General features: G+C 38.6%; 3 protein-coding genes across 10 annotated transcripts in view; all 3 read left to right on the top strand.

The window, feature by feature from the left end:
* Positions 1-28,366: 28,366 nt before the first annotated feature.
* On the top strand, positions 28,367-220,428 carry lrp1aa (low density lipoprotein receptor-related protein 1Aa). 5 transcript variants are annotated; one of them, XM_079857280.1, is made up of 90 exons: positions 28,367-28,806; positions 54,223-54,345; positions 78,429-78,566; positions 88,573-88,692; positions 89,945-90,073; positions 90,232-90,492; positions 97,498-97,660; positions 97,810-98,032; positions 99,206-99,395; positions 99,528-99,671; positions 100,112-100,348; positions 100,433-100,613; positions 101,546-101,768; positions 101,913-102,102; positions 102,218-102,343; positions 104,488-104,628; positions 104,716-104,841; positions 109,955-110,071; positions 110,578-110,658; positions 111,951-112,118; positions 113,754-113,936; positions 114,966-115,163; positions 115,676-115,921; positions 117,234-117,431; positions 117,589-117,796; positions 118,824-118,988; positions 120,028-120,272; positions 124,037-124,168; positions 125,525-125,752; positions 126,652-126,826; positions 129,893-129,987; positions 132,000-132,149; positions 132,230-132,370; positions 133,982-134,107; positions 135,812-135,943; positions 136,208-136,342; positions 136,442-136,571; positions 136,661-136,787; positions 141,052-141,203; positions 141,409-141,533; positions 142,171-142,545; positions 149,546-149,735; positions 149,899-150,103; positions 159,683-159,875; positions 161,585-161,710; positions 162,221-162,349; positions 163,328-163,447; positions 164,698-164,811; positions 165,089-165,238; positions 166,842-166,964; positions 168,879-168,995; positions 169,810-169,938; positions 170,024-170,146; positions 172,126-172,266; positions 172,995-173,185; positions 174,581-174,764; positions 176,716-176,801; positions 176,877-176,996; positions 177,090-177,277; positions 177,835-178,040; positions 179,237-179,425; positions 181,587-181,735; positions 181,832-181,925; positions 182,015-182,131; positions 183,857-183,976; positions 184,463-184,585; positions 186,751-186,876; positions 187,643-187,759; positions 191,500-191,606; positions 193,460-193,592; positions 194,285-194,407; positions 198,408-198,530; positions 199,761-199,898; positions 200,000-200,131; positions 202,034-202,153; positions 202,584-202,855; positions 203,757-203,935; positions 204,084-204,190; positions 204,276-204,395; positions 205,654-205,830; positions 206,174-206,314; positions 210,117-210,287; positions 211,145-211,306; positions 212,610-212,793; positions 213,327-213,425; positions 213,919-213,989; positions 214,125-214,218; positions 214,374-214,403; positions 215,880-216,024; positions 218,299-220,428. In XM_079857280.1, the coding sequence occupies exons 1-90, from the start codon at positions 28,710-28,712 to the stop codon at positions 218,437-218,439; spliced, it is 13,683 nt and encodes a 4,560-aa protein (XP_079713406.1). In that variant the 5' UTR covers positions 28,367-28,709; the 3' UTR covers positions 218,440-220,428. The 5 variants fall into 5 exon arrangements, with proteins under 5 accessions (XP_079713406.1, XP_079713407.1, XP_079713408.1 ...); XM_079857281.1 differs by lacking the exon at positions 214,374-214,403; XM_079857282.1 differs by lacking the exon at positions 214,374-214,403 and having other exon boundaries at positions 172,998-173,185.
* A 5,149-nt stretch (positions 220,429-225,577) lies between these two features.
* Positions 225,578-238,653, top strand: LOC307150413 (uncharacterized protein). 4 transcript variants are annotated; one of them, XM_079857635.1, is made up of 7 exons: positions 225,578-225,686; positions 226,308-226,483; positions 226,608-226,646; positions 230,700-230,768; positions 232,933-234,928; positions 236,342-236,410; positions 237,204-238,653. In XM_079857635.1, the coding sequence occupies exons 2-7, from the start codon at positions 226,451-226,453 to the stop codon at positions 237,425-237,427; spliced, it is 2,430 nt and encodes an 809-aa protein (XP_079713761.1). In that variant the 5' UTR covers positions 225,578-225,686; positions 226,308-226,450; the 3' UTR covers positions 237,428-238,653. The 4 variants fall into 4 exon arrangements, with proteins under 4 accessions (XP_079713761.1, XP_079713760.1, XP_079713759.1 ...); XM_079857634.1 differs by having other exon boundaries at positions 225,608-225,966; XM_079857633.1 differs by having other exon boundaries at positions 225,608-225,686; positions 226,327-226,483.
* An 8,155-nt stretch (positions 238,654-246,808) lies between these two features.
* Positions 246,809-283,462, top strand: part of rbms2a (RNA binding motif, single stranded interacting protein 2a) — a 58,758-nt gene continuing 22,104 nt past the window's right edge. The window contains exons 1-2 of the mRNA XM_079857300.1: positions 246,809-247,483; positions 270,273-270,433. Coding sequence (XP_079713426.1) covers positions 247,412-247,483; positions 270,273-270,433 — 233 coding nt within the window. The 5' untranslated portion in view covers positions 246,809-247,411. The remainder of the gene's footprint in view (positions 247,484-270,272; positions 270,434-283,462) is intronic.

The raw sequence follows: 283,462 nt of genomic DNA on the forward strand, positions 1-283,462 counted from the left end.
ATACATCTTTATCATTAGATGTGCCTCTTAAGGTGATTAAGGAAACTTTGTGACTTTATATGGAGAAAAAAAAGACACATTATTTAAAAAAGGAGGTAATTTGTAACAGCAAAGAGCAAGGGGACTTGAGGTCTTAGACTATAGTACACTTAATGACACTTTCAAAATTAAATGGTTGATAGAGTTTATGGAGAAACGTGGGAGAGAGTGGGGCACAACACTTTTTGACTATCTCAGTTTCAGAGAATACATTTTTTCACACATTAATTTCCCACATGTCTAGTACAGTTATGTGGTTTTGTTTCATTCATATAGTTTATACTTTTTTCTTGATATACCCTGAAAGAATGGAAGTGAAATGTGACAATATGCCCCACAGTACATTGTACTGTAATATGACCATATTACAGATTAAAATGTTATCTGATCTAATAAAAAAAAAAAAAAAATTTAATTAAAAAAATTACCATTAAAAATAAACACATTTTTGAGTTTGACAATAAAAAAACTGCAAAACACAGCTATAGCCTACAGCATAGATCAAAACATAACAATAAACTATTTCTGAACATTGACTCTCAGGGCCCTATTTTAACGATCTGAAACGCAAGTATCAAGCGCGAAACGCAAGTAACTTTGTGGGTGGATCTCTAAAATGAGTTGGTCTGAAGTAGCTTCATTACTCATAGGTGTGGTTTGGGCGTAACGTGAAATAAACCAATCAGAGCGTCATCTCACATTCCCTTTAAGAGCAGGTGCGCTTGTTCCATGGCGGATTGCTATTATAACGGCGGATTTGCCAGACGCACGCCAGGAGCGGTTCACAGCCGAGGAGAGCGACGTTCTCGTCAGGGCCGTAAAACACAGAGAAGTGACATTGGGGATGGAGAAACACACCCAAATTAGCTTCGGTTAAACAGGCGTATAATAATTTGGGTAAATGTGTAAGCTAGATTTATGTCTATTTTTCCACATCTTCATGGACACAACAATGATTTCCCTCGTGTGTTAATATTTTTCCTTGTAATAATGTATGATTTGCAAAAATGTGAACTGCTGCTTCTGTGTAGATAAGAGAAGCAAAGTGTATGTGCGTTGTGCACACGCTACATTATGGCCAAGCATGCGCCCTTAAAATAGCATATGAATAACATGTGCACTGACTTTAGACGAGGTTTTTCCTGGTCAGTGGCGGAATTGTTTTCTGGAACTGCAAAATAGCACCGGGGAACGTTTGCGCCGGAACACTCCTCCTTTTTTCGCTGCACCGCCCCCGGGAGCGCAAGTTCACTCCTTAGTTTACCGACGTGCGTCTGTGGAGGGAAAAGTCTGCTGTGCGTCGGGTGCAAGATAGGAATGATACATGCGTCGGTGTACAATTGTGTCAATTGCAATTCAATTGCAAAGTCAATTGCGCTGGGTGCAAGATAGGGCCCTCAGTCTTTATTCACGTTTATCTCATGGTGTCTTAAAACAATTCATAAAAGTATGGAATAGAATATCATAGTTCTAATAGGGGCACATTGTAACACAGTGTGACAACATGCCCCACCAGTACAACTGGGATTTAAATCCTGCGAGTGCCTTCTGCTGGTTATATCTGCCTTAACCCTCTGGGGTCTGAGGTGTTTTCTGGGCCCTGGAGGTGTTCTGAAATGCTCTGACATTTGTGGTTATTTCTGTTACTTGTGACATTTTCATGCCTTAAGTCTGATTACACTGTATTCAGCACAAACTCTGCTACAATAATATATCAGCAGCATGTATGTAAAAGTGTGTAGTTTTGAGATAATGACATTTATGCGTGGTTTGTGAAAATACAAAAAAAAATGAGAAAAACTCACTGAAATAAGGCCATGAAACCCATACTGATTATTTTTTCACAAGACTTTTGAAAATTGTATGACGTAGCCTAGAATATTTGCTCTAAAACTATGTGAAAATCACCCTGACTGCTCATTCAGATATGACAATATATTGATTTAAAATTTTTACGACGTGTTTTGTGTGTGAAAGCTTTATGCGGGAGCTCATTCATATGTAAGCTTTTCACACCTGAGAAAGACAAAGACCCTCCCCTAACGGCCCTATTAGGAGCTATCAGGCCCTATCATTCTGAGCAACCTTGCACAAAGAATGAGGAGATTTAAAAAATAATGGCTTTTAGATTGTTTGGATTTATTTACAACACAACATAATCCAAAGTTACAACATAATCCATTGTGCCATTCCTAAAAACACATACCATACACATACTTGTACATACCTTTCATTTCCAAGGTGTTTGATTTTCACTTTACCATGTTCATGTACAGAGACTCATGTGAATGTTGAAGTCAGCAGGACTCAGCATCTGGGCCCTGAAAGAAAAAAAAAAAGTGAACATACTGATATCAAGAGAAAGGCCTGCACGATTTTGGGAATAAATTTTAGATTTTTCTGGTTAAAATTGCTTTTTAAAATTCACAGAATACACACACACACACACACACACACAAATGTTTCCAACAATATATAATATAATGAACACCAGGTTTGTTGTGCCTTGTAGGCATAGGCTATGCGCAGTGCTGGATAAAATAATAATAACAATAACCTATAGCAGCCTATAAATCTTCCAAAAGATTTAAGTAACAACTAAGCTAGAGAAAAATATATTGATTATCGCTTCAAATGTTTCCATTCGTTATGATGATATGAAATGAGATAATAGTAAAAACATGAAGCCATTTGGTGCGTTTTGCTTTTCAAACGCGATCGCAATCGAAAATATGATACATTCAAACGTGATCGCGCTCAAATATAAAACATTATGGTTACCATATACATATCTACGTTTGAGCAGATATCCACAAACACAGTAACAGTAAACACGGGTCTAAATATTATAATATTCACCATATATCTAGCAACAGTTCAACTGCAATGTGAAATTTATGCAACAATAACAAACTAATATGTAAGAATTTCTTACCTTACATCTTTCTTGTCTTCAAATCGCGTTCTTCTTCTTCTTCTGAGGTAATTCCAATGTAAGCTCACGGCGTGTCTTTCAAACTCAACGAAAAGCAGAGACTTGTGAAGTTTTTTGGTGCTTTGTTTTTGAGGTAACGAGCGCGTTCGAGTTCCATGTGGAGATTTGCATGTGAATCTCTTTTGCGCGAGTGGGCGTGGTCAAATTAAAAATAATTAGGAAGCGTTTGAGAAGCTGGACATCTTGTTGGTTTTATACAAATTACTTAAACAGATAATATTTGTTTTCAGTTTGAATCCGATCATTTAAAAGTACACACTTAAATGTTTATAAAGGTATATGGCTCATGAATGTGTGACAAGTATTCGCTGAGTTTTGTTTCAGTTTATAGACGTGCTCAAGAAAAAAAAGTTCACCGCGATGGAGAGGCAGAAAGCACACCCTGTTTATTTTCTTTATTTTACAAAAGCACAATGTTTTGATTCGATTGTAAGTGGACACATACAAAAGTAGAAATATCACAGATTCTTTTTTATATTTCTTTATGTATGACCATAAATGACGGAGTAATTTAAGTTTATTGTGCTACAATGTGAAGAAAATCCAGCAAAACACGCAGGCGCGTTTGCTGACCCCAGAGGGTTAAAGAACTACTGTATCTCAACTGTTCCATCCATCCATCTTCTTACGCCCGTGGGGGCAGCAGTCTAAGCAGGGATGCCCAGACTTCGCTCTCCCTAGACACTTCCTCCAGCTCTTCCGGGGGGACACCGAGGCGTTCCCAGGCCAGCCAGGAGACATAGTCCCTCCAGCGTGTCCTAGGTCTTCCCCGGGGTCTCCTCCCGGTGGGACGCGCCCGAAACACTTTCCCTGGAAGGAGTCCAGGAGGCATCCGGAACAGATGTCCGAGCCACCTCAGCTGACCCCTCTCGATGTGGAGGAGCAGCGGCTCTACTCTGAGCTCCTCCCGAGTGACCAAGCTCCTCATCTCTAAGGGATCGCCCAGCCACCCTGTGGAGAAAGCTCATTTTGGCCGCCTGTATCCGGGATCTTGTCCTTTCGGTCATGACACACAGCTCATGACCATAGGTGAGAGTAGGAACGTAGATTGACCGGTAAATCGAGAGCTTTGTCTTGCGGCTCAGCTCTTTCTTCACCATGACAGACCGGTACATCGACCGCATTACTGCAGAAGCTGCACCGATCCATCTGTCAATCTCCCGTTCCATCCTTCCCTCACTCGTGAACAAGACCCCAAGATACTTGAACTCCTCCACTTGAGCAGGAACTCTCCACCAACCCGAAGTGGGCAAGCCACCTTTTTCCAACTAAGAACCATGGTTCACACTCAGCTGCAAACCGTCCCAGTGCACGCTGAAGGTCCTGGTCTGATGGGGCCAACACGACAACATCATCCGCAAAGAGCAGAGACGAAATCGTGTGGTCCCCAAACCTGACACCCTCCGGCCCCTGGCTGCGCCTAGAAATTCTTTCCATAAAAATTATGAACAGAACCGGCGACAAAGGGCAGACCTGCCGGAGTCCAACATGCACCGGGAACAAGTCTGGCTTACTGCCGGCAATGCGAACCAAACTCCTGCTCCGGTCGTACAGGGACCGGACAGCCCTTAGCAAAGGGCCCTGGATCCCATATTCCCAGAGCATCCTCCACAGGAGGCCGCGAGGAACACAGTCGAATGCCTTCTCCAAATCCACAAAGCACATGTGGATTGGTTGGGTAAACTCCCATGAACCCTCCAGCACCCTGGAGAGGTTATAGAGCTGGTCCAGTGTTCTACGACCGGGACGAAAACTGCACTGTTCCTCCTGAATCCGAGGTTCTACTATCGGCCGTATTCTCCTCTCCAGTACCCTGGCATAGACTTTCCCGGGGAGGCTGAGAAGTGTGATCCCCCTGTAGTTGGAGCACACCCTCTGGTCCCCCTTCTTAAAAAGAGAGACCACCACCCCGGTCTGCCAGCCCAAAGGTACTGTCCCCGACCGCCACGCGATGTTGCAGAGGCTTGTCAGCCAAGACAGCCCCACAACATCCAGAGACTTGAGGTACTTGAGGTCTTGTGGAAGTGTAAGATCTCTCTGACAGGGGACTCTGCCAAATGTTCCCAACAGACCCTCACAGTATGTTTGGATCTGCCGAGTCTGTTCAGCTTCCTCCCCCACCAGCGGCCCCATGTCGCTCCTTCGGGCTGAGCCCGGCCGGACGCCATGGGGGGAGGCCCGGCAACCAGGTGCTCGCATAAGAGCCCCAACCCCGGGCCTGGTTACAGGGTGGGGCCCCGGATGCGTCATGCCGGGCGACGTCACAGTCCTTGTTTTTAAATTCGTCATAAAGGGATTTTGAACCGCTCTTAGTCTGACCCATCACCTAGGACCTGTTTGCCTTGGGAGACCCTACCAGGGGCATATAGCCCCGGACAACATAGCTCCTAGGGTCGTTCGGGTACTCAAACCCCTCCACCACGGTAAGATGGCAGTTCAAGGAGGGGTGGAATGAATGTATTGGAATGAACACAATACATTTAACTAAATTTAGAGCCATGGATAAATTTTAGTTAATGCAAAAGAATTCTATTAAACAAAATCACATTGATCAAGACATCACATTTCCCTATGTCCCCTCTAATACATCAAAGTTGGTACAGTCTCATTTCCTTTAGAATTCCCATAAAACAGATCAACTTCCTGTTTGAATCTCTTTATCACTAGGCTGGTCCATTCCCACAACACACCAGGTACTAAACATTTCATCTTAATTACAAATGAACTTTAACAATTTTAGCTGTTTTTATAAATCACATTTTAGCCAAAGCAGAATTTTAAATGGTTTTAATGTTTTTAACCTTAAGCCAAATAACTGAGCCCGTGCACTGACTCAGTACAATGACAAATAAAGATCTTAAACCAAACCAATATAGTAATGTCCTTTTATCCTTGATCAAATGCAAAGATTAATATATAAGAATTGTGTGACTTAAATCCTGGCCATCACAGTATCTCCTTCACTCCTCTGGAAAGGTATGTTTTGTCAACTTTGAGGCTCATAGACGGGAGGGAATTATACATTTTGAATGTGGGTGTTTGTAGGAATTTAACTTAAAGGGGAGGGGTGAAACAGTCAGTTTCAGTCAATCTCATGTTAATCTTGAGTACCTATAGAGTAGTATTGTATCCTTCATATCTCCAAAAAGTCTTTAGTTTTATTGTATTTATAAAAGAAAGATAGGCTGTACCGAGTCTTTCCGGAAAAAAACGAGCGGCTGGAGGCGTGCCGTGTGGGCAAGGCTAAAGAATCACGAGCAAACTCATATCTCAATAAACAAACAGACACCTACAGTGACCAGCTAAACAAATGTATTTAAACACACACACACACCATACATGGCATGCTCCATAGATACATTAACTATACATGATCATGTTGATTACTTTCTGTGCTTGCGCGCCAATAGCTAACAACACAGACATTTGAAGCAGTTTTACTCACCGCCTGCGGTTCGAACGCACGACCGTGAACCTTCATCGTTGGGACTGCTCCATCCTTAAGCATTAGACGATCTGCAAATCCGGCGTCGAACTGGGCCTTGTTTATAAAACAATCATCGTCGAAATGCAGGGAACAAACAAGAACATTTGCACAACTCTGTTGATGCTCTGGAAAAACAAACTCCATCCACTGGTCCCTTAACGCTGGGTTCTTTGGGAATCTGTGCAGGGTTTTCTTGCCCTGGCAACTAAAAACACACTTCTTTGGTGACATTGTTTATTTCTTTAAGTCCTTTGACTGGAGCGCAGCCGATGACTTCCCTAAAGCCGAGCACAGCGCTTTGATGGGCGTACTAGAGGTCTGCACGGGCTTTAAACTGAAGCCCGAACCCGGCCCGTACCCGAGATCATTTAACCCGACCCGACCCGACCCGACAATTACATTTACATGTTAAGCCTGAACCCGACCCGAACCCGAGGTCCACTCTGTTTCTCACACCAGCCTAATACCGAGACTACCATTTTTGCAATATGTTGTATTTAATGATTGCGTGAAACGGTAAGGCCATCCTTAAAAATATTTTGGTTTGCCGTGATAGCCAGAAAAAGAAAAGAAAAAAGGTCGGTAGGTCGGTCTGTATTTTTTTTTTTTTCGAGATTCAATGTAAAAAAAAAAAATTATATAAAATATATATATATATATTAAATAACAATTAGAAAACCTGTATAAACTGAACACCGAAGAATAATATTATAGCGGTGGTAACGTGTTCATGTAACATAGGCTAAGGGTGCGCTGCCAATAACGCGCCTAAAAGCTGTCAGGGAAAAGTAGCCTAATGATTATTAGTATGTCAAATATATCAAGGAGACATTTCAATTGTTTATTAATAAACAAGTGTTTTCTGTGTCAAAGATTAAGTTGACGATGCTGATTCGCGATCTTCGCAGTAGTGAACGCGCCAGAGAGAAATTCACATTTCATTACATAAGCAGAGCACAGTCTGTTTTCTTTCGTTTTGAATTGTTTTGTTTAAAAGTACACATTTCATGCTTTCTATATAATATAGCCTATGTCTCAAGTCTGTGAGGCAAGTAGCTTATAGCCTATACGCTGTGTTTCGGACCAGCTCCAGTTCACGCGCCGGCGACTCCGTGTCCTGATTATATTGCCTGCTATAGCCTATTTAGCCTCTCATTTATTAAATTCAAGAAATTGGTTAATGAAACATTGATTAAAATTAAGATACAATTAATACAAAACGAAATTCACTTTAAAGACAGACTTTCTAAAAAACAAACTTAATGAAGTGATCAAAATCATGTCTGCCCACTCCATTTGTCTCCCGATATTTTCGGGATCATCTTATCTTATTCATGCTTTTCACTTTTCATATAATCTCAACATGAAATTTAAAATATATATATTATTTTATTTAAACATGAATATGAAACTAAATCGTTTTTTTTAATGACTGGGTTACAACACATAGGCCTATTAGCCTACAAAGAAATTTAATGTCGGTGCATCTTGCCGGTGAGCATGTGGAGGGAGAGATAGCCTACAATTTTAGATCAATCATATTATTTTGCTCGATATGCCAATTCTTAATATTTGGTGTTTTAAATGCCTGTTTGAGATCTCTGTGAAAGTTTTAATTGTAGTGCCGCTTTCAGAGCTATTTAAACAAATATATCCTTCTCAGTATGAGTTATGAAGGAAGAGAACGGCATCGACAGTCTGTGTATGCAGTGCACATTGCACATCTGCGCACGCATGTACTTTCTCTCTCGCGCGTGCCGGTCACCACAACACAGAAAGCAGGCAAAGCACACGGCACGCAAACTATATATAGCCTATTTAGTTTTTCTTAGTTACAAACCCGAACCCGACCCGAACCCGAGGCTGTTCATTAAACATTAACCCGAACCTGACCCGAAACCCGCACATTTTTCGGGACCCGTCGGGCTCGGGTCGGGTAGCAGACCTCTAGGGCGTACTGCTTTCGCTCTCTCGCTCTGGTCTACGGGTGCGCGCGCGCCCTTCCGTGAGAAGTGCCCTTAGGGCCCGTATAAGGAAATTCCGCCCCATCTGACGTCACACATGCCCATACTCGAAAAAAACTTTCCGAAACTTGTGACAAACCGTAAGGAGTATTTTTGGCACAGAAATACTCCATCAAACGTACAACTTAATTTTTTAAACTTTGTCCATGTTTAGCATGGGAATCCAACTCTTTAACAGTGTAAAAAACTCAGTATGCATGAAATAGCATTTCACCCCCCCTTTAATTCATATTTTTGATTAATGTGCTTGTTTCATGTAATTTTAGATTAGTCGTGTGCGTCCAGGCATTGTTAGTGAGCATGTGTCGTGCACATGAAAGGTAATCTTATTTTTCCCTTACCCTGTGTGATAAAATGTTTGAAAACATGTATTTTTGTTGTTTTGCAGAAGTTGCCAGCTGCTGCTTTGCTGTGACTTAAAGGATTAGTTCACTTTAAAAAAAAACTTTTGCTGATAATTTACTCACCCCCATGTCATCCAAGATGTCCATGTCTTTCTTTCTTCAGCCGAAAAGAAATTAAGGTTTTTGATGAAAACATTCCAGGATTTTTTTTTCCATATAATGGACTTCAATGGGCCCCAAATAGTTCAAGGTCCAAATGACAGTTTCAGTGCAACTTCAAAGGGCTTTAAACGATACCAGACGATGAATAAGGGTCTTATCTAGCGAAACGATCGGTCATTTAAAAAATAAATAAAAAAAGTTTAAGTTTTATAAGCACAAATGCTCGCCTTGCTCTGTTCTGTTTTGCGCGTTCATGACGTCACGTAATACGCAATTACGTTGAAAAGGTCACGCTTGACGTAGACAGAAGTACCGAGTCAGTGTTTACAAATGTGCGGAAGGAGGACCATATACACATATTCAAATGTCTTTGTGTCAGTTTATCGTTTAAAATGCCCATTTCGTGTGCGTATCCTGGGTGTTTTAATATTAAAAAGGTTAAAAGAAAATTTCAAGCGTGACCTTTTCAACGTAATTGCGTATTACGTGACGTCACGAACGTGCATCACAGAACAGAGCAAGGCGAGCATTTGTGCTTATAAAACTTAAACTTTTTTATTTATTTTTTAAATGACCGATGGTTTCACTAGATAAGACCCTTATTCATCGTCTGGTATCGTTTAAAGCCCTTTGAAGCTGCACTGAAACTGACATTTGAACCTTGAACCGTTTGGGGCCCATTGAAGTCCATTATATGGAAAAATATCCTGGAATGTTTTCATCAAAAACCTTAATTTCTTTTCGGCTGAAGAAAGAAAGACATGGACATCTTGGATGACATGGGGGTGAGTAAATTATCAGCAAAAGTTTTTTTAAAAGTGAACTAATCCTTTAAATAGCGTTTCCAGTTTTGGGACGCGGGATTTTTGCTTGCACGCGAATGCATTGAACGTCTTCGGTTCGCTATTGCCTGTACACCGCTGCGCTGTAAAACCGCGACCTTTGGTTCTTTGCTTGTACAATTTCATTGATTTGTGTTCATTCGTTGTTTGTGTATTTTGTTTAAGTGTGTGTGTGTGTGTGTGTGTGTGTGTGTGTGTGTGTGTGTGTGTGTGTGTGCATTTGAGTTGGATTGAAGTTTCGTTTATTGGTTTGCTCATTGTATTATCATTATTAGGTTTTAAATTATTTGGTTGATGTTTTGGTTTATATTTTGTTATTTGGGTTGGGTGTGTATCATTTCTTTGTCTTGCTTTACATTGATAGGCCTCCTGCTCAATTAAGGAGCTGAGAATTTGTGGCTTATATTCATTTTTTTAATTCATTTTCTTTGGTTGATGTATTTTTGAGTGGGTTTAAATAATTATTTGGTTAGTTTTGTATCTTACTTTTTTGTGATGTTTTTTTTGTTAGTATATTATTTGTTGTTGTTGTGTGGCCAGTAGGGCTGGTCCATGTGATCCGACTAAAACGAAGCCCATTGGGCTGATTTACTCAGTGATTTAAAGTCTTGTATTATCGACCTCATAAGTGAAGTATGCCAATGAATGTTTGCTTTTAGTTTACGCCTACTGGTTGAAATTTTAAGTGTAAAGTGTTTTTTTTATTATTATTGATGTTGAGCTCAATGTGTTTTAGTAATTATTTGATAAATAACCTTCTGGTCTGTGGCATTACGTTTCTGCTTGTCCTTTTCATTTAGTTGAAAGCCTGTTATCGGGGAGGCTTGAAAATTTGGGGTCCCGAGTACGGGCTTTATTAGTGTAAGTTGATTGGGTCACGATCACACAAGTAAATACTGGTTTTAAAACGGCACTTAAAGGGATAGTTCACCCAAAAATAAAAAATGATTTTCTCACCCTCAAGTTGTTCCAAACCTATATGAATTTCTTTCTTCTGAAAGAAGATATTTTGAAGAATGTTTGTAACCAAACAGTTGATGGACCCCACTCCCCCAATACTTCTTGGTTGCCTATATTCTTTAAAATATCATCTTTTGTGTTCAACAGAACAAACTCATACAGGTTTGGAACAACTTGAGGGTGAGAAATGATGACTGAATTTTCCTTTTTGGGTGAATTATCCATTTAACTACACTCACTGAACCAATAATCAATTAAAGAACAAATGTAAATGGCATATATTTAATTAAATTGCCTTTTGTTATCAAACAATAGCTATTCTCTTCTCCGGGCTCTGAGATATTCAGGTACAGCTGAAAGCTACCAACACAGATTCGTCAATCAGACCAGTCTGCTTTACTTCCTCTGTCCACTGGATGGCAGTCTCATATATCAAGAGTTTCACACAAACACTATAACTAATATACCTCAGACAGTCACATAATCCTTATGTAGTAAAAAACAAACTTAATATAAGTTTTTGTTCCATTGCTTTATTATTAGGTGAAGATGCTTCATGGACAACAAAGGTCTGCTCTGTAGGCTGCCATCATTACAATGAATTTATTTTTTTAAAGTTCATTAACATTGAACTGACTTTAAAGGCACTTTCCCACTTTTTGTTGCATCCTGTAGACCCTGTATCCTGTTTTGACAAGGACTCACAAAAGCCTAACTCGGGGAGACAGGTAGCACTTTCCAAAACCAACAACTCCAAGGGAGTTTATAGTTGTTGAGACAAAGAGTGCATTGTGCATTTTCCCATGCCTGGAACATCTCACAGTTTGTAGTCAAATAAGGGCGATAGAACACGTTGTACTCATAACATGACATTTCTTTTCAGTACTGTGATCTATCTGCCCCAAGTAATAGTAATATTGATGACCATAAATCAGGAGCTTTAATACAAAACATCTCAAATGTGTTCATTTCTGTATAAGGAATAGGTATATCTGTTTTCATTAGATTGAGATTCAGAGAAGTCTACTCAGTCTGAACAGCAGGATGTATCTCAGCTAACAGGGATCATCCTCAGATCTTTGGCTATAACTTTCTGGCAAAATTTTCTGAAGTTATGAAAAAAACGTTGTTTCAGTAACACTAATAGAACATTCTTTCAAAGTTATCTAGTCTTTAATTTTCTCAAAACTTTAGCACAAAACCGTTATTTATTGTTCTTTTTTTTTTTCCTGAAAGGTTAGTTGGATGGTTTTTGTTTTTTTTTACTGTTTTTTTAAATGTTACTACTTGTTTTCAGAACGTTCAGAGAAAATTCAAAAGTAATAATGTCCCATAATGTTCTCAAAATGGAAATGTCTCCCTTAATGTTCATACAGTACAACCAAGAAAAAAAGTTTTAAAACATTAAAAACTAGATGTTTTGAACATTCGGAGACAATATTGAAATAATGATTTCATATCTTAACAACTTAAAAACCCTAACTTTTTTCAAATAACTTTTGGTAACACTTTATTTTACAGTCTCGTTACATAGTTACTGTAGTAATAACTATAAGTTATGCATAATTACATGCAACCAAACCAAACCCTAATCTTATTAAGTACATGTACTGTAGTTACTTAATGTAACTCAGAACTTAAATGTATAGTTACTGTGTAACAAAGACACCTTAAAATAGTGTAACCTAACATTTGACTTAAAACATTAACAAAACATCCTTAGAACATATTTTTGGGAGCTGGGATAAATCCAGTAGCACCTCACTTGAGTACACGAGATCCAGGGGGCGGAGTTGGATCCAGATTTAAGGGGTGGAGATTGGTAGGTTTAGGGGTGGGTTTAGGGATCAGGTAAGGTGGGTCCAACTCCTCCCCCTGGATTTCGTGTTCTGCAGTGAGGACCATCTCGATAATCAGCAGCAATAAGTCTTACCAGTGTATAATACTGATATTTAATGTGCTTAATAAACAAATCACCATTAACGCAATAGTTATATTCAATTTCAAATAGCAATTCAACAGCAAAGTTGCTTAATCTCTGCAGTGAGTGTGTGTTTATATTAACATTTAGGCATTATATATCAAACTAAACAAGAGAATCTGAGAGTAAGATGAGAGTTTTTCAAGGTAAGACATCACGTATAAGTACATTAATGTGACAGTTGTCTCTGTGAGCTGTTTCTCTTGCACAGTTTTTACTCCAGCATCCAGCATTGCTCACTGTTCTCGCTACCTCCTTTACCAGTGCCATTCGCTATAGGACATTATCGCAATTATAGCGCATCAGAAGACAGAAAAGCTGAGTGATACACTGTATATCTAGCCTGGCAAGCCAGACCTACATCAAGATGTTAGGTCTGGCAACTCTCCATAGACACGGCTCAATCCGAGGGCCGGGATAAACGACTGTCTTTCAAATTCCCTCTGCACGCAATAGGACAGCGCTTCAACCAACCAGAGCGTTTTCCCAACAGCGGAGCTAACGTTAGTTGATAGATTCAACTTTTGAATCTGGCCGGCAAAACTACGAACACATCTTCTTTTTTAAAGAATGACTTAAGTGCCGTTCTTTGCTCTTTTCTCAAAGAAAAACTTAACTCCAAGTCCTCCAGAGTCACGGCCAAAGCCGATTCGAAAGACTGTTCTCCAGCAGCAGCTGCCATTCTTTGTTTTCAAGTAGCAGGGAACCGTCGCAACTCTGTCGTCATTATGTTAAGCCCGCCCCGCCTACTCTATACACGATGTGATTGGCCTGACCCAATTTAGGTTTTTACAGCTCGAAAGTCAACGGAGAGTTGCTAGACTACCCTGGCTGCAAAATACATTTTGCTGCCGCTAGGGTGCGTCTAGATTTCTAGGCTACTGTATATCAGTACTGTTGCATGACAAACTCAAATAAGCTAACAGTTGTGTGAGTGAATAAATAAATAAGACTAAACATTTCTGGTTACACTTTAGATTAAGGTGTCCTTCTTACAGTGCAATTATACATTTAAGTACTGAGTAGTATTAATTAACTAGTGTTAGGGTAGGATTAGGGTTTGGTTTATGGTTAGTTGTTAGATGTAATTATGCATAATTTTATAATTTATACTTTACATGTGCACTAGCAGAGGATCCACAAGTGCAGAAATGTTCCACTAATGCAATAGATACACTGTTCAAAGTTATGTGCAAAAGTATTGTTCCACTTTGTAAAGTAACTCTCGTGACACATGATAAAATTAAACCCAATTGCTGATTTGCTGAACAAGTACCAAACAAAAACTACATTAATAAGAATCCAGAACATGACCAAAACGTCTGAATTACGTACGTAACCTTGGTTCCCAGGGAACGAGACGCTGCGTCAGTAGTCGATGCTATGGGAACATCTCTGGTGTGATGAATGTCTAAAGCCCGTATTGAATCACGTCGATTCATTGGCAGATAGCACTAGCTCCGCCCACCCTCAGTCTATGACATCACGAGCACATCCTAATGAGGCTTCAGTGACGCGATGCTCACACTTACATTGATGTATTTATTATGAAGGAAACCGGCCTGAAGTTAGATGTTCCCCCGCTAAACATGATACAAGATCCGGCACGAGATCCAGCGCCGCTACGGTGGAAACTGGACAACAGAGACTGGTCGATTACACTTTAATTACTTATAAATGTTTAATTTTTACTTCTAATATTTGTTAAACCAGCTTAAATGTTGGCAATATGTATTAAAAATGATATAAAATATGTTTAAATTGTAATAAATTGAAAAATAGAGCTGGGACAATATATTGATGCATCGCGATTCGTGGATCGATTCCAATTTTTTCCGAATGCATCGCAAATCTAGGCTATTTTTTCACAGCAGATGGCGCTCTAGGCTAGTTTTTAACCACACGCTCAAATGCTTACGCAGAAGAGTGATGGTGCGTTCGGCTGATTCTGAGAATGTACTCGCATCTCAGAATGCTTTTATGACGCAAGATTAATGTAAACAGCCCACTGCAAACACCCTTGTAATTCGCTTCAACCTTTTCAAACTTTATGAATGATTATTTTATAGAAGGTTCAAGTGGTGTGTAAGGCATTGGATTAAAAACTAAACTCAGAATCGATTCGACAGAGAAACGCGATGCATTTGGAAAAATTGGAATCGATCCAGAATCATTTCTCAATTCACGATGCATCGATATATATTGTCCCAGCCCTACTGTAAAATATGATCGAAAATAAAGGAATTATCATGCAAGCCAGTGGTTGATTCGAGTATTTTAAAAAAGTTGAGAGGATTTAAGTTAATCCCTAGACATTAATTCATGTATGAAGTAAAAAAAAAACCAATAAAAAAAAAACCTAGTATTATAGTAAAAATGAATCAACTATGCTGGGTTAAATAACCCAATTTGCTGGGTAAAATTAACCCAACATGTGTTCTGTCCTGCTGCTGATCCAATGATACTTCTCTGGCCAAAGCTTATGAAGACGCAAAACTCCTACAAGAGTGTGTATGAACACTTAAAGGCGAAGCCAAGCCACACACCTCATAACAAGCCTCCAATATAGCATTCCTCATTCAATGTGACATCCTACGCTTTGTAGCAGCAAAACCTTTGTTATGGCCACCAAAGCAGACAAACAACGGGTCACATTGACACCACTGGCTTGTGCAGTCAACATAAATCCTTAAAGCTCTAACAGGACAAAGTCTATGCAACTTCTCTTTCTCCTGCGACTCAAAGGGAGGAGAAAGACTTAAAAACAACAGCCTGCAAGCTGAGCAAAAAAGAAACCACCTTGGGAAGATAATCAAGTCAAGAAGACTGTAAAGCTTGCAAGTCCCCAATTCTCTTAAGATAAGTGAGTTCCACAGATAAGTCCCAAGATGGAATGAATACAGGACAGAAAGGCTTTAGCCATCTCATCCCAAGCATGCATGATGCACCGAAACACGAGTGAGTGTCTTCCTAAACATACGCCGTTAACAGGAACATGTTTATTAGTAGCAGCTTTAAAGCATCGAGACAAAGCTTAAAGGAGGTTCTAGCTGTCAGGGTTCTGTCAGTCTTGTCTTTGTTTAAAGCTACACTGTGTAATTTTTTTAGTGGATTCTTAGCAAAAAACACTTCGTTCTTTCAAAAATATATGTGCTCATTAATGTATATTTACTTCTTTCAAGTAATAAAGTATTCTCTTAAGTTTATAATCTGCCATTGAAAGTACATACGGGTGAGGGGTTCGAATACCGGTCGCCATGTTGTCCCTCCATCTTGAAACTACATTAGCCAAAGAGGGACATACCAGTAAATTCAAGCTTCGCCTTTCGCGCTTTACACTCAGTGACAGAGACGAATGCAAGGGGGAGATTACTCGCGACTGCCGGCAGATTTGAAAGATTGCTGATGGAGGATCACGCCTATTTTCAAGGACATGTAGCAGAGTCGCCAAGGAAGCGAAAGAGAGAATTAAAACGTCAACGCGACAGGCAAATCAGCAAGACCAAAGTCAATACTGGAGTAACTTTTCCCAGATGGAAAGAGCTCATGAGGAGCAAAGATTTTAAAACGGACGCCGAAGTTGCCTGCTTTCTTCTCGGCAGGTAATTCAGCCTATTTGTGTATTATAGTTGCTTGTCTAACCATAGCATGGTTGTGCAGAACGACCTCTAGAATAACTTGCGTTACTTTTCCTCACGTCAATGGTGAAAAAGTATTGTTTACCTTGTAACATAAATCTGTGCTGCGACGGATCACAGGTGATGAATAGTTTTAAAAGCGCAATTGGACTAAGTCGAACTGGAAGCCATGTTAATCTTGGAATAATACGGCCACCGTAGGAGTTAAAACGACCTCGAAATTTAAAGGAACAGAAATTAATATTCACTGGGTAGTCATGTACAATTTCACCACTAGATGGGGGAAATTATCACACAGTGTAGCAGCTTTAATGTGTCTTTGTTTGTGTTGTGCTTTAATGCATGGCTCTGTCTTTGTTACCACACCCTCTTGTTTAGTCATTGATTAGTCTTCGTTTGTCTGAGTGTGCTCACCTGTTCCTTGTCTGAGTCTGCTCTCCCTTTCCTCATGTGCTCAGCTCCTCGTGTTTTCTGCTCCCTTTATAATGTGTGCTCTTTCCCTCATGTTTTGCCGGTTCGTTAAACATTGTGCCTTTGTGTATTTTCCTAGTACTTTTCTTGTTGCTAAATCTATAGTGTCATTTGTACAAGTTAATTCTTTTTGCAGTGCATTTGTTCTACCATCGGTCTAGCCTGGAAATCCAGACCTAAATCTGAAAGATTAATGGTCTGGTATCGACTAATGAAAATAAGGCCGGTTCGAGGGGCGGCACCAAGCATGAATTTGAAAATCTCACTGCACACAATTGGATACAATCACAACAAGCCCCATACACTTAGCTACCAGCGGAGCTAACTGGTAGATTAGACTCTTTCGATTGCTCCTGTCTGCCTCGCTGCCTGCTGTGAGTGTGTTTGTGTGCTTCGGTGCTGTAAGCTCCGTCTTAGCCTTATATTTCTTTGTTTTGAACCATCATTTTACTACCATTTCTAGTTGTTTATACTACTACATTTTACCCAACATCTCAGATTAACCTGACATCGCTAGCTTTTGTTATTAGTACTACTAGCACAAAACGCTAGTAATTCGCTAGCCTGTTAACGCGCCACCCGTGCGCTCAGCTATTTTTATTTATTTATTTTTCTCTCGCGCGTCCGCGCCTTTGAGTTCATAAAAAGCTCAGGTGAGTAAGAATCAGTCAACAAACACGGTGAGTAATGTCTTGTCCTGTTATTGTCACTTGCACTTCATGTCACATGTTTAGTATAGCCTTCTCTGTCGACAATATAGGATTTATATGTGATAAATGTAAGGAGACAGTTAGGTTGACAAAGAAGATTTCAGAATTAGAAACACGCATCCAAACTTTAATTGAGGATAGTAAGAGTGCTAGTGCTTTAGATGTTTTGGATGCGCATAGAATAGTGAACACTTTACATGGCGTGGTTCCGGCTGAAGTAGAGCCCGTGCAGCCGGGCAAATGGGTGACAGTGAGGGATCGCTCTAGTCGCGGATCTAAAAACCACTCTTCCGTTCCGATTACCATAACAAATCGATTTGCCCCGCTCAGTGAAACACCCACTGAGAATGATTGTGCCCTAGTTATTGGCGATTCTATCACACGGAACGTGAAAATAGAGACACCAACCACCATAGTCACATGTTTGCCGGGAGCCAGAGCGCCTGACATCAAAGCAAATTTAAAAGTGCTGGCTAATGCTAATCGTAAATTCTCTAAGATCATTATTCATGTCGGCACTAATGATGTTCGACTCCGCCAGTCGGAGATCACCAAAATTAATATTAAAGAGGTGTGTGAACTTGCAAGTACGATGTCAAGGACTGTAATTTGCTCTGGCCCCCTTCCTGTTCGCAGGAGTGATGAGATAGTTAGTAGATTGTGTTCGCTTAACGGTTGGCTGTCTAGGTGGTGTCCGCTTAATAATATAGAATTCATAGACAATTGGAAAAGTTTTTGGGGCAAACCTGACCTGTTGAAAAGAGATGGTATTCATCCCTCCTGGGATGGTGCTGCTCTTCTCTCTACTAATATGGCTCATAGTCTTAGAGCTCAAACATGACAATCTGGGGCTCAGGTCAGGAAGCAGACAGACTGGCTAAACCGACCGTCTGCTAGCGGCCTCGCGTCACCAAGGTCAGATAAATCCTATCACATAGAGCCTCTTTCACCTAGCTATCATCATATAGAGACTGTGTCTGTTCCCCGAATTTGGAAATCCAAAAAACGTTTAAACCCATCTAAGGTTAAAAATTTAATTGATGTTCAACTTCGCTTACTTCAAAAGCACTCGTTGTTAACGATATGATTTCAGATAATAACCTAGATTTGCTGTGTTTGACAGAAACCTGGCTAAAACCAAACGATTACATTACTTTAAATGAATCAACCCCGCAAGATTACTGTTATAAACATGAGCCTCGTCTGAAACGCAAAGGGGGTGGTGTTGCTGTAATTTATAGTAATAGTTTCAAAACCACTAAGAAATCAAGTTTTAAATATAATTCTTTTGAAGCATTGGTGCTTAATGTAAAAATATATAGTGTAAACGATAAATCACGTTTGAGATTTGTGTTGGCTACTGTATACAGGCCACCAGGGCACCATACTGACTTTATCAAAGAATTTGCGGACTTTCTATCAGAATTAATATTGACTGCAGATAAAGTACTAATTGTTGGTGATTTTAATATACACATCGATAATGAAAAAGATGCATTGGGATTGGCATTTAAAGACATTGTAAATTCAACTGGAGTTAGACAACACGTGTCAGGACCTACTCATCGTCGTAATCATACTCTAGATCTAATATTATCACACGGAATAGATGTTGATGCCGTTGAAATTCTGCAGCAGAGCGATGACATCTCAGATCATTATCTAGTCTCGTGTAAACTTCATTTAGCCAAAGATGCAAAGCCGACTCCGTGTTACAAATATGTTAGACCTATCACTTCTGCTACTAAAGATTGCTTTATTAATAATCTTCCTAATCAGTTTCATCATCTCAGCATCTCAGATAGCTTAGAAGAACTAGATATTACAACAGAAACGTTTAACTCTCTCTTTTCCAGCACTTTAGACACAGTTGCTCCGTTGCGCTTAAAGAAGATTAAAGAAAATAGTCCAACGCCGTGGTACAATGAGCACACTCGGGCCCTTAAGAGAGCAGCTAGAAAAATGGAGCGCAACTGGAAGAAAACAAAACTAGAGGTATTTCGCATTTCATGGAAGGAGAGCTCTATTGCTTACAGAGAGGCTTTAAAAGCTGCTAGATCTGCTTATTTTTCAACCCTATTAGAAGAAAATAAACATAATCCTAGGTATTTATTTGAAACGGTGGCTAAACTAACGAAAAATAAAGCTTCAAGCCCAGAAGTTTCCAAGCAACACAGCAGTAATGACTTTATGAACTTCTTCACTTATAAGATTGATAATATCAGGGACAAAATTATAACTATGCAACCGTCTACTACAGTATCGCATCAGGCAGTGCATTGCAGTCTCCCTGAGGAAAAATTTGATTCATTCGTTGCTATAGGAGAGGAAGAATTTACTGAACTCATTAAATCATCTAAATCTACAACATGTATGTTAGACCCTATACCGACTAAGCTACTGAAAGAAATACTTCCAGAGGTCATAGATCCTCTTCTTAATATCATTAATTCGTCTTTGTCTCTAGGATACGTACCAAAAAACTTTAAGCTGGCTATGATTAAACCGCTTGTTAAAAAAACGCAACTTGATCCTACAGAATTAGTCAATTACAGGCCGATCTCGAATCTACCTTTTCTGTCAAAGATATTAGAAAAGGCAGTATCCTCACAACTGTGTTCCTTTCTTGAAAGAAATGATATCTGCGAGGATTTCCAGTCAGGATTTAGACCGTACCATAGTACCGAGACAGCTCTCGTTAGAGTCACAAATGATTTGCTCTTATCATCCGATCGTGGTTGTATCTCTCTGTTAGTGTTACTCGATCTTAGTGCTGCATTTGACACCATTGACCACAACGTTCTTTTAAATAGATTAGAACATTATGTTGGCATTAGTGGAATTGCACTAGCATGGTTTAAATCATACTTATCTGACCGTTATCAGTTTGTAGCAGTAAATGATGAGATGTCTCATCGATCACAAGTTCAGTATGGCGTACCACAAGGCTCAGTACTAGGACCGTTGCTGTTCACTCTGTACATGCTACCCTTAGGAGATATCATTAGGAAACATGGCATTAGCTTTCACTGTTATGCCGATGATACTCAGCTCTATATTTCTTCAAAACCTAACGAAACTTATCAATTCACAAAATTAACGGAATGCATAGCGGATATAAAAAATTGGATGACTTGTAATTTCCTACTTCTAAATTCTGAAAAAACAGAGTTTCTAATTATTGGACAAAAAACTTCCTCACGTAATAATCTAGAATACTGTCTAACACTCGATGGCTGCTCTGTTAAGTCTTCGTCGTCGGTTAGGAACCTGGGTGTGCTCTTTGATACCAATCTTTCATTTGAAAGTCACGTGTCTAGTATCTGTAAAACTGCATTTTTCCATCTTAAAAATATATCTAAATTACGCCATATGCTCTCATTGACAAATGCGGAACAATTAGTTCATGCGTTCATGACCTCAAGGCTAGATTATTGTAATGCTCTACTGGGTGGTTGCCCTGCACGCTTAATAAACAAACTACAGCTGGTTCAAAACACAGCAGCTCGAGTCCTTACCAGAACCAGGAAGTATGACCATATTAGCCTGGTTCTGTCAAAACTGCATTGGCTCCCTATTAAACATCGCATCAATTTTAAAATATTGCTGATCACTTACAAAGCACTAAATGGTTTAGCTCCGCAGTACTTGAGCGAGCTCTTAACGCATTATAGTCCGTCACGTCTATTGCGATCTCAAAATTCCGGCCAGTTGATAATACCTAGAATATCAAAATCGACTGCTGGCGGTAGATCCTTTTCCTATTTAGCACCAAAACTCTGGAACAGTCTTCCTACCATTGTCCGGGAAGCAGACACACTCTGTCAGTTCAAAGCCAGATTAAAGACACATCTCTTTGACCTAGCTTTCACATAATACATTATAGACTTCTATAATTTAATGTTAGGCTGCATAGATTAGGTCAGCCGGAACCGGGAACACATCATGAGAAGAATGGCATCTACGCTAATTTTAGTGTCTGTGTTTATCCCGAGGTTTTCCTGCAGCCTGCCGGATCCAGGCCGTATCCAGATCTGACGAAGGACCTTCGCCTGGACCGATGACAACGCAGTGCTGAAGTGCCAACTAGTCTCTCCCTATGGAGGATCCCACTACCACTCTACAGATAAGGCGTTGTCGGGAAAATCCATTTCGCGTTCCTACCCCAAAGCAACAAAATAAAATAAAATTCTTTATCAAAATTTATAGGGAAAGACAAGTACTTTGTTTAGGCTTGGCTTGTAGGGAATTCCAAACCTGCATATATTCAAACGCACATAACTATAGAACCCATTCTAAATGCGCATGTGAACGCCATCAGCGTTTCTCACAGGTTCGCGTTTGAAGTCTGTGTAGAGGGAATGGTGTCGTCTTAGCGGCCCCTAATTTAATAACAAATGATCATTGCGACGGAAGCAAATAAATCAAAACTAACTTTAGATGGAAATAACTTAACTCTGCTGTAAAGCCGAAACAATCTCTGTTACCTTAAATTATACGCTTATCTCTGTAAAGCTGCTTTGAAACAATCTACATTGTTAAAAGCGCTATATAAATGAAGATGACTTGACTTGACTTGACTCTTGCCGTATCCGGTCGGCAAAACAACAAAAACGTCCTTATTGCAAAGGAACGATTCGAGCGCCGTCTTCTGTTCCTCTTTTAGATAAAAAGCCAAGTCTAACTCGTTCATTGTAGCGGCCAAAGCCGTTTCAAACAACTGGTGTTCATCCATAGCCATCTTGCAATGTTTACTAATGACTTGGACGTCACAGCGCTGTCGTCATCTCGCTTCTGGCCCGTCTATATCAGATAACCCGATGTGATTGGTGCAGCTCAGATCGAGGGGCATATTTAATGAGCTTCATTACTCGACGCCAGAGTAACTCGCTGAGCAAATTCAACTTGTGCTCTCACAAGAACTCTGGATTTCCAGGGTACCATCGGTCCTGTCTGTCTTGTCTTTTCCCTGTGTCTTTAGTTCCTGTCCTGCAAGCAGAGATTCCCTGGCCGTTTACTCTCCTTGCCTAGCAGCAAGCCTGGTGTAAAGCCTGAGATACTGGAGTGCGTTGGCCGTTGGATTTGGGGTTCCCGCCTGGCCATCACTGGTACCCTCTGGTCTTATTCTGCCCTGCCAGAACTGCTCTCCAGCCTACCATCATCTTGACCTAGTTACAGTGGTTGCTCTTCCTGCTTACCTGTCATTGTGCCCCGTTCCCTGCCTAGTGTTTGGACTGTTATCACCTCATCTTCCTCACTATCTTGTCTAGTCTGATGTTTTGTCAATAAACCCCTGAACTTGAGTCTTCCCTCAGAGATCCGTGACACTAGCATTCAAAATGATTTGAGTGATATCAGATGAAAGGCCTGAATTCATCAAAGTACCCTGTTCACAGGCCAAACCCATAGTCTCCATATCTCTGGACAATAGTGCCATAGCAAGCCTTGAACATGAGAGAGATTGTCTGTGATTGGGATTCTCCAAGGAGGTTCCTCCAGAAGAGAGATCAGATCTGAGAACCATGTATGATGGCCCAAATGCAGCCACTAAGAGAAGACGGACTTGTTCTTCCGGACTCGCCACAGAACAGCCAAAAATAAGTGCAGCAGTGGAAAGGCATACAGATACGCCTTGGGCCATTCATGGGCCATAGTATCTATTCCCAGAGAGGATAGTGTGACATCTCGCTGGATGCAAAAAAGTCCAACTTCTGACAAATCCTGTTGACAACCTGAGGGTGCAACCTTCACTTTCTGGGCCTCATCCTGGGCCTCGAAATATGGTCCGCTCCATGATTCAGACTCTCCGGGAGATTAATCACTCTTAGCGACAAAATCTTGTTTTCTAGCCAAAGCAGAATGACAGCAGTTAATGCATCGCAAAACAGCCCAGACTGCAAAATCAAAGCATCTAGCAGGAATGTTTTATCCTTCTCAGAGATCTCCATTAAATTCAGCCAGAGATTGCATTCGGTTGCGTCTAAACCTGCCATCAAACCACCATTAGCACAAGCAGAGCCGCATTAAAATTATAACCACATTTTACTCTCCCTTTAAAATGACGCTTTATAGCTTTGCTTTGAATGCATGTGCGGGCGTTTCAAGTCCTGCGCGAGAAAGACACACCAATCTACCAACTCACAGTATTGCACACCAGACGCGTCACTTTCAGTTCAAGACAGTATTCCAAGGTAAAAGTTCACTTTAAAAATGAACAAACTGAAGTTAAAAGTTTGAAAAAACCCCTGATCAAACAGAAAGAGAAAGCGCAATCTATACTATATGCTAGCTCTCTGATGCCTATTTTTCATTCAAGCCGCTCACAACTGCTGTTTCTGTCTCTATTTTTCTTTACAATAATAATAGCGTTTATTTTAACGTGGAATGTCTCTTTAAGAACACACACACACACACACACACACACACATGCACACACACACACACACACAAAAACTGTACTGTCTGGTAAGCCGTACTGTGCTCGCGGCGCACACTCTTCAATATCACGCGCGGTTTATTCGTACGAATTCATACGACCTCACTCGCACGAATTCGTAAGATTTTTGCTATATTGGTCAGGGTATATCGTACATATTTAACGAGTTGCCCAATTCGTATGAATTCGTACGAATGACCTACCCCTGACTCCGCCCCTAAACCTGCACATCACTGGGTTTAGAGAATAGGAATTAGTCGTGAGATCCGCAAAAGAAATACGAGTCTGCAACGTCGTAGTTCTGTCGTCAGTCAAGTCATGAAATTACCAAAAAGGCGATTAAATCTGCGTCAAAACTGTGCATGCATATATGTATTGTATTTGTTATGTAGCCTATAACATGAACATCTTATAAGATATTATAAGATCTTAGTCATACAAGTCCATGTCTCTAACTATAAATATGGACTAAAATATTCTGCTATGTAAGAACAGATCACAATAAAATGCACAAATAAATGTGAGAAGTTGTACTAGAAGATTAGCGCTACTTTTGCGTTAATATATATTTAAATGCGTAAAATAACTCATTTTACATTCTGGCTTTTTCTATGTGCTGTTGATTTCCGCCTTCTTCACATTCTTGCACATGGGGATTCAAAAGAGAACACATTTTTTCTTTGTACTGGGTTTAATGATAGAACTGTTGCAATTAATTTATACAAGTAATAGAAAGATAAAGTTTTTGAAACAGACATTACAGTCTAACTCAGAATCGTTGAAGAATTCATTGATTATATAAAATACTGATATATATATATATATCCATGAAGATACAAGCTATAGTGTGAGTGTGAGCTATATGCCTGAGAAGGTGAGAAATAACACAAAAAATGGTTGAATTCACTCTATTTCACTACTTTCTCAATTACAATTAAGTACAAATTAATTGTATTCGGTTGTGTTGTAGGCACTAAAACAGTCCAGCTATATAGTCAAACTCCTTTTTATGTTAAAATAATGAAGATTTCTGTGCTTCTGCCTGGCCATGCACCAATATGAAAAAATCCTGGCTCCGCCACTGTTCGGACTATGTGCCAATATATAGTTCATGCAGAGATATTTGCATACCACGTATTATATGTCAGACCTATAGGTGACCGTTTGACCTGAGGTGGTCAAAGAGTTGAGTAGGGAAACTGATTTTATGCTAGGTGACGTATCCATCTCCCTAAGGAAGTCCTTCTACACCTGCAGAACCGACATGTGTGCAGGGTTTGGACGGAAGAATCCTTGATTTCCATGAGGGGGCCGACAATGATGAGAGATGAGCCGCTAGTGTCTCTTATATCCCGGGATCTTAGTTTGAGGTGTTATATGGCTTGAGCATGAAACTGGGGCACTTAACACACTTATCATGCGTGTCTTTGCTTCTAATAATACAAAGACTCATAACTACTTGATGTGAACCACTGAATATGAAGAGAATAAAACTCTTCTGAAGAGAATGAATATTCTTCCTGAAGAAGGAATCAGGCTCATGGACTGCGGTAACATAGCACATGTATTGTACACAAATGAATGGAGAACTACAGAAAGTTCATAGTGTGCTACATTTCTTTTTTTCAATGATGTGCTACAAAAGATTTCTAATGGCTTAATGATGATGGTTATTCTGTAATCTTATGCACTCTCAAAAAAGAAAGGTACAAAAGCCTTCAAAGAACAAATTTGCCTCTTTAAAAGTACATTAGAAACCTGTGCATTGAAAAACCTTTCACATCATTTTGTAATACCTTTTATGGTTATGGTTAATATTACTGTTTTTCCTGTTTCCATAAAGATACTAAGCTTATCTGCTCTATGTTTTTGCATCTTTAAAAAAGATTAAAAAAAAAATGAATTAGAACTTTTTATCTGATTGAGATTTTGCTGTCACTACGAAAGCCCTAATGGAGTGTCGTCCTCTTATCTGAAAAGTGTTTCACTCCAATAAACCATTAAAAACTTTCACATTCATTGGAATTCACAACACATAATTTCTTGATGCGATTACTTATTTATAATGTTTTTTCTACATTGATGCACTGTGGATAAAAAACAAACAAACATAAAAATTCTATTTTGTTATTCTGTTCCATTTGTTCCACTTTTGCCTTCTCCGTTACTGATTATCTCCTCGTTTCTTTCTATAGTTACGTATAATTATCACCAGTCAGGTCATTATGTTTGTCTTTATATTTAAACTCTGGTTCTGTTCACTCCATTGTCAGTTCTCATCTCAGTATATATGGTTTGCATTTTCCTTCGTGTTATAGATATCTCTTAAATCTTTGTTGTTCTAAATAAAGATTTTGTTTATGCACTCTGTCATCATGCGTGCTGCGCACCATTCGTTACAACAGCAAGCCATTCCAAGGAAAGGTTTACACACAGACTTATCAAAACATTTTTTATCCCAAAGCACAGCCCAAATATTTAAAGAATGTTATTTACCTGTGGCTGATCACATGTGATATTAATTGTTAGGCCTATGGTCTAAATATAAAAAATATCCAGTTGCTGACTGAAACTAAAATGTAATGAAAGTTAAATATATTATTCTGTTTCTTGTTGGAAGCTTAAGCATTTTGGATTATAAATATCCTGAATTAGGCCAGTCTTTACCACCGTCACATTATGTGGTAAAATATGCACTTTAGGAGGAAAAAAAACGCCTACTGGTGACACTCTGTTAACAGACATTTCTTTTTACCCTAAAACACAACAATGTTTAATTCAAAATACAAGTAATACACCTGTGAAAAAAGTCTATACCTACAGAAAATTCCTTTTAACTCAGTGCATTACACCCTATTTTATGGACTTTTCTTACAGTGTAGATAAGAATATGTTTTCTGTTGTCAGTGTCTGAATTATACCGTATTTGTGTTCTTTATCTTCAGTTAGTGTGTTAGACTGAAAGTTGTTATTCACTTGCGCAGTTGGTCACAGTGAGAATCTTGGATAAACTCATTTAGTTACACAACAGGATTTGAGCTGAGCTCTGGCAGCATTGTTAGCAGTTCTGCCCTCATGGAGAAAGGGAATAATTGCCGAAAATGTTGCCAGCTAAGTGTTTCCTTTTTGTTTGGAAGTCATTCAAAGTATTTTCTATTTGTGAGCCTTGAGCAGAATAAAGGCTGTCTCTCAACCCATGCACATGTTTATCCCTGTGTTTATTTGTGTCTTACTGTACCCTTGGTTTTAGTTTAGGTTTAGCACACTGGGAGAAACATTAAACAGCTCAGATATGCCTCACATTTTGTTTTCATAATGAAAGAATTTGTTGTTAACTATTTTTAAATCCCTGAATGATCAGAGCATGAACTAAACACATGTACAGTATATGAGAATGAACTGTCTGACTACAGTAAGAGGATGCTAATCCTCATATTGCTTCAGTGTTTTGCAATGCAAAATCTCCCTGATTTAACTAAATACTATACCCAGTTCAACATAACTTCATGGGTCGTTCATGTCTCCACATTAGATGTAATGACGTCGTTAAAACTCTCAAAGTGGTCAGTTTCGCAATAATAAATCTCTAAGGCAGTTAATGCATTGTAGGTGTCGTATTTCTCGGCGTCGACTCAACGCATGCGTTGCTGATTGGATGATACACTTTGTCGACATTACATCAGCCAATCACGAAGCTCCGCAGTTCTCCATCAATTTACACGGGGATGGAGCTCTCCTCCTGACGTCACACATGGCTCATGTTGGGAAGTTCGACTCATTCGCACGAATCGGTTCTTTCGAACAGGTTATTCATTTGACCAGTTCATCAGTTCTTTTACGTCCTCACGTGTTCCCAGGCGTCCCGTGACATTTTACATGATTAATACGTTAACAAATATATATTTATTAATCTCAAGCTTCAAGAGTCATGCCACTTACCATTTATTGGCACATTTTCTGTCAGATCTTAATATGTATTACTGTAATTTTATTACAGTAGCTACAATCAGTCACATTAAATGCAATAAAGAAATAAATCTGCATTAATACACGAAATAACACAAATATCTGGACAACGCGAATGTATAGCCACACACACACACGCACGCACACGCACATGAATATATAATATAGCAAATATTTGTCTACAGTCTCAAATACCAGACAAGTCGGATTTCTTGAACCAACTGATGTCCGACTCGCAACTCGCGGTTCATGGAAAAGTGAACCGGTTCAGGAGTCGAACATCACTAGTTCAGGATTGGACCACACATTTCGCCCAATCTGTGTTACCAGCAGCAACAGAGTGAATCGGGCTCACATTCAGACTGAGGTGTCATTGGCACACACCGGAGCGCTGGCTGTCATCCTCAACAAAGGAATGCTCTGAACGCACTGTCTCCATGGTGATGCCGAGTATCAGACATATATCATCCATAGGTTGTGCCATGCATTCAAGGAATACGTGAATCGTGCGTGCCAGAAGAAGCCTTTTGCGCCAGTGTGCGCATTTGGAGAGGCGCATCAGCCGTGATCAGACTGCAGCTTCTCTGGATCATCGGACCTTGCTTTTGCATTTTATTTGCTATTTTGTTTCTGGATTTTCTTCTGTGAAATATAATGTTGCGCTTCGCGGCTGGCAGGCTGCTGGTCGGATTGTTCTTTTTGGGGGTTTTACACAGTTTGGATGTGGTGCTTCCTGCGAGGGCAATAGATGGTGAGTGGATGAGGATGGCTTTTCATTTGGTACATGTATCATCACACAACACCCACAATTCAGCAACTGTTGCCATGCATTTATCCGTCAAATCAAGACGGCCATCCTTTGATGCGTTGATGCACAGTTTCTTTTGCTATCTGAGCCGAATATAAAATGCCTCCACGTAGAGATAAAGGTTATGTGTAATGTCTTATAATGCATTAGATAACGGTTTACCTTGAAGTAGCAGTGCGTGCATCACATAACCAGCTCAGGAGTGCAGATGCATTGATAATCTGTGGATGAACCATCACAGCGCACATGCCCAGAATACAACACGACACATGCAACTTTTACACATCGCACCAAACAACATGTTACTGACAATTTGCAGTTGGATTGTTGTAGAGGTTTCATGTTTTGTAGAGGTCCAGTCCTCCTTGAATGAAGGAGATTGTTAGTGTTGAATCAGAACACCTCTCATGAGCAGGCTGTGTGCATCTGCAGTCCAGCAGGCCCTTTCCATCAATAAACTATACATGTGTTTGAAAAGGAAAGGATGGTTGGTGAACTTTGGACTGAAATGCATGATGGATTGTTTGCATGCAGTCTGTAATGAAGCTCTAAAGTTGAAGTGCATTGAACAATCACATGAGCTTCAAGCCCTCAGCTTTGTGATCTGGATGGGAATAATCTAGAATTCACTGAATCACACTGTCATGTTGTCAAGGTGTATTCAGTGCTGTAGATGCTGGACTGAAGTCAACACACTGTATTGTATAATGTGTGTGTGTGTGTGTGTGCAACAAGTGATTCAATAGGTAAACTGCTTTGTGTGCAAGTACATCCATAACTCTAGAAACAACTACACACTTGTTTACTTAGCTCTGCAAACGAGGACGTAGCACAGACTTAATTACTACAGACTGTCCCTGAAACAAAATGAATACTCTTTTTAACAATTTAAAAAATAACACACTTTATCATTTTCTTTGACATTGAGGACGTATTAAGTCAGGTTTTGACAGATTGAATTGATGTTTGTCCACCAAGTCTCTTCACACACATACTAACCTACACATGGTTGGTTACATGGCCTTGTCATTAAGAATGGAGTATTTTATTTCCTTATTCACGATTCTGTTTTATTTCCATGTTTCTCACAGGCTGCAGTGTGCAGTTGAAATTGCTATGATAATAACCCATCATTTTCTCACAATGGCTTTTAGCGCAGTATAGAATATGCATTCTGAGTGAGCTGAAAGACTTCATGTTCGCTGAGCTCATCAATGGTGTTAATTAAGGGGCCTCTATCAGAGAACCACACAGAAGCTCGCTGTTTTCTCCTGGGTCTTTTGAGGTGACACTCACTGCCGAATCCCTCTTAAAGCAACCTCTTTATATAAATCCAGGAATTGCTTGAGTCCTCTGAAAAGTGCAACACTGTGACTCTGTAAGACTGTCTAAACATCCTGAAAGCTCAACAACACCAACATTGGCTCAACCGTGAGTTTGGGGCCGGACCATCTGTGTGAGTCTTAGCAGATGGGGACCTTTTAGAAAACAGTTATTTTTTGCAGTTACACTTGGTGACGTTAGTGGTGCAGAAATTGCACATAATTGGTCATTTCAACAATTTGGTGTACAGTACAGTTGCTCTTATTAAATTTGTTTTATGTATATTTTGCAATTATATAGGCCATGCTCTCAGGCCCACCAGAACCGCTAAGTTTATCCTGACCAATGTGACTTTATAGTGGTTGTATTTAGTTGTAAATAAGAAGAGACTAAAGGGGCAGTTCACCCAAAAATGACAGTTCTGATGATAACTATAATGATAACTATATTGGCATCCACACTAATGGACGATAACTTTGTTTAGTGTATGTGAGCGCTGCAGTTTCGTCATCTGCCTCTTTAAATGCTCAAGCCTTTTAAAGTCGGATGGATTCTTCGACCCCCTGTGGTGAAAATCAAGTTTTTAATGTTGTTTATACAGGTATGTCTATTTTTAACATGCTTCAAGACTAACCACGCTTCTGACGTCACAAACTACCTTGGAACCAATCAGGTCAACGTGTGGGCGGGCTTTAGCATATCATTAACTGAAGTTTCAAGAGAAGCCAGGTTATCCCACTATATTTTTCTGTTGATATAAAATCGGGTACATTTAGCAATATAGCTGGTGAATTATGTATCACGATGTTATGATGAACTATATGTTTTTCTCCACTGACGAGTTGTTCTGAGTTGTTCAAACCGTTTCTAAGGATACTGATTGGACATTAGCATCACATTATTAGCTGTTTTACAACGTAGTCAAGCAATTTTAAAAGGCTAATCATATTAATTACCGTTATGTGTCCGACACTGTAGAGAGCGATACATAAAACGCATTACTATTCTGATACTTTGACTTGTAAACGAGCCTGTATACTTCAGTCTTCCACTTCTTCTGAATCAGTTCTGTTCAAACATATATGGCTGAATTTAACCAGTATTTCCACTTGCCATCATGTAGCGTTTACTACAGTAAAGTTGAGAGAGTTGATTAGGTTTTCTGAGCTTGTGTGATTGAGTGGAGGCGGAGACTAATCTGCATATTCATGTATCCACGTATACTAAATGAAGCAAGAGTTGCATTCAAGCTATTTTAAGGCATGAAGAAATTGTTTTCACAGGTAAAATCTTTTAATATGTCATGATGCATTTTAAGGGATAAAATAATTGACTACAGGGGGACTTTAATAAAAAACTTGGAGATTCCAATGATACCGTTCTTCTGTGTCATTATCGTTATAGTTGTGCTGTGGATTCTTGGTGGATGTCCTTGATGTGAACTGACCTTTACTCACCCTCCTGTAGATCCAACCTTGTATGGCTTTTTGTATTATAATTACAATGAATGGCAACTAAAACCTTAAAGGAGAACTCCGGTCAATTTTAACATTGAGCTCATTTTTTTGTACATTTGGAGTGCTGTCAATACAGAGAACAACGACAAAAATCGGTGTTGCCTACACCGAGTTATTCTATTTTTAAAATTTGCACCCTGTTGACTTCAATGGGGCAAGTACTAAACCTGCTTTTAGCCTCTTAACATCCTTGATGTGTCATTACAAGTGCACAGAAAATGTGAGTGATTCCTTCTGTGTGAACACGAGTGAGTCTGACTGCAGTAGATGTGAAAGAAATGTATAAAAATGATGTTATTTAAGTAGTCGATTGCCGAGTTCACGCGCGTGATCATAGGTATTAAACCTATGCGTGTGAACTCTGCAATCGACTACTTTGGACTTCAACCGAAAAACAGGATGTAAACAAAGGTATTTGCGCTGGCTTAAATAACATCATTTTTATACATTTCTTTCACATCTACTGCAGTCAGACTCACTCGTGTTCACTCAGAAGGAATCACTCACATTTTCTGTGCACTTGTAATGACACATCAAGGATGTTAAGAGGCTAAAAGCAGGTTTAGTACTTGCCCCATTGAAGTCAACAGGGTGCAAATTTTAAAAATAGAATAACTCGGTGTAGGCAACACCGATTTTTGTCGTTGTTCTCATATTGACAGCACTCCAAATGTACAAAAAAAATGAGCTCAATGTTAAAATTGACCGGAGTTCTCCTTTAAAAGTGGTCCATACGACCCATGTCCTGTATTCCAAATCTTCGGATGCCATTTGTGTGAGAAAACGACCAAGGGAGTAGATAAAGACACAATTTTACTGTCGTGCTTGGGTTGAACAAACTTCCTCTCGAGTCCATTGAGCCAGTATTGTGTGCAACCGATGTCTTTATATTTCCTGACAGGTAACCTGCCCCCTGAGGGTTTGACATTTCAAGAGTTTGAACTGATGGGGAACTCTTAAGGAGAGCTGAAGAGATATGAGATATGAGATGTATATAGCACAGGAAAGACAGAGAGAGGAGGAAATAAACAGTTGAGACGGACGAGTGTGTTCCCCACCCCCAACCTCACGTCTCCTTCACTCAACTGTGAAACACATCTGGATGGGGAAAGGTCATTTGTTTGGAAGTATGCATGAGGAGAGGGTGGAAAGGAGGGTGGATATTCTCACAATTTGTTTTGAACAAGATGTTTGGTGGAGAAACTTGCGTCAGCTTTCCCAGAAATTTGAAATATCAAAGACAGAAAGGAAGTAACATGGATTGGAGAGGGGTGTATTTTAGGAAGTTGAGCTGAAGTAAGATGACAGGAGAAAGACTGAGCTGCTCTTCCCCCTCTTTTATCCATCCGCCCCCTTGGCTATGTGGATAATGTTGCATGATGTGCTTGTGCTTTAATGATCTTAACTAGGTAATTTGTTTCGGTTTGTGATTAGGCTGCCTTGTTTGTTCTAAAGGTTGAAAGCTTGTCCAAAAATGGGAAATCTGTCATCACTTACTCAATTTGTATGACTGTTTTTTGTAAACTTAAAAGGAGAAATTTTAAAGAATGTTTGCTTTGATCTTTTTCATACAACAACAGCAGCAGTGACCAAGGGCTGTCAAACTCCAAAAATGACAAAAAGCACTACGAAATGATCAGAAACAAAAAATACTTGATGGGTTCCCATGTACTTGTGCATGAAAGCTACTGCGGATGGTGAGAGCTGCACAAACATTCTTTAAAATATCTTCTTTTGTGTTCCTCTAATAAAATAAAAAGTCATACAAGGTTGGAACAACATGAGGGTGAGTAAATGATGATAAACTTTCTTTTTTTGGGGGTGAACTATCCTGCTGAAAACCCTAAAGGCCCCGATATACTCACGGCGAAGTATTTTGCGTATTTCTCGCCGTATTTCAAACTTCATTTTACCCCTACACGAAGAATGAAATACACGAACAGTGATATACTGTTAGTGAACTGCATGCTTTCCTTTTAATAACAAAATAAACATGCAAAATGAGAAAACAGCATTTTTTAAATAAAGCACAGGAAAGGCATCTGATCATAGCAACGTGGATTTGCATGAGCTCTGCAATTCGGGACTCTAGTAAAGCAACGTCATGTTTATTTATAGCACTTTATACAATAGATTGCTTAAAATCAAGCAGTTTTATAGTATAGTATTTAACATGAAAAACAGTGTCAGTGTCTCATTTCACTTCTCGTTCAACTCATTCATTTCCACGTGAAAGAAGGCGGACTTTGTACTCAATGGTAGTACAAAGGTGTTTACTAGCCTTAGCAAACTTTTCTGGAAAGTTCGCTTTGGCATGCTGTTTCGAACTCCCAAAATGAACTTCGTTTTGGCCTGATTTTGTTTAAAATGATGTCACAGCAGTTCTTTCTTCGATTTCGCTTTAAGTATATAGAGGCCTTAATCTTGTCCCCTAGCTTTGGCCAAGCCAGTGTTTAGCTGCCTAGCCAGTTCGTCTCCCTGTCAGACCAGTTGAGAAATGCCCCAAACCAGCCAACAGACCAGCCCGATTAGGCTGGGAGACCAACTAAGAGCAGCAAACCAGTTTAAACTGGTCTAAGATGTTTTTATTCCTTAAAAAATGAGCAAGGCACTCTACACTTGAGAAGTTCTGTGATGACCATCTCAGCCCATAGACAGTGTTTGCCATCTTTAACGTGTTAGTGAGGGTGAAGACTGTTTTACCAGTGTTCATGACAACAGAGCTGTTCTTGGAGCTCGCAGGGCTGGAAACATTGAGCTCACAGGGCCATAGCTGTCACATTACTCAGACGCTCGCTCGGCCGCCAGCAGGCTCAGATGGAGGAAAACAGCACTGAAGGAAGAGCCGAGGGAACTTTCATTCCGTGAGACGTAAACGATGAAGAGTTTGAGAATCGGATTTGTTGGTGCAGGGACAGTGCTTTTACATGCACGTTCTTAACCCGATTATTCAGTGTGGTCATGTAAATGCATGAACCCTGGTTTCCTTTATTGGAGTAAAGTAAAAAAAAAACAGTTGACACAGCTAGATGTTTGCCCATTATGGCATGTTTAGAGCACCTTCACCTGTGTTCTGTCAGCTTATTGAAGTGTCTGGCTATGTGACAGGAAAGTGTCCTTAAAGTGCAGTCACATTAGAGAAATTTTGTGGGCAAAAAAAGTCCATTGCCAATAGCGTAGCAATGTACAAGACACTTTCAAACCAAGCAACTCTCTGTGGGAGGCAGCGGCAAATTCGCTTGACCAACTTGAACATGAGCGAAATCTGTTTGAAGAACTTTTCTCCCTCATGTGAAACTCCCAAATGTGCAGATTCCTATTGAATTGACTGGCAGAGGAACAGTGAATGCAACTGCGGATTTAAGCACATCCAGAAAGAGCGAGCGTTTTCTGCGGTAGGGGTTTGAAACCAAATCTTCAGCCATCGTCTTGTCGGTAACTCTCATAACGTGATAAATGAAATCTTGAAACTCCTGCCACGGTGGGCAAGTGATGTAACCGGTGAATTAGAGACGGTAAAAGTGATTGGGTTCAATATCATTGATCTTAAAAAGTGGGTGGCTCTTGTCACACCGACATACAATGGTTCTGATGCCAAAAATGAGAATGTTACGAAATTGTTACGAATGCTTCGAAAATGAGAATGTCATCGTCCATCGCAATGTTTCACTGTAAACATCGTCTGATGCCAATTTGGTAGACATATTGTAAATGCAGTTTACTTGCTTTGCCAGGATATGTAAATCGGGACAACAAGTTAATTCAATTAGCTGATTTATCTGTGTTATCAGTGTATTGGTGTGCATGTAAATGTGCTCAGTGAAAGAATTTCCTGAGGTTAGAGGAAAGGCCGCTTCCCTTCTCAAAACGAGACACAAGCCTTCTGTTGGGTCGTTGTGGGGGGTATTGATTCCTCAAAGTACCTCTGATTGGAAAGAGCAAACACACAGCAGTTGCTTTGGTAACATCCAGTTTACAAATGCTGGTTGTTCTTATACCCTGTTGATTGTGGTGGATCTCTTAGTGGAAATTCGTTCATTTTTCGAATTTGAAAAAAAATGCAGAAATCTTAGATTTCTTCAAAATGTTTGAAATGCCCTAGTCTTGAACTGATATTTTGATGCACAGTGGAGATATATCCATTGCAATGATTTGTAGTTATACAGGTTATTGCATTACCCAGAATGCAATGATTCTGCCTCTATACCTGAAGTTCAATGCTTGAATCAGTTGCATTTTTAATTTGGCTTTGTGTTTGCTTTATTGTTTGAATTCACAGCACCATGAAATCATATTATATTTCAAATGTGATCAACTTCAAAACTCTAAGGTTTAAAGTGTTTGTGTGAAGTCTGCTGCCAGTGAATAGTTGTCATCCTTGACTAGACTAGACTGTTGTCTAAATGTGTTTGAGACGGCCTTTATATACAGTACCTCACTAAATAAGTCTCAGACTCTACAGTGTTTATACAGTGGATATTAAGTTAGGTAAACGTTTGTAAAGTTTTAAAACTGAACACCCTGACCTGTTATGGATGCACAATTTCCTTTTCAAGAGACTTGAACAAATCAGAAGCATACAACAACCGTCGAACTAAGAAATCTGTCACGACTCGTGCACTTTCAAATGACTTTTCCCTTTATATAGTGGAACATTTACAATAAGAAGTTTATCAAGAATGTTTTAAGGAGTTTGATCTTAGTGATTTTAAGATGAATGGGAAAGTTAACAGATACATGTATAGGTCTCCTAGGTCTTCATTTCAGATATCCTGAAAACATGTGGCCAAAGTTTCTCAGACTCATTGAACAATGACAGCTGTAAGTCTTCTGTCATATCTGTTCATGTGTGATTTTGGCCCATTTGGCTTTGGATTTGAGTGTGTTTATGTTAATGTAAACTCGACCTTGTGATTGGGATTATTGTCCTGCTGACAAAATGATTTTTTCCAGACTTCCAGAGATTGACAGGTTGTCTTGCACTATTCCCTGCATTCTTTTTGAGGACTGCGATACTTTATTAAAACATCTCATACAGGCCAGATCTCCTTAAAGAACCTGACATAACCATTGGTACTGCATCACTGGTACATTTGTTAGTAATTTTAATAACTTACACAGGAACATGATTTGAACACTCTTTCTTTGCATTGCCAGAAAACACATTTCACATTCATTCACTTGCATTGCATCAATGACTATTTAGGGAGATTCTGACAATTTCTGAACCTAATTTAATATACAGACATAAAAACATCAGCAACCACATTGCTAATAATTTTTTTTGGCTCTAACACATAACATTTAAGGAGGACCTATGCTTTTTTATTTCACATGTCGATCTTTCTTTAGTGTGTAATGTTGAGTTTGATCATGAAAAAGCTCCAGTTCTTCTCTATATCAGAGTCAGTGTTTCTGAACTCCCTGAAACGCCTCCATTGTAGCCTAGTCTTGAGTTTCTTCCGGGAACGAACACGTCACAATATTCCTAATTATAATAATTCATACGCAGAATAAATTGGCGGGGTCTGGTTGAGTTAGTTAGTAGTGTGTTAAACTGGTGGTTATGGCAAGGGGCGGGACATTTCCCAAACACACTCGAAGCGCTCGACCAATCACAACACACTGCTCCAGCCGACCAATCAGAGCACAGTGTGCTTTTCAGAAGGAGGGGCTTCATAGAGACAGGAACTAAACATAGCGTTACTGACAGACTGGGAAGAGAGGAGCCGCAACAATGGAGAATATGAGGAAAATAATGTGTTTCTGCATCACAGCTCCAATTTATACTTTCATATTTACTAAAAGCGTTTAAAACCGTGAGAAATCTTGAGACGTCTGCGTTCTCTTCCATTCGTTTGCTCCTCGTCTAGCTGCTTTTGAAGACAAGAAAGCGTCCTGTGCAAAGCCTGCTGTCGTTCAGTGTGGTTTGGCATGATGTGTTTCCTGTAGTAGCAGCTGGTCCTGCGCTGACATTACACTCACAAAAACATAAAGATGGTTCTCCAGTGGTAGGAAAATCAGCTCATCACTAAACTATTACTTACATATAATTAATTGTACTGAATGAATGCATTAAATTTACAAAAAGATAAAAATTAATTTTGTAATTAATTACATTTCCCAATCTAGAGTCAACGTTAACAAAATATGAAATTGAAATCAAACATATTCAGCGGGAAGTGCAGGGAAATCTTGAAATAAAGACATGCATGTCATTTACAGTCAGTTATCTTCTGTTCCCTTTATGGACTGTATTTATCACTGAAAAGTACTGAACATTTAAAATAAGAGCCCATATAGTATATGTAATACCAGATTGTTATTATTACAACACTATTTTTCAGGTGTTCAATAAAAGTTTGGCACTATCAACAGCGTTTAGCATAAATTTGTCCACTGAAAATAATTTCATTGTTCATTGTTCAAAATAAATCTTTCATTTTGAGGTAGGACTACTTTTCTTGGCGGCTGAATTCTCAGTTATATGTTTTTTAGGAGTCTGCTCCATGTAAACAGTAACTTTCTGATATCCTTGTGCATATCATTCAAAATGTTATGCGGTCATGACAAAGAAATTCAAAGATTGTATGTAACTTTGCCCAGACAAGGTCAGAAAGTGATTCCATCAAACTAGTCTCATGTTAAAACATATATGTTGAATACTTTTGGCTCACAAAAGCCTAAATATCATAAAAATATATTTTTATATATTTCAGCTCTTTGACGAAGTTCAATATATATCCATATTAAAGGGGTCATGAACTGGATTGTTTTATTATTTTATAATGTTGCCTGGGGTGCCGTTATAATGTTAGTATGATTTTTACATAAAAAATTGTCATAATTTATAAATAAAAGCCATTTCTGCCTCAGATTTGAACGCTCCGTTTTAAGGGGCGTGTCTGCTGTGAGACTGCAGTGCAAACGCCCACTGCTGTGATTGGCTGACATGCTTGCAATGAAATAGCTAGTATTACAGGAACTCTCTCGAAAACTTGTACTACGTTTTTACTAATACAGCTATCGAGATTAACACATCGTGAAAAGTATCGTTTAAAGCATTATATTTAAATCTATTCCATCACATGAAAGGTTGCAGCATGATGAGCACTGAGCAGATGACAGACAGTCTGTTGATCGCGTGAATAAAGATCTTATCATTGCAACGCAATTTTTGCACTCTCACAAATGCTTACACCAAATCACAATGCAAACACGATGTGAGTACACAGTAAGAGCTTCGTTGTGTAGTGTAACAGTGTCATTATTTCATCACGAGTTTGGAAAGTGTCCAGATAAGCTCTCGCGGCTCGCGCTGTGCTGTTTGATTGACAGCTTGGGCGAAAGGGATCGTTCTTTGATCGCTTTCTGTAGGCTATATAATTTAATAACAGTTTAAAAAAAAGATTATTTTCATAATACTACGAGAAATTATGTGAAGTTGATCGTTTAGTCGCTGATGCATAAACAGTATTGAACGATTTTAAGAGAACTGATCGCAGATCAGGCAATAGAATACACATGGTTACTTACATGTTGCTGGCAGATCCGTCGGGAAATTGTGATTGACTGATTTAATAAAGTTTAACCATGCTGGAATCCGAAGGAAGCTTATGCAGACTGTCTTCTTCCACAAACAGGCACTGCACAATATTTAGTCAACAGCATGTTTATTGCTTGGAAGTAGCTCGATCCGGTAAGCAATCATCATGTCGTCCTATGTTATTTAGCATGTTTGGGCGAATCGGTGGGCGGGGCTAAAGAGGCCGTGTTGAAGTAGGCGTTGATCTTCTTTTGTGGAGGCGGTGTTTTATCCTCTTTGACGTCATTGTTCCCCACTTTGAAAAACGAGTCGTTTGCTGAGCCTGATGTCTATAAAAGCTTTTATTGGACTAACAAGGTAGTTTTCAGTTCTGAAACTTACAGGATATTATTATAGTATGATGATCTCTTATATGTCAAAAGCTCAAGGAAACTTTGATATCTCAGTTCATCACCCCTTTAATGTTTCTGCTCTTAAATGGCTTTAAATAATCTTTTTCAGACATAATAAAGCCATGTGCAACGAACATGAGCAGTTTTGAATCATTCAAACAGATGGACTATGATTAAAGAGAAAGTCAAATGAAACAACTGTGTTTAATCTAAGCATCTAATCTGATGATCTTTGGCAAACTTAATGCCCTAATAAAAAGCACGTTAAATGTTACTTCATTTTATATTGCCAGCAAAATCATTGTGAATGTATCATGACTATTCAAATGCCCAGCATTATAAGAGACAGAGCTAAATAAGATGAATTTGTCTCTGCAGAGATGGACTGATCGCTGGTAGAAAATGATGCGAGGGCTGAAAATAATCACTCAATATTAACTAGCCGTTCATATTAGTCATTTTCTGTGATGATCTTAAATAAAAACACTTATGCCAAATTCTACAGAAATGTAATAAGTTAAATAAACCATATAATCCCACAATTTTAAAGTGCCCCTATTATGCTATTTTAAAGTTTCCCAGTGTTGTTTTGGAGTACACATAGGTTTACATGCATCAAAGTTAAAAAAACTGTTTAGTTTCCTCATAATATACATTTGCACATCACCACATTTTTCAATGATTCTCAAACGACTCGTCAGATGAATCAATCTCTCTAAATCCCTCCTTTCCGCGAGCTACTCTGCTCTGATTGGCCAGACAGCTCAGTCTTTTGTGATTGGTTTGCCACGGCGCGTACAGCGAGCGCATCGAAAACAAAAACGCCCATTGCCATAACAACGTCAGTCCTGAGACTTCCTACAGCGTAAACTAAAACTAAACGCAACGAACAATGTCGTTGATTTTACCATATCAATGCGAGCGCAAGTCCGATGATGAAACATTGGAAGAACTAGTTATTGAACCTGAACCTCCATCGACGTTTCTCAGTGATACACTACTCCGTTTGAGGGACATTATGAGATGTTGCAACTGTAATTCCTCACCTTCAGCATTAACAAGTGCATGTCCATCAACAAACCGATTATTTTACTTGTACTAATTTATTTCCAGAGTATTTTTGTAATATATTGCAGTGAACACGTGGAAACTGTATCAATAACAGTGCATGTATGCAATGTATACATTAGCCGAGCTCTAGCGTGGATGACTGATGTGAATGACTGGTGTAACATAAATGCTGGTAAAACAAATCTTGCTCCATGATTAATCTTTCCTCAAAGTAGTGAGAACGACAGACAATCTGCATTAATAGACACAGTTATAGGTAATAGTGGTCCACAACTGATTAGCAGAAGTATTTAAGACAGTGATAACGTGAGTTAGCCAGTTAGCAGGAGACCTACACAATATAAAACTCAAAACTAAGTATTTTGAACACCATCTTTCAAGAGCAAGCGGTTTGTGAATCCTACATTGAACTCTTGAGATTTGAGAAGCAGTCGTCAGTGAAATAAAGGGAACACAGCAAAAGTTTAGGATTATACTGCTGTGGTATCATGGTTAAGATTAATTTAAAGCACTGATTCTTCACATGCTCGTCCTTGGGCAGTGAAAAGAAACTGGCTTACCTTCACATTGTAGAGCACAGCGTCTTCTCGACATGATCCAGTATCCACAGGAATCAGCTGCCGGTTTGAGGTTCAAGTTTTCCCTGGTGTCTGCGCGCAATAAGTGGGTGGGCAATATGCTAATGTATCGTCTTGACGTCACAACGAAACGGCTTATGACTCGTTTGAAAAACAATTAATTTCACTGACTCCGAGTCGACTCTTACTTTTGAAAGACAATTGGTCTCATTCATGAAACATTCGTAAATATACGAGTAAATATGTGAGTGATTTGCGCGTAAAGAGACCTTCCCGAAAACTCTTCTCCTGATTCACAAATACTTCGTAAACGTCAGATGTGATAGTGAAATGTGTGTGTGTGTGTTAATGCATTCCAATCAGTCGTAAATGGGACGCGCGTGCACGCTCACTCAATTACCATAAATCCCGCCCATTAAATCCGACTGACAACTATATATGGGCATCATATTATGACACCAAACAAAGGATTTTAACATGTCTTCTCAAAAGCGAATGAAAAAGAGAAATTTCTCAGATGCAGAAATTGAAGTTTTATTATCAGAAGTTCATTCAAAACGCCACATTTTATTTTCAAGCGTACATAGTAATCTCGGAAAGTAAGTCTGCGCGGTCTCTGAAAATACGCCTTTTGCGCAGCGCTCTATCTGCCAAATCTAGCAAAAGCGCTATATCAGCCATCGTAAATGTTTCTTGTTATGCCTGATTTTGGCCATTTTATAGGAAACAATTTCCGTAACAATTAAGGGGCTATTAGTTTGCCCAGCCCTATTGAAAGCAATTAATTATTTGATTAAAGTGTTCTGTTTGCAGATGCTATTACTGGCTCTCATAATAAAAGTAAAAAGAAAATCCGTATGTAATTACTATATGTAATATTTTTTCAAAATGCTGTGTAAATATGTACCCGATTAAGGTGAATTAAAATGCAGCCTTATTAATGAGCAAAGCGTTCGGATGTTAAGCGCACTATTTACGCGTGGCTGGGAGCAGGTGTAGATTTCTTTCGTACCAACTAACATTTGGAAAATACGAACATTTTAATGAATCCGAAAATTTATGTCAGAACCACTTTACACACGATTTACACAAAAATTAATTCTGCTCGTGTTTCATGAATGAGGCCCAATAACTTTATATATGGTGCACTTTCAGATTTAAAACTTTGCAGGATGTTTTCATTCACTTAGAGCTGTTACACACTACATGAAAGGTCATTTTCAAAAATCCATAATAGGGGTCCTTTAATATCAAGTGTAGCATCAGTTCTGGCAGGTCACGTTAGTCAACTCGCATCGGTGACTCTCATCTGACCCACGTCTTCCTATAGGAATACGACACCTATCACGGTATACATATATAAGCTCCTTCAGTATTATCAGCAGCTATCGCGTTTCTCAGGAGCTGATTACCCTCCTCCATCCCCAGCTCCACCTCTCAGACTAAAATTCTCTAATTATGTTGTACACTAAAATGAATTAATGATATCTGCAATACATTCATGTTGGTTCTGTTCTGTTTACCCTAAGGGGGGTTATTGCTGCTCTTATCCATGCTATGCTGCACGGATGCACAGGGAGTTCTTGCCCAGAACAGAACCATACCGCCAATCCTAACTGTATATTAATTGTCAATCATATTTTGTGTGGTAATATTAGATCTAGAGTATGATTACGACAATGAGTAGGTCCTGACACGTGCTATCTAACTCCAATAGAGTTCAGAATGTCTTTAAAGGGGGGGTGAAATGCTCATTTTCACTCAATCTCCTGTTAATCTTGAGTACCTACAGATGGTGGTCAACCAGAATGCCTATTACCGCCGCGCCAGCCGCCGCGGCGAAATTACCGCGGCGAAAATAAACCAGCCGCATTTCAAAGTCGTTCCCGAAATGACCGCCAGGTGGCGCAAAGGGACATTGTGCAAAACAGCAGCAATTGCCGTATTTTAAAATGTAAGTGGGTTAAATAATAGGCATATTTTTCATATATATAAATAGGCCTATTAGGCTACAACAGAATAGAACCAAAGATAGAATCAATTTTACAGCTAAAAAAATAGAATCAAAAGTTAAAAATAGAGACGATGTTAGGAGCAATGACGCTGAATATTTTTACTATTCTATTGAGGAATTAGATAAACGAAGAGCTCTCGTGAGCGATACAATTGCACAGTAATTTATAGTGATTTCAAAAGCAGTCCTTAAAAAAAAAAAAATTACATGGAGTAGTGTGGCATAATTTTTGAGAGATTACGCGGAACACGTTTTAGTTAAGATCCTGGTTTCAATGCCCTTAATGTATATAGGCTAGGCTTTAAAAAAAATTCACAACGCGTTTTGAGATTGTTTTGAATTAAACATTGAAGTTTAAAATGTAGTGTTTTTGCACACCAGGCCGAGTGGCGTTACGCATTGTTCAAAAATCAGGTTTTATTCTGGCATGTTGAATTGGCGTTAATATTTTTTATTTTTATTTATTAGATTTAGATTTTAGGTTTTGTTAGATTTATTTTTCTCATAACAGCTAAAATAACTTAATATATGCCTTGTCTTCATATGATTTTTATCAATGAACTAGTGTTTTCTGACAGTGTCGACTGCAAAGATGAAGTTGACGATCGCCATATTTGTAGTGAACGCACCTAGAGAGAAATGCACAAAGACATAATCAGAGAGTAGCCTTTTTCTTTTTCGTTTTGAATTATTTCGTTTGAAGACATTTCAAGCTTTGTGTATTTGATGTATTTATCATGTCTGTGTGAGGCATACGCTGAGTTTCGTTAAATTAGGAGGATGAGATGCGCTCCAGCTGACGTGCAATGCAAGTGACCTCACGGGCGCCTCTATGATTAGTGTCTGTTTGCTTCTCTTACTTATTGAATCCAGACAATTGGGTGATGAAAAAATGATTAAAATTAAGATACAATTTATAGAAAACGAAATTCACTTTAAAAAAAGGTTTCTACTAAACAAAACTTAATGAAGTGGTCAAAATCATGTCTGACCCACTCCATATCCATCTCTCGATATAATGCATCTTATCTTACTCATGCTGTTCACTTTTCATATTCAACATAGATTGAAAAAACAACATTATAATATTTTAACAAATATGATACTAAATGAGATTATTTAATGTCTACAACAGTATAGTAGGCCTATAGACTCTATTTGTACAAATTGCTGCACGTTAATGTAATTAAATGAAACCTTGTAACGAATTCACACTGTAGGGTAGACTGTGTACAGTTGAGACACCTTAAATAACTTGCGTTCGCAGCAAGCACAAGTTGTGATTTTTGCTGTGCACTTGCATATTAGTGTCAGCTGGGAAGGAAATATAGAGACCAGACCTCTTGGAACTTTAATTGAATACATAGCGTTGGTGAAGCATACTGAAATTACATCCCTACAAATGTATTAGGCCCTACTGAAAATAAATGTATCGAATTTAAGCAAAGTAGCCTAAATGTTAAGACTGTAAGCCCTTTACTTTTTTACGTAGCCTAAAGGACTCTTATAGCCGACTTTGGGTTAATTTAATTTGTAGAGGATTTTTTAACTCAAACATTAACACTGAAATAAATTAAACTAAATTATTGTAATTTTTTGGCACACCACGACGAGTGGCACTATGCATTGTTCTAAAGCCAGGTTTTATTCTGGCATGTTGAATTAGTGTTCAACAAATGCGGCGGCGCGTTCATTTGAATGAAGAGCGTTTCTCGCTCGTGTGAGCGAACACACACTGGAACGTTAGGCCATATCGCAACGAGTGAATAGTGGCCGAGTGGTTGAACTTACGTTACGATCATTTAGATGACACGGGTTCGAATCCCGAACTAACTTGGACTACTGGTGTTTTTATATTAGCCTATTAATGCATTTTATAGTCTATTGTTGATGCAGAGAGATTTGTCTTCTAAAACATTTTTTTTGCCTATTTACAAAATAAAATCGCCATGCATTTCCATTTTACACTAAGGAACAAATATTATACAATGACTTTACTTCTGTAGCCTATAATAATTCATATATATGACGTTTAAACGACAAACAATAAAATCAGAACCAGTATTCTGTTGCGTTCATGGTTCCAGTGGCAGTAATGCATCCACGGCTTTTCAAAATGTCACAAAGCGTTTTGAGATTGTTTTGAATTAAATATTGAAGTTTATAATTTGTTTGGCACGACGAGTGGCAAACTCTTTGTTTTGTTTTGCAAACTCAGCTAGCCTGTGGGGGGTTTGGAGAAGGCAATACTTTGCTTTATCGTGGGGGTGCAGGACAGAGGTGTTAATGTTCCGTCTTTCATGGTGTCGGAGCCAGCCTGATGAGCAGGCAAAGGCAAAATTCTTTTAAGGCTTAATCTCAAAATCTCCAAAAGTCCATAGCCTATGTACAGTAGGCCCTATATCTTATTAAATTATATATTGTAGTTTTATTGATTGTATAGGTTTTCCACAAACAATTTAAATTTAGCAGATACAGAGCTCTTTTATTGGCGACCCACCTCGTTTTATTGTAAGGTGAATTCAGCAAGGCATGTTGTATCTTTGAAGGAACAAAAGCTATTTGTTACAGTTTTTTCTTTCGTGATTTGTGTGGATGACACACAGCGACATATACAGTATTATCAGCTGTATGGTGTTTTTTTACGCTGAAATGCTTAATTTCGAGAAAGACCCGCCGCGCGCAGTGAGGGAGACCAAACTTACTAAAAAAATATCCAGCGCGAGAGAGGCAAAGAAAAACGCCTGTTCTTAATTTATGTTGCTTTGAACTTTTTCCGTTTTGTACCGTTTTAATTTTTTTATTTAGCTGCAATTTCTTTGACAATAGAAATTTAAAATGTTGCAAGAATAGGCCTAAGATTCTGTGTTTCTTATTTTGCATCACAAAGGGAATAAACTCTATCGATGCAACTCTGTTTAAATAAATAAACTGTCCCGACACTTTATTCATATCTTAAAATGTGCGATGGGTTTTCAAACTTAATTAATTTTATTTTTCTTTTACATTTTCATTGTTTATTTTTTAATTGAAAGCAATACTGTATTGAAAGTATTTTTCTGATTTGTTCGATCTGTTTTGAAAAATGTCTTCCGTTGATATGGCCGGGTATCACTGTCAGTCATCTCAATCTCGTGAATGATTCACACACACACAAAAAAATAATTTAGCAGATTAAAGACGAGCTTCATCATCTTCATTTTCTGGTGCGATCGACTGACAGTCTTCCTTCATCAGATGTATCGTCTTTGCAGCGGGAATGTAGCAAATTTATGTTGTAATGTACAATTGATAATTAAACAAGATGATTGACTTTAATAAACAGATACATATTTAAGCATCAAGAACGGAAAAACATAAACACTGTCGGCTACACTGAGATTCGATCTCAGATCGTTTGAAGCTCCGAGAGGCTCTTGTTAATGCTTTGACCACAGAGCTACCGTCTGAATCGCCAACGTCTACTATTTTCTCTGTTTTAAAAGTTTGTAACATGTAAGGCTATATTTAGTTCTGAATATAACAAAGAATGCTTAAACCGACTACATCGGTTAGGAGCTGCAAGTCCTGAAAATGTTTTAATTTCACGGTAAATTATTTTAATTTATTTCACTGTTATGTTTCAGTTAATAAATCTACAAACACATTAAAATAACACGAAGAAAATGACAAGTAACCTATTGACATAGCCTTTCTAAATTATAGAAAAACTGGGCACACAATGTTAACGTGTGTCTACTTTGTTTGAATTTAATGAATTTGAATTCGTTTAACCACAATATTTATCTTGAATTTATCTGTGACCTCAGCTCAAATTACTGCCGCGGCAGATTACGTCATAAAGAGAATAAACTGACACTTTTCAAAGTCTGTGATTACAGCGCCACTCAGCGGTAAAAGGCAGCAAATACACATCCCAATTTTGCCGCCGCGGGAACGGCGGCGGTAAAAGTCTCATTCTGGTTGACCACCATCTGTATAGAGTAGTATTGCATCCTTCATATCTCCAAAACGTCTTTAGTTTTATTATATTTATAAGTGAAAGATTGACTGTACCGAGTCTTTCCGGAAAAAAACGAGCGGCTGGGGGCGGGCCGTGTGGGCGGTGTGCTATAGCTGTGCTAACTGATCTAACAACAACACAGAGAGACATTTGAAGTAGTTTACTCACCGTGACTGCTCGATCCTTAAGCATTAGACGATCTGCAAATAAGTCGATCTGGGCTTTGTTTATAAAACAATCATCGTCGAAATGCAGGGAACAAAGAGTCGTGCACAACCTCCGTTGATGCTTCGAAAAAACAAACTCCATCCACTATTCCCTTAACGCTGGGTTCTTTGGGAATCTGTGCAGGGTTGTCTTGCCCTGCCAACCAAAAACACACTTCTTTGGTGACATTGACTTCCCTAAAAGCCGGGCAGTGCGCTTTGAGGTAACGTACTGCTTTCGCTCTCTTCTCTCTCTAGTCTACGAGTGCGCGCGCGGCCGCGGTTCTTCCGGCAGAAGTGCCCTTAGGACCCATATAAGGAAATTCCGCTCTATCTTACGTAAGACAGAGCCATACTCGAAAAAAACTTTCCGAAACTTGTGACAAACCGGAAGGAGTATTTTTGGAACAAAAATACTCCTTCAAACGTACAACTTAACTTTTGAAACTTTGTCCATGTTTAGCATGGGAATCCAACTCTTTAACAGTGTAAAAAACTCAGTATGCATGAAACAGCAATTCACCCCCCCTTTAAATGCCAATCCCAATGCATCTTTTTCGTTATCTACATTAAAATCACTAACAATTAGGACTTTATCTGCAATCTGATGAAGAGAGAGAGACTGAATCCCTGTAAATAAGTTATGTGAATAAATTCCTAAAAACAAACGTTGTTTTAGAGTAAGAACAAGTGATGAGACTTTGAATAAGACTCATATCCAGTAAGACCAAGCAAACTTTTTTTCTAATTAAAATGACACACAGCAGTTTATGTAAATGTCTATGAATTGCAGGCCTTATTGAATAGGACTTCTGCATCCTGTTTGCTCCCTCAGTTCAAGTTCAGGAATGAAACTGTGAATTAAAAGACATTCTCAGTTCATTTCTGAATGGCTCTCATCCCTGATTGATCGCATGTGTGAGATTTCCCTGCGCCCCTCGAGTCTCCGACACTCCATTTGTTCTCTTCTTAAACTATTATTCGCTTCTTTATTGTTCTTTTCCTTTGCTCAGATCCAATTTTCTATATTCGTAATGTAATTACAGTCGCATACCGTCTGCAAACTACAGCCTATTACTCACAGTATTATTCACTGTTCACCTACTTTAGTGACTCGATGAGATAATCATTGCTCATCTTCAAGAATAATTCAGTGTTTCTTTTGTGATGAATGTCTTTGTCTTAATTGAGGTTACTTTACTTTAGCTTAATTCTATCTTTATTTTCAGTATTAGTAAGAGCATTTCTGTATTTGCATGTACTCGTTGCTTGAGTTCTACCATATGAGCATTGCTTCTTTAACCTCAAAATACTGAAGGTGTCAGCCCAATATTGTAAGACAAAAAAATAACATTATATTGTGCATAAAGAAAATTATTATTAGTAGAGTATTTACAGAGGTTCTTTTACATTTAGAGCTATTTTTAAAACTATATCTGTATCGTTATAGTTATCCTTGGTGTGAACAGTCATTTATAGTGTTATATTAACATTTGAACTGTGTCAGAATATTCCAATAATATAACAGAGAATCAACGATAGACCAAAGAGAGTGTTGAGAACTTTCACATTTTTTGTTGAAGGTTTATTTAACCTCATTAATGAGTCAGGCTCTCTAAAGATGTGTGTAAGTGAAGTGTGTCAGATAACCTCTTATCCACGGACGGCTGCTGTTGGTTATAATCCCTGATTTATGACGCCATGTAAATGCTCATTAAAGCTGCAGTCGACTTCAGCAGTGCGTATGCCGACTCCTTTAGGGCCTTAGTGTGTGGATCCAAGTACCGCAGTTAGTATGTGCAGAGAATGTTAGAATCACTGAGGTAAAATTAGCCAGACGAAAGAACAAATGAAGTAAATCAATTGATGGTGTTAAAGTCCTCCTGCAGTCAATAGTTCTATCCCTTAAAACTAATCTTTGATCACCAAAATGACATATTTAAACGTTTTTTTCCTTGGAAAAAACTTCCTTAATGCTTTAAAATAGCTTGAATGTAACTTGACACCCTTGCCTCATTTAGTTTGCGCGGTTCTATGAATATGCAAATGAGCCCCGCCTCCACTCACTCAGCTCAGAGATCCACTGGTTGACGATCACACGTTGATCTGATTGGTTACAAGGTAGTTTGTGACGTCAGAAACACCAGCGATTTCAAAGCGTGTTTTTGAGACTGTCTTTGGTTCACTGCAGTTTTAAGGAGGAAATACTCAACAATGCTGTCGACTTATGAATTTACACATGCTTTGTCTTAAAGCATATTAAAAACATCACATAGACACATAAACAACATTAAAAGCTTTTCACCACAGGGGGACTTTTAAAGAGCATGTACTCAGAACTGTGATAATAATAATAGTAAAATAGAATTTTTAAGATGTTCTTTGATCGTTTACTGTACGTCTTAATAGTAGTGTAAGGTCTTTAGTTTTGCAGTAGTGAATGGGAATATGTGTGCACTTTTTCCTCACAGTCAGAAAGCCACATAAAGACGCCCTTCATGTCTTTGCAGCCCAGGAATGCGCTGAAATAACCACTGGTCAAACTTGTTTAAGAAAATATGTACAGTGTAAAAAATAAATAAACACAGTGTCAGTGTGGTCACCTTAAAGAGAAACAGAATCACTGTTACCTCAGTGATTCTAACATTCTAGGGTCTGTTGAAAAATGTGCAGATTAATATTTATTTCCTACCACTAACATTTTTGAAAGTTAAAACTGGGTGAGGATCCAAATCGAGCTTTATTGGGCAATCCAGAATCGCAATCCACGTAACAGGCAATTGGTCAAAACACCGTGCAGATAATCCAGATGATAAACACCAGGGCAGAAAACACAGGTAAACAGGGAAATCCAGGACAATAGGCAGAAGATCAAAAATAAGACCCGGGCAACCAGGATACAAAGGCTCAGAATTGCAGTGTAACACTGAACATACAAGACTTCGCAAAGAATGACTGAAAACACAGGACTTATGATGGCAGAGTTTAACGAGATAATGAAACACAGGTGGAAGTGATCAAACAATAATAAGTCCAGACAATGGATTATGGGAATTGAAGTTTATGATGGGAAAGCAAGGGAGTCGGGAGGAGTGCCCTCTGGTGGAGATCATGGGCACTGCCGCTGGTGGATGTAATAAAAACTTGTCAGAATCTTAGTTGTGGCATTTTTTTTCAGCATATCATACATTTCATGTAATATTGTTAACAGAGGGAGCCTTTGCAATTCACAGGCCCGTTTTAAAGAAACAGTCAGCGCCTCTTCCCCCCCAGAGGAAAAAAAAGACAGACAAAAACATTGTATGCAATGCGACTGCAATTACTTTATTTCTGTTATATTTACAATGTTATCTCATATTTCGCTTTTAATAGTCTATTTATAAACGCATTCTATCTGTTTGACCAGAACTATTGATACAATCGCGACCGGAAACAAAAACAGCATCCAATCTTCATCCTTCAGTCCCTTAGCTAAAATGAAATACTAAAACCGCCAGTAGGTGGCGGCAAATCATTGTCTTAACGAGTTAGTCATTGAATCATTGTGTCAAATGATTAATTTAAAATGGCTGATTCATTCAGGGACAAAGCTGAAGGGAGTGAGTGTGTCATTGAGTCATTCATTACAACAATTTGTCCAAATGTGGATTTATTCAGTAACGAAAATGAAACCGTTGCTCAGAGACATGGCTCTTGTTTGGAACTATTTTTGTTGTCAAAATAGAGGCAAAACAGACAATATTGTGTCTAAAATGTAAGTCGCCTTATAGCCGGTTATCTTATTGTTTATTGAATTGTTGTATAAAATTAATTTCACATTTGCAAACGTGCTGATATTTGGGAAAACAGAGCTTTTGCTCGTGTGATATTGTTTATATTCAATTTATATCAATTCTTGTTTTTTTTATGGGATATTGCAGTTTATTATAAATTCAATCAATCAACTTTATTCAAGACACAGAGGTCCATAGAGACAACACAGTACAGATACATATATAAATATAAAACAATACAAAACATTTAAGAATGATGCAGATGAGGCATCATTAAAACATATACAGGCAAATTATTTATCTGTGCATTTATCTTTTTTTAAATTCATGTGCCTCATAATCTTGAATTAAAGTAACTTCCCCTCCCTCTTGCAGTGACATCTCTTCTCTTCTCTTCTCTTCTCTTCTCTTCTCTTCTCTTCTCTTCTCTTCTCTTCTCTTCTCTTCTCTTCTCTTCTCTTCTCTTCTCTTCTCTTCTCTTCTCTTCTCTTCAGTGATAACTTCAGTTGACAGTCAGCTCTGCTTGTCTTGATGTTTGTGTCTAGAGGTGCGGTGCAGAGAGCTGACTTGAGGCTTTTAGAGAGCTTTTGAGAAGGTGGTCTGAAATGAATTCGCACTTGATTCCAAATAGTCAACCAATGAATAGCGGCCACATTTTCGCACCTTTCGCAGCCAAATCAGAACAAGATGTCCTTTGATGGCCTCTAGACTCATTGCATCACTGGCACTGGTGTGGGAACACTGACCTGGATGTGCCGAGGAACGCTGGTCTGACTCGAAACACACAGTCAGGAGAGAGCGGGAAAGAGCTCCACACTCACAACCCCCGTTTCCAGTGCCCTGATTACTGGAAATACTCTTTTCCATTCATTTTCTCCATTAGGCATTTCAAACATTTCTTCATTAATAAGTACTAAACCTTGAACGAAACCAACTCTGACATTAATCATTATTTTACAATGTATTACAAAAATACACGACTGGGTGCTTGACATCTTTATGACAGTCTGCAAAACAATTTTTGTCAGTCTGGGTTTTGTAGAAATCTTAACTCAGGAATGTATTCTAAAGTCAAGTGTACATACAATACTGAAGCTCGCAGCTTGCTCAGACTTCGGTCATGTTGTACACTTAAACTAAACTGATTGCATTCTCCTCCCTGACTGTACCTATGAGAGCTGATTCTCGACACGTCAACAAATAATGGGTCATTTTTGCATGGATTTGTATGGAGAAAAGAAGAAAAAGTTTTAATGGGGGTGTTAGTTTGAAGTCATTTGTAGCTTTTTTTTTATTTGAAATGTAAAATGCGAAATGGCTCTACACTATTGTACAAGAAGATATTTTGAATAATATCGGTAACCAAACAGTTGATGGGCTCCATTTACTTCCATGGTATGGAAAAAAAATACTATGAAAGTCATTGGAGCCCATCAACTATTACCTACATTCTTCGAAATATCTTCTGTTGTGTTCATACAGGTTTGGAACAACTTGAGGGTAAGAAAATCATGACAGAATTTTCATATTTTGGTGAAATATCCCTTTAAGCATTCAACAGAATAAGAAAATTCAAATCATACAGCACAAAAGCTCGAGACATTACCAGCAAACTATTGGTATTGCATCTTTATCAGCAGATGTCAGTATAATCGGACATTGGGTCCTATCTTGCACCCAGCGCAATTGACTTTGTACACCGACGCATGTATCATTCCTATTTTGCACCCGCGCACAGCGGACTTTTCCCTCCACAGACGCACGTCGGTAAATTAGGGAATGAACTTGCGCTCCCGGGGGCGGTTCAGTGAATAGAGGAGGCGTGTTCCGGCGCAAACGTTCCCTGGTGCTATTTTGCAGTTTCAGAAAACAATTCCGCCACTGACCAGGAGAAACCTCGTCTAAAGTCAGTGCGCATTATTCAGATGCTATTTTAAGGGCGCATGTTTGGCCATAATGTATGCACGTGTGCACAACGCACATTCACTTTGCTTCTCTCATCTACACAGAAGCAGCAGTTCACATTTTGCAAACCATACATTATTACAAGGAAAAATATTCCACACGAGGGAAATCATTGTTGTGTCCATGAAAAAATAGGCATAAATCTAGCTTACACATTTACCCAAATTATCATACACCTGTTTAACCGAAGCTAATTTGGGTGGGTTTCTCCATCCCCAATGTCACTTCTCTGTGTTTTACGGCCCTGACGAGAACGTCGGTCTCCTCGGCTGTGAACCGCTCCTGGCGCGCGTCTGGCAAATCCGCCGTTATAATAGCAATCTGCCATGGAACAAGCGCGCCTGCTCTTAAAGGGAATGTGAGATGATGCTCTGATTGGTTTATTTCACGTTACGACCCAAACCACAACTATGAGTAATGAAGCTACTTCATACCAATTCATTTTAGATTTGCGTCGGGCGCAAGAGTCATTTATCCCGCCGGTATAATAGCAACAGCGCCGAGATCCGCCCACAAAGTTACTTGCCTTTCACATTTGATACTTGCATTTCAGATCGTTAAAATAGGGCCCATTGACTTTTATTATGTTACTTTTTTTGTTTGTTTGTCTGTTTTGAACTCTATTGGACCAGAACAGAAAGAGTAAAGCCAGCAGGAGTCAGACATTGGCCTTGTAGAGGAAATGGCCTGGCTGGGGAAAACAGTCTGGCGGGCAGATAGGCTCGGCTGCGAGAATTTTGTTTTGAAATAGACATAAGAAACTAGCAGTAAACTGACAAAACTTGGCGTCCTCGTACACTGTCAAACACTGTCCAGACCACAAACATTCATACGGGCTCTCTGATCCCAGTGGATTTTGGACACACGTGTGTCACATATATGCTTTTTCCCCCCTGACAAGTAATAATTCACCAGTGCTAATAGCAGAATGCATTGTTAACATCATTTGTTTTGGCTCTTCTTTTTTGCAGCTCCAAAAACCTGCAGCCCCAAGCAGTTTGTTTGCAGGGATCAGGTGACGTGTATCTCTAAAGGCTGGCGGTGTGACGGGGAGAAGGATTGCCCGGACGGATCGGACGAAGCCACAGATGTCTGTACGTATCACTGTTTCTCTGACACCCGCTGATCTATGGCTTTATTCGCATCTTAAACCTTGAGTACACTGATAGTCCTGCAGGGTCTGCAAGTAATTGCTGCAGTATGTACAGGTAATCACTGTAGCATCACATTATCCCTTCAATATATCCTCGGTTTGAGTCCCAGCTGGAAGACTTTCTGTTTCTTCCTTCGTCATTTGGAGCTTTTTTGTTTCGTTTTTTCATAGAAATGCAGTGATTTGAGATGAAGATCTGAATGAAATCTCAGACTGTGGACTGTGCGCAGCTGTTATGTGTTTCTGATAGGACGTATCGCTGTTTGGTTTCTCTGAGTGGTCATTCTGTTTCCCAGATGACTTTGACCTGAAGCACATGTTCTTTTGCTCTGCTTGTTTAGTCTGATCAGTTCCAATGACATTGACTTCTTGTGGCCTTTCTTATATCTGTTTATGGTGAGTTTTTATGAGGACACAGCGAGTATCTGTTTTCCTATTTTCTACATTGGGTGCAATGCGACAAACCTAGATCACCATTATAATCAACAAAGCTGACATGCCATCAGTTGACGAACAACCTCTTTTTATTATCTATGTTCCCACTGAAACTGGTTTGTTTGCCCCAATCTGACAGAAATATAAGAGAATTTTCCAACATAATATGTTTGAATTGGCTAATTTTTAGTCATTTTATATTGAACGTAGGCTATAAATGAAATAGTGAGCAAGAGCCTGATTATAAACACAATTAGGCTGTAAAATGAAACGACTAGTGAGTAGATGAGTTTCCCTGTTGATGATTAACATTTACACACTTATTAGCAACCGCCTTTTTCAAGACAACTAAAAGGGGGTTTTACTGATGTATTCAATGTCATGAAAATATCTTGAGCTTGTGTTTATCACAACCTAGAGGTCTGCGCGAGATGGACTTTCAGTCCCACTTTGGTCAATTCTGTACTGCTCCTGCCAAAAATATGTTATTTTATTCAGCTCATTCCCATAACTTGCACGATTTGTCCCGTTTCCACCTGCAAAATCCCGTAGGAAGTTTTTCAGTCCCGGTCCGGTTAGATTCTGTCTTGTTCCGATGTCTATAGCAAGGTTATTTTCGTAAACGAAAACTGAAACTAAAGGCCCGTTCACACCAAGCACGATAACTATAAAGATAACGATAAAGATAACTATATATGCGTCCACACCAACGACCGATAACGGTCTTTTTATTCTAAGCACGCGTGCGCCCGGATGATCCAGATCCATTTTAAATGCGCGAGACCTTTAAATTAGAATGGATTCTGATTGGCTGTCAGTGTTTTCTCGTTCGACAGCTGGAAAAAAATCGTTCTGAAAGTGATCCCAACGATATCGTTCCTCATATCTTTATCGTTATAGTTGTGGTGTGAACTCTGTTATTCTTTAATATGGAGAACGATTTTTAGAATTATATCTTTATCGTTATCTTTATAGTTATCGTCCTTGGTGTGAACGGGCCTTTAGACTAAAACTATTGGTCAAAAAACATTTTCGTAAACTGAAACAAAATAGAGATTTCAACAAAAATGAAAAACTAAAATTAAACTAACAAAGAGTTAATAAATTAATATATGATATATGTAATAATTATTATAATAAAATAATAATTAGCACAAATAAATAATCGTTTTCGGAATTAATAAGCTCTCATCCTGTACCGGAAAATTACGTTTTTCCATTCCACTGCGCTACTTTATTTTTCAATGCAAACACGCACTAGACGGACACGTATGACCGTTGATCTCGCACATGACACTACGCTCTAAAAATGAGGCACTCAAGTTAAAATAAGTTACAATTTTAAGACGCGACTTGAGACTTTACGCTTTTTCCCCATTCCACTGCCCGTGTCTCGCGTTTTTCAAAGCGAAAACGCTTTCTGCGTGAACCGGCCCTAAGAAGCAGAAATGGCCAAATAAGTATTTCCATCCTGTCCAAACCTTACGCAAATACAGCTGTACCTTAATTCCAGGTAAGACAACCATCTCATCTGAAACTTAATATAAAATATAGCTGCGAGCAGCGATTGCGGGCCCAAGCCGGTGGCACCGCCAACCTGGTGCCTTTAGTTACACTAAAGGCACCGGGGTGGCGGTGTCACCGGCTTGGGCCCTCCATCGCTGCTCGCAGCTATATTTATATATATATATATATATATATATATATATATATATATATATATATATATATATATATATATATATATATATCAGACAAGTAATATTCTTTGTCTTGTCACTTAAAAAAAAAAAAAAAAAATATATATATATATATATATAATGACCTTTTTTTGGATGCTAAACTATTGTTTATTATATGCTTTGTACTTCACTCACGTTCCAATATCGAAGGGAAAAATGATCCTCTTCACATGCGCAAAAATGTCCTTGGAAAATTCACAGTGGAGCGGTGCTTACTGTGATTGTACGAATTGTACTACTGACTATTTAGAGCAGTGTAATCTTTATATGTTAGGTTGACCATTTTATTATTATATTTTATTAAGTCTATAATGAACAGGCTGCAATGTCAAGATTGCAATGCTTGTGTGTGTGTGTGTGTGTGTGTGTGTGTGTGTGTGTGTGTGTGTGTGTGTGTGTGTGTGTGTGTGTGTGTGTGTGTGTGTGTGTGTTCATGTTTTTCTGTCCCGGTGGGGACTTTAACCTGAATGCACACAGACTCATGGGGACTCGTATCACAGTGGGGACCTAAATAGAGGTCCCCATGGGTAAACAAGCTTCATACAGAATGAGTTTTTTTGGAAATGTAAAAATGCAGAAAGTTTTCAGTGATGGGTAGGTTTAGGGGTAGGGTTAGTGTAAGGATATAAAATATACAGTTTGTACAGTATAAAAATCATTAAATCTATGGAGAGTCCCCAAAAAGATAGTAAACCGTGTGTGTGTGGGTGGGTGTGTGTGTGTGGCGTGGGCGCGTTTGAACAGTGGACACATAAAAACATACTCCGTCATTATACAGGACGACATTCAAACTGCAAAGTGTTAACTTATATTTGTGTACAGTCGCAATAAAACACAACATTGTGCTTTTGTAAAATAATTTCAAGCAATCAACCCCCGAAAGGCTCTAATTTTAAAATTAAACTAAAATGCTCATGGCTGCACGGGCATTCATAACGGTGCACATCCACGGCGAGGAACGAGCAGAACAGAGTGAACTTTTTCAGTTAATTCCTACTTCCATAGGAATTAATTTGAAACGCTCGCTCAACCACTATCAATGTCAGTGTGGACGAACATATTTTACTTTCGTTTTTAAGTTGGCGATTCAAAAGCCCCCAGCGGTGTCACACGTCGATTAACCGGTGGTAAAATATTCTCACCGTCACATACCTAGTATATTTTTAAGTAGATACAATAGGCCTACCTGATTTTTAACACAAGAGGGCAGTATAGCCCTATGTATGACTTGACTTTTATGGGACTAAATAGTACAATTACTATTTTTAAACTTATAAATATTTATTAAATTGAAAAAAAAAGAATAAAACGGGTTTAGTTGTGATATTTTTATACTTTTATATAGAAATAAATGGTGTTTAATTACATTTTTAGAAGATGAGGCTTTAAGTGTTACTTTACTTTAGTCCCTCACTATAGCAAAACCGTTTGAGATGTTTAATATCCGTTCACAATTTAGCATCTTTAATGTATCTTTATCATTTTGAAAAAGTTTGGTGTGAATAAAATAAACCAGTTAGGAAGAGTAGCTAAAAACTCAGAGTCTGAAATATCCAAAAAATCCACATTCAAACCAAAATATCTGACTTCCTTTTGCTCTGAGCTAATAACTGTAAATTAGAAAGTTGTCCGGCTCGGTGAGACCAATATATGTACTGATTTTTGTAACTGTTGGTAAAACTAACCCACCCACTTTTGTCAAACGCATGTTGAAAGTGACACACTTCCTGCTGCCAGTTGGTGGCGCTATAACTTTGACTCACGATAGTTACATCCATCTGATCTGCCTCTTACCACGAACACACTGCTAAAGTTTCATCAAGATCAGTTAATGTATGCAGAAGTTATAACACTTCGTCTCCTCTCTTTTCTCGCCATAAATTTGTTTCCTCGCCACGGCCAAACCGTTCGAGATATCAAAAATCCGTCCGCAATTTAGCATTCTCAATGTCTTGACTTCATGCTGACTGAGTTTGGAGGTGATTGAATGAATTCTCTAGGAGGAGTACATCACATTCCACAGCAAGCGTTTTCCAAACAACCCATAATAGCCGACTTCCTGTTGGGCTGGCGTGAAACTTGACAGAGGGAAAGTTGTTCAGCCCGATGAAATCTATATGTGTACCGAGTTTCATATTAATTCATGCAAGCGTGTTTGATATATGGACCAAGTTTTCAGACCCTGTTCAAGAGGGCGCTGTTGAGCCCCCCTGCCACGCCCGTTTCTGAAACTTTTCACATGTCTACTGGCTAATAAGTGTTATGTGTCTGTCGAGTTTCATCCAATTTCAAGCATGCTAAGAGTTTCAAACGCATCCGAAAAGAATATTAAAATTTGATGCGTTGCCACGGCAACAGTATCTAAGATATCAATAATCCTTTCACAGGTCTACATCTGCCGTGTGTTTACATTATACACATAAAGTTTGAAGCAAATCGGGTAAAAGTAAGAGGGTGACTTCAAAGCATTTTGAAAGTGACACACTTCCTGCTGCCAGTTGGTGGCGCTATAACTTTGACTCACAATAGTCACATCCATGTGATCGGCCTCTTACAACGAATACACTGCTGAAGTTTCATCAAGATCAGTCAATGTATGCAGAAGTTATAACACACTTCCTGTGTCCCATTATTCGCCATAAATTAGTTTCCTCGCCACGGCCAAACCGTTCGAGATATCAAAAATCTGTTCGCAAGAATTCATCCTCAATGTCTTGACTTTATTCTCACCGAGTTTGGTGGCGATCGGATGAAATCCCTAGGAGGAGTATTTCACATTCCATTGTATGCGTTTTCCAAACAACGTATAATAACCGACTTCCTGTTGGGCTTTTGTAAAACTTAGAGCACGAAAGTTGTTCGGCCCGATGAGATCTATATGTGTACTGAGTTTCATATTATTACATGCAAGCGTGTTTGATTTATGGACCAAGTTTTCGGACCCCATTCCAGGGGGCGCCGTCGAGCCCCCCTGCCACGCCACGGTACCAGCTTCAGCCCGGCCCTGATGGCCGCGGGTTCTGACGTGTGTGCAAAATTTCAAGAGTTTTTGAGCATGTTAAGGGCCCCAAAAGTGTCAAAAAGGCAAAAAAAAAAATAATGAAGAAAAAAAAAAAAAAATATAGCTGCGAGCAGCGATTGCGGGCCCAAGCCGGTGGCACCGCCAACCTGGTGCCTTTAGTTACACTAAAGGCACCGGGGTGGCGGTGTCACCGGCTTGGGCCCTCCATCGCTGCTCGCAGCTATATTTATATATATATATATATATATATATATATATATATATATATATATATATCAGACAAGTAATATTCTTTGTCTTGTCACTTAAAAAAAAAAAAAAAAAAATATATATATATATATAATGACCTTTTTTTGGATGCTAAACTATTGTTTATTATATGCTTTGTACTTCACTCACGTTCCAATATCGAAGGGAAAAATGATCCTCTTCACATGCGCAAAAATGTCCTTGGAAAATGCACAGTGGAGCGGTGCTTACTGTGATTGTACGAATTGTACTACTGACTATTTAGAGCAGTGTAATCTTTATATGTTAGGTTGACCATTTTATTATTATATTTTATTAAGTCTATAATGAACAGGCTGCAATGTCAAGATTGCAATGCTAGTGTGTGTGTGTGTGTGTGTGTGTGTGTGTGTGTGTGTGTGTGTGTGTGTGTGTGTGTGTGTGTGTGTGTGTGTGTGTGTGTTCATGTTTTTCTGTCCCGGTGGGGACTTTAACCTGAATGCACACAGACTCATGGGGACTCGTATCACAGTGGGGACCTAAATAGAGGTCCCCATGGGTAAACAAGCTTCATACAGAATGAGTTTTTTTGGAAATGTAAAAATGCAGAAAGTTTTCAGTGATGGGTAGGTTTAGGGGTAGGGTTAGTGTAAGGATATAAAATATACAGTTTGTACAGTATAAAAATCATTAAATCTATGGAGAGTCCCCAAAAAGATAGTAAACCGTGTGTGTGTGGGTGTGTGTGTGTGGCGTGGGCGCGTTTGAACAGTGGACACATAAAAACATACTCCGTCATTATACAGGACGACATTCAAACTGCAAAGTGTTAACTTATATTTGTGTACAGTCGCAATAAAACACAACATTGTGCTTTTGTAAAATAATTTCAAGCAATCAACCCCCGAAAGGCTCTAATTTTAAAATTAAACTAAAATGCTCATGGCTGCACGGGCATTCATAACGGTGCACATCCACGGCGAGGAACGAGCAGAACAGAGTGAACTTTTTCAGTTAATTCCTACTTCCATAGGAATTAATTTGAAACGCTCGCTCAACCACTATCAATGTCAGTGTGGACGAACATATTTTACTTTCGTTTTTAAGTTGGCGATTCAAAAGCCCCCAGCGGTGTCACACGTCGATTAACCGGTGGTAAAATATTCTCACCGTCACATACCTAGTATATTTTTAAGTAGATACAATAGGCCTACCTGATTTTTAACACAAGAGGGCAGTATAGCCCTATGTATGACTTGACTTTTATGGGACTAAATAGTACAATTACTATTTTTAAACTTATAAATATTTATTAAATTGAAAAAAAAAGAATAAAACGGGTTTAGTTGTGATATTTTTATACTTTTATATAGAAATAAATGGTGTTTAATTACATTTTTAGAAGATGAGGCTTTAAGTGTTACTTTACTTTAGTCCCTCACTATAGCAAAACCGTTTGAGATGTTTAATATCCGTTCACAATTTAGCATCTTTAATGTATCTTTATCATTTTGAAAAAGTTTGGTGTGAATAAAATAAACCAGTTAGGAAGAGTAGCTAAAAACTCAGAGTCTGAAATATCCAAAAAATCCACATTCAAACCAAAATATCTGACTTCCTTTTGCTCTGAGCTAATAACTGTAAATTAGAAAGTTGTCCGGCTCGGTGAGACCAATATATGTACTGATTTTTGTAACTGTTGGTAAAACTAACCCACCCACTTTTGTCAAACGCATGTTGAAAGTGACACACTTCCTGCTGCCAGTTGGTGGCGCTATAACTTTGACTCACGATAGTTACATCCATCTGATCTGCCTCTTACCACGAACACACTGCTAAAGTTTCATCAAGATCAGTTAATGTATGCAGAAGTTATAACACTTCGTCTCCTCTCTTTTCTCGCCATAAATTTGTTTCCTCGCCACGGCCAAACCGTTCGAGATATCAAAAATCCGTCCGCAATTTAGCATTCTCAATGTCTTGACTTCATGCTGACTGAGTTTGGAGGTGATTGAATGAATTCTCTAGGAGGAGTACATCACATTCCACAGCAAGCGTTTTCCAAACAACCCATAATAGCCGACTTCCTGTTGGGCTGGCGTGAAACTTGACAGAGGGAAAGTTGTTCAGCCCGATGAAATCTATATGTGTACCGAGTTTCATATTAATTCATGCAAGCGTGTTTGATATATGGACCAAGTTTTCAGACCCTGTTCAAGAGGGCGCTGTTGAGCCCCCCTGCCACGCCCGTTTCTGAAACTTTTCACATGTCTACTGGCTAATAAGTGTTATGTGTCTGTCGAGTTTCATCCAATTTCAAGCATGCTAAGAGTTTCAAACGCATCCGAAAAGAATATTAAAATTTGATGCGTTGCCACGGCAACAGTATCTAAGATATCAATAATCCTTTCACAGGTCTACATCTGCCGTGTGTTTACATTATACACATAAAGTTTGAAGCAAATCGGGTAAAAGTAAGAGGGTGACTTCAAAGCATTTTGAAAGTGACACACTTCCTGCTGCCAGTTGGTGGCGCTATAACTTTGACTCACAATAGTCACATCCATGTGATCGGCCTCTTACAACGAATACACTGCTGAAGTTTCATCAAGATCAGTCAATGTATGCAGAAGTTATAACACACTTCCTGTGTCCCATTATTCGCCATAAATTAGTTTCCTCGCCACGGCCAAACCGTTCGAGATATCAAAAATCTGTTCGCAAGAATTCATCCTCAATGTCTTGACTTTATTCTCACCGAGTTTGGTGGCGATCGGATGAAATCCCTAGGAGGAGTATTTCACATTCCATTGTATGCGTTTTCCAAACAACGTATAATAACCGACTTCCTGTTGGGCTTTTGTAAAACTTAGAGCACGAAAGTTGTTCGGCCCGATGAGATCTATATGTGTACTGAGTTTCATATTATTACATGCAAGCGTGTTTGATTTATGGACCAAGTTTTCGGACCCCATTCCAGGGGGCGCCGTCGAGCCCCCCTGCCACGCCACGGTACCAGCTTCAGCCCGGCCCTGATGGCCGCGGGTTCTGACGTGTGTGCAAAATTTCAAGAGTTTTTGAGCATGTTAAGGGCCCCAAAAGTGTCAAAAAGGCAAAAAAAAAAATAATGAAGAAAAAAAAAAAAAATAATCCTTACGGAAACAATAGGGCCTTCGCCCTTTCAGGGCTTGGGCCCTAATAATCCTTACGGAAACAATAGGGCCTTCGCCCTTTCAGGGCTTGGGCCCTAATAAGATAACATATTAGACAGGAGACCACACTGAGCAGAAAACAAACAAAACATAGCATAGCCCACAAATAGACGTTCCTTTTTTAGAGTAGAATAGAAGACCTGAATATGAGTATATGATACTAAAAGATACAATAGACAAACAGATGGACAATAGACATCATAAATGGATCAATACAAGAATAATATGTTCAGAATTCAGAATGAAAATACTAATCTATAGTAGGCAAACAACTATTGGGAAAAAAAAAGTAACCTAAAGCACTGCACGTGATTTACAATCATTTAAATGCAAGAAAGTGAAGATCAATTTAACAACAGCTTCAAATCTCAGGTTGGGGTGAAAGTTTTCGACTCGCGGTGTGTGTGTGAAGTACGCGAGTGTGAAGTATCTCACCCTTTCTGACAGGGCCGCCTAATAGAAACGCGCTAAGCAAATAGCGTGGCGTCAGTTTATCATGAGGCGAGCGGGGGAAGGGGAGAGACGTAATTAGAATTAACTTGCTACTTGAAATCTGGCCCTGGAAAACAATGCCACAGTTCACGAAGCAGCATTAGGACTTAAGGAATGTTTGTACTTCACCGTCACAACCAATTACATGCTTTGAAATAATTTATCTTTCTCTAAAGAGCTGGCGTGGCTTTCAGAAGTGTTGGGTAAGGCTGAATCCGCTCCGTAAGAGGAGGAGAGGAGAAGGAGAACTGCCTTCAGTCTGGAAGTCATTAAAACCCCGTCCAGAGGAATGGAGGAAAACTGCTGTTTTTTCATGATCTGCTTTTCTCGGCTCAAACTTCTCTCTCTCTCTCTCTCTCAACACACATAGACAACTGACACCCTAGTCTTCAGCGTTCTCTATTTTAGCTGCGCTACAGGCTATTGAAGCTCCTTTACGCTCTTTGCATCAAAATTAGACAGTCTTTTCTTAATACTTTGAGAGCCGATGTGACGTCAAACTCCCTGCTTTAATAAATGTTCCACAGCTCTCAAAAGATTTCTGTCAAACCAGTAGGATTACTCAAACCAGTAGGATTACTCAAACCAGTAGGATTTTCATTCTTCCGTGGAACACAAAGGATGTTTTGAAGAATCTCTGAGCTGCTCTTTTCCATACAATGAACGTATTTGATGACCAGTTACTGTCAAGCTATAAGGACAGAAAATACAGCATAAAATAACATAAAAGTACATGCAACGTGAGCACTATATTCCAAGTCTTTAGAAGCCACTCGAGGAGCCGAGTTTTTCTGGAAATATTCGCCATTGCTATCAAATCTGATTCACAAATGCATGAATTTAAACTTGTGTTACATTCAGTTGTGAGACACAAACCCACAAATCAAGTTTCCAAAAGGGACTTTTCACAACAATGCCAAACATTTTGGGTTCCCCAAAGAACCTTTCAGTACGCATTTTAACAATTCAAAGAACATTTTTACACCATTTGTTCATTGGAAAGGTTTAATGAGTGTTAAAGATTCTGCATGGAACAATAGATGCCAATAAAGAACCTTTATTTTCCAGAGTGTTGGTGTCAGTAACGTCACACCAGAGGCAACGTGTCTTCATGCATTTTATACGTGTATAGTTGTTGTTATAGTTGTTTAAATTGTTTCATGCCTTCATTATTAGGAAAAAGTAGCTCAGACATTCTTTGAACATGTTATTTTGTGTTCCGTTGAAGACAGAAAGTCTTGTTGAGATGATGACAGAATTTCAACAGAAATACACCACTTATATCAAGTGGGATGTGTGTGGAAACGTGCTCTGTTTGTGGATTCCTCAGTGCAGATGTGTCAGATCATTGAAGATCTGCCCCATGAAAGAGGTTTATTTATTTACGTGTCTGGATTTCACTGTGTCTTTTGTGAAAGATGCCATGGCTAGCGGTGAAGTCTGTCGCTGTGCCCACTGCAGCTGCTGTGCTTTCCTCTGCCGACAACACTACACAATAAACAGCTTTGTACCACCGGTCCTGGGCTTCAATGAGATGAGAACAGTAACACGCCTTTAAGAAGAAAATAATTATCATCCTTTTATCGTCAGATGTCAAAAGTCAGTTTATTAAAACATAACACTCAATATGTTTGTACACTGTGAAATCTGTTAAATTTACGGTAAAATACCGGCAGCTTTGCCAGAAATTTACCATAAAAAATACGGTAGCAACATTTTAGATTTTACAGACTTTACTTAAATTTACAGTAATAAATCGTATTTAATTATCTGATATAATGTTAATTTACTGACCTATTGAAGTATTTATATCTGTTTTGTACCATAGTAATACAATGGCAACCAGCAATCACAGTGGAGATGAAAATCACATGATGAATTAAAGCTCATCACAAACAGCTCTTTCACAAGAAAGTTAATATTAATATATAGAAGCTGCACAGTGTCATTCATACAAACACTAAACACCATCATGGTAACACACGTGAAATTTTTAAAATACAATAAACATTAATTTAACAACATTAAATGTAACATAAAACCCTAATGTCATAACTGATTAGAAAAAACTAAGAAAACTATGAAGAAACATAGTTATTGCAACAAAAACGCAACAAATGTGAAGTGTCGTGCAGGGAATTGTGGGAATGTCAATTTACGTTTTTTCACTGTAAATTATACAATGACTTGTTCTTTTTCACTTCCAAAAACTGTAAATGTAACGGTATTTTACAGTAAAATTACATTAAATGTACCGTTAGATCTATCACAGTTGTTTACCGTATATAGTAAGGAAACTTTCTCTTAGCCAATTAACAGTTTTTCACTGTAGCATTTATACAGTCTTTGACCGTTAAAATCACAATCATTTTTTACAGTCTCACGATCATTTTAGTTTTTTTTTTCAACATTTTTTATAATATCTTGCTTGTATGTACTGGAGAAGCCATCTTAAATGATATCTCACTCAAAGGTGTGTTAGAGGTCTATTTAACCAATTTCATAATAATCAGAATGATATACAGTAGGGTTCTGCCATACATGGAATATTTATTCAAAACATTACATATTGATATTTAATTTTGATGGTAACTAAATCATGAATATTATGATGATTTCAATAAAGGTACCTAAACACTGTGCTAGTAGACTAATTTCTCACCCTCATCATTTACTGACAAAATATACAGTAAAATTTAACCTTTAACTCTAACCAGAATCACTTGAATTCACTTCACATTTTTATAACTTCCAAAATCATCAATATGAACTTCCGTAATTTGCCTAAATGGAACATCAGTCCTTTGTGGGCAAACGAAATTGTTCCTTACTGTATAATAAACTGAAATTCGGAAAACATTTACTTAAATTATATAAAATCAAGAATTATAAGAAAACATTGACCTCTTAGAAGCAATACCCTGCAGTGTACCCACAACTAAACCTCTGTCTTTATCCCAGAGCTGCAGTCTATGTGGCATGTGTGTGTAAAAGTCATCTAGATCTGCCTCACGTTGAGAGGGTTGAAGGTCTGAGCTCTGATCTCACAGCAGAGCTTTCACCTGCTGTGTTTAGATGAGAAGAATCTGTTGTTTAACATCTGACAGCTGGAAAAATGAACCAAGCATAAAATATCAACTGTTTATCTTTAGAGGTTCAGTTCTATAAAATGCATAATAATTTACATACCTACTTGGTTAGCTGACTCATTCAAGAGTTTAATGTCTGTGCTATTTAAATGCAGAATGAATGATTCTCTCCCTCTAGCACACACAGCTTCAGCCGTGGTTTTTGTAAAAGGTGGCAAACCTGTTTCAGATCTGTAATGCCTAATTAAACAGGTGGATTATTTTTTACAGATCTGTCTCAGATCTTTGTAATTGTTATTTCTTCACCTCTAGGTTTAAACTTGGCAACACCTGATAATTTGTTCTAAGATGCAGGGCTCACGGCATGAGGAAGGAAATTTTGCATGATCTTTTTTTAAAAACCATATAGTTATTTGTAAAACTCAAAAAATAGTATTTATTGAAACCAAACTACAAATATGAGTTGTTCTCTACCTCCTCCATATTGTGACATCACTGTGGAAACTATTAACACATAACCGCCTCCACAGCAACACAGCATGGCTACTTTCACATTATTGTGAATTCATATGGCAATTTCCGATCTCAGTACTGACTTTGACTCAGTTGGTCACAAGATTCAGCTTGACTGCAGAACAGTGCTGGCCTAACACGTCCAATCCTATACTGGTTTAAATCCTGTTTAAGTAGCTCGGGATAAGGACTGTATGTTGAACTACACACACACACCTCCACAAGCAGGGTTGGGGAGTAACGGAATACATGTAACGGCGTTATGTAATCAGGATACAAAAATCCAGTAACTGTAATCCGTTACAGTTACGTCAAAAAACGTAGTAATCAGATTATAGTTACATTTTGAAAAAAGGGGGAATACTTTCAGGATTACAATGGTTTCATTTAAAACTAAATAAATAAGTATTTTGGCATAATAACACTATATTAAGCGCTGCTTGATTATACAGTAGCTCCTGGTTCTGTTGCCAGTAATGACTCACGTGTGCCACGCGCTGGTGCATGTGCAAATAACAGCTTTCTACAATCTCCTCAGACGCAGATTGAATCACTGCTGCTAGTAGAAACGATGCTTTTAATTCATGGAAATTCCGCTACTATTTTGTAGAAATTAGGAGAGTAGCTTTTTTAGTACCCAAAATGTCCTTTCTTAATATTTTCTCACGTAACGGGATGTTCGCTGTCTAGGTAACGTAGGGGAACTCACTGCCAACGTTCAGTCAGGCAAATTAAGAAAGATCACGGCTTTAGCATAAGCTTTAGTCAACATGTAGGCCTATTTTAAAATAAACTAATGTGTAGATTGTGTAAAAAATTTAAATGTTGTGTTTTTATTTTTTAGTTAGAAATTAGTTAAAAATAAAACAAAATAATCTGTAATACCATACATTAGCCACTAGATGTCTGTATAGCCCTTTACATAAATAATATATATTCAGGCCTGTGTGTATATTTTGCAAATATTGTACATTGGACCAAATTCTTAATAAATAAAAGTTTTTTAAAAAATGTTTTAAATAATATTTCTTCTTGCTTGACTTTATTTATATACGTGACCTTAAAGTAATCCAAAAGTAATCAGTTACATTACTTTCATATTATAGTACTTGGATTACGTTACTGAATACTTTTTTTATGAAGTAATTTGTAACTGTAACGGAATACATTTTTAAAGTAACCCTCCCAAGCCTGTCCACAAGCCATGTGGTATCTTGAGGTGTCCCCCAAGGCTCAATCCTGGGTCCTTTATTACTTTTTTATTACGTATGTTTAATTCCATTAGCTGATGTAATTATCATCAGATCTCCTCAAATCAATCATTATTACCCTGCTGGATGGCACAGAAAACATACATTTGTGGTTGTACTGGAACATTATACAACCTAATTAATATAGAGTATTCTCAGAGAAACGTCTATTATACCTTATTTAGCGTCCTTGTCTCTGAAGCCCAATAATCACATCAAGAATTTGGGAATCATATTTGACAGCAACTTCAGTTTCAAGAAACTCTATTAGCAATGTTTATAAAACAGCATATTATCATCTCTGAAGTCTGCAAAATTCTCTCCCCGACTGAAAGCGAGAAACTCATTCACACATTTTATACGAGACTTAACTGCTGCAGAAGTGTTTTGGCTGGCTTATCAAAGAGTTCAACGCAGCTGCAAGAATGCTGACTCGTGCTCGACTGAGGTATCGCATTAAATCCCTTCAGTGGCTACGTGTCACACAGAATTGATTTCAAGATCCCTTTTTGACTTTTAAATGGCTTTATGTTGTCGTCCTAATGTACAATAGCAATATGATTTCCCTAGTGAAAAATAAATATACTAAAATGTAAATAAAAGTATACTACAAAATACATTTATATTTATATACTTAATATAAATATCCTGCAAATGTACTTTTATTATGCTAAATTGGTATACTTAAAGTCTGTTAAATTGGAACGGCTAATTTTGTACTTAATGCATTTTAGTTATTCGGAAATAGTGCTGAGGTCCAACTAAAGCTATACTGAAGTATATTTGACTGCGCTAAAGTGGAACTATTGCAATATAGGTACACTTTAAATAGCTTGCATTTAAATACTGATACACTATACAGAGATCACACCATCCTTAAAGGAGCCGTATGTAAGATTGTGGCCAAAACTGGTACTGCAATCACTTTCAAATTACTGTAGAGCGGTGTATCCCCTCCCCCTCCCCCCTGACTCGAGGTTGCCAGATAGGCTGCAGGATCCAGCAGGAACGTTTGTAGCTGCAGCTGTGGTAACTAGAGCAGAGCTGGCAACCCGGATGCCGAAACACTACTGACTTCGTGATTGGTAGATAGGTGGAGGGTGGCGCTTCAGGCCAAAACACAAGATGACAACATCAACATCAGTTGAGGGCTGCAACTTCACTTTTTAAATGACAATATCCTGGCCGAACTACTGTTGTCAGTGATATAAGTATTTGAAATGAACATGATTTCTTAATGTCTAGTGACATATCAGGGCCATTTTATGATTAATTGAAATACATTTCTTACATACAGCTCCTTTAAAGGGTTAGTTCACACAAAAATGAAAATTCTGTCAGTAATTACTCACCCTCATGTTGTTCCAACCCTGTAAGACTTTCGTTCATCTTCGGAACATAAATTAAGATATTTTTGATGAAATCTGAGTGCTGGATCACTCCTCCATAGGCTTCTAGGTGACCGAAACTTGCTGGCCCAGAAAAGTTATTAAAGAGATCGTTAATATAGTCCAATTGACTCCAGTGGCTCGATCTTAAGTTTATCAAGCGACGAGAATACTTTTTGTGCGCAAAAACAAACAAAAATAACGACTTTATTCCACTATTCATTTCATTCTCTCTGGGCTTCGAGTTGGTTCACGTAGTGTTTTTGCGCTGCGCGTCTGTGTTGCACGTCAGACGTATCACACACATGACCAGCGTCGGCCAATAGTGAGCCTACGTGATGACGTGCAACACAGACGCGCTACGCTTAAACACTACGTGAACCAACTCGAGGCCCAGATAGAAGGAAATGAATAGTGGAATAAAGTCGTTATTTTTGTTTGTTTTTGCGCACAAAAAGTATTCTCGTCGCTTGATAAACTTAAGATCGAGCCACTGGAGTCAATTGGACTATATTAACGATCTCTTTAATAACTTTTCTGGGCCAGCAAGTTTCGGTCACCTAGAAGCCTATGGAGAAGGGATCCAGCACTCAGATTTCATCAAAAATATCTTAATTTGTGTTCTGAAGATGAACGAAGGTCTTACGGGGTTGAAACAACATGAGGGAGAGTAATTACTGACAGAATTCACATTTTTGGGTGAACTAACCCTTTAATAATAGTGATATTAAAACACATTTTAGGCCTAAAATTAAGCAATGTGCATTGTGCAATAAAGATGTACTCCAAACAAATATTTATATCTGTAAGTGTCAAGCGATATATCAGTAAATATGTTAATGGACTTAGTATGAAATAAATTAATTTTAAATACATTTTCGTGTAGGTTTTTTTAAGTGTTGATAAATACTTCACACAATAAATATTGAATGGTCTATATATTTTCTCTCTTTATTTAGATGATCAGTTTTAATACATAGCATTTATTATTATAATTGATTTTCAAATTTGAGTATGTGTCTGGGAAAAGGGTGACATAATAAAATCTACACATAAGGCAAAGTAGAAAAAATAAATGTACGTCAACCCCTGCCGCAGACGAAAGAAAGTTTGTTATATGTATTGACACAGCAAACTTTGAAAACGTTGTGCCTTCATATTTTACTTATGTGCCGTCAAACTTCACACCAAAATGACTAATATTATCATCTGGGTGAAGAGACTGTTGCTTCTGTTATACTTGGTTTTCAAATGTTGCCTTATTTTTTATTTTTTTTTAAAGAAGAAGAAAAAATAAGAAAATACTTTTTATGAACTGTTGTCATGAAGATGTTACCATTGCAGCAAGAGCATGCAATCGGTTCAAACAGAACAATGCTTAACATGAGTCTAATATGTCATATATAATGGTATTTTAGAATAGATAAGGTGAAGCATTCTGGGTTCTTAATGGCTTTGAGTGTCACGTCCATGATCTCAAGAGAGATGATCTTCAGAAGGGGTTAAAATAAAGATCCATCCGGCTGGAGACTCCTTCACTGAATGAGCTTCAGATTTATCCAGCGGCAAGAAGACTTTGAGAAGTAGCATGCCAGTTCACACTCTTGGATTCCTCTTCAAACACTCAGCAGTGTTGGTATGTGGATGGTGTGCGTGATGTTGTGAGGGATCGAGAGGTCACATCCGGTCCTCATTCATGATGTGAATCAGGTTCTTGTTATGGATCATTAAACTCATCTGGAAACCGCAGACATCTACGGAGGGATTGAAAATAAACAATTGTTAGAGAAACACATGTTAGGAATAGTTAGTGCAGTGAGGTCTTTTGTTTGAATAATAGTTAGGCATGTCCAGAACACAAGCAACGGCAAGAAAGCCTCATAATTGTGTTGTTTTTGTCCTATAGGATGCACAAACGCAACTGTGTTTATGTCATTGCTTATGGAAGCTAAACCAAATGTGCTCTTCTGAATTCAGTTACAAATGCTTCATGCCTGTATAGAAAATTGTATTTGGCAAAATAACTGCTGATGATTCGTCTTGTTGAGTGGAAACTTTCTAATGTTATATGTTTTGGCTGCTTTGTATAGTTAATGAACAATTGAGGAGAGTAGTAAGACATGCATTGATCTTATTCACGCATGAATGCACCAGCGACCTGGAATGGCCCATTACTGGACCATTATATGGCATGAGGTATACGAAATGTCTGACATGGACAATTTGAGTTGAAGATTTCACTGATATGATTTGTTGAGGCCAATATATCAGATGTTGTGATATTAAGCAAAAAATACTTACATTTAGCTAAACAACACATCATTACTAACGCTGGGATTTTGAATATACACATAATGCATAACATCCATTTGTGTCTGGCTTGTTGAGAAGAAGTGCTATCGTCTCTCAGACCTGACAGATGAAAACAATTCCACTTGCATTGGAGCAGAGACTCGAGCAATATCTATATGGCAGTTTTTGCGCACGTTTTGTACTCTAACATTGGAAGAATGAATATTTTGCCAGATCTGTGGCTGCTACCCACGATAAACACCGCAGTAAAACACAAACTGTGGCTGCCGAATCAGCTTTGAGTCTCGGCCTCAAAATACTGCTGTTATCAGAACAAATCTTTATTTATACTGTATGACATAAAGGCAATGACTCATAACACTTATATGAAGTTGATTGAAGATAAGCTAATTATTGGCACTGGCACAAAACTATAATTCTATATGCCACTATTACATTGAAATACTTTTGTAATTTTTATAAAATGTTTCTTGATCAATTATTTGGGCAGCCAGATGTTTAGACACTGTTGCACAGAAATGCAATATATATATTTTAATATAATAATGCCAACACTGAATTAAAAGCAGAGTAATTTCCGCTTTTTGACTTTTAAATAAAAAGGTAGTAGACCGTACACATTGGATATTGGGCCGTAAGCTGGGAGTGTTCTGAACACAGCCGCTGTATTGTATGTCTGACTGCAGTTTGGTTTGTTTTCCTCTTGGCCTGATGACAGTCAGAGATTTATGACATGGCTGACCGGTGCTGGGTTCGGGTCAACCACAGAGTGCAGAATAGAAACAAGCCTAAATTTGATCAGAAGTCGTAAAGAAAAACTGCAGAAACGTTTTTGCAGTCTAACTATTTTTCAAATGTACATTATTTAAAGCTGATGCCTTTTGATTTGATGATATAAAGAAGAGATTATCACTTGGAACCGTTGCAATGAAACTGGTTCTTGATTTGACGCTGCGGCTGCACGGCGGATATAATGGGTTTTGTTTTTGAAAATGAAAGCTTTAGTGTTGCTTTCAGCCCTGATTTCTTATCTTTTTCTAATTTGTTTTTGTTGTTGTGGAAATTTTCATGTATTATTGATATAATTATCAGCAGATGCAGCTGAATGTGATACAGACATAATTGCTTGCATTGAATGTTAATGGTCTTCGGACTGAGAATAGTCCTGACAGTTTTGACTGATTATGATCACCTGCAAGAAAAAGCTTTCAAAAAGCTTTCGTTTGAAAAATATATTCAGTGATGAAGTCAAATCTGCACATTTCAGTAGCATTGTAACTTAGGGAAGACCTGGCTAGTTGTCACTGTGAATATCTATCAGGGTAGATTTCTGTATAAACACACACATTAAGTTTTGTGGTAATTTACCACAACATAAACCTGTTGTTTATCGATACTTTGTTTGAAATATGAAATAAATGTAAAAAAGAATTTAAACAAATGCATTAACGTGAACTTAAACGATTTATTTTACAGCCTTTGTTAACCTTTGTCAATGTAAGTTAGTATAAATATAATTGCTCATGTTACTCAACCAAACTACTGATGAAACATCAAAACATAAAAAATGTAAAAACCGGCATAAAAATACCAAACCCTTGTTTTGGCCTGAAGTAACAGAAATTGAATGATATAACATTATAATATAGATGCAGTTGTTATTTTTTCTTTTATACGACCTGATATTTAAGACAAATATCCTGTTATTAGAACACAATATATCCGTTCAGTTAAAATACGCCTTCTCTGAATATTTGACCCTTGCTCTAAATTGTTTAACCTGGATTGAATTTTCCTCATATGGAACTTCAAGCATCTGTTATCTATAAATAAGAGAAATAAAGTTATAGATATTCAGCATGTGAAAACTGCACCAGCTTTCCACATTCAGTCTTTATATCTCAGAATCTCACAGTTCGGCTCATTTGTGCGAGTGGCATGTGGTCTCGTCGCAGGGTCTCAGGTCACGTTCCCCATGTGATGCTCTTATTCCAGAGTTTTCCGTGTGGCCGAGCGTTTCCCCTTCGACGAGCGTTTCCACCTCCAGATCCTCTGGAACGCCACATGTGATCATAATATTACAATAGGCTTATGGTCTCAGCACACGCCTGTGCGAGGTGTCACACTTACGGGACACCCGGGGCAGAAACAGTGCCAGAGGCGTTTGATTTCTATTGCTGGAGTTTCTTCAAAATATTTTGTAATATTGTTCAAAGTTTCTTGCTCTAAATGTCTTTTTTTGGTGAACCATTTCCACTTGCTCTCTGACTGTTTTTGCTGAAGTGTATATAAGATACTAGTAATATTATATAAGATAATCATCTTAAATAACAATGCAGTAGTGAATGAGTGAGGTGAATGTCACATGTTTAAACTTAATTATGAATAATGAGGGATTGAAGAAGCTTCCTGTGTGTTGTACTGTACATGGGTTTTGCAAGCTATGTTTGCATTGGATTTTTTAAAAAGTGGTTGATTTAGCAAAAAGAGTAGAGGACTTGTGGCACCCGTCCCAAACACAGGTTCTGAATCTGGACTAAAGAACTTTCTCCTTTTGTTTACCATTTAATATTGTTGTTTGAATTATTTTTTACTTATTATGTAATAATATTATGAATTATACCAGGCAAAGTTGTTATATAGTAACTATGGATACGAGGGGAACAGAATTACACTTAAAACGGGCTTTTTATGTATCGCTCACATCCGATTTATCAGAATACAGATACTAATAATGTTTCCATTGCACACGATACTGTCGTTCATGTCAGTTTGCTGATTCGGTTCCCACAGACATTCCAATCCTGGGAATACCAGGACATTTTACATTTGTGCTCTCCAGGCCTGAGAGATCATGGAAATGAACAGAATCTTTAAAAACTCATGGAAAAGCAATGGAATACACAATAATTCTAGTTATGCTCTGATCTAAAGGTTTTCATTGCTAAAAAATTGCATTGTTTGTGTGAGTGAGAGAGATTTCCTTTCCTACTTATCTACTAATCTCAAATATTTGGAAAAGTCTGGGAAATTCATTGGGAAAAAGGTTATGATGTCATAACCACAACGGTTTCAGGACAGGTCGCTTTCACAGTTTACAGTAGTGTCAGTATATGGTCTACATGGACAGTACAGTAGTGGCCATAAGTGATGTCCGGCTCAGGACAATTGATATATTCACTCTTTATTCAAATATTATCAACAATGTGTTAAAGATTTTGTAAGAAGTAGTTGTGCTTTTATTTGTCATAATAATGCATTGAAACATGCCAAATTGTGCCAACATCATTTTTTGTCATTCAAATAAATTATAAATACATGCAAAAACAAGAGAGAACCATTGAAATATTAATAACTAATTATGTTGTATTCAATGCTTTTTCATCTGAGTTTTTGTTTTCCTGTTTTTTTTTGTTTTGTTTTTTGCATAGTAAATAGCATAGTAACCTATAGCTGTAGTTTGCCTTTTTTCCCCAAATAATTTTGTCAGATAAATGTTTTGTTCTTCCATCATATTTAAAATATAAAAAATCAATATTTTCCAAATATTTTGAACTTTAATTGAATATCTCCTCCAGACATCACTTTTCAATACCTACGGTATCTCAGTTTATGCTCATTATTTCATAAGAGCATGAAGACTTCTGTTTTCCATCATATGAACCCTCTATGAACCTGGACAGATGTCTTCACAGTCTCTGCATGGTTTCTGTCGAGGAAATGCACTTTCTGTCATGCTAACTCCTCGCATTGAGGTGTCTAAAGTTCTGTGTAGACTAGCTGACCTCCATATTCTCTTCTGCCTCAAACGCTATGGGTGGTTGCTAAGGTGTTGCTAGGGGTTTCTCAGTAGTTGCTTGTAAGTCTACCCGTTTTATCCTCTGGCAGGTGAATATCATATGTCTGATCACAAAATAACTGTATAATTGTCCTCAACAAACCAAATGATTTGAGATATCATTAATGTTGTTAGCACCCGTCAAGTTTAATAGGTTAGGAGTTTGTTCTCATCACTAAAAACCTAAATATGGTAAAAACTAAAAGTCTAGTCAAACGTCACTAACGAGATTCCCAAATGCTTCCCACATATTTCATTATTCAGCCCTAAAACCAATTGGTTGATTCAGAAGTTGACGTGTTGAACTGCTCAAACAAACAGAGCAACTTTCAAGATGTCAACCTATCAATATAGTTGACTGAAACTGGGATATGAGAATATATTTTAACAACCAGAAAAAACATACACACCTCGATAGAAACCCTGTGTCATAGCGTAATAAAGCAGTGAATTAGCGCAGCGCCGCTGATGTGTGTTTGTGCTGGCGCTGTATTGATGATCTCATCAGTAATCTAGACGTTCAGGGCTCATTTATTGTTTCAAACTCTGCTGCGTTGCGTAACCTTTCTGCAAAAACACGTTCGCTCATTTCTGCTCAATAATCTGGAGACTTTTGGTCTTTTTTCACTCCACGCCCAGTGTTTCTGTCCAGTCCAGAGCGGATGAGAGCTCAGACACACAAACACAGCTCATCCAGTGACTCAAAGACTAACACATGACTGCACACTCATGGACACAGCCATAATAAAACCATAAACTGCAATATTTAACCAATTGTGGACGAAAGCAAGAAACAAAATGACCACAGAATGATGCATATGTTACATGAGGTGAAAACAAGTCATTTTCCATGTACCACCGTTTTAAAAATAACAGATGCCATGTGTCACCACAGTAAACTGTTATATTCTTTCGAAATATGTTGCTTACACTATGAACGGGAATTCTTGTTCAAGGGCCGCAACCATCATAAACATTGAGAGGGACAGTTTTCTGTTCACAGACGACCAGTGCGGATTCCAATGCAAACGGTGAAAGAATATGTGTGTATGGTTGCGTAAGTAGCTTATTATTTATTATATAAACAACCGGTTTACGACAGGAATGTTAAACGACCGACAATAATATTGTCAAGCTGTGTTGTTGCACTTGCAGGAATCAAAATCCAAAGAAAGTTTATTCTTAATTATATTTTAAAAATTATATTTTTAATTCACCAACTGAAATACAGGAATTCATAGGAGAAAGCACTACACAACAACTAAACACAACTAATACTGGAACAAAGAACTACCTCAAACTGAGGGCTTTTATTCACAGCAGACAAAGGGGATAATTAACGAGACACGTGTGAACAGAAAACTCCAATCAATCAGTAACCTAGGAAACAAACAGAGGATGACAGAAATAATTAACAAGCTAGAAAACTGACCATGAAACTAAGGCTACATTTACACGTGGCTGGTTATTTTCATAAACGGACATTTCACCCTCTCCGTTTTCAGAAAAGTGTTCGTTTACACAAACCCGTGTATATGCCGTCAAGAGCATGCCAAACCTGTAGGTGGCAGTGTAACGAGAAGCTCAAGCCCATGTTAGCCAATCAGAATCCCGAAAATATAGGTCGCACCTTTGACGCAGTGCAAGTTCTGTCGCATACTGTGACGTCGACTGCCTAAAACTCAGTTTTTCTCAGTTTACATGTAAACGTGTTTTTAGTTTAGTTTAGTTTTTAGAAAGAATCGTTTTCAGAGGCGAATTCTCCGTTTGCGTGTAAACGAGGGGCACAACCGAAGGGAAATGTCTCCGTTTTTCAAAATAACCATGTACGTGTAAACGGGGCCTAAAACAGAAAACAAGACACGAAGGCAAACTCCAAACATGAACAAACAAACTCAAAACGTGACAAATATCCAGTGATGCAAGCTACTCAACCTTATCAAATGTTGCCATTTTGAACAGAAAACATGCTATCATTTACATGATTCAAGGAATTCATAACTGAATGCGTATTTAAAAACAACAAAAAACTATTTGCTAATAGTTTAAATTTAATTACTTGACAACTACAATTAGACCTAACACTTCTTTTACCTTTCTTATTTCTTTTTATTTCCATAAATCCTTTTTAATCCATTAATTAAAAAGTCTGGTAACACTTTAGTTTAGGGTCCAATTCTCACTATTAACTAGTTGCTTATTAGCATGCATATTACTTGGATATTGGCTGTTTATTAGTACTTAAAAGGCACATATTAATGCCTTATTCTGCATGATCATATTCTACATCCCTTAATCCACCCAATACCTAAACTTAACAACTACCTTGCTAACTATTATTAAGCAGTAATTAGGTGTTTATTGTCCCACCAATGTTCAAGATATGGTTACAGCTTTGCTATATGGTACAAAATGATATCTAGCATTTTACATGGAGATTTTGCAAGCACTGTAGGTTGTTGTTTCATCATCTTAATGCTTCTGTGATCTTCTCTCTCTCAGGTCCTCATAACCGTGTGTCGCGGTGTCCTCCCAATGAACATCAGTGTCTGGGTTCAGACCTGTGTGTTCACCTGAGCAAACTGTGTAACGGCGTCCCCGACTGCTCTGACGGAGGAGACGAGGGCCCGCACTGCAGAGGTAACAACTACACCACTCACTCATATACTCATATACAGTTCTGCTTATCACACATCAATTTTAGCATTATAAATACGATAAATATTGGTAATATCAGTCTTTCTGTAGAAATGAAGCTTGACACAGAAACAAAGTTAAAACTTTATTAACTCACCCTCATGTTTTTGCCAACCCATTACATCTTTGGAACGCAAATTAAAATATTTTCAATATTCTCACATCATTTTTTTTCCATCCATTGAAAGTCCTAACAACTGTGACCTTCATAAAAAGATTGTAAAAGAAATGCAAATGAATCGAGCGGTTTAATCCAAATCTTCTGAAGAGACGTGATAACTTTATGATGCAGCTATTTAAACAGCAGCTCAAATGTCCTTGCAGTTTTCAAAAGCTTGGACTTTTCATGAATAGACAAATATTGTGTCGCTGTGTCCCAATTCACACTATGCCCTAAACATATGCACTCTTTTTGTGAAGAAAAGGTACATACTTTTGAGTGTGTAGCAGAAGAGTTTTGGGACATACTACCACATGATAATTGTGTCTTAAAGGGATAGTTCACCCAAAAATGAAACCCTTAAGACATCCTAGGTTATGACATTCTTCTTTCAGACAAATACAGTCAGAGTTATATTAAAAAATGCCCTGGCTCTTCCAAGCTTTATAATGGCAGTGAATGGCCGTTTAAGTTTTGAAGTCCATTAACCCTTTCACACGCAAGTTTAAAATATTCTGGCTGACCCCCCAGCGTGAGTTTTTCAAGGCGACCGTTATTTAGAACATGTCACTTTATGGTTTCCATGGTGACGCGTCATTGCTTGTCACGTGACACACCGCAGCAGCAACAGCGCTGAATGAATGATGATCTGCTTTTGTCATTTTTCCTTTTTTATTCAAAATATTCACAAATTTGTTAGCTATGGCATGAAATATATGATATTCCGATTGTCAAATATATGCAAGTGGAAGTGTTTTGTTGTTTAAACACCTTTATAACGATTGCGTTAGATCACGCTACAACACGTGAATTCATCCACTTCTCCCGAAATACATAAAAGTACGTGGCTGGTGAACTGGGAGAAGAATAGGGTAAACTTTAAAGTTACTTACACAATGTGTATCTGATATGAATAAAACGTGTCGAATTTTAATGGAAAAGATTATTATTGCCTCTTCCATAGACATCAGTGTATCATAAAAGTGCTTCTATCCATCATGAAAGTGCATCTATCCATCATAAAAAGGGCAACAAACTCAAGCTCTTCCAACATTTCACTTTAAAAATTGATGTTTTAGACTAATTCGTGACTGGTGTTTTTTTTGCTCTATCCTCTGCGCTTCCGCGTTCGTCATACGTTGTGCGTCAGGTCAAGGGTTAGTCTTCCGCTGTAAAACACTGCGTACAGCCGTCTGGCGGAAGATAGTTACAGTATTTTAGTTGATTAAGTTTTAAATATGGATATTTTTCACTTCAGAAAGCCTTTGTTAACCCGCCAGAGCCATGTGGAGCACTTTATGATGGACAGATGCACTTTTATGATGGACAGATGCACTTTTATTATGGACAGATGCACTTTTATGAACTTTGGCCATTCACTGCCATTATAAAGCTTGGAAGAGCCAGGACATTTTTTAATATAACTCTGATTGTATTTGTCTGAAAGAGGAATGTCATTTACACCTAGGATAGGTGAGTAAATAATGAGCTAATATTCATTTTTGGGTGAACTATCCCTTTAAAGAGACAACTCTGTTATATACAGTAGTTATGTGCAAACTGTCACCGTAAACTAAACTGTCAATCATCTTTACACAGTTAACGTCCTCATATACACACTCCACATTTCAGTTAATTTCATTATGCTATTCAACAATTCTTCCTACTGTATTGAGAGAAAAGAAAAAGCAGGTTGATCTGCCAGATGTGGGTCTTTCATGCGGAGAACTGTGATGCACTTAATGATGCACTTAAAGTCGGCATGAAACAGAAATTGTGATTGTCTTTTCTTCCCTATTGTGTCGTATATCCGAGTGAAGCGGCTTCTGGAACAAGAACAAATGTGGGCGGGGCTTGAGTTTGTCTCTGGGGAATTGATTGGGTGGGTGTGGTTTGCTATTGGTGGATCTCATGTGAGTGACAGGTTGCCCCGCCCTCGTCATCAGAGAAGAGAAGAGATGTGGGGATGAAGTTTTTTTTTTATTCAAGATTACCAGGAACATGAATTTAAAACAATAATGTGCACCGATAAATCATTTATAATAAACACTGCAATTTTCCATAAAAAAATAACAATGGTCAATTTTGGAGTTCATGGTGACTTTAAAAGTTATTGGCCAAAAATATCTTTACGAAAGTTCCCAATGTTGTTGCAGGTGAAATAAATACTTTTCATTTGGCTCGATATTGACATAATATAATAATATTATTATATGTTTTGATATAATCACTCAAACTCCTTTATTTAAACCTCTCTACTTAACTGTCATGGATCTGCACTTTTAATTCCTACCGGACAAAAACAAACAAAATACAGTGATGCTAGAAATTTAAGAAGTACTTAAGAATTTCCTGAGTTTCTACATAAATCATATCTAGATTGTGATCAGATCTTTCTATCAATAGATGGAAGGAATTCAGTTAAAAATAATATATAGTATATTTTCTCTAATTTATCTCCGGAAATTATGCAGGAGTAAACATCATTCCTGGAAAAATCTGTGAACCTCCAGGATTTTCTGTCCATTTTAAAACATAATTGGATTCAGGCGTTTCAATTGTTTTAGTGGTATAAATCTGGTGTGAGTTTAGCAGCTCTGCTTCACAGAAAGAACATAAACCTGGATCGTCTCAATCAGAATCTGGACCTCATCACGCCTGGTTTTGGAAACTGCCATGCCTCAATCAAAAGTTCTTAATGCTCACAAGGCTGGAAAAGTATTTGTGAAGAGATTGATGTCCATCAGCTAGATAGTGTACAAAGAGAAGAAGTTCGGCTCCTCTGCTCCTCTACTGAGGAGTGACCGGGCAGAAAAATCACTCCATAAGCGCGACATATAATATTCCAGGAGGTCACAAAGAACCGCAGGGTAACAAGGATCTACAGGCTTCTCTTGCACTGGATAAGATTCATATTCATGAGGCCATCAGACAAACACTGAAGAAGAATGATGAGCACAGCAGGGATTCTGCAGAGAAGAGGAAGACACTTCTGTCCAAGAGGAACACTGCAGTATAACCGTTGCCAAATACCACATGGATGAGCCAGAAGACCATTGGAAAAATGTATTTATTAGTAGTTTTGAGTCAAAAGTAAAAAAATAATAATAATAAAACATTTTTTTTGGTTTAAATAAGAAACATTCAATTTGGACAAATAACACACATGTGATATATAATAGCAACTGCTTCCCAAATGTAAAGCTCACGGTTATTAGTTTTAAATAATTATGTGTTATTAAATAATTTGCTGCCTCTGGACCAGGACTGAGTGCCATCATGGATGAATGAGTATTGAGTTATCTGAGGAAATTTCACTCTCGAAGGAAGAATGGCCCAACATTTCTCCAAGCTGTGATTTTTTTCCCCTCCAAATAAGTTAAAGCGTTCATGAAATGCATTTTCAGATCTTTATATTATGTTTCCGAAGGTTAGTTTATGACCGTAGCAAAGTTTTTTGGCGCCAAATATATGTAAAAACAAGATTTTCCATCCTCCTTTTCACTCTCTGTCAAGAACACTACGTTTCAAGGTGCGTTACTTCCAGAAACACAAGAAAACGCCCACTGTTGTGGTTGGTGAACTTAATTGCACGGTCTCCACATAACCACAGATCTACAGTATATACGCATTGCATGAACTGCTCGGGGACATATTGAACTTGACTATACAATATATTAATATTCAACTCAAGAAAACATGAATCCGTGTATGTACTGATTTGATTAGCAGACACTTGCTCTCTTAATAGTGTTAAACGCTGGCTTAACGTTTGATGTGCTAAACAATTCACTTTCTTTTTGAGTGAATCATTGTATGATTCACTTAACTAATTTGGTCAAAAACACTATGGGCCCTATTTTAAGGATCTAAGCGCACTGTCTAAAGCGCAGGGCGCAAGTTCACTTAGAGCGTTTCCGAATCCACTTTTGCTAATTTAACGACGGGGAAAATGGTCGGCGCTCCCGGCGCATGGTCTAAAAGGGTTGTCCATATTGTCTTAATGAGTAATGGGAGTGTTTTGGGATTTACGTGCGTTAAACCAATCAGAGTCTCATCTCCCATTCCCTCTAAATGCCAGTTGCGCTCACGCCATAGCAGTTTCGCTATTTACATGATGGAATTTGATAGTGGAAAGACCGAAGCTGTCTGTAATGTAAAAAGGACAATGTAATCCTTTTAATTGTAATATTTGGCATGTTTGTGTGCTGCTGTGTGTCCCTGTATGTGTAATAAGCAGAGTGTACGCGCGTTGTGGACCCGCCTATAGGCGCACATTACTAACACGCTCATTAAATAAAAAAATATTGCGCCATTGACTTTAGACCAGGTTTCAGTTGGTCAATGGCTCAGTCTATGTCTGTTCCTCAAAATAGCAACGCACCAACAATGCGCCTGAACACACTCGTTTTCAGACCAGCAGCCCATGGGCGCACAAATGGGCACAAATGCATTTGCTATTTAAACAACGTGGCCGCAGGACATGAAAATGATAACTGCGTCGGGCTGAAACCAGCAAAAAACACTTGCGTCGCTCCTGGCGCTGCATTGCACCGGGTGTAAGATAGGGCCCTGTATATTCAGGAACTGATATATTTACTACTGATGCACAATGGTTAATCCTGCTTTGAATTTATTTGGAATTTTTTTGTTGGCAGATCAAAAATACACAAATTGACTGGCAATATGTACAGCGTTACTCAATATTAACTTATTGTTAATTAAACTGTTGTTGTAAAATACAATATCACACACACAACCATGCTGTCGGTTGGAGCATCAGGACCCCTAAATACAAAGTTTTATGAGTTTTTTATTTTAGTTTTTATGTAGGTTTTTTATAGGACTTGGGCAAAGATGTGAACTCAATGTACAGGTCAAATAGTGTATAAAAGGAAAGGAAAATTCATAGGCTTTTCAAATGCAGTTAACCTTGATCTACCTATTTTAGCTTCACCCCCATATGCACACACACACTCTCTCTCTCTCACACAGCTGTGGTGTCTCTCTTTATGCATGAATCTAGCGGGTGATCTCCAGTGATGTGACACAAACCCGTCTGGACATGAACACACTGGCGAGGTGATAGAGGACAACAAACCAGAGGAAATCACTGGAGAGATACAGACAGAAACTGCTAGAGTTCAAGATTTATTCTAGGTTAATTACAAATCTAGGGTTAGATCACCTAATCAAATGTTATTGCCATTTACAAACTTGGCATGATTCACATCAGATTTGAGATCAGGGACAAAAAATGACACTGGTTCTGCATGTCTTGTGACTGTTCACTAAAAATCAGCAGGGTTTGAAATGAACACCCGCCAACCTGTCAAATGCAGGTGAAAATCCATAATGCATTTTAACACATTAGCCAATTTGGCGGGTTATGCTTCATAAATGATGTTCTATTACTTTGCCTGGCATAGCTATCAGAGCCCTTTCAAACATTAGCAAAACAACGTGTAAATAGGGTCGCAGACAGACGCTGCGCAGTGCCATGGCTTTAAAATTTGTGTGATTGACTTTCATAAAGCTGAAAGCAATACAATAATTCAGAAGCAGATTTAATAATAAATAAGCTGTATTTAAATCTAAGCTGTGACATTGATAATATCCTGGGTCTTCCAAGCCTTTAATGGCAGTGAATGGCCGTTTTAGTTTTGAAGTACATAAAAGTGCATCTGTCCATCATAAAAGTGCATCTGTCCATCATAAAAGTGCATCTGTCCATCATAAAAGTGCATCTATCCATCATAAAAGTGCATCTGTCCATCATAAAAGTGCATCTATCCATAATAAAAGTGCATCTATCATCATAAAAGTGCATCTGTCCATCATAAAAGTGCATCTGTCCATCATAAAAGTGCATCTATCCATCATAAAAGTGCATCTATCCATCATACAAGTGCATCTATCATCATAAAAGAGCATCTATCCATCATAAAAGTGCATCTATCCATCATAAAAGTGCATCTATCATCATAAAAGTGCATCTATCATCATAAAAGAGCATCTATCCATCATAAAAGTGCATCTATCCATCATAAAAGTGCTTCTATCCATCATAAAAGTGCATCTGTCCATCATAAAAGTGCATCTATCCATGATAAAAGTGCATCTATCCATCATACAAGTGCATCTATCCATCATAAAAGTGCATCTATCCATCATACAAGTGCATCTATCCATCATAAAAGTGCATCTATCCATCATGAAAGTGCATCTATCATAATAAAAGTGCATCTATCCATGATAAAAGTGCATCTATCCATCATAAAAGTGCATCTATCCATCATAAAGTGCTCCACACGGCTCCGGGGGGTTATTAAAGGCCCTTTGAAGTGAAGCCATGGGTTTTTGTAAGAAAAATACCCATATTTATAACTTTATAATCTAAAATAACTAGCTTCCACCAGACGACAGTACGCATACTACGCAAGTCGACTTGCACCACAAGAGTAACCCAAGATGTTGGATGTGGGATTTAGGATTTAGGAGTAGTGTAAGCTCGCGGTTTAAACAAATATGGCTGTGAACAAAACTGAAACTCCTCTTCTATTATATAGAAATCATCAGACATATCTCTTCAAAATTGCTAATTCGCGACTGGGGTTTATTTTGCTCTTTCCTCTGAGCTTCTGCGTTTGTCATTACACTGTGTCAGGTCAGGGGTTCGTCTGCCACCGTAAATCGATGCGTATGGCCATCTGTCAGAAACCAGTGATTATAGTTTATAAAGTTTTAAATATGGGTATTTTTCTTACACAAACGCATCACTTCGCTTCAGAAGGCCTTTATTAACCCATATGGCCATATGGATTACTGTTATAATGGATGGATGCACTTTTTTGGGCTTCAAATTTTCACCAGTCATTCACTCCGATTATAAAGCTTGGAGGAGACATGATATATAACTTGAGATATTAGAAGAATGTTATATACACCTAGGATGGCTTCAGGGTGAATAAATCATTTGCTAATTTTCATTTTTGGGTGAACTATCCCTTTAAGTTGGCAGTAAAAATCACTCTCCAACTGTATGGAAAAGAGCATCTGCAGTGATTGATATGAGTAAATGTTGACAATTTCTATTTTATATTTCTTTTGCACCCTAGTTTTAAGCAATACAATAATAAATATTCATAAAAAATATATTTTTTTAATGTAACACATTTTACTACAGTCCTACTCCAAGTCCCTGTAGCTTCACACCGATGTGTCCAGTTTATCCTGAGGGATTGCTTCAGTTTTTATTAAGTCTTCATCAAAGCTGCTGGTTTTCAGTGGCGACTGCATCACTCTCTCATCATCAGGTGTGTCTGAGAAGATTCAAGAGCACTGGCTGAAATATCATCAAATAAAGATTCACACTTAAACATTCATGGTGTTTCGTGAGTGTGCATTGATGAGCGAAGATTGCAGAGGTCTAATGCTGCGTACTGAACGCACACATGACCTGAAGGATCTCATCGCAGAATGTTTTATGACCTTCTATAGGAATAAACATCTTTCAGTCCTGTTGAGTGTTGGGCTTTACCACTGCCCTACACAACACATACGTAAATAAATCTACATAAATAGAATTATTTAAAATGACAACATATGCAGTTTTAGGAGTAACATAATGTTCTGACGGTACTAACATATGTTCATTTCTCAGTAGCGTGACAGTAACTTGTCTGTTTTCAAAGTCCTCAACAACTGCAAACTCTGGTATGTGTTTTTACGACCCACGTTTTAATGAGTGTCATTTCATGTTGTTTCTTCATCATGAGTGCTTTAGCTTTGTAAACTGCCAGAAGCGGCGATTTCAAACCGCTTACATTAATGCAGTGCATTTTATCTAAATTTGAATTGCTCAGTCATCACATTCATGAATTGGAAACATTATCTCTGCATGGCTTCATGTATGAGGACATGTGTCACTTTAGATACTCGATACAGAGTCAGTCATTGAAACTGAAGACTATCCGATCTGACCTTATATCTAGAGGAATGGTGAAACACTCAACAGTTCACTGGTCACAAGAAGGTGCATTAATGAAGAAAACTAGAACAGACATTGATGCTTGAAGCCACTGTATGTCACAGACAAATACACAACACAGTCATTCTTCCAACAGGATATTTTCATCGCTTAATAAAAAAACACTGTTAGTGTGACATGATTTATTAAAAGAGAAATTGGTTAACCTTTATGCATTTGGCACTACTTTTATCCAAAGCAAAATGAATTCCAGATGGACAGTTTTGACATCACTAAGAATCTAAATGATCTTGGCATTGTTAATACTGTTTGAGTGACAGGAACATTTTTCATTTTTAGTGTTTATAATAATATCTAGAGAACAGGGAGACCAATAGCTGATATAATACCTATCAGATATAAATATCTGATTTAATAATAGCAAACTAGGTAATTGCCTAATGAAATGGAGATTTACTGTACTTTGTTTCACCTAATGCTTACAAGAAAGGTGCAATGCACAAAGCTGGACGGATTTAACTTTATTTCGAAATGTAATTTCTGTGAAAAGTGTTAGGCTCTATCAGTTGTAACCCATCAGAGCACTTGTTACATATACACACTTTACCATAGTGTGATGAAAGCAAAATTCCTGTCAAATTTCTACTCAATCCTCTTAAGGATTAGCAATGATGAATGTACTGCACATGCTCAACTCTGCACACTTACACTCATACACACACACACACATATACCTACATGCAAATCAAAACATACTCATATCATTTCTGCTCTGATCGTATACCAACACTGTCCCAAAACCTAGCGAAGACTACAGAGACAGGCAGTTCTTCTCGAACAGCATCTCTATTGAAATGGAACCTAATAGATCCAGATTGGACTCGACTTGCTGTTGCTTTCAATAGAGTTTGACATTTTAGCATTTTGCTAAGCTAACGATGAAATATTGTTCTCTGAACATTCAAAACCTATTTTTTTTTAAACGTTTCAAAAACGTTTTTTTCTTGGTTATGTGAACGTTAAGGGAACATTCCATTTCGTCATTCTTTTAATGTTCTCTGAACGTTCTGAAACAAGTAGTAACATTTAAAACAAGTTATAAGAACATCCAGCTAAACGTTTCAGGTAAAAACGTTCCATGAACAAAATAGTCACCAATATATACAGAGAATAATTGACATAAATATTGAGAACGAACACCAAATCAAAAACCATTAGGGAAGAGGAGGAAAACATAAAACAATTCACAAAAAGGGTTTAGATCAAAATCCAAATCAAGGTCCATTTGGGAAAGGGTATTCAATGATTATATATAAAGTGCTTCCCCAGCAGAAGTTTATTAATGTCACCACCCCTTATTAGTGCTTTCACTTGTTCAATACCTATAGGTATCGAAGACTCGACAGATTGTGTTTAAAAGCGTTAAAGTGATACAAGTTCACTTGACCAGAGTCAAATAAATGCTGTTGTTCGTTCAATTTCTTATATATATATAGTACGTTTTTGTGTATTCGAACACTAGGAAAGTGCCCTTTGGTGAATAACTGTGTATTAGACGTTAGCTGGATTCTAGTGCTTGTGCTACATTATAATTCTAGTATGTGATGTATAGTCTGTTACTAGATTGAGCAAAAATAGAGATGTTATGCATCATATGCTTTCATTATACAAGTAGTGCTTTTAGACTTCTTTTAATATTTTGATCTTTGCAGTCTTCCAGAAATGTCTTCAGTCAGCAGTGTGACTGTGTGTGTGTGTGTGTTGTTTGACCTCTGTGTGTCCTCTGCTCTGATCTCTAGAGCTGGCGCTGAACTGCACTCTCGCGGGTTGCCAGGACGACTGCGCTGTCACTCGCGCCGGCCCTGTGTGCTTCTGCAAGAGCGGCTATGAGATCAGCCAGGACGGAAAGACCTGTAAAGGTCGGTTGCATGTGCACACACACTCACACACACCAACAAAAACATTCCTTGGACAAATGGACGCAGATACAGAGAGTGGACAATTATTTTAAATTTATTGGAATAACTAATTTTTATTTTTTAATAAACAGCATTCACACTAACTAGAGTCTAAAACGTAGAATTTTTAATCGGGTATCATGTAAAGAAAAATGTACCGTCAGCTAGTCATCATCACAAATTATTTTTCATATTTTTTAAGATATTTAATTGTTTATTTTAAGATACTGACAGTCTGACTGTACATTAACATTTTGTATTACATGGATATTTAACATAATTATATAATTGATTGTATTATATATGAACTAATCTGAGCAAATTACAGTATGTCATGCCACACTGTTTTAGGACATCTAATTTTTTTTAATTAGCTTACTCTCCAAAAAAAGGTTTTGTTTGTTAACATTATTTAACTACATTAGTTAAAATGAACTAAAAATGAACAATACTTCTACTGCATTTATTGCCCACTTTGTTTGTCAGTATTCTTGTATTATTTTTTATTCAAATGTCCAAACATCTTTTAAACAAGTTAAATTTACTGGAGTGACAAAATTGTGTAAAATAATAAGACTTATGTTCAGAGAATATATCTTGAAACAAATGCATTTTCAGCCCATTGGCACGTCTTTACTTGTGTAATACTTACTTGTACAACTAGTATGTATAAAAGCTTGTGTCTGCCACAGAAAAATAATTGTAAAAACAAAATTAAAAAGGTAATTGCGACTATTTTTCTCACAATTGCAAGTTTATATCTCACAATTCTTAGAAAAAAGTCAGAATTGTGGGATATAAACTCACAGTTGCAAGATCAATATATAAAGTCAGTAAGCTTTTTTCTGCCACGGAATTAAAAAAAAGCTAATTACGACTTTTTAACTTACATTTCTGACTTTTCTTCTCGCTATTGAGAGTTTATATCTCACAATTCTGACGTTTCTTCTCGCTATTGAGAGTTTATATCTCACAATTCTGACTTTTCTTCTCACTATTGAGTTTATATCTCACAATTCTGACTTTTCTTCTCTCTATTGAGAGTTTATATCTCACAATTCTGACTTTTTGTCTCAGAATTGTGAGATATAAACTCTCAATTCGAGAAGAAAAGTCAGTAAAAAGTCGTAATTAGCTTTTTTATTCCGTGGCGGAAATAAGCTTCCAAGACAAAAACCCTGATGTAGTTTTGATCGTGTCTGTGTGTGTTCAGATTTCGACGAGTGTACGGTGTACGGCACCTGCAGTCAGACGTGCACGAACACAGACGGCTCGTACACCTGCTCCTGTGTGGAAGGTTATCTAGTCCAACCAGACAACCGCTCCTGCAAGGCCAAGAACGGTAAGACAAACATAACAGTCCGAGATAAGATAAAATAGGGATTCTCCATATCCGTTCCCCTCACACATGTATCCGAGTCAGCCAGCAGTTTAATTCATTATTATTGGCCGAACTGCTGTTATATTTGAGATTAAACGGATGTCTTCCCGTTGCTGTAGTGCCTGTGGATCGTCTCCCCGTGTTAGTGATTGCGAACTCTCAGAACATCCAGATCACGTCTCTAAGCGGCTCCGGCAGCCCGTCGCTCCACACAAACACAAAACAGACCACGGCCATGGACTTCCTGTACGCGCAGGAAACGGTTTGCTGGATCAATGTGGGCGACTCCTCCGCGGGCACACATCTGAAGTGCGCTAAGATAACCGGACTCAAGAGCTTCACAGACGAGAGAGCCATCAACATCTCCCTCAGCTTACACCGTAAGTCACTCGAACGCCATTTCACAATGCAAACCACTTTTCTCACTCAGGGCTGTTTATAATTGAGGAAATCCATGTGAATTAATGAAGATGCTTAATCAATGTTTTTGAGATAAGTAATATTTCAAGAATGAATTCAATTTAGCGTTGTCCACTTGCTACTCAATAGACCAAAACACATCTTTATACCAGGTGTAAACACGGCCCTGGTGTCAATCATCACCACCACATCTCGTTCCTTCCATCAGGGAACGGAGGATACAGTAGTAACCAAGACGATATTTATATGCATTCATAAGATCTCCTCGATTTACATTACAGGCGATCAGAATTGCATCTTGGTTTATGGACATATAAATATCAGCATCTGCACCAAATTGCATATTTTTGCTCAGTTTGGGCCTCTGAATAAAACTCAAGTGTTTTTTTCTCCATATTATCACAATACCAGACTACTGTATATGATCCATTAAAGCCAAATATGATACTTCACAAAAGATGCACATGCAAACTTTTTTTTACATTTAAAAAAAAATATATATATATTTTGTATAAGGGTTCAATAAACTGTTCTGTTAAAAAATTGTTTTTCCTGAAAACGATCTCATATGTCCAGCTTTTCAGGGTTACCTGTTACCATTTAGTACCATTCATCTTTACTAATCCTACATTTCTGAACAGAGCCATTCATTGGTGATCATCTTAAATATTTCATATTTTTCTTTTGTGCCTTCAGATAGTGTCGTTTTTGGACACTCTGTTTGGATTCACTCTACAGTGATCAATACTACTTTCCATGGGCGTTAATAGTACAATAAATGCATCATTGACATGCATGGTGCAGCGCTGCTTCAGCACATTGAATGACTGAACTGGATTTCACATGGGTAATGAATACGATGCTGGTTTTCACACAGAATGCGCAGAAGTGGCACTACTGTGTAGTTAATTCACCTCTGAGTTTTTATGAAAGAGGTGAAAAGTGGAATGAATGAAGTTCTGGGAAAAAGATTAAAAAGATTTCAGATGGAAGGAAACAAAACAAGTTTGGGAAATGACCAGAAACTGGGATTGACAGAGGTTGCAAGGATTTAAGAGAGAGAGAGAGAGAGAGAGAGAGAGACTGGGAGAGAGAGAGAGAGAGAGAGAGAGACTGGGAGAGAGAGAAGCTGTTTCTCTTTTTTGAAACGTTAAAGGAGAACTCCGGTCAATTTTAACATTGAGCTCATTTTTTTGTAAATTTGGAGTGCTGTCAGTACAGAGAACAACGACAAAAATCGAGTTGAGTTCACGCACGTGATCATAGGTAACTAAACCTTTGCGCGTGAACTCGACAATCGACTACTGTGGACTTCAACCGAAAACAGGAAGTAAATACAGGTATGAGCGCTGGCTGAATTAACATCATTTTTATTCATATCTTTCACATCTACTGCAGTCAGATTCACCCGTGTTCACTCTGAAGGAATCACTCACATGACCTGTGCACTTGTAATGACACATCAAGGATGTTAAGAGGATAAAAGCAGGTTTAGTACTTGCCCCATTGAAGTCAACAGGGTGCAAATTTTAAAAATAGAATAACTCGGTGTAGGCAACACCGATTTTTGTCGTTGTTCTCTGTATTGACAGCACTCCAAATGTACAAAAAAATGAGCTCAATGTTAAAATTGACCGGAGTTCTCCTTTCAAGAGGTCATGATTTGAGAAATCAAAATTTCCCCAATATTTCGACATATAAGAAGCCATTGTATTACAAAACACACCATAAGTTTACAACTCAAAGCGATCAAAGAACGCATGCCGTTCATGATAAGCCAATGTGAATTCCAAGGCAGCATTTCCTGAATCTTCCTGCAATCCCAGAATGCATTACAACTTGCTCAGTGAACAAAATAAATCCATCGGTATAGAAATACATTTTATTCAACACCAAAAAAATGTTTTGACTCTTATTTTTTTCTGCTTTGTCTCTGCTTTCCTGGTCATCTTCTATAGTTGGATCAGTAGTTTAGACAGGAAATGACTGTGTTAACCTGGAGTGCATATTTTGGGTCTTACACCAACGCTGGCACTCGGTAACCGTCCAGATGGAGATTTAGGCCAGAAATGTACTCTACGCAAGAATGCAGACATGAACGAGTGTTTGTGTTCACATACTTGTGTAGAGTATGTTTCAGGCCTGTCTTTGGGTTTAAGTGCTAGTTAGTTTGAATGCTGCAGGGATTTCCACGTTTGGCAGTTTTAACATGTTTCTCAGTCACACACTCACAGGTCAGAGGTCACAGGATTGACTGCGACACTATGCCCTCACTAGGAAGCGATAAAGAGATCATTGGCTTCCTGTTGCCGGGTAAAGATAAAGCTGTCTGCCGCGTGAGTGAGGAAGAAGAACTAAAGGGAGAATAATAATGAAGAGGTGAAATCGGTAATATAGTGATCTTGAAATCTACTTAGAGGTCTCAAGGTAAAAACTTTTCTTTTAGAAAGAATGAGTAATTTAATAACTTGAAATAGTGACATGAAAATGATTTGGTATTTTCATTGCATATTATTGCACCATTTTCCATTTAGTTTTTAAGATATCTGTTCAAATGACATTCCTTTCAGGAGAGCTCATAAAACGTGTGCGTTTCTCTCGAAATACTGTCGTGAACCCGGGTTCAGATCTCTTTTAGCTGGCGGTCTCTGGAAGGGTCACACAGGAAATGTGTTCGCCGTGATTCATGACCTCAGTGTGACATGCAGATGAGGCCACCAGATGTTTTCCACTCTTCTTCTCTTCACAGTCTAGGATAGTGGTGTATTCTCTTTTCATTTCAAACGGAAAGATACTATAGTAGAATTCATGGAAATAGACGTTTTAAAGCACGAAGAACGTTTACCTCACTAGTTAGAAATCATATTAATATCTGTAATGTTAGATTGCAATATAAATACGACATCTGTAAATACGTTGAGTTTTAATCACTTGAAAATAGGTTTGGACTATTTAAACAATGAAAATCAGCTATGGAGCTGAGACCTGACTTGAGACACCTTTTTTTTTTAAAGTTAAACTATTTTAACATGGTCTGTGTGCTCATATATGTGTCTTGAATCTGCTCGGACAGATTGAGTTCAGCCCGTGAGAGACAGTATGCAGACACTCCCCATTGAACAACACTCTTCCACAAGCCTTGATCCATAAGTCCATATGCGTCTGTGTTTATGTGTGTGTTTTATGAGTGGTTTGTGTAGGTTGCTGGGGTTTGCTGCAGCATATTTATATTCTGTTTTGTGGAACATTTTCCAGACGTTGTGGTTGACATGAGGCGACCCAACCCCCCCCATCCGTCTGCGGCTCCGGAGCTTTATCAGGAAAACAGGGAAAACTGACATGTACAGGTGGAGATGTGATGCTTACACCACCTCTGTTTGCCATCTTTACATCATCACCATGTTATCTCTTAAAGAAATGTGTGTGTCTCTTTCTTAGTATCTTGGAAAATGCTGACCAAAATGTCATCATGTACACGTTCATCAGAGATCAGGAGTGTTATTGACTAGCGGCAGTCCAGTAAAGTCATCTCTTGCACGGTAATTTGGTGTGTCTCAGCATAAATAGCGGAAAGACTGGATGTGCGATGAAGTAATGTGGGTTAAAGCAAAAGGGAGTGGTTTTCTGACATACGGTCTGCGTGGTACAGAAGTTTCCGGAAAGCCTCTTAAACGATCATGTGCTTGAATCGGCTCACGCTTAACCGCGTCTGCCACACATTTCTGGCTCCGCCAACATTCAGGGCATTGTTTTGGTTTTAATCTCTTTTATTTTTTTTTAACCCTCATCCTTTTTCTCTGACAATCTGTGCTTTGCTTGACCCTATCTGTGTTTATTGATTGACTTAACTGTTTCATTATTGGTTTTTATCTCTCTTTATTTTTATGTGAACCATTTGAATGGTGTCAGCAAGTCTTGCACCCTTTTTCGGTCCAAATCAATGAGCTCTGAGGACTCACATTTAGAGTTTCACATCAGACTTCTGTTCATTATGTTGGTGTGCAGTGTGAATCAAGTTCTTCTATTGCAATTGGAAGCAATCCAGCCTGACTTGCAGAGGTGAACTGCTCTTAATGCTTTTATTTATGCTAGGGCTGCACGATATTGAAGAAAAATATACTCATTAAATAATGCGATATGCGATACGATAATGCTTAAAGTGTGTAAAATAAACTTGAATTATCTTTAAAATATATTTAAATTCTTTCATGTTTCACATTTTTTTTGTGACAAGAAAACATCCCTACAACTTATGAAAGTGAACAGCAGTGTTTTACTGTAGAATAATGTGTTATTTTACATAACACAATAACAACATTTACAATAAGCCTACATTAGGTTTATGTAACAACAGAAACTGAATAATCAAATGTTAAAGTAAAATGTTAGACTTCACTGTATTAATTAAATATATACTGATTCTTATTAAAGCTACAAAAGTTATTCAGCCAAGAGCAGTGAGTGATTTTCTCTGTCTTTTGTTCATGACCCCAGTTTATTGCAAACTGTTGGGATATGCATATCGCGATATATGCATTTGCGATATTTCTATATATTGTGCAGACCTAATTTATGCTAATCATAGAATAATGCATTTTAATTCCTTCTTGTCCTCAGAGAAATAGCCTTCAGTGAGTAACTAAAGGGGTTTTAGGGAAGACAAACCAGACACAATCAAGATTAAAATTTGGTTGTACAAGCATAGGGACATAACACGAGAAAAAAGGAAGCTAACAACACTTCACATTGTTTGCTTCTTCTCCTCTTTAATGATTGCCTACCTGCTACAGTGGTGAACAGCCACCAGCTGTTTCATATTTATGGACATTTTTTCCTTTATTTTTGTTAAGATTGTTTGACGAGAGACAGAAACAAGAGGGGACCGAATCGGGACAGGATCTCAAACTCCATGGTTTACAGTAATTTTACAAGAGTGATGGGCCATTATAAGGCACAGCTTTTATAAAACTATTACTACATATATCTTGCAAGGTTTCATAAATAAGAGAAAAGAATATAATTTATTGATAGCAAATTCATAATTATTCTGCCAAGCAATGTATTATTTACAATGGGTCAGAGGGTGGAATGAGATTAGGACCAAGCAACTTGGTCCATAAAGTGTTTTTGTCCTATAAAAGCACAAGCCGGCAAACAATTGAATCCAACTGTGTCAAAGACGTCCATGGTTTCAATATGGACAGAAATATGGCTTACTTCATAGCTGGAAACCTGGCTGGTCAGGACATTGCGTAAAAATGGCAGACCTCTTGTCATATTGTCAGATGCCTTTAGTTTTGAACTCCTGAGCTTATTCCTGAAATGTCAAGGCCGTTTGAGAAACAGCTTTAAACAAACTCCACTATTAATAAAATAAGGTTCAAGATGTAAATACAGGCCTTTGTTTGTTAGGCTCAATGCATTTTCATATGAAGCCGTCTCAGGAAATGAGAGCTAGAGCCATTAGACCATTTGTTTTCATTCAGTGTAGAGGGAAGGTTGTGTCACAAATGGAATTTCTTACCCTCCTTCCACCGAGACCTACAATTTGACCAGGAAATACAATGAGACTGAAGCCAGGTTCCTCAGCCCACTGTTTCTCTGGTTTTTCTCTGCGGCGTTCCTCTATTCTTGCATTGTTCAGACGGCAGCTGCTCTAAGACCCATTCGTCTTCCTCAACCGTCTTTGTACACTTGCTCTTTTCTCCAATCTTTAGTGTTTTTTTGATCTGTGTTTTTAATCACTGGCTTTCAATCCGGGCAGCTGGAAAAGTTTAGGCAGGACTCGGCTCTTAAATAAACAACACCTTTGGGGATACAGCCCTTGATTCCGGTAAACGTCTGGCTCTTGCACAATGGCCAACTTTCCTTTGTAGAAACAAGAGAGGCCAACACTGTCTCTGTCTCCTCCCCTGAGCCTTCTATCTCTCCATCTGTCTGGATTTTCCTGCATCTCCCGGACAATTTTACCCAACAGTCATGGTTTCTATGCGCCACGTTTTCACAGCCACTCAAAGTTCAAATGTGCAACATCCCATTAAAAGTATGATTTGGTAAAAATGGATGTTTGGGGTTAAAGGAGGAGAGGTTCAGATACATTGAGACGTTTTGACATTTTAAGGTCAGAATGGGGCGTATTGAAGAGGTGGGGGGGCTGCAAAGGAGCGAGAATCCACAGTTCGGATCGCAGCTGTTAAAACAACTTTTTTGGAAATTGTGTAACATGCGCACATGCCTTCAGATAGTCCCCTGACTCAGCTGTTTCAAAGAGAAAGAGCGTCATTGTAGAAGTGAAAAAGAGAAACATGGATGTGAGACCACTCTATTAGCACTATTTTAAAATAGAGTCACCGAGTCATTTAACCACAAAACTGCATGGTTGGTAAATGAATAGTCAGCGCCAGTCAGGCACCACATGTGTTTATTTGCATATAAATGAATGCATGCTTACCATTCTTTTATGTTTACTTTCTTAATAAATGCCTCTCATCTTATAGTCAAGATTTGGTTGAGGGTTGAGTCAGAGTCAAGAAGGAATTCACAATCATAATGAGGTCATGACAAGACCAAAGACATGAAAATATAGATTTGGACTTAGAGTCTTTAGTCCTAGACTATATTTTCATATATCTTGTCTTGGACTCGGGAACGTGTGGGCTTGGAGTCGGTCTCGAATGAGTTGGTCTCGACTGCAACATAGGGTTTTAGCGTATCTTGTGACTTATCATGCAGCAATTTTTTTTTAAATGTTCTTGATTGAATGCAATCATGAATGATTTCAGTTTGTTATACAACTGTTAAAGAGTTTTGGAATGGCTTATTTTTGGAATGATTGAATTTAAATTGAGATTTAAAACTTATATGAACTTAACTATATAATAATTAATAGAATGGGGCATGTGGAACAAATAAAACACATACTTTCTGTTTTACCTACATTAATCTTCATTCTCTGTTCTTTACAGATGTAGAGCAGATGGCAATAGACTGGCTTACGGGAAACTTCTATTTCGTTGACGACGTGGATGACCGGATCTTTGTGTGTGATAAAGATGGAACCACATGTGTAACACTGTTGGATCAAGAACTCTACAACCCTAAAGGCATCGCTCTGGATCCAGCCATGGGGTATGAACATTGTCAAGCTCACACTTCCTCCATGTACACATCTAGCTAGCTGAATATTGAGCAGTTACCTTTAAAAACAAGAGTATTTGCTAAATGGTGTACTCATATATAATAGTTACTTTCTTCTTTCTCAATGTTATCTTCAACAGAAAGGTTTTTTTCACCGACTACGGACAGATCCCAAAGGTGGAACGCTGTGATATGGATGGACAGAACCGAACAAAGTTGGTGGACAGTAAAATTGTCTTCCCACATGGCATCACCCTGGACTTGGTCAACAGGTTGGTCTACTGGGCTGATGCTTATCTGGACTACATCGAGGTAGTGGACTATGAAGGCAAAAACAGACACACCATCATTCAAGGACTGTTGGTAAGGAGCAAATACCAAGATCAAATGTTTTACATGTGGTTGCACAAGAATGTGTTGCTCAATAACTAATTTCTCCTTTGTTTTGAATCATTTAAATGACGATGAGTTGGTAAATCTAACATTTAGCAATGATGTCCTAGTACTCTGAATCAACTTCCCTCTTTTACTGCCCCTAAAAGCAATATTATTCTGTAGATGAACATGATTTTACATCTTCTCAAAAACACTTACAGTGAGCAGAAAAAGATCCCATACACCTTCAGAACATGCCATCCATCCAGACACCCAAACATCCATCTGTCCATCAATCATGCATCTATTTTATCAATCCAAACTTCTAGCATCAACCATTCACCTCTTAACCATCTGCCCATCCATCAAAGTCAAGTCAAAAATCAAGTCAAGGTTTATTTATAAAGCACATTTGAAAACAACAGATGTTATAATAAAGTGTTGTACAATAGAGAATGAAACCCATTCAAACATTTATCCATCCTAATGTCCATCTGTTGCTCCATCCATCATCCATCCATCGTAACTTCGATTTGTTTATCCATCCATCCATCCATTGTAATGTTGATATGTTTATATATCCATCCATCCATCTATCATTCATTCATCGTAACGTCTATCTGTTTATCTATCCATGCACCAATCCATTCATCCACCCTAATGTCCATTGATCCATCTATCTATCCATCCATTCAAATGTCCATCCATCCATCATAACGTCCATCTGTTTATCCATCCATCCATCCATTCTAATGTGACCATCCATCCATCCATCCATCCATCCATCCATCCATCCAGCCATCCATCCATCCAGCCAGCCAGCAGCTGTATTGAACCCAACATTCACCATTTAATCCATTGCATTGTGAGAGTCTAATAGTGGCTAGCATTATTTACTGTGATAAATGCTTTAGTAGACGGGAGAGACAGTGTTGTTTCATTAGTGCTACTGAGTCATTTTATTAAATCTGATTCTGTAAATATATTAGCCTGATTTCCTCCTCTCTGCTTGAGTTATGGATAACATTTCGCTGCTCAGCCCAAGGCTAATCTGTGTGTTTATGTGTGTATCTTGCTCACTCAAGCTAACAGAGCAAGCACAACTTCCCAAATAATTGAAGTAATTGAACAATAATTGAATATATATTTTTTTTTTCTCAGATTGAGCATCTTTATGGGCTCACGGTCTTTGAGAACTATCTATATGCCACAAACTCAGACAATGCCAACATGCAGCCTAAGACCAGTGTGATCCGCGTCAATCGATTCAACAGTTCAGATTATCAAGTGGTTACCCGTGTGGACAAGGGAGGAGCTCTACATGTTTACCACCAGAGACGCCAGCCCTCTGGTATCAAACTCTTTCTCATCTATTGCTCAGCTGTATAGATTGAGCCTGTATCATATATAATGGTTTAAAATGTTACCACTACACCACAGTCAAGCTCCAGCTCACTCGAACTCTCTTGTTATTCTTCCTCAGTGCGGAGTCATGCATGCGAGCCCGATAAGTTTGGGAAAGCTGGAGGTTGTTCAGACATCTGTTTGTTGGGCAACAGCCACAAGAGTCGGACGTGTCGCTGTCGGTCTGGCTTTAGCCTGGGCAACGATGGCAAATCATGCAAGAGTGAGTGATCAGATTCTACTTCATCTATCAATTCACCATCAGATTTACAATAGTTTTGCCTACTTAAAATGAAAACGTTTGATTGGCTCAGCTTCATTGAGCATTTGTTATTTCAAACTCTCGCACTTTTCTTTCACATAGTTCCTTAGTGATGTCTATGCATATCATCTAGACTGGAGGTTTGCCCCACACTTTAGCTGAATCACTCAAAAAGATGAAGGTCTTTACCATTTACCCCCAATATTGATTCCAAGCTGTTTGCTTTGAATATGCAATGAACTATTGGTAGAATTGATTTGTGAACTGTGAGTGACCTCTGAACACATGACCTTGAAAAAGTCAAGAAGCGGAGATTGGAATTGATTGTAAGAAACAGGTTTTAGTACCGTCACCATAGACTCACTTTTCACTATATTCGGTCCCTGGTGTCTAATCCCCAGAGCCTGAGCATGAGTTATTCCTGGTGTATGGGAAGGGTCGTCCGGGCGTTATCCGCGGTATGGACATAAACCCTAAAGTTCAGGATGAATACATGATCCCCATCGAGAACCTGATGAACCCTCGAGCTCTGGACTTCCATGCGCAGAGCAACTTCATCTACTTTGCTGATGCCACCAGCTACCTGATTGGCCGACAGAAGATCGATGGCACGGAAAGAGACATCATCCTTAAAGAAGGTGATAAAAATGTTAATTAATTCATTTATTCATCTTTTTGCTGGTGTGTATTCTTCATTTGGTTATGTGTGTATGGTTTTCCAGGTATTCACACTGTTGAAGGAATCGCTGTGGACTGGATGGCCAATAATCTCTACTGGACAGATGATGGTCCCAAGAAGACCATCAGTGTTGCTCGGCTCGAGAAAGCTTCTCAGACCAGGAAGACTCTCATTGAGGGCAAGATGACCCATCCTCGAGCGATTGTGGTGGACCCTCGGCACGGGTGAGCTCTAGATTCAATTGTATAGCAGTTGTTGGGTTATTTGTGGGCTAATACATGAATGTCATATCAAAAACATAATTGATTTAATTGAGAGAAGTCTCTTCTGCTCACCTAGGATTGCATATATTTGATATAAAAGTATTAAAATAACGGTTTTCTATATTAATATATTTTAAAATGTGATGAAAAGCTGAATTTTCAGCATCATTACTCCAGTCTTCTGTCACATGATCCTTCAGAAATCACTCACATGCTGAGTTTGTGCTTGATTTTTAGCAATTATTATTATTGGTGCTCAATTATTAATAATGATTATTATACATTTTGCTGCTTAATTTTTTTTGTGTAAAACATGATACATTTTTTTCTGCATTCTTTGGTGAATAGAAAGTTCAAAAGGACAGTATTTATTTGATTTTTAGAAAGTTTAGAAAATGTAGAAAGTTTTTATAACATTATAAATGTCTTTAATGTCGCTTTGATCCAATGAATGTGTCCTTGCAGAATAAAAGTATTAATTACTTCTTTAAAAAAAATTGCTTTGATCACAGGAATAAATTACATATTAAAATATTTTCACATTGAAAGCAGTTATTTTAAATTGTAATACTATTACACAGTATTGCTGTTTTTACTGTATTTTTGATCAAATAAATTGAGCCTTGGTGAGCAGAAAAAACTTTCTCGAAACATTCTCGAAACATTCTCGAAACATTCTCGAAACTCAAAAACATTTAAAAAAAAAAAACTTATTTATCCCAAACTTTGGACTGGTAATCTATAACCTCAAGAGCCGTATTGCTTTAAAATACCAGCAGCAACAGCAATATGTCAAAATACACTAATGCTCAATAGATAAATCAATTTATGAAGGAGTATCTAATTTTTCAGTCAGAACAATGCATTTTGAAAAGGTTTTTTATCTCTTTCAGCTGGATGTACTGGACTGACTGGGAGGAGGACCCAAAGGAGAGCAAGCGGGGGAAGATTGAGAGGGCCTGGATGGACGGAACCAACCGGAACGTTCTTCTGACCTCCAAGACGGTCCTGTGGCCCAACGGCCTGAGTCTGGATATCCCTCAGGGGATCCTGTACTGGGTGGATGCTTATTACGACCGAATCGAGATGGTTTATCTCAACAACTCTGCACGCAAGGTGCTGTCACACCGCTGATCTAATAGATGATGTTCACATATACACACGTGTTTGCATTTAAGAATGAGAAACAAGAGATGACACTAAAACAGCCGATTTACTTGCCAGTTGTCGATGATGTAACATCGTATTGTTTCTGCTTAGACGGTTTATGAAGGACAGGAACTGAACCACGCCTTCGGCCTGTGCCACTACAAAAACTTCCTGTTCTGGAACGAGTACCGCAGCGGCAGCATCTATAAACTGGACCAGAACACCAAAACGGTCACTTTGCTACGCAACGAACGGCCACCCATCTTTGAGATCCGCATGTACGATGCCCAACAGCAGCTAGGTAATGCAATGTTCTTTGCCCTGGTTTTTGTGTAAAAAAAAAAAATACAGTTTCCATTATGGTTTGGCTGTGGAATGTCTTCATCAGATGTTATTCTTGTGTGTGTTCATCACAGGAAGTAATGCGTGTAGATCGAATAACGGTGGCTGTAGTAGTCTGTGTTTGGCCACGCCCACTGGCAGGTCATGTGCCTGTGCTGAGGACCAATTACTGGACCCCGCAGACAACATCAGCTGTAAAGGTAACACAAGCGAACACTACATGCATATTTACAAACTAAATAATAATGTGTTAATACAAGCGAATTGTCACATCCGGTCATTAAATAATCTTTGCAAATATATATCTATCGGGTTATATACATATTTAAAACATGTGACAACTTGGTGAAATAAATATTTATTTTTCATTTATGAAAAAAACACTGCTTTTAAAGTTTTCAAGTTACTCAACAGCCATTACAGAAGTGTGATGATATTAAAATTTAATTTTGAAGGACAGAATTTACCAATTTTTTTTATAATTTAAGTTTTGATCTACAGTACCACGTCGCTTCACTGCCGAATTCTCGCCCGTGTCCTCATGAGATTGTAAAGTGTCCATCAAATGCACATTTAAGAATCTCGCCACAAGTAGGTTAATGGTACTTTTTGCCTACTCTTTATGAGCACTGTGAATTCAGACATACAACTCTTTTCACATGCTGTTTTTTGCCTACTATATTTTTACTAAAAAAAAAGAACAAAAAAAAAGACTTATTTGCTATAAGACCTCATGTAGCCCCGCCCCTTTTCAGCGTGGCGCTCGTTGTCTTTTGTCTTCCGGTCTGTATTTTCACAGCGATCGTACATATTTATGAATGCATGACTCGTTTTAAAATCTTCCCGGTCTACTGACATATGTTAAGTCATCTGCTTTAAACATTACAATCCTCATGATAACTTTCGTTAACTTTACATTAAGTAAATCCACTTCAAAAGCTATTTACTCCTGGACAGCAATGCTATAGAAATATACAGAGCGACCGCAAAAACAGAAGTTAAAGACAATATTCTAAAGATGGCTGCACACTTGTTTCTCTGGCGCATAAGGTCTATAGGGAAGTATGCGTTTTGCACCGTTTTCTCCTTTGTTTTATGAAGGGTGGCAACCAGCATTTTCCATATAATGGACTTCAATGGCAACCAACTATACCAATGTTCAAAGAAGGTTCAAATGTCCGTCTCAATGCAGCTTCAAAGTCTCGACACGATCCCAGACGAAAAATAAGGGTCTAATCTCGCGAAACGATCAGTCATTTTCTAAAAAAAAAATTCAATAAATATTTATATATATACTTTTTAACCACAAATGCCCATCATATACCATCTCTGAGATGCGCCACATATTACGTCATCACGTTGGAAAGGTCATGAAAAAAAATAAAAATAATAATAAATTAAAACAAAGATGTCGAATGATTTTGAAGTTGGAGGAGAAAATGAGATGACATTTTTCTACCTTTCTGAAGCGGAGTACACAGATAAATAACTTAGATAGATGACGTGACGCGTGACCTTTCCAACGTGATGACGTAATACGTGGCGCATCTCAGAGATGGTACACGATGAGCATTTGTGGTTAAAAAGTATATATATATTTTTTTTTTTTTTTTAGAAAATGACCGATCGTTTCGCGAGATTAGACCCTTATTTTTCGTCTGGGATCGTGTCGAGACTTTGAAGATGCATTGAGACGGACATTTGAACCCTCTTTGAACATTGGTATAGTTGGTTGCCATTGAAGTCCATTATATGGAGAAAAATCCTGGAATGTTTTGCTCAAAAACCTTAATTTCTTTTCGACTGAAGAAAGAAAGACATGGATATCTTGGATGACATCGGGGAGAGTAAATTATCAGCAAACATTTTTTTGAAAGTGAACTAATCCTTTAACTATGGTGGTTTGGATGTAACATTATAGCCTGAACGGTTAAAAATGGCTTTTAAAGATCTGTCCATCAGAGGGTTAATTACTGCTGAGCAAATAACATCAACTTCAAACTTCATTAGAAACCATTCAGTGACCCAGGTGAGAAATGTGCCAAATAAAGCGGGATAAGAGAGTTGATTCAGTCCTGACCGAGAACAACGCAAGAAAAGTCTTGCTGAGCAGAAGCAAATCTGTCTGTGGCAGCTGCTCGATCACACTGTCAGATAATGCAGCATTTTTAGGCTTTAATCTGTGACCGACTGTTGATACAATCAGCTGAATTCTGCATCAAGCGGTTTGGTTGTTGTGTCTGAATGTTTGAAACAGAAACCCCTCAGATGTTTTCTTTCACAGAGCTTGGCCTTCAGCAGACTTATTTACATTTAGTGTGTGTGTGTGTGTGTTTCTTCACAGCAAACCCGTCGTACATCCCCCCTCCGCAGTGTCAGCCGGGAGAGTTCGCCTGTAAGAATAACCGCTGTATTCAAGACCGCTGGAAATGTGACGGAGATAATGACTGTCTGGACAACAGCGACGAGACCGCTGAACTGTGCCGTAAGAACACACACACGTCATGTGTTTAACAAGCTCTTTGCATGAAGCTACACACACATGCAGCGGTTGTGTTCTGTCCATCTGTAGATCAGCACACGTGCCCTGCGGATCGCTTCAAGTGTCAGAATAACCGCTGTATCCCCATGCGCTGGCTGTGTGACGGAGACAACGACTGCGGCAACGACGAGGACGAGTCTAACACGACATGCTCAGGTACACACACACACACACACACGCTCAGGTACACACACACACACACACACACACACACACACACACACTCAGGTACACACACACACATGCACACACACACACACACACATGCGCATGCACACACACACACACACACACACACACACACACACACACACACACACACACACACACACACACACACACACACACACACACACACACTCATACAGTCAAGTTCTGTTTGCATTTAATCTGAATTTGCAGCTCTATGACGTTCTTCACACTAAGCCCAAAACTTCACTCTGCAAAGACTGTTTTTGACCGAGTGTAGGTTGTCGGAATCTTCTTCGGTGCACATCTTATCCATCCATAACCAAACACACACACACACACACACACACACACACACACACACACTCACACACACAAGTCCAACAGATTTTTCCGTTGTCCATCTCAGACATGAAGTGTCTAGGTTTAAATCTACACGAATCACACATCTGATAACTGGACCTTGAATTGTCACCTCATGCGATATTGCTGAAAAATTGCTGAAAAATAAAGTATAAAGGTATCAGATAAAAATATTTCTCCTTGATGTTCTGCCATGAGTCAGCTGAAATATACCTAAAACAGCAGTGTATAAATATAGAGTTTATCACACATGGTATATCTGACGCAGTTCTGGGCTCAAACTGTTGTACTATATTTGACTTCATGGCTGAATTGTATGGTTTGCGCTCTTTAATTTAGACCGTATCTATTTTAAAGGCATGGCAGTCTATGATTGCCTTTGCAAGAAATTCTAGACTTCAATGTAGTGTGATATTTGGTCTCACACAAGCACAACTAATTTAATAGTTTCTCACGATGGGCACCAGAGTGGGTCTCACAGGTGGCACCACATTAATATTGTGAGTTTTTGTCTAACTCCCCTTAAAGTCAGTGTGAGAGTGTCAGATAACTAGTCTGGCTATCACCAGACCAAGCTCAGTCTTTTAAGATTGAACATTAGTCTGGAGAGTCTGCTCTGTAGTTTCTTCTGCACAAGAGGCGTGATCAACGGGCAGAGCTCACATGACTCTGTACACAACTGGATAGTCCTTCAACCAATCAGACCAACGATCCGGGTGACGTACTTTGAAGCGAAAACTCAGGAAACGTGTCAACAAACGTGTCGGTTTGGAGCATTGATCAGCGGTTTGTAGAAGAGCAATGGCATCCAGCGAGTTTTGCAGGTTGTACAAAAAAACACATGAAAGTGAGTGGTATTTACACACACTCCAGCGATTTGTTTGCTAAACTAAGGGTGCTTTCACATCTGTAGTTCGGTTCATTTGGTCCGGACCAATGGCGGAAAATTATACTCTGTAGCATTTTTCAGGCGTTTTGGTTCCTTTTCACACCACACTGATCGCTCTGGTCCGAACCAGTTTATGAGTTGATAAAACGAACCAAAATGCAGTCACGTGACAACATCCACATCACTCGTTGGCCAGATGTGTCTTGAACGTATTTCCATAACTGCACTTCGATTGGTCAGATTGGTTCGATTAATGTGCGGGAAAATTCCAACAGAACTCGCGGAGGTGGGAAATCCGGCAGACAACACACCGCTGTTTACAATGGAGAGACGACTGCATGGGCTGAATGTATCCCTGGTCATATTTTATTATATAGTTTGTCTACACCACTTTAGACAAACAATAATATTTGAGAATGAAGCGAGGATGCGGCTCAAAAATAACGTTATTAATTTCTATCAGGCTCCACACCTCCTCACAACTCCAAGTTTGTCCACGAGCTGCCATGCTTAAAGTGCAGACTGTCAACAAACATTTCTCCTCATCCCATAATGCACAGCTTAGCTGACTACGGCAACTGGTTTAGTCCAAAAATGCGCAGTTCTTTGGCAGTTGGTTCTGTTCGAGCTCGGATCACGTTCTCACCACAAACGAACCGCTCCAGAGTTCGTTTCAAAGCGCTTGTTTGGTCCGCTTTTGGTGCGCACCCGAGTGCGATTGTTGCATTCACTCCTGCCCAAACGAACCGCACCAACGGGGAAAACGAACTCTAGTGCGATTCAACCAAACTAAATGAGGCAGGTGTGAAAGCACCCTAAAGAAGCCACTGAGCATCGTCAAGAGGTTAATAGGAATTGGATTGGATTAAACCCGCCAATAGCGCGTCAGGTGGATAAGCCGGTTTGTGATTGGTCCCCGCAGGTTTGTAACAGAAGCAGGATAGAAGAATGTACAGGTGTCCAGCCTGAAATCACATCGCCGACAGATCGGCTGGGTTTACCCAGTCTAACAGATACCGCTTTCTTTCAGTCTCACCTTGACACTAAAGTACAATCTAGCAAGATTGATGAATAAATGGGAGGGAGTTTGTCAAATGACCAATCTGAAGGATCTGTGAGATATTGTATAACTTCTTACTGTGTTATCAACACAAGGAAGACACAAGTGTAATAAAATGGATTTTATTAACAAAAAGATAAACAAGAGTAACGAACAACTACTAAATGAATACAAGGAATTGATGAGGAAGTGAATAAGACTGATAAATGCAAGTGATTGGGTTGAATGTTACTATGGCAGTTACACATTATCTTGTGGAAAAAATAAACACTTGACTGATAATGTGAAGAAACTTATTCTTGATTCAACAAATAAACTGACTGATTATGTACGTTAGCTTTATAACATCTAATGCAAATTAGAAAATCATATTCTGACAATACACTCTAATGCCGAGGTCTCTGGAAGGAGGTTTGGGACAGTGATATTTACGTTCATTTAAACAGCCTTAAACACAAAAAGGTCAAGAAAATCAGAAATTTCACTTTAGCAGATTCACATAAAAAGCTGAATTCAGATAATATATAGGAAATAACAGGGAAGCTGAGTGCAAAAATAAAAAACGGTTAATATAAATGTTCATGAATTTGTCTCTACTACTTCAAAGTTTCAAATAATGCTTTGACGGCACTTTTTTTTGTGCTGACATATTTCCCATTTACGTTTTTCCTTCACGTGCTAGAACCAGAAGATCCTACTTCCCACTTCTAGTTAACCCACTATTATAAGCCACTTCTGACGCAAGCTGTTAGTAAATCTGTCCCTAGATCTTCTACGCTCACTGCTGCTGCAGAACAAGTATGAGCTTGCTTCTCCCAACAGATACACTCACACTGCTGTGAGCATAAGATACGCTGCTGCTGCATGAATAGACATACATAAATCTCGACCTAGACAGGTGGAGCTGGGGGAGGTGGAGGGTTCAGGACTAGCTCACAGCAAACACTGAACCAGACTCTTTCAATGTTGAGCAAGTAATATCATTGGCTGCAGAATCAACACAGAACAATCAGCTTGTGCCATGTGGTAACTTCAGTTAGATTCGGTTTACATCAGTTTAAATTTCCAAACATTCATTTTATTATTAATTGTAATAATCTAGAGAGATTTTTCCATGCACAAGGAGTCTTACAACAGACGGTCCAAAACAGACACAGATCTCACAGTTTGTCTGGGATTACATAAAGCAATGGAAAAAACTGAGACCATGTCCACCATATTAATAAAGGTCAAGATCTCCAAAATACAAATAGAGCAAGTGTCACATCTTTGGCTTATTTGTTCATGTTTAGAGTTTTACCTGTTTTTCTGTTCATTTTCTGTTGGAATTTTCTAAAGGCGGACATACATTGTGCGATGTCTGTGTGATTTCAGCAAGGTTACCTACTCACACTGAACGAATAGATGCGATGTAAAGCCAAAGCTCAGGATTTATGTGCTCACACTATACGGTCCGAACGTCCAGCTGCGACTTCACTGCTCACACTATACGTGTGAAATATGCTGCGACAATAGACAATATCATGTATCCAGAGATATTGTCAAAACAAGCATTAGTTATCAATATCAGGATGATTTAGCATTTCCAATTTATGTATTAAATTATTATTAGTATTATTGTAGTATTACTATTAGGAAAGGCTGTGAGGATAATAAAATATTCCATAGAAGCTTGGAAGACGTGGGTAAAATATGGTTAATCCATTTTTCAACACGAACTGGAGGTAAGCAACAGTAATTTGTAGCTAGCTTGAAGATCTTAAAGATCTCCCTCTTTTTTATTTTTTGCTACAGATGAAATGGTTAAACTTCTGTTTTTGCGCAGGCGCAGTGAGGGGAAAACACTGAGTTTAGGGCAATCGGTTCGTAGCTCTGCTTCAACTGTGCGATATAGTCACGAGGAGCGACCAAAAATTCTAACATACCAGAAATCCATCCGACCATCCAATTGCCGGTCGGGAGAGGTTAATCGGCTCTCGTATCCCCCTGTACACTGCACGAACACTGCACGATAAACGACGCACAACAAAGCTGAAAATCGGCCCGACCCGAAAAAGAGTCGCACGAGTCCGAATTCGCTTCAAAATCGGACGAAAATCACACAGTGTTTGCCCGCCTTAAGTCAATCTCTCAGTTTATTTCCTAGTTGATCTTCTAACCTGTTCAATTAGTTCAGTCTTCCTCCATCCCCCATGTCTTGTTAATCAGTCTCATTAGTTCCTCTTGTTTGCCTGTGTATTTAAGCCTGAGTTTAATCTGGTCTAGTTGTGTGTCGACGTCGCTGTAAGCTTGGTTGTTCTGCTCCATGTATTAGAATTCTGAGTATCTTGAGTATTTCTCTTAGTATGAGTTTGTGATTAAAAAAGACTTCTGCTTATAGATCCCGTTTCTTCAACCAAGACCTTTGACAAAAAGATTCCCTTCCAAGAATTCCAACCTGGTGGACACTATAAAAATAAATAAACCCTTATTATTGCACAATACGTATGACTCCACTTATAAAACATCGGGTTTTCATAACAAACTCCATATTGAGTGCTCTGGAAAATGAATATGTCATGGCAAACATGTTGAAGATGAACTGTTTCCACAGAAAAGCAGTGGGGAATGAATTCCTGTTCTAGAAAGAGAAGGACTATAATGTCGTACAGTAAATCTGCTGCTTTTCTTCTGGCTTACAGATGACTCGAAGGCCATGATAATACATTATAATAACGATATGTAATGAGTTTTATTTGAATGCGTTGAGCTGTGGTTCTCCTTTGCAGCTCGGACGTGTCCTCCGAATCAGTATTCGTGTGCCAGTGGCCGCTGTATTCCCATCTCCTGGACATGTGACCTGGATGATGACTGCGGGGATCGCTCGGATGAGCCTGCGTCCTGCGGTAAATCATGTTACTTTATGCTGGTGCCAGCTTATTAAAATAATGAATTCAGCCATTAATATGCATGTGATAGGTTTAGAAAAACTACTTCAGTGCTAGTTTTGTCCGTTCCAACTTTGAAGGAAATGTTTTATAGATTTACATTTTTGTAAATGTTTTAGATATTTAGAATTACATTTTGTTTTTACTAGGTTTATTCATCAAGGTAATATTTAATGGCTCATAAAAAAGCTAATTTTGGATCAAAACTTCATATATTATTACTATACTATTTATTTGTGTAAAACATTTTTTTCAATTAGGACAATTATTTAGTGCAATGTAAATAATCAAAATATGTGATACGACCACTTTAAAAACATTGAACCATGTAAAGTCAAATTCATATTTACATGCAACCAGTAAAAACTCACATTTAAAGTAGTTAAATGTTGCATTTAATGATTGATTATATGAGAATTGTCTCTGTTATTATTGATTGTTTATGATGATGTTTGTGTCGTCAGCATACCCAACCTGTTTCCCGCTCACTCAGTTCACCTGTAATAACGGGCGCTGTATCAACATCAACTGGCGCTGTGATAACGGTGAGCTTCTGAAGTGTTTTGCTTCTCTTTTCTTTTTGTGTCCCTTCCCTCATTTGTCTTTGTTGATCATTTCATGTGTCTTTTGTGTAACGTCATGTCCTCTTCTCTTGACCATTTGCCCCTCCCCCTGTGTCACATGGGCTGTGTGTTGCAGAAAAGGATTGTGGGGACAGCTCTGATGAGTTCAATTGTCCGAACCCGACCGGTTAGTGCATAGATCAACATGCACCATAAATTTACTTGTGTTATAACATTATAATGACGTCTCAACAGGATTTCAGGAAATACCTTTAAAACTGTTGAAAGGTCTAAAATATCTGCAGCAATTCATTATTTGTAAAATCTTGCCCCCAAAATGGTAAACAAAAAAAAAAAAAAAAAAATCCCCTGCCCATCTCACTTTAACTAACATCACTATTAACATCCATAAGAAGAGATTTAGCATTAAATATTAACCCGTGTTCATTCCCAGTGGTGCATGTGTGATCTATGCAGTTTCTGTGATGTTTATTATTCATTTTCTAAAATGTTACAAAATTGTGTTAAATGTGTTACAAAGTTGTATTAAATGTGTGTCTAAAGACAAGCTGCCACATTTACCATGTTATATTAATGTGAAATACTCATATTTCATCCTAAATGTCATTTGTTTGTATATTTGTATTACAAATGAATTCTATTAAATCATAGCCTATAGCTCACATGGACATGGATATTCCATGTTGGCCCAGTATATCTAAGAAAAATGTTTCCCAGCATGGCTGCTTCTTTTATATTGGTAAAGTATTAAAGGCAGCTTATAACCTCTTTAAAGCGATTCGTTTTTATTTTCAGTCAAAAGTTTGGACACACCTGTTCTTTCTTTAACGTTAATAATAATCATCAAAAAGATTAAAAGAAATCAAAACTGTAAAACAATGCAAAATTTCAGTATGGGAATTTTGCAGAATTGTATATTTTAGTACTTAAAGTTAAACTAAATGAAAGTGAAAAATGTTAGCAACTAGCTGAAATGAAGTTTACATTTTTAATATTTTAGTTAATGAAAATGTTTTTTATGGTTTTAGTTTTCATTCACGATAATAACCTTGACAATTTGTATTTGTTTGTAAATCACATTTCAAGCAAAATCCCTTATATCAACATTTTTTTTTCCTGATCATAAAAAAACTCAAATTTATTCAAGTGTGTCCAATCCTTCGACTGGTGGTGTACTTTAAAATATGGCTTATACTTCATGCATTATATTTCAGGGGATCATAGCATACATTTGACCATTTAACCTCTTCCAGACAATGACTGTGGTGATAACAGTGATGAAGCCGGCTGTAGTCATTCATGCTCCAGCGCTCAGTTTAAATGTAACAGCGGTCGCTGTATCCCCGACTACTGGACCTGTGACGGGGACAACGACTGTGGCGACTACAGTGACGAGACCCACGCAAACTGCACTAACCAGGGTGAGTTCATCACACTAATGCTCTCTTCCACACCATAACTTATTCTGCCTTCTAAAAAAGGAATACATAATGATATGAAAGCACTTGGGTTTTGATTCAATTGTCAGGAAGTGAAAGATAAACCAAGCCTCAAGCACATTGTTTAGAAAAGTCCATCTCTTGTACAGCAACTCTAGGCACAATGGAAATATAATGGTGAGAAAAGTCACAGAGAGACCAATGGTGACTGAAAGAGCTGCAGAGTCCATTAATTTAAGGGTTTACAGGCTAACCAAAGCTCACCATAACCAACCAGAGTTATGCATAACTCTGGCCTCTATATAATCATGGATCCAAAGTCAATGCAAATTCTGTTCAATAAAAGTGTCAAAATTCCTCAATTATTGTGTCACAGAAAGAATTGAATGAAGCCATTGCACAGAATAACCACATTAAGGCACATCTTGAGTTAATTAATGAGGAATCTTTGTGTTCATATACACCACTGCCATTTACCCAAATATAGACTTGTCTCTCTCTCCTGGGGATAAATGTGTTTTCCAGCGGCTCTGTTCGCACTAGAGGCAGATATGAGGCATATTACACTGTGATGATGAGTTTAAGAAGGGATTATTACAAACAAATCCCACCTCACAAAACCACCACAATAACGGTATTATTCAACTTCGGGGAACTCACGGTGTGTTACCTTTGTTAATTTAACAGATGTTTTTTATGCAAAATGACTTACAAATGAAGAATAGAACAGCATAAGTGATGTGTCCTAAAGAGACAGTAACACGAGAAGTCAATTCACCTGTATTTATATAGCACTTTATACAGTAAAGATTGTTTCAAAGCAGCATCACTGTAATAAACAGGAAAATATGAGAATACAATAACAGAATGAATGAAAACTTCATCAAATATGAGACGAATTCAGATTCTGCTGTAGGGCAGCTCTACAAAGACAATGGTGTCCTTATTCAGCTCAAGTCAGTTCAATATTGATTCAATTCAGTGCAATAAAACAAAATCAGTTATAAAGCAGCTCTACAGAAGACAATAGTGTCATCATCAAGCTCAATTCAGTTCAAGTTTTGTTCTCATCTGACAGTATCAGTGTAGACAGATCAATAAATTTACTAAATATTAGTCTTTAAAAAGTGCCACAATACAAATAAGTTCCAAAATTCCTTAGAAAATGAAAAGTTGAGACAAAGATGTAGGCGTGACACAGATAAACAACAGTGAAATAGTAGGAAACTCTATTAATAAGGTTCTATTACCAAAGTTCCTAGCTTACTTCCTGATGTTGCAAAAGTGTTGAATTACAAGCTAGTTGGGAAGATAAGGAGCTCTGTCTTCACAAATTTGGAGATGAAAGTGCCATTTATGGTAGAGCTGCTTGTCATTTGTAGGACAATCAGTTTGCCGGGATATTGAAAAGAGGAGGGGGCCAAGTACCGAACCCTGAGGTACACCTACATACCCCCTCCAGGACCTATCTAAGATTTTTTTTACAGAGCTCTTAACAAACAGTTTGAAACTGATTAAACTATTGATTGTTCACAAATGTTTTCTCCCAAATAAAAATATATTTGTTTGGACATTGCTATGCACGCTCTGTTTAATTCCTCTTGTTCCTCCCGACAGCAACCCGTCCTCCCGGCGGCTGTCACACAGATGAGTTCCAGTGTCGTGTGGACGGGTTGTGTATTCCCCTCCGCTGGCGGTGTGATGGAGACACTGACTGCATGGATCTGAGTGATGAGAAGAACTGCGAGGGTGTAACGCACATGTGTGATCCAGCAGTGAAGTTTGGCTGCAGGGACTCTGGTAATGATGCAGAAAATATAGATGATTTCTTCTAAATGTAATGGTCTGATGTTCTCAGACCAATCAGTAAACTGATTCAGTATTATCTTGAGATTTAGTGATCCACGAGTAGGCAGTGCGTTTACGAGCGAATGGGTCATTATCATCTCAGACTTGGTAATGTATACAGAGAAAAATGCTAAGTAACATGAGTTGAGGCAATAATGAAATTCAAATCAAATTGACCAAATCATTTGAGTCATCTCTCAAAATTGCTTCCAGAGGTTCATTTTCCATCTCTTTATTTAGTGAAATCAAAATAAAATGTTAGGTTCATTGTATTGCAGAACATGTGCTGCTATTGACGTGTGATAGGGGTATGGTTAGGGAAAGGTTTGGTTGTATGGGTAGGTTTAAGTGTGGGTAAAGTGGTGGGTTCAACATTGTTATATACATATATTTAAACACAGAAATTAATTATGTACTCAAGCAATTACATGCAGGATTTTTTTTTTTTTTTTAAATGTATACATCATAAATATATATTTACTAAATAAGTGCCTTGTATCAAATTACTATATGTTAAGACACTTAAAGGGATAGTTCACCCAAAAATGAAAATTCTGTCATCATTTACTCTCCCTCAATTTGTTCCAAACCTCTATGACTTTCTTTCTTCTGCTGAACACAACAGAAGATATTTTGAAGAAAGACGGTAACCAAACGACTGATGGACCCCATTGACTTCCATAGTAGGAAAAAAAATATACTATGGATGTCAATGGGGACCAGCAACTGTTTAATTACCAACCTTCTTTAAAATATCTTCTTTTGTGTTTAGCAGAAGAAAGGAAATCATACAGGTTTGGAACAACTTGAGGGAGAGTAAATGATGACAGAATTTTCATTTTTGGGTGAACTATCCCTTTAATATAAAGTGGATCCAAAAAAAGGTAATTCCCAGAATTCCCTGTTCACTGGGTCACAAGGTCTGTAGTTTTCCTCAGTTAGCATGTTAACAAGAATATATTTTGTGTGTGTTTTGTGTAGCGCGGTGCATCAGTAAGGCTTGGGTGTGTGATGGTGACAGTGACTGTGAAGATAACTCAGATGAAGATAACTGTGAGGAACTGGTGTGTAAACTCTCGCATCACGTGTGTGCTAATGACACCAGCATTTGTCTGCCCGCCGAGAAACTCTGTGATGGCAAAGACGACTGTCCTGACGGCTCCGATGAAAAACTCTGTGGTAAGATTCATCGCTATTACATTTGTGCAAAACAAATGCATTTAGAGCACAACTCTATTGCCTTATTTAGGCCAATCTTTAAGTATGTGTATGTATGCATATGAATTGCATATAAAAATGTCCAAAACTAACATTAACAAAGGTTTATAAATGCTGTAAGAACATATTGCTCATTGTTAGTTCATGTTAAATAATGCATTAACAAATGAGACCTTACTGTAAAGTGTTACCGTAATGAATTTATTAACGGTAAGTATACTGTAAGTAAAAAAACAATCATAAAACATCTGTCTTTTAGACATGTACATCATCACTGAAACTATAGCATTAAATGTGTATTTCTTGTGTAATTACAGACATTATTACAATGTTAATGTCAAGGCGTATAAATGCTTTCAGTCTATATTGAATACATCAGTACCGATGTAATGTAACAATCCCATATTGTGTTTTCTTCCTCTGTGCCCTTCCTTTGTTGTTACTGTCTAACTGTATTGTTTCTCTTGGTTCAGATCTGTGTTCTCTGGACAATGGCGGCTGCAGTCATAACTGTACAGTGGCCCCGGGCGAGGGCATTCTGTGCTCGTGCCCACTGGGCATGGAGCTGGGCACAGACAACAAGACGTGTCAGATCCAGGGCTTCTGTGCCAAACACCTGAAGTGCAGCCAGCGCTGTGAACAGGACAAGTTCAATGTGAAGTGCTCCTGTTACGATGGCTGGGCCCTCGAACCCGACATGGAGAGCTGCAGGAGCACAGGTGAGATCCGCTCTGCTCAATCCCAGTGAGATACGTACACTCAAACAATGTTTAGGCCTAAATTTTATATTTATGTATTTGAATAGCAAATCAAATTTCCATCCATTTTGATTATGGATTTTTTTACATAAACTAATCAACTTAATGTGGTGCTTATTTATCACTCATATATAAATGAGTCGGTTAAGATTTCTGTGATAGTACTAATAAACTGAATGTGTTTTTAAATACACAATAGCCAGATTTATAGATCATAAATCTGTTCACTTAGTTAAAATGTATGAGATTAAAACAAAAAAATTACATGCATATATAAAATATGTATGTAATTTTTTTGTTTTTATCTCATACATTTTAACTAAGTAAATAGATTTACGATTGTAAGCAATTTGAATAAATGTTTTTTTTTGTTTTGCTTTGATTTTTGTGTGTGTTTTGTTGTGTTGTGCTTTTGTTTTGTTGTGGTGTTTTGTTGTGTTTTTTTTGTGTTGTGTTTTGTTTTGTGTTTCGTTGTGTTGTGTTTTTTTGTGTGTTTTGTTGTGTTGTTTTGTGTTTTGTTTTGTGTTGTGTTTTCTTTTGTGTTTTGTGTTGTGTTTTGTTTTGTGTTGTGTTTTCTTTTGTATTTTGTTGTGTTGTTTTGTGTTGTGTTTTGTCTTTGTTTTCTCATTTAAAAATGTCAATACAAAGCTCATGAAATAGTTTCTGAATGAAATGCTTTTGACTGTACATCCTAAAAGATTTCCACAAACAGATGGAAAGAATCGGTTAAGGCCGGTAAAAAGCTAGAATAGATATGAAAACTGTCGTGGTTCAGGGTGTTTGGCAGAAGATGACAACTATGTGCACTAGAGGAAAACTTTCACCCGCACACAAGAAGTGGTCTTCTATAAAGTCATTGCAACTTTTTTTCCTTCAAAGACTGAAAATTTTTGTTTAAGAGGCGGTGTGTGACAGAAAGCAATGCTGAAAATGGCGGGGAACTGTTCAGCAGCATTATTGGTGGTTTATTTTTATAATGAAAGAATGTAAATGACAGAAGATAGAGGAGGGGGAGAAGATTTACTGTGACTGGAAGTGGCATAGCAGCCCAGTTAGCTAATCAAATGATGAATTATGTATTGCTGGACGTATTTCACATTCCTTTGAGAAATAAAAAATAATTTAGATAAACAGAGTAAATGTCACAGACATGTATGTGATTGCCAATCTCACATAATTTCACAAAAATGTCAGAGCATTTACCCATTTACTTTAGCGAATCATGCGTTTTATGGCATTCTTTCAGTGAGTTCATTGTTTGTTTGTTTTTCAGATCCATTTAAACCCTTCATCATCTTCTCCAATCGTCATGAGATCCGACGGATTGATCTTCACAAAGGAGAGTTCAGCGTGTTAGTGCCAGGCCTGAGGAACACCATCGCTCTCGACTTCCACCTCAACGAGAGCTCGCTCTATTGGACTGATGTTGTTGAGGACAAAATTTACCGTGGGAAGCTGTCAGAGAATGGTGGTAAGTTAACCAGAGCTCTTTTTAGACTAGTAGTTACAAACATTCATAAAAATGCAGTACAGTTCATATATACAGTGGTCTGAATACACCTCTTCTATGATTAGCATGTTTCCTTGTACATATATGTCCCTGTTCCTCTCTCTTTCCTTCATTTCAGCAGCACTGACCAGTTTTGATGTGGTGATCCAGTATGGATTAGCTACTCCTGAGGGTCTGGCTGTAGACTGGATCGCTGGAAACATCTACTGGGTGGAGAGTAACCTAGATCAGATTGAGGTGGCCAAACTGGACGGTACGATGCGCACCACTCTACTAGCTGGAGATGTGGAGCATCCGCGAGCCATCGCTCTGGACCCTAGAGAGGGGTAAGCAATCCATCATTACCACCTCTGAAAATTGTGTTGTGCCCCTTCAGTGTAGCACGTGCATCGTAAGCACTTTTACTATTATTCATACTATAGTACTTAGTCATATTTTAAATTAGCATGGGTTCAAATTATTTTAAATAAGACAAAACATAATGTAAAACAGCTAAAAATTAAGATGTAAGCTGGCATTTTGTTTCTTATTTTAATTTGTTTCTTTAACAACTGTCATTTTTATTTAAGAATCAGGATTCTGTAAGGGATCTAAAACACGTGTTTTAGTTCAGTTTCCTGTTTTCTGTTTGTTTCTATGGTTTCTCATTGATTAAGTAAGTTGTACACCTGTGGCTTGTTTCGTTGATTGCAATGGTTTGTTTTGTGTACTTAAGCAGTTTTTCTTTCAGTTCATTATCCGTTCTCATCACAGTATACTGGTTGTTCTGTTCATGTTTTGAGTCCAGTGTTTTGTTTTGAATTTGTTTTAATACATTCGTTACTGCCAATTTATATATCCAGCTCTGCTCATCTTTTATTCAATCTAGCAATCTAGTGTCTTGGAAAACATGAATGTATGAGAGGATTTTAAAAAGTTCTGAAAAGTCATGGAAATTTAAAAAATCTTTTAAAATAAAAAGCGTAAACACTAAAGACCATTCAGTTATTGGAAAAATGTAATTTAATTATTTTAATGAATTAATGATTTTAATATATCGCCACTCCTACTTTCTGTAAATAAAAGTTTGAAAATAAGCAGCTTTGTCATTAGAACAGAAGTTACCTTCAAATATTGTCTTGAGAATAGGGTGCCTTGAAGTGAAAACCACTGGTTCATCCAAAGTCTGAAAAATAATTCACTCAACTTTATGTTGTTCCAAATACAAGACCATTTTTGAAGAATGTTCATGGTGCTCTTTTCCACATAGTAAAAGCCAGCTCCATAAAGAATTCTCCCCTTTTTGTTTTTGAGACTAAGTAAATGTTTGTTAGCAGCATAGAAAAAGCCCTCATCTGTGCTCTTTTTCTGTAGAATCCTATTCTGGACAGACTGGGACGCCAGCATGCCCAGGATAGAGGCTGCGTCCATGAGTGGACATGGCAGACGCACCATCCATAAGGAGACGGGCAGTGGAGGATGGCCCAACGGACTGACTGTGGACTACCTGGAGCGCCGCATTCTGTGGATAGATGCCAGGTAATGTTTAATGAGATGTACTAAACCCGTACTCTCTCTGGAATTTCTTTTTTTAAATTGTATCTTTCGAAAGATACAACAGCTTGTCACTGAGGCAGTATCCTTAAAAGGACAACTTTGTATCTTATCTAGCCTTAAAAGGTATGTTTTAGTAGTAGTACGTTCCTTTAAGGTACTAGTATGAACTAAATAAGGAACAAAGATGTCCTTTTAAGGGTACTGCCACATTTTTGCACTGAGAGAGTACAGTAGGTCATGCTCCTGGATCAATGAAAGTTGGTCCTAGAACGAACTAAGTGACCCTTTCCCAATCCCTATCCAATCCTGCTCCTGGAAGGCAACTGTCCTGCAGAGATTAACTCCAACACACCTTCCGGGAAGTCTCTAGTCATTCCGACAACCTTAATTAGCTGGTTCAGGTGTGTTTAATCAGGTATAAAGCGAAACTCTGCTAGAGAGTGGCCTTGACCCTTTCCCCATCCCTAAACCAGGGGTATCCAATCCTGCTCCTGGAAGGTCAGTCTGTCCTGTAGAGTTTAGCTCCAGCACAATTAACTGGAAGTTTCTAGTGATCCTGAAGACCTTGATTATCTGGTTCATGTGTGTTTAATCAGGTCTAAAGCTAAACTCTGCTAGAAAATGGCCCTCCAGGAGCAAGAATCGACACCCCTGTCCTAGAACAAACCAAGCAGTGTCCTGACCCTATCCCAATCCCTGACCCAGTGTTGTCCAATCCTGCTCCTTGAAGGCCACTTTACAGTAGAGTTTAGCTCCAACCTGTTCTAATATACCTTTCGCAAAGTCTCTAGTCATCCCGACAACCTTAATTAGCTGGTTCAGGTGTGTTTAATCAGGTATAAAGCTAAACTCTGCTAGAGAGTGGCCCTGACCCTTTCCCAATCCCTGACCCAGTGGTGTCCAATCCTGCTCCTGGAAGCCTCTAGTGATCCCGACAACCCTAATTAGCTGGTTCTTATTTTGTGCTCCCTATCAGACATTAATGACCATAGAAATGGTTTATTTATGTCTTATGTCTCAGATCGGATGCAATCTATTCAGCCAAGTATGACGGGTCAGGACTGATCGAGGTGCTCAGAGGACACGAGTATCTCTCGCATCCGTTTGCTGTGACGATGTACGGCGGAGAGGTTTACTGGACAGATTGGCGCACAAACACACTGGCCAAAGCCAACAAATGGACAGGAAACAATGTCACTGTGGTTCAGAGAACAAACACGCAACCTTTTGATCTGCAGGTATACCACCCATCCAGACAACCGCAAGGTAATCTTCAAACTTTATTTCAAAGTTACTCCTATATCGGTATTACTAACTCCTGTTTCAAAGCAGTGGTATATGTCACATGTGTATGTAGCCGCGTTTCCATTACCCTTCAAATTGCGCAAATTGAAATTGCGAATTGAAAATACGCACAATGGAAACACGTCAATTTCGCAAAAACTCCCGTTTATCGCAAAAAAGTTTTTACGCTCTCATGAGGTGGTTTTTCAGGCAATTCGAAAAAGGAATATTTCGCAAAACTGCAATGGAAACAGTTTTTGCGCATTTACAGTCACCTGACTTAGAAGACGCGGTGTGTTTGAGGTCCATGTATAGCTACGCAAATAATAATTATTTTATATTATTTTATTATAACATTTAATAGGCTATATTTAGAAGACGCTTTTATGCAAAAAAGGAACCAAGCTGAGTGTGGAGCGCGCACTGCATGACACGGAGGCGCGGGCGCGAACACTTGCATTTTCCTATCAACAGTGGAAACAACTTAAAATACTCTATCATTTCTGGTCATACAGAAAATAATAATACATTATTCTCAACTACTTTTATTTGTGTAAACTCACAATAACAAGAAAACGTTGTGCTTTTGTAAAATAAAAGAAAACAATCAGACGCACTTTCATGATCTCCGTAAACTGGAGCGCGAGAACTGAAACAAAATATAGCCTATAGGCTAAAGCTTGAAATGTCCACTTTAAAACGCACAAATTCGAATCGAAGGCTAATACCTTCTGATTATGTAATTGTCAAGATTTGTTCATGTTGTGTGTGTGCAAACACATGGCCTGTGTTTTGGGCATGTGATTGCGTTGTCTTGTGTTGTTTACCACGCCCCCTTGTTCTCCTCGTTAGTCTTGATTGTTCATCGGTGTCACCTGTGCCCTGGTGATAATGTCTCTTATTTAAGGTCCTGGTGTTTGTTACTCGGTGCTTGTTCGTTTTGTATCTTGTCCTCCTGTTTGGTGAGCTGTTTATTCCTGTGATCAGAGTTTGTATCCTGCCTGTTAGTTCTAGTCTTATGTTATTGTCAAGTTTATTAGTCTAGTCCTGTCAATGTTCATTTGCCCCCTCGAGGGTCTTTGTTTTCTGTCTGTTTAATAAATTCATGTTTCATTTATTACTGTCTGCATTTGGGTTCATATCCGTATAAAGTGACAGTAATCCGTCTGCTTAACAGCGGAGATGGAGATGTGATTTTAGCCAAAACAATAGTTTATTAATAATATTAATGGCTCTTCTCATTCAGCACTGCGGGAAAAACATCAATTCCAGGTTTTGTCCTTAGAAAACCAGTAAAATCGACATGTTTTCCATATTAATTTGTGAATATTTTAAATGTTTAATAAAGGGGCAAAAAGTCATAAACAAAAATCTGAAAATTCGTCGATAGGCTATTTACTTTTTTGCACAGCAGTTGGTGTAGCCAGTTCAAATAAAAAATTTGGTGTTTAACTTTGCGTTTTAAAAAGACAACAACCGTTCATTTTTCGTTTTTTAATTACGGGTTAAAAAAGGAAAAACGAATGGACACAAAAGTAGCCTACATGGATCGTTTGGACAGAATACGAGACAGAGTTCTTTATTAAATTAATAAAAGAAATACTGGATTCTAAATCTCAAAGAAATGCCACAATCAAAACCTCGGAGCAGAAATGAGGGCGAAACACCCAGAAACTCCTTAGGCTATGTGTGTCGTTCGCAGTATAAGGGTCTTTCCGTGCCATTAATGCTTGGATAACACGCCGCGTCTCCTTCCATTAATAATAATAATGTCTAATGGAGTGGCTGTGATATTATATAAACCAACGTCCGTTGCCGTGATTTTTGGAATGACTTATCGCGAGAGAAAAAAGGACGTTTTAGTCGCATAACATCAGTTAATGGAAACGCCGTCATTTCGCAATAGTTTTTTATCGATATTTAGATAATAGCGCAAAACATTTGCGCAAATCTGTAATGGAAACGCGGCTTGTGACGTCACAGTGGTATATGTCACAAGTACCATGGTGTAACAATCTAATTCCATCACTGTACCGCCACGGAAACTTTCTATAAAGAGCTGATTTGAAATGCTTGATTCTAAAGGATTCCAAAATTTGATTCCAATAGTGTTTTTTTCCTGTAATCATGTCATGTCAATCACATTATTTGTTATTTTCTCAGCTCTGAGAAAATTAATACATGAATACATGAAGTCAAATTCATTGACAGGTGACTGGATGATTGAGTTGACCAATGAAATTGCCTGTAGGGTTTGCATTTAACTGGTTTGGAGGTACCACAGAGGAACGATATTGTTGTAATCACTTTCGAAGTGATTTTCTTTTCCCCCAGCTGATGAACGACATTGACAACCAATCAGAATCTACTTGAAAGACTTTAAAAAGCATTTAAAGCGGCAGATGACAAAACTACAGCAAGTGCTTATTATAAACAGAACTATATTGTCCATTGGTCCGTTAATATAGTTATCGTTCTTGGTGTGAACAAGCCTTTAGACCAGGGGTGTCCAAACTCTGTCCTGCTGAGTTTAGCTCCGACTCTCCTCAACACACCTGCCTGGAAGTGTCTATTATGTCTAGTAAGACCTTGATTAGCAGGTTCAGGTGTGTTTAATTGGGGTTGAACTGAACTCTGCAGGACAGTGGCCCTCCAGGAGCAGGATTGGACACCCCTGCTTTACACCAACTAAATTCCCCCAAATCTTGCCTCAATTAGTCAAACACTGTTCACTTAACATATTAAGTGTCCTATAAAAGTATATACTGTGTATTTATATGTCTGCCAAAATGATAGATTAATTTATTGTGTTACCAATTGAAAATTTGTTGAACAAGAAATCTGTAGTTGCTTTGATTAATTTATTGGCTAAATGAGTGAACTAGTGAATGAACAAATTCAACATGACAGTGTTACTCAGGACAATTTTAAATCTGAATGCATTGCTTTGAAGTTTTCTCAGCAATTCCCTTTTTTTTGGCATGCTTATTAATGAAGTATTATTAATAATAATGAAGATTCATTTGATCACTTTGTGGCATTGATCTCCTCAAGCACAGTTGATTCCAGATACCCCAATATTCAACATGGAGATTCATTTTGAGCTTTTAAAAGTGGCTTGTTGTCTGGACATCACAGATCATATCATTCTTTCAAGTTTTCTTGTGAAAGCTACTTTTAATTGTTTGATTAGTTATTGTGTAAACTTTAAGACTGTGGGTCAGTTTGAGGGAAGGGCCAGTCGGCTTGATGGACACACATGTTGATGGTGTTTGGCGCTTCATAATGCAGCTTGTGAATAAACTTGTCGTGATAGTTTAGCTCACTGACTTCATCTTATAGAGGCAGACATCTGTTTATTCATGTCTAACGGGAGCAGACAGAGGGGATGAATTGGTTTAGACATGCTTTCAGAAGTTCCTCTATCTGTTTTAAACCTTTAACCTTTGGATTTATCTGTCTTACTTTTCATCAAACCTCTCTCTCTCTCTCTCTCTCTCTCTCTCTCTCTCTCTCTCTCTCTCTCTCTCTCTCTCTCTCTCTCTCTCTCTCTCTCTCTCTCTCTCTCTCTCTCTCTCTCTCTATCTCTCTCTCTCTAATCTGCTTAGCTTGGCCGACATATCAATCTGTCATCAGTGTCTCAGCTGGTTTGGTTTCTTGGTCATAAATTTGAATGTGGCAATGACACAATAAAGCTCAATACTTCACCTCCTCTTCACTTCCGTCTGCCTCACCTCTCTCTCCAGCGCCGAACCCGTGTGCTGCTAACGGTGGATTGGGTCCATGTTCTCACCTGTGCTTGATCAACTACAACCAGACGTTCTCCTGCGCCTGTCCTCACCTCATGAGACTGAGTGAAGACAACCACACCTGCTACGGTACGAACTAGAGCTCGATCCAGCGGCACAACAGACCTGTTATCATCTTCAGATTAATTTACATCCTGACAGAATCTGTGCTGAGTCTCGTCAGTTTCTCAACTAGATATTTTTATATAGCATGTTAGAATTGTCAATTTTTTAGGGTGAGCAAAAACACACCGTTTTGTGTCTGTTCCTTTAAATGCAAATGAGCTGCTGCTCCCGGCACAGAGGGCGGAGCTTTAACAGCTTGCTCTCACACAGACACGCACTGAAAATTTCAAAAACTTTTAGCCATTTATGTTCAAACCGTAGTCAGACAATGATGGAGAGACTCAAGAAGAAGTGACAACATGTAGAAGCAACAGGACATTTCTCAATGGTTAGTTGATGAAATTAGCTTATGTGTAGTTATCTTCTAGTCATTGATTAGCATATTCTGTCTTGATAATCTATAAATTGTGTTCAGGGGGCGGGGTTTATGTAAATTTTAGGGTTGGTGATGTCACTAACCCGGGAAGAAGCTTGTGTAGTCTCTACCAGCCGTTTGTTGTAGTCCTTAAAAAGCGATTTCTTTAAAAGCAAATATCTCCCTTTGCTTTGAACTTTGAGCGTTGTAACTTTGCAGATGTTGTTTATGCTCAAACAGCAACATTACACACTAACTAAAGTTAGAAAAGTCAAATCATAATCAACCACCCCTTTAATACATTTATTTATTTTTTTATAAATGCTAATATTTGTTTAAATAGTGAACTATCGACTTCTATGATTTATAAAATTAAGAAAGTCATCTGGGTTTGGAACAACATGACCGTGAGGTAATGATGACAGAATTTTCATTTTTGGTGAAAAAATTCCTTTTAAAGATGTTTTTTTCTGTTGTTACTTTGGCTGAACGATCGATATCTTGGCATCTCTCTCACACAGCCTAACCTACTGTTGATTATTGAAGATAATAGACTTGTCCCTTAGTTTGTAAAAACATGTATGTAATATTTTTACAGTAATGCTCTTACAGTCGAAGTCTATTGAGCATATACGTGTCAGAATACATTTCTCTTTAACTTTGAACTTTTCTTTAAATATGCAGTTTCAAGAGAGTCAGCTGTCCCATATAAACCTCAACCACACCCTGAGAATGTACTGTGTTAATATGAAGGAATTCTCTGTATTGATTTTTCACTGGGGTTTTTTTAGGGTTGAAGGAAATTTCTGTAAACTCAGCAGAAAAGGTACTGGTAAATGTGAATGGATCCTCGCATTTAAATTAAATTCCTCTGGGAATTTTTTTTTTCCAGTGATCTTTTGTCTGGTTCGATTTGTCTTCCTTTTTGTCTCCAGTCATGACAAGTCTCTCTGTCTCTCTTCCAGAGTCGCGTCAGTTCCTACTGTACGCTCGTCAGATTGAGATAAGAGGAGTGGACATCTATAATCCATACTATAACTACATCATATCCTTCACCGTCCCTGACATCGACAACGTCACGGTTGTGGATTACGACGCTCTGGAGAAGCGCATCTATTGGTCGGATGTTCGGACTCAGACCATCAAGAGGGCCTTCATCAACGGCACAGGAATAGAGACAGTGGTGTCTGCAGGTACAACACTCATCAGCTTGACTGGAATAAAAGCAGATGCACATGTACAGCAGAAAATAACTGTTAATAACTGCTTTTATTTGTAATATGTGATAATATGTGAATATGTGAATTCCTTTTGCTAGTGGATGAATTTTCTAGAGATTACTAGACTATATCAATTTCACAATTTTAAATGCCATAGCAGATACTTGATATAAGAATTATACAAATTTAATTATGACTTCATACAGAGTCATTGAATATGGAAATCAAATAAATTAAGGTTGTTACATAACACTTAACGTTCATTATAATCATTTTCACTGTCATCATTGACTTTCTTTCTTCTGTGGAACACTAAAAAATGTCCTTACAATGAAAGTCAATGTCGTTTTGGACCACAATGAATTTCGTGATATGGACAAAAATAGTAATATCTTTAGTGTTCTGCAGAGGAAAGAAAGTCAGACAGGTTTGGAACGATATGGAGGTGATTAAATGATGACAGAATTTTCATTTTCGGCTGAACTACCCCATTGAGAGAATCTATTCATTCTATTCTGAGTTCACACAAGGCTTCAGAATATCAGGATGTTGTTGCTGAAATCTTGTTATTGTGTGTATGAGAATCTTGGTCATTGTTTACAGTGCAGAAGTGCTGTCGTGTTTACAGTCGAGAGTTTTTTAGTGAGTGCTGTTTAAGTAAAATTAGCACAGCCCTCAAAACCAAATTACAGACATGTTGGGTTTTATGATGAAATAATGACTCACACTTTACCATCCGTCTTTCTGTTCGTCCAGATGTTTATCCCTGTGGAAATGCACTGAATGCGCATGTTTAGATTTCTGTGTCTTTCATCTGATTATATTGATTTAAACAATTAATATCTGGAAATGGTTATTTTGCGTGTGATCAGATATCCCCAACGCACATGGTCTGGCGGTGGACTGGGTTTCACGCAATCTCTTCTGGACCAGCTATGACGGCAATAAGAAACAGATCAACGTGGCCAGACTGGATGGCTCCTTCAAAAACGCTGTTATTCAAGGCCTGGACAAGCCCCATTGCCTCGTGCTGCATCCTATACTGGGGTGAGCGCACTCGTGCAACAAACACTTGAGACATTTACACACGCAACCCTGCCCTCCTACACGCTTTACTTCCTAAAGGCAGAGAAATAGATGCATAACAGGATCAACCACATGCACTCTTGTTTTCTCATGTTTTACTGGGCGACATCGTGACATAGAGTACAGGCTTTAGGATATTGTCCATTTGCACTGGGGGGTTTTTTCATGAAAAAGAAAAAAATATATATAATTTGCAGCACAAACATTAAGAGACAACATTCCAACTTTGTTATAAGAGTTTTTAAATGATTTAAATGATAACAGACATTGATCTGTGCATTCGACACTCATTTTGCATGCTTTCATTTTAATCTGAACAACCATAACAGTCGGCATGAAACAGAAGTTGAGCAAGCCTTTTCTCCCTATTGTGACGTATATCGGAGTGAAACGGATTCTGGAACAAGAACAGATGTGGGCGGGGCTTGATTTTGTCCATGGGGAATTGATTGGATGGTTGTGGTTTGCTATTGGTGGATCTCATGTGAGTGACAGGTTGCCCTGCACTTGTCATTTGAGAAGAGAAGAGATGCTGAAAGAGGGAGAGGAAGTTACTCTGATTCAAGATTATGAGATATAATAATGATGTGCATAGATAAATCATTTAGGGCTATCACTAATGATTATTTTGGTAATCGACTAATCGGTCGATTATTTTGACGATTAATCGAGTAATCGGAAAAATAAAGTATCAAAAGCAAGTAGTAATATGATTTTATTGAACAACACTGTTACAATACATAATATACATAATATAAACAATCATCTTATGCACATTATGCATTATAACAAAGGCCTGTAGAGGGCGTCAACAGCCTGGTGTTGTTACACTTTACAGCAGATCAAATCCTTGTTTAATATTGGCCAAACAACATTTAATTCAAATGTTTACTTAATCTTTAATATTTGGCCACTTTTTTATGACAGAAATGGGAAAGCCACTGTAATTTCTTGAACAAGAACATGTGGACATCAAAACATGCAAACTCGGAGCGAGGGTTGAGACTTTTATTTTGGAATCGCGATGAACAGTTTGCATATTTAGAAAGATATTGACGCATTCTTCTGTGTTGGTGTAGGTTTATAAATGATTTACCTTACAAATCTAATGAAATGGCTCATGTTGCATTTCCAGATTAACTTTATAAGCAAACCAAACTCACAGCATATGCAGAGATGGAGTTTAAGACACTCAATGAATGTTAATGATAACAGTTCATGTGGAGCAGCATTTACTGTGAACGGAGTTGCTCTGAGACACATGTAAATAAATAAAGCGCATATATATATTAAACCAGCAGGGCATATATTTCTTTAGTTAAAGTGCCCAAACTGCTTTTCGTCATCGTCCTTCATTACCGTCTTCCATGCTAATGGAAATGAAGCGCATAATGAAATAAAATAATTGAGTGAAACACTCACCCATAGTTTGAAAAAAAGACATCTGCATGTTCCACGTGCAAGTCTGTAATAATTCTTAATGGCACATTCCCAATAGCCATTTTATAATTTATGACCGTAATTAATTTAAATATTTATGTGGTAACCCCGAAATCTCTTGATTTCGCTTGAAAGTGAACGAGAACCATTCGCTCATTTAAAATGATTTGTTCACTGATTCATTCGCAGTAGAAACACATTCACACTCACTCAGCACATGCTGATTAAATAATTAGATCAAGATAAATCACACGCTGGCTTGACTTGATAATCCAGACAAAGATGATTGACGCAGATTAACATTTAATAAACACCCGGAACTATTCATAGAAACACCAGCTCGAAACTTTAAAAAGCAAAGAACAGAAGACAACTGAAGTTTTAAATACAGCGTAACAATGAGGGACAGGTGAGACTCTAATCAATTAAACAATGAATAACTATGACAACCAAGGAAACAGGAACTAAACAGAACAGAAAGAACTTCAAACTAAGAGTCCCAAAATACAAAGACCAAAACCGTGACACCAGTGAAGGCCATATTGAAATTTCAGTTTGATTCTGGTTAATTAAGTTTATTGTTTGACAAAGGATATAAACTGCTTAAACCCTGACATATGAAACAATAGTCAGAATTTTTTTAACCTTTAGACAAAATATTGCTCATATATTATGATATAGGACAACATGGAGCAAAAAACTGTTTTATTCAGAGGCCCAAACTGAGCAAAACCACACAATTTGGTGCAGATGTTGATATTTATATTGACAAAAAGTAAGATGAATTCTGATTGTAATGTAAATCAATGAGATCTTTACATAAACTGCATATAAATATCTCTGTCTCTATATCTGCCAATACTATGTCTTAGTAAGATATATTTAAATGCTTAGTTTTATTATCAAAGCTCTGTAGTTTTAAAACATATAATGCAATGCAATTCAATGATGATTGAAAGATGAACAAATAAACCGTTCTTCAAAAGCCTGATGTATCATATTTAATACTAACATTTGAACATATAAAAAAAGATATGTGACCCTGGATCATGTCACCAGTCACATGTCGCACGGGTATATTTGTGGCAACAGCCAACAATACATTGTATGGGCCAAAAATATCGATTTTTCTTTTATACCAAAAATCATTAGGATATTAAGTAAAGATCATGTTCCGTGAAGATATTTTGTAAATTTCCTACTGTAAATATATAAAACATTTATTTTGTGAGTGAATGCCGCACAATCGCGAACATAAATGCACAGATTTTCTCAATGTTTTGATTTTTTTGCACCCTCAGATTCCAGATTTACAAATAGTCATATCTCGGCCAAATATTGTCCTATCCTAACAAACCATTCATCAATGGAAAGTTTATTTATTCAGTTCTCAATTGATGTATAAATCTCAATTTCCAAAAACTGACCCATGTGACTGGTTTTGTGGTCCAGGGTCACATATATGGGTGTATATTCAGTCCAGTATATTCAGTATGAGTATATATATATATATTCAGTCAAGTTTTCATCTTGAAATATTACTAACAATATAACAGTTATCCTCATGTGTTTTCTTGAACTGTCCAGGAAGCTGTACTGGACCGATGGCGATAACATCAGCATGGCCAACACTGACGGCACAAACCATACCGTGATCTTCACCGATCAGAAGGCTCCAGTGGGTGAGTGACAGCTGAGAGAGGGGTTCAGCCTCAACGAGCTTACAACGTGATTGCACTGGGTTGTAGAAACACATTAGGACTTAAAACTAATTAGACAGATACATTACCTTCAGGGATAACATCTGAATCATCCACCGAACTGCAGTTTCCTATGCTAACAACAACACTTTGCCAGTGTGAGAGAATCAGGGAGTTCAGTCTGCTGTGTTTCTAGAACCATATTGTCTTACATTTTTTGATAATATACTTTTTTAGCCCTTATTTTAGTCTTTATTAAAGGGGGGGTGAAATGCTCATTTTCACTCAATCTCCTGTTAATCTTGAGTACCTATAGAGTAGTATTGCATCCTTCATATCTCCAAAAAGTCTTTAGTTTTATTATATGTATAAAAGAAAGATAGGCTGTACCGAGTCTTTCCGGAAAAAACCGAGCGTCTGGAGGCGGGCCGTGTGGGCGAAGCCAGAGCCATAGAGAGAATCCGTCGATCTGGGCTTTGTTTATAAAACATTCATCGTCAAAATGCAGGGAACAAACAGTCTACACAACTCGTTTTTGCCCCGGAAAAACAATCTGCATCCACTGTTCCTAACGCTGGGTTCTTTGGGAAGCTGAACATGGTAAGCTTTCCCTCACATCCAAAAACACACTTTGGAGACACTATGCAGCGCTGCCGATGATTTCCTGTTGAAGCGCGTTGATGTGCGCGGTCTCGCTCTCCTCTGGTCGACGTGTGCGCGGGCGAGCTTTTCCGGGAGAAATGCTCATATAAGGAGTTCCACTTTGGTCTACGTCATTAGATCCACGGTCGAAAAAAACCCAGCCGAAACTTGCACCAACCCGGAAGTAAGATTTTCGGCACAGAAATTCTCCGTTATTCGTCCAAAATATTTTTTAAAAACTTTGGCCATGTTAAGCATGAGAATCCATCTCTTTAACACTGTAAACAACTCTGAATACATGAAACACCATTGTACCCCCCCTTTAAATAAAACAGTGTAGAGATGACAGGAAGCAATGTTAGTAGAGAAGGAAACAGGAATTGGGGAAGGACCTCGAGAGGGCTATGGCTCCGACATGTACTTTTATACATTTCAGATTAGATTTTTTGTTTTGTTTTGTTAAATAAATAGTAATAATAATTTAAAATAAATTAACTAAATACATTTTATGTGCAAAATGTATAATAAACCATTAAATAATTGTAAAAAATGATGTATAACAAAATATTAAATACAATCAATTTTAAGTGAGAATTTTTACTGCATTAACTAACACTAGCAATGAGCAACATATTTTTTTCCAGCATTTATTAACATTGGTTAATCTTAGTTAATAAAACAATTTATATTAGTGTTCACAGTGCATTAACTAATGCCAACAGATACAACTTTTGATCTTAAAAATGTATTAGTAAATGCTGAGATTCACTTTGACTAAGATTAATAAATGCTGTAGAAGTATTGATCTTTGTTAGTTCATGTTAACTAATGTAGTTATTGATATATTTAATTTGATTTAATATAATATAATATATGTACAGTAAATATAAAATTATACATTTACATTTCCAAAAATAAAAACATTGACTGTAGCTCAAAAAGTAGCTAAATGTCGCTAGATGATGTAATATCAGCTACTGGGCTAACTAGGCAAGAAGAAGAAATGAGAACTGTTGAGCCCTGTGTTTATAGTCAAGGAAGTTAAAACACTTGTTTAGTGAGGTGATGGCTAAAAGGTGAATTGTAGTAAATAGAGGAACAGTTTCAGGAATAATGGAGGTTACATTGTGTGATTTATTTCAGCAAGTGGTTATATTGTACTCAACAATTTTGACTTGCTCGCAGTTTTAGACCATCAACATGTTTCTATGCATGGTTAGAAAATGAGACCCCATGTGTCTGATGATCTTCTTCATGATAACTCGTTCAGTATATAGCGGTAAAAACCCTCATTAGTTGCTCTGAGACGGTTGAGAAAGCGTTATAAAGTGTGTCTGCGTTCTGTTCTGCAGGTCTGGCCATAGACTTCGACTCGGAGCAGCTGTACTGGGTCAGCTCTGGGAACAGCACCATTAACCGCTGCAAGCTGGACGGATCAGGACTCGAGGTGTTAGACGCGGTCAAAGGCAAACTCAACAAAGCTTCAGCGCTGGCTATCATGGGTAAATATAGCACTGCACTGCAAGATCCTGCAATTCCTTGACTTTTACTGAATAATAATGCTGTGAGTGATGTTGTGTAGGTGATAAGCTGTGGTGGGCGGATCAGGGCACGGATCAGATCGGCACGTGTGATAAGAGTGATGGAGGAGACTGGAAGGTGTTGAGAAACAGCACATCTCCCATGATGCACATGAAGATCTACAATGAGACCGTGCAGACAGGTTCAACAATCATTTGCATGCAATTTTTAGTGACCCCCCAAAAATCTGTGCTGAGCTAATTTTTTCTTCATAAGGAAATTGATTTTTAACAATAACTTATAAATCTTTAAAGACGGCCCTACTGTGAGTTATCAGGCTGTTGGTTGATGGTATATGCATTCCCACATTATTTCAACTTATTTTTTTAAATAACCATATTTAACAACTGAATTTGTGGTGAAAAACTACATTACCCATGATGCTGTACAGAAAACTCCACCAATCGGAGAGTTGCGGCGAGCAGATTGTGCCAAAAGAGCTCTTTAGCTCCGCCCACTCCCATGAAGCACCAGCAAATGACGTAATTGAGTCGCTCTCGCTATGCTGGCAAAATACTATGTATTTAAGGGATAATCCACGGCTAGCTGTGCATTAAATGATTTTAATGACTGACATAGAGGCAAAGAACAGCCGACGTGAAGCGGAGTGTGCTCAAATGGTTTAATGCACTGCCAGCTGTGGATTCTCCTGCTCATACCGTGGTCATTTTCCTGCATTGACAAGTTAAAGTTGTTGATGATGTTTGCAGTGTGATATTTGACTGGAAGGATAAAAATGATGGTTATTTTCGTCAGTTAAAGGCTCTTTATGTCTAACATTCTGTCGCTTTAAATCAGATACAGATATGAAGTAATGCGTTGAGATCACATTTATTTTAATGAATGAACTATAGCATTTATTTGAATTAATTATCGAGAGAGAGAGAGAGAGAGAGAGAGAGATGCGTGTGTGAATTACCTGAGTCTGTCAACATTTCTTTCTTTACAAACAATGAGTCTGTGAGTTTAATTACTTCAAAAACAGCGATGTTACCACCTCGTTGCTGAGGAATATAATGTAGAAATTCAGTAGCAAAACTATTTTATTAATAAAAGTCCCGGGGGAGCATTAATAAGTATAAATATGTATATATACGTATACATATACTGTACATATATATATGTATTGTATATATATATATATATATATATATATATATGTAATGTATTGTTTCTATTAATTATATAATCAACAACTGTAAGAGAATAGTTTTATATTTCTCCATTGTTTTCACTTTGATAATGTCATTGGCAATGCTTCATGGGATTTTGTTTTTTTCCCTCATTAAAGTCATTAAGCTCGGAGTCCTGTACCTTTTGTCTTTTTGACAAATACTTTTTAGCTCCCAATCAAAGTCTGTAATGTTGTGATTCACCTCATTGCTGGTTGTTTTGATTCACGGCTTCAAATCCCTATGGGAAAAAATGAATGAAAAAAAAAAAATCAGGAACCAATGCCGCCGAAAAAGTGGGCAACACTAATGCACTCTATTGAAATTTCCAGGCCAGTTCATTGTGCCAGTATGTCATTTTTATGAATAAGGAACAATCTACAAGAGAGACTTACTAGCACAGAAAAAAGGAGTGATTGTGCTGAAAAGAATGAGCTTGCCTTCATTTAAATACTGAAACAGTATCAGTGCAGATAGCATCCGCTTAGACTGGATTGTGGGTATTATTTGAGTAGATGCAGGCTTTTGTACTGAAATTGTCCCCTTGGTGAATTGTGTTTTCTGGCCGTGTTTATCATCAGGTTCAAACTTGTGCAGTAACAACAATGGTGACTGCTCTCAGCTGTGTCTACCCACGTCTCCCTCCAGCCGATCCTGCATGTGCACCGCAGGATACAGCCTGAGGAGCGGACAGCAGTCCTGCGAGGGTACACACACACACACACACACACACACACACACACACACACACACACACACACATGTGCACCGCAGGATACAGCCTGAGGAGCGGACAGCAGTCCTGCGAGGGTACACACACACACACACACACACACACACACACACATGTGCACCGCAGGATACAGCCTGAGGAGTGGACAGCAGTCCTGCGAGGGTACACACACACACACACACACACACACACACATTCTTGTACATCTATCTTTATGAGGACATTCATTGACACAATGCAATCTCTAGCCGCTTACCCTAACATTACCCATCACAACTAAGTCCCTAACCCAACCCCTGACCCTAAACCTACCCTTGACCTCATTATAACCTTATCCCTAAAACCAAGTCTTGACCCTCAAACAGGCTTTAAAGGCTCTCAGAAAGTGAGGACCGGCCAAAATGTCCTCACTTTACTCTCTTTGTCCTCACTCCAATGGTCTAAAACTCAAACTGGTCTTACAAAGATAGTTGTACAAGTACACACACACACACACACACACACACAGGATGCAGCCTGAGGAGCGGACAACAGTCCTGCGGGTGTACGAGTCAAACACACACGTATACACACACACACACCTGACATTCAAACTGTCAATTATGTGTGACTTCCTTTTGGGGAAATGGCATGGAGGGACAATAGACCACAGTGTTTGCATTTACTTCAGAGAACAGCTGGAAACACCATCAGAAACACACAGAGGAGCAACAGACTGCTCAAACACTTCATTTGAATACTGTAGCTTTACTAGTTTTTCTGCAATTATCAATCAGTTTCTTCTTTATTATCTACAGACTCAACAAATGTTTTAAAAGTATTTGTAAGTATTTAAAAAAAAAAAAGCTCAGTCAATTTTAAAAATCCCTTTTATTATAGGAATATTCAAAGGTGTTTCTTTAACTATGGACGTTTTAAACTGCCTGCTTACAGTACATATACATAATTCAAAGGAGAATTCTGACAGAATTAATTTTAAATTAGAAACATTTTAACCACAATTTCCAAAGCTTTTTTTTCATAACATTTAGTGGCATTTTATGTACTATAGACAATTAATACATACAATAATACTTTGTCTTAATATATTAATACACTAAATATATTTATAATGTAACAAAAGTGTTTATTTCAAATAAATGCAATTATTTTAAACTTTCAATTCATCAAAGTGTCCTGAAAAAAAATTATTACGTTTTCCACAAAAATACTAAGATAATAAGATTGATAGTAATAAGAAATGTTTCTTGAGCATCAAATCAGCATATTATAATGATTTCTGAAGGATCATGTGAGTCTGAAGATGATGCTGAAAATTCAGCTTTTGATCACATAAATAAATTGCATATAATTTACTTATTTTTAATTGTAATAATATTTCATAGTATTTCTGTTTTTACTGTATTTTTTTTTTTTCAATCAAAAATACTGCATCTTTTTTTGATCAAATAAAAGCAGACTTTGTGAGCAGAAATTACTTTTTGAACACCTTTGAATATTAGGATTAGTCTTAGAGGGGAAAACAAGTGTAAAACAACATAATCTGTACAGGAAGGAATCTGAAAAGTAGCAAAAATAAAATAAAGGAAGGCATTCTAAATAATTAAAATCCCTTAATAACCACAAACCTGTGGACATGACACTGTCTGTAGCTGAAGAATCTGTGTGTTGATTTCAGGTGTGGGGTCATTCCTGCTGTACTCTGTTCATGAGGGCATTAGAGGAATCCCACTGGACCCTGCAGACAAGTCCGATGCCCTGGTACCGGTTTCAGGCACTTCACTCGCCGTCGGGATTGATTTTCATGCAGGTGAGTATCAACACTCCTGATTTATGTTTTGAGATACACACTCTACGGCCACATTATTAGGTACACCTTGCTAGTACTGGGTTGGACCCTTTTTGCCTTCATATCTGCTTCTTCGTGGCAGAGATTCAGCAAGGTGAAAGAGATTCTGATCCATATTGACATGATCGCATCACGCAGTTGCCACAGATTTATCGGCTGCACATCCATGATGCTCTATTGGGATGCACTATAATTCATATGCATGTTCTTTCTATTGTCATGTAGATAATGACACCATCTACTGGGTTGACATGGGTTTGAGCACCATTAGCAGAGCTAAGAGAGATCAAACGTGGAGAGAGGACGTCATTACTAACGGCATCGGGCGCGTGGAGGGCATCGCTGTCGACTGGATCGCCGGTGCGTTTTAAGCACTTTTGACACTTTCACATGCATTCAGAGCATTATTACAATACTGATCCATAAATCGACCTTGTTCCTGTCTCCTGTGTGCTGTAGGAAACATCTATTGGACGGACCAGGGCTTTGATGTGATTGAGGTGGCCAGATTAAACGGCTCGTTTCGATATGTGGTCATCTCCCAAGGACTGGACAAACCTCGGGCCATTACTGTGCATCCTGAGAAAGGGTGAGATGACCCTGCGTGACCCTGACTTCCTGTCTTTTATTGTGAGTTTCTGCTGCATGAATGAAGCATTGGTGGTTGTGTGTGTGCAGGTATCTGTTTTGGACGGAGTGGGGTCAGTATCCACGCATAGAAAGATCTCGTCTGGATGGAACAAATCGAGCCGTGCTGGTGAACGTCAGCATTAGCTGGCCCAACGGCATCTCCGTTGACTATCAGGTGCATATGACACATTCATGTCTTTATAACACAGTTGTTTTAAACTAAGAACTAGGGGGTGTAACGATTCACTCATTGCATCAATCGCAAATCCTGCCAGTGCATATGCATTGATCTTGAAACATACATTTTTGAATCATGAATAGTTTGATTTGGTCAATAATTGATTTAGGGCGCTTTCATTGTTTGAAAACCTCACTGCTGTTTTCTATAAGATAAAGTATTGCTGTTTTACAGATATCATTATGTATTTGGGTGCTAAACACCCTCAAAAGTAAAAGAAAAAGCAAGAGCATGTGCTCTGGTGAATGTCAAATGTTTTTACGTCTCGAGTTACAAATGTATTCTCTGTCCCCTGAGAAGGGGAACAAGACACTGCGTCCTAGGGTGCTAATGGGGGAAAGCCTGAGCCCGACCGGTGTCTGAAGCATGTGTTTAAACGTGACAATTGTAATGGCCGGCGACAGCATATGACGTCACTACTAGTGCAACCGTGAGATATAAAGAGGGCGCCTAGAGAACATGTCATCCACTTCTTCATCTGAAGGGACCATGCAGGCAGTCCAGAAGCATGGAAACGAGATGCACCTCTCATTGGAATGTCTCATTTCACTTTTCAGGGAACCAAGGTTACGTTTGTAACCCGAGACATTCCCTTTCGAATGGGAACTCGCACTGCATCCTGGGACACTAATAAAGGAACAAATGCCCTCTCTGCCATGCTGAGGGGAATGCATGCCAGATTGGCTGTGACTAAGCACAAGAATAAAAACTCAAAAGGCCTAACTGCCAGAGTTGTATTCTCCAAAGGTACACACCAGTATTTCGCTGTCACATTGACAATTACTCGCTACGGTCATTGCCTGAGCTACATGCCTCAATGAGCAAGTACAATCTTACCATTCACCTCGCAAGGTCAAACGGAAGGACTTGACCCAGGGCAGAGCTCAAAGGCTTGTAATCATTTATCCTAGGGGAAAAAAATCCTCTAAGGGAATATGACCAGAGACAAAAAGGGACCTTGGCCTGTCACTTTCAGGGGACCTAAGCATGGACCCCTAGAACCACCAGGGAGGCTGACTTCATTCTACCTTAACCCTGTCAGCCGACAACCTGTCTGTTTAACAGAATCTCTATACTTAACCCTCTATCAGAGGCCTCCAATGAGAAGGTTTTGCATTACGGCAATAACCACAACACATCGGATTCCAGAGATGGGCGTCCTGGGGAGCAAGACTCAACATAACGAACTTTCAAGCGAGGGGATTGACACTGCTTATCCCGCAAGGGGTTTCCAGGACCAACAGAGCTTAAAAATAGCTCTGGGGAAGCTGAGTACTCTGCATAGTGACCCTCAATGAGGGGTGTACCTACCAAGCTCTACTAAAGCAAGTCTATCAAGGAGGCTTACAAATAATCATTCAGCCTGATACTATTTTGCTTATAAAGAGGCCATAGGAAGGCCTATCGTTATCCAGCCCCGGGGAGCGAAGTGCTCTGCATACAACCCCTCTCAAACGAGTGGAGTACTATACAGGCTCGACCACAAGGACCGCTCTGACATAGCTAGAGGAGCGGAGTACTGTATATAGCTACACTCTCGACCGAGGGGAGAAATGGCCAAGCTCTGGAGCCAGTTATAAAGGAGGCTCCTGAAGAGCCCTACAACCTGATACCGATCTACAGAGGTCTAAGGAGCCGCTTGTATTTCAGCCAGCTCAACCTGAAGCCCGCTTGTCAAGGAGGGCCAACAACTCAGCAAACCTAACTCTAGCAGCAAAAGTCCATAAAGGAGGCTGACACAAAGCCTCCCAGCTTGGATTGACTCCTGAACATAGCCCCAATTAGCAAAGTACTCAGCATAACGACCCTCTAAACGAGGAGAGTACTAAATATGCTTATTCAAGAAGCCAGATTATCAAGGAGGCAACAAAGAAAGCCTACTACTTGAGAACTGTCATAAGCATGTCTCCAGGGCTTGTGCGCGAAGCTTTAGGGAGTAGAGTACTCAATATAATGACTCTCTAAGTGAGGTGAGTACTTATTTAGACTCAACCTAAGCATATTAGGCACAGGACACCTGTGACACAGAGCTCTAGGAAGCAAAGCACTCTCTATAATACTGTATGAGTACTAAAAACGGAGCTCAAGGAGCAGAGGCTTGAACACAAACAACTCTCTAGGCCGAGAGGAGGCGTAGATGCTCCATACTCTTTGCTCCATAGACAGTCTAACGCAGAGACTCATTTTACCAAAGATCCAAATTTTTAGACAGCAGGATGACTCTCTAAAATGAGAGGAGGCCTAATAACACTCAAACCTAAAAGACAGATAACAGAAGAGACTCCAAGAAGAGCCTACACCTTATGCAACTGTCAGCACAGAGCTCTGCAAGCGAAGCCTTAACAGAACGACTTTCTAAAACAAGAGGAGGCCTATCAGTGTTTCTTTAAAACAGTACCAGAGGAAGCTCCAAAGAGCCTATGACTCTCAAAGCTACTGTGTAACAAGGCTGTGAGAGCGAGGTTTCAGCCGGAACAACTCTCTAAAAGAGAGGAGACCTACAACCCTCTAGCCAAAAGCGTTTCTTAAGAAACTCTGAAGAGCAAATGTATTGATAACACTGTTGCACATAGCTCTGGAGAGTGGAGGTTTCCGTCCGGAGACTCTCTATAACGAGAGGAAGCCTAACAACACTCAACCCCAAAGAGACAGTCAACAGAGGAGGCTCCCAAGACCACACCATTCCTCCTGTCTGTATGGAGCTCTAAGAGTGGTTACCTCAGCAAGAGGAGGTCTGATCTATCCAACAGATAATACCACTAAAGAGACTCATCTCATAGGTAAAAATACATAACTGGAGTTCTGGGGAACGAAGGACTCAGCAGGACGACTCTCTAAAACAAGGGGAGTCTAAGCTCAACCCTAGAGGCAGTTATCCGAGGAGGCTACAACTCCAGGTATTGCCTAAGCACAGCGCAGGCCTCAGCAGAACGAATCTCCCACTGAGAGGAGGCCAGACGGACTAAAAACTAATCTAGGGCAATGTAAGACGAGGAGGCTCTGAGGAGGTGATGGGGGGAGGGGGGCAGAGGAGAAAAAGAGAGGGCGGATGTAATAACCCTCACTCACCTGTGCTCCTCACTTAAAGTTTGACATTAGATTATTGCTAAGCTAATTACTCAATACTTTAATAATCATAAAAGTACAAAGCAAAATAATGGGTATAATAATTGTATTCAGATTTTTATTTATTTTCTCACTTTGTCCACCATCTTGAGGCGATTTTTTTTATTTCACTTTTCTGCAAAGCATACATGCAATGCTGACTTATTTTTTTCTTCCTTTTTTCTGGGATTGTCTTGTGTATGATGGAGAAGTCATGCCTATAATCCTGTCTTTAAATTAGACCAAAGCAACTTCCTCTTAAAGGTGCTCTAAGCTATGTTGGATGATGTCACTTCTTGTTGACGTTCAAAGTATTGTCAAACAAAACAGAGGCTAGCTCGACCCTCCCTCCTCCTCATCCCGTCCCCTCCCACCCTCCTTTCCGTGCTTCCTGAAACAGTCATGAACCATTTAGAAAAAACAAACTGGATTTACACACCTGTCCAGCAAAAACAGAGCCACCTGAATGTCGGATTGGAAGCCCTTCTGCCAGCGGAGTTCTCGCCACCTTTTGAACGCTTTTCCGATTTAAATTCGGGACTTCACGTTCCTTCTCCTTTTCCCTATTCTTTGTTATTTCTTCATCGGAACGTCGTCTCTTTGGTCGTGTGTCAGCCATATCAACATTCTCAAGAATATACAATTTTAACGTTAGTCGTTGTCGTTGTCTAGGACATCTCTCCTCTAGCTAACTTCCCTCTTCATGCTTCTCTCTCCTCCACTCCCCACTCCCCCCTTCATGTGCACGCGCACTAACAACCCACCCCCACCCCCAAATCATTCTTGTTGGTTATTGGCTGGAACACTGTTTGTTATGTTTCGTGGCCAAGGCTGGGCCAGTTTGTTTTTGTTGCCGTTTGTGGAGCCTGGGCTGTCTACAGAGACTGTGTTTTTTTACAGTGTGTTCAGGGGACAGGCATCTAGCGGATCGTGAGGAGATGTTTGCTGGATGTGACAAAAATGTTTTGGCCTAAAAAACGCATAACATCGCTTAGAGTAACTGATAACTGATGACTCAATATAGATGCATTGTAAACACAATAACACAGACTGTACATGCTGTAAATGTCCTGATCATTATCCACGTGTCCTATAGGAAGATATGCTGTACTGGTGTGACGCACGTACGGATAAGATCGAGCGCATTAACTTGGAGACGGGGGAGAACAGAGAGGTGGTGCTGTCCAGCAACAACATGGACATGTTCTCCGTATCTGTGTTTGAGAGCTACATATACTGGAGTGACCGGTCAGTGCACCATATTTGTACACCTCCACCTATTAATTCCTCTTCACAGAAATCATCTTCCTCTTCACTGTTTTTGCACAGAGCCAACATGAAGATTAATCTACAGGATTTATTGAGTTTTTGATATAACTTTATTTCATATGCTAACCCTATTTAAAGAGCCTTTGACCTTTGTCCCAACAGATAAGTATTTTTCTTTTTTTAGGACTCATGCGAATGGTTCAATAAAGCGCGGCAGTAAAGACAACGCAACAGATTCAGTGAGTCTGAGGACGGGCATCGGCGTCCAACTCAAAGACATCAAGGTTTTTAACAGAGCACGACAGCAAGGTGGGTGTTATCTGACTTGGCTCCTAACAGAAATGTGCTGGAACACAACATAAATTAGCATGTACAGAACTGTTAGGAATGTGAATGTTATTATTTGTTTTATCACTGCATTGCTACATTCTTGACTCTGACTGGTTATCACATGTTCCACTTGGTTCCAAATTGTTGCAAATTGAGGTTTCGTTGCACATATAAGTTCTTTTGTGTAATTGGTATCTAAGAGTCAAAGACAAGGTCATGGAAAAAGATATTGACCTATCTAGCACTTAATTCAAAAATACCAAAAAAAAATTGCAATTCTTTCATATACATATGAAACATACATTACATTTTTATGTACAAACATACATTTTTATAAGATGTACAACAATGTACAACAAACATACATTTTTGTATGTACAACAAACATACATTTTTATAAGAAATGAATTTTATGTTGAAAATAAAAATAATTTGCCACTAAAAAGTAAACCTTGAAAATAATTTATAATAATACACATTTTCTTTTCTTTAAGTTTTTAAATAACATGTAATATGCTACAATATTATATGTTAATTGTCATTGAATCTATGAGCAAGATACAGATTTCCCTTAGTTGAAGCATTTCTATATTGTTTCAAACAAATCTCTTCACAGGAACTAATGTCTGCAAGAACAACAACGGTGGCTGCCAACAACTCTGTCTTTTCCGTGGAAATGCACAGCGAACGTGTGCTTGCGCTCACGGAATGCTTGCCGAGGACAGTCAGAGTTGCCGTGACTATGACGGATACCTGCTGTATTCAGAGCGTACCATACTAAAGAGTGTGCACTTATCAGACGAAAACAACCTCAACGCACCCATCAAACCGTTTGAAGACCCCGACCACATGAAAAACGTCATCGCGCTAACCTTCGATTACCGCGGAGGAGGCGGAAAAGGAGCAAATCGGATCTTCTACAGCGACATCCACTTTGGGAATATTCAACAAATCAATGATGACGGGTCAGATCGGAAGACGGTGGTTGAGAGTAAGTTTCAAATAATTAATAATAATTTAAATAATCTACTTTAAAGAGGCCCTTTTATGCCCTTTTTCAAAGTCTTGATGTTGTTTTTAGGCTCTACTAGAACAGGTTTTCCTGCTTGAATGTTGATTATTTTCCCCATATTGCTGCAGCTCCTCTCTTCCCAGGCTGTCAGTAACGCTCTGGGGTGTGTTTCCCGAAAGCATCTTTAGCCAACTATGGTCGCAAGTTCTGTCGTTATCAGCAGTTCAACGAGTCTGTGTTTCCCGAGAACATCGTTCCAACAAATATTCGCAAACAGCATCACAAAGTTGTGTAGTTGTAACGACGGCTCTCGATTGTGGTTAGAAGCAGTTTCTTGTTTGCATGACATGTGGACTCAATAAATCCTGATCTTGAGCAAAATAAGCAAGCTGACATTCAGTACAATCTATATCTTTTATTTAATACATACAAATGTAATCTACGTCTTTTCGTTTTTCAAGAGATTAAAAGCGTCGTTTTTGAAGAGTGCGTTTTTGAAGTGGTTTCTTCAACGATGCATCGTACTATGGTAGTTAAGCAGCGAGTTACATCGTTGTACAGGAAACACACCCCAGGTTAGTTCCTGTCTCTATGAAGCCCCTCCTTCTGAAAAGCACGCTGTGCTCTGATTGGTCGGCTGGAGCAGTGTGTTGTGATTGGTCGAGCGCTTCGAGTGTGTTTGGGAAATGTCCCGCCCCTTACCATAACCGCCAGTTTAACACACTACTAACTAACTCAACCAGGCCCCGCCCCTTTACTCTGCGTATGAATTATTATAATGAGGAATATTGTGACGTGTTCATTCCCAGAAGAAACTCAAGACTACAATGGAGGCGTTTCAGGGAGTTCAGAAACAGTGACACTGATGTAGAGAAATGAAAATAAAATGTTTTTTTATGGGCCCTTAATTTTGAGCTTCGTCGCATAAAGGCAGTTACATGCTGTTCACTAGAGGAGTAACGGCTCCAAATATTATTTACATGTAGTGCCCCTGTGATGCTATTTTAAAGGTTCCTGATTTTGTTTTGGCGTCTCCTACAACAGGTTTACATGCATCCAAGCTCAAAAAACACTTTTATTTCCTCATAATCTCCACTGCAGCATCAGCTCTTTTCTCTCAGTGTCTAAAACGGTTCAATCAAGGATTCAGTCTCTCTAAACCCCGCCTCTCTGAGAGCTACTCTGCTCTGATTGGTCAGATGGCCCAGTCTGTTGTGATTGGTCGACCGTGTCAGAAACCAAACGCTCATTATCATATCTGAATTTCAGCTCCGGATCTTCCTCAGCTCTTGATCCTCAGTGATACGAACAGTAACGATGGCGTGGGTTTTACCGTATCAATCTCATCAAAGTGGATTTGCTCTGTCAGCAGAAAACAGCGTCTTCTCCACATGAACAACACGAACCAAACTCTTCCAGTCTCAGATAAACTACAGTGTTTGAGGGTCAAAGTAGACGTTGTTCACGGCAGCCAATGAAGAACATAGACTGGCATTATGCAAATCTGTTACAAACCTACACAGATTCAGCAGGAAGTGAGACTGGAGTTACTGACGACTCGTTTCAAGCCGTTCAGAGTCTTTTGCAGCTTTGAATCAATCTGTATTGTATTAACCGCTATATAAATAAAGGTGACTTGACTTTTGGGAGACAATAACTAAATGCAGACATTCTTACATGCAGACAGACTTTTACATTCACAGCTATATCACACACTACATGAAAGGTAATATCTGAAAATGCAAAATAGGGGCACTTTAAATTATTTGTGAAATTAGTACGTAGTAAGATGGTCAATTACAATTGTCTTATTATTCTCTCCATTTTAGAAAGATTTGGAGATCTCTTAGAGATACAGGAATTGAGATGTACACAAAATGGTATATGGAAATTCTCAAGGGCAGATTTCTTTTACGATACACCGGATAACATCATTACACACACATATATCTGTAAACGGTGTAATGGATTTTTCCTAAATCTGACTATCTAGCGTCCTTACAAATCGACACTTAATAACTTTTATACTCCAGCTCTTTGCGTCGACAACTGGCCGAGTCTCTTACCCTAACTTCTTTGCTGCGCAGCATAAATAACAAAAGAGACAGACTTCAGTAAATGTCCCTCAGATGGTTTATTCAAATGGCCGCAAGTTCTCGAGCAATACTCAGAGAATCTCGACCCAACAGAAGAATACAACAGGCTTTATAGGGTAAAGCCAGACACATCAAAATATAATCATCATGACTAACATGTCAAGCCCCCCCCCCCCCCCCCCTTTCATTACCCTTTGTTAGTGACATCAGCAAAATATCAAAAACATTGTAAGGGGTTAATATTTCAGTCAGTCATTTCACAATACAGTCAAAATAAGCAGAACATTGAGTCCATTTTCAAAGCTCCATTTGACCAAGGTTACATTGAGTCAAACGTTTGTTAGAAGGTTAGATCATATTGAAAGTTCGTCTGGTGACTACATCCTAAATAAAAGGAAGTAAGAATTATTCTGTTTTATTGTTAGATCTGGAATGGAGTCACCATCAGACATAAAAATGGGAAGTGTGATAAAAGTTTATCATAAGTTTAAAATCTAAAGTCAGATTTCCATGGTTATTAGCATACCGTAATTAATCTTATCTATAAAAAATCCACCGCAACGGCTGGAGACAGCAAATTTTGTTGTTGTTGTTGTTGTTGTTGTTGTTGTTGTTGTTGTTGTTGTTGTCGCACATTTTCACTTTGTTGATAACAGAACAGTCCAAAAAGTGGATGGAAACCTGTCCATAGTTATTTTGCTGTGCCCAAAGCAAGTCCATGTGTTGTGTGTGATATGTTGTTTTGATCGCAGCATCAACTCTCCATTAGCAGCTCACAGCTGGAGAAAGAGCAAGTCAAACACTGAATCATTGCTCTAGCCGGCGGACACACAATCAAACAGGACTGGGAAAGTCTGGAGTCACGGACTGTTCCTTTGTGAGAACACAATAAACTCATTCTTTCATAAGACTTTTGGCTTTCGCAGCAAGAGAATCGAGCAAAGAAAGATGTGCGTATCTGTTTATTCTTCTGTTGCCACAAACACCAAATGAATGAAGGATAATTATGATAATTGCAAACTCTCGACCGAAATGCCTCCTGAAAGAATGTTGGCTTCCTTTTGCTGAAGTGAAAAAGTTTGTCTGTCTGAAACTACTATCAAATCCAGATTCACTCTATCCTTTAGCTTTAGTTACTCTTATTTTAGGCAGAGACGTGGTTTGGAACAATATTGTTTGAGTTTTATAGATTCATTTGTAGAGTCTAGCCCTATATAAGTATATTATCCATTTGATTTGAGTTTTTTAGTGGCAAATTTAAACCGTATATGGAGGACCTCAAAAGCATTTATTTAGTTAATTCCAGTCAATTCAATAATACTCAATCTTACATTTAGCTGACTGGATATAAACCAAAACAATTACAAGTTTATGAAAAGCAAATAATATACATAAGACAAATCCTCTACTTGCAAACATAGTTTTCTCTAAAGGCAGAATATTTTTATAGTAAGTTTATATAGTAATAAATGTTTTACTGAAATGGGTAAAGTACTAAATGAATCTGGGCTTTCAGGCACTCATATTATTTCACTGCTGACTATGAAAAATAGTTGAAATATCAGTACGTCAAATATTGTAACCATCTGACAGAGTTATATAGAAAATTAATTTCATCAGCATTCATGCACTTTGATGCATTTACAATATTTAATCTTTTGGTCTTTTTTTAAGTGCTAAATGCTTTTTTCTTACCATGTGGTTTTCATTTCTCTGGCTAAGAACCGGTTATGTAATTAAAGCCAGGAGTAAATCTAGCATTAAAAAACACATGTCAGTTCTTGCGTCTCTGGACCATTTATGGTAATGATTGAACAAACAAACAATGAACCATTCCCCCCCCCCCCCTGTTTTTCATGCTTGTTATGTCTGGATATAATTTAATCATGACTAACATGCATATTTGGATATTGCCTGTAAATGTGGTGCAAAATAGATGGTTAACGAGTTATTTCCACATGGATGTGAAGCTTTTCGTCAGATGATTCTATACATTTATCCGTGAGAAACTCAATCCCAGATGATTTATTAATTTGGTAAGTCACGTTATGAATGCGCCCTTTCTGTAATGACACACTAAAACACATACAATGATTAACTAAATAATTCATACCATTATATGAAAAAATTATATGATCAATAAGTTATGACAACATGTGTTTTAACTTTGCTTTAACTCATTAAAATAAGTTAAGCAATTTTCAACTTTTTAAGTTATACAATATTCAACTGGGACAATACATTTGATTTTATCACGATACTTGGGTGCCGATACGATATGTATTGTGTTTTTTTTAAGAATTGCGATTCTACAAGTATTTCGATTCAATATTGCGATTTTTCTTTTCTTTTTTTTTAACACTAGACCATGGGGAAAGTTAAATCATACACTTATACAGGCATGTACTGTACATGATGTATAAGATGAGTCATATTTACTAAATCAATTCATCACATTTTCCTGACTTACTTTAGAAGCATCATACGGCTACTGCATTCTCTTTAATAGATGATTCAATAACAAATGCATTTTTAAAAGTCACTTGTCGTAAACCTTTATCCCAGTACTTCTATGATAATTTGAACAATTGTATCACAGAAATAATGATACTATGAGGAAAGCACTGCTGTTTCATGATAACTCTCTCTGGGTCAGCGGCAGCGCCAACACAGATTTGAATGTTGCGATATGATTTTGTCAAAGGGTTAATAGACAGACGAAATGGAAGAAGATCGCGTGGGTGTTTGAATCGAGATCTTTTAATTACAGTCTTTTAAAGATGAATCGTGCAGCTCTACTGTCTTCTCTCTCTCAGCATATGAGTAGCGCTGCGCGTCGTGCGCAAGCCTCGCGAGGGCTTTTCAATGCATTCAGTCTCACGACGCTTTCACGCGTCCACTTATATTACGTCACTCAACACTCAAAGAAAACGACACATTTGTTGAAACGAAAGTGGCTAACTTCTGTCAACCTCATCAATAAGCCAGGGCAAAAATAAAGCAATTTAATATGAATTAATATCGATTCTGTAATAAATAAAAAAAATCGATTTTAAAATCGTTAAAAACATCGCGATACCTAGGTGAATCGATTTTTTTTTTCTCCCAGCCCTACATTTAAGTCAGTTTGATGTAATTTTACTTACACTTCTAACAAGTTTTTTATTTCAACAATGATGTTTGCAGGGTTTGAAATTAACACCCACTAAATGCAGGTAAAAATCGACTGTGCCGGGTAACTCTGTCAAATCACGAGCCAATCGGACGTGTTACTTATGTCAGAGCCCGTCTACGGAGAGCCTGGCCTCTCCCTATTAAGTCCTATTGTACCGAATTTTGGTTGTAGTTCCACCAGAGCTCCACTGGGGGCGATCGCCCATGAGTGCAAAATGAATGGGAGTCTATGGGGCTAGACGGCTAAATTCGTCTCTTTCACCCGATTGCCGTTGAGAAATCTCAGATTTGATTGTAGGTTTTGCAAGTTCAACATGGGTTATAGATCGAAAGTTGAATGAACGAGTACTTATGTCCTTTCGATTTCTTACAGGTTGAGTTGTTGTTGCCCATAACACGCTAGCATTCTGCTAATGAACGCTGATTGGTCAGTGAAGGACTGATTACGACCAAAGATACCGCTTGATGGTCTTTTAAAACAACCAAACAAAACCTCTTCTAGCACGTGTGTTTACCTATGTCAGCTGTGTTGTGTGTTTACCTGTGTCAGCTGTGTTGTGTGTTTACCTATGTCAGCTGTGTTGTGTGTTTGCCTGTGTCAGCTGTGTTGTGTGTTTACCTGTGTCAGCTGTGTTGTCGATGCCTCAAGAGAAAAGAAAGTGCAGAGTGCGAAAGCACCAGAGTGAGTGAAGGATTTCCGTAAAGCAGTATCTCTGGTCGTACGATGTGTATGACGTCATTGACATTTTAAAAGACTTTTTAAAGCAAATAAGTGACTCTAAAAAATCTAACACCCAGCAATGTGTAATTTGCATCTCCTTTCGAATACAACATTCAAATTACTAGACAAAAAAATGTATCCTGAGAAAAGTGGATTTTGAGGGGTATAGCGCCATAGACCTCCATTCACTCTGCACTCGTCCTGTGAGCGCCCTCATGTGGAGCCAGAGTGGAACTGCAACCAGTTCAGAAGCCGGAAGTTCACTGAGAGTGGAAGTTCTCCCCTTTATTACACATTCTCTGCTTATGTTTACTCACTTTGCTGGGGAAGTTCGTGTAAGACAAATCTGCACAGATTTAGTGCAAATACTCCACTCGTGAGTCATCATGATATAATAAACACAGTGTATTGCGCAGAATCTGCATATATCTGGCTTACTTGAACAAACACGTCACTACGAAACAAATAACGTTTCGCTTCATTTGCATTGAAGCAATAGTGAAGATTAAAAAGCGGTTGGTTAACAGAAAAGACATTGTCATTTTCCATCATCCTACATTTTTTGATGTTCTTTGTACCGTATTGATCAGTCCATCTAAAACACATTTTTGGTGATAAGGATGAAAGAGGAAGAGAGGAGATGCTGGATTACAGGATTTTATTTGAAAAAGCAATGAATGTATGAAATCCAAATGTTATAATATATTTTATTTATTTTTATTTTTTATTTTATTTTTTGGGTTAGTATAAGTTCTGAATGGCCGGTAACTTAAACATTTAGTAGCCAAATTAATTTCAAACCCTGGATGTTTGTCATCTCAATAATATTGACCAAAATAATTTTGGTTTATAATTTGGTTTAATAATTTAGGATTTTGGCCATAATCAAGCAGCCCTAAACCATCAGACAAATTCCAAGACAATGTTATCTATTTTTTTCTACAATAATATAGCAGTTAAAATGTTTTTCAATGTTGTGTGTGTGCAGACGTTGGGTCAGTGGAAGGCTTGGCGTATCATAGAGCCTGGGACGCTTTATACTGGACCAGTTACACCACGTCCACCATCACCCGCCACACTGTAGACCAGAGCCGCTGGGGGGCTTTCGACCGGGACGTCGTCGTCACCATGTCAGGAGATGACCACCCTCGAGCATTCGTCCTGGATGAATGTCAGAAGTGAGATTTTTCTGTCCATTTTCATCATTTCACAACAACTTTCAACATTCAAAACAGTTTTCATGAACCGTTCCCGTTTGGAAGGGGGTCATGTTGCATTCAGGATGGCATTAGGAAGACATGAAGTTAATATTGCACTCTCCATTCCTCTGCTGTTCACCAGCTTGATGTTTTGGACGAACTGGAACGAGCAGTCTCCCAGCATCATGCGTGCCCAGCTGTCTGGTGCCAATGTCCTTGTGATCATCGGCAGTGACATTCGCACTCCTAATGGACTCGCCATCGACCATCGTGCGGAGAAGCTCTATTTCTCGGATGCTACGCTTGATAAGATCGAGCGCTGCGAGTATGACGGCACCCACCGTTATGTAAGTTGGAACTTGCACCCATGAGTGTCCAATTTTGTTTAAAGAGGTCATGAACTGGCTTTTTAATTTTTGTATATTGTTGTCTAAGGTCAACTTATGACGTTCGCTTGGTTTTTACATTCAAAAACATCAAAATGAATAAGTAATAGGCTACTTTCTACCCTGGTTTTGAGCCTAGCTCCTGAAACGCTCGGTTTGTATGGGTGTGCCGCATTGAAGACTTGGAAGTAAACACCCACTGCTATGATTGGATAACAGTTTTGCATATTATAATGAGTTTCATGTAATGTGCGAATCGGTGGGCGGGGCTAAACAGTCATTAGGCGCGTTTCCATTACAGAATTGCGCAAAACTTTTGCGATTTTTTTCTAAATGTCGACAAAAAACTATTGCAAAATGAGGGCGTTTCCATTAACCAATGTTCTGCGACTAATACTTATTTTTTCCTCTCGCGATAAGTAAAATCATTCCAAAAACCATTGCAACGGACATTGGTAGGTTTATGTACTAATCCCAGCCACTGCACTGGCCATTATTATTAATCAAAGGAGACGTATGTGTGTTTTCCAGGCATTAATGGTGAGGAACGACCCTTATTATACTTGTGAGCGGCACATATGAGGAGTTTCTGGGTGTTTCTCCCTCATATCTGCTTCCAGGTCTTGATTGTGGCATTTATTTGAGGTTTAGAATCCATTATTCCTGTAATTCTTTTATCTTTTATGAATTTAATAAAGAACTCTGTCTCGTATTCTGTCCAAACACTCCGCGTCATCTACGTCAGCTGACCTGTACATGCGCAAAAACGTCTCGGTTACTGATGTAACCCTCGTTCCCTGAAGGAGGGAACGGGAGACGTAACGTCGACGTGACGACGTAATTGGGATCACTTCAGGGAGCCCTATCAACTTCGAGTGTCTACAGAACGAGCCAATGAACGTTGGCGTGCGTGAATCGCGTCACGCGCCCCGCCCCGCCGCGCGGGTATAAACAGGAAGCGGGCGCACGCACACATTGTTTTTCGCTGAGGAGCCGAGATTTGTGACGGCCATGCAGCGATGGTCAGCAACGGTGGCGACGGGACGTTACGTCTCCCGTTCCCTCCTTCAGGGAACGAGGGTTACATCAGTAACCGAGACGTTCCCTTTCAGTCGCTCACGTTCGACGTAACGTCGACGTGACGACGTAATTGGGATCCCATGGAAAACGCCACGGTTGCTGCCACATCCAGGCACCTACGCAAGACTCTCAGACCCCCAACTGCTGGGGCGGAAGATCTGCGTAGAGGGAGTTCAACTGCTGTTCCATTATACCCCACACAGCGGAACTCTTGGATAACACTGGGAAAGCGTACCTCTCCAGGGGAAAGAACGCTGCGGAGCCACATCCTGCCCGAAGGGAGGTAACATGTGGAGAATACACATATGGACTGGCCGAAGGGGCAGTGCGACATATGGAATGTCACTGGGGTGGCTCCACCCGAAGGGGGAGACACACCGGACAGTGACGGCAGAGCAGACTCTGCCAAGGGAAGACACGGGCTCACCGCAGGGAACTGGTCGTGGAAGAATACACATATGGGATCGCCGCAGGGATCACCACATATGGAACCCAGCCTAGCACAAGTTACACAAGCATACGAGCACTAGGCCTGGCGTCGGACGCTCCGCAACGTCCGACTGCCGAAGGGGTGCGGAGGAACTCACAGGGTTCGCCAATGGGGAACTCGACTGGAGTAAAAAGCGCACGTATCCGTTCCTAGGAAGGGAGTGGCGCAGCAAGCCGACACTAGAGCGGGAACTTCGGTGTTACCGGCTAGTAGAAGCGAGCACACAGGAAGAAACCGGCTCAACACGTAAGCTATAAAACCTAGCGAACGTGTTAGGTGTCGCCCAGCCCGCAGCTCTACAGATGTCTGTCAGCGAGGCGCCGTGAGCCAGCGCCCAGGAAGAAGCGACACTCCTAGTGGAGTGGGCTTTCAACCCAGGCGGGCAGGGCACGCCTTGGGCTTCGTAAGCCAAGGCGATGGCATCCACTATCCAGTGGGCCATCCTCTGCTTGGAGACAGCCTTCCCTTTCTGCTGGCCTCCGTAACAGACGAAGAGCTGATCTGAGGTCCTGAGGCTTTGCGTTCTGTCCACGTACAGACGCAGAGCGCGAACGGGACAGAGAAAAGCCAGGGCTGGGTCTGCCTCCTCCGAAGGCAGCGCTTGCAGGTTCACTACCTGGTCCCGGAAGGGAGTGGTAGGAACCTTGGGCACGTATCCGGGCCGGGGTCTCAGGATGACGTGAGAGTTATCCGGGCCGAATTCTAGGCACGATTCGTCGACCGAAAATGCATGCAGGTCCCCTACCCTCTTGATAGAGGCCAATGCAACCAGGAGTACTGTCTTACAGGACAGAATTTTTAACTCAGCTGATTGCAGAGGCTCAAAGGGTGGTCTCTGAAGTGCCGAAAGGACCAGAGACAAGTCCCAAGAGGGTATAGAGAGTGGGCGAGGAGGATTCAGTCTCCTCGCTCCCCTCAGGAACCTGACGATCAGGTCATGCTTTCCCAAAGACTTACCATCAACAGCATCGTGATGTGCGGCAATAGCGGCAACATACACTTTAAGGGTGGAGGGAGACAGCCTTCGCTCCAGCCCTTCTTGCAGGAAGGAAAGCACGGCTCTGATCGAGCAAGATCGGGGGTTCTCCTCATGAGAGGAGCACCAGTCAAAGAACAGGTTCCACTTCAATGCATAGAGGCGCCTCGTAGAGGGGGCTCTAGCGGAAGTGATGGTGTCAACTACCGCAGGGGGTAGGTCACTTAGAACCTCCGCGTCCCGTCCAGGGACCAGACATGGAGTTTCCAGAGGTCTGGACGCGGGTGCCATAAGGTGCCCCGTCTCTGAGAGAGCAGGTCCTCTCTCAGAGGGATGGGCCAGGGAGGGGCTGTCGCGAGGAGCACTAGTTCCGGGAACCAGGTCCGGTTGGGCCAATACGGCGCAACTAACAAGACCTGCTCCTCGTCCTCCCTGACTTTGCACAAGGTCTGTGCAAGAAGGCTCACTGGGGGAAACGCATACTTGCGAAGGCCCCGGGGCCAGCTGTGTGCCAGAGCATCCGTGCCGAGGGTCCCCTCGGTCAGAGAATAGAACAACTGGCAATGAGACGTGTCCGGGGCGGCAAACAGATCTACCTGAGCGGTCCCGAAGCGCCTGAAAATCAGCTGGACCACCTGGGGATGGAGTCGCCATTCTCCCGGTAGCACCTGCTGCCGTGAGAGCTCGTCGGCTGCACGGTTGAGCAGGCCCGGAATGTAAACGGCACGAAGCGACCTCAGATGCTTCTGACTCCAGAGGAGGAGATGGCGGGCGAGTTGTGACATGCGGCGGGAGCGTAGACCACCCTGGCGGTTGATGTACGCAACGGTCGCAGTACTGTCCGTACGGACCAGTACGTGCTTGCCTAGTAGCAGCGTTTTGAAACGGCTCAGTGCAAGACGTACTGCTAACAACTCGAGGCAGTTGATGTGCCAATGCAGTTGAGGCCCCGTCCACAGACCTGAAGCTGCATGCCCGTTGTACGTGGCCCCCCAGCCGGTGGTAGAGGCATCCGTGGAGACCACAGAGTGCCTGGACACTTGTTCCAGGGGAACACCTGCCCGCAGGAACGAAGGGTCCGACCACAAGCTGAGAGTTTGGCGACAGTGCGGAGTCACTTGGACCCGGCACGAGCCGCTCTGCCACGCCCATCTCGGGACTCGATCGTGGAGCCAGTGTTGGAGCGGCCTCATATGAAGCAATCCGAGCGGCGTAACCGCGGCTGCAGATGCCATATGCCCCAGGAGCCTCTGAAACAGTTTCAGTGGTGCCGCTGTTCTGCGTCTGAGCGTGCTCACGCAGTTCAACACTGACTGGACACGGGCCTCGGTGAGGCGCGCTGTCATGTTGATCGAGTCCAACTCCATACCAAGAAAAGAGATCCTCTGCCCGGGGGTGAGTTTGCTCTTTTCCCAGTTGACCCGAAGCCCTAGGTGGCTGAGGTGACTGAGCACCATGTCCCTGTGTTCGCACAACTGCTCTCTCGACTGGGCCAGAATCAGCCAGTCGTCGAGGTAGTTGAGGATGCGAACACCACGCTCGCACATGGGAGCAATGGCCGCCTCCGCGACTTTCGTGAAGACGCGGGGCGACAGGGCCAGCCCGAAGGGTAAGACCTTGTACTGATATGCCCGTCCCTCGAACGCAAAGCGGAGAAACGGTCTGTGTCGAGGGAGAATCGAGACATGAAAGTACGCGTCCTTCAGGTCGATCGCTGCAAACCAATCTTGGGGACGGATGCATTTGAAAATGCGTTTCTGCGTAAGCATCTTGAACGGTAGCCTGTGAAGGGACCGGTTCAGGACGCGCAGGTCCAAGATTGGTCGTAACCCACCACCTTTCTTGGGTACAATGAAGTACGGGCTGTAGAAGCCGGTCTTCATATCGGCTGGAGGGACCGGCTCGATCGCGTCCTTCGCCAGTAGGACTGCGATCTCCGCCCTGAGCACGGGGGCATTGTCCGCCAGAACACGGGTGAACAGGATGCCCTTGAAAGCAGGGGGGGCGCCGGGCGAACTGAATCGCATAGCCGAGTCTGATGGTACGGATGAGCCAGCGAGACGGGCTGGGAAGCGTTAACCAGGCTCCCAGAGACCGAGCAAGCGGGACTAACGGCACCACAGACGTACCCGGGGTGGGGCAGCGCGGCGGAATGCAGGGACCCGACTCGGACGGCACAGCGGCCCGAAGTGGGGTCTGAGTGTGTGGTGCAGCACATACCTGCTTCCGTCGAAGGGCAGAGTGAGTGTGTGGAGGCGACAGCACGTCCGGAACACAGCCACTGCTGCTCGCTGGCGATGAAAGAGGGGCTCGGGAGTGACAAGGCATGGCGGCGTCGTCGACTGCCAAGCGCGCCCTCTTGGGGCCCAGAGGTTTCAGAAATTGCTCTTTTTTTGAAAATGTGGGTACCACTGACCCGTGGGTCAGTGGCGGAACAAAAAGAAAAGGAAACAAAAGATTCTCCGCCCGGCCCTCCACCGGGGGAAGGAGTGGCGCCTTCGCCATCTCCTGAAGAGCAACTTGATCCACCTCTGGGCCGCCCGTCTCAGGGTGGTTTGCACCGTCGCTTGCCTCCTGGTTTGGCAGCGGCCTGGACGGGCGGGGTCGGCTTTCTGCGGCTTGCTCCACGCTGAGGCCTGGATGATGGCTGCTGCTGCTGGGGCTTGGCGGGAGCGGAGGACGCCGCAGAAGGCCGACCTCGGCGACGAGTAGACGGAGGGTCTGCGGCCGACGGACGGGTGGGAGCAGCAGCGGTCCGCCGGGGCAGGATGTGCCGGATGGCCTCCGTCTGCTTCTGTGCGGCCGAGAACTGTTGGGCAAAGCTCTCGACCGCGTCGCCGAACAACCCAACCTGGGAAAGAGGGGCATCCAGGAACCGATATTTATCGGTGTCCCTCATATCCGCCAGGTTGAGCCAAAGGTGGCGCTCCTGGACCACCATGGTGGACATCGCCTGACCAACTGAACGTGCGGTTTCCTTCGTCGCCCGGAGGGCGAGGTCGGTTGCCACACGGAGCTCCCGGAGGAGCTCTGGGTCAGAACCACCCTCGTTCATGTCCATGAGCGCCTGGGCCTGGTGGACCTGCAAGAGCGCCATGGCATGGAGGGCGGAAGCAGCCTGTCCACAGGCCTTGTAAGCCCTCGCCGTTAGACCGGACGAAAACTTACAGGCCTTGGACGGGAGGCGTGGATTACCCCGCCAAGAGGAAGCGGACGCCGGACACAGCTGCATCGCGACGGCCCGCTCCACTGGGGGGATATCCACATACCCCTTAGCTGCCCCGCCGTCGAGGGTGGCGAGGGGTGAGGAGCCACTAGAACGGCTTCGGGCACTATACGGTGCCTTCCACGTCCTAGAAAGCTCCTCATGCACTTCCGGAAAGAAAGGTACCGGGGCGGCGCACTGAGAACCAGCACGGCCCGCCCCGAGAAACCAATCGTCCAACCGAGAAGGTTCGGGACGTGGTGGAGGATTCCACGCAAGCCCGACCTTCTCGGCGGCCCGGGAAAGCATAGCAGTCCATTCTGGATCTGGCTCGGACAACGCTACACACCCCGAGGGGGGCAACGCAGCCGAGTCGTCATTTCCAGAGGACAGCTCCCCCTCCGATGCTGCGATCGACATCTGATCGTCAGCTGGAGCCCCAAAGGAAACGGTCGGCCGTTCCGGAGAAGGACCAAGACGTTCACTAAGGAGCCCCAATGGCGACAGCGCTTGTGAGGCGTGAGGGGCCCGCGGAGGATGACTCGACGGGGAAGCCCTCACGGTAATCCTCAGATCACCCTGGTCATGCACCGAAGTAGGTATATTCTGCGGGGCAGAATAGACACTAGATCGGGGCATAGGCGAGGGGACTGCACCTCCCTTGAGGTAAGCGAGTCTCGATCTAAGCGCTGCGATAGTCATATTCCCGCAATGGGAACATGAACTATCCACAAAAGCTGCCTCAGCGTGTTGAATGCCCAAACACGAGAGGCAACTACTGTGGCCATCTGCTGGCGCCAGGGAACGACGGCATCCAGAAACGCACAAGCGGAATGACATCTTGAAAAAGACGCAGGATCACGCTTGTGTTGCTCTTTTAGTGAAAACAAAAAAATAGAAAAATAACTCTCTCAGTGCTGAGGCACCCAGGGGTAGCCGCGGTGTGAATGAACACACGGGGAAACGCCCACCGAACCGACACACACACACACAAACACAGAACAATAGTGCTGTGAAAACAGCAGTTGTGAGCTGCAATGCTCGCGGCCACCGCTGATCGCGCCGTCACACCAACACAAGGAGAGTCCTCTTCTCGTTTTCAAAGGCAGTCTTTTCCTGTAGAGTTCGGAAGTGAAAGCAAAAGCTCGGCTCCGAAGTGAAAGACAATGTGTGCGTGCGCCCGCTTCCTGTTTATACCCGCGCGGCGGGGCGGGGCGCGTGACGCGATTCACGCACGCCAACGTTCATTGGCTCGTTCTGTAGACACTCGAAGTTGATAGGGCTCCCTGAAGTGATCCCAATTACGTCGTCACGTCGACGTTACGTCGAACGTGAGCGACTGAAAGGGAACTGTTTCCACTGCAGTTTTGTGAAATATTTCTTTTTCAAATTGCCTGAAAAACACCTGGTGTAAAAACTTTTTTGCGATAAATGGGAGTTTTTGCAAAATTGACGTGTTTCCATTGGGCGTATTTTCAATTCGCAATTTCAATTTGCGCAATTTGAAGGGTAATGGAAACGCGGCTTGAGTTGAAGTAGGCGTTGATCTTCTTCTTGTTTGATACCCTTTGACCTCATAGATCCCCACTTTGAAAAGCCTGTCGTTCGCTGTGCCTGGTGTCAGTAAAAGCTTTTATTGGACTAACAAGGAAGTTTTCAGTTCTGAAATTCAGTTACAGGATATTCTTATTGTATGGCTCACCGATCTTCATACCTCTTATATGTCAAAAGCTCAAGGAAAATTAGATTTCTCAGTTCATCACCCCTTTAATTTAGGCAAGACACTACAGGTAATACACTGGCTTTTCATGCACTGGCCGATCTGGGGCTATTTGGCTTCTCGTAACGTGCTGATTTAGATTAGTCGGAAGAAAAACTCCAAAATACAATTTTAGGGGTTTATTTTATTGCTGTTTATCTTTTTGCATCTGTAGATTACAATTACAATACATAAGTTTAAAGACCATGAGTTTTGAGTCAGAAATCTCCACCTAAGTACAGCACACTCCTGTTTTATTCTATCTTTATCCTGAAGGGTTTTACTCTGAGGTAAAAAACTTGTCATATATATATAAATTCTTAACGTAATCAATGATCTGGGGAAGTATGGTAATATCTAATAGTTTTCTGCTGTGACTGATTTGGTACAGTTCATTGAAAAAACAGAATAAAAATCATGATCAAATTTTTGCTAACCTCAATATTGTCTATTTCAGTTTTATGAATTCAATTGATTAGACATGCTTTTTGATTATTAAAATGAATTAAAATCCAGAAAAAATTTAATTGAGAAAAAAATGGTAACACTTTACAATAAGGTGTCATTTGTTAATATTAGTTATTAGCAATAAAAAAAAAATACTTCTGCAATTATTAATCTTAGTTAATGTTAATTCCAAGATTTACTAATACATTATTAAAATTATTATTTACATTATTTAATGAACCTGAACTGACATGAACTAACAATGAACATTTTATTTGTATTAATTAACATTAAAAAGAAGAATAAATGTAACAAAGTAGAATAACTGCAGGAAATGTGTTGCACATTGCTAGTTAATATTATAATAATGCATTAACTAGGGGTGTAACGGTTCACAAAATTCACGGTTCGGTTCAATACGATACACTTGTGTCACGGTTCGGTACGTTTTCGATACAGCAAAAAGAAAGAAATGCCAGAGAATTTTTTTTTAAATTAAAACTAACATAAAAAAGTATGATTTTTTTTTTTTTTTTTTTTTTTTTTTTTTACTTTGAGCAATGATGGAGCTATAATAGACTCTTCTTAGGAGCATATAAAACAAAACAGCTCCTGGAATAAAATGAAATGTAGCCTAATATTGTAGTAGTTATAAACAAAGTTCTATTTTTAGTTCAAATTTACATCTGAGGGCAGCAATTTTATTCATAATGTCAAAACAAAACCAACGTAATGTTACTTGAAGGCATTATAGCCTACTATTCCTGCCAAACTTCCATGGTTGCAGTGTTACTACTGATACTTGCTGATCTGTGGACACTGGATAGTTCATTCATGGCACAATGTTTCTTCCTGGCTTTCACGCGCTGTTTGATCCGTTAATAACGGAGAAATGTGAATGTTTCTCACTAGATCTCGCAGCGATGTTATTACTTAAGTAGCGAATTCAAATGCTTTCTTTACTGGATCTCTTAGCGCTGTAGTAACAGTGTCGCTTGATCAAGATCGGCTCGCGCTGCTTTGGTCCAAACTGATAAACGGTCCTTCAACCACACAATAAGGAGTAGCTCAGTTTCGTTCCGCTTGCATTACGTTTGCCATTTGATGTCGGACAATGTTGTGGTCGCGCCAGCGTCTCTTACTTTATGAGCGCGCTTGCCACTCGCGACCCGTCTACATTTGAAATAACGAAATTTTGGTCGGCAGGAAAAATGGTCCAACGAACCGTTCGGTTTGAAAATGCGTACCGAACACCGAACCGAAAGCCTCGTACCGAACGGTTCAATACGAATACGAGTACCGTTACACCCCTAGCACTAACTAATGTTAACTAATGGGACTTTATTGTAAAGTGTTACTCTTTTGAGGCCCTAAATGGTTGTTATCTCTGACTACTTCATAATTCCAGTCAGAAAGTTTAGAAGAATCAGTCCATTTAGTATTAAAATGTTAAAATAGTAATTAATAATGATAATTAAAATATTATAATTTATCGCAATTATTTCTGGGGTAATAAATTGTTCAAAATGGAAACCGTTTAACATGTCAAGACTTGTGCTCTGCATGTGTCGTGACTCCTGTAGGTGGTTCTGAAGAACGAGCCAGTGCATCCCTTCGGCCTGGCCGTGTACGGTGACCACATCTTCTGGACCGACTGGGTGCGCAGGGCCGTCCTCAGAGCCGACAAGTACGTCGGTGGAGAGATGAAGGTGCTAAGAGCTGATATCCCACAACAGCCAATGGGGATCGTCGCTGTGGCCAACGACACAAATAGCTGTGAGTGAACGAGTAATGGCAGCGTGGTCAAGAGTGCTTTAAAGCGAGTGTGTGAGAGAGCGATTGCCTTACAGTGTCCTGTCATCTCAACCACGTAATTATGTGCCAAAAGTAATCAGTGATTGTCACAGAGCCGAGAAGAACTCTATAACGCTGGGGAATGACACCATCACACACAATCAATATCTATCATCATGCTTCTCGAAGTGTGATAGAAGCAATTCTCAAGCACTCAAACCCCCAAAAACAACATCTCTGAAGACCCCTATTTACTGTCCACCCACCAGAATGTGAACCGGACCGAAAATGAGAAATAGCAAATAATTATAGATTTGAAAACAAAATATTTCTTCCATTAAATACCCTGTATTTCTTGGAAATATGAAGTAAAATCAAAACAGGCTGAAAACTCTGTCATGTTTACTTTAAAATCATCATATCCTGGATAATTCTGATGTCCTGTCTTCTGAACATCCGATGAAATGAAACTGCAGTCGACTCTTTCCAAATCATAACTATGAGCTCATCATCGTGTAATCATACATATTTACAGATTTAAAGAATTAAGCAGACCTGCCCTATTGAATAACAGTGAACTACATCAGTATGTGAGGGTTAGCCAATCATAACAGAGGTCATTTGCATACAGATGTCTTAAAGGTACAGTAGCGAGAACAGGCTTTTTAACTGAGAGTCACAGAGTTGGTATAAAATGGCCATGAAAAACTAAATTATAAGACACATGATTTCAGTTAATTCCTTAATTACACATTGTGCGCCTTTCAGCCAATTAGATGGCATAGCCTTCATATAGTGGGACTTGTAAATTACAACATAAGCCCTATTCGGACAGTAATTGTTTCTCATGAGAGCGTAAGGTATTTTTGGCATTTACAGGGTGTAGTCTGTGATTTTATTGAATGTCAGGGTTTTTCTCCCACCACCAGCTTAAAAATACTATTTTTACTAATACTAATACGTAAAAAATCATCATCATTTACTCACCCTCAAGTTGTTCCAAAACTGTATGCTTTTCTTTGTTCTGCTGAACACAAAAGATGATATTTTAAAGGATGTTGTTAACCAGACAGTTGTTGGACCCCATTGACTTCCACAGTATTTTTTTCCATCAACTGTCTGGTTTCCGACATTCTTCAAAATATCTTCTTTTTGTGTTCAACAGAAGAAATAAACTCATCCAGGTTCGGAACAACTTGAGGGTGAGGAAATGATGACAGAATTTAGATTTTCGGGTGAACTGTCCCTTTAAGTGCGGTCAGAAACCCCATCTGCACACCACTGTGAGAACTGAGTGTGTACGTGTGTGTGCTGTGAATAGCGAACAGTTTTCTGTAAATCTGTGTGTAAATGGGTAGTGAATTTTAAATGGGTATTTGTGTCTGTGTGTGTGTTTCATGAAGGGGTGCATAATAATGTCCTTGTGACCTCTCAATGTCAAGAGCTTCTGAAGATGGTAAATTCCTGTGTGTGTGTGTGTGTGTGTGTGTGTGTGTGTGTGTGTGTGTGTGTGTGTGTGTGTGTGTGTGTGTGTGTGTGTGTGTGCGTGCGTGTGTGTGTGTGTGTGTGTGTGTGTGTGTGTGTGTGTGTGTGTGCGTGTGTGTGTGTGTGCATGTGTGTGTGCGTGCGTGCGTGCGTGTGTGTGTGTGTGTGTGTGTGTGTGGTGTGTGCGTGCGTGTGTGTGTGTGCAGGTGAGTTCTCGCCCTGTCGGGTGAATAACGGTGGCTGTCAGGACCTGTGTCTGCTCTCATCCGATGGACGGGTGAACTGTAGCTGTCGTGGAGAGAGGAAACTCCTGGAGGACAACACCTGCATCGGTGAGAGACCGCGCACAAGCACACACTCCGTACACCAGACGTCTGCTTACGTAATTACTGTCATTAAAACCGTTCACAGTTACCTGATTATATAGAGGTGAGAGAGTCCCGTACAGAGACGGGCCTGAACTTCCCTGCTCAAAAACACAATGACAACAGCAAGTAAATTAGGAAGATCAGTGACATGTCTTTCCAAACCCATACGACTTCTGTTAATCTTCGCAACACAAATTAAGATATTTTCAATGAAACCTGAGAGATTTCTGTCTCTCTATTGAACGTCCATCTCACCAAAGCTTTCAAGCTTCAAAAAGTTCATAAAGAGATTGTTCAAGCAATCCATGTGAAACGAGTCTTCTGAAGAGACACAATCATTTCACTTGATGAACAGATTTAATTCAGGCATGTATATCCATATAACCAGTGATCCGCACATATATATTCAACAGATGATAATTACATGTATTAAATGTTTGAAGGAATGTTGACAGTTGTGGTCTTGTGGTCCAGCTCAGAACACGTCGTGCAGCAGTATGGATGACTTCGAGTGTGGGAATGGAGACTGCATCAAATACACACTCACCTGTGACGGCATGGCCCACTGCAAAGACAAGTCAGACGAGAAGCAGTCCTACTGCAGTGAGTGTGTGTGTGTGTGTGTGTGTTCATGACTCATGTGGACCCGTGACACTGTGGAGACCTGAGGTCCCCATGAGGAAACAAGCTTATAAATCATACAGAATGAGTTTATCTGGAAAATGTAAAAATGCAGAATGTTTTCTGTGATGGGAAGGTTTAGGGGTCGGGTTAGTGTGTGTGTGTGTGTGTGTGTGTGTGTGTGTGTGTGTGTGTGTGTGTGTAGGTTTAGGGGTCGGGTTAGTGTAAGGGGAGAGAATATACGGTTTGTACAGTATAAATAATAATAATCATAACCTTTATTTTCTATAACGCCTTTAAATGTACATCTCAAAGCACTGTACAGAAACAATTAAAACAACAAAGATACAGCACACAAAGAGACATAATACACTGTAAAATAAACATAAAAGACAAATCAATTAAAAGCTAACCTAAAAAAATTAGTTTTAAGCTGTGAAATACCAAAAGATTTAGCTTGCCTAATCTCAAGAGAGATTTTTGGAAGAGAATTCCAAAGTTTTGGAGCTAATGAAGAAAAAGCCCTGTCTCCCATTAATCTTAGACGAGTTGAGGGAACAGTTAAAAGACCAGTTTCCGAAGAACGAAGATCACGTTTTGGAGTATATGGAGTTAAAAGCTCGGTCAAGTATTGAGGTGCCAAACCATGCAGTGCCTTGTAAGCTAGCATCAAAATGTTGAAGTTCACCCTAAACCTAATGGGAAGCCAGTGCAGAGACTCCAAAACGGGAGTAATATGGTCTCGTATATTAGTTCTAGTAAGGATTCTGGCAGCTTTTGACACGCCAGCTAACAAGGCATTACAGTAATCGATGCGGGAAAACACAAAAGTCTTTATAAACACTTTTGTGACTATGGAGAGTCCTCACAAAGATAGTAAACCAGTGTGTGTGTGTGTGTGTGTGTGTAATGAATCCTCACAGCAGATGTGTCGCTCTAACAGTGTGTGTTTGTCTTCAGCTAACCGTGTGTGTAAGAAGGGCTACAAGCGCTGTGTGAACGGACGCTGTGTCAGTCACAGTCACTGGTGTAATGGCCGGGATGATTGTGGTGATAACTCTGATGAACTCTTCTGTAATGGTAAGACCACAAGTTCATATACAGTATTTTCTCCTTCCTTTGCTACACTGGCAGTTGTGATGTTTGGAATAATTAAGATTTAAAGAAGTTTCTTCTGCCCCCCAAGGCTGCATTTATTTGTTCAAAAATACAGTAAAATCAGTAATATTGTGAGATATTATTCCAGTGTAAATCAGCTGTTTTCTATGTGAATATATAGTAAAGTGTAATTTATCAAAGCTGAATTTTCAGCATCATTACTCCAGTCTTCAGTGTCACATGATCCTTCAGAAATCACTCTAATATGATGATTTGATGCTCAAGAAACATTTCTGATTATTATCAATGTTTTTGCTGCTTAATATTTGTGTGAAAAGCATTCAAAAGTTTCAGGTAAGGGAGATTAAGGAAAAAGAAAATAAATAAATACTTCAACATGTATGGATTAAATTGATCAAAAGTGACAGTAATGACGATGTTACAAATGTTTCAAATAAATGCTGTTCTTTTGAACTTTCTATTTCTCAAAGAATCCTGAAAAAAGACAAAAACATGAAGCAAAAAAAACTTTTTCCAACATTTATAATTAATAATTAAGCATCCTTGAGCACCAAATCAGCATATTAGAATGACTTATTAAAAAAAAAAAAAAACTTAATTATTCCTAACATTTGACTGGATGTGTATCTTCAAATCCAGCGTAAAAGCTCATTTTTATCCTATTACTTCTGAACTTTCTGAGGTTGCACAGTTTTACTTTCCCCTTATTACAGCTCTGATGTTTGAATTCTAAAGCATTTTGGTTCAACTGATGTCATTGTTAAACCTGCTGTAAAAATAAAATGAATTTAATGGAGGAAATGTCATATTTTGCCCCCAAATCAAAGGAAATCATTAGGAATAATTAGAAATAAGAATTTATAATGATTCTTTTTTTGAACATTTGGTCAGATTCATTTTCACTGGCCTGTAATGTCTGGATAGTTCTAGAATAATCTGGGACTCAGATTAAATGTTTTGCATCTGACCAGAGAAATTATTAGTAACATGCAATATTTGTCATTTTTGTCAAAACCACTATCAATCAATCAATCAATCAATCAATCATTGTATTTCAGTAATTATTTGGGAAATGTTCCAAATTGTCATGAAAGTGCTGTCATTTAAAAGGTCCTAAAATACGTTTAATTGTACTTTTTTGCACGTTTTGGTGAGTTTTGCACTTTTACGAGTAGATTGTTCTGTGTGTGTGTGTGTGTGCTGTGCTGTAGCGACCCTGTGCACGGCGGATCAGTTTCAGTGCAGAGACGGGTCGTGTGTGTCGAACTCCAGTCGCTGTAATCAGGTGTTGGACTGTGAGGACGCCAGCGATGAGATGAACTGCTGTGAGTTACACTAGGACATTTACATTCAGTGTTTCAGACTTGCAGATTATCATCTAACTGTATCTGTGACATGCTGTTGATTACAACAGACAATCAATTAAAAAAAGCACAATCTTGACAAGAAATGTTTGAGTTTTTATTCAAATCTCTGAAGTTTGAAAATCTACAGTTACACTTTTATAAAAGTTTATTCATAACCAAAATAAACATTAGCAAGTCCTTCCTTGAAAGCTGCACACACTGTTCTTAAGCCATTGTGTTGTGTCTTGTTTTCCAGCGGCTTCCGATTGTTCCAGTTATTTCCGTCTGGGTGTGAAAGGCGGCACTTATCAGCGGTGTGAGTTCACGACTCTGTGTTACGCTCCATCATGGGTCTGTGACGGAGCTAATGACTGCGGAGACTATTCAGATGAGAGGAACTGCCCAGGTAAACACTGTGCAACCTTTTAAAGGGGCTTTCCTCTTCATTTTGGCCATTTTAAGCAATGAAAGTAAAATCTTGACAAGAAATGTTTGAGTTTTTTTTCAAACCTCTGAAGTTTGATTGCAGACTTTGGGATTTTAGAAGATCTGAGCACATACAGTGTGTGCTGTGTGCTTTCCTCTCAATAACAAAAGAAACAGAAAAGAAACAGAAGATCAGAAAGCATCTGATCACAGTGATGTGGACATGTTTGCAACAGCTCTGAGATTCAGACTCCAGTCACGGCATCTTTATTTATAGCACTTTATGCAATAGATTGCTTTAAAGCAGCAGCTTTATGGTATTAAACTAGGGCTGTGAAACGATTAATCGCGATTAATCACATCCAAAATAAAGGTTTGTGTTCACATAATATATGTGTGTGTACTGTGCATAATTATTTTGTGTATATAAATCCACACACATGCATGTATATATTTAAGAAAAATTTGCTTATAGATACTGTATATATATATATATATATATATATATATATATATATATGTGTGTGTGTGTATATATATATATATATATATATATATATATATATATATATAATTTGTATTATATAAAAATATAAATATTTATATATATAAATAACAAATTCTTCTTAAATATATACATGCATGTGTGTGGATTTATATATACAAAATAATTATGCACAGTACACACACATTATTATGTATATTATGTGACCACAAACTTTGTTTTTGGATGCGATTAATCGTTTCACAGCCCTTTATTAAACATAAAAAACAGGGTCAGTGTCGCTTTAAATTAAAATTACAACTTCAGTTTCTACTATAAAGCGGCTCTCCTGTGTGTTCATGTTTTCACTCACGTCTGACCAGAGAACCAGAGAAGATTTACACCTCAGAGCCACTCTTACAGATGGACGAGCTCCCATGGAGAAACATGAGATATTCTCCATTCATTTTAATTTTAATTCATTTTAAAATAAAAAAAAAATCGATTGAGATTCTGCTGTCATATTTAGAGCTGCAACTTAACCTGAGACAAAAGCTTGTGCTGTCTGTTTTTTGTCACGATGATATGTAGGGTGGGCACCCGCTGGCAGAGACATAAGTCTGCACATATGCAGTGGATCAATGCTGGTTTAAAGGTTTTTACCAGCCGAGCAAACTTTTCCCTAAAGTTTACTTTGACTCCTGAAACGAACTCCAAAAGAAGTTGTTTTGTGAGAAACTTATGAAGCCGAGGCAGTCAAGATTAAAAGATCTAAAAAGCCTTTATTTACTCGTGGCTTAAATAATGTATAAAACAGTTAGAAAGAAGCTCACTGACACGTTGCGCTAACAAGCCTTCATCAGGCATCACGCTGTTTTTAAATTATTTACGCGTTGAGGCTTTTTAGATCTCTTAATCCTGAGTGCCTCCGCTTTATATGTTTTTCATGGAATAAACTATTCCTTATCCAAAAAGCTCCGGGAAAAGAAGATTGTATACCCAACTCTCTGCATTCTTGTTTATGAATCCAAGGAAGTTTGTTTTGGCAGATTTTGTTCAAAACTACGTCAAAACCTCTTTTTTTCTTTTTATTCATCAGATAAAAAAAAGAGAAAGTGTCCATCAAACTCGTTCGCGTGTCCCAACGGTCGCTGCATCCCCATGAGCTGGACCTGTGATAAGGAGAACGACTGTGACAGTGGAGCTGATGAGCTGCACTGCGGTGAGTTTCAACAAACACTGGTCATGTACTCGTTCCCCGCCAGCATTTCAAAAAAAAAAGTTGCCAGCATTTTTGATCATGTTCACAAAACTTTCATGGCCCCCAGAACATTTTGTTGTGTGAATATCTGAACATACAAAATTTCAAAAGAAAGAACAGAGCCTCTCTCTTTAAAAAAACAACATTTTATTCTAGCTTTACGCATTCTTTATTGATCAACACTTGACTGTGGATAAGTTTCATGGAAAAAGCAAGATTTTGAACAAAGTGTAATGAATAGTGTGACTGATCAGTCACAGAAAGTTGTATCGTTGGCTCAGAGACGAGGGATCCAAATGCAGATGATGGGCCCTATTTTAACGATCTGAAACGCAAGTATCAAACGCAAAACGCAAGTAACTTTGTGGGCGGATCTCGGCGCAAATCTAAAATGTGTTGGTCTGAAGTAGCTTCATTACTCATAGGTGTGGTTTGGGCGTAACGTGAAATAAACCAATCAGAGCGTCATCTCACATTCCCTTTAAGAGCAGGCGCGCTTGTTCCATGGCGGATTGCTATTATAACGGCGGATTTGCCAGGAGCGGTTCACAGCCGAGGAGACCGACGTTCTCGTCAGGGCCGTAAAACACAGAGAAGTGACATTGGGGATGGAGAAACACACCCAATAATTTATAATAATTTGGGTAAATGTGTAAGCTAGATTTATGCCTATTTTTTCACATCTTCATGGACACAACAATGATTTCCCTCGTGTGGAATATTTTTTTATGTGGTTGATGTGGAATACCATCAAAAATGCGTCTGTGTAGATGAGAGAAGCAAAGTGTATGTGCGTTGTGCACACGCTACATTGATTATGGCCAAGCATGCGCCCTTAAAATAGCATTTGAATAACATGCGCAACGACTTTAGACGAGGTTTCTCCTGGTCAGTGGCGGAATTGTTTTCTGAAACTGCAAAATAGCACCAGGGAACGTTTGCGCCGGAACACGCCTCCTCTTCTCGCTGAACCGCCCCCGGGAGCGCAAGTTCATTCCCTAATTTACCGACATGCGTCTGTGGAGGGAAAAGTCCGCTGTGCGTCGGGTGCAAAATAGGAATGATACATGCGTCGCTGTACAAAGTCAATTGCGCTGGGTGCAAGATAGGGCCCGAAGTGTAATAATAATAATAATCAAAATACACAAAAGACATAAACCAGGGAAACAGAACTTAACTAACAAGACATGTGTAAACAATTAATTGGGAGTGATGAAAGGAAGCAGGAACTGAAATGAATACAAACTAAGAGTCAACCTAATACAAGTCCACATTACAAAACAAAAGAATAAAGACGCAGAATTCATAATAAAAGTAATACTCGATTTTTTTTATTTTTCCAAATGAGGTTTTGTCAGATTAATATAATTTCTTAAAGTTAAAGTCGCATGAAACAGAAGTTGCACTCGTCTTTTCTTCCCTGTTGTGTCGTATATCTGAGTGAAACGCTTCTGGAACACGAACAAATGTGGGCGGGGCTTGAGTTTGTCTGTGGGGAATTGATTGGGTGGGTGTGGTTTGCTGTTGGTGGATCTCATGTGAGTGACAGGTTGCCCCACCCTCGTCATCAGAGAAGAGAAGAGATGCTGTAAGAGAGAGGGGAAGTTATTCTGATTCAAGATTACCTTGAACATGAATTTAAACAATAATGATATGCACCAATAAATAATTTAGAATAAATTCTACAATATTGCATTAAAAAAAAAACAAGAATTGTCGATTTTGAATTAATTGTGACTTTAAGAACATATAAACACACTTTCAGATCTGTCCAGTTCATTCAAGGTCATTTGTTCCAGAATCTTTGAAATAAGTTTTGTCTATGAAGAATCTTGTGAATAATTCACTAACGGGTCGTTGAATTATTCTGCTCAGATAAGTTCTGCTCAGCGACGCAGTTTGAGTGTGGGAATCATCGCTGTATTTCCAGCAGCTGGGTGTGTGACGGAACGGACGACTGTGGAGACGGGTCAGATGAGGACAGCAGATGCAGTGAGTGCTCATACTTCAAAACAGCATGAAATGGGAGAAAGTATAACAAATAGCTTGACTGATGGATCACAGAGAATAAAACTTTTTTTTAAAGTGCCCCTATGATGCTATTTTAAAGGTTCCTAATGTTGTTTTGGCGTCTCCTACAACAGGTTTACATGCATCAAAGGTCAAAAAACACTTTTATTTCCTCATAATCTCCACTGCAGCATCAGCTCTATTCTCAGTGTCTGAAACGGTTCAATCAAGGATTCAGTCTCTCTAAACCCCGCCTCTCTGAGAGCTGCTCTGCTCTGATTGGTCAGATGACCCAGTCTGTTGTAATTGGTTGACCGTGTCAGAAACCAAACACACATTATCATATCTGAATTTCAGCTCTGGATCTTCCTCAGCTCTTGATACTCAGTGATACGAACAGTAACGATGGCGTGGGTTTTACCGTATCAATCTCATCAAAGTGGATTTGCTCTGTCAGCAGAAAACAGCGTCTTCTCCACATGAACAACACGAACCAAACTCTTCCAGTCTCAGATAAACTACAGTGTTTGAGGGTCAAAGTAGACGTTGTTCACGGCAGCCAATGAAGAACATAGACTGGCATTATGCAAATCTGTTACAAACCTACACAGATTCAGCAGGAAGTGAGACTGGAGTTACTGACGACTCGTTTCAGTTCCCTAACAGCTCTATTACACACTCCATGAAAGGGAATATCCCAAAAAGCATAACAGGGGCGCTTTAACATAATAAGTGACATTGAATTATTCTAGAAATTGTTTTATGTGTCTGTGAATCATGTGTGTTTTTGACTCAGAGAATAAAACGTGCAGTGCGGACGCGTTCCAGTGTCCCGACTCACACAAGTGTGTCCCGCAGCGCTGGGTGTGTGATGGCGACAGAGACTGTCCGGACGGAGCCGACGAGAGTGTGAAGGCCGGCTGTGGTGAGTGGTCAAACACACCTCCTGCTTTTGTGCAAACACTGTGCGAATCACTCCTGCTAAACAGTTTGTTTCTTTTTTCGTTTAGTGTTCAATAACACGTGTAAGCCGGGAGAGTTCATGTGCCAGAACAGACAGTGTATCGCCAAACATTTCATGTGTGACCACGACAACGACTGCGGCGACGGATCCGACGAATCTCAGGAGTGCGGTACGTTCATGATTATTTCAAACAAGATGATTATAGATTTATGAAATCCTTATTAAAGCTACAAAAGTTCTTCAGTCAAGAGCAGTGAGTGATTTTCTCTTTCTTTTGTTCTTTGATTGTCCTTAACATCAGACAGCTTCAGGTTTATTAGGCTGCTGTCACTTTAAGACCTGACGCACATGACGCAGATCTGACACGCATCCCGGTTTCCCACAACTCTTTACGCTCATTTAAGATTTTATTTAACTCATTTAAAACTGTGCTTGTGAGGATACTCGACAAAACACGGCATTTTGCCATAATTTTGTGCGTTTTTGTGCGTTCAAGCGCTGTCTTAAGTGACTTTCTGTGCACACAAGTGTGTGTGTGAAACACACAGGAGATTTGCAGACAATAGTAAAGCTCTGTTGTATCTTATTGTGCTTGAATGGTTTAAAAGCATTTGCATGAATAAAAGCATGATTATCAAATGCAACGGATCCAAAGGATGACGGGGAAAAATGGATGCTACTTTAATTGCATACAATATTTTTAATGCGCTTAACTGAAAATAATTAATTGTGTGTGTTAACGTGTTAATATTGACAGCCCTAGCTGATTGCAATAAAATAAACATTAACTGAAATAAAATAAAGTATTATAATTCAGCTTGTTGCCAAAGCAACATTTCTTATTTTTGTTTATAGGTGCAGATCAAAATCAAATTCAAAATAAGTTTACACATTATTGATAGTCCACTATAGACATCCTACCAACTAAAGGTTACTTTGCATCTACATGTCAACTTACTCTCATTACAGTATTAGTAGTGTTAGGTTATGGCTAATGGGTCAGTAGAATAAGTTGACACGTAGTTGTAAAGTTACTCATAGTCAGTAGAATGTGTGTTGAGGAGCATCAAAATAAAGTGTCAACAGATATTAATCAGACAGTCTATTAATACTCTAATGACTGCTATTGACAACTAGTTGGAAAGTTACTTATAAAATGTCTAAAGTGTTACCCAAAATATTAACAAAAAATATAATAGTATATCATTGATAGTAAAATAACACTGCCTCTTGGCAATATTTATTGCAAGGTTATTTTGCCTTGTGAACTAGCCTGGGAAAACACAGACAACTTCCAGCAAATTCAGATTTGCTCGAGAAGTAGTCTGGCAAAGAGCTCATTCAAGCCCATTTCCATGGCCGAGAAATCGCGGCACCAATCAGAAACGTTGAGGCGGGCTTTACACAATGACGATCGCTCTGATTGGTTTTTGGTCTATCCAATTGCGCCCAGAGGCATTTGAGCGACGTCCGTTCAATTTTTAAATGCATTATTATATTCAAATTGCAAACACATGAGGACAGTCTCCATGAAAGACCCACTGGCAGATGAACGTGCTACTACATTTCTCTCCGAAACGGTAGGAAATTAAATTAGCTTTAATAGAGGATTTTAACTGTGACACAATGATTGACAGGGCAGTTTAAGTGACAGGACACACGCGACAGATCCGTCCGATAAAGATGACGAAGTAGTATGTCCCAAAGCTTGCCTACTTTTTTTCTACACATTCAAAAGTAAATACCTTTTCTTCACAAAAAGAGTACATACTTTTATGGCGTAGTGTAACTTAGGCGAATCGGGACGCAGCATATGGCTTTACACGATGCCGATCGCTCTGATTGGTTTTAGGTCTCTCCAACTGCGCCCAGAGGCATTTGAGCGACGTCCGTTGGTGACGCCCCTTTGGAAATGAGTTATTAGTGAAGCTTTGCCAGACCATAACTCAGTTACTACTGAGAATGGTCTGGTTTTAACCAGGCTACTTGTGAACACTCCTTAAGAACAATATTGTTAAAATAAAAAGAAGAATAAAACAGCAAAACTCTTTTACTGTTTTGGTACGCATTACTACAGAAGTGATGCTTTAATAGGTTTGACTTCTCTGTATTATTTGAGATCTCATCAGTCTGTGTTCGTCTCTGTAGAGTATCCCGCGTGTAAGGCCAACGAGTTCCGCTGTGACAACGGCCGCTGCCTGATCCGGAAGTCATGGGAGTGTGACGGAGAGTTTGACTGCCATGATCACTCAGACGAAGCTCCCAAAAACCCTCACTGCGACAGCTCTGGTATGAACTAAATGCTAATCCAGCTTGATATCTGTGACCTTGTTCTAAATGACAGAGCCAACAAACTATCCAGCAGTCTTTGTGGCGTCATGTAGAGTGAAACAGGACCAACCGAGCTGAGAGCATGTGGGAGTCACAGAACAATGCTGGCACACTCTTAAAATGTGACCCTGGATCACAAAACCAGTCACATGTCGCACGGGTATATTTGTGGCAATAGTCAACAATACATTGTATGGGCCAAAATTATAGATTTTTCTTTTATGCCAAAAATCATTAGGATATTAAGTGAAGATCATGTTCCATAAAGATATTTTGTAAATTTCCTAAAATAAATGTATAAAACATTTATTTTTGTGAGTGAATGCAGCACAATCGCGAACATAAATGCACAACTTTAAAGGAGATTTTCTCAATGTTTCAATTTTTTTGCACCCTCAGATTCCAGATTTTCAATAGTTGTATCTCGGCCAAATATTGTCCTATCCTAACAGCCCATACATCAATGGAAGGCTTATTTCCATGCATAAATCTCAATTTCAACAAATTGACCCATGTGACTGGTTTTGTGGTCCAGGGTCACAAATATCAAAATAAAATTGAGTATTTTTGGAAAGGCTTTGGAAAACATATCCTAATGGTTATACTAGAAACCTGCAGGGCTCTCATGGGCTGGACCTGTCCAATCTACACATGCATTTAATGATTCTATATTTTTTTCCTTCAAGCAGAAAAGAAGTGTAATGAAACGGCGTATGCGTGTGGGAACGGTAAATGCATCAGTGAGATGTTACTGTGCAATCGTAACGATGACTGCGGCGATGGATCGGACGAGCTGAACTGCTTTATTAATGAGTGTCTGAACAGTAAACTGAGTGGATGCTCTCAGCTGTGCGAGGACCTGAAGATCGGATTCAAGGTAAAGGTCAAGCTTATGGCACTTTCCCATGTTTAGAAAATAAACTTCTTTAAGGCAAGACACTACAGGTGAATAGGGTTAGAAAATTAACCAATATCACCATACTTCCACTGGTTATTGTTCACAGTTTATTAAGTTTTGTGAAATGCAATGTTTAAATATGCAAATAAGGAATCATCTAATTAAATATGCATTAATTTGCAAGGTTCAAAATTCTTGTTTCATTTTCATCACATAGTTCAAGTGGATTTTTCAGGCGAGGTCTCTTTTTATTACTGCATAGTTCAGAAAATAATGTCAACAGCCAGAAAATGGTTTTAAGAATAAAACGTTATAAATCAGGTGAAAAAAACCTGAACAAATCCCTATGTAAAAACCTACAGAATATAAATGCATGAAAAACATGTTTTTGTCTGTAGTGTCTTGCTTTTAAAGGATTAGTTCACTTTAAAAAAAATTTTGCTGATAATTTACTCACCCCGATGTCATCCAAGATATCCATGTCTTTCTTTCTTCAGTTGAAAAGAAATGAAGGTTTTTGAGGAAAACATTTTCTACACAGAATGGACTTCAATGGCAACAAACTATTCCAATGTTCAAAGAAGGTTCAAATGTCCGTCTCAATGCAGCTTCAAAGTCTTGACACGATCCCAGTCGAGAAATAAGGGTCTTATCTAGCGAAACCATCGGTCATTTTCTAAAAAAAAAAAAAATATATATATACTTTTTAACCACAAATGCTCCTCTTGTACCATCTCTGAGATGCGCCACGCATTGCGTCATCACATTGGAAAGGTCACGCGTCACGTCATCTAAGTTATTTGTCTGTGTACTCCAGTTCAAAAAGGTAGGGAAGGGCGAAAAATGTCATCTCATTTTCTCCTCCAACTTCAAAATTGTCCGACATCTTTGTTTTAATTTATTTTATTTAATTTTTTTTTTTTTTTTCGTGACCTTTCCAACGTGATGACGTAATACGTGGCGCATCTCAGAGATGGTATAAGATGGGCATTTGTGGTTAAAAAGTATATAATTGTTTTGTTTTTTAGAAAATGACCGATGGTTTCACTAGATAAGACCCTTATTTCTTGACTGGGATCGTGTCGAGACTTTGAAGCTGCATTGAGACGGACATTTGAACCTTCTGTGAACATTGGAATAGTTGGTTGCCATTGAAGTCCATTATATGGAGAAAAATCCTGGAATATTTTCCTCAAAAACCTTCATTTCTTTTCGACTGAAGAAAGAAAGACGTGGATATCTTGGGTGACATCGGGGTGAGTAAATTATCAGCAAAATTTTTTTTGAAAGTGAACTAATCCTTTAAAAATACTTTTTATTTACTTTACACTGGCACAATCTGATACTTACTTTTCTTTGTGTTTCTCTCTCCAGTGCAGATGCCACACTGGCTTTAGACTGAAGGATGATGGGAAGACCTGTGTAGATGTGGACGAGTGCTCCACCTCGTATCCCTGCACACAGCATTGCATCAACACACACGGCAGCTTCCGATGTGTGTGTGTGGACGGCTTCCAGCTCAGCTCCTCCGACCACACCATCTGCAAGTCCACCTCTGGTACGAGTCACTGTCATGGTCGGTTGCAGTAAAGATGAGATGAGAAGGATCTAAAGGGGACCTATTATGCACTTTTTTAGAAGATATAATATAAGTCTCATGTGTCCCCAGAGTGGCTGTGAAGTTTCAGCTCAAAATACCCCACCAATCGTTTATTATAACTTGCTGTAAATGAGTTTTTGAGTTGAGTTGAGTTGCATGTATCTTTAAATGCAAATGAGCTGCTGCGTACCGCCTCCCTTTCCAGAAGAGGGCGGAGCCTTTACAGCAAATGCCTTGGATACATTTGGTTGGTTTTGATTATAATCTCATGCTCATGACATCACATGAGTGTTAAACTAAGTTCTCTTTCACGTCTTATTGCACTTAACCTGTCTAATACACACAAGGTTGTGTCAAAAACACACAAAGTTCACATAAACACAGTCGGTTATGTCTGTGAATGTAAACAGCAAGTAAAGTAATCGCATGTGTATATTAGATCTGTGTATTAAAGTGAAAGCAGTGTAATATACTGTACCTACTGCTATATGCTGTTAATATGAACCAAACAAAAAAAAGCAAAACAGAAAATCACTCACTGCTCTTGACTGAATAACTTTAATAGCTTTAATAAGAATACATTTCTTACTTGAACGCTGCTGTTAAATACTCTGTCGAGGAGATAAACATGGCGGACAGTGTTCAGCTCACTGAGGGGCGGGGTCTATGCTAATTGGGCGGAGTCTGTCAGCAGTCATATGTGGGGCCTGTGTAATGTGAGCACATTCCTGAATGGCTCATTTTGAGACATTATTTCAGATTTATGGGGAAAATAACAAACAGAGTGGATGGATACCACAATAGGGTGGTTGTGTACACACTGCGAACACATCAATACAGTACGTTCAAAAACTTATAAAAGTGAATTTTGCCTAAATAATTTGCTTTAACACTAAATAAAACACTCAAGGATAAGCAGGAACAGAACAACTGGTAACACGGTGTGAACGGACCATGAACATAGACTCAGATAATCACTTACATTTGTGAGGCTCTTGACTTGGATCCCTCACGGGGTCCCGAGTGCTTGGGCCGGTTTCACAAAGATAGACTTTGACTATGGCTTAGATATAGTAGATAGTCAGACTTCAGATCGACATCTAAATCAGACCGTTGCACAAAGCACTTAAGACTCTGACTATCTTAAGTAGGACTACACTGCAATGCATTCTGGGTAAAATAAGACACTTTTCAAAACAAAAAACATGGCGGATCGAGTAAGCGCATTCAACCCCTCAGTGCAGTTTACCCCAGCGGAGAATATGTGTTTGTTGGAGGAGTATAACAGTTACAAGGACATTTTACTTGGGAAATTTAGCGGAGAATGTAGTAACAAGAAGAAATGTTTCATTTATGAGCCATTTTCCCTTTTCTTTTGGCTGTTTGTAATGTAACTGATTGTTACTGCTGGTTGCCAAGGTAACATAGAGTCTTAGACCTAAGTTAGCCTGGGTTAGTAATTTTTTTGGTCTAAATTAAGTCAGTCTTTATTTTTGTGAAACAGTCTAACTTGCATTAGACTAGTCTATGAGCAAATTTTAGACTTGTCTAACACTATAGACCGGTCTAAAATAGCTTTGTGAAACCGGCCCCTTGTGTCTTAGTTGTGCTCGCCGTGATTCACACAAGACAGGCACTTGTCAGTACGACGAAGTGGGTATTATCTTTCCCATAGAGTCGCTATCTCCGACTCAGCGCATGAAAGGGAACTACAGATGCCTAAAAAAATAAACACTTAAATGTGTATTTTGAATGTCTTCTTTCCACAAGTCTGAAAGAAGTCAAGTAATGGAAGCAAAATAGCCTAAAATCTCAAAATTTGCAAGTGCATGGCGTGTTTATTCATACCTGCAGTCATGAGAGTTTCATTTTTGCTTTAATATGTTTTCTTTTTCACTTCACTGTATAGACGAGGAGCCGTTCCTCATCTTTGCCAACCGTTATTACTTGAGAAAGCTCAACTTGGATGGCTCAAACTACACACTTATAAAGCAGGTATGATTTGATTTTTAAACTCTATTCTGTAACGTTTCATTGCAGCTTTTCCTCATGAATTGTCTTCATTTGCAGGGTCTGAACAACGCTGTTGCGTTAGACTTCGACTACAGGCAGCAGATGATCTACTGGACAGATGTCACGACTCAAGGCAGCATGATACGCCGCATGCACATCAACGGCAGCAACGTTCAGGTGATCTGCATGTAACTGCATCTTCATTCAGCCTTACTGTGATCTCAGCCAAACGTTGGATGAAACTAGACTTTCGTTCGGATACTTTGGCAGGTTCTTCATCGCACATCTCTCAGCAACCCTGATGGCCTGGCTGTTGATTGGGTCAGTGGTAACCTGTACTGGTGTGATAAGGGACGGGACACTATCGAGGTGTCGAAGCTGGACGGAGCATACAGGACTGTTCTGGTCAACACTGGACTGAGGGAACCCAGAGCCGTAGCTGTGGACGTCCGCAATGGGTAAACAGTGAAAATTACCCTATTATGCTTTTTGGGATATTATCTTTTTAAGTTAATTTTTGATTTTTTTAAGTTTCAAAGTACAGATAAATGGAGTTTATCCACTTTGATGAGATTAATTACTGTTCGTATCACTGAGTATCAAGAGCTGAGGAAGATCCGGAGCTGAAATTCAGATATGATAATGAGCGTTTGATTTCTGACACGGTCGACCAATCACAACAGACTGGGCCATCTGACCAATCAGAACAGAGCAGCTCTCAGAGAGGCGGGGTTTAGAGAGACTGAATTCTTGATCAAACCGTTTCAGACACTGAGAATAGAGCTGATGTTGCAGTGGATATTATGAGGAAATAAAAGTGTTTTTGACCTGTGATGCTTATAAACCTGTTGTAGGAGACTCCAAAATAACATTAGGAACCTTTAAAATAGCATAATTGGACACTTTAATTGTTGTTTGTTTTTCATTATTTTGTTCTCCTCTTCCTGTTTCTGCTAATATTCCTTGAAGGACGGTGAACTGAACATGTCTTAACAATGATGTTTGTCTTTGTCAGGTACCTGTACTGGTCTGACTGGGGTGATAATCCTCATATCGGCCGCATTGGGATGGACGGCACCAACAGAAGTGTGATCGTACAGGACAAGATAACGTGGCCCAACGGTCTCACTCTGGACTTCATCAATGATCGCATCTACTGGGCCGATGCCAGAGAGGACTACATCGAGTTTGCCAGCTTAGACGGAACCAATAGACACACTGGTGAGGGGAAAAACACAAGCCATCTGGTACACAGTCTGCAGGTTATCACAACCATATTTGGTATTCAGTACAGCAGCAGGATTGTGCCTATAAACTAGATAATATAAGAAACTTACAAGTATACATTTTTGGAAGTGTGTGTATATATATATATATATATATATATTATACCTGAGCATATGACAGATGATGAGGACATTGAACGGCAGCGTATGTTGTATATGCAGGCTAATATTCAGACAAAGTGAAGACATCACTGTTTAAAGCATATTGTACACCACTTTTATACTGCCCATTTGTGGACAAATTATAGAACATGTATCTTACAGAGGCTTCAAGTATCTTACAATGATGCAATGAGAATTTTATTAAGGAGACCTAGATGGCATAGAGCAAGTGAGATGTTAGTAAGTGTGGGAGTTAACACATTTAAAGCTGTGTTACAGAATCTACAAATTATCTGACTTAATGCTTCTAAAGATGAGATTAACCATGGGTCTATCAAATATAAGGTTTAGCACTACACAATATCAGTCTAAAGTGTGGAAACACTGGTACTTTTGTATTTATGTAACGCATTGATGTATTTTTATTTTATATTTTGTTTTGTTTTTGTTATTGTTGTTGTTGTTTTTGTTGGGTGTGTTTTGAAAAATTGGGCCCTGAGTCTGTAATAAAGCTTTGATTGATATTAATGACCCTGGACCACAAAACCAGTCTTATGGGTAAATTTTTTTAAATTGAGATGTATACATCATCTGAAATCTGATAAATATTTGGTCGAGATACAACTATTGAAAATCTGGAATCTGAGGGTGCAAAAAAATCGAAACACTGAGAAAATTGCCTTTAAAGTTGTGCATTTATGTTCACGATTGTGCGGCATTCACTCACAAAAATAAATTTGATATATTTGTGGTAGGAAATTTACAAAATATCTTCATGGAACATTATCTTTACTTAATATCCTAATGATTTTTGGCATAAAAGAAAAATTTATAATTTTGACCCACACAATGTATTGTTGGCTGTTGCCACAAATATACCCGTGCGACTCGTGACTGGTTTTGTGGTCCAGGGTCACATATATAAATAACTTTACTACCATTAAAAGGTAAGAGTTTTGTTTTATTGTGTAAGGTTGCTGCATGTTTATTATGTTTGTGTAGTTAATAATCCCCATGTTTGTGTTGCAGTTTTGACTCAGGACATCCCGCACATATTCGCCATGACTATTTTTGAGGAGTACATCTACTGGACAGACTGGGAGACCAAGTCAATCAACAGAGCTCACAAAACACAGGGAACCAACAAGACCATGCTGATCAGCACACTCCACAGACCCATGGACATCCACATCTACCACCCCTACAGACAGCCAGAAGGTCAGGACACGCATGAGCCACGTTTACACCCAAATTACCCGGAACAATTTGTCCAGGAACTTTTTTTCCCCCAGTCCTGTTGATGTGCCGTAAAGATTAGGCAAATTAGTCCGGTGACGTAAGACTGCGCTACTTTACAGTTCCCGCTGGATTTCATCTTCTGAATTTAAGCTTAATAAAGCCTGAGCCTCGTCGTAATATTTCACCAATGCTGTGAGTTCGGGCATTTTATTTTGAAGCGAACGAACATTAGTTACATTTATTTTAGGAAGAGGAATCCGACTTTCGCGAAATTTAAGTCCGTTTCGGATTCCGCCTCTAGAGCCCCTCCGTTTAACTTTCTTCTTTCTGTTTGTTGTATGGATAGGACAGATTATTTCAGAAGGTTCATGAAGGAACTTTGGTGGGGTTTTAACATTGTATCGGAATCTCAGCAGATCTTCGCGGCTGTAATACATTTTCCTCATTAGTCCGTTGTTCCTTAGATTTCCCAAATCCACTCCATCTCCCAGCGCACAAACAGTCAATAGCGCATTTTAAAATCCAAAACACAACGATAATCTTAAAAAGCATGTTGCTTTTAGAACATAGGCTGTCAGACAATTTTAAAACAAACAAACAAACACACGAGCACACCAGCATCTGGGGTCAGCACTTGAGCATGCGCCTCCACCCCGCATGGTCCTTGGTCCATCTGTCGTATTTTTTAAACTCCATTGTTGATTCGAATAGCAAACAACTGTTACTGCACGCAACGCAACAGATGGTGGTTAAAATCACCCAGTCAACCAATGAAAATGAAAAACTCAACCAATCAGCATGTTCAGCGCCCAAGTCCCACCCCTGAAAGTTCCTGAACTTTGAAAAAGTTCCAGCTCAACCAGTAGTGAGAGTTTGGGGTGTTGGGGTAAGAGAATACACCAACAAAATGGCATCTGCAAACAATTATTTCGATTTCTCTTTACTGACTTAACTTTTTGCTGCTGTGACATTTGGATGAGATGAGTTTGAGTATATCCGCGTTTCCACCGCAGGAACTTTCCCCAGGAGCTAAGCAGGGACTTTCAGAGGGGGAAATATTTACCTGGAACTTCATTTAGACCCTGGTTCCTGCAGTCGAAACACACGAGTACCACCCCAAAGTCCCTAGCTCCTGGGGAAAGTTCCTGCGGTGGAAACGCGGATATATACTCACACTCATCTCATCCAAATGTCACAGCAGCAAAAACTTAAGTCAGTAAAGAGAAATCAAATGAATTGTTTGCAGATGCCATTTGGTTGGTGTACTCTCTTACCCCAACACCCCAAACTCTCGCTACCGGTTGAGCTGGAAAGTGATTGACAGATCTAAGCGGACCACTCTCAATGTTTAGATGGTGTCTGTGAGGCTCAATGTTCACACTTTTGGTGGAGACAAACCCATGAATGGCATACTGATAGTACTCAGTGAACAATAAACTGGGTTAAAGGTGCATTGTGTAATATTTAGGAGGATCTGTTGACAGAAATGCAATATCATATACATAACTATGTTTTCAGTGCTGTATAAAGACCTTACTTAATGAACCATTATGTTTTTATGACCTTAGAATGAGCATTTCTCTCTACACACACCGCGGGTCCGCTTACATCCACATGTTTCTACAGTGGCCCTAAACGGACAAACGCATTTCGTCACTATGTTGTTCTTCATGCAAAGAAGCTACAGCTAAAGTCAGTGAATAAAACACTGACATAATGATGAACAAGTAACAATAATATTTGCAATAACATATCGTTTTACTAAATAATTAATAAACCTTATTTCTTAATTTATTTTTGTAAATGTATCTTTATCTTTGCTTAACCGGCTACTCGGACGACATTACTTCCTGTCAGCCATTGTAACTTCTGTTGGGTGCAGTTCACAACCTCACCACTAGATGCCGCTAAAAATCACACACTGTACCTTTAAAAGAATGTAATTTAAGATAAAAAAAATCTTAACATACTTAAAATACACCTATAATCAGGGCCGACGCTGGTGTATCCGGGGCCCGGGGCAGGTTTTTGGAGGGGGCAGTTGGTTGAAATCACGGGGCCCCCCTTTGAATCGTCACCACCTTTCGTCCCGCTAGTGACGGCCCTGCCTGTAATGCTGTGTTCTCTTCTCTCCCGTTAGTCACGAATCACCCATGTCAGACAGACAATGGCGGCTGCAGTAACTTGTGTCTGCTGTCTCCGGGTGGTGGCTATAAATGTGCCTGTCCGAATAACTTCTACCTGGCCGCTGATGGGAAACAGTGCATGTCGAACTGCACCGCCAGCCAGGTGAGGGCATGATCATGAGACTAGTTAAACCCAGTCCGAGACAGAATAACACAGCGTTTCTCATTTGAAATATGTACCTGTGACATCTCTCCTCAGTTTGTGTGCAAGAATGACAAGTGTATCCCGTTCTGGTGGAAGTGTGACACTGAGGACGACTGCGGAGACCGGTCCGACGAGCCTGGCGACTGCCGTGAGTGATTGTGTGGATTGTAGGAGAGACGTTTCCACAGCCAAACCCATGTGTCATAAGAGCACATTTGTACATGTTTCTTCCAACAGCTGACTTTAAATGCAGACCCGGTCAGTTCCAGTGTGGCACTGGTATCTGTACAAACCCAGCGTACATCTGTGACGGAGACAACGACTGCCAGGATAACTCTGATGAGGCCAACTGCGGTACGTTTTATGGACATGTTTCAAGTATCTGCACTTTTTCAGGTTTATTATTATTGTGTTTTTTTTTGGCAAATTGTCACATTTGCATTCATAAGCAAATCTCAAATGAGCCCGACGAATCAGTGCACAAAACACGCTAAACAATCAGACGTTTCCAGTTGCCGTTGTTCTCGAGTCAACAACTCACTGATTCAATGATTCGTTCAGGGAAAGCCTGCTGTTAACAATTCACTAGATTGTTAATAGTCGCGTTTCCATTACCGTTTAAATTGCGTAAATTGAAATTGCGAATTGAAAATACGCTCAATGGAAACACGTCAATTCCTCAAAAACTCCCATATATCGCAAAAAAGTTTTTACGCTCGCATGAGGGTGTTTTTCAGGCAATTCGAAAAAAAAATATTTCGCAAAACTGCAATGGAAACAGTTTTTGCGCATGTACAGGTCAGCTGACTTAGAAGGCGCGGTGTGTTTGGATAGATTACGAGACAGAGTTCTTTATTAAATTCATAAAAGACAAAAGAATTACAGGAATACTGGATTCTAAACCTTAAAGAAATGCCACAATCAAGACCTCGGAGCAGAAATGAGAGAGAAACACCTCATACACAGTATAAGGGTCTTTCCTTGCCATTAATGATTGGATAACACGCCTACGTCTCTTTCCATTAATAATAATAATGTCTACTGCGGTGGCTGTGATATATATAAACCTACCAACGTCCACTGGCATGATTTTTGGAATTACTTATCGCGAGAGGAAAAAAATGACGTTTTAGTCGCATAACATCGGTTAATGGAAACGCGCCTAATGTCTGACTCAAAATGAGCAAAGAACTGGGAGGTCTTTGGTGCTTTAGTGTGTGCGCGACTGATGGAAAGTTTGAAAAGTTACTAATGTGGAATATTTGTATTGATTATAAATGAAGATCTTATTTAGGTCATGATTGTTGGTTATTTGTGAACTAAATCTGTGGACATATTTGTTTATTACCCTTAAACTCGTTGGCTTCTTTAGTTAAAAACTAGTAAAATTTGAAATAAGACAAATGAATGCCCATGCTGTAGCTGTTGACATAATGATAGAAATCTAGCATTTCTCCATATTCTTATATCTTGTTTTACATATTCTTTCATATTCTCCATATTCATATTCTTAAAAGGTTAAAACATTTTGCCCCATGTGACATATTTATATTGTAGCCTATACTATTTGTCACCACATATTTACAAACACGTTGTTTTAATTTTTAAATGCTGTATTCTATATTTTGTAATTGTTTGCATATATTGAAGTTTTAAGTTCTGATAGTGTATATTTTTGTATAAAAACAAGTACTTACTCAAGTAAAATTGTACTTTCACTGGAGTAATATTTATTAGGGTATCTGTATCTGCAACTGAGTTACGGGTTGAAAATTCTAATCGGATGAGACTATAATCAAAGTATGTATGTAAGTAATGTATATAAACATTTGTGACAAACAGTATTAATACCTATAGTTGTGCTAGTGAGTGAACTTGACAGAAGATATGATTATTCCGATTATTGGATTAGTGGAAGTATTTATTCCAAACAACAAGAGTGTGTTATCATGTTGCTTTTGCTGCTGTTATATAAAAGCTTTACTTTTTGCCTGAGAACACCATATTATCTGTGGTAAGATTACTGTAACGCATTGCCCAGTTGTGTTATAAATAAGTCTGTTTATGTGTGTTTTGCAGATATCCATGTATGTTTACCCAGTCAGTTTAAATGCACGAATCCCAGTCGCTGTATCCCAGGAATATTCCGCTGTAACGGCCAGGACAACTGCGGGGAAGGAGAGGATGAGAAAGACTGCCGTGAGTTTCTTTAGGAAGATTATGAAAATAGCGCTGCTATAAGAACGAGGCGTGTAAAGCCTTTTGTGGTTTAATAATTGCACAAGGCCATGTCGTGATTTTGATTATAATGTGATTCATTGTATAGCCACACACACACACACACACAAACACACACACACATACATCACAGTACATCTGGAAGATCTATGATGAGTGTTCCTTGTCTTATCTTGTGTTTTAAATCGTAATTAAATTTCACTGTTTTTACTGTATTTTTGATCAAATAGAGTTATGGTTAGCATGAGAGACTTCTTTCAAACATATAAAGAAATCTCACAGACGCCAAACTTTTGAACGCTAGTATGTATTCGTATGCCACATGAATGCAGTGCATGAACATTGTTTGGTGTAGTTTAGTATGTTCAGTCGTAGCTTTAACACACACAAGTGAGAGTAATGTTTTTGAGAATGTGATTGAAGTATAACATGTTTATTTGTGTGTAGCGGAGGTGACGTGTGCACCCAACCAGTTTCAGTGTGCCATAACCAAGCGCTGTATCCCGCGTGTGTGGGTGTGTGACCGTGATAATGACTGTGTCGATGGATCTGACGAACCCGCCAACTGCAGTAAGTGGACACTCATTATATACAATATCTATTATCCCAAAATGGCTGAATATGTGCTGATATTATCATCAGTCGGTCACTTCTACCAGTTAAAGGGATAGTTCACCCAAAAATGAAAATTAGCACATGATTTACTCACCCTCAAGTCATCCTATGTGTATATGACATTCCTCTTTCAGACAAATACAATCAGAGTTATATTAAAAAAATATCCTGGTTCTTCCAAGCTTGATAATGGCAGTGAATGGCTGTTTCTGTTTTGAAGTCCATAAAAGTGCATCTGTCCATCATAAAAGTGCATCTGTCCATCATAAAAGTGCATGTGTCCATCATAAAAGTGCATGTGTCCATCATAAAAGTGCATCTGTCCATCATAAAAGTGCATCTATCCATCATAAAAGTGCATCTATCCATGATAAAAGTGCATCTATCCATCATAAAAGTGCATCTATCCATCATAAAAGTGCATCTGTCCATCATAAAAGTGCATCTGTCCATCATAAAAGTGCATGTGTCCATCATAAAAGTGCATCTATCCATCATAAAAGTGCATCTATCCATCATAAAAGTGCATCTATCCATGATAAAAGTGCATCTATCCATCATAAAAGTGCATCTATCCATCATAAAAGCGCATCTATCCATCATAAAAGTGTATCTATCCATGATAAAAGTGTATCTATCCATCATAAAAGTGTATCTATCCATGATAAAAGTGTATCTATCCATCATAAAAGTGCATCTATCCATCATAAAAGTGTATCTATCCATCATAAAAGTGCATCTATCATCATAAAAGTGCTTCTATCATCATAAAAGTGCATCTATCATAATAGTGCATCTATCCATCATAAAAGTGCTTCTATCCATCATAAAAGTGTATCTATCCATCATAAAAGTGCATCTATCCATCATAAAAGTGCATCTATCATCATAAAAGTGCTTCTATCATCATAATAGTGCATCTATCCATCATAAAAGTGCTTCTATCCATCATAAAAGTGTATCTATCCATCATAAAAGTGCATCTATCATCATAAAAGTGCATCTATCATCATAAAAGTGCTTCGATCATCATAAAAGTGCATCTATCATAATAGTGCATCTATCCATCATAAAAGTGCTTCTATCCATCATAAAAGTGTATCTATCCATCATAAAAGTGCATCTATCCATCATAAAAGTGTATCTGTCCATCATAAAAGTGCATCTATCATCATAAAAGTGCTTCTATCATCATAAAAGTGCATCTATCATCATAAAAGTGCTTCGATCATCATAAAAGTGCATCTATCATAATAGTGCATCTATCCATCATAAAAGTGCTTCTATCCATCATAAAAGTGTATCTATCCATCATAAAAGTGCATCTATCCATCATAAAAGTGCTTCTATCATCATAAAAGTGCTTCTATCATCATAAAAGTGCATCTATCCATCATAAAAGTGTATCTGTCCATCATAAAAGTGCATCTATCATCATAAAAGTGCTTCTATCATCATAAAAGTGCATCTGTCCATCATAAAAGTGCTTCTATCCATCATAAAAGTGCATCTGTCCATCATAAAAGTGCTTCTATCATCATAAAAGTGCATCTATCATAATAGTGCATCTATCCATAATAAAAGTGTATCTATCCATCATAAAAGTGCATCTATCATCATAAAAGTGCTTCTATCATCATAAAAGTGCATCTGTCCATCATAAAAGTGCTTCTATCCATCATAAAAGTGCATCTGTCCATCATAAAAGTGCTTCTATCATCATAAAAGTGCATCTATCATAATAGTGCATCTATCATCATAAAAGTGCTTCTATCATCATAAAAGTGCATCTATCATAATAGTGCATCTATCCATCATAAAAGTGCATCTATCCATCAAAAAAAGTGCATCTATCCATCATAAAAGTGCATCTATCATCATAAAAGTGCATCTGTCCATCATAAACGTGCTCCACAGGCACCAGGGGGTTAATAAAGGCCTTCTGAAGCGATGTGAAGCGATGTGTTTGTGTAAGAAAAATATTAATATTTAACACGTTACAAAGTAAAATTCTAGCTTCCAGCCAAACGCAGTCTACTGTTTCACTTTAATTTTGGGTGAACTATCCCTCTAATCTCAACAGTAGCATGAGCGCAGTTCTTTCTCTCGGCTCTCTGCAGCTCAGATGACGTGTGGTGTGGATGAGTTCCGCTGTAAGGACTCGGGCCGCTGTATCCCCGCGCGCTGGAAGTGTGACGGAGAGGACGACTGTGGCGACTCCTCAGACGAGCCCAAAGAGGAGTGCGGTGCGAACACTACACTAGCACATGCCTTTCAAACTTATTCATTACAAATTCTGTTTATTAGGCACATTTATAGTTGTTTTGGTCAAATTTAAAATATAGTTTTGAATGTGATTTAAAACTCATAATAGTTTTTGTTCATTAAAGATTATTTTGGTGAATGTGATTAAAACTCATTGTAGTTTTATTTTATATAGTAAGTTCAGTTTATATTTATATAAAAATATATTTTGGTCAAATTTAAAATATAATTTTTTTTAAAGATTTGAATGTAATTAAAATGTATAATAGTTTTGCTCTTTAAAGATTATTTTGGTCAAATTTAAATGTGAAATTTTTAAACGTTTTAAATGTGATTAAAAATAGTTTGTTTTATTCTCTAAATTCAGTTTATAATTTAGATTTTAAATTATTTTGGTCAAATTTAAAATTAAACCTAAACGTTTTGAATGTGATTAAAACTTATAATAGTTTTGCTCATTAAAGATTATTTTGGTCAAATTTAAATTTAAAAGTTTTATTAGTAATTTATATTAAAAAAAATTATTGTTGATCAAATAAAAAAAATACAAAAAATTGAATTTTATTGAAACTTATATTAGTTTTACTCATTAAAAATAATTTGTCAAATATAATTTTTTTGTAATTGTAAAAGTTACAAGTTAAATTTTAAGTTTTAGAGTTATTGTAGAGCATTTTTATATGTGTGTGTGTATGTATAATAAATATATAGTTTTAAACAGCATGAATATTGTGATTATATGTGCAGATGAGAGGACGTGTGAGCCGTATCAGTTCCGCTGTAAAAACAACCGCTGTGTCCCCGGCCGCTGGCAGTGTGACTATGACAATGATTGCGGGGACAACTCGGACGAGGACAAGTGTGGTAGGTTTCCACCGGCCACTGATGTGTGTGAAGTGAACATCAGGCACACACTCAGAGACACGCTTCATGTTACATCACCACAGCGACGACAGCAGGAACAGAGCGCACCTCTCAGACAGGAGCAAACTCACACTGGCCCAAAATCCTGACCGTTGCCATTCTCATTTATTTGTTCACATTGTTAATGAACAAGGGGGCTTTTTTCATTCGTGCATGTTTCCGTTTCGTCCAGTCATTTACGTGTCTACATCTTGTTTTTATTCTTCATTTCACACTGCCACATTGATGTGTGTTAGAGGTAGGTTTCCATTTTCAAATGTCCTTCAGTCCTGAAACGTCTCCTTCAGTGGCTCTGCTTGCTGATGACAGGGAGGCTTGAGTGTTTTACTAGATGTTAATATGCATAAAAATCCAGAGCTATCTATCGTCTTTGATTGTGATCTACATGTGTTTAAAACTAAACGGTTAATCATGATAATCAAAGCCAATGACAGTGTATTACTGAGCCTTTTCCAGTCTCGGCAGTGAGCCACGGTCAGGCCCATTCCTGCAGTTTTTGAGCAGTTCTGATTTGAGTTTGATTTGTTCCCCGCTGCTCCCTAAACACCCAAACCTCCATCTGTCCCTGTGTCTCCGGTCATATCACCTACCATCCCCTGCTTCTCCAGCCGAAGTGATGTGAATCACTAAATAAAGTCCAGGCCACATTTCACCACAAAATTACATTTTGTTGAAAGAAAATGAAGCTTGTTGTTTTAGTTTTTTTGCACTGTGACATTATTTTTGATGGCATTGAAGCACATTTCCCCCTTAAACTTCTCATTGTCTTTTTTTTCAGACCTTTTACTTTTCAGTTTGTTTGTAGTTCCCACTATTGTCAGTGGCGATTCTCAATAGATTATTATTACTGTGATACTTTTTTACTTAAATGTGCAGTAAGCAATTTCTGAGAAACGCTGTTGAAAGTGGATCGGAGGGCCCAACACAGGCCCTGTCCCAAATGGCACACTCCGGACTTGTGGACCTCCTCAGAGTCCACACTTTGGTGACGTCATGTAGTGCAGACCTATAGGGCCCTTGGCGCGAGTCCACGAGGGCGCACTGAGAGGTATTTTTGGGACAGACTCGATTGGCACGCCGGATATAACGGTCTGGTTGTTGTTGGACTGGAGAAATCACATTATTGTGCTCCGACGTCTTATCTCCATGTCAACTACACAGCCTAATTTTACAGTTCTGTATTTTGATATTGTGCATATCACCTGGGCATTAGACAATAGATATATCATGCTTATTTAAATGATTCATACAGTTGTACATAATAATACATAATGTTCCATTTGAACTAAGATTACAATTTTAAAACATAATGAAAATGTGCATGAGTTTCAGATGAATTTACAGGTTTCAATATTCATACTGTGTTTACATATGACTCAGTAAAGCCCTGACATTCGCTTCTATTTATTTAATGAATCATAATGCGATCGTATTATTAAACGCGCTATTATTATGTTTGAGACATCAACCACTGGTCGATGACCATAATGTTTGTATAAACTGTAGGTAACAACTGGTAAAATGTACATCTAGGTCATAAAAACGGTAATATTTTCTTCTCAGCATGTCAACAATTGTCCGTGAGCGAAATCTCCTCCCATCCGTTGTCTGATTGGCCTTTCGCAAAGATTCCTGGGTAGTTAAAGTGTGTGGAGCCTGCTTCTATGCGGGCTTTGTGGAAGACCGCTTCAAGGGTACAAAGGGGGCGCTGCTGAGCACACTTCAGAGCGGTAAAATGCTGAATGGGACGGCCTACGGACTCGTAGACTCAGGGAGTACGCGCAATTTAAGTCCACGAGACCGAAAGTCCTCATGAAGTGAGCCATTTGGGACAGGGCCACACTTGTGGCCGGGGGCGGGTTTATGTAAATTTTAGGGTTCGTGATGTCACTAATCCGGGAGGAATGTTGTGTAGTCTCTACCAGCCGTTTGTTGTAGTCCTTAAAAAGCAATTTCTTTAAAAGAAAATATCTCCCTTTGCTTTGAACTCTGAGTGTTGTAACTTTGCAGATGTTTGCAACCACCCCTTTAAAGGTGCTCTAAGCGATGTTGGGTGACGTCACTTCTTGTTGACGTTTCGAAGTATTGTCAAACAAAATGGAGGCTAGCTCGACCCTCCCTCCTCCTCATCCCAAAAAAAAAAAAAAAAAAACGTATTAGAAGGATTTCTGAAGGATCATGGGACACTAAAGACTGGAGTAATGATCACAGAAATAAATGACATTTTACAATTTTTTCACATACAGCTATTTTAAATTGTAATAATATTTCACAATATTACTGTTTTTTAAAAAACTTTTGGAAAGTAGTGTATGAACTTCTTTTTTTTTTTAAAGCTACACTGTGTAACTTTTTTAGTTGATTCTTAGCAAAAAACACTTAGTTCTTTCAAAAATATATGTGCTCATTAATGTATATTTACTTCTTTCAAGTAATAAAGTATTCTCTTAAGTTTATAATCTGCCATTGAAAGTACATACGGGTGAGGGGTTCGAATGCCGGTCGCCATGTTGCCCCTCCATCTTGAAACTACATTAGCCAAAGAGGGACATACCTGTAAATTCAAGCTTCGCCTTTTGCGTTTTTCACTCAGTGACACCGTGACGAATGCGAGGGGGAGATTACTCGCGAGCTTGCGAGTGCCGGCAGATTTGAAAGATGTGTGTGTGCGTACTCACATTTGAAAGAGAGAATTAAAACGTCAACGCGACAGACAAATCAGCAAGACCATAGTCAATATTGGAGTAACTTTTCCCAGATGGAAAGAGCTCATGAGGAGAAAAGATTTTAAAACGGACGCCGAGGTTGCCTGCTTTCTTCTCGACAGGTAATTCAGCCTGTTGTAATTCATTTGTGTAAATTCTATGTTTTATAGTTGCTTGTCTAACCATAGCATGGTTGTGCATAACGCCAGAACGACCTCTAGTATAACTTCATCCTCGCGTCAATGGTGAAAAAGTATTGTTTACCTTGTAACATAAATCTGTGCTGCGACGGATCACAGGTGATGAATAGTTTTAAAGGCACAATTTTTTAAGCTAACGTTATATAAAAAAAGGACACTGTAAATTTTAGTTATTTTTAATTGCTTTTACTTTGTACACATTGTAACGTTAGCCTAATCTGATTATGCTGGGATAGCCGATTCCAAGGGTGACGTTTACCTCCTGACATCTGTCCTGTAGTTTTATTCATTTTAGACGTATTGTTTATTATTGTCATGGACGGGGTCGATAACTGGAAGCCATGTTAATCTTGGAATAATACGGCCACCGTAGGAGTGAAAACGCCCTCGGAATTGAGAGGAACAGAAACTAATATTCACTGGGTAGTCATATACAATTTCACCGCTAGATGGGGGTAAAAATCACACAGTGTAGCTTTAAATTACTGTAATGAGAATGAGATTTATTTTTGCACTATAACTAAGAATTAGGATGAAAATGTGCTTTATTGTCATTAAAAAAATAAAGTCGCAATGGAAAATTATTTTTACACTAACAACAGGCTTTGTTTACTTTATACTAAATATAATTTGTTCTTTCTTTCTTTTGATTATGTAGTGAAATGTGACATGGACATGTTTTTGACTGGTTTTGTGTGATTCACCCGACTGTGCGCTAAAATATGACAAGATACTATAGAATAATTCTGGAGGTTTGTGTGTGTGTGCGTGTCAGTGCCCAGGAAGTGCTCTGAGAGTGAGTTCGCCTGCACCAGCGGCCGCTGTATTGCTGGCAGATGGAAGTGTGACGGAGACCATGACTGCGCTGACGGATCTGATGAGGTACGTCACAAAACCATTCAGTGCAGGAAAACACACTTCAGCAGATTTTCCAGGGCTCAACACTAAGGATTTTTTCTAAGGGCCCACCACAAAAAATTAATAAATAAATAAAATAGGCCTAGTTTCTGTCTTTGTTGTTTTTGACCCATAGGGCCCTATTTTAACGATCTGAAACGCAAGTATCAAACACGAAATGTAAGTAACTTTGTGTGCAGATCTCGGGCACTGTTGCTATTATACCGGCGGGATAAATGACTCTTGCCCCCGACGCAAATCTAAAATGTGTTGGTCTGAAGTAGCTTCATTACTCATAGGTGTGTTTTGGGCGTAACGTGAAATAAACCAATCAGAGCGTCATCTCACATTCCCTTTAAGAGCAGGCGCGCTTGTTCCATGGCGGATTGCTATTATAACGGCGGATTTGCCAGACGCGCGCCAGGAGCGGTTCACAGCCGAGGAGACCGACGTTCTCGTCAGGGCCGTAAAACACAGAGAAGTGACATTGAGGATGGAGAAACACACCCAAATTAGCTTCGGTTAAACAGGCATATAATAATTTGGGTAAATGTGTAAGCTAGATTTATGCCTATTTTTCCACATCTTCATGGACACCATAATGATTTCCCTCATGTGGAATATTTTTCCTTGTAATAATGTATGGTTCTCTAAAAATGTGAACTGCTGCGTCTGTGTAGATGAGAGAAGCAAAGTGTATGCGCGTTGTGCACACGCTACATTATGGCCAAGCATGCGCCCTTAAAATAGCCTCTGAATAATGCGCCACTGACTTTAGACGAGGTTTCTCCTGGTCAGTGGAGGAATTGTTTTCTGAAACTGCAAAATAGCACCAGGGAACGTTTGCGCCGGAACACGCCTCCTCTTTTCGCTGAACCGCCCCCGGGAGCGCAAGTTCATTCCCTAATTTACCGACATGCATCTGTGGAGGGAAAAGTCCGCTGTGCGTCGGGTGCAAAATAGGAATGATACATGCGTCGGTGTACAAAGTCAATTGCGCTGGGTGCAAGATAGGGCCCATAACCTTTTAGCACCAAAAACTACTAGACTACATCATATAAATTTAAAATATTGTTAAAGACAAGTATACTTTCAGTAATAAAATAAGAGCTAATAATCAATTTTCGAAATGGCACAAATACAGAACAAATAAAATAAACATTGCTTTTAAAGTTTTTCAGGCAACTCTAACAGTAATTTTCAGGTGGAGAAAATAAATAATCAAATGTTAAATAGCACTGCATAGTCTTCACTGTATAAATTTAATATAGATGAATCCATATTAAAGTTACTAAAGTTATTCAGTCAAGAGCAGTGAGCGATTTATTTTTTGTCCAGGTTTATTAGGCTGCTGTCATTTTAAGAGCTGCACTGATCCAATATACTGTTACGCATGCGTTTTATTTCTCAACTGTTTATGTTCACTTAAGATATAACAGACTATGTTTACTAGGATACAGATTTTGTGTGAATATGTCCATTCAAGCACAAGAAGACGTGAAAGAGAACTTACTTTATCATTCGCATCATATGCATTCTGGGTGCGCACTTCGGATGTGTGGACACACAACTTCTCACACTATTGAGTTGAGTTCTCTTTCGCGTCTTCTTGCGCTTGAATATTTAAATTGTCAAGGTTTAAAAACATGTGCAAATGATAAACTTTCGTGATGCAGCACTGGCCCGATCAGACAGTTGCCTCAACTGTCCCGAACGAACGACGTTTACACTGGCCCGGGCCCATTGGGCAGTCCTTATTGCCGAGCCCTGTTGTCATAAATGATGACCCTCATGAATAGCAAACACTCATTGCAGTATGTATTGTGTGTGTTTTACAGAACGGCTGTGATGTGAAGTGTGATAATGACCAGTTTCAGTGTAAGAACGGTCACTGTATCCCGTTCCGCTGGAGGTGTGACGCTGATGCAGACTGCATGGACGGCAGTGATGAGGAGAACTGCGACACTGGAGGTTAAACATGTTAAAGAAAGAGTTCACTTTAAACTGAAACTCCAGCAATATTATGTTGCTTCAAACATTGACTGTATGCTGTTTTAGAGACTTTTTGAAGAATCTTCTCATAGCTCTTTTCCATATAATGATAATTTATCATACCCACGTTTGTCATGGTCCGTAAAAGAACTCCATACGATTTGTGCACTACATTACATGTCTCCTAAAGTCATAAAATATAGCTTTGTGTGAGGAACAGACCAAAAGGTAATTATTTGCTTAAATCCCCTGCATTTATCCCACATTATTGTCCAGATTCAGTTGTCTAATCTGGGTAAAGTTCAACTGCAAGTTGTATGGAATACTTTCATTGTTGTTTTTGGAAAGAGCAGCTAAAAGAAAAAAGAAAAACACTTAAAGTATACAGATTTGATAAGTAGGGTAAGTAAATAATGACAGAATTTTTATTAATGGGTGAACTGTTCCTTTAAACAACAGCATTACCCATACTGTAAATCAGTGCCTGCAGTATTAATTAGAGTGATCAGACTGTCTGGAGAGGGTTTTAGTATTCAAGGAGGCCTTTCTGAAGATTCTCTGCCAAGCGTTTTACACACACACACACACACACATGGTAATTGCTGTGCGGTTGTGCTGGAATGAATACAGATGAGTTACACTGTGTGTATGTGTGTGTGTTTGTGTGTTAGTGGGTCGATTCTGCCCCCTGGATGAGTTCCAGTGTAATAACACTCTGTGTAAGCCGCTGGGCTGGATGTGTGACGGCGAGGACGACTGCGGAGACAACTCAGACGAGAACCCAGAAGTGTGCAGTGAGTAGTTACATTTTTTCAACTCAATTAGCACTTTATTTCCCCTTAGACTCCCTCAGAAATACTTACCTGAACTGTGATACAAACAGGTACAATAGGGCTGGACAATATGACCCAAATCTTACATCAGGCTTTGTCGTTTTATATCATAGTAAAAGTATTTTTTGGGGGGGAATTAAAGCAGAGATGGTTTAAATATTAAATCCCCATCTACTAATGCCTATTTTTGAATAATTCAGTGAATTAAACACTTCACAAATCAAAGATATTTCGTGACATTCGATTATTTCCTATTTTTACTTGAAACTTGATGAACGAAAGCCAAAAAAAATCTTTTAAAAATCGTTCTAATTTTATAGAAATGCTTAGAATAAACAGAACCAATACATACAGTATTTATTGCTATAGTTATCGTTAGTCTGAAATAAGTGTGAAAACAGTTTAGAGTTTAAAGCAAAATAACTCAAAACAAGCAAATGTCTCGGCTCTCGGGTCACTTGACTGTAACCCTGTTTCCTGAAAAAGCGGGAACGAGATGCTGCAAGATGCTTGATTCAGCGCTCTGGGAACACTTTTTGTTGTGACCAGCTCTGAAATATGTGTGCAACACGTCAAATTGACTTAGAACTTTTTATAACCTCGGACACTGACGTCATCGGAATAATTAGATGTGCCACAGATGCATCGACAGGTATAATTTTGTCTGAAGAGCAGTCCTGGGACATCCTCAGTGCGCCAATGAAGCGCAGCATCTCACTCCCACTTTTTCAGAAACAGGGTTACGGTCAAGTAACCCGAGAAGTTCCCTTTCAAAAACTACTCTCAATGCTGTGCTTGATTCAGCACTCTAGGAACGAGAATACCCACAACGCCGCACTGGGGGTGTCTGGGCCCCTCATGGTTGTGTAGTGTGAACTCACAAGCATGCGAAAAGGTCTCAAACATAAGCTTGTGATGTTGAGCCCGGAGTGGCATGAATGTCCAAACTGTAAAATCTTATGAATGTGTGTGGAGAGGACCAGTCTGCCGCATCACAAACACGCTGCAGAGGGGCACCCCCCGTCAAGGCTCGGGAAGAAGCGACCCCCCCTGGAAGAATGAGCCCTGATTCCTACTGGCGAAGCTTGACTGCGCACCTCATAGGCAAGGGCAATAGCATCCTTCACCCAATGTGAAATTGTTTGTTTTTTGGCGGCTGCCCCCCTGTTACGGCCCCCATGACAAACAAATAGTTGCTCTGTCTTACGCCACTGGCTAGTGCGGTGGACGTAGGCCAGAAGAGTCTGGATTGGACACAGTCTGTGAAGTTTTTCCTGATCCGGCGTTGTGAACTGCGGAGGACAGAAAGAAAGGAACCTTAGGCAGGTAGTCAGGATGAGGATGCAAAATTACTTTCACCATTCCTGGGGCAAGGTCTTAGCTGGATGGCGAGACAGACAGAGCCGGCAAATCCACAATTATTTTCAAAGAAGTGAAAAACCACAAGAAAAACCATCTTTAGAGTCAGAAGCTTGTCAGGTGCAGACTCTAGAGGTTCAAAGGGGGTCTCAACCAAACCCTCAAGGACTATAGCTAAGTCCTATAAAGAGATCTTGGTTCTAATGGGAGGCCTCAGTTGCCCTGCCCAACAAACTAAGCGGGCGAGCAGAGGATGGTTCACGAGTGGAACCCCATCAATCTAGGCGTGGCAAGCCGATAAAGCAGCCACATAAACCCTGAGAGTGGTGGGGCCTGCAGATAATTTTTCCTGCACAAAGTCCAGAACCAAAACAATCAAGCAGTTAACTTGATCTGCATTACATGCAGTGCACCACCTTTCAAAGACACCCCATTTATTGGCATAACTTCTTGTGGAGGGAGCCCTAGCACTGAGAATGGTCTCTATAACTTTAGGTGAAAAACCAGTGTCCCTCAATTGCTACCCTTCAGGGGCCAAACATGATGGTTCCACAGCTCGGGCCGGGGATGAAATATTGTCCCCTGTGCTTGAGACAGAAGGTCCCTCCTTTCTGGTATCACCCAGGGCGAGCCGTTGAGGAGAGAGATTTTCTCCGAGAACCAGACTCTGTTCGACCAACGCGGCACTATCAGTAAGAGGCAAGACCCTTGTTGACGAACTCTGGCTAGAACTTCCGGGAGCAGGAAAACCGGGGGAAACGCACACAGGCACATTCTGGACCATGTATGTGCCATCGCTTCCAGACCCACAGAAGTAGATGGGACATTGCGAAGGTTCATTTCTGCTTCGTAAAATCTTTCCCAGATTTGTTTCACTACCTCGGGGTGGAGTTTCCATTCTCCCATTGGTATTCTCTGTCTGGACAATAAATATGCTCCCACATTCAGATGCCCAGGGATATAGACTGCTTTGAGTCACAGGAGTTTATCCTGAGCCCGAAGAAAAATCTGCTGTGCTAGCCCATTTATGCGGTGCAAGCGCAGACTGCTCTGTTGGTTTATGTAAGAGACTGCCCCTCAGCTGCTGGGGGAAGTATTTCAGGGCCAGAAATACAGCCATCAACTCTAGGCAGTTGATGTGCCAATTGAGCTGATGACCCTCCCATACCACATGGGCTGGACGACCACCTAAGACCACCGCTCCCTAGGCCGACAGGGAGGTGTCTTGTCGTTAGCATTTTGCGATGACAAGGCGCACCCAGATTGGGACCCAAGGCGAGAAACCGGGGTCTGAGCCACATAGAGAGGTTACATCGCCCATGGTGCGTAACCCTTAACTGCTTTCAGGGATTGGCCCTTGGATGAAATCCCCTGGCTTTGAGCCACAACTGAAACGGTCTCATATGCAAAAGGCCCATAGGGATCACCGTGAACGCAGATGTCAAGAGACCTTATTTGTTGATACTGATGAACAGTACAATCTTGGTCTAGCCTGACTTTGCTCAGGGTATTCTGAATGGTCTGGTCTCGAGCAGGAGACAACTGTGCCTGCATCGTGATCGAATCCCATGCGACCTCTAAATATGTCGTTCTCTGGGTAGGAGAGAGAACGCTCTTGTTGACGTTGAGTCTAAACACCAGAGAAACTGTGTAATTCAAAATGCGGATGCCCTAAAGTCGCAATGGAGCCAGTCCTGCATCCATGCACTTTGTGTATGTGCGGGGTGATAAAGCTAGGCTGAATGGAAGAACCAGATATTGATAAGCTTCACCCCCGAAAGCGAACCTCAGGAACTTCCTGTGTTTTTATGTGAAAATATGCGATGAGGTACATCACAATTGAAGAGATTGCAGCTCTTGTGACAGTAAGTGCGCCTGCTCCGGTTTCAAGGTAGTGGGAACCACGCCCTTGAAACATGAAGGATGGCGAACAAACTGGATCCTGTAACCTTTTTCTACTGTCGTTAGGACTCACGTAGACATACCCGGCAGTAGCTTCCATGTTACCAAGTACTCTGAAATGGGTACCAATTTTGATACTTCCCTCTTAGGGGATTTTGGTTGTTTTGTTTCCTGGGGAACAACAGGAAGCAACGGAACACCCAACATTTAGCCGGAAACCGCTGCCCCCCTAAGCACCAGAGATGGCTAGGATGGTACAGAGGTTTCGTGGGGGTGCCGGGAAGGGCCGGGCTGATTTATTTTTATGCTCCCCATCCCAAGGGGGGCCACCCCCACTGGGCTGGCCGCAAGACCATCAGGACTACATCTTTTTGGAGATGATAGTCCTGAGGTCTGGCCTTTTTGGAGGCTGCTGAGGGCGGCGAGCCGGTCCCCAGTCTTGACCAGCAACATTTAGAAATAACATATTCACAATGGGAGTTAATGGGAACATCAGCAAAACTTTCCTAGAACATATTTATGTTAGCTGGGATGACACAAAACCGGCACTCTTAGAGTCCAAGTTTGAACGTCTGTGTGTCGGACTATATCATCTGTATACAGTGTGAAGTTTGTTTGTTTGCATCAGGAGTTTGTTTATTTACAATGATCTGACTCTTCACATCAAGAAAGATCAGTGTGTTTTAAATCTGTGTTTCAGAGAGATTCCAGTGTCCTCCCACCAGACAGTTCAAATGCCATAATGACCGAGTGTGTCTGCCAGTGTCGAAACAATGTGACGGTGTTGACAACTGCGGAGACAACAGTGATGAACTCAACTGCCGTGAGTAATTGCCACTTTTCTTGGCTGAGTTATTTTAAAATGTCATCTTTTTTTTTTATATGTAATATTTTCCTGTGCAATTACATCATTATCACTTGTGTTTATGGGTCATTCTGTGCCATTTCTTGCTGAAAATATCAGTGTGTATATATATATATATATATATATATATGTATTGTATATATTTTTAAAAAAGGTTGCATGAAATCCTTTGTATGGATATCTTCTCATGTCACACCCAAAATACCAGGGCTGTAACCACCACAGACATTGAGGGACCTCTTCCCCTAAATATGTAGTTACAGTTTTACTATAACTATATGTAGTTATATTATAGTTATTTATCATTACCAACACTAACCCTACATCTTTTCAACCCTGTCACAGTATGTTCAGTATGGAATTTATATACAGGGTACATATAATTTTAATAGATAACTAAATTAGATATGAATAGATAGAATAGATAAGTAAATTCTTGTAGTAACACAGTTTTAGTGGGCCTTCACATATTGCATATTATAAAATAATTATCAATAACCCATGGTATTTCTCTTTTAAAGCATGTCTTGTACAGTGTACAATTAAACCCTGGTACATCATATGTTTTGGGGTTGAATGTTACAAAATTTAAAAAAAATACAAAATTACAAGATAAGTGCAAAAATGTCTTGCACCACACCACAAGATTAACAGTGAATGTTTTTCACGAACTTTATGCCAAGAAAAAAAATTACTCAATAACAGAGTTAAAATATTGAGATTGGCAAGGCCACCATAAGTGCAAACAATGAAATTAAAAGACTGTAAGAGAAACTTGCTTGATGATGTCATTCCTCAGATATGATGTCAGAAAGTTGGGGGAAATGTCACAGTGTAACAGGGTTTAACAGAAAGTGAGGTTTTTTTTAAATGCACAATGACAATGAAAGCATGACATTTTAATTTCAATAAAAGCAAAATTTAGGCACATTATAACAACCCAATATAACCCATTTAAATGTATTGGGGACTAAACTGATTGATAATGTGATGAAATTAATATTTTTATTCAGCTTTACAGTCTAGAATGATTTAGGTCTACAAAATAATGTGACTAAGATCAGTATCATGTTAATTATGTCAGTAGGCTATGAAGTCATGAGGACACAAATGATTCCTTTCCTGTGAAGAAGTCATTGATTATGCTAGTAAATCTCTATTAAAGTGAATTTGTCTGTGTGCTGTCAGAAACTCCTGCGCCTGCGGTCTGTGGAAAGGGTGAGTTTACATGCAGTAGCGGAAAGTGTATCAGTATTAACCAACGCTGCAATTTCTTCAATGACTGTGAGGACTACGGCTCCGATGAGATCAACTGCAAAAAGAAAGGTGAGTTTATTCTTTTGTGTGCATTTCAGGTTTTTTTTGTCAAAACTAGAAGATTAAGGTACCCTGAGTGTGTATCTGTGTTGCTGTGTGTCTCTGAACAGATTCGAGTCTGAATGAATGCCATCACAACCGGAGTGTGTGTGGAGATGAAGGTCATTGTGTGGTGAACGGAACCGACTCGTTCTGCTCCTGCAGACCCGGCTTCCAGAAAACACACCTGCAAACCTGCACAGGTACCGGTACAACACACTCACACACTCACTGAAGACGGGAGCGAACTAAACCACTGATTTTTTTTTCTTTGTTAAACCTTAATGTACCCATGGGTAAAAACACACTCTTCCATAGGTGATAAAACTTCAAAAGTTATGCTGTTATAATATTTATAATATATATCTAATATCTAACTAATATCAGATTAAAACATTCAATCAACATCCCAGATAACAAAAATATGTTCTAAGAATGTTCTTTTAATGTTCCCATTAAGTTATGAAAACTTCTCTGAACGTTTATGTTTTAAAAAAGAAATTCTTGGTTACGTGGACGTTAAGGAAACATTCTATTTTTTTTTTTTTTTCATTCTGCAAACATTGTGGGAACGTTACTTTTGAATGTTCTCTGAACGTTTTGAAACAAGTATTACATTCTTTTCTATTCTTTTCTTTTCTTTTCTTTTTACTTATATGAACGTCCAACTAAAACATTTCAGAAGAAAAAAAAATCATAAATGATGTGTAGATGTTTTTGTGCTAACATTTTGAGAACATTGTTAAACACCAGATAACTTTGAACAAACATTCTATTAGTGTTTCTGGAAGAATGTTTGTTCATAACTTTGAGAGAACCTTTCCAGAATGTTAGCCAAAGTTCTGAGAATGATCCCTATTAGGGAATATTAATCAAACAGCAATAACAACAAGAAAAATAGAACACATTTTTAATTAATTATCTTAACACAAATTAAAGCCTTAAAAACAGAACCTGCTCCTGCGACACCAAACCATACCAGCAGCATCAAACTGGAATGCATCGTATCATCATTCAGTGGAGACAAGTGGGAAACTCACTTTATAGATGTAGGGCCCTATCTTGCACCCAGCGCAATTGACTTTGTACACCGACGCATGTATCATTCCTATTTTGCACCCGCGCACAGCGGCCTTTTCCCTCCACAGACGCACGTCGGTAAATTAGGGAATGAACTTGCGCTCCCGGGGGCGGTTCAGCGAAAAGAGGAGGCGTGTTCCGGCGCAAACGTTCCCTGGTGCTATTTTGCAGTTTCAGAAAACAATTCCGCCACTGACCAGGAGAAACCTAGCCTGGATGCCAGCCGAACTTAGCCCCGCCCACAACATTTTTAGGTCGGGAAGTTCATATTCTGACTAGAGTATGACGACGTCAGGCTTGGAAAAACCTAGTCTAAATTCAGTGCCGCGTTTTCAGTGGCACGTTCAGATGCTATTTTAAGGGCGCATGCTTGGCCATAATGTAGCGTGTGCACAACGCACATACACTTTGCTTCTCTAATCTACAAAGACGCAGCAGTTGCCATTTTTGCAAATCATACATTATTTCAAGGAAAAATATTCCACACGAGGGAAATCATTATAGTGTCCATGAAGATGTGAAAAAATAGGCATAAATCTAGCTTACACATTTACCCAAATTATTATACGCCTGTTTAACCGAAGCTAATTTGGGTGGGTTTCTCCATCCCCAATGTCACTTCTCTGTGTTTTACGGCCCTGACGAGAACGTCGGTCTTCTCGGCTGTGAACCGCTCCTGGAGTGCGTCTGGCAAATCCGCCGTTATAATAGCAATCCGCCATGGAACAAGCACGCCTGCTCTTAAAGGGAATGTGAGATGACGCTCTGATTGGTTTATTTCACGTTACACCCAAACCACACCTATGAGTAATGAAGCTTCTTCAGACCAACACATTTTAGATTTGTGTCGGGCGCAAGAGTCATTTATCCCACCGGTATAATAGCAACAGCGCCGAGATCCGCCCACAAAGTTACTTACGTTTCGCGTTTGATACTTGCGTTTCAGATAGTTAAAATAGGGCTCGTAATGTTTTTGTGCAGTCCATGTTGCCGTTCTTGTAACGTGACGCCTTCTCTCTCAACAGATGTGAACGAGTGCAAGCGGTTCGGGATCTGCTCTCACATCTGTAACAACACCAAAGGCTCACACAAATGCAGCTGCTCCAAGAACTTCATCAGAGTGAACGACACCTGCAAGGCTGACAGTACGTTCTCACTAACACTACAGTCAAGACGAGTCACAATACACACTGTTTCAAAGCAGTTTCAGAAAATTGTGATGTTACTGATCATAATATCTTCTATAAAGAGCTGTGTGATAATATAGTTTATATTTTGTGTCAGTATAGATGAATACTACAGTACTCCCAAATTTCGACCCAGTCTTGCTGACATGTTTGTGCACTCTCTGGAAACATAATTGAATTTTCCTTGAACACAAGCAATGCTGTGAGAAAGTACAGTCTGTTGAAATAAGAGCAGAACAAATTCCTGTGTAAACAATTTGCGTTGAGAATTGTTTTACAAACGGTCAAACAGAAATTTAATCTGCTCATGTCAAATCAAACGTGTTGTGTTTCTTTTATTTGGTTCTGGTATCTGTCGTGCTGTGACGCCCCCTATCTGTCTTTCTAGGCAGTGACAAACAAGCTCTGTACGTGGCAGATGATAATGAAATTCGGAGTTTGTATCCTGGAATGCAAAACTGGATATATGAACAGGCCTTCCAAGGAGATGCCAACGTCCGGATCGACGCCATGGACCTGCACATCAAATCCAAACGGATCTTCTGGACCAACTGGCACACCGGCAGGATCTCATCGTTCGAGCAGCCGTCTCCCGGACCCGCCTCCCCGAACTCAAACCGCAACCGCAGACAAACGGACTCCAGAGTCACTGATCTAGAGGTCAGCGCTTCACCACGCGTGACACAACAATACCTCAGCTTTGAGTACTGATATATGGAGTCATCACAGTCTATCTTAACTCTTTATGATCTTAATATCAGGGTTATTATAGTTCACTAACACTAAAACCATAAAAAAAGTTTAATTTGATGTACTAAAATAACTGAACTGAAATTGAATTTTATAAAAAACTAAATATATATATATATATATATATATATATATATATATATATATTTAGTTAAGGTTAATTTGGTTAATTTTATTGTGTTTTAAAAAAATATATATTAATTAAAAAAAAAAGAATATATATATTATTTTTTTTAATTAATATATTTTTTAAAACACAATAAAATTAACCAAATTAACCTTAACTAAATAAATAAAGCAATAAAAACTAATTGAAATCTAATCGACTATCTCAGTGACATTAAAATAACACTTAATGATGCTTAATATTCATCTTTTATATCTCAAACCTGCGATTATAATTAAATAACACATTTAAATTATGATTGATTAATTGCAAATATGCATAATTTTTCGAATGCTGTTAAACTCTTTGTCATTGAACTTTTTGCCCATTTTATTTATTTATTTATGGGGGTTCATAGCAAGTCATAGCAATATTGTAAAGGACTTTTTTTACAGTAATTTGACCCTTTATTGGCACTGACTATAAAAAAACATCTTATCTATAGATTAAAATAACAAATAGTACAGTACAGTACAGTACAGTACTATAGTACAGATAAAAATTTGCACTATAAAAAAATAAAATAAATGAAGCAATATTTGACATTAGGAAAAAGAAGCATGCGAAACATAATCGTGTAACAGCGCAGAGTAAACTAAGAATGCCCTGAAGTGAGATGTGCTGTGTGTCTTTGGTTTGCTGTAGATCCCTGGTCTGAAGATGCCCCGTGGGATCGCTGTGGACTGGGTGGCCAACAACATCTACTGGACGGACTCGGGTCGGGATGTCATCGAGGTGGCACAGATGAACGGGCGCAACCGTAAAACCCTCATCTCGGGCATGATTGACGAGCCCTACGCCATCGTGGTGGACCCGCAGCGAGGGTGAGAAGAGATACGCCAGTGTCTTAAACACAAATCAATGCGTCCTTTAGTGGTATTAGCTAATTATACTGTTCATAGTTAGGGTTAACTCTCTTGAAATACGCATTTGGCTTTGCATTAAAACTATGTAAACAATTGATTCCCGAAGCACCATGTACTGGGCCGACTGGGGAAACCACCCTAAGATTGAGACGGCAGCGATGGACGGGACCATGAGAGAGACGCTGGTACATGAAAACATCCAGTGGCCCACAGGTCAGTCATCATGTGAATCAAACACCACACACACTCAAGCACCTGTAACACCCGTAACATGACTTCTGTTGGGTTTGTTTGCCAGGTCTAGCTGTGGATTACTTCAATGAGCGTCTGTACTGGGCTGATGCTAAACTCTCGGTTATTGGGAGCGTCAGACTGAATGGAACGGATCCGGTCATAGCGGTCTCCAGCCTTAAAAACAGTTGAGTCATTCACTTCAACATGTTAATGTCACATCCCTGTAACATATATGTACATTCGTGATGTCCAGTTCGCGAACGAATCGTTCTTTTGAACCAGTTCTTTTTAGTGAACTGGAACCGTCTAAAGTCAGCACAGTTACTCAATCGAACTCACATCCAGACATGTCTAACAGTCACTCCATCTCGAAATGAGCCAATATCCAGGAGTTTATGATCCTATGATGCCGGTTTTTGCCGACTCATTCAGCGCTCCAGTTAATCCAACAGTACACTGAACTGAGAACAGTCTTTCGGGCATGTCAGTTGCAATTTCGGTGCAGGCTTTGCAAACAGACTTTTACTGTAAGATATGGACCCGACAGTAATGCCACAAGTAACCGTGTTAATGACCGTGCCTGATCTGTGATCAGTGATTTCTGATATACAGCGATTCATGTACTGTCAGATGGTCTTTGTCTCAAAATCATTTATTGTTGTTTGTGCATCAGTAAATCAAGCCAGTGATTAAACGGTCAATTTCACATTGTTTCTCTTAGTAGCATGAAAATAATCTGTTACTTAAATTGTGATTAAATTATATATAGAAAACGATCAAAGAACGCTCCCTTTACAATCGCTGGAGCTGTCAATCAAACAGCGCGAGTTTATCAGTGACTGAGTTCTGGACGAGCGCTGCACGAAACGCAGCCTTTCGGTTTGAGTGATTTCAGGTTAATTGCAATTAATCGTGCAACCCTATTCTGGACTCTCGCCAAAACTCCCATTATGATCAATGACGCTGTCTACACTGCACGTATTTACAGTGTTTGCACTCTTAGTTATGATAAAAGCAGTCGTAAGAGTGCAGAAATCGAGTTGCAATGACGAGATCACTGCATTCATGTCTGTCATCGGCTATATGCTCATCACTGGATCTAAATGTAATGCTATAATCAACACTTTTCACGATTAGTTCATCTCGACAGCTTTAATAGTAAGAAACTAGTAAAAGATTTCTAGAGAGTTCCACATGTAATACTTATTTGATATGCAAAGATGTCAGCCAATCACAGCAGTAAACGTTTATTGTACTTCAAGTAATGAAAACATCTTTTTATGGTTTTAGTTTTAAAAACCCTGATGTATGCATATACATTTTTTCAACTTTTTTATGACATTTTTGAAAGATTTTTAACATAATGTATCACTAAAGTTGTGCTTTTCTAAAACGTGAGCTATAAAAAAGGTTTTTTTTTCTCTCTCTCTGCACACACACAGATTTGCACCACCCTTTCAGCATCGACATCTTCGAGGATTTCATATATGGTGTGACCTACCACAACAACTTTGTCTTCCGCGTCAACAAGTTTGGCAAGAGTTCAGTGGAGCATCTGACCACAGGAATGAACCATGCCACAGATCTGGTCCTGTACCACCCCTACAAACAGCCGGAGAGTAAGTCTGCGCAGTAAATCTGTCAAACAACTGATTCTTTGTAAATGGTTGAGCTAAACTGGTATTATTTACCGTAATTGTGTAGTTAAATTTAACAGCTGACAGATATTCAACATAATTCATGTGTGAGACAGTCTAACAGAAGGACGGACAAAACCAGTCAAATATCAGCTGAGTTCTTGTCATATTTTAGTACCATTTTCTAAACTATAGCGAATAAATGTGATAATGTGAGGAATGTTGAAGGTGTCTGAATAAATTTTGGTTTGACTGTATGAATTTAAGGTCAGATGAATCTTTCAAAATAAATGTATGATGTAAACATTGCTGTTTTGTATTTCAGTGACCAACCCGTGTGACAGAAAGAAGTGTGAGTGGTTGTGTCTGCTCAGCCCCAGCGGCCCAGTCTGCACGTGTCCCAACGGGAGAGTCCTGGACAACGGCACCTGTGTGGAGGTGCTGGCCCCGACACTGGCCCCTGTCTGTGAGTACACCGTACAGCCGAGGCCTTGCAGAACGCTGGAAAAGGGAAATGGATGCAGCAAGTTAATGTGGTATTCTTTGAACGGACACGTCTAATGGCATATTTACATATGCATTTGTCAGACGCTTTTATCCAAAGCGACTTACATTGAATTTCAAGGTACACATTTTACATTCTTATCAGTTCTTGTTTTCTCTGGGAATTGAACCCATGACCTTGGCGTTGCAAGCGCCAATGCTCTACTGTTTGAGCTACAGGAAAGAGACGAAGGAAAGAGGCATAGTCAGTGTGAGGCTGTGATCCTCTATGATTGGCACAATATGTCAAGTCATCTTTATTTCTATAGCGCTTTATACAGGACAGATTGTTTCAAAGCAGCTTCACAGTATTAAACAGGAAAATAGCAGATTCAATGGTTGAAAATTCATCAAAAATTAGACAAAAATGTCATTATTCAGCTCAAGTCAGTTAATTGTTGATTAAGTGCGGTCAGAGACAGCCTTTGCAATCCGCAGGGCCATTTTAAATAAACTGACGGAGGCTCCCGCCTCCCAGAGGAAAAGAAGACAGACAAAAACATTGTATGCAATGTAGGGCTGTCAATTTTGTGAAAAAAATCCTGTTCGATTTTTGAGACATAAGTGTTCATTGAATCGACTGTAAAATCGAGTTTCCATGTCTAAAGATGTTTCCATTTTAAACGGCAAATATGGGCAAATCCACGGACAACTAACAGGCATTAGGACGAACGTAAAGAGGGCGCTTGAGACGCGCACAAGTCTGCAATATTCCTGTTGATTTATTGGCGTGAGGTTTCGTGCACAATGACAAACAGGAGTGCAATATTCTCGAAAAACAATAAGCAGAGTGGACCATAACATCAGTGAAACATCACTGCAGTCTTCAACATGCCTGTGTTTACCATTAGAAATGTCAAACAAATTTCGCCTACGTAGGCGACTGTAGCCCGTAGCCCGAATCTGTGTCTGTATGCATGAGACTGTCTGAATACCGGCAGAATTCACATGTTTGTTGTGAAAAGAGACACATTATGCAGAAGTATAATTTGCTGTTATGTGTGTTTGTCAGAGCTGCTGTGTGACGCGCGTTCGCTGCGAGCGTATCGTGACGAGCTGGACGCGCTCCGAGAAAAGAAAATCGATTCCCTATTTTCGTTTTCGAAACTTGTGTTGGTTGGTCCGATCGATTTTGCAATCGATTTTCAAACGTAAAGTGACAGCCCTAATACAATGGGACCGCAGTTACTTTATCTCTGTTATATTTACAAAATCTCATATATCACTCTATTTATAAATACTTTCTATCTATTTAACCATAACTATTGTTGTTACAATCACAACCGAAAACAAAAACAGCATTCAATCTTCATGCGTCGTCCTAAAATTAAATAATACTAAAACCGCCAGTAGGTGGCAGCAAATCATTGTATTAACGAGTTAGTCATTGAATCATTCAGTCCACCGATTCGTTCAAAACAGCTGATTCATTCAGGGACAAAGCAGAGGTGAGTGAGTGAGTCATTGAGTCATTCGTTAGAACGATTCATTTAAAAATGTGGATTCATTCAGTAACAAAACTAAAGCTGTTTTGCTCAGAGACGGCAATGGCTCTACTGTTTGGAATTATTTTCGTTGACAAAATAGAGGAACAATATTGTGTCTAAAATGTAAGTCACCTAATAGCCTGTTAAATTATTGTTTATTGAATTCACATTTGGAAACTTGCTGATATTTGGGAAAACAGAACTTTTGCTTGTGCGATATTGCTTATAAATATTAAAAACAAGAACTTATACAGACATTTTTGCACCATATCTTGGTTTTTGGAAGAAAAAAAGTCATTTTGGTGCCATTTTTGCAACAAGCCCCCCTGTTAATGTCCGACCCTAGTGTATCTACATAGTCCTACTTGTATTGGCTCCACTACTGAGGAAAAGGGCATTGCAGTAGTCCAGGCAGTGGAGAACATGAAAGGAAAGTGAGTGACAAGATGGTTATGGGTAAGGATGAGGACTAGTTGTTTGCCTCCTATGTGTGTTGTAAGAGTTTGCTCTACTGTAAGATCTTCAGAAGGACTAGGAATTAGTCCAGGTTTGTCTAGGTGGATTTCTAGGTTAAGTTACAAAAAAAAAACAGCAGTGAAATGTCACCCTGAAGCAGCATGTCTAACTCCTCAAGGAAATGTCACAGTTAACAAGGGGGATGGTACATGACAATGTGATTTTTGGCAGGATTAGTGACAGTGATTGATATTCTATGGATGTGTTTAATGCAGAGAGAAGAGAAAGAAATGAATTTGCACATCTGTCTCCTCACCCCATCCAATTCCCTGACAATAGCGTTCCTGTAGCTCAAACAGTAGAGCTCAGCAATGTCAATGTCATGGGTTCAATTCCAGTGGAATGTATGAATTTAGCATATGTTGACATTGAGTTATTCACCAATATACAACCACTTGGAGACTATGGGCCCTATCTTACACCCGGCGCAACGCAGCACCAGGCGCGACGCAAGTGTGTTTAGGTAGTTCCAGCCTGACGCAGTTTTCATTTTCACGTCCTGTGCCACGTTGTTTAAATAGCAAATGCATTTGCACCTATTTGTGCGCCCATGGGCTGCTGGTCTGAAAACGAGTGTGTTCAGGCGCATTGTTGGTGTGTTGCTTTTTTGAGGAACTGAAATAGACTGTTTAGACCATTGTTGACCAACAAAAACCTGGTTTAAAGTCAATGGCGCAATATTTTTTGTTTTTTAAAGAGCGCGGTAGTAACATGAGCCTATTGGCGCAGCAGCACACAAACATGCCAAATATTAAAAATAAAAGGATTACAATGCAAAAGATTATTATTGTGTACATAAAGATATGGTGGAATCTGGCTTGTCCCGTAGATGATCTACTTGCACTTTAACCTCTCACACACACAGCTTTAACCTCGCGCACGAGCAGATCCGTTTGCGCTCTGGAGACGCGTTTGGTCTTTCCACTTTCAAATTCCGTCATGTAAATAGCGAATCCTCCATGGCGCGAGCGCAACTGGCTTTTAAAGGGAATGGGAGAAGAGACTCTGGTTTATTTCACGTTAAGCCCAAAACACACCCATTACTAATTAAGAGAATATGGACAACCCTTTTAAATCATGCGCCGGGAGCGCTGACCATTTTTCCCGTCGTTAAACTAGCAAAAGTGGATTTGGACTCGCACTAAGTGCTCTTACGCTCTGCGCTTTAGACCATGCACTTAGATCCTTAAAATAGGGCCCTAGGTCTGTCGATGACAAATACACTATTTATAATACAGAGGGTGCAAAACTGCCTCCCTGTACTACACTGCAGGCTAATACTGAAGAATGTCAACATTTAACCAAAATTATCCAGATTTATTGTCATTTTGTTAATGATTTATTGTTGCATGTTATTCCAAAGAAAGAAGATGTTTGGGTTGAAATGTTTAGTAATCTTTCATGAACATCTAATAATTTGTAACTCTTCTTCTGAAACAACTTATGGGTTCACATGGGTTACTGGATCATGTTAACCAAGCGTGTAAAAGCTTTAAGGCATTGTTTTAGCAAACTAAAATTCGGCCTGGCTTAATTCTGGTATGTAATGTCCACTTTTCGCCATAAAAAAAAAAAAAGTTAAAATTTAGTCCCGTTGTACATTTTATTCTGGTTTTATTTCATTCCAGTTTCACTCAAAAATGTCACATTAAGGAAATAAAATGGGTTATTGACTTGAACATAAAAAGAGTTAATAGTCTGTATCTGTTCCTCGTCCCTCAGCTCCGAGTGGCCCCTGCAGTCTGCTGTGTCTCAACGGTGGCACGTGTGTCCTGAACGCCAGAAAACAGCCCAAGTGCCGCTGTCAGCCCAACTATGGAGGAGAGAGATGTGAGCTAAACCAGTGCAGAGAATACTGCAAGAACGGAGGAACCTGCACCGCATCGCCCACAGGTACAACAACACAAACACACACATTACATGGGCTTTAAAGCGCCCCTGTTATGCTTTGGGGGATATTCGCTTTCATGGAGTGTGTAATAGAGCTGTCTGTGACTGTGAAAGATCTGCAAAGTTTCAAAGTGCAGATAATTGGAGTTTTTGTCTCTCAAAAGAAAGAAGTGATTCTGAACTGAAACGAGTCGTCAGTAACTCCAGTCTCACTTCCTGCTGAATCTGCGTAGGTTTGTAACAGATTTGCATAATGCCAGTCTATGTTCTTCATTGGCTGCCGTGAACAACGTCTACTTTGACCCTCAAACACTGTAGTTTATCTGAGACTGGAAGAGTTTGGTTCGTGTTGTTCATGTGGAGAAGACGCTGTTTTCTGCTGACAGAGCAAATCCACTTTGATGAGATTGATACGGTAAAACCCACGCCATCGTTACTGTTCGTATCACTGAGTATCAAGAGCTGAGGAAGATCCAGAGCTGAAATTCAGATATGATAATGAGCATTTGGTTTCTGACACACGCAGTAAGCGGTCGACATTAAAAAATAAATACGACCTCATGTTGTGTCAATCACGTTTACCTCCGAAACTTTCGTCCGTCATAAAAAAATTCGGATCAGGTTTGATTTTCTGCGTTTTTCGCATCTTAAGCAAGCATTTTGAGAGGTGTTTTGACAATTCAGAGCCACCGAATGACGAATACGGAAAAACAATTCAGACTGTAGTGTGCTTTGTGACTTTAGTGTGCAAGGACCTTAACACTTGCATGGCTGGCTCACCACACAATATATAATAAATAGATATATCATGTTATTATAATATTTTTATAGCAAAAGTAACTTGTCTGTCATGTTTTCAGGAGCTCCGACTTGCCGTTGTCTGGCAGGCTTCACAGGACCTAACTGTAACCAGCGCACATGTGAGAACTACTGTGAGAACGGAGGAAACTGCACAGTTAACCGAGGAAACCAGCCCACCTGCAGATGTGCAGCAGACTTTCTGGGAGACCAGTGCCAATATCGTGAGTACTGGATGTGGAAATAACATGAGTTTTCATTAGAAATCGAGATGTGTTCAACACGTTTGTCTTATAGAAAAATCTGGGATAAACATCCTTCTCAGGTAAACGGATCACAAGTGATCAAGCCCTGTACATCTGGCTGGAATATAAATCTCAAATGCATCTTGTTCGTACTAATTTTAGTCAAGTAACTGTTTTAAATGAATTTGGCCATGTTTGACATGATTCTTTTAGCAGGAGCTTTCATCTAAATCGGTCACTGTATACGGAAAACTGAAGATGTTTTCAAAGACTGTTTTTGTTTAGGCTTCTCCAAATATTTAAATAGGACAGATTAAACATTTTAAAGCCACACACTCTTTAAAAAAAGTCTGTAAAAATGGGCCAAATGTACTGTGTTAATATGAAGGACACTCTGGACACTCTTGAAAGTAAAGGTTCTTTATTGGCATTGATGGTCTCATGAAGAACCTTTAACATCTATGGAAACTTTCCATTCCACAAAAGGTTCTTTATAGTGAAAAAAGGTTCTTCAGATTATTAAAATGTTCTTCACACTAAGAATTTTTTGTTTGTTTTAAGAATCATTCACTGAAAGGTTCTTTAGGGAGCCAAAAATAGGTCCTCTATTGCAAACCCCCTTTAGGAAACCTTTATTTTTAAGAGTGGATTCATTTTTCACTGGTGTTTTAAATGCATTTAGAATCATGCATTGAATTGTGGTTCAGGGTTAAGGGATACTGTCTTGGTAGAATATTACCAGTCCCTTTTTCATTTTTCTTACAGTTTTTTTGGTGCATTTTATTTTGTGTTACAGTGTAATTACTATGGAAGCTTGTTTCCATCACAGAATAAAAAAAAAAAAAGTAGTTGCGACTTTTATCTCACAATTGTGAGTTTACATATCAGAATTTCATGACATAAGGTCACAACTGTGTGTTATAAAGGCAGAATTGTGAGATATAAACTCGCAATTCTGAGGGAAAATGTATTTTTTCCTTAGAATTGGACTTTATAACTCGCAATTGCGTATAATAATATCAAATATCTCACAATTCAGAGAAATAAATTCAGAATTCAATATTTATTAACAACATGCACTTAGTATACAGTTTGGGTTAGGATTGGGGTTTAGATTTAGTTCCATGGAATAAAGCAGTACAGCTTTCAACAGTGCGCATTGGTTAATTGACAGGTGAATACACTGCGGGATCGATGCATTAGTCTGAAGGTGATCCTCAAGTCATGATGAAGACATTAATAGAGTTGAAGTGGGATATTAATCTTCTCTATCCCTAACCAGGGACGTGTGATGGATTCTGTGATCATGGAGGGACATGCATGCAGTCCAGCGATGGGTCGAGACAATGCCATTGCCCTCCACGCTTCATTGGAAACATCTGTGAAGTGGACAAATGTCACTATTGCCGTGATGGCAAGTGTATTCCCACCAACATCTACCAGCCTCATGGAGACGTTACATGCAGGTACACAAACACAATCTCATACTTTAGGACACATATACAATCAGAACCTCCATATGTTGGGGCTCCATCGCATTAAAACTGGCCCTGTACATTCTTCCATACCTTTGTGTGGTCATTCATAAAGCCTTTTATAATCACACCGCCCGTATAATACACAGCACAGGCCTAGAAGAGCATCTCTCTTCACTCCCGTCAACTGCAACGAGGCTTTCCTGTTCAGTTTGGTCTATTGTTGATATCATTGAATAGATTTGATGTGACCATTGGAACTTATTTTTCAACACCTCCCCTCCTACATACTGTATATTTATCAATACACCTCCTTTCCTCCCGTCATATTGAGACATTTCCCATTGGATTCAATCAACCTCCCTTGAATGTTCAGTTTTATTTGAGTAAAATGAGTTGTGAATTGTATTTTTCTTTCCTGAAACTTGCCTTGTTTTTTCCAGCAATATGTTTTTTTGTTTTTCTACTAAATATTACAGCACTTAAGTGAAGCTATGTAATGTGTTGTACTGTGTGTGTTGTAGGTGCACCAGTGGCAGGATCCAGCCGAGCTGTTATACGTGTGAAGGATACTGTGCTAATGGCCAGTGCTCTCTCAGCGCCACAAACCTCCCGCAGTGCAAGTAAGCTGTCATTTCAGCATTGTTTATATGTGACCCTGGACCACAAAACCAGTCTTATGGGTACATTTTTTTCTAAATTGAGATGTATGCATCATCTAAAAGCTGAATAAATAAGCTTTCCACTGATGTTTGTTATGATATGACAATATTTGGCTGAGATATGACTATTAGAAAATCTGGAATCTGAGGGTGCAAAAAAATCAAAACATTGAGAAAATGGCCTTTAAAGTTGTGCATTTATGTTCGCGAATTTGCACATTCACTCACAAAAATACATTTTTGATATATTTGCGGTAGGAAATTTATAAAATATCTTAATGGAACATGATCTTTGCTTAATATCCTATTGATTTTTGGCCTAAAATAAAAATCGATAATTTTGACCCATACAAATATACCCGTGCAACTTGTGACTGGTTTTGTGGTCCAGGGTCACATATAATATCTATATATATATATAAATGTAAATGTTACATTTCTCTGCCTCATGCAGGTGTCCTCTTGGATGGGAGGGTCATCGCTGTGAGAATCCTGCGCCCAATGAAAAGGATGAATCCGGAGGCCGTAAGTCCGTTTTTGAATTTAGCTGTTAGGCCAATAGGTGGGAATACTGGTAAGGGTTTTGTCAAATATATCGATTTTTGATGGTGGTGTAATTAAAAAATACTTAATATTAATAGTAATGTGTATTTCTTTTAGGAACAGCTTCAATTGTTATTCCATTGATTTTACTGTTACTGCTGGTGTTGCTGATCGGAGGAGCAGTATTATGGTACAGAAAGCGAATGAGAGGGTGAGTATATTACAGTGAACTGCTTTTTTCAAAAGATTTTCACCTCTCTAAAGTGTCATACTGTTGAGAATTTGAAATATAAGAAACTTCCCATCCCAAAAACACCTCTTTTCTCTCCTTCTTTCTTGGTAAACCGCATCTGCTCTTTTCCGTAGGCTTGGCAAATCCCACTCCAAACGACCGCGGTAACGGTCTTTGTCCATTATGTCTTTATTTTGTCTCTCTGCCATTCTGTCCATCTTTCTTGCTGGAGAATTGTGGTGTTCTTGTTGTCTTCATGGTCTCACCCGATCTCTTTCTGTCATTCCTCTGTCAAACCACCTGACTAAACCTTACATGTGGTTTGTCCCTTGTTCAGAGGAGAAGGTGGTAATCTGTTACCGAGAATAAAGAAATAGATCAGTTGTTTTAGACTGTGAGAACCAATCGACAGTCGTAACCGTCCCGCTGTAATACAGTGCAGAATGTTTCTCTAAGATTGGTTCTCAGCAGGACTGCATTAGTCGAAACAGATCTGTTGAACATGTGCCATGTTCAAAACCCAGTGTTTATCAAGATTCGATGTCCTTGACTTAAAGAAAATGTCTTATTACAGCTTTCCATTTGCACATTTAATTTTTTTTACTAGGGCTGGGCAGTAAGACCTTAATCTTTTATCATGATATTATTGTTTTTGCTTAAAATTCAAGGGGAAAAAAATATGGTTTATAATATATATTTTTTATTTCAACATTTAATTTACATAACATTGGTTATTAAACAATGTGGTAATGCCTTATTGTATGATGTAGTGAATTTATTATTCACATTTAATACTCACGCAGATACTTTGCATTTGATAAATTACTCATTTTATTGCAACTTGATGGATGCAAATTAATATTATTCAAATATAACAGCATTCAGTGCAAAATAGTTTTGCTTAATTTAAAAAAGTAGTATTGATTTAGCTGACACTATTAAGTGAGCTCACTGAATAATTGAACTGAATTAAGACACTATTTTGTCCTCTGTAGTCGCTTTATAGTTTTAATTGAAGTTGTAATAATAAATAATTGAAGTATTTTGCGACGTTGATGCTGTTTTTCCTGTTTATTACTCGAAAGCAGCTGTTAAGCCATCTGTGATGTGTAAAGCATTATCTAAATACACTTGGCTTGACATTGTATTACAAAAAAAAAATATTTGACTAAATTCTTATTGAAAGAAACTTATTCAAAGTTGTTGCAAATTAGATATATCGATAAACACGCACATCTGTTGAATTTCACTGAGCTATATCAATGCAGCAAGTTGATATAGTTAGCCCGCTTTGTATTGCATGTAACAAAAACACCTGCTGTATAAAAGGTAAAGAGCGAAATCTCCAGCGGCTGACACTCCAGTGCATGTTATAAACGGTCATACAGCCCAACCCTTTTTTAGAGATGCATTATACTTGTACCATAATAAATATTATTAATAATTCACTCAAATTGTCCAGATAAACAGTTGATGTTGGTAAGCGCTGGGTTTCTGATGGTGTTGTAGGTTGTTCCAGTGACTGTTAGTGGCGTCCCTCCGTGTTGTGGTTGTATTTCTCCTTGTGCTGCTCTGTACAGTGTGATAATGACCTCACACACTTATTTCTGTGACTTAAACTGTATATTGTATATCTGCAGAGCCAAAGGCTTTCAACATCAGAGAATGACAAATGGCGCTATGAATGTTGAGATTGGGAACCCAGCCTATAAAATTTATGAAGGAGAGCAAGATGACGATGTTGGAGAACTGCTGGACGCCGACTTCACACTGGATCCCGACAAAGTAAGATTTTCATACTTTATTGCACTACTCTATTGAGGTCATTTTGTCTTGTTTTCTAGTTCAAATATCAAAACATTCTTAAATCAAGGTACATGTACTTGAGAAGCAAAATTACATAAGATATTTAGGGCCCTATCTTACACCCGCACAATGCAGCGCCAAGCGCGACGCAAGTGTTTTATGCTAGTTTCAGCCCGACGCAGTTATCATTTTCACGTCCTGCGTCACGTTGTTTAAATAGCAAACGCATTTGCGCCTATTTGTGCGCCCATGGGCTGGTCTGAAAACGAGGTGTGTTCTGGCGCATTGTTGGTGCGTTGCTATTTTGAGGCAACATAAATAGACTGAGCCATTGACCAACTGAAACCTGCTCTAAAGTCAATGGCACAGTATTTTTTTTATTATTTAAAGAGCGCGTTAGTAATGTGTGCCTATAGGCGGGTCCACAACACGCGTACACTCTCCTTATTACACACACAGGGACGCACAGCAGCACACAAACATGCCGAATATTTAAAATAAAAGGATTACAATGTAAAAGATTATTATTGTGTGCATAAAGATATGGTGAATCCGGCTTGTCCTGTAGATGTTCTGCTTGCACACTTTAACCTCGTGCATGAGCAGATCCGTTTGCGCTCTGGAGACGTTCAGTCTTTCCACTATCAAATTCAGTCATGTAAATAGCGAATCCACCATGACGCGAGCGCAACTGGCATTTATAGGGAATGGGAGACGAGACTCTGACTGGTTTAACGCACATAAATCCCAAAACATTCCCATTACTCATTAAGAGAATATGGACAACCCTTTTAGACCATGCGCCAGGAGCGCCAACCATTTTTCCCGTTGTTAAACTAGCAAAAGTGGATTTGGACTCGCCGTGCGCTTTAGACCATGCGCTTAGATCCTTAAAATAGGGCCCTCAGTCTTGTTTCCTGAAAAACAGCCAATGAGATCACTGCTCAACTCTCAGAAACTGGTCAGCCGTTTACAGTGTGCTTTCAGAAACCCTCCACCTTCCCCAGCTCCACCTGTATAGATCTGCTACGGGTAATTCGTGTACTCTATATTGTACAGCATCAGCATGTCTTACTTCAGTTACTACAGCAGCGTGTCGTGTGTGTATTAGCAGTAGCAAATCCCGTTCCTGCTCTGCAGCAACACAAGCTAAGACCAAACATATCAATATTGTCATATACATTACCATGCCAAACACTGCAAGAGCTGTCATGACAGAATTATATTTAAAATCATATCGATGCGTTTCATAATTTTTGATTTCCTCACAGTCATTGTAACGAGTGTAAGAGTAGAAATCCCAATAAATGTTCTCTATAGAGAAACTGATTTATGCTGTATTCTTCTGTTGAAGCCACAAGTCTGAAGGTGCGTCCCAGTTTGTGTACTTGTGCACTATTCTATGCCGATTTGTAGTATGAATAGTGTGAGCAGTGTTTACACTGAAAATTCCAAATAGAAAAAATGCACTTGAAATACCCGGATGATGCACTTACTCTTCACACACTTCATGCACTCAACGGAATACTTTTATTCAGCAAGGATGCGTTAAATTGATTTAAAGTCACAATAAAGACATTAATAGTTTCACATAAGATCCTATTTTAAATAAATGCTGTTTTTTTAACTTCCTATTCATAGAAGAATCCTGAAAATTAAAATGTAGCACAGTTTCCACAAAAATATGAAGCAGCACAACTGTTTTCAACATTGATAATAATCAGACATGTGTCTTGAGCAGCAAATCATCAATTTAAAAGGATTTCTGAGGGATCATGTGACACTGAAGACTGGAGTAATGATGCTGAAAATTATCACAGGAATAAATTACACTTTAATATATATTCACATAGAAAACAGTTGTAATAATTGTTTTACAGTATTACAAAGTTCACTTACCAGAGGGCATCACTATGATTTGGAACAATCTTTGTGTCAGGAGCGTGTGTACGATGCCTTAAATGGTGTCTACGTAGGCAGCTCATGCTCATTACATAAATCCTGTAGCAGATTTAGCCAGGTGGAGCTGGGGAGGTGGAGGGGTTCAGAGGACTGGCCTACAGCGAACAACAAACCAGACTATTTAAATTTTGAGCAAGCAATCTCATTGGCTGCAGAATGAGCACAGGCCAATCAGCTTTTGTCATGTCATAATAATGTGACTGTAAAGGACCAATCAGCCTGCGCCCTCGACCTCGAGTTTCACGACCGAACTAGATAATCCCATATGTTTCCAACTTGTGTCTTTTGTAGCCAACCAACTTCACGAATCCTGTGTATGCCACTCTTTACATGGGAGCGCACAACAGCCGCAACTCCCTGGCCAGCACAGATGAGAAGAAGGAGCTGCTGTGCCGGGGCGACGAGGAGCCGCTGGTGGACCCGCTGGCTTAGACCGGACATCCGTCTGGGCCAGACATGGAAATACCATTTGCCTTTTAGAAAAAAAGAAAAAGAAGAAAAAAAAAAAAAAAACATGAAGAAAATCAATGATTAAGTGTTAACACTGTATAAAATGTACAAAATGAAGGACTACTTTTGTATGTGATTGCAGTATTATATTTTGTTCTTTTACAATTCTTCTGGTCACAACTAAACATCACAAGAGCAAAAGATACATTTTCTAAAAAAAAAGATGTAGTTTTTGGTTTCAATTTTTAGGTCACCTCCCTTTTACCTTAATAGCCACTACCTCTGTGCAATATGGAGTCAAAAAGAAAAAGATTGGAACAATGACATTTTTTATTTTTGTATGAGATGTATAGAGAAAAATGTTGTTCCATCAGTTGTTGTATGTTTGACTGTGTGGAGAGGGCAACTTTGACATGGAACCAGTGTTTGCTTTAAACTTACTACAGTATCAAGCAGATGTTATCAATTTTATGTGCCAGTTTTACTACTCTCATTGTAGGTTCATAATTATAATTATTTATGAGGATAATCAGTTTCCCGTGCACAGATCCAAACCATTGCAATATTACTTATGCTTATTACACACTTTTACAGAACCAATTTTTTAAGTGAGAATGTCAGTGTTGTAGATTTGGACACACTTGACTGAAATGTTTCTCGTGATGATCTTAAAACCTTTTGATTGAAAGGCTTCTGCTTAACTGCTTGAAATTAGTTTTATAGACAACAATAAATTGTGCCTATGTATGAATCTCTCTGCAAACCTAAACATCTTTGTTCAAATGTAAAAAATAAAATGAAATGGGTGAGTTGTAACACGGATAGTGAAGGAAAAGCAGCACACATGGAAATGTTTTGGTCACTACATATAATTGCCATATTTCAATTGGATAGTTTTCATGACACATTTTAGATTACTAGTAAAGAATGAGTTAATGTGTCCTAACTTTTGACTGGTACTGTATTTATTTTCAGATGAATGAAATGAAGTGTGGGTAACTGAAAGAGAAAGCTGCTTACAAGTAAATCCCAAAACAGTAGAAGGCACATCTGTGCATTGGTTGTAGTGACGCGTGTTTTGAGCACCTTTAAACCCGATGAGGGTTTATGACAGAAGAAAGTGAATTTTTACACTTGTTTATACTTGTTTTTAAAATGTCACAGTTAAAGATGAAAAACTGATGTGTTCTGATATTGACACGCTTTCATCTTGTCTTTTGTAATCTGCCTCTGAAATATACCATCCATCATGTTGCTTATACTTTTAAAATGTATGCCTTTTTTTCTCAGTAAATCCATATTTTCCTGCTCAGCTGATTGCTGACATGCTGCTTTTGTCAGAATGCTTCTCAGCCATATTGTAAAACATCTTCCAAAAATTACAAACAACAATAACAACATCTACAGCAAACCAAAGAGCAATCATCATCTCAGATCTCTGACTAATGCCAGATCTTCTTCAGCTGAACTCGTGTTGAGAGAGGACAACTTTTAGCACAAAATGCATGGAAGGTTTCAGTTTTATTATTTATTTTTAAGGATAGTAATACTAAAAAGGATAGTAATAATGTTAGTAAAATTAATCACATGACATTTGGGTGACAAGATGGGTGATTGTATCCAGAACTCAGTGCCAGAGAGTCAGCATGGCAGGTGTTGTGTTTTGAGATAAGATGAATGTAAAAAGTTATATTAGATTCCTTTGGTAGACAGGAGCTGTATGAATGGAAATGTCCATCTAATATTGTCAATATGGACACTGTGTAAAAGACAGACCCATTTATTCACATTCATTTAAACTCAGTACTGAATAATGGCAGTTTTTGTGGTATCAACTTCAAATTTGGAACACGACTTTGTTAGACTTATGACTTTAATTTTCTAGCAATTTTAGAGTCCAGATTATTTTGTAAAATTAGGGCTGTCAAAAGATTAATCGCGATTAATCGCATCCAAAATAAAAGTTTGTGTTTACATAATATATGTGTGTGTACTGTGTATAATTATTTTGTATATATAAATACACACATGCATGTATATATTTAAGAAATATTTGCATACATATACTGTATATATTTATATATAATTTATATTATATATAAATATATTTTTTTTATATATAAATTACACATTTTTCTTAAATATATACAAGCATGTGTGTGTATTGATATATACAAAATAATTATACACAGTACACACACATATATTATGTAAACACAAACTTTTATTTTGGATGCGATTAATCGCGATTAATCTTTTGACAGCCCTATGTAAAATATATATTTTGTATAAAATAAAACTTTAGTTCAGTACATTTGCTTTACAATAAACAAACTATTTTTACACTATATATGTACTATTTGTAGCAACCATTTAAAGGATAACTTGCCAAAATGCAACCTAGGGTCTTTTTGTTAATCTACCCGAATGGAAACGCCACTTTTAAGTTTGATTTTCGTTTTTGGTCAAATTGGCTTGTGAATGGGAGTGCTTGGGGCACTTCTATGGTAGCATCAAAAATCACTATTTTTAAAACACTAAGAAGACTCGACACAACATGAAACTTTGCTGGAAGTATCACCAGGGGCTCTACACATGAACTCCAGCATTGAGAACATTGTTTGTGCACACAGAGTTTACTAAAAAGAAAGATTTTGAACAACTCACTGTGTTCCGTCCGCTGGTGTTTTGTCAGTCAAAATTAATCGATCTCCGAATGCAACGTAACAGGGATGAAGGTAAAGATGGAAAGCTCCTATAGCTTATTAGTTCCATATAAATTTACGGATAATTGTTGTTTTGTCGTTAGTGAAAATCAATATTGACCTTGTATTCCTCATATCCTCATATAAGAAGCAATACTACAATTCAGAGTCAGTTCATTCGCATTCGGATTAATGCTCAAAAGGGGGTGAAGGTTAACAGGTTAAGCCATAACGTGTAGCAAAGCGACTGTGTGTTCAGTGAACAAGCATCTTATCTGGATAAATAGGCTACAAACAGAAAGACTTACAAATCAAATAAAACTTACAGAACTAATACCAGAAGATATGGTGTTATGTGTGTGTCATCTCAGACGCGGGGTGAAGACTTGCAGCTGCGCCATAACCCTGCCGTTGCCTCGTCGTCTTCCTGATGCCACAGTAAGAGATCTGGAACAGATTTAAAGGGTCATATTCTTCTTCTGTCCCACTTTATATTAACTGTCTTCACTACAAACATTTAAATCGTTATTTCTCCCAAAAATGAAAATTCTGTCATTTATTACTCACCCTCATCTTGTTCCAAACCCGTAAGACTTTCGTTCATCTTTGAAAAACAAATGAAGATCTTTTTAATGAAATCTGAGAGCTTTCTGTCCCTCCATTGACAACTACGCAACTACCACTTTGATGCTTCAAAAAGTTCATAAAGAGATCGTAAAACTAATCCATTTGAATTGAGCGGTTTAGTCCAAAATTGAAGGGACATAATCGTATGATGAACAGATTTAATTTGTTTGCTTGATATGCGAGAACCAATGAGGTTCATTCTCATGTTACGCATCACGTTTGAGCTTCTGCAAGAACCAATGAGGTTCATTAAAAGCTTAAATTAAATCTGTTCATCATATAAAGCAATTGAGTCTCAATTTGGACTAAACCGCTCGATTCATATGGATTAGTTTTACGATCTCTTTTTGAACTTTTTGAAGCATCAAAGAGGTAGTTAATAGCTGTCAATACCCCACTGAACAGTGACGCAACACAACTACACGATAATGACATCATGGCGATTATACGTCCGGATTACATTCATACTGCACACATTCTATATAGGACATAGGGGAGAGTGGGGTAAGATGAGCCAGTTTTTACTTATGTGGAACTCAAGGCAAGGGAAATTGAGACAGAAGTACAATGAAGACATCCACTGTTAATTTGGGATGTTGCCTATAAACTGAAAATTAAAAAATGCACCTATGACAAAGAGCCTTGAAAATATGACCTCAGAAAAAAAGTGTTCATGTGACTCAACTTACCCCAGGCTAGGGGTAAGTTGATCCCAGTCAGTGGGTAAATTGAGCCATCTGGGGGTAAATTGACCATCCTATCTTTCACTTTTTTATGCAAGCATAATAATAAAAAACTTGCCTCTTTAAAATAATAATTTAATAACACACTTACACACTAAACACACTTTTCTAAACAATGTTAACCCTCGGGGGTCTGAGGTGTTTTTGGGGCCCTTGGGATGTTTTGAAATTCCCTGACATTTGTGCTTTTTTCAGTTGCTTATACACATATTAATGGCAAAGGTGTAAATGCACTATTTAGCACAAAACAGGGCTACCATAATATGTGAGCAACATGTATGTACATGTTTGTATTTTTGAGAGAATAATGTTTATGCGTGGTTATTAAAAAAACAAAATCTTCTCCCCAAATGTGTCACTAATATAAAGCACAATACAAATAATTTAAAGAGAAGGCTTATATTGACCTTTTAAGATTTAGCTTACATCTACCTTGTAAATATATGTTTTGCTATTTTATTAAAAAGGTTACAATTACAACAACAATTACAATTTCAACAATATTTCAAGTGTACTCTTTCTTTGTAAAAAATAAATTATAGGCCTACATTTTACTATATGTATTCATTTATTTGAATATAGCCTATATATATATATATATATATAACAACATATGAGCAGAAATTGCTAAACAAAAGCTTATTTGATGTGGCAGTAGTCTATTTTAAAAAACTTTATAATTTATCCAAAACTAGTCAACAAAATATTGTCTTTCATATTTCGGCCGAATGTATCGTTTTTATGAAATATTAGGGCATATAAATGTTAATTGCAGTTTAATATGTTGCTTATACAAAGACATTTTATTTCAACACAATTTAGTCGATTTTCTCCATTTCAAAAAGGTTGAACCACTGGTTCAATTTACCCCACATCATCTGGCTCACTTTGCCCCATAGCCACCATTTTGGTAAAAACGGCCTAGCTTAGCAATTCAGGATAACCTTTAGCTTAATGATTCACATGGTTTTAAATGTTGACAAATCACCAACATGTACCATACACTACTTTAGACAATTTGCTTTGACAAAACGGCTAATATACCTGAAATGCAGAAAATTTACTTTAACAAGCAAAAAAGGTGTTTTTGTGGAAAAGACAACTTCCCTCTTGTCCCATGTGCTTCTCCTCTTCACAGCAATATATAAATGATGGAGTCCTTCAAAATGTATGGTCCCATGACACCAAATGTGCATAGTTGCCTTGAAACAGGGGGTGGGTCAACTTACCCACTGGCTCATTTTACCCCACTCTCCCCTACTTTTTTTATTCAAAATAAGAACAAGAGAGTATGTGATTTCGGATGCAGCCAATATTACTACTGTTTACTAATTAATTATCACTAATTAATATAGGCTACTAATATAATGATTACTAATATCACTGCGGTTGATGCAGCCATATTGGATTCTGAAGTTGGGGTTGTTGTGCTTCCCCTGAGTTTCCCAATCACAACTCAGAATTGAGGAGCTTTCCAGTTAACTGGGAACTTGGAATTTCCCACTTCCGAGGACTAATGGAAGCACCACACTGCATTAAGTCAATGTGTGCAGTTTTTACCTCTTTCAAATTAAGCTATCCCAGAGCCAGAGGCTTTGTGTCCCAGCAGGTCCAAACGGTCCTGAGCCAGAATCTCAAGCAACAACAGAGGTTTCAGAGGAAAAAGAGGTCACACTTTATATTAGGTGTATTAACAACTTACATGAAAAAATGTTGATGTTGTATTATAACACTTGTCATTGAGGTGGATACCTGTAGGTGAAGACTGGTTTGGTGGTATGGTCAGCTTTAAGGGTTGGTTAATTGGTAAGGGAAGGGTCAACAGTGATGTACAGAAATGAATTAAATGCAGGATTTCTATTTTTATTTTAAGTAAATTGAAGTATGAAATTAGAGTGTGTACACACAGTATGTACTATTGTTAGGGATTTAAAATAAAAATTATCACAAATTAAATGGATAGTTCACTCAAAAAATGAATATTCTGTCATTAATCCCTCACCCCGTCGTTCCAAACCATAGACTGTAAAAAAAGACTTTAGTTCATCTTTGGAACAAAATCTTTTATATTAAATCTGAGAGATTTCAGCAAATAATGTAAATGCTCTAAATTACAATATTTTTATTCAGAAGAAATGTTGTCAGTAGTTTGTAGAATAATTATAAAATAATAATAATTTATGCAAACAGATAGGCTACATAAAAAAATTAATCCAGAGAAACTGCTAATTTTGCACATCCAAAAAATCATAGCTGTATAATAAAAATACTGTTCAGTGTTGGCTCGTTTACTTGGAGCTTAGGCTATCAACGATACCTCTGGCAAATTCTCTGTAAATCATTATATCAGTCATAAACACAACACGATATGTAAACCGTTGTATATTGATGAATATTTATTGTCTAAATTCAACTTATTTCTAGACTGACGTGTAATTATGTGATCAGGAGAGGACGCACTATTTTCAGTGGGGCTTTAAAGCATAACTAGAAACTCTTGAAAATTCGTGTTTACTCCGCCCAGTGATTGGAGAAACAAAGCATTTCGAATCTTTGAATCAATTGAACCAATTGCTTCAAAATGATTCACTGGTTCGAATCGCTCGAAACGCCACGCGCTGGCGCCCCCTGCTGGTCAGAACAGCGCAAATGCAGCGAAAACTTGCACAATAAAAAAACTTTCACAAACCAATTGCAAATGTTTTACTGAAATCGTATTGAAATGCAATTAACAAATCGTCTGATACCATGTCTTTATAATATGTGCTATTTTATTAAATTGTAGGGCTTGTTCTTGTTTGTTTTATGGAGAGCTTGGTTAATCAGACCAATAAAAGACAATGAACAAAAACTCTTCCCTTTTATTATACAAATATTTAATTAAAATGTCTACAAATTAAAAAAAAAAAATGTTTTTTTTTATCTGAGATCAGGTAAGCATAGACTAAAAAATAATAATAATTTAAAGCCAAAGAGATGATCGACCCCTAGCGGCGAACCACTGAAATGTCGAAAAGGCAATGACGCAACGAAGCCTCGTTTACTGTAATCACGTGGTACGCACTCCGAATCTCTGTTTCGAAACAAATGATTCGCCAAGGTTTCGAAGCTTGAAGTCGATTTAAAGCGCCCATCACTAATTACACGTTTAAATGTAAGTATTGTGTTTTAACTTACTCAAATAGCCAGCGATACAAATGTTAAAAAACCAAGCGTGGTTTTGAAAAACTAAAAATACCGTTTAAACAATCCGTTAAGTTAGCCGAGCCGCTGCTGTTGTTCGGGGCTGTGGGGCAAAACTGGAGCGTTAACGTTACTATGCTAGAGCATTTCGCCGTGTTTTCTGAGGGAGCAAGACTGCTCAATTTATTAAACTGAGGTGAAACTTGAGAATTATTCACCGGGGACAGACATTCGGCCAGTGTGGCTTGAAGGTAAGACACAACAACCCGTTAAATCTCTATAAACAATATTGTCCTGGTGGTTACAGTTAAATTAGCCCTCACCCATTCAAAAACCACAGCAATAAGACGATAGATAGATACATAACGTTATATAGATAGATACTGTTTATCTTTGTTGTGTTTTTGTAGTGCTGTCATGCAAGCTCTGGTCATGTTTTAACCAAATTTGGCCGTCCATATCTATGATTTCTGGGGGATTTTTGTGTCTGCCCTCGCGTGTCATTTTTTTATTTTTTTAATCTTCCTAAGTTTGCATCCCTATGTTAATATGTTTCTCAAGTGTTTCCTTTTTCTCGTCATTTTGCTTTCAGTGTATGTGTGTGTGTGTAGCTGCATCCCTTCGAAGGTCGAACCGAGCGTTGATAAATGAGACGGTCTAACATACGGAGGAGGATTTCATATTTGTGATCTAAATGTTAATAATTCAAGGAAGTCCTGCAATCTAAAGGCTCAGATGGATGTGCACAACAGAAAAACTCACCAGCAGGTACATCGTGCCCAACCAGGCGTCCAATAAACAAATATGCAGTTTATTTGGAATAGACAGCTCTATAAAAATAACTATTTGAATGTTGTCATTATAAACTTTAATTTAATTTAATTTTTTACAGATGGATGATGCTACTGGTCCAAACAGCTCTCCTCACCAGGTACATTCATGAAAATCATTCTACAGTCTCTCTTCGTTGTGTTTGTTTTGATGGTAATGGAGTGAGAATTAGTTCACGTAACAGTTTAAAGTTATGTATCCAGAAGGTTAATGGTAGAGGAATGTTTAGGGCTGATTTTAACCTTCACAGGGATTTGTTTTTTGGTTAATTGTTCCTGTATTCTGGACACTCATAACACTTTCAGTCAGTAGCTGCGTATATATGGACCCTAATAATCCATTTGTAATCAAACTAGTTGCACAATCAGAAAAAGTCACATGTAACCACGTCAATTAGAATAAACTGGTCAAATCCGATTTAAATTTAATTTGGATTGTAGGGGGAAAGGCTGATTTACACTTCTGCGTCGAACCTACGCTGTGGCGTAGCCTGACGTGCACCTCTCCAGAAACGTAACAACGTGTCAATTCCACACGGACCGCAAGCGCTGTGATTGGTCTGCTAGAAGTGAACCAATCACTAAAGAAGAAGTGCTGTGATCTGTCTCCGTGTGTAATTGCACATCGACGCAGAAGTGTAAATCAGCCGTAACACTTTATAATGAGTATAGTGTAATAAAGTACTTACATATCATTTGCAAAGTTAATTAATAGTTTATAAACTGTAGCTAATACATAAATAGACTATATACAAATAGTGAGTACTTCATTCATTGTCACTGTAATTATCAAATTATTGTTGTTTAATTAGCTCATATGTAAAGAGTTAGATCATGCTTTAACAACTTATTAACAGTAAATATTTCTGACTTTAGATTAGGTCATGGGAAACGGGAAAATGACATTAATTAAGTGCTTTAAACCAACCTTTATTAGACATCAATTCCATTCATATTCAGTGTTCATTAAAGGGTACATAACATGCACAGTTTCACCTAATCTCATGTTAATCTTGAGTACCTATAGAGTAGTAGTGCATCCTTAATATCTCAAAAAAGTGTTTAGTTTTATTATATTTAGAAAAGTAAAATACAGCTTTCCGATTCTCTCCGGAAAAATCCGAGGTCCTGGAGGCGGAGCTATAGAGTCAAGCGGTAGTTCTTGATTTCCAGACAGAAATCTGATCCAGTTGTACTTACATGAATGGGGTCTTTTATCACTGGGACCGCTCCACGTTTTAATAGCAAACGATTAGCAAATCCAGCGTTGACCTGAGCCTTGTTAATAAAACATTCGTCACTGAAATGGCCAGAACACACAACCGCACTTCCTACACTCCGTTGCTGCCCCGGAAAAACAAACGGCATCCACTGTTCCTGTAACACTGGGTTCTTTGGAAAACTGAACACGGTAAGCTTTCCCTCACATCCAAATACACACTTTTTTGGAGACATTCTTGAACAAATCCTATGCAGCGCTGCCGATGATTTCCTGTTGAAGCGCGTTGATGTGCGCGGTCTCGTTCTCCTCTAGTCGACGTGCTCGCGGGCGCGCTTTTCCTAGAGAAATGCTCATATAAGGAGTTGCACTCTGATCTACGTCATTAGATCCACGATCTAAAAAAACCCAGCCGAAACTTGTACCAACCCGGAAGTAAGATTTTCAGCATAGAAATTCTCCGTTATTCGTCCAAAATATTTTTTTAAAACTTTGCCCATGTTTAGCATGAGAATCTATCTCTTTAACACTGTAAACAACTCTGAATACATGAAACACCATTGTACCCCCCCTTTAAAATGTTTACAAATACATTAAGCACACACACACACACACATTCTTGAATATGTGGTTAACTGGGACTCTCCATAGTCATAATGGTGTTTATACTGTACAAACTGTATATCCTCTCCGCTTACACTAAACCTACACACACACACACACACACACACTTACACACACACACTAACCAGACCCCTAAACCTACACACCACTGAAAACATTCTGCATTTTTACATTTTCCAAAAAAACTCATTCTGTATGATTTATAAGCTTGTTTCCTCATGGGGACCTCAATTTAGGTCTCCACAGTGCCACGGGTCCACATGGGTCTGTGTGCATTCAGGTTGAAGTCCCCAGCGGGATAAAAAAACATGAACACACACAAAAGTATATTAGCTTTACTTGTGAGGACATTCCATAAGCATAATGGTGTTTATACTGTACAAACTGTATATTCTCTCCCCTACACTAACCCGACCCCTAAACCTACACACACACACACACACACACACTAACCCGACCCCTAAACCTTCCCATCACAGAAAACTTTATGCATTTTTACATTTTTAATAAAACACTGTTTAGTATGCTTTTAAAGCCCTTTGAAATACGAGGACTCAGGAAATATCCTCATAAATCACGTTCACGTTGTAATACCAGTGTAATACCAATGCCATTATACAAATTGCTGTGCTCATAAATCACAAAAACAACCACACTCTCACACACACAGGCACGCACACTCCCACATGCACACACACACACACACACACATTTGGTTTGCATGTTTAATAGGGAGTTTTATTCTGTACAAACTGTATTTTTTCCCCTAAACCTTACTGATGTATTTTAACAACGTGATCGTGAGCATTTGTATGTAATTCATATAGACAGCATTATTTATTTATTTATTTATTTATTTTTAAGTGGTGATATTTAGCTTCGGAGATAGGCTTAATGTATTTGTAGACATTCTTATGAACTCTTTATAATAATGCAATTAAAGCACTTAATTAATGTAATTTTCCCATATGAGCCATTTAAACAATAACACTTTGTTAAAGGATAATTCCGGTATTTAGCACTTTGAGTCTCTTCTGGTTTGTTTTGGATGAACTAGAGTGGTGGACGATGGGTCTTGTCTCGACTTTTTGACTGGTTTAGAATCGCCTTTGACCGCTTCAGAGTGGCTGGCTACGGGCATGCACGAACATGTCCTTAAAACAACCCTTAACGTTCGTTTTCAAAACTGTGCAACTCGCCGAGTGGTTAGTGGTGTTCGTTGATTAAAAACAAGTAGCGTAGCGAAATACAGTTTCTGTCGTGTTTTATTTGGCATTTTGTAAAATCCCATTGATTTCTGTTGGAGGACTCATTGCTCGTTGATATTACTGCGCTTCAGGCTCAAATATCGAGCGGAAGTTTATACGCGGTTGTGAGGTATCTGAAAAAATAGTTCCACTATAGCAAATAACACGGATTGAAATCATACATTACGCCGATATATTTGTTTTTAATCACCAACTAACACCACTAACCACTCGGTGAGTTGCACAGTTTTGAAAAGTACACAGATGTTTACGTTGTAATACTCATGTCATTATACACATTTGTGTCATTATACACATTTGTGTCCTCATAAACCATTTACAAGAACACACACACACACATAATAACAGCAGGCCCTGACAGGAGGAGGACAGAGTAAAGGTAAACAGGACCTACAATTTCCACACTTTTATTAGCCCCGGGTCCAGTGGACCCTAACATCCTGTGTGTAATATAAATGTGTAGGGGGGGTGTACAGTGTGTGGTCATTAAAAATGTGTTCTGATATATATTCTTCACAGAAAATGAGCTAAAGCCAATGAGTCTGAGTTTAAAAAAATAATTAATTGTATCATTTTTCTTTTGATATAAAATGAAAACGGGTCCTACAGACCCGAACACCACACAAGGCTTATAGATTGCAGCAATTAACATTTTGTCAAAAGCTTAATGACATGTATTTTGTTTAGATGTCTATTCAGAATCGTAGGAGAATCATGATCTCTAAAAAAAAAAAATATCTCAATTTATTCAGAATCGTGCGGTCAAATGTTTAATAGACATGGCAGAATCGTTGTCATTTAGTAATAAGGGTGTTTGAATCGAGATCATGATCTTTTAATGAGTAATCATGCAGCTCATAGTGTCTGAGTACCAACTGTAAAGAATTGGACGAAACTGGTCCCCACAAAGAACTATTACATAAAGCCCCAGTAGAGTCTGTTTTGTCCAGACAGAGGTTGATATTTTTTTTTAAGTCTTTTTCGATTTTTTTAATTCTATACTAATGCAAAATGTTGTCCATACTTTTGATTTTTGTTTACAGATTGTGTCGCAGTTCCGAAATGAAAATGAGATTTTTGTACCAAGACTGAGGATGACTGGAAATAGCGTGGTAAGTCAAAAATGCCATTTTGATCTGAACTGGGATTGTGCTTAGAGCTGCAAACAGCATTTATTCTCATGATCAATTACTCAGTGAATTGTATTCTTAAAGTGTCAGGAAACCCCCGCCGTTTTAGCCTGGTCGTTCACACCTATGAGTTGAAAAAGTCTCAGGAAATGGGCGTGTAAAGCTGTGGAAAAGTGGGAGAAGGAGAGACAACAATCAATAAAACACAGACCTGCAACACACTCCTTATACAGACACATGAATATTCATGAATATTAAAATATGAGCAAAGAGTTGAGGGCATCTATATGATAAAAAACTTTAAAGAAAGAGGGAGAAACGCGGAAGAACATTTAAAAGGTCTAATAATATTTTCATTACATTTACGAACAAATGACACGCGTCAGTTAAACAGAAAAAATAAAGGCGTAGTCACTTTTTTGTCCATTTTTCTTTGAATTTTCGGTCTACATCATTGTCTTCTGTGTGTCAGAATAACTCTCGTGTCATTGCAGATGTACGGCTGTATCAGTGTCCTTATTTGCACACATTTCCTTTGAAGAAGACGTGATCAAGACGCACACATGCTGCTAGTTCATGTTTAGAGCACTAGAGTATATGAAATATGTCCATAAAAACTTGAAACGCGCTTGCTCCGGTCTGGATATGATCTATATGATCCGCATTGCGAGCGTTGTTAAACTCATCGCGGCGTTCCGCGCAGAAACCGCTCTCATGCACGTTGTTGTTACATGTTGTTTGAATTCTCCGCTGTAATGTGATCTCATGCGTAATCCAGCGCAGTGATTGGGTTAAAAGAGTTCATTCTCATGAGTAAATGCAGAGAAACACTCAGAACCAGCTGATGCAATCACTGCGCTGTATTACGCATTGAAGTTGCTTCAACTTTGCTTTTCAACCCGGAAGAACAAAATTGCTCAGAAAACACAAAAATAACCAATTTCCACTTTTAGTGGAGCTTTTAGTGTTTTCAATGATGTGCAGCCTGTATAAATCTCTTCACATCTCAAAAAATGTGTTTTGGGGTTTCAAGTGATAAATCATTTGGACTATAAAATATCAGAGAACCATCAAATTTGCATCACCTTTAGTTTAAGGCCAAAATTATTTTATCAGATGTAGAGATGCACCGATCGACCGGCCAGGGACGGAATGCTCGGAATAACTCATATCAGTCTCAAAGACTCAATGATCAGTCTCATTCGCTTCAGTTACATAGTGCTTGTATTGCACATAATTTTACTAATTCCCACAGGTTTCGCACTCGTACCAAAAGCGTGTGCATTAGTGATCCATACAAGTTGCCTCTCAAACAGCTCGAGAGTCGCAAGTAACGAAATACCCGTCTTGGCAAATATTCAGTTAAACGTTCATTAACTTGAAACATTAATAGTTGAGAAAAGATAACGCCTGTTGTGTAACAGTATATTGGATCCATGCATAAAGTCTTAAAGTGACAGCAGCCTGATATTCCTGCTAATGTCTGTCATGTTAATCAAAGAACAAAAGACAGAAAATCACTCGCTGCTCTAGACTGAATAACTTTTGGAACTTTAATTGTAAGCATTAATCTGTATTTCATCCTTAAAATTAAGACTATCCAGTGATATTTTACATTTGATTACTTTTATTTCTGTAGTATTTCTTATCGGAATACTAACTTACTGTCAGACCCAGCTGAAAAACATAAAGCCATGTTTATTTCATAGCTCGCTTTATCCAATTGCATTTATTTATTCTGTTGTTTGCAATTAGTTTATTTGTTCTTATTCTATTACTGACTTTTTACTTTTGTTTTGGAAGAAAATTGGCATTGAAGAAAAGTAGATTTTTGTTTGTAAATGCTGTCAATTATAGTTCCTGTAAAGAAAATTGTAATCGGCAAAAATCTGTATCAACAGGTCACACTTAAAAAAAAAAAATTAAAAAAAAAGGGAATCGACCAAGAAAATTGCACTCGGTACATTTCTAATCCGATCTCCTTTTTTTTGTCAGATCAACTGTCCAAAATATTGAAAAATTACTTGAACGATTAAGAGATGATCAAAATAGTTGCAAATTTATTTCTGTTAATTTGCTGATCAATTAATTAAATAATCGTGACAGTTCTATATGTTTCTAATTTATTTATTTAATTATTTTTCAGATGAAAGACATGGATCTTCTTCAAGATTCGTATGATCTCTATGATTCTACATCAGAGAGTTCAGATTCCGACATTTCCGATATCTTTTCCGAAACTGACAGTGATGATAACCTCATCCCAGACCAGACAAAACTTCAGCTTCTTGATGAAATGGATGTTGATGAATCTGGCTCAGCGAGTTCCCCCGTCTGCGAGACAGCGTCTGACAAAATGACCTTTGATAGGCACAGTCTGACATCTGAAGCGTCTGGGACGGCAGAAGAGCCCTGCTCGAGTCAGAACTCTAAAGACGGCATAGTTGTTAGTGCATACCAGAAAAGAGGAGGCAGCAGAGTGTACGACAAGAGACATTACTGCTTGTATTGCCGTAAGCCTTATGCTAAGATGGCAAGGCATCTAGAAGGTTCACATAAAAAAAAATCTGATGTGGCTAAAGCTCTAAGCTTTCCGAAGGGATCCAAAGAGAGAAGAAAACTGCTAGATTATATTCGCAACAGAGGAAACTATGCTCACAATGCTGCTGTTGTGAAATCAGGAAAGGGGGAACTGGTGCCATTTAAACGGCCGCCTAAAGAAGCGCAGGCTGATGATTTCATGCACTGTGTGTACTGTCAAGGGCTTTTTATAAGAAAGGTCCTTTGGCGACATATGCGTTATTGTAGACTTAAACCTCGCTCAGTCGCCCCCAAACCAGGAAAATACCGCGTTCAGTCTTTGTGTAGATACACAGGGCCTGTGCCTTCAAACATAACTAAACAACTGTGGGGAGTAATCACTACCATGACTCCAGACCCGATCACGGATATAATCAAAAATGACAAAGTAATTGTTGATTTTGGACAGCACTTGTTAAACAAAGGTGGGATATCAGCCAAGAATAAACAGGGCGTGCGAGAGAAGATGCGAGAGTTGGGAAGGCTGCTGGATAATGCCAGGAGAGTCACCACCTTAAAAACAATTAAAGATTGTGTAAATCCAAAGAGGTACATGGAGACTGTCAAAGCTGTCAAGTACACATGTGGGTATGACATTGAATCTGACAAGTTCTTGATTCCAACGCTCGCCACCAAGCTTGGGAATTCCCTAGTTAAAGTAAACAAAGTCTTGAAAGCTCAGGGTTTACTCTCGAACAACAAAGAGCTTGTGAAGAATGCCAGTGAGTTTCAAGAGATCCATGAGGAGAAGTGGAACGAGATGATCTCGGCGACTGCGTTGAGGAACATCAGGGAAGCAAAGAGTAATGTGCCCACTATCATGCCCTTCACTGAAGACGTCCAGAAAATGCATACATATCTCAGTCAAGTGCAAGAGAAGTGGAACAGCTGCCTCTCTGAAAGTCCCTCTACTAAAGCCTGGGTGGAGCTGGCGAAGGTGTGTCTGGCACAGGTGATCCTCTTTAACCGGCGCCGGGAAGGAGAGGTGGCGAACGTGCCTTTGTCTGCATTTTTATCAAGAGACACTTTTGATCCGCACGTGGATGTGGGCTGGGCGCTCTCCGAAGTGGAAAAAATACTCTGCAGAAACTTCTCAATGATCGTCACCAGAGGAACGCATGGTTGGCCCGTTCCAATTCTTCTGACTCCAAAAATGTTGAGTGCCTTAGAACTTCTGGTTCAGCAGAGAGAGGCTTGCGGGGTTCTGAAAGACAACGGGTTTCTGTTTGCAAGGCCAGAAGCCGTGACGCATCTCCAAGGGTCAGACTGCCTCCGTGGCTTTGCGAAAGCGTGTGGTGCAAAGTTTCCCAAGTCACTGACATCTACCAGACTGCGAAAGCAAGCCGCAACCCTTTCAACGGTGCTGAATATGACCGACACAGAGATGGAGCAGCTCGCCAACTTTCTTGGACATTACATAATAATCCATCGTGAGTTCTGCCGACTCCCTGAGAAGACCCTGCATCTGGCCAAGATCAGCAAAGTTTTAATGGCTCTCGAGCAAGGACGATTAGCTGAGTTCCATGGCAAGAACTGGGACGAAATTGGGATCGATCCTGACGGTGTGTTCATTTATTTGGTAAAACTTTACAATAAGGTTCATTAGTTAACATTAGTTAATGTATTAACTAACAATAAGCAATACATTTGTTGCAGTATTTATTAATGTTAGTTAATAAAAATACAGCTGTCCATTGTTTGTTCATTTTAATTCACAGTGTATTAATGTTTTTGATATTAATAACGTACTTAGTCCAGTCATTTTAAGCCAAAATGGGGTCAACCTTGAACAAATTGCAACAGAAGCAAACTCAACTGATTTTGTATCCTCAATATGTCCTGAGTAAGGAAAAAAAGCCCTGAAGAATCCCATTAGGGGAAAGTTTCGAAAAAGACCCAAATATAGCCTCTTCATTCTGTTACTCACGTGAATAGGGTAAAAATGTTAACCTTTAGATATCACCATGAAAATGACTGAGTTGATTACTTACATCAAGACAAACAAAAAATGTATTACAAGGTTTTTTAAATTGTTTGTTACGGTGCATAATCTAATTACGTATGTGCTAATTTGCATAAATACCACAACAGATCTAAACAGGAAGAAGTACTTTAGAAACCAGCCTTTATTCATTTTTAAGAGATTGGTTTTGGGGCTTGGTCTGTGGGACTGTTTCTGGGGGACGAGTCTGAGGGAAGAACAGGAGACAATGGTAAGGAGAGTGCAGAAGACAAAAGGTAGGCAAAAGTGAATCCCCAGAAACATTGCAACAATATAATAATTAATAAAGGCTGATTTAAAGTACTTCTTCCTGCCTCTATGTATTAATGCTCATGGGTATTCTAAATGGATTCCATTCAGACCTTAACATTAAGTATTTTACTGTTATGTGTCAACAAGATTCAACAAGACATTTTCACCTGGCTAGACCCAATGTTTAGATCTGTTGTGGTATTTATGCAAATTAGCACATACGTAATTAGATTATGCACCATTTCAAAAAACTTGAAATATATTTTCTGTTTGTCTTGATGTAAGTAATCAACTCAGTAATTTTCATGGTGATATATAAAGGTTAACATTTTTACCCTATTCACGTGAGTAACAGAATGAATAGGCTATATTTGGGTCTTTTTCGAAACTTTCCCCTAATGGGATTCTTCAGGGCTTTTTTTTCCTTACTCAGGACATATTGAGGATACAAAATCAGTTGAGTTTGTTTCTGTTGCAATTTGTTCAACTTTTTTTCATAAAATGGCTGGACTAATTAGTAAATGATGAAATTAATATTACTAAGATTAATTAATGCTGTAGAAGTACTGTTCATTCTTACTTCATGTTAACTAAGGTTGTTAAATTATGAACCTTATTGTAAAGTGTTACAATATATTTGTTTTATTGTTGTTGGTTTTATTGTGTTCACCACTTTCTGCTTCATCATGTTGTGAATCTGTGCTTTGTATGACCTCCACAGAAAAAGTTGTGAACTGTGATGAGGAAGACGGGCAAATACAGGAGGGACACTGTTCATCTACTGTTTATGGTTTGTATTACTCAACTGCAAGTAGCTTTACTGTCATTTGAAATGATTATTATAGCTATGTCTTATATAATTTGTTGATGGATTTATGTAATTAATCCAAAAATGTTGGGAAATGAATGAATGTATAAAAAGTGATCGGATTTAACCTTTTCTTTTTGAAGAGAGTACAGTATGCTTATAGCAAATTATCATTTCCCCAATTATCCATTCAGTCCAATGGACAGAATCTAGAAACCAGTGTTTCCTAGCCGCGTTTCCATTAGATTTGTGCAAAACTTTTGCGATTATTTTCTAAATGCCGATTAAAAAAAAGCGAAATGACGACGTTTCCGTTAACTGATGTTATGCGACTAAAACTTTTTTTCTTTTCTCGTGATAAGTCATTCCTATGGCAACGGATGTCGCTAGGTTTACATATATCCCAGTCACTGCACTAGCCATTATTATTAATGGAAGGAGATGTAAGCGTGTTATCCCAGCATTAATGGAGAGGAAATCCCCTTATACTTGTGAGCACCACATATGAGATGTTTCTGGGTGTTTCTCCCTCATTTCTGCTTCAAGGTCTTGATTGTGGCATTTCTTTGTCGTTTAGTATCCAGTATTCCCATAATTCTTTTGTCTTTTATGAGTTTAATAAAGAACTATGCCTTGTCTTCTGACCAAACATACCATGCCATCTACGCCAGGTGACCTGAAAACTGTTTCCAGAAATACTGATGTTGGATTCAGACCTTCAGCACACGCTATTCTTTGTCTTTTTATTTATGTATTTTTTTCTGACCTCTTTCAGGTAAAACTACCCAGAGGAAAAAACCCTGGCAGCAGACAGAGGTGCAGGCGGTGCAAAGGCACATGATGCATTTCATCACATCTTGTACTGTACCAGCAAAGAGTGACTGTGAGAAGTGTTTAAAGGCTGAACCAGAAGCTCTGAAGAACCGGGACTGGAAGAACCTCAAATTCTTCATATATAACCGCATTACAGCTTATAAAAAGAGTTTGCAGTGCAAATAATATGAAGATTACCAACTCTGGTAGCATGGCGGTTTTTGTATAATTTGCCTTTTTCCATGTTCCAAGTTGTTCCAGAGATACACACTCTTCTTCTAAACAGGTCAAAACTCCAGCCAAACTTGTAGGATACTGAACAACTTTATTGTTAGACCAGTAATTTCCAGCTCGTGGCCTTTATCAGTCATAAACATACTGTAAACATCATTTCAAATAGGGTACGTGTGAGGCAAAAAACAAACAAACATAAAAACACACATATTGTAATACAAAAATTCAATATCCTACAAGTTTTGCTAGAGTTTTGACCTAGTTTCTGTTTATATTTTTATGTCTCTACCTGAAATTTTGTATACTTTTTAGTATAACGATAGTTTGTTTTGAGGTTCATGCAACTTCATTTGCTGAGTTCGTTTGTAAAGTTGAACTCCTTAAAAGTTAAATTCAGCTATTTAAATGTGAGTTGATGTTATGAGGTTCAATTACTAGTTAGTAGTAGATTTATTATCATGGTAGTATACCAGGTGAATTAGGAGCAGATGGTTGGTTGTGGTTAAAAACTATTAAAGAATCATTCAAATTAAGGAAAGATTAGTTTGAAGTGGAAAGGTTTAAAGGTTAGACTTGATGGTTTGATATGGTTTTGACAATATCCAGACAGTAATGTTTGTATATAATAGAGAATAGATGACTTTTTTACTGCTTCTTTCACTTCAATCACACTGATATTCCTATCAAATATAGGAGCATCAGTCAATCGAACCAAATATTCTGTGTTGTGAAGATGAATACATGGACAACACTAGCCCACACTAGGTTTCACAGACATGGCTTAAGCTAGTCCCAGACTACAATGCATGTTTGAGCTGTTTTAACTGAAGCAACTTGCACTGACATGTTTTAAAATATATTAGTGCCATTGTTTTGTCTCAAGATGCACATCAGTAATATTTTTTTCTGGGTATCATTAAAAGTTTTTCGATATCGATACCAATACCTTGACTTTGATACCGGTTCCTGGACGATACTTTTTTCAATACCAATTTTATGAAACCTGTTTTAACATTACATATTACCTAAAAAAAAAAAGTTTGTTGACTTTTTTTTTTTACAGATTCAATGTCTTATATAGGCCACTGGGGGGCGTAATATATGCCTCGCGCTCAAGCACACGCATAAAGCTAGCCGCAAAGCACTGGAAAAAGTAGCATAACCATTGTGAATGTGTCGGGGAAAAATAGCCAGGAGACATTAATAATTGCTTATTAATATACTAGTGTTTTCTGAGTCAGTGTTGGCTGCAAAGATTAAGTTGACGTTGCTGACTCGTCTTCTCTGCAGTGTCGTGAACGTGTGTGTGCCTATGAGAGAAATGCACCTTTCATTTGGATTACATAGAGAGTATTTGTTTTCAATTCGAATTGGTTCGTTTAAAAGTAGACATGTCTAGCTTTCTATATGCCTATTTGTCATGTTTGTGAGCCATGTCTCTGGGCGTAAACGGCACAAACTACTGTTTTTCCTTGATGCCTTGCCACAGCCAATCATGCTGCATGCTTATTGGCTCACTGACGTTGGCGAGATTAACCCCTTGGGTATCGAAATTTTGTACCGAACGACAAGATGTTTTTTGATACTCAATGGTATCGAGGCATTTTGTTCAGTGCCTAATAAGTATCGAACTCGATACCCAGCCCTACTTAAATGTCCTAATTGAACCTAAGGCCTAATCCTGGCTTAATCTAAGCCCTGTCTGTGAAACCGGGCCTGGGTGTGCTATGCAAGAGTGAGACTTAGCATCACTAGCACCATTTGCAGGCCTCACTACATCTCTACATTATCTACAGTATGAACAACTAATCTGATGTTTTGTACTGCTACTGTATCTTTTAATTCTGCTTAGTTGTAGATTAAACTCTTTTTAAGGGCAAATGGACAAATGAAATCTGAGGATTTACTTAATATGAATGCATATAATTTGTTATTAGCAATATACTTATTATTGTTGCAAGGTCCCCACAAATCAAATGGGAAATTGTGCAATTTATGCAAATAACATGCAAATGAGGTCCCGATCAGGCACATTCACATGATTTTTTCAGAAGTCCGCATTTAGCATGGTCAAGTCATCGATTCAGATTATCTGAAGTCGTGTGTAAGCTAACAAAGCTATGGTTAGTATCCCAATGTTTTTCAGACCTCTAGAATCATAAAGTTGCTCCCAATACAACAGGGATGTGTGTGTGCGCTGTCTCCATCACACATTTCACCTTACTACACATGTGGAAGAAAAATGGCTAAACAAAAAATAAACTTGTACAGACATATTATCTTGGCAAGCACAGACTGTTTTTTTAGTTCAATCATTGTCTTTTTTCCAATTGTAAATTTTTTCATGAGTTCATCTGCACATCCAGTCTTGATAGATGGTGCTAAACGAATTTGGCTTGCTGTCCTTGAAGGAGGAGCTCGGTCCTGAGACATGGCTCAATCTCTGCTCTTACTCCCTGGACTACAGAATTGGATAGGATGAGAAAGCACCTGAGGACTAGATGAACCAGACATATGCCACACTTTATCCACATCCAACCAGATGCTGAAAGCCTGTCTGCCATTGCATAGGACATCCCAGCCCATGCTTGACTACCCTGACAGTACAGCACTGTTGATCCAGAGGGCTAGAGCAGTGGTTTTCAGTCCTGGTCCTGTGAACCCACCGCTCTGCACAGTCTGTATGTTTCCATTAATTAAAGGGGTGGTTTACTATGATTTCACTTTTTTAACTTTAGTTAGTGTGTAATGTTGCTGTTTGAGCATAAACAACATCTGCAAAGTTACAACGCTCAAAGTTTAAAGCAAAGGGAGATATCTTTAAGAAATAGTTTTTTTAAGGACTACAACAAACGGCTGGTAGGGACTACAATGAGCTTGGCTTATTCCAAAAACTACAAATTGCATACTTTATCTTCAATAAAAAATGTACATTATTAGACAAATGAAACTTAGCTATACTTTGTACAAAATACTACTCTATACTATGATGTATTTTGAAAGTATTTCCAGCGCACAGTTAAAATATACCTAAAATATATTTTAATAAAGTGCAAATAAATACACTTTTAAAAAATAAACTGAATTTTCACTTCAAGTATATTTTTCTAAAATATATATTTTTAGAAAATATACTATAGTGCAATTATTTTAAAGTGTGTTAAAAGTTGTATTGTGAAAATAGGTAAAAGCATGATGCTAATATACTTTTAATATATTTAAAGATGGTACAATTTTTGTTAGTGTCTTTGCAATGTACTATTGAAAAAGGGAATATATTTCTAATACAATAAAATATACTTTTTTCACTAGTCTCCCAGCCAAACACGCAAGAGGATTTGTTAGTGTGATAATTTTCAAGTCTCAGGTCTAAGATGAGGCAGAGCATGCCATATTTTTTCGGTACCAGAAATAAGCATCTGTAATAAGCCACTCTTGACTCAACGAAAGTCTGCAAGGAGACATTTTGAGTTTGAGAGACACCACTCATATAAGACACTTTGAGTTTGCTCAGCAGACACTATGGCATCGTTAACTGAAATCCTGCCACACCACTGCATAATGTAGTGTGAGCTGAGAGTATTGTACTGTATATCTGCCACTGCCAGTGTTTAAGAGATGAGAGTATGTACTGTATATCTGCCACATTGTTTTAGAGAAACACCCCCCTCCCCAACTGAGGAATTCAACTTAATTATCAAAGGAACAATAACATTTTCAAAACTGACACAGAGATTTTAAGGATTTTAAATGTGTACTTCTCTGATAAACTGAACGGAAATGTTTTTATTTTATTGTCTTGCTTTATTTTATTGTCTTACAGTTGTCGATTGTCAAGTTCACGCGCATAGGTTATCACGCGCGTGAACTCGACAATCGACTACTGTGGACTTCGACCGAAAACAGGAAGAAAATACAGGTATATGTGCGCTGGCTGAAATAACATCACTTTTATTAATATCTTTCACATCTACTGCAGTCAGATTAACCCGTGTTCACTCTGAAGGAATCACTCACATGGCTGGGCACTTGTAATGACACATCAAGGATGTTAAGAGGCTAAAAGCAGGTTTAGTACTTGCCCCATTGAAGTCAACAGGGTGCAAATTTTAAAAAGAGGATAACACGGTGTAGGCAACACCGATTTTTGTCGTTGTTCTCTGTACTGACAGCACTCCAAATTTACACAAAAATGAGCTCAATGTTAAAATTGACCGGAGTTCTCCTTTAAGTATACTGCCTACGGGTCATGCTAACCAGCACAACCTTGTACCCTTGGTTAATGAAAGTGCATAAGGCAGACAAAGAGACCAAACATGCTTTTCAACGTTTTCAACTCGCTAGTGCTAATGGAAGCGGTGTGAAAGGGAGGAGCACACAAATTCAATTTTGATTTTCAACACTGAACTCAAGATGTCGCCATCTACTCATTTTACCATGTTTCTGCAAAAACATCCTGCAACTGCACCACATTACTGAGGCAGTTCACTGGAGCAACTACAGCCTTGACTTGAGTCCATAGTCTCTGTTGGTTCAGGTTTCTGAACAACGACACCAAAAAGACACACTGTACAAAACTTGTTAAATATTAATCACAGGCAATATAATCAGGTGTGCAGAACTTTATTAAATATATAACTTCAAAAATTGTCCTTTTATTTATTGTTTTTTTTTTTTAAAAAGTATTTTTTTTTATATATATATTTTAAAAAATCTATGGAAAAACTTTACTGTTGTACTATAAATGTTTTATTGTGATATGGCAACATTTTCAAAGTAAAGAACAACACATAAATATGCATCATGTTAACTGCACTACACAGTTGTCTTTGTCAACAACACAGATGCTCCAAACACTTTGGGCCCTCATTTTCTTTTTCATATCATGTCATCAATCTTAGAAACATTTTTGTTTATCAGATTTATTTTTATCTTTATTGAAAGACCCTTAAAATAGAGATTTCCATCATAAAATGATTATTACACTGAAAATCTAAACAAAGATGGAAATAAACATAAACCATATCAATATTTGTTGAAATGTATTGACTGTCCCACAGTTGTGATCTATCTCCACCATGCAATTATGAATAAAGAAAAATACAATTATACATGAATGGATAAAGGCGAATAATAAAAAAATAAAAAAAAATAAAAAAACAAGCGTCAAGTATAATTCTCTTGTTGGGCATTGTTAGACGGATTAAGTAAACTAATAGCTACAGTAATTTTAAAGTTAGAAATCACTCCAGTTCAATAAATATACAGTTCATAAATGATCTATTCTTCACTATTTTTTGCTGACATGTAAAAAACATTTGGTATGCCTATTAAAGAGAGTTGTTTAAGACTGAGTGCCATTAATCTTAAAGTTTCAGGGGAAAAGATGACCTAATAAAACATGAACTGTCTCAGTCTCGCCAGTGTGAAAAAAAAACACTTTTTACAGTAATGCAACGTAAAACGCACTTTTTCTAATCATATTATCATTCTGTTGAAGTGTCAAAGCAACACTTAAACTGCTTGTAACCATGTAAACAACCATACAAACGAACAGAATCTCACGTGTATCGCTTAGGCTCTCAATAGCTCATTTGTGTGGATTTTATGAGACAAAATGTCCATAACTGGGGGCTATGTTGCTTGGCAACAGACCTGTTTATACCCAAACCATATGAATCTCCACAGTGACATGCGTATATCGGTAGAGTAGCTCTCATTCACTATCATTCAGGGTCATTCTGTCCGTAGTCCAGACAGCATTCTTTATATGTCAAATCTTGTGAATAAAAGGAATTGCCAAAGTGACGTATTTAGAACAAATTAAGAATAATGAACACTAGACCTAAAGTGATCAAGGAGATTAAGCAAATGGGCATTATTGTATATTACTGCAGTTCATAATGTAACAATGATCAACAGTGACTGTAAGTCATGATCACAATTTATGCATGAGTTACTAAATTAGCGATACAAGAAACAAATCAAACTATGAGAGCTGTCAACTCTTACATTGTCATTATGCAACTGGAAATCATTGAGAAATTATGCTGAACATGAGCTGTGAGTTTTATGTTGACCTTTACTTTTATGTTGTATGTTATATTGTATTACATCACTATAGATAAGCATATTAAAAACAAATTAAGAGAAATTGGATGCCAAAAGTATTAAATTGATAATTCCTTTGCAGATTTGGTGCTCCTGGTGTTTGCAGTCCAAACTGATTTTTTTAAGGGATTTTATGGTACTAAAACATATCTATGCACTAGTTATAAAACATTTATTCACTTTTGGAGCACAGACCTGAAAATTTAATTTCCAATTTAATCTGTCAGATCTTGAATGCTTTTTTTTTCAGAACCATTTAACCTTTTTGAATCATGTCCATGATTGTGTGTGTGTGTGTGTGTGTGTGTGTGTGTGTGTGTGTGTGTGTGTGTGTGTGTGTGTGTGTGTGTGTGTGTGTGTGTGTGTGTGTGTGTGTGTGTGTGTTCACACAACAAGTGCCAAAACCTTTATCAAGTTTCGTACCATTCCGATGAAGTAATACTCGATATTCGACTGGAAGGGCCTGATCTTTGTAATGTTGTATAAGGCAAACAGGACCAGGCATTTCGAGCAATGTGGTCTGTGAAGTTCAACTGATCATCAATCACAACTCCAAGGTTCCTGGATGGAGTTCTAGATGACAAACCAAGCTGAGTGGAGAAGTTGTGGTGTAGTGTTAGGGTTGGCCGAGGCCACAAGGAGCTCTGTCTTTGCAAGGCTGAGTTGATAATGGTGGTTCTTCATCCCTCCAGAAACGTCTGTCAGGCAGGCTGAGATGCGAGCATGTACCATTGGATCATCCAGCTGGAATGAGAGGTAGAGTTGTGTGTCATCAGCAGTGATAAGAAAAGCCATGTTTCTGAATGACAGATCCTAAGGATGTCATGTAGATGGAGAAGAGAAGTGGTCCCAGCACTGAGCCCTGAGGCACTCCAGACACACTAAAGGATCTACAGTACCTGAGAGGCGGGACCTATTGGTGTGCGGTTCCTGAGATGCCCTGAGTCATGTGGGTCGACAGGAGAATCTGGTGGTTATCTGTGTCAAAACTGTCAAAAGCAGCTGACAGATCCAGCAGAAAATATACATAATGTAATGTTTTGTTAACGTTCCCTTTAAGTTATGAAAGCATTATTTCTGACTGTTCTCTGAACGTTCAAAACAACCAGTTTTTAAAATTTGTAAAAAATGGTTTTCTTGGTTATGTTATGGGAATGTTACTTTTGAATACTTTCTGAATGTTCTCAAATAAATAGTAACATTTAAAAAAATGTTACAGCTAAAACATTTCAGAAAATAATGTTTCATGAACGATGTATAGATAATGTTATGTTAACGTTTTGAGAACATTATTATAGACCAGATAACTTTGAACAAACATTGTATAAATGTTCCTGGAAGAACATTTGTTCGTAACCCTGCCAGAATGTTAAAACCTGTCAAAGGTTAGAAAACTTTCCCTGTTCGCTGGATAAAAGAATATCTGCACATTTGGACTTTTTAAGTGATTTTAACACATGTTTATGATTTCCGCAGGTTGTCCCTAATATCAGGCATAACTCTGGAATATGTGTAGCTGGAAGGTTTTAGTTTAAAAGGGTTATTTAATTGATTCTTTGACATTTTGAAATGCATTTCTGGCTTATTTGTGTAGCACGTTTCTTACACAATAGTCATTTATAGTGGTGTAACAATATATCATGTCACAATATATCGCAATACAAAAATGCAACAATATGTATCGTGTATAGTTCACCCAAAATAAAAATTACTGTGAGAAAAGATTCAAGTTTTGAGAGTTTTAGTGTCAGTACTACATTAAACTACTATATATAATGTTGAATATAATGTATAAAAATGCAATGGTGGAATATGTGTGTGTCCTGATAATGCCAAATGTCTGATGTTACCAGTAAAAAGTCCTACATTATTTTAAATATATCTAGTCAGTGACAGTGCATATTCGTCTAAAATAAATCTGTATTTTCAGCTTCAGAATCATGAATATTGTTATTCTGGCGTCTCTATTGTCCTGTGCTTTGGGTTTCAGCAACAAAGTCCAAACCTATTCATTTACACACACAATGTAACACCAAATTTAGCATTTTAATTATACAGTTAATGAATCTCTAATTAACATCTCTAATTATCTCTAATGTTATAACAGTTAATTTTTTGTTAACCTTTTATCATGTGTCTTGGAGTATCGAAAATAATATCGTGTGAGTTCATTATCGTGATGTGTATCGAATCGTGACATGAGGGTCTCGTTACACCCCTATAATTCAAAATGCTTTCATTAAAAAAACGAGTAACACATAAAAGTTTAATTAAAAATGGATTGATTAAGACAAAAAAAAAAAAAAAAAGAAAGTATAACTTTCCCAAAGAAAATTTTTCTCTTTAGAGAAATTATTCACCAACCAGGCTTTATACAATGCCAAGCAGCCTATCTATAGATGCACTTTTCCCAAATGTTCTACAGCGTTTGCAGCTTTTTTTTAATTAATTATTGCATAACAGAACAATAACAACATGCACATACAGAGGATCACAATGTAACTATTATCTATTACATTCATAATAGCATAAAAGGAAACAGGAAAAAAAAAAACCCTGTATATATATATATATATATATATATATATATATATATATATATATATATATATATATATATATATATATATATATAGGGGATAACTTACCAAAAATTCCAAAAAGAAAAGGATTCAAAAATTCTATACAATCTGTTTTGCTTTAATTTTGTTTCTTCTAAATTTTCTTCTTATTTCTTCATCTTTTAAGGCCTCAATTTAATGCTTAATGTTAGGTTATTATTAGTCCATTTCTGTTTGTGTATATGGTATTTTCCATACATAATTATTAAGTTAATCACCAAATTTTGCTTCAAACACTTAGCCTACTTATAACAAAATTATATATTGAACAAACATTGTATTATTGTTACTGGAAGAACATTTGTTCATAATCCTGCCAGAAAGTTAGCCAAATGTTACGTTCCCTGTTACTGAATAAAGGAATAACGGCACATTTTGACTTTTTAAGTGATTTTAACACGTTCACATGTTTATGTTTCCCGCAGGTTGACTTCCGGCGACAGTGACCGTTAGCAACAGAATGTGGACAAAAGTTCAGAAATGTCGACTTTATGCAAATGAGAAGCGAATTTCGCGAGCGACAACCAATAGGAGGAGCTGTCAGTGGAGCTCACGTCACCGTCTCGAGTGCAGGCAAGACAGAGATCCGGAGCGGTGATTTGACTGTAGTCTGTTACCACACACACATAATAAAACGATGCATGGAAAAGAAACTGTCGACAGTCTTAGTGAGTTTGATTCATACAATGATGTAATTTTATGATGCAAGTTTAGCACTGTTGCAGTTCATTTAACAGTTTTGCATTATCTTGATTATTATTAGGGACAAGAAAATTGATTATGTGTCCAATTCGAATGACATTTTAGTAATTTATGACAGTATGAGTGAGTCTAGTAAATTATTTAATCCACTGAACACTGCTGGGGTAATATAACAACACTCTCCAACAGCATAATGTTACTTTGAATTATTTTAAGCCTAATTTAGTCAAATTAGAATGATATCTTAGTTGTATAACTTGTGATGAGTATTTTCTATAGATATAGTCTAGCAATAACATTATAGCGATATATAGCACTATACGAACGCCCACTATACGACTCGCAGTGCAGAGACTAGCGACAGTGTGAACGGCAGCGGCTTCGGAGAGTCTTGGCGACGCGATACTACTGACGCGACGCGACGCGGGACTCGATCTCGATCCCGCCTGAACTTCCTCTCACTGACGTCAGGCTCGCCGCTCCGGACACCGCGGAGGAGAAAATGCTGCTCTCCGTTCCTCCGAGGACGGGATTCAACCCCTACAACGGGTACAACAGCAGAAACAGCAAAAAGGTAACGCGATCCGACTTTTACGTGTATTTGACTGTTGCTTTCCAAATCCAGTGACAAATGTGAGCTGCAGTGTCCTTGACAAATCAACTTCAGCTTTCTGTGGGATCATTGTCTCGAGCTGTGGATACACACGCCTCGGGATATGCTTGGTTTTGTTGGGAATGGCGGCTTTCATAAGTTTCTGGCAATAATATCTACATTCGCCATCATTCAAGTCGTTATAAAACCACATACATTAGGATACATCGGGAAGTTTCAAGATTATCGAACTTTGAAAGTAGCCTAAATTATGGGAAAATTTACTTTCCCACCGCGAAGAAGGTCTTATAGATATCGATAGATATGAACCGTTGAAATGTGAGCTGTATCGGCGAGGGATCGACATGTTCTGTATCGTGTGAAAAGAGGGATGCGGATGCTTTGATGTTTGCAAGTTTTCATCGGTGGGAAAATACAACGCCCCACCCCTCGAAAAACAACCCACCGTGACGCGCGCGACTGTTGCGTTGGAGAGTAATAAAATGGGAATAAGTTTCAGTTCAGCAAACTCATTATGTTTACGCCTCTTGTGACCGTCCATGTTTGTTAAAGGACCGAAGAAACTTCGACGAGCAACGCGACGCGACCCAGCTAAATCGCGATCGCGCGACGCAACATAGTTACATTTTTAATAAACGAAGCGCGCGCTTGCAGTGTTGCCAGCTTCGTTGTTTATAATGTGCGCGTTATTGTAGCGTCGCTTAGGAGCCGAGCTGTAGATGGGGTTAAACATTACATAATTCAGGATGTGAATGTTCCATTGTTTCCCTGAACTTAAGAATTTTTTGGGCTTATCAAATGCGACATTTTCTGAATGTCACTCATTCTTTAGACGATAAAAATCAATGCTATCTTTTCGATATTTCTTGGAACACTTTATTCTAAGGTGTCTTTGTTACACTAATTATACATTTAATTAGGCTACTGAGTGAGAAATACTAAATAACTTCATGTATTTACTGTAGGGTTTGGTTTGGAGTTAGTTGCATGTAATTGTGCATAATTTAGTTATTGCTATAGTAACTAGCCTACAAACATATGTAATTAAAAAAATGTGTTACCTATTTATTTATGTCAACGCACCAGTATTTTATTTATTTATTTATTTATTAACGTAAGAACAAAATTATAGCTTTATAAAGTTATATAGGCTATTGAGTTGACATAATGTAGGCAGATATAAATTATGATTTAATATATAATTAACCTATAATTGTCTGTTTATGTTAATTTATATTAAATTAAGTAATAAGGTACAATTGTTGTCAATGTATTTCACATTCACAGTTTTACATTACATTTGGCAGCTGCTGTGATTCATACATGTATAGTGTTCAGGCAATACATGTATGTTGTCTGGGAGTTGAACCCGAGACACTGGTGTTGCTGTGCCTCAGCAGATGAACGCTTGAGAAGTGGCATGATTGATTTCTGAAAACTGTTGATGATAGGTGTGCATGTGTCTGGAATGTTTACAGTCAGTAAATCTAATGTGTGCACGGCTCATGACGCAGCGAGTGTGTGTGTGTGTGTGTGTGTGTGTGTGTGTGTGTGTGTGTCGCTCAGTCACACCCAACATAACGTCACCGATAAAGACTTGGGAAACTGATTGCAATTTGAAAAATGAAAGTGAAATGAAATTCCGCTTTCTTTTTCCAAGAAATGCATTGTTAAAGCAGCTTGACTCTTGTCCACAAAAACTTATTTGAGCGTTCTTAACTCTTTCCCTGCCAGCATTTTTGAAAAAAAGTTGACAGCCACCGCCAGCATTTTTTTTTAAAGGTTTAATGGCCGTAGAATATTTTTTGTGGTATGAATATCTGAACATGCAATATATCAAAAGAAAGAACAGACCCTCTTTATAAACATATAGCTTTAGTATAACATAGCTTCATGCATTTTTTTTTCAACACAAGAGATTAATAAAAAAAAAGCAACATTTTGAGCAAAAAGCTGAGAAAATCGTTTATATGCTGTTTAATGTTGATGATTGCGTTATTTTACATATGCATCTGCTTCCATACTGTATGCTATCGCTTGTTTCTGCGTCTTCGCCTGTGTTTTGCTCAGGAGATTCAGTGCTCTTACAGAAGATGTGTAATAGCGCCCCCTACCGTATAGCAGTGAAAACGCGGAAAGCCGGAAAAAATGCAAATGGCGGTGAAGTGTTTTCTCACAAATGACGAAAATGTTCGTCATTGCAGGGAAAGTTAATAAATACTGGACTTTACATGCATGCTAATCATTCAAATGTCAGTTAATCCGGGTTTACACCGCAATGTGATCTCATTTTCATTGTGTTTTTTGTGGTCATTAAATGACACCATGTGTCCATCGATGCGACAAAGTTTAGAAAAGTTTATTTTTATGCAAATGATCAGCGCATCTCATCAGGAGCGCATTAGGAGAGAATAATCTCAGTAATCACAATTTTCCCAATAAAATGTAACTTTTTATATTTAATCAGGTTACTCACTGCAAACAAATTGCCAGCTGTCTGACTTAAAGGGACATTAAGTAGGAATTTCTCCCATCTAGTGGTGAAATTGTATTTTGCATTCAAACGAATAATGCTCTCCAGCGCCTCACTTTTTCAAATGCGCGTTGCATCTACGGTAGCCGTTATGTACCAAAAAGCTATGACAGGATGTCTTATAATAGCACTTCGAGTTTTTCTTCGGGTGAACAGGTTTGTTAATTAAAACAAATTGAAACTTGAAACAATGAAAAAAAGAATGTTACAGTTATCAATTACTGACTGTGAAAAACATTAACTATGGTAATTAGTAGTAATGCATTCTGTACTCGTTATATTTTTGAAGTATGTGCATTGTTAGATATCATCATCATCAGAGCCTTCTCTAACGTTACTTTACTCAATAGCTGCTATTCATCAAAGAGCCTGTTTAACTTTTAACTATAAATGTTCTACTGTCTATATAATAAAGTACACAACCAAGCAATGAAAAAAAAGCTTGTAATTAAGACCGTAACATTGACTTACCTGTGGAGAAGAAAGCAGGCAACTTCAGGGTCTCTTTTGAAAGCTTTCTCCTGCATTAGCTATCCCGACATTAACTCTAGTTTTTGTTCTCTCCGGTCACGTTTCCTTTTACGGTCTATTTTGGACTTTTTCGACGACGAGGACTCCTTATCCTGTGACTCAGCATATGTATGAATGAACGGTGTATAAATAACCGTACAGTGCAGCCTTTTAAACTTGCCGGGGCAGTGACAAGCGCCTCTCTCTGCTCTGCTCCTCCGCTTCTGCTGGCTTCAGTCACGTGACGCTGGTTCTGAACGAAACGCGTTGTGGAAACGGGTTGGCCTTGTACTTTTTGTCCCTCTCTGCTATTATAGTTTTTCAAGATGGCGGAACTACATGGAAGCCTCCGTGGACCTACCCGTCCTATGTATATAAAGATAATAAATTCTTTGTTTACGAGGATTAGTCTGATCATTGGCAGAGGTATTTGTACACCATTGAGGGCATATTTATTAATAAAAATATGGATTTTAGATAACAAAATACCTAAAAAGCTACACATAGCCCCTTTAAGAAATGGCACGGCATTAGTTTCTCCAAGAGGACTGGAGAACTGAAGCAGAGCCTCAGTGGTGTCGTGGACCAGTATAACCCAGTGCCTTTACTGGCAGTGCTGAAAGAGTATGCCTTTCTTCTCACTGATATCATTGTGCATTGATTCTGTATATGAAAGGTTGAATGCCATGAAATAAACATTTCATTCCCACAACTTTTTGAGTGCAACTGTTGTGAACGTTTGAATGTAAAGCGCTCAGGTTACATTACATTATAACACACAATGTGCGTGCGTGGATTCAGCCTTTTCACATCTCCAGGTTTGGAAAGTGGAAGTAAACTATAGTTAGGTTAAAAGAGGCACATGGGAGACCAAAGCAAATATCATTTTTGCATTCCCACTTGCTCCAACAACAAAATATGAAAATTCACTATTGCATTTCCATGACTTTAAGAGGAAAAAATAGGGATAGAGAGAGATCAAACCCAGATATGTTTATGGTCTCACAGATATCTGAAAAGCCCCACAATAAAGTGCATATTAAAAAGAAAATGTATCTCCTATTTTAATAGTTTTTATTTTTTGGCATAAACTTTTTAAAATTGGCATAAAGTTTATTAAAATTGTAACATGGCAAGTCCAGTGTGGGCTTATATGCCGGAGAACATTTAATATATTTCTAACATTTTAAACATTCTTATGCTTTATTTTGTAATTGTTTCTCATTTTATTAAACACATTAAGTTTTTAAGATTAATTTGCATATGAATTACAGTTTGAGTATTTGATATTTTAGTTGTAGCCTAAGTTTAGTATTTCAGCAACAACAACCAATGTGTTTTGTTGTGTTTGTCTTAGGTTATCTCTATAAAGTTTTATTCATTTATTTAATGATTATAATTACAGACAGAGAATTATTAGTCTTTGCATACATTTTTATCAGAATCATTCAGACAGTGTCCTGCACTCACTACAGATACTTATGAAATACACATTATTGATATTAAATACCAAGAAAATAGATCATATCATGTTGAATCGGGTTTATTAATTCTATAGTTCATATCAATATCAGCCAGTTTCATCACCATATTCTAGTTAAACATAGTCTCTTCGAAGGGCTTCTCAAATAGCAGTGTTTCGTAATGAATTTTAAAGCAGAAACACACTCAAATAACTCGAAAACTGAACATTTGATCGGCTGCAAAATAATATTAATAAGCATTTGCTGTGAAACATTTCTCTCATGTTTTCTGTCTGTTGTTTTTCACAATAAAATAAGTGACAGCTAAATAACCTTACAAACATTTCCATATACTTTTGGTATATTCAGAGACATTTTAAACTGGTAAACAAATATATCTTATGTAAATTGTAAATTCTATGTAAGCTTTATACAGATCTCTCACCATAGCTATATTCCTGAGACACATTTCACAACACTATGACTGAAGTGAACTGTGATGTTAGTGGTGAGAAGAGAACGCTACTCCCATGACTAGCTGAAAAACATTTGGCCGTATCCCAGAGTTCATGTGCAGGTTAAGTGCACATGTGGAGAATTCCAGACATATCTCGACCATCTCTCTTCATCTGTCTCTCTGACCCGATCTCTCGTTCCTGTACCTGTGCCATAAGAGTAAACAAAAGAGAGAACACAAAATAAACACGAGCCGAGGGACGAGAAAAGGCTCTTTGTGAGTGGGAGGCGATAATAGAACCAGATGGCAGAAGGTTTTGAATTACCACACTGCCTTTAAAATGACGCTACTCAAAACTACATTTCCCAGAACTCCTATTTCTGCTGGGGCTCTTGCTGTGCTAATGAATTCTTGAATGGCGGCGGTTTTCCAAGCGTTTTGTTTTCCAAGTTTTTTGCAGGAAAACTGCACACTGATGCATTTCGGCCTCAGATATGTCAGGTGATTGCAAATTGTAAGAAATGTTGCTGTTTAAATTGAATCATTGCCTTCTAAGCAACAATTTGCCATTGTTTTACCTGTAAAGCATTCATTGCTTGAGAGAGAGAGTGCATTGAAGGAAAAAAAGTCCCCCTGTTTTCAATCATTTTATCCCTTAAAACTCATCTTTGATCACCAAAATTACATATTTAAAAGATTTTTTTCCTTGAAAAAAATTCTTCATGCCTTAAAATATCTTGAATGTAACTCGACACCCTTGCCTCATTTAGTATATGCGGTTCTATGAATATGCAAATGAGCCCCGCCTCCACTCACTCACTCACACAGAGATCCACTGGTTGACGATCACACGTTGATCTGATTGGTTACAAGGTAGTTTGTGACGTCAGAAACACCAGCGATTTCAAAGCGTGTTTTTGAGACTGTCTTTGGTTCACTGCAGTTTTAAGGAGAAAATACTCAGCAATGGTGTCGACTTATGAATTTACACATGGCTTGTCTTAAAGCATATTAAAAACAGCACATAGACACATAAACAACATTAAAAGCTGGATTTACACCATGAGGGACTTTAAAGATTCTCCAGTCTACTCTATACGTTTAAATTGTGAACACTACAACAAATGTAAACACATGCTAAATATGTATTGTGGTTGAAAAGACTGACTGATGAATGAAAAGGATTGATGAATGTGATGATGTTGTGTCGTGTAATTGAGTTTAATTCTGGATGGATCTGCTGGTTTTAGGTTAAGGGGATATTAGACCTGACACATCATTTGATTAGATATTGGAGTATGATATACTTTAATATTGAAATATGATATACTGTAAAATGTTACATCTGCATCATTTCCATGAAGTAAATCTTTAAACATTAGAGCTAAAACTATAAAGGTCCCACTAACTTTAGTCTCAGAAATTAAGAAAGTCCAAAGTTTACCTAAAAAGGACAGCAACAACACAAGAAGTTTGTCCGCTTTTAAACAATCCTAACCCAATCCTATCCCTACCACTAAACCTAACTCAACCCATAATAAGCTATCCCTTAAGCTCGAGGGAAATGATGTGTGAATAACACTGATGTAACCCTGATCAAGCCTAAACTCGTCCCTCAGATCTGATTGGTTGATTGAAATGTTGTTGTGGGATCAATAAAGATGTTGATCCAGGAACATGTTGTACTCGGTTAAATCTGGTTCGCCGGTGAGGTCTGTGTCATCATGAGGTCTTTTATGTGTGTTAAAATGAGCAAAAAGTTGTTGTGCGTTCGGATGCAGGAAATCCAAAGTGTCGAGAACGACCTCTGGCCTATCATGGGATATCAGGATGAGAGTCACAAAGAAATCGGATAGCTGAGACTAATGGGTTTCAGGACTGAAGTGTGTGTGTGTGTGTGTGTGTGTGTTTTATTCCATTAAAATCTAATTGAATAAAGATTTAAAGCGAGTTCACTTTAGCTGAGTATACAGTCTGACGGTGGAAATGCGACAACCGGTTGAGATTTTGATATAATTTGCTAGAATTTAGTATTGGCTGTTGTATGCATTTATTTTTATTATTTCCCTGTCTGTTTCAATTAATTTAGAGACAACATTTAAATTGAGGAAATATGAAACAATTCTGCATGAAAAATAAAATGACCTTGACAAGCATCGCAAGTGGACTACAGGAAAAAATGATTCAGTAACACTTTACAATAAGGTTCATAATAGTTCACATTAGTTAATGGATTAATTAACATGAACTAAAATAACAATGAGCAATACATTTGTTACAGTATTTATTAATCTTTGTTAATGTTAGGTAATAAAAATACAGCTGTATTAGTTCACAGTGCATTAACTAATGTTAAACAAATAGCCTACAACCTTGTTTTATATATATTTCATATTAGTAAATGTTGAAATGAACTAATAGATACTGTGAAAGTATTGTTTATTCTTAGTTCACGTTAACTAATGCCAACTAATGAAACCTTATTGTAAACTGTACAAAATGGTGATATAATTTAAAATATGTTAACACTTTACCATTACATTTACAGTTTCTGTTAACATACTCTAATGACTAGTTGACATGGAGTTACTTATAGTTAGTAAAATGTCTAAAGTGGACTGTCGAGATAAAGTGTTACCAAATATATTGCATATTAGCTAATGTCATTAATTGAGACCTTATTGTAAAGTGTTACCGAAAATGTATTATTTTTGGAAGAGCTGAAAATGTAGACCAAGAGAAGATAAGAGCGAGCAGAATCAGGTTAACGGAAGAGCGTCAGGTTTCCTCCGCTGAACGCTGTTTTACGTTACACACGGTAATGAAGATGCGAGACAGACAGCGAGAGTGATGTCTCCCCGGCTGGAGGAATGTGTGTGAGAATGAGTGTGTGTGTTATGAGACGACAAAATTACGTCTCTTTTTTTATAGCAATGCAAAGCATATTAACAAAGTGTCTGTAAACTGAAGCAATTAAGTTTGATCATTGTCATTTTTGTTCATTGCAGAGCATAAACCACAGTGCACAATTTAACTTTTTTTAAATACAGAATATGTGTCTGTGTGCAATAGCCATATTATTACATTTTTATTTAAGACAGAAAGCTTGAGAGAATTGTTGAAGTGTGTGTCGATATTTTCACTGTATAAAAGTCACATTAAAACTGCTGTTTGAGAAGCCCTTGAAATATGCTATTTTTTCTGGTGACAAAACTGGCTGAGCAGAAAACGTTAAATCCAATCTGATATAATTAGTATTTTAAAGCATGGATTTCATGAGAATTTGCTGCTCTTTAGTGGTTTACAACTGTTTTCAGTTAGAAAAAATACAAAACAATGAGCAACCCAACCCAATTAATATATATATTTTCTATGTGGAATAATATAGTAGTAAATACAGGTGAAACTCAAAAAATTAGAATATTGTGCAAAAGTTATAATTTTGATGATTATGGCTTATAGTTTATGAAAACCCCAAATTCAAAATATTTTTGAATATTACATGAAATCAATAATAATAAAAAAAGGATTTTAAATACAGAAATGTTTTCCCTCTGAAAAGTATAATCATGCATATGTTTATAGTTATATACTAAATATATTAGTTTCACCTTTTAATTTGAATCACTGAAATACATGAAGTTTTGTACAATATTCAGATTTTTCAAGTGTCACCTGTATATGTAATATAAAAAGCATACTATTATATTAGATGTATTGCTGTTAATTATAATCAAAACATAATTATTATGTGTAATTTCACTGTCGTGTTTTCACTACACACGGCGATTCAGCTCAGTTTACAGTCTGGTTTCATATGAAGAAAATGTATTTCCAATGTGAGGAATTATCAAAGTTCAACCAAAGAATTCCTTTTTTTAATTGTAATTTTTCAAGTGTAACGAAATTACCAATGTTATTATTAATTGTGTAATATTTGTTAGTATTACTGGTTGCTGTTGTGTAACTGTTGAATCTGCTTACAGTTGTCACGGATGGTAGTGTTAATAAAGCGCAAAACGAAGAACTCAAACAAAGAGTAGTCTTCAATCCAGTAATCCACAGTGGAATCACAGGGAGCAACACAACCAGTTTAATCACAAAAACGACAGGGAATAAAGAACAGACAGAAGTCAGGGATTAAATACACTGGGAGAGATCATTAACAGAACAGGAACAGGTGTGGGGTTAATTTACAACCAAACTATAGGGACACACAACACGGGAAAACACGGGAAAACACTGGCAAACGAGCACGGGAAAACACGGGAAATCACAGGCAAACGAGCACGGGAAAACACAGTCCAAACAAACCCAAACAGAACGTACACGTTACAGCAATATGCTTCTAATCTGCTGTGTTTTCTCTGTTGCTGTTGTGGATGAGGTGGAGGAGCAGGTGTGATGACTGGCATATAGTTCATGGAAGAGAAGGAAAGTCATGCGTCTTTTAGGAACATCCCAAAAATCCTTGGAATGTAATTGAGCTCAGGGGCCCACAGGACACACACACACACACAGAGAGAACAAACAGCCAGGAAAAGAAAAGGAGGTGAATTCTCCGAGATGTTTAAGGAACAGGCTTAAATCGGGACGCTGGGCTTGAGGATATCCGGAGTCTTAATTAAGACCAGAGGATCCAATAAAACACACACACACGTTTCTGTGTCGGACTGGACTGGGACATGGGATCTGAGTTCCTCTCTGAGCCATCCGATCGGAAGTGTGTTTCCTCTTCTCACACCTAATATGGAGTTATGGGAACAGTTCAGTTAAAATAAAGGCTAAATTAAGAGAACGGGCTTCAAATCTGCAGTTCAGTCTTCTCTATATCTGTTCTTTCTTTCAAGCTTTGTTGATCTAACAGTGATTCTTGCAGAAGACTCGCTGATCATCAACCCTGAGAAAAGTCACTATAATAACACTATAATCGTGATAATCATGCATTAGCATGGGGTTTATGATTAATGTGTATTGGCCCTCTTAAATTTGCTGAATGCTGCCAAAACTTACGTAATATTTTTTAAACAAGCCAATAAATTAATTGAACATCTTACCGTTGGGTATTTATGAGCTGCTAGATGCTAACTTTAAGAGGTTATTTACAATGATTTTAAAGAACATTCTTTTCAGGAATTCAGATTCCTGTTATATCTTTAAAACAGTCTTAAGAAAAACTCTTAAAAGAGTATTATTGTTAGAAAAAGATTCTTGACTTTAGTCTTAAAGTCCCCCTGCAATCAGTAATTGTATCCCTTAAAACTCATCTTCGATCATCAAAATGACATATTCAAAAAAAAAACAAAAAAAAAATTCCTGTGATTTTTTTTTTTTTTATTCTTGCCTTAAAATAGCTTTAATGCAACTCTACACCCTTGCCTCATTTAATATACTCAAAACCATGAATATGCAAATGAGTCCCGCCTCCACTCACTCACACCAGCTGTACAAGCCGATGTATCAGAACGGGAATGCGTTTTATGTATCACTCTCTACAACGTCAGACACATAACAGTAATTAATATGATTAGTCTTTTGCTTGACTATTAAACGGCCAATAATGTGATGCTAATGTTACAAAACCATGTTCCCGTTCGCATCTCAGAGTCAGACAGCAGCCGTTTAACAACCAGTATCCTTAGAAATGCTTTGAAAAACTCAGAAGGTCAGTGGAGAAAAACAGTTCAACATAACATCATAATATAGGCTACATCATATACATAATTCACCCGCTATATTGCTAAATGTAACAAATGTTCATATCAACAGAAAAATATACTGGGATAACCTGACTTCTCTTGAAACTTCAGTTAATGATATGCTAAAGCCCACACGTTGATCTGATCTCAAACCTCTAGCATCCCATTCTGTTAAAGTCCCCCTGTAGACAATAATTGTATCCCTTAAAACTCAAAATGACATTTTTAAATGTTTTTTCCTTGAAAAAAATTCTTCATGCCTTAAAATATCTTGAATGTAACTCGACACCCTTGCCTCATTTAATATGCGCGGTTCTATGAATATGCAAATGAGCCCCGCCTCCACTCACTCACTCAGCTCAGAGATCCACTGGTTGACGATCACACGTTGATCTGATTGGTTACAAGGTAGTTTGTGACGTCAGAAACACCAGCGATTTCAAAGCGTGTGTTTGAGACTGTCTTTGGTTCACTGCAGTTTTAAGGAGGAAATACTCAGCAATGCTGTCGACTTATGAATTTACACATGTTTTGTCTTGAAGCATATCAAATATTAACAACATTAAAAATTTGATTTTCACCACAGGGGGACTTTAGTAGAAGATAAAAATAAGAACAGTTAAAAGTTAAGAATGTTTTGTGAATCCAGAACCAGAAATCTCTGGCCTGGTTCTTATTCAGTCCAATAGCGGAGGTATTTTTTCTCTTCTTTTTTTATTTATTCATTTATATACTGTATGCATTTAGTTGTTCATTGCTATACTTTGCCCTGCCACATGTTTTCAGAGGTAATAGTTATTATTTTTTAATGAAATATCTAGGGCTGGTCCGAATACCGTTTTTTGAGCTTCGAAGCTTCGGTCGTAATGAACATCGAATATTCGAAGCTTCGGAGAGAGGGGGCTGAACATATTCTTCTCTCTAATAAAGGCAGGAATCTCTATGTGTCTGTCTGTCCGTTTGCATTTTGATTATTTCGAGAACCGTTCATCCAATCGACTTAACAGGGAGTGCAGTGTCGCATTTGGTGCAATATAGATGGACACGCGAGACGCGACACATTCAGAATTTAAACTTTTAGTAAACTACAGAACAGCGCGAGCGGGAAGCGGCGCACCTCACGCGTGCAGGGCTTATATGCTCCTAACGGACACTGCACTAGTGATATAAAACGCACACACACAGGTCTGATAACTTAAGCAATACTTTTAAGGTAGTCTAATATTTTTTATATTTTTCTGACTAACAAATTACTGACACAGTAAACGATAAATTTAAATAAAGAAAAACAAAATTTAAATAAAGAAAAAACGAAATTTAAATAAAGAAAAACTAAATTTAAATAAAGAAAAATGAAATTTAATTAAAGAAAAAACTAAATTTAAATAAAGAAAAATGAAATTTAAATAAAGAATTAATAGAGAATAGATTAATTTAGATTGATAATAAGGGGTAAAAAGGCTAATACATTTTGTTTCTATTATTCTATTTTCCACAATGTCAAAGCAACGCAGCTTAACCCAAAACACAAGCTCAGGCATGTACTTCGGTCCACACACACTCCGCTGTTCTGCGCTCTAGCCAGAGAACACTCCCGTTGCTGGAACACTGGCGTCGGTTCTATTTCTAGCATGCACGCGTTTTCCGTGTGTCTCACGCAGGCAGTGTGCAAACTCCAACCTGTTAACATGGGAGCCGAAATAAAAACGGACATGCCACGCAGCTGAGACGCTCACGCCACGCAGCCAGTGTGTGTTCAAGCGCGAATGTGAACCGTTTCGCGGGGGATCCCAGGTGTGCAAAAAAAAAAAAAAAAAAAGAATATTCGAATGTCAAATTTTTCAATCGAATACCACCCCACCGAACGAATATTCGAATATTCGAGTATTCGGGTCCAGCCCTAGAAATATCATGTAGATTGTGTATTGGTGAATTGCGCACAACAGGAACCATGCAGGTTTATCAAACTTAACTCAGAGAAAACTTTAGATTCTGAAAACCACGGTAATGCTGTGGTGTGTCAGTCACCAAAGCGACTCAGTGAGTTTACTCCAGGTGAATGTCAGAGCGTGTAAACGTCACTGGGTTTCAGAGGACATTATTACACATGCATGTTCTCAGAATACGGCAGGAGTTCCTTCAGAAATGAAAGGCATTCATTTCAAAGACATTGATTTTTATGTATGTATATATATATATATTCTTGCATGGAATAGGTTGTCCAGGTGACCAGGCTTTCTGGAAAAGTACAGTGGAAGAACACCATATGTTTGTGTGTGTGCATAGAGTTGCAAAATTCTAGGATTTTTTTGGGAAAAGTTGGAAACCTTCCATTGGAATTAATGGGAAAAAACTGGAAATTTGCACAATTTCAGGTTAACCTGTAACAGGGAACTTAAATGTTCATTTTGCAGAATAATCTTGGCTTAAAAAAAAAACTGATTTAATGCAAATTCAGTCAAGTTTCTACCCTGCACATTCCACACACACACACACACACACACACACACACACACACACACACACACACTACTGACTTCAGGGCTATTGAGGACACACCCCTCAATCTGCTTTCATTTTACATCTGGAATGGGAATCATAGGGGATAAGTTTATGTTATTCAGCTTTATTCTTGCTTTTTTGTTGTTTAATGAAAGAATCGATTAAAGTTATACTCACACATACATTTTTAAGTCAAAAATGTAATTTTTTAATTTTTTAATTATTAGTTGGCATGCATATTGGCTTAAGACTAAACAAAATGCTTGTATTTATAAATACTGTATATGATACAGCTTAACTTCCCATAGAAAGTTTCCGAAAATGTTTCTCCCCTTTTGTAACCCTAGTTGTGTTACCTATAAGTTATCGAAGTATATTGACACCAGTGATACAGTAACATCACCCATCGCATTATCTCTTATTAAAGTCCCGCTGAAACAGGAAGACAGGGAGGGGCATATCGATCAGCTCCTCCCCTTTTTTAAACAGCCAATAGAGTTTAGAGCTCGGTAAAGCTGCAGTTTCCTCCTGATCTCTAACCGTTTCTCCTCCACATCGCTTTAAAACACAGCATTTTGTGCAGAATTCAGATGGATACGCAAATATCTACTTTAGTTATATTCTTTGTTTTGAAACAGCACTCAGGTGCCATAGCAAACACTGGACATACAGACTACAGAGTCACATTCTGGTTGTTGGTTAGGGGTTGTATATACTGTACGTCTTATGTTACTTTTGTAACATGGACAATTAATGTTTGTAAGCTTTTACATGTCACCATGCTTCCTAGCCATTTATGCTTAATGATAACAATACGTATGATGACGCATTTCTGAGAGTGTTACCGTTCGGTTTACGACTCCCTACAAAGGTCTTCAATTCAGCTTTATGAAACCTGCAGAAACCCTGTAATTGAGCCGACTCGTCTGACTATGGTTTTCTCTGATCTTTGGGCTCTAACTGTTGGCAAGGCCACACTAAAAGTACTTTGAAGCCGTTCCCTGTGTCTAATTATTGTAGTATTTGTTCATTGATCTGTGTTTTTTGGCATCCGTGTTCTCTGTGAGTCATTGTGGATGTTGGAGACGTCGTGGTGCGAGTTTGATTCAAATAATGGTTTTGAACCGCTCTGAAATTGCTTAAAGTATTCATCACCCTTGAAGTATTTTTAATGAATCAACAGACATGGATCGGCTTGAGGTTCTCTGGAAGACGGGCTCACAAAAGCAGGACGGCTGATAATTAGCAGGACTGAAGCGGGTCCCCGCCGGGCCCCTGGACGCTTGATTTGTGCTGCTGGATCCTTAAACTAGCAGGCCGTGATCTATAACCCCTCTCGCAGTCAGATGTCTGTAATTGGACGCTTTATCCTTCTCTGAACCCCGTCAAGAGCAAATAAGGCAGCCGGAGCGTTTCCCAGAGTGATAACACACAGGGAGTGTGGAGCGTCACATGGGAAAGCTGTGAGAGATGAATAGTTTGCTTAATGTGATGTTCTTTCTCTACTATTTTCATGCAATCTTCCTGCAAATGTCTTTTGTTTTCAGAGGGAAAGCACATTCATTTCTTTTGTAGTGCAGAATGGCTCATTGAGTGTGTCGTAATGATTCCCACGAGACTCTCGGATCAAACCGCAAAAGAGAGATAAGTGGATCACGACTTCCAGAATATTATGGATTTTGCATCAAGCTTTTAGTTGAATCTTAGTAATAAATATGATTTCTTTTTTTTTTTTGACTTGAAAGAATAGGCTATATATTTTTTTATTTTATTTTTGAAATATCTAACCTGACGATTTCCGCTTTTTTCCGTGTGGACCTGCCAGATTCTGATTTTCTAAGAACTATAATTGACAGCAGATACAAACAAAAATCTACTTTTCTTCAATGCAAAATTTTATTTTCATTAAAAAAAAACAGAAGTAAATAAAATAAGAACAAATAAACTATAATTGCAAACAACAGCATGAATAAATGCATTTGAATAAAGCGAGCTATGAAATAAACATGGCTTTATGTTTCTCAGCTGGGTCTGACAGTAAGTTAGTATTCCGGTAAGAAATACTACAGAAATAAAAGTAATCATAACACTGGATAGTCTTCATTGTAAAAATGAAATACAGATTAATGCTTACAATTAAAGTTACAAAAGTCAAGAGCAGCGAGTGATTTTCTTTGTCTTTCGTTCTCAAAACTGACCGTGTTTAACTGATTATTTGCCCAGACAGGCATTTTGACATAATTGTGTGTGTATCACTCATCACTCAGCCACTCATTTTGGTACTTGCGACTCTCGAGCTGTTTGAGAGGCGACTTGTATGGATCAGTAATGCACACGCTTTTGGTACGAGTGCGAAACCTGCGGGAATTAGTCAAATTATGTGCAATACAAGCACTTTGTAACTGGAGCGAATGAGACGAGTGAGTGAGAGGAAGCTGGTGTGTGTCACTGATGTTATTGCCTGTGCCGCTGGAAACAAAACGGACCGGTTATGCGGAAAATCGTCTGATTCCCGTCCCTGGCCGGTCGATCGGTGCATCTCTAGTTATATTTCACCTGCAACAACATTGTCAACTTTTATAAAGATACGTTTGGTCATTAACATGCAGACTTCAGTCTATTTGCCATTCAATGTTCACAGACACTAGTCCATATCACAATTTTATTAGTGTACAACCCTTCTTTTGATTTATTCATCCAAAATTTGACGGTCTTAAATCTGGAAGTCATAAGGCCCTAAGCCCTATTCGGACGGTAGTTGTTTCTCATGGGGAACGTAAGGTATTTTCGGCATTTACAGGGTCTAGTCTGTGATTTTATTGCCGTCCGAATCCAGAATGTCAGTGTTTTTCTCCCACCACCAGCGTAAAAATCCCCAGCCGAATTACCTACTGTTTTTTGACAAACACCAAGGTCTCGCAGTGATTTATTCCTGCCCGAATCCACATCACTGAGTTTACTAGAAGAGATCAATTAAAAATTCAGGTTAAATCCTGTTTGACCGTACAATAACTATTGCACTTAGGATGCATTTCATTGATCTAGCCTACACTTTTATTACTGAAATGCTGGAAGAACTAATATTATTACATATCACATATCACATATGTATTATTACAAATCACTGCTCAAAGGAGAAAGAAAAGAAAAGCATGTACACCTTTGAAATGGGCCGTTATTATGGCAGCATTTATATACATTAAAAATATAAACCAAGCAGCTTTATGTTTACCTCATGTAAATAAGAGGCTTTAGTAACTTATTTCCGCTAATTTCCACATTTTTAAAATGGCATCCATCATTCTGAGAGAAAATACAAGACAGAAAACAATTTTAACTGTAGCGCATCTGTCTTCCTATTTTTAAACAGGAGATTAAAGGTCCCATATTGTACACCTTTCTGAAGTTTTATTTTAGGTTTTGATGCCCTTTAGAATATATATTTGCGGTATAAGTACCAAAAAACATCTCAATATATATTTTACAGCTCCTTTCTCAGGAGCTCTGACAAGAACAGGTCGATTTTGGCCTGTCTACTTAATATTCACGAGCCTCTCTTCTGATTGGCCTGTTGTTTTCTGAGTGACCCACCATTGGTGGGGGTGGAGACTGAGTAATTCTGACATCACATTTATACGGAAGTCACAACGGCTCGTGAAAAGGCACAGCTACTTTATGCAGGCTGTGTGCATGTGTCTGTGGATCGACTGTTTTGAAACTTATATGGTAGTTTCATCACCCCTAGACCTCTGTAATCATGAAAAAAGCCAGGAAATTTCAGTTTTGACAATATAGGACCTTTAAATAACCAGAAAATAAATAGGATATTATTTTTCTATTGAAGTAAATATGAATTTATTCTAATTAATCCAAGCATATAACATGTTATGTACAGCAGACCACGTGAGCAGCGCTTTCCTGGGTTCGTAGGATCACAGAACTCATTTTTATCACTAAGAGCCATGCAAATTAATTTTTACAGACGTCCACATGAGAAGCAATTACCTTCTGAATAGGGCTCTAGATAGTGTTTGTATTACAAACTCAATGTGGTTTTGACTTCCTCAGTGTGTGGTTTCTGAGATCTGATCACAGCGTATCTCGCGCTGATCGCTTGTGATCACCAAAATTGTGATGGTAGAAAATATCTTATTATTAGGTAGGTAGAAACGATACCCAAGTTTCACTTTTCCCTCACATAAAGCTATTGTGTGGCTTCAGAAGACATAGAGGCTTTGGGATACTTTTAAAAATGTTTTTTTTTATTGTAGGGGTGTAACAATATATCGTGTCACAATATATCGCAATACAAAAATGCAACAATAATATGTATCGTGTATAGTTCACCTTAAATGAACATTTCTGTGTGAGAAAAAATTCAAGTTTACAGAGTTTTAGTGTCAGTACTACATTAAACTACTGTTGAATATAATGTAGAATAATGCAATGGTGGAATATCTGTGTGTCCTGATGATGCCAAATGTCTGATGTTCCCAGTAAAAAGTCCTACATTATTTTAAATATATCTAGTCAGTGACAGTGAAAGCATGTTCGTCTAAAATAAATCTATATTTTCAGCTTCAGAATCATGAATATTGTTATTCTGGTGTCTCTATTGTCCTGTGCTTTGGGTTTCAGCACCAAGTCCAATTCATTTACACACACAATGTAAAACCAAATTTAGCATTTTAATCAACAGTTAATTTTTTGTTAACCTTTTACCATATGACTTGAAGTATCGCAATAATATCGTATCGTGAGTTCAGTATCGTGATGTGTATCGAATAGGGATGTTAACGATTAATTGACGATAATACATATCAATAAAACGAATCGACCGTGGATTAAGCAGGTTCATGCGCGTGCGTGTGCTCAACCGCGAAACATGTAAAGCGAGCGCGCCGGAGTTACACATTCATCATGAATATGTGAATCATGAATAGTTTGCGTGTGCATTCGCAGCCTTTTGTTTTGTGCAAATGTAAGTTGTAATATTGTGTTTATTTTGTGTAGGCCTATCCATATAGGATGCATTTGGTTAAGAATGAACGCTGTAGCGTACGGTGATCAGCTTCAGCGCGCGCAGCTCAAACGGCAATGCATGACTAATAATGACTATGATTGGGACTGTCATATTACATAAAGAGAACAATATTGTAATAAAACATTGTGAATTATTTGGGTTTAGTTTCTTCGAGCGCGTCCACAACATGAGTCATTCTGAATGGCACGTAACTTAGTTCAAGTTCACTTGTGCATTCGCGTCATTTTGTGCAGATATAATTTGTATTAGGTTTATTGTGTATATATCTGATTAATCTCATATAGGATGCGTTTCTTTGAGTTACCGCGCTTGCAAGTTTACAGGTGTTCATTCAGCGCCCAGCTCAACAGCAATGCACGACTAATAATAACTATGATTGGGACTGTCATATTACATAACATGAGAACACTATTTTATTAAATCGTTGTGAATTCATTGGGTTTAGTTGCCGTTTACAGCGCATTGTTCCAGGAAGAGCATAGCCTAGACCAGGGGTGCCCAACCCTGCTCCTGCCGATCGACTGTCCTGCACAGTTTATCTCCAACCCTAATCAAACACACCTGAAGCAACCAATTAACGTCTTCAGGTTCGCTTGAAAATTAAAGGCAGGTGTGTTTGATTAGGGTTGGAGATGAACTATGCAGGACAGTCGATCGGCAGGAGCAGGGTTGGGCACCCCTGGTCTAGACATTCTGACAAGCACGCATCTGAGGCAGTGTTGGTGACATGTTGTATTAGTCGTTATATTAGCTTATTAAATAAGTAATTTAATTAAATGATCAATCACATCGAAACATTTTACAATCCTACTATCCCTTTATTTATATTAAAACCCATCTCATTCATTTGGTGAGGAACAAAGCGTTTTGAGCAGTATTTGCAGACCCTATTAAGGCTAACGATTAATTGATCGTTAATTTAAATGACGATCGATCATGGGAATTTGTGAAAATTGACATCCCTAGTATCGAATCATGACATGAGGGTCTCCTTACACCCCTACATTTATTGCATCAGTAAATATACACCAAAGCACAGATTCTGGCTTCGGCTCAGGTGTGGCAGTATCGGTGTGAGAACGGATTGGAGACTGAGGTAGAGTGACAGCAGTTTTCCCCCAAGCTGTCAGGTTTTCAGCAGAAGAAAACCTCTCTTTTCTTTTTTCCTCATTTTCAGACTCTTGACTCTTCGCTCCAGGCTTATTGTCCGACTCAGTTTCACTCACATACCCTGCTTTAAAGCCATTACTCACGCAGTCAGTCATGTCAGTCCGAATCCTCTCCATGTTTTATATCTCTCTGTGACAGCTTTATTACCAGTGTCCCCTGATTTCCCATGATTAATGCCTGATACACGGGTGCTTTAAAGGGGACATATCATGAAAATCTGAATTTTTTCATGTTTAAGTGCTATGATCGGGTCCCAGTACATCGACCAACCCAGAAAACGTGAAAAGTGAAACGCAGTAACATTGTTTTGGTGAGCCTTTCTCTGCAAGCATGTCAAAAAATAAGACGATCTGATTTCGCTCCCCTTCTGACGTAGAGGATCTTATTATAATATTACTGGCCCTTAAAGGGATACTTCTGGATTTAGCATTAAGCTTTGTATTAGTAGAAAACCTGAAGTATTTTCGAATTACCGTGCTTTCCACCCTCATGTCCCCCTGAGACGAGAGATTTATGTATTTTTTGTCTGAAAAAATCCTCCGATGATGCAAAAATCGTCATTTTGCCAGAGGCTAAAGACTACAGCCAGTAGGAGGCGCTGTCCCGCATGTTTTCAACCCGCCCATAGGGGGTGGGATCTCACTCACAGAATGTACACATAGTGTCAGCCATCTTTCTTTGGAAGCTAAGCTAGCAGGCTCTTGTTCTGTGGAGAAAGCTGAGTAGTAGGAGAAAGCTGAGTAGTAGGGGTTACCATCCTCTTTTTCCCGGACATGTCCGGCCGTCGAGATCGTCCAAAATGTCTGGGATTCAGCTTTTGCTTTCTGCAGTCGCCATTCATTGTTTACATGCACACCTTTTGTTTCAATCTAACTGAATTCATTCCGATTGGTGAATCTGAATGTAGTGTTTACATGAACGCTAAACAAGTGATCGGTTGATGTGCGTTTTAGCATTGATAAGAAAATACCCGCTCCTCCGTGAGAGATACGAGACCAGTGCGTCTCACTGTGTCGCTCATCAGTAATCAGTAACCGGTCTCGCACCGTTCTCCCGCGGCCCTCAGCCTCGTCCTGCTCGCCACAGTGAACATGATGCCGTTCTCCCGCGGCCCTCAGCCTCGTCCTGCTCGCCACAGTGAACATGATGACGTTCTCCCGCGCCCCTCAGCCTCGTCCTGCTCGCCACAGTGAACATGATGCCGTTCTCCCGCGGCCCTCAGCCTCGTCCTGCTCGCCACAGTGAACATGATGCCGTTCTCCCGCGCCCCTCAGCCTCGTCCTGCTCGCCACAGTAAACATGATGAATGGCGACTGTAGAACGCAAAAGCTGAATCTCGGACATTTTGGGCGATCTCGAAATCCCGGGAAGACTCGTCACGGACACTTACTAGTAGCCTAGCCTTGTTGTTTTCAACTGCGCTGTCTAACCGGTAGGCGTGGCTTGGGAGTGGCCTCCTAGGGCAGCGAAGCAAGTGCATTCTGGGAGTTGTTGTCTTTCATCCACATAAGCCAAAAATACATTTAATACAAAAATATTACGGCTTTTCTCAGTCTAGAAAGCTCCAAATTCAAAAATAATTTCACATTTCTTCTACATAAATGACCCATTTTAAATACACATTCATCTTTCCAGAGGTGAAGTATCCCTTTAATCTTTCATGTTTGGTTTTTGCAAGCGACAACAGTGTAACCAGTAACGCAATGGCAAAAGTTCGAGCAAAGCATGAAGCTGTTCTGTCGTTGCTGCTCAGACGAGCACTGAACACTGTTATAAAGAACTCAGGGAACTGTGACAAATTGTGTAAAAGTTAAACATGACGGTACATGCAAGTCGATGAGATGAATTAATGTAACTCCACAATAACTACATAATTGTCTCCACTAACCATTCAGAAACATCCAGGTGCGTCTAAAAGTGAAACTCTTCCTGAGGCTGCACTCGTATTTCTGAGATTCTGGATGAGTGAGATTGGTGTGTTTTGTTATCGTATCTGAAGCACATGTAAAGGATCCACCGTCTTCTAAACGGAGGCGGAGCAGCGGCTCATTTGCATTTAAAGGGAATGCAAATTTAAATGCAGATCTTTTTTGCTCACCCCAAAAAAGATGCAAATTTGACAAGCTATAATAAATGATCTGAGGGGAATTTTGAGCTGAAATTTCGCAGGCACATTCTGGGGACACCATATATTTATATTACATCATGTGGAAAGGACATAATATGTCACTTTTAAATCTTTTAGACCAAGATGAACCACACATTTTGCTTTCCTTCACATTCAGTGCTGGTTTGCTGTTGGCAGGAATCTATCTGAAAGTTGCTTAATGTTATTATTGGGTGGAAGAGACAAAAGGTTAAGTCAACAAACTCATGGAGCAGAGGGGAAAGGAAACCATGGGATGTTGCAACATACAGGATTTTGATTGTGTATGTGGGTGAACGGGCTCATCCTTCACATTAACCAGTGCAGGTTAGTGTAAGGACACAACTGTTGATGTGTAATGATCACATTCCCTGTGTAGCACTGGGCACTGAGACAAATTTCTTGATTTGATTCACAAGCTTGCGTTTTGATTCAATTATGATCTTGATTCAGTTTGATTCAATGTTGATTCATTTGGATATATCAGGTTCAGAACACATCAACTTTTCTCAATGAAAAAAATCTCTCACAACTAATCCAAGGGAAGGCCTGAGTTTGTGTGCTTGCAACTTGCTGACGAAGCCCTTTCTCACGTACTTTCTCCTTTTTTTTAGTCTTGGCTTTCGTTTTTAATCAATTTTAATGGTGCATAAATAGATTCATTTAATGTGATATTTAAAAAAATGCAGGTAACTTTTCAATTGCAAATTCCCTTTTTATTCTAATCAACAATTTTTTTCACTGCAATTTTTTTGTTAAAGTCCCCCAGTAGTCAATAATGTAACCCTTAAAACTCATATTTGATCATCAAAATTACATATTTAATTTTTTTTCCTTGAAATTCTTCATGCTTTAAAATAGCTTGAATGTAACTCGACACCCTTGCCTCATTTAGTATGCGCGGTTCTATGAATATGCAAATGAGCCCCGCCTCCACTCACTCACTCACTCAGCTCAGAGATCCACTGGTTGACGATCACACGTTGATCTGATTGGTTACAAGGTAGTTTGTGACGTCAGAAACACCAGCGATTTCAAAGCGTGTTTTTGAGACTGTCTTTGGTTCACTGCAGTTTTAAGGAGAAAATACTCAGCAATGGTGTCGACTTATGAATATTAAAAAAGCATATTAAAAACACCACATAGACATATAAACAACATTAAAAGCTTAAATATTAATAACATTTATGTGTTGTATAAGTATATATGTATTTTTTTTTCAACAGCAAGCCTATGTGTCCTCCAGCCACCAGATGGCACTGTCCAGCCCCAACAGTAGCAGCGCAAGTAGTTTGGGAGGCGGGGAACAGCTGAGCAAAACAAACCTTTACATCCGTGGACTACATCCTGGGACTACAGACCAAGACCTGGTCAAGCTCTGCCAACCGTAAGTCTCGCTGGTCTGCTATATAAGTCTAGCTAGCTTTGTTGTGCTCGTAATTTGTCAGGAATCATGTCACGAAAAACCAATTGCTTCAATTGATTCACTCCTATTGACCGACAGTTGGCGGTAAAACTGTGTAAATGCAACGAATACTCAGTCCAAACATGCATAAAAGCACCTTTTACAAACTAATCTACAAATCATGACATACCTTTACAACGAAATGTGTGTATAATATGTTCTTTATTAATTTGTAGGGCTTATTTTGTGTTTAATGGAGGATGTGGCTATTCAGGCTAACAAGAGACTATCTACTACAACTCTTCCTTTTTTATTATACAAATGTACCATTAAAAATGTCTACATTATGACTGAGTGTTACATCCACCTTGACTTCCACTAGAGACCTTCCAAACACTTACTTTTCCATCATGAACTACATTTCCCATAACCCATTGCCCGGACTCATTATTTCAGCTGTGTCTCATTAACTTGTTTACTCGGCCTATTTAAGCCCTGTTTATTCCCTCATTCTTTGTGAAGTCTTGTTAGTGTCACACTGTGTTTCTGAGTGCTCTCTCGTTTCCCTTGTTATGGCTTTGGTCTTCTGCCAGTTTCCCTGGATATCCCTGAATATCCCTGTTTTCCCGTGTCTTGGATTCTGGTATTGTTTGCCTTGGTTTTGGCCCTCTGCCTGTTACCCGGATTATGATTCTGGATTAGCCAATAAAAGCTGTGTTTGGATCCTCAGCCTTTGTGTCTCAGAGCAGTTCATGACACTGAGATTGGGTAAACACAAGCTTCACGGGCTGTGAAACCAACCCAATCTCATAATACAATGCAACAATTTTGGTAAATTGGTGGTGAATTCCTGTGGATTTGTATGATTTGAGTTACATGAAAACTTAAAAAAAAAAATGTATATGTGGCAAGGAATATAATACGTATATGTATGTATGTATATATATATATATATATATATATATATATATATATATATATATATATATATAATGTGTATATATATATATATATATATATATATATATATATATATATATATATATATTAGGGCTGTCAAACGATTAATCGCGATTAATCGCATCCAAAATAAAAGTTTGTGTTTACATAATATATGTGTGTGTACGGTGTATAATTATTTTCTATATATAAATACACACACATGCATATATATTTAAGAAAAATGTGTTACTTATATGTAAAATATTTATATATAATATAAATTATATATAATATAAATATATATACACAGTATATACATGCAAATATTTCTTAAATATATACATGCATGTGTGTGTATTTATATATAGAAAATAATTATACACCGTACACACACATATATTATGTAAACACAAACTTTTATTTTGGATGCGATTAATCGCGATTAATCGTTTGACAGCCCTAATTATATATATATATATATATATATATATATATATATATATATATATGTATGTATATATATCTATCTATCTATATATGTATATATCTATCTATATATCTATATCTATATATATATAGATAGATAGATAGATAGATACATACATATATTATATATATAGATAGATATATAGATTGATTGATTGATTGATGATACATACATATATATACAAATACATATACAATATATATATAACTAAGAATGAATGTCCACCCCTAGCCCTCAGTGGATCTAGATCGTGTGTATACATAAATACATAAACCTGATAAATTGTATTGCAGACAGAATTGTTCTTGAACTTGTTGATAGTGTAACATGTTCCATATGTCATTTTAACAAGGACACTGTAAACAAGAGGGAAATAGAGCATGAATTTACATTAGAAAAAAACAGTGGGGACTTTGTCTTCTCCCTTCAGAAGAGGTTCACACACCACTGCTTCGAGGCTGCTTTAAGCACTCTTTCTCTTTTAGGACAACTCATATTGATATATTTTTGTTTAATCTTGATGAGAACCCTTTAAGTTGGACGTTTCATCTGTAAACTTCTGCTTGTTAATGTGTTTACAGTCTAGAGATCTCAAGATCAGATGTAACTTTGAGTATGTTTTGTTGAGCAAACTACAGTAGGCTTTCAGGTTTGGACTCGAGCCATTTGTGGTTCAAAAGAGGAAACATGAGGGTAAATTCAGGAGACACAAATCAAATAGGAGTGGCAGAAAGGAAATGCTTTGTTTTCTTGTGATGAAGCCAAGAGCTTTATTATAAAATGTTACGCCATGCAACTTTACAAAGACTTTCAACTAATTCCAGTATGCGTATATACAGTTTTTGTTCTTGAATCTGATTGGCTTAGAGCCTTTTACTAGCCATGCAATATTCTACTAATATGACAAACCGTTTCACAATTTGTATCACGCCGCTTGTTTCTGCCGGATCTATACTGGCAGCATTTCTCACAGCAAGCCTCAATGGCGGAGGAGCAAATCCTACTGTTATTTTGTCACGAAATGCAGTTTTAAGAGATAGTCGTTGTTAAAACCTTAAATATGCTATTTATATAAGCATTAAGCATATAGCGCCCATTTGAAAATTACTTTAGACGGTTTCGGAGATGTTTCGCCGAGAACAGCTTTATCTCAGTCAGTCTTATTCTTGTTAATTTTAAATACTATTAAATAAATATTATTTTATATTAATAATATGCTGTATTTGGTACTGAGAAAGGGTCCGTTAGGCATTGTGATTTCGACTTCAGTGAAAGTTATATTATTATGCCATTATATGGCATGAAAGACTGTCTTTGTGTGAGTCAGAACCAAAGACTTTTATTTTGAAAGGGTCTGAAACGAGGTTGTAAACAAGGACATTATTTTTACTTGAAGCAACCGATTGATTAGCACTATCATGGGAAATTCCTGTAACTGTTACTAAAGGAGATATTGCTTTCCTCAGCAGACATTCAGAATGTTCTGATCCAATCTGACCTCTGACCTGTAATGTCTGGATCATAATCATACACTGTTCGCTCGTTGGCCAGAGGAGAACTGAGCGACTGAGCCTGGGTTCTCCCAAAGTTTGTGTTCTCCATTCTGTCACCTGATAGCCTGGATGCCAGCCGAACTTAGCCCCGCCCACAACATTTGAGGTTGGGAAGTTCGGTCTGAACTTGATCTGTTGCTCGAACCAGAGCTGTTCGCACCAACCAAATGGTCAGGGCGGGCTTTATACGATGATGGACAGATGATCAACAGTAACGTGATCATCCACGTCACCAAAGAACGCTTGGGTTGAATTCGTTTATAACAAAGATGGCTGCCGCTGGAGAATTGAGATGTGTAGATTCCGCCATCGCGTCTGTTATAGAAGATATCGACAGCGCATTCATTTGAAAAGAGGAACAGAGAACCGCGATCAAGGCATTTGTCGATCGGACAGATGAATGAAGAACATACGTCACTTACTCCGTTGCTCTGATTGGTTGTAGGTCTATCCAATTGAGTGCAGAGGCATTTTCTTTCCTGGTTCGGTTGAAACCAAGGGGGTAATCCAGCACCCGGAAAGCGTACCTTCCCTGGCGGCCACCATTGGTTAGCAAGCCATCCCCTGCTGTTAGCAGTCCATTAACTCCCATTCATTTTGGCATCACTTTGACAGTGAATAACTTTACATCTGAGGCGTTTAAAGACTCTATTTATCCATTGTTTATTTCTAAAGAAACACGAAAATGTATAAAAGGCTCCATTACCTTGTAGCTTACGTTATGGCCCCGTAGAAGCAGTTTTTGTAAAAATAGGCTAACGATTGCGTCATAACCACGCGTCTCTCTGGAGATCAATTATTTTTGACTTTGACTTTTGACTTTGATACTTCAGCACAGTTTCATGTTGTGTCGAGCCTTCTTAGTGTTTTAAAAATAGCGATTTTTGATGCTATCATAGTCGTGCCCCAAGCACTCCCATTCACAAGGCTTTTTGACCGAAAACGAAAATACGGTCAAACTTAAAAGTGGCGTTTCCATTCTAATTATGCTTTTAAACAAAGTTCGCCTCGGGTAGATTAACAAAAAGACCCTAGGTTGCATTTTGGTGAGAGTTACCCTTTAACACTGTACATCTACACATGAGAATCTTTGCATGTTAATAGTCTCGCTAAACTTGATTGTTTGTGCTTTAAATACGAGCAGTAACTCTATAGCTCTCAAGTAAGTAAATTGTGCTGCAGTATACCATAATTTTACAGATCTCTAGAGGCTGAGAACTGGTTTTGCTTCTGCAAGTCAAGACCAATCTTGTTTAGACCCTATCATTAATGTTTAAACAGACACATTCTTCATTTCAGTTCAGATGTGGGACAGCGATTGCAGGAGAAAGGTGCTGACGCTCTGCTTCTGCTGGAGATGAACTGGAAAAAGCAGTGCGATGCTTTTAAACATTTCTGAGAAAAAAAAAAATGACACCATACACTAATGCTGATTTTCCACAAACATCAGCACAGCCATATTTAGGCTATGGAAAAATCCAGGCGACAGTCCTCTGTTTCTAGAAACGCAGTGCTATACTATGGACACATTTGACTGAATTTGTTTCTCATTATCCTCAAAGCGACTTGTGTTTAAAGGATTGCAATTGTTTTATAGATAGATAACTGGAATAAATTGGAAGACCAGCCAGTCTAGCACACACTACCGTTCAAAAGTTTGGGGTCAGTAAGATTCTTTAATGTTTTTAAAAGAAGTATCTTCTGCTCACCAAGGCTGCATTTATTTGATAAAAAACAATAAAAAAACAGTAATATTGTGAAATATTATGACAATTTAAAATGACTGTTTTCTATTTTTATATATTTTAAACTGTAATTTATTCCTGTGATCAAAGCTGTATTTTCAGCATCATTACTCCAGTCTTCAGTGTCACATGATCCTTCAGAAATCATTCTAATATGATGATTTGATGCTCAAGAAACATTAATTATTATTATCAATGTTGAAAACATTTTTTTTTCAAAATTCTTTGATGAATAGAAAGTTCAAAAGAACAGCATTAATTTACAATAGAATATTTTCTAACATTATAAATGTCTTTACTGTAACTTTTGATCAGTTTATTTTATTTCTTTCCCCCAAAAATAAAATTAAAATTCTGACCCCAAACTTTTGAAACGGTAGTGTTTAATGTTACAAAAGCTTTAGATTTCAGATAAATGCTGTTCTTTTGATCTTTTCTATTCATCATAGCATCATGAAATAAATGTAATTTATAATAAATGTAAATAACTGTTTTCAACATTGATAATAATCATAAATGTTTCTTGAGCATCAAATCATCATATTAGAGTGATTTCTGAAGGATCATGTGACACTGAAGACTGGAGTAATGATGCTGAAAATACAGCTTTGATCACAGGAATAAATGACACTTTACTGTATATTCACATAGAAAACAGCTGATTTAAATTGGAATAATATTTCACAATATTACTATTTTTGTTTGTATTTTTAATCAAATAAATGCAGCCTTGGTGAGCAGAAGATACTTCTTTTAAAAACATTACAAATCTTACTGACCCCAAACTTTTGAACGGTAGTTTATATGTGAACTCCTTCAATACGTCAATACTAAATATATTTTATAAAAAGCATTCCAGGGTTCATCTTATGAAGTGGATTGAGAGAATGAACAGAGTTTGCAAAGCTTTTGACTGGTATGTAGATCCGGTATGTAGTAAAAGCAAGTTCATTGACATTATTCGTTACATAAAGCAAGTCAGTTTTGCTTTCTATTTCCCTGCTGTAGTCTCGTCTGGTTTCATAAGCGTTTTTGTAAGATTTTAAGAGTCTGTTCCTGATCCACCCAGTTTTCCCCCCGCTGGGAGACTGTAGGTTAAGAGGGGAGTTTATGGTCATTTCATGATGATGTAAGATGTGTAAAAGCTCTCCGCTTATGGCCTCACATGCTGTCTAGCCAACAGTTAAATGAGTGATCTTTTCCTGCTGTAACAGGGATGAAACTTTACCAGACTGAAACAAAACTGCGTTCATGATTTGCTTTGGTGTGTAGTTGGATAAATGTGTGCGTCATGCACTTCTGTCGCAGCTTAATATGCAGAGACAACTAAATAAGCCATTCATAAGAGAAACACTGTGGCTCTGTGGTGTGTGAGCAGTCCCACATATCAACCGGATGTTGCCAAACCTGTTTTAAAACATTTATAATTTGTGCATTTTCTTGTTTTAGCTTCTGCAGGAGCGCACCACTAAAAATAATTGAAATAATTGTAAAGGCTACTAGCAAGCTCTTGCGTGTATCTGAACTCGTTTTAGGTTGGTGCGTATGGTGCGCTCTATAGAGAGCCTAAGTCCCTCCCCTTCCGGTGGAACACCATGGGACCTTATTTCGGAAAAATATTGTATGGTAGTCAATGGCGAGAGACAACAAATATTTTGATCTCGTTTGAATTGTGCCCTGAATTACACATATGATGTTTGTCAATTTAAAAGATACATTTTAAAGTCAAGAAAGTCGCAGTTTGATGTAAAACTGTTGAGGTGTAAGACTGTGAAAATACGTAATTACAAAGACTACAAACCCAAAAGGCGCACATGTGACGTCATACCTTTTCTCTCAATGAATGAAGCTAACTTTACTGAAGCTAACGTCTGTTATTTTTTCTATAGTCTTACATTATAATCGTAACGTTACGCCGTCATGCCTGAGTGTTTTGTACCAGACTTCACTGCACACATACGAGCAACGGTGACGTACATAGTGCGAGATGAGAGATGTAGTTCATTGAGTGATTTTCACGTAAAACTAAATGTTACTCTTCTGTTTTATGACAAACTGCGACTTTCTTGACTTTCATAATTATCTTTTAAATTGACAAACATCATAGTTCAGGGCACAGTTCAGACGGAATAAAAAGATAAGTTGTCTCTCGCCATTGACTACCATACATATTTTTTCCGAAATAAGGTCCCATGAGCCGGAAGCGGAGGGGAGGGACTTAGGCTCTCTATTATTGTCAACGAACCGACTCGGCCCTTGGATATGAAGTCACTTCCACACTTCAAGCGTTCTGGTATGTTTTGCGCGTCCGAGTCGGAGAAAAAACATGGACGCCACCCAGAAAGCTGTTGCTATGGTAGAACTTCTAAAATGTTCACTTTATTTCATGTTTTAGTTTATCTTCTGTTAGCAACGCTAGCCACGTTAATAACACCCGTTTGAAACAAGGCTTCATTCAATATTGCACTCACAACAAGACCGATTCCCATACCCACAGTCAGTGATACGGACGCAGTAAGGTATTGCAGTAATACGAGTGATTAAAATCGTCATTTAAACAACCAAAGCGGTCCAAAAACAATGAAAACAATTCATACTTACAAGTCACACAAGGCGCAGCCATCTTGGATTCCGTATTGGAATTCTTGCTCGGTGTCCTCACGGTTGTCCAACTTCCGAGCTGGGAAATCAGAGGAAAGGGGGCGCGTTGGTGCGTGTTGCTAGGCAACTAGGGGTGTGCCGGTTTCAGAATTGGTGATGACGGTTATGACGGGGTGTTGCGACGTTCGTCTGTTATAGGACAACTTAGTTTGAATAAATGAGCAGACACTGATTAGCTACTTGATCGCCTAAATAAAAAAAAACAAAATTAATATTTGTGTAGGCCTACGCTGAGTTTCATTCATTTACGATGAGATGCGCTCTAGTTCACAATGCAATGCAAGTGAACGCGGCGCACTGGTGCCTCCATGTCACGGTTATTATATTGTCTGCTATATTTGCTTTTTATTTATTAAATACATGCAATTGGTTGATGAAACATTAATTAAAATTAAGATACAATTTGTACAAAACGAAATTCGCTTTAAAGGTGCTCTAGGTAACTTTTTAACCTTAACTGAACAGCTTCGGAGTCAGTGGAATGGTTATATTACTTATTTCGGGTTGAATAGTGGTGGTTTCGCACCCCCCTGGTGCCCGAGAGCGGAAAAAACTCACTTGCAACTTTGGGACGCGGGTCGGTGTCAGGAAGTATCGCGTGATATCAGGTCTCGCGATGTAACGAATTGCTTGACGGCACTGCACACGTACACGCCCCTATTCAAGCACCGGCGGGCTAGCTATAAGCAAAGGGCAACGATAGATTGAGTTACGGCTGAGGCTGAGCCTGTAAAAAAGAAGCAGAAAGCTAGGAAATCTTTGTCGGAGGACCAACGAAAGAGGAAACGGGAGACTGACCGAGCAAGAAGTCAGACTCGAGTAAATATATCGGACCGGCTTTTTCAGAATGGTGAGAACTGAGAGAAACAGAAGCCTGCAAAACGGATGCTGATCCTGCTGTTGCACTTGTAAGTTAAGTATCTTTGGAATAAACTGTGTTTAATATTTAAATTTCAAGTAATTGTGACCTCAGGATGTTTGCTATTGTCTGTAAAGGTTTTTATTATGATCGCTGTCTGTTAGGGGCTTACTAGTACGCTAGATACTATAACTTTGATGTTAGCATTGTCATAGCAAACACGTTTGATTTCTGTAGTTGTTTGGCCGTTCCTCTGTCGGTTTTATTTGTGTAACTTACACTTTTATTTTATGTCACTAAGTCAACGCGTCTGATAGTAGGCAATATCAGACGCGCAAAATGTTGCACATATCATGATCGAGCTAGAAAAAACGTTCTGATGTTTTCTTAGACAAGCAAAGGTAAACCATCATTCTACCAGATGAACTTATAGACCTTGCTAATATAACTTTAGACAAATATTAGCCTCCGATATATTTTTTTTTTTTTTTATGCTCATGCCCACTCTCCCAAAAACAAACAAACAAACACGAAAGCAGTAGTTCGCCTCGTTCATATCGTTCGTTCCCGGTAAAAAATACTAGTATGCATGACAACACAATAAATAAAAAAAATCGCCATCAGTTGGAAAGAAAGTATTGCTTTACTTGCCTCGGTAGACATAACTGGTTTTGAAATAGCCGGTTCCTCTGCTCAGCTGGGTTGACAGCTGATCAGCTGGGTTGCTCGTGGCAAGGGGGGAGGGACAACAGTTCGTTTTTACGACAGAGTGTTTGAAAGCATTATACTACCAGACACTAGGGGGAGCTCGTAGAGAAAAAACACTCAGACTTGCATAGTGTCCCTTTAAAGAAAGGCTTTTAACAATGCAATGCAAGTGAACGCAGCGCGCCACGCCTCAATGTCACGGTTATTATATTGTCTACTATATTTGCTTTTTATTTATTAAATAGGCCTACATGCAATTGGTTGATGAAACATTTATTAAAATTAAGATACAATTTGTACAAAACGAAATTCGCTTTAAAGAAAGGCTTTCTACAAAGTAAAACTTCACTATATCATAGTCATAGCTTTTATTTCTATCTCAAATGATTGGCGGTCGGTAAAGGGGTAGCCTACTTGGCAAAGAATCAAATACAGTTGGAAACGACGTAGACCATTAATAACACAGACTGTTAACAATTGTTTTTAATTAGTATTTAAACATTCTCTATGATAAAAAATGTTTGTAAAAAATATTTTAATAACACGGTTTTGGCGGTTATAGAGTTATATTCTAATGGCGTGTTCAACTATAACCGTCGGTCTCACGGTTATATACTAACCGTCACACCCCTATAGGCAACGTCTGTCTTCCTAGTCGGAACTCCGACACGGATAAAGAATAGAACGCACCAGTAGATCGTCTCTTCTTCTGCTCTTTTTTCCTGTTTCGGTTAGCAAACAGCGTTGGATTACCGCGAGCGCCCTCTTCTGGACTGTGACTGACTGTATTCGTCATCTGACTGTGAGCGTTTGGGACGAATACATGTACTATTACACCCCTAATAAAAAGCTAGCCTGCTAAATAAAATATCTGAATTTCACTTAAGAGATTGATTGCGATTGCATTAGACATACCAAAAAAAATGCCTAAAACAATTTTGTCTAAAATCTATCATATAAGTTTATTTTGTGAAAATAAATCATGATTTGACTAACAATTTATATTTTAAAATATACTTAATGTTTAAGAATAGAAAATTTATGCTGATCAGTTTCAAGAAATACAATTATTACTCATTCCATATCAATATTCATCATAGTTAACAGTACTTAAGAAGTTGGGCACAATTAATAATCACATGCAAAGAGAAGGAATCTGATTTTTCAATGCTTTGAATGATATAAGAAGAGAGTAAATGTTAAAAAATGAAGTGCTATTTTGTTTTGCACAGGTTTAATATGAGGAGAGTTCTGTTATGTTGGGATTTAAAGGGATTTCTTTAATGTTGGCGTCAACATTGTGGTGAAGAGTGTTTGGTTCAGTCGAGGAAGAGATGCTGCTTTATTTTAAAACTCTTTGCTAGTTGTTCGCTATTAGTTATCTAAAAGATGTGTTATTTTTTTAGTGGATTCAATTGATGCCAGTTCACATTGCTTAATATTGGATTTCCTCAACGGATTTGAGTTAACTTACACTTTTAAAAATAACGGTTCTTTTTTGGCATCGTTGGTTTCAACATATTCTGGCTTTTCTCAGTCTAGAAGGCACCAACTTCTAAAATAATTTCACATTTCTATTGCATAAATGACCCAATTTAAATACACATTCATCTTTCCAGCGGTGAAATATCCCTTTAAATCACTCTTAAAAATAAAGGTTCCAAAAGGGTGATGCCATAGGAGAACCATTGTCGGTTCCTCAAAGAACCTTGCAGTGATCAGATCTTAAAATAACTTTTTTTCTCTCTCAGTGAAGAACGTTATAAATACCCTTTTCCACTATAAAGAACCTTTGGTTAATGGAAAGGTTCTATGGATGTTGAAGGTTCATCGTGGAACCATCGATGCCACTAAAGAACCTTTATTCTGAAGTGTCCTGTAGACTTGCCCAGTGGACTGGAGTAAAGCGATCGCAGGGTGAGAGAGGTGAGGAAGTGTCAGCAGTGGAAATTCTTTAAAGGGGAAACGAATACCAGAGCATGTGAAGAACAGGACGCCATCCGTGCTAACTGGGTCATGGTTGAACACACACACACACACAGATGTCTCAATGTAAAAGACGGATGGGTGTTTAACTGATGACCTTTGAACTGTTCAACATGGATGTTTGTCTCACGGACTACAACACAAGTCACTTCCTCTTTTTGTTGCTCCCTCTCACCCTCTCCTCTTATCATATTCTCATGCTGATAATGTGATTCTCAAACCTCTAGCATCCCATTCTGTTAAAGTCCCCCTGTAGACAATCATTTTATCCCTTAAAACTCAAAATGACATATTTAAATGTTTTTTCCTTAAAAAATGCCTTAAAATAGCTTGAATGTAACTCGACACCCTTTCCTCATTTAGTATTCGCAGTTCTATGAATATGCAAATGAGCCCCGCCTCCACTCACTCACTCAGCTCAGAGATCCACTGGTTGACGATCACATGTTGATCTGATTGGGTACAAGGTAGTTTGTGACGTCAGAAACACCAGCGATTTCAAAGCGTGTTTTTGAGACTGTCTTTGGTTCACTGCAGTTTTAAGGAGAAAATACTCAGCAATGCTGTCGACTTATGAATTTACACATGCTTTGTCTTAAAGCACATTAAAAACAGCACATAGACATATAAACATTAAAAGCTGGATTTTCACCACAGGGGGACTTTAATAATTTGTTCAGAAAATGATGTCACTGTCATGAGCTAGAACCGCAATGGTGATGACTGCATTTTATCTAATTTTATTTTTGCAGATTTTGCCACTTTAAAGAAAATAGCTATTTTTATTAATTAAACAGTTCACCCAAAGTTGAAAATAATGTCTCACCCTAATGTATTTCCAAACCCGTATACCGTGTGTTATCAGTTAACACTTGCCATTTATGATTTATTAACTTTGGTTATTTACATTGATTTGCTGCTTAAAAAAAAAAAAAAACGTTATCCTCCTCTTTCCCGACGAGCCGACTGTGTTTTAGATTATGGGAGGCGCTTCCGGTTTGGGGAAGTTCCACTCAAAAACACTGAAACAAATCATTTCAGATCATAAGGTTGTGCTACAAATAATCCTTATCTCACAGTTTGACTGTCAAATTTCAGACGAAACGCTTGGTATTTCAACAGGGTTGGACTATCACAAGAATATCTGTGGCAAGAGCATTTTGCATTCTTCTCCGCCTGATTATTTTCTTTCTTTTTTTTATTCTGCTGTAGTGTGAACACACACAACACATACTGTGCATTTGTGGTCTGTTCTCCTACGATATATCCCAATAATTGACTGGAATGCATTGAGAATCTCTTGTATTTCTCCTCCAATCATCACGTCTCTTTCCAGGTTTGTTTTCACACGGATGCTTTAAAATGTAATTGTCTCCTCTTTTAACTTCTGATCGTGTTAGCAGTGTTTACTGGAATGTTTCTAAACCAGGCTGTGCTTGCTGTGCAAAAATATTACAAGATAATGTGTAACATACATTACATTGACTTCAGTTTCTACATTGAAAGAGAGCGTTTATCAAGATGTTTAATATCTGATTTAATCAAAAGAAATAATCAACAAATGAATGTTCCAGGAGCATGTCATGGCTACTTTGACTAGTTGATTTGTAAATGAAGCGTATTGACGATTTGATGTTAGTAACTCATGATAGACAAGGTCGTAGTTGAAGCCGCCAAACGGTGTGTTAATAACACTTGTACTCTATGTAGAAAGTTATGCTTCATTTAGTCATTCGAGACTGGGTTTGCCAACAACACTTGACTGTGCCAACTGGCGGAGCGACAGACTTCCCACATGTGATCGGAAAAGAGTCAGAGACAGACAGGAATGTCTGTGCGTATTGCCAGAGGCGCTGGAGAGCTCTCTGATGTCTGAACGAGCATTAGGAGTTTATGACCAGCGGTTTAACAATTATTACTAAGCAGTTAAAGACTTTATGCATTGTTTTTCTACTTTGTTTATGTATATTTTTTATGTATATTTTATTTATTTGGACAGTACTTTGGGAAAAAAAAAGATTTCCCATATATGCTGGACACACACAGGCTGTTTTTCCTTCACTATCTGCT

The sequence above is a fragment of the Squalius cephalus genome, assembly GCF_949319135.1.
Source record: "Squalius cephalus genome assembly, chromosome: 22".
Classification (NCBI taxonomy): domain Eukaryota; kingdom Metazoa; phylum Chordata; class Actinopteri; order Cypriniformes; family Leuciscidae; genus Squalius; species Squalius cephalus.

Excerpts from the sequence above, each read along its gene's own strand:
- LOC307150413 (XM_079857635.1), top strand. The coding sequence starts at position 226,451 with ATGGATGTGCACAACAGAAAAACTCACCAGCAG. Across the intron at positions 226,484-226,607 it reads ACAGAAAAACTCACCAGCAG|ATGGATGATGCTACTGGTCC; the intron begins GTACATCGTGCC and ends AATTTTTTACAG. Across the intron at positions 236,411-237,203 it reads CTGTTCATCTACTGTTTATG|GTAAAACTACCCAGAGGAAA; the intron begins GTTTGTATTACT and ends GACCTCTTTCAG.
- lrp1aa (XM_079857280.1), top strand. The coding sequence starts at position 28,710 with ATGTTGCGCTTCGCGGCTGGCAGGCTGCTGGTCGGATTGTTCTTTTTG. Across the intron at positions 149,736-149,898 it reads GTCCTGGATGAATGTCAGAA|CTTGATGTTTTGGACGAACT; the intron begins GTGAGATTTTTC and ends GCTGTTCACCAG. Across the intron at positions 213,426-213,918 it reads ACAAACCTCCCGCAGTGCAA|GTGTCCTCTTGGATGGGAGG; the intron begins GTAAGCTGTCAT and ends TGCCTCATGCAG.